At 38.7% G+C, this 288358-nt stretch overlaps 1 protein-coding gene and 1 non-coding gene across 2 annotated transcripts; both read right to left on the bottom strand.

Annotated features, from left to right (window-relative positions):
• Positions 1-52016: 52016 nt before the first annotated feature.
• Positions 52017-260160, bottom strand: PTCHD4 (patched domain containing 4). Its single transcript, XM_057699472.1, has 3 exons — positions 259735-260160; positions 208492-208972; positions 52017-53650 (listed from the first exon to the last, which is right to left on the bottom strand). The coding sequence occupies exons 1-3, from the start codon at positions 260158-260160 to the stop codon at positions 52017-52019; spliced, it is 2541 nt and encodes an 846-aa protein (XP_057555455.1).
• Positions 250339-250445, bottom strand: LOC130832179 (U6 spliceosomal RNA). The gene has a single exon (XR_009048251.1). It is a non-coding gene; the product is annotated as a U6 spliceosomal RNA (small nuclear RNA).
• Positions 260161-288358: the final 28198 nt, after the last annotated feature.

Raw genomic sequence — 288358 nt, 5'->3', positions numbered from 1 at the left:
AATTGGAAAAACGTGACCCAGACACACAAATTGAGCAAATGCTGCTGGAAAAAATTGTGCCCCTAGACTCGCTCAAGGCAGGGTTGCCACAAACATTCAATTTGTAAAAATGCAGTATCTGCAAAGCTCAGTAAAGCAAAGTGCAGTAAAAGAAGGTCTGCCTGAATGTCGTTATAGAAAAAATGTTAGGGAAGATAATATCAGCCTTTGATTCAATAGCTAGCTTTGTGGAAAGTGAGCCTGATCTATTACTCAGAAGGCCAGAGTGTTCCCCAGTCTGTATTCCTCTTGTGAAAGAAGGGGCAAATGTCAAGAAATGTAAGAACCATAGGGGATTTGATAAGAATACACGTTGGAGGGCGTGTCCAAGCTCAAACCATTAACCTCCATCACATAGTAAGACCACTGGTCGCCACTGTGACCTTGAGTGATTTTTCAAAGATTGTACAACTTTCAACATACATGTTCATTAGATTATGGAATTGTGTGGAGTATATTCTGAAGACAGTTTTATCCAAAAGATTTAAATCAAGACAAGCATGGTTAGTGCTTTTCTCAATTACTTTGAACTTGCTTTACTAAACCATGCTAGAGTAATTATATGTAGGGATCTTCTCCATTTGATCATGAAATAAATTATGTGTATATATATGTATATATATATATATCTCTCACATGTATCACAGGCTCTAGAATAGACAGTAATACATTATATACATTACATGAAGCATAGTTGAGAGCAAAAGTTATTCAAACTGTATACGTGCATTATTGTTGGTTTTAATTTGGTTTTAACATTGACCAAGTCTTCATAGGCAAGTACTGCATTCTCTCATTCAGCTTTGAATTCAGGAAGCTTTTGTTAAAAGGTCTGCAGTCTACACTGTCCTGAATGTTTTGGGAGACACAAAAGAAGGGAAGGATATGCTTTCAGTTCTTTCAGAATTTGGGAAATTTGGTTTTGGCAAAGTCTTGACCTCTGTCTACACTGTAAATGCTTTTAATAGTAATAATTTTTAGATGGGGATCTATAGACACCAGTAGGGTTTACTTTAATGGGATTCTTTGAGAAAATGCAAAAATGTCAAGACAGATCCTGGAAACGGATTTGCATAGGTACCTCTGTGCCCCAGATGAGGAGAGAAATACAGGGTTTCTGCCAAGTCTTCTAGAGCTGAATTCATACCTTGCCTGGGGCAATGATCTGCTGTAATCTCTGGATGTTTGAACGCTTGGTTTGAGCAAAGGCAAAGTTCACAAATCTGTTTCTTTCCCCAGGTTACAACAAAATTGGGCCAGCTAGGTGGTTTGGGGGAACAGTGAATGAGGCATTTTCTCCCAAACAAAGATCAGAGCATCAGAGAGACAGCATCGTGTAGCAGAAGTACTGCGTACGGTTGCTCATTCAGCCAGAGCTGATCTCAAACTTAGGTCCTGTCATTTACCAGCTGCACAAGCCTGGGCAAATGACTCGAAGGCTCAATGTCCTCATTTGTCCCAGCTGTGAAATGGGGACAGTCTTACCCCATTAGGATTTGTTGTGAGTAATTTAAATTTGTAAGGTTCCTAAGACAGTTCTGGTCCACTGAAATTTTACCATCAATGAAAGCTGCTATCATCAACATAGCTAATGTTAGGGATTGCCACCTCGGGAAGATGCTTACCTGTTTAAGCCACAATTGGGAGCGGCAGATAGTGCATTTGACCAGGAGAATAGAGGTTTGCTCCATTCCAGTGGGAACCCTTCTGGAAGGAGAAGGGGGCCGGAGTGTCTTCTCTATTTAGTTCTAATGGAAGGATCAAGATGACCAGGAAACTAGGAAAACTCTACAATACTTTACTGAAGTGAGAACATTATAATTTCCCTACTACGGATCTTTTTGGAAATGGAGGCAGAATCAGAAATTCTCTTTGAGATTCGAGCTACTTATAAAAATTCTCAAATAGTTACCTGGCCCTCAGGTTACTAGCTGGAGTATTTAAAGCAGAGAAGTTTCCATTTTGAAGACTTAGCTAGGATTCTTAACCTATTAATGTCTATGTGTGATGCATAGAGTGTGGTCTAAATCCTTGTTGCCTGGAGTGTAGTCTTCAGAACCAGAGTGTGGATATTTTTTCAAAGCTGGTTAGATTCTCCTTACAAAATCAGGGAAGGGGAACTCGAGGCTGGTGGGTGAGTCAGCACATTCCTCGCCTACAGAGATGTTTTAGTGGGGATTGACTACTCAGAACTTACTTGTTCAGAGAGAAGGATATTTTCCCTTGATGCCAAGAGTTACACTTTTGTAAGTATTTTCTATTTTGAATGTGGTATCCACTTGCAACACTAACCATCCCCGCATACACACACACCCAAATGAACAAAACCTAATTTTGTTAGAGGAAAAGAAAAGCATCTGATCCACTTGAAAAATGAGCCCAATTTGGCAGCAACTATGTGTGGGATTTATCCAAACTGCCCAGACTTATGTCTGAAGGGACACATTTTGACATTCCATCCATGTAGGAAGTACAGCCATGGATGAGCCCAGACTGCTAAAATGTTATAAAGCATTGGAAGTGAAGAATAATAGCATGAAAGTAGCAAGTCACTCTCAACACTCCCGGAGAGTGGAGAAACTTGCACCCTTCTCGAAATACAGGACCAGACCTGAATACTGTACAAATACTTCCAAGCTAGGGTTTTGTAGGAACTTGCTGCCACTGGGGAAATCGCAGGGCTTCCACCCAAAAGATAATCTAATTCTGCAGTTGAGCCTGCTTGTGGGTCAGAGATGAAGCCCTTAGCTCAGGGTGAGGATGAAACCAAGAACTCTCCAAAGATGATACTTGTCCTAAGATAGGGAAGATGCCCAAGGTGAGAAAAGACGCTACCCGTTGTTATCGAATCAAGTCCCGCTGCTTGCTGCTTACAGAATCAAGACTCACAAATGTTGGTAGAAAGAAGGGGTGGCTTTAATCAGAATGCTGGCAACCTGGGGAGGTGGTGGACTCAGCGTCCCCCAGATAGCACCTCTGAAGATTCTGCTTGGCTATGAAAGCTTTTAAAGGGCAACAGGGAAGTAATCTCAGTTAATCATTGAGACGGGGAGGTCAAAGTCATCATGCACCCCCCGTAGTGAGCACGCTCTTCTGACTCCTCGCGATCTTCCTCTAGATGCTCTCTTGTTCATACAGTTTGGTCACACAGTTCATTGGGGAGATTACTGAAGGGAAAGCTAGGACGGAGATCTGGTCATCCGTAAATTACTTATTCTTCATTTCTACTGCTTTGATCTAGGGAAAGAACGGACAAGTTAGGCAAAGCGTTGTGTCATTAAAAGATTTGAAAGGTGTGCTTGGGCTGGAGATGAGTAGGGCCTGGGCGGGGGTTGGGTGGGGTGGGTGTGCCTGGTTTAAAAGTTAGTTAACAATATAGTTTCGCTAAAGTGACAGGAAAAGAAGCTTCCTGCTGAGGGCAGTTTTCTGCAAAGAGCTGCTTACAACGCCATCTCTTTTGAGCCTTTTCTTGGTATTGTTAGCTGTGCTAGGTGCGCAGCCACCAAGGAGGAGCCTGCAATGGAGGGTGTGGGCTGGGAGCAGGACAGTCCTGGAAACCAGCAGTCAGGTCAGCCGGGGGCCAGGAGGCCAGGCAAGCCCTGCTGTGAGAAGCAGCCGGTGCAAAGGTCTTCTTGTCAAGAACCAAGAGCCCCTGGACGGTAGTGGGTTGAGTGGATAAGGTGAAAATGAGAGGGGAGTGGAGGTGCAAGTGACCGTAAATGAACCAATTCCTGTCTCATGCTGGGTCGAGGCCACTGCCTCTGGTCCAGGCCTTGTGGGTGGTCACGGTCACCTGGAGGATCTCATATGCTGGGGACTCTGCGGGCAGAGGGAAGCAACAACTTCTTCCAGGAAAACTCTACAAAAAATATTCGCTTTCTTTGCTTGCAAAAGTTGATATAAAAAGGAGGACTCCTTAAAGTTCATTTAAAAATGATTTATCTACATTTTGCTCCTGGAGAAAATACCAGAAGTGGCTAAATCATTGTATACATAATTTAGCAGGAAAACAAACACCCTGACTAGAGTGTCCAGCTGTTGCCTCACCCCTCGGTCACCCTAAATTTCCTAGGCGTTGGCACCAATGCTGTGACTTTGCTGATCGTAAATAATTGAATAATTCCGAAGGTTATGTTTTTAGGCGCTGTAAGTATAAATGGGATCCTGGAGGGAAGTAAGGGAGCTACTTGTTCCATATTCAGCAGTGTAGTGCCTTGGCTCCGTTTGGTGTTGTCTTGATTTAATTTAGCACTTGTGTTAATTAACATAGTTTATCATTTAATATTAATGATTTTCAAATGAACAAGTTTCCACATTAGTCATGCTGCTGCTTTTGTTGTGTCTTTCCCACTATAGTGTCTTATAGGTTTTTTTAAGTTGTTTTGTATTTTGGAATGGTAGGCATTACAGGGAGAGCTATATTATCCCAGAAAGTACTCTACTGGTTTTATTTCATAAATGAGAAGTGATGGAAACTGAGGTCATCTGTTGTGAGTCTCCTATGGCAGTCTGTTTTGTATTGATTCCAATAAGTACAAATAGGTAAGATGTGTTCTCATTATAGTGGGAGCTACACAATTAAAGATTGTATAAAAGATCAGAACTTGAGTTATGTGCCAGGAAGTACGTTTCTCCAAGGAAAATAACAACAGCTAAAATAGTGTGAAGTTTAACATGTGTAAGCATTGCTCTGGTGCCAAGGTCAGCAGACTATGGCCCTTGGGCCAAACTCCAGCCCACTGACTATTTTTGTCAATAAAGTTTTATTGGAACCATCATGTTCATTTGTTTGCACATTGTCTATGGCTGCAAGAGAGACTGTCTTGCAGAGCCTAAATTAAGTCCTTTCTGGTACATTACAGAAAACGTTTTCTAAAAGCTGCTGTACTGTTTTACACATCTTAACAACTCTCGTGGGTATTCTTTGTCTCCTATGGGGAAACTGAGGCACAGAGAATTGATGCAATCTGCTCAAAATCCCCCAGCCTGTCAGTGGAAGAGCTGGGATTCCAGCTCTCCCTTGCTGCCTCCAGAGCCTGTGCCTCTTACTGCTGTATTTTTTCTGGACTTAGCTTTCCTCCTTCCCTCTTGCTTGCTTTAAAATTCCACTGTAGGTCTTATAATAATTGTACTTCCTTGTTTGATTTACAAGTGGGGTGGAGAATTGAGAACTGTTTTCTAGTCCTTTTAATGGATTTAGGAGGTCCCAAACCAGGTGTATCAGGTCCTAACTCCATTTATGTTCTTTTTTTTTTAAACATTTAATTAATTAATTAATTAAATTAATTGGCTGCATTGGGTCTTCGTTGCTGCACGTGGGCTTTCTTTAGTTGTGGTGAGCACGGGCTACCCTTCGTTGCTGTGCATGGGCTTCTCTTGTTGCGGAGCCTGTGCTCTAGGCATGTGGGCTTCAGTAGTTGTGGCTCGCAGGCTCCAGAGCGCAGGCTCAGTAGTTGTGGTGCATGAGCTTAGTTGCTCCGAGGCATGTGGGATCTTCCTGGACCAGAGATCGAACCCCTGTCCCCTGCATTGACAGGTGGACTCTTTTTTTTTTAAGAACTTTTTATTGAGATACAGTTAACATACAATAAACTGCGTGTATTTAGAGTGTACAATTTGGTATCCCAATATCCCAGTTCATTCCCCCCCAACCCTCGCCGCTTTCCCCACTTGGTGTCTATGGCAGGTGGATTCTTAACCACTGTGCCAACAGGGAATTCCTCCATTTATGTTCTAAGGGAACCAGTCATCTGGGGGGTGTCATGAGGTGATAGCAGGTGAGAGTAAATTCAAGACATATTTAATGAGTGCTTCCTACATGGGAGGGTAGGCAAAAAATAATACATGCTGTTTACAGGAAAAGAAGTCATGGTCTGGTGAAAAAATAGATGAGTAAATAGATGATTTCAATTCGTTGTGGGGAGTGTTAGAGAGTGGCAAGAGCAGAGAAGGACTCTCCTAAAGCATGTTGGTGTGGGAAGGGGCTGGGACCCTGGGATGCTCCTGGAAAAGGGAATCCCTGATAGGAGTCAGAATAAATTGCTTGGTCGTGGTTGGGGGGGCGGGGGTTGTCCTTCAAAACCAGAGAGAGCTTTGTGAGGAAAAGCACATTCTATGTCTTGCTATGGACACCCTGAGAATTTGGGTAAAAGACCCAGAAGGGGTCATCAATTCATGATCTTTAAACATCATGACGTTGTGGGCAATAGTTTCCTTCATTTTCACTTGACTGTGGGAAACTATGTAAGTGTTTTTAGTACACGCAGATTGTTTCCAGATGGATTTGGGGATCATATATTTGAGGTCAGTGTAGCCCTCATTCTCATCCAAATGTGGTAATTGGAGCACCTCTATCAGAGTTGCCTGAGATGCTTGTTTAAAATGGAAATCCTCAGGCCTCACTCCACACCTCCTACATCAGACTCTGTGGAGTGGTACCTATTTAAATGTGTGTGATGTTTAAATTGAGTGGTGTTTATTTTTATCTGCATTTAAATAAACATCCTGGGTTGTTATATGCTCCTTGGTTTGAGAAGGGTAGTTTTAAGAAGGAATAGGGGGAATGCTAATCTAGGTGTTGCAGGTCTAAATAAGGGTACCCATGCTTCAGAGGAAGAGATGGATGACAGGTGTATTTTGGAAATAAAAATTGGTAAGTGTTGGTGATTCTTTGGATGTGGGTAATGGGTAGCAAGGAAAAGGAAATGCTCTTCCTGATTAAAAAAAACTCTGACTTAGGTAATTGAAACAAGATAGAGACTGTTTTTCTCCCTTCTAAAACTGTACCTCTTCGTGCCTTCTCTCCCAGGTTAATTCAGATAGTTGCTCACTAATTTCTTTTTTTTTTTATTATGAAAATGAACCAAACCATCTGGAAATGAACACTCAGTTTAGTTCCCCAGAAAGTCAAAATGATGTCCAGAGTGGTTGGTTGGAATGTATATTTATTCAAATGAAGATCTCAATACATAACACAGTATATTTTTGAAACTGTCGTGCCAAGTGTGAGGGATGTGGAGCCCGGCGAGAAGAGCAGTTTAGGTAAATGAAGGAGTCTGTTCTGTGGGCAGATTGGCCATTAGAGAGCTAATGAAAGCTTGATTATGAACCAACATTATCCTCGTTTTTTTTTTAATTTCGGGGAGAAATGTTATTTCGTTGATAATTTTATCATCCCACATGTCTGTTGATCAGATCCCCCGAGTGAAATGCTCAGACTTCACAAATCCATAAGCTCATCTGTCCTAGATAATTCAGAAGTGGCATCCGAAATCCCTCTCATATATTTAAAGGAGACACTTTTGAGCATACCATTGGCTTTGGCTGTTCTGAATAGCACAAACCCCTGTGTGATGCCAGCAAAGCCCCAAGCAACAACCTGATTGGAAAGGACATTGCTAAGGGAGTTGTCAGAACTGGGTTCTGCCCCTGGTTGGTTGTTTGACTTTGGTCCAGCTCATGACTGGATAGTGATGTTGAATCAGATATGAATGTGAACCTCGAGGAGCTTATTTTCTAAAAGGAAGGGCAGAGTCAGGGGATGGATGGATAGATGGCTTAACTTCAAGGAGGAAGGAAGTAGTTTGAGAAGAAACTTGCAGGATGGGATTAGTTTTTTGGGTATGGGAGGAGGTCGGGGGGCTGGCCCCTGATGAGCATGACTAGAGAATAGAAAACAGTTTGTATTGGATGGATCAAAAATGTGTAGGAGTAAGTTAGGCTGTACAGGTGAGTAGGGGGCAGATCCTAGAGGCTCTTACAGGTTAGTCTTAGGAGGTTGCATTTCATTAGGCAATGTGTCTCAGGAGTAGAAGACAAGGACAGGAGTTGGGAGGCTAGGCAAGTGAAATAGAGAAGGGCATTCTGAACTAGAATAATGACCATTAGAACGTTCAGGAAGGGAACAGGATGAGATGCATCTGGAAAGCTTGAATCTGCAGGACCAATTACACGTGGGAAAAGGAAAAAGAAATTCATGGGACAAGCTGTCCTCTATGACAATGTCCATCCCCATCCCTGTCCTTCTGGGGTGTGTGTGTGTGTGTGTGTGTGTGTGTGTGTGTGTGTATGAATGAGTGTGTGGTATGATTAGGGTCTGGATTTAGTTTTAGAATCTCCCAACCAACTGGTGGTATGTTTCTCCCTGGAGCTCATTTTTTTTTCTTAACTACAGTAGGAATAACAAACTTATTGGCTGCGAAATGTGCATCTAAAGGGCTCACACGGTGTCTGGCATAAACAAAGATGTTAACTTACAAATATTGGGTCTCTGACCTCCCACCCCCACCCTATTTACCCTATTAGCAGAAAAGTAATTTACAAGGAATATCAGAATAATGATGCACCCTAGGAATATTGAAGTCAAGTATCTTAGCTGAATGCTCCTGTTCTAGCATAATGGCAGAGTTACCAACTACAGCATGCTAGACACCAATGTTTTCAGCATCCTCCTCTGCGCACCTCAGTCTAGTGAGTAAGGGACTGATGTTCTACTGAATTGGGCTTTTGAAAGCTCATCTGGACCCAGCACTTTTTCAAGGAGGTCAGTCCGCATCTCCTGGGGTAGCTTCATTCTACATCTGTAATTTGATTTGTTCTCTTACAGAAGAGATGTTGGGCATGCATGAGTTTTGATTGGTGAAAATACATTTTTATAACTGACAAAGCAATGCGTAGGGTTGTCTGCTGATGGGAAGGGTCACCATGGTAGAGAGGCAGGTTTGGTCCTGATGACTTTATCTTAGTACCTGAGCACCTCTCTGGGGTTTTTTCCAGTTCAAATCCAGTTTCAGTGAGGATAGTGTGGTCTTCCTGTGCTCAGATGTTCCCAGTCATGACAGTTAATGTGGACGTCATTGGAGATGCAGGCTCCCAGATAAGGGTCCCTTGTGGGCAGAAACTGCCCAATTCTCACAATTGAATTACTTCCTCCTCTTTTTTTCTTTCTTTTTTCTTGCTTAAGGATCTTGGGAATGTCCCCTATTAGAAGTCTTTAGAGACTAAGAAGTCAAACCAGGGCAACCTGCAGCAATCGTTTTTTGTAAAGAGGAGAACAGAGACCCACTATTCTTGTAACTCGATAGAATTGTTTGTAATTGACTTTTTCTTCTTTTTTTAAATTAATTCTTATTGGAGTATAGTTGCTTCACAATGTTGTGTTAGTTTCCATTGTACAGCAGAGTGAATCAACTATATGTATATTTATATCCCCTTTTTTTTGGATTTCCTTCCCATCTAGGTCACCACAGAGCACTGAGTAGAGTTCCCTGAGCTAAATTTACTTTTTCTTTATTTGAGCGATACAATAGGAACAAAACAAGAAGAGTCTACCTTAATTTCAAAGGTAACTCTTAGTTGAAGAGGAAAGTCATAATGCTGGACCAAGGGAGAGTGGAGACAGGAATCTAGAGCATGGAAACAAAGTTAAGTATCTTATGAATTCTGCATGGGTTGTAAACACATAAGAGATGAATAAAAAGGGCCCGCTTAGAGACTGAAATGGTCTAGTTGGGAAATGACTAGTGCATGAACACAAATCTTGGTGACAGGTGGGTTAGCTATCTGAGAACTTTCTAAAGGTTAAACGAACAGTAATAGAATTTTGTTAATGCCCTAAAGTAAGTTTAAATCATTTAAATACATGATGCAAATATGTAAGCACCGTTAATTGGGCATAATAAAAATAATGAGGTGTGTTTAAAATAATGACATTTAGAGCAAGAGAGTAGTTAGGGAGAAGTTGTCTAAAAAACCAACAAGTGATAGTTGCTTGGTGATTTCACTGTTATCAGTAGAGAGAATTCTGTTCATATAGTAAATTGGGCACTTTGGCAAGTGAAATAGGTTTTAGGTTAACTGCACATCCTTTCAGGATCCCTGGCAGCTGGAAACCTTGGCATTCCCAAAAGACAGCTTCAGTTAAAATGAAAGATGTACACAACCCTTCAGTTCAAGCCTACTTCTTACTGCATCAGGTCAATTGAATGTTTGGCACATTCAATTCTCTGTAATCCAGGGGCTGATTCTGTTTTTCCTTCTGCTAACTGTTGGTTGATTTTGGCTGGAGTAGTGTATCTTGTAGGCATATGATAGAAAAAAATTAAGCTAGTTGGGTTCTCCTTGACTATTGTCTCCACGGGTGACGTCTTCAGGTTCTTTCAGGTGTGTGAAGAGCTTCATCTCCAAGTTAGTGAGAGAAGCAGATAATTTACCTTTGCTTGAATGGGTCTGTGAACCTCAGAAGATCAGCCATTTCTCTTGGTTTTTGGGGTGTGTGTGTGTGTGTGTGTGTGTGTGTGTGTGTGTGTGTGTGTTTCTGGTTTGCTTAATATCTTTCCAAAAAGACTTTTGGAATTTTGGAAAAAAGAAATTTTTATGGAATTTTTCAAACATATAGAAAAGAGAAAGAATGGTATAATGAATTCCAATGCAACCATCCTCCATTTTCAACAATGATCAACACATAGCTTATCTTGTTCCATGTTTACCCTCAACCACTACCTCCCTCTCTCCCTCTTCCCCCATTATTTTGAAGTAAATAACATCCTGGGATTTCACCACAATTTTCTGAATGTCTGATTTGTGAGAACAAGAATTCCCAAAACCACAAAAGCTTTCCACGAAAACCCTGTCCTGAAAAGCTACTGCAAAAATGAAGGGTTCTAATCTTCAAATGCTCTGGAAAACACGAGACATCATCTCTCCTTTTTGAAGAGTTGCTCTGTCTGTTAACACATTAATGCTTCTGAGAAATCTGCATGTAAGAATCATTTACACCAGTAACTTCCAAACTTAATGGAGTCTAGGACTCTTTATTTCCAGCAGATCCTATTTATATTAAATGGAAGAAATGTTAAGAGAGAATATTTACCATATTTACTAGGCACTCACTATTTGCCAAGTTTTCTGCAAAACATTTTTATATGCATTACCTTATTTACTCCTTATAATAATCCTTTGAAGTGGGACTTCCAGATGAATATATTGTCCTGTTTTCAGATGAAGAAATTGAAGCTCAGAAATATGAAATAACTCGATGAAGGTCACACCGCAGGTAAGAGACAGGGGCAGGATTTATCCCTAGATGTGTGTGGCCTCCTGGAACCTGAGCTCTCATCCACCATGCTATACCTTTGGAGAGGAGATGTTAGCAATATCTGATGACATGAACATCCTCTAATCGCTTCGGTATCCTCTTGTTTTCTTATAGTGACAAGGGAAACAAAGAGACACCAAACCACACTTGGTCAGAGTCACTAAGCTAAGGATTTTGTTTACTAACGCTATTTTCTATTTCCATTGTGCTTTGTACTTTCTAGATTATTACCAATGCCTTGTGAAAAGGGTAGGATGAGTGTTATTCTTATTCAGCTGATAAGACACAGAACAGGTACGTGTCTTGCCCAAGGTCACAAGTTTGTTACAGGGTTAGATTTAGAACCAAGACATTTATGTCCAGTGCATTTTCTTTTGACTTCTCCTGACTCATGGCTCCTTCTGGTTGATGTGAACCCTGGAGGCAAAGGAAAGGGAGGTTGGTGAGGAGACTGACTTAACTCACAATTACTTGATAGTGGAGAGTCCATGAGTGGTAATGCTCTTTTCAAAAATATTCTAGAGGCAAGCTTTGGTGCTTCCCTTAACATCTAGATCACGTTTTTCATGTTTCAAGGTAGGAAAGGATAAAAATAAACATTGCATTTTCTTAGGACAACCTATGATTACCATCATATCCCTTTACTCCTTTAGGCCAGGAAAAACTCCACCAATGCTCATCACGAAACCTGCCCACATCCAACCTCAACCTGTTTTGGAAACTCTGGTCCATGCCCTGTTGGTGATGGGAGAGGCTCTGTGGAACCACTTTGTGGTTCCTTAGCAGAGATGTCCGTGATATAGCTGGAAATAGCACTGATGGAGAGTTAGAAGAGCAGCTCTTTGTCATCCATCTCACTTTCCACTGTCAAGGTCAAAGTATTGTCTTCTAGAGTACACTTTTGGGAAATTCTCCCCTGAGAGTCAAATTATGCAGAACATTTTTAGAATTATGAAATTATTTTCAAATGTATCATGGGAAGCTGAACAGTTGTATAATATCTACACAGAATTAAGCACCAGCATTATTAGAGTTTTACTGAGGCAAACTAAAATGCTTCTGATTAACTGGGCATTTATTTGGCTGAGATGCACTTGCATGGAGATAGGGAACGTTTGGATGTGTGTTGCTAATAATGAACGTTATCACTTCATTAAAGTAGGTCAGGGTAAGCAAGTATGATAGGTTTTTTCCTCCACATGCTGTAATTACCAAGGGCAATCCAGGAGGTTTTCGTCCTGTATATAACTAGGCCGTAAAATTATATAATAAACAATCATTCATTGTAGGTGATTAAAATACCTCTCCAGACAGATTAAAAGAGGAGAGAGGCAGAGCAAAGCCCTGTGATCTCATTATGCATTATATTCCCACTCATAATTAAGGAAGGTATAAATTTAAAACATTAAAAATGTGGAGGCACCATGATATAACAAAAAGAGCATTGGTCCTTGGGCTAGACAACCAGAGTTAAGGAATCAGTTCTCATATTTTTGACAACGTGGCCTTGAGAAAATCATTTCATTTCTTTGAGCCTTGGTTTGCTTATTTGGAAATGAAGATAATAATTATTTGAGGATCAAATAATATGATATAGTGATGTACAGTCCTAAAAATGTGTTAATAATAACTTAAAAATGAGAGTGATAAAGCCAGCACAGACAGGCAGCAACAAATGACAACAGAGTCCCCTGTAAGAGGTCAGGTGTATCTGGTTGTGCAAACGTGAGACTTACGTCTCTGAAACAGGAGTGCGTCAGGCTGTTTCCAAGTTCATTGATGAGAGGAGGGTCAGTTAGCTGAAGAACAATGAGCCACAGAGAACCGGAAGAGCCAATCACACACTAAGTATCAAGCTTAGAAATGCAGTACATACTGATTTTGGGATTTGTGACACTAAGAAGAAAGAAAAGTTTTTTTTTTTTTCCTGGACTGGTCACCTGGTTCCTGGTTCCTGGTTCTAAGTATGTGTAAGTCAATGCTTACTGTGATAAAAGAGTGTAAATCTTGGTTATTTTTTGGTTGGTTTAAATAGGTTGTGATAGTTCAGAATGAAAAATGTCTATTCCGTGAACCCAGGGAGCTCTTGGTCACACCATTCAAATCAACGAATGTTTGAAGCATTCACTTGCCATAGGAAGTCAGGCAAGTTATCCATGTTTAATTCCTGGAGGTTTTAAAACTCAGAGAGCCCCAAAGGCTCTTCGCAGAAAGCACAGAAAGCTGGTGATAGAGCTAGAGAAGGCTTCACGAATCAGAGCTTTTCCACCTGCTATATCTGCTGGAAGTTAGTTGGGTGTTTTGTAAAGTATCCCGAGCGTGGCTGTTACTCTACAAAAAGAATATCATTAAGGAAAAAGAGAGACCTTAAAGCATAGCTAAGGTAGGTAGAAGTGTCTGGCATGTGCCCAGGATAACTTTCAGAGGAATCTGTGGCCATCTGGTAGAAGAAATTAGAAAGTCTACAGTAATTACATCCTAAACAAGAAGGTGGGCTACCTAATCTTTCCAAAGGAAAAGGAAATAAATTCCAGTTATTTTTCAGACAAGCCTTGGGTAGATTACAAATAGTTTGAGTGGCAGGTTGAATTGTTGAGGGAAAATGATTTTCTCTGTAATTAAGTTTGTCTCATGTTATAAATGTCAAAATGAGAGAAAAATATAGAAAGATTTCTGCTTATCCTGAAGAGACTACAAGATGATACTAAGAAGAATTTCTGAAAGTTTTTTATTTGATGTTTGCAAATTTAAAGAGTAACACAATCTCATTGGAACAATGGGAACAGTATAGCACAAAGATGTATAAAAACGAAGATGATCGATCACCTTCCCTGCAAAGTATCCTACTCATGCACCTGAAAAACCATGTTAAAAGAGGCAAATTTTTAGATAAAACCAGAGAATTTCAAAGTGCTTGAGACTATTCAGCAAAATCAGAGACAACCAGAACTACCTTCTTTGGGTTGAATCACCTTAGAAGAAGTAGACTGAAAGCTTTGGGGTTAGAGTCAGGCAAGGGTCAAAAAAGGGACCAAGAGAAGCAGACCCAGAATAATTTATTTCTAGAAAGTTATCCCTGAGCTGAGATGCTAGACAATCAGGCTTCTTCCCTCAAACCTTACTCCCCATTTCCTTAACCAAGTGTCACAGAAAGAAGTATATGGTGACATGGCAATCACATATCCTTAGAACAGGTATTATCACCAAAGTGTATTTAATATGCTTCTTTGTGGGCATGGTTGTAAGGTGCAAATGTTAAAAAATGAAGCTAAAGAGACGTGATCCAGACTTTCAGGGCACAGAAAGAGAAATCAAGGATCTAGAGGCAGATGAACAAGTAAATTCAGTAGTAGAATGAATAAGGACTTAATATATTTGTGGGATGGTGAGGGAGGAAGATCTGGAACAGATGCATATTTGGATAAGATGGGCTTGGAGAGGAATCGCTGCCTTTATTCCAGAGGCAGCTACCTCTGTCTAGTGAATGTAATACAGGAAAGTGTTGGAATGAAAGATAATAGTGTTCTCAGGCAGAGATAAACCTTTAATCTGAATCCACTGGAACATAATTCTACTATGCCCAGGTTATCTCTTTGGGGCTTTTGACTTGCACTGTGCTACCCAGATTGTAAGATGACAAATAGCATTATAGCTACACAATATATCTGTGCATCCTTGGGAGAATCTGTGGAAATAATCCTTCCCTCCCTCCCTCCCTGCCTTCCTTTATTCCTTCCCTTCATTGGTCCTTCCTTCCTTCTTCCTTCCTTCCTTCCTCCTTCCTTCCTTTCTTCTTTCTTTTCTTTTCTTTTCTTTTTCCTCCTTTCTTTCTTTCCCTTTCTTTCTTTCTTTCTTTCTTTCTTTCTTTCTTTCTTTCTTTCTTTCTTTCTTTTTCTCTTTCTTTCTTTCTTTTTCTTTCTTTCTTTCTTTCTTTCTCTCTTTCTTTCTTTCTTTCTTTCTTTCTTTCTTTCTTTCTTTCTTTCCTTCTTTCTTTCTTTCTTTCTCTTTCTTTCTTTTCTCTTTCTTCCACTCATTCATCTATTTATGTGATCATATATATGCATGTATATATGTCTTAATATACACATATGTATGCCTGCATACAATAGACCAATCTCTTATTCAAAAGTTTTGTAAAGACCTGTGATGAGTAATAATTGCATTATTTATTATTATGGAGTTCTTTGACATGGAAAAATTGCATATTTCTTATGCTTGTGGCAATTGGTTTTATTTACAGAAAGCATAGCAGTAATGTCTTAACTTGGAAATTTTATACATTTCTTCGTGCAACACAATACAATAGGTTGTTCTGGTTCTAAGTTCAGCTGGGTTAGGACATTACCCTTGGAGCTCTGTCTTTCTTGTTGGGTTTTCATCTTTAGGATCTGTCTGAAGTTACCGAAGTTAAACTTGATGCTTTGTAAAAAAAAAAAAAAAAAAAAAACATCGAACAATTCTCCATCTCCACCCCAGTGTGCACTGCTGAGACGTGTGGATAAATAGATAAATGAGAGTCTGGCCTCAGAGAGGATGGCTCAGAGATTGCAGACTGTCCATATGGTTGTGCCCTCCATGAAGAGGTATGAAGAGCTGTTGAATAGATGCTAAAAACAATGGATTTTCACCTCAAAAATGTTATTCTGCATACAGAGCAGGTACAAATGTACTAGTACTCATGAATTGGATGGAATGAGCCATGGTAATGATGGGGACGGTGACAAGGAATATGAAGCTATTCTCTGGGGCCAAGAAACCCTTCACCTGTTCACAGAGCTTCAGAAAAAAAAATGACAGGTTCTAATACATATTTTGAAATTTGAAAAAAGTTTAATCTATTATATGTATTTATTTTTTTAAGCTTAGGAAAATAGATGACCAAGGCCAGCTGAAGTGTTATTGTTGAAGTTTAATCACCAGTATGCAACATATGTTGTTAAGTACTCACGTTGCGATCTTCATGGATGGTTAAAAAACAATGACCCAAGATGGAAAGGGCATCCTTAGCAATGGGAAGGCAATGAGTAGCTTAAGCTTTTTATTTATCGTGATAGCAATTGAATTTCTTGATAATCTATTGTTGTAAAAATGTGTTTGAAACCACCAATTATTGCTTCCTATAGATGGTTAGAATTTTTACTCTTGGGAAACTTCTAGAAGCATAATTTGTCAAGTCGACTTGTGCAAAACATTTGTGAGTACTCTCTATGAGAATATTCAGAAGATGTTTTAGTTTCCTATTTGCTCTTTCTCACCCAGTTGTGTGTTCAATGAAGGGCACATTTGGCTACTGCACTGGGGAAAGATGGATTAGTTGTTCTCATCTCTGTCAGTTTCTCTGTATCCACACGTTGCAAATAATTTCTCTCTCTTTTCTTTCCAAGCCACAGCTGTGTTATTCAAGTGCGTTTTTTCAATAAAGAAAATACGCTGTACTGACGTTCTGAATTATTTTGGCTTTGTTGGTATTGTTTATTTTAAATCTAAAGATTCAGCTGCACAGTGGGTAATAAGTGAGAGGCTTTGACAGAACTAAAATAGGAAAAGCTTACATTAAAGGGACCAGCCAAATTGTACAATCTGGTAACTCTCTATCTGCCCATTATGGTGATTTGTCTGGACTTCTCTAAAACTACAAGATTTAGGTTAAAAATGCTCACTGGGTAGGAATATTTCTTAACATTTGATAGTACTGGGAGTTTTCCAAGGACCTCAAAATACCTCTGGGAGTTATATTACTGATTTCCTTGTCTAAACAGAAGCAAGTCCCCCAAGGTCACCCTCTAAAAATTGGAGCAACCAATAAATATTCCATTGTAACCTTCAGGCCTTCATCTTAGGAGACAGCATGGTCTAGTTAGAAAAGTTGGTTTTCCCACTGACTGTAAGTAGAACAGTCATCACATACTGCAACACAGGCCCCAGAAATGTAGAGAGACACACACACTGTCCAAGAAACCCAATACCAGAGCAAACATCTCAATCCTGTGTTATGGCTATTTAAGAAAGAAACAAAAAACATGGGAGAGAATATTGAAGAAAACATTTTTTAAAGTAGGTGCATGAAAGTGTGTGTGTGTGTGTGTGTACGTGTGTGTGCTTGTTAAGCCCACAAATAAGAGGGATTAACACAGACAGACAGACATCAGCTCTCATATAGTGACAACTGCTTTTCAACACCTTTAAAAATATTGTTCCTGCTATGCTTTATTAAAACAAAGGCCATGATATGCTGCAGTAACCACATACACACACACCTCCCGCTCCAAACACACCGAAAAACAACCCTCTCCCCAATCTTGCACAATAAACACAATAAAAATGTATTGCCCGTTCTTGTTGCAATTCAATGCCAAGGAGCAGATGGATTCTGCTCCATGCAGTCCTTCAGGGTCAGGGTCCTTCACGGCTGTCCTGTGACATCTCCGTCTTCAACATGTGGTCTCCAAGGTCACCACAAACGGATGAGGTGAGAGTGGGCACTCTAGCGGGGAGATTCGACGGATCATGCGAGGAAGTGCTATGTGTCACGTCCCCCCACTTTCTATCGACCAGAACTGCATATGGTCCAACTCACCGGCAACAAGGTGTGGGAAAATGAGTCTTCCCATGTGCTTAAGAGGAAGATGCAATGGATTTGTTGAACACATGATAGAAGTGGGGGTGGTCATTTTGTTTTATTTGTTGGCACCATTGAAGATATCAACCCTGAATACTCGTGCAAGTCGTTGTAAGTCTTTGTTGAGAGAGAGTGGGGGATCACTTACATGTGGAATCCATGGTGTCAGCTCGTAGATACAGTCATTAACTTGTCTCACGACACTTCTGTTAATGTCTAAATTGAAACTACAAATAATAGTCGTTCAAATAAGACAAGTTTATTTTTCTGGAAGATGGGCGCGTGCTGTCATGGGATTCATGCTCATCAGGGACCCACGCTCCTTCTGCCTTGTTGCTCTGCCATTCTCAACGTGCAGTATCACCTAAATGACCCCATGGCTGTTCCAGATCCTCCCATTGCTTTCACATCCAGAGAGAAGGAAGGAGGAAAGGAGAAGCGGGCATGTCTACTCTAGGGATACAACTTGGAAGTCCTACATATTTTTTTCACAGTTCTTTAGCTGGAACTTAGTCACATGGCTGCCTCCAATTACAACGAAGGTTAAGAAAAGTGGCCTTTATTCTGTTTGGGGGGGAGGACGGGGTATGCTCTGCTATGGCTGGAGCACACAGTCTAATTTTTATGAGGGAAAAGGAGAGAACAGGGACAAATAGGAGTCTCTGCCACAGCTCACCTCTCTGCATCCGAATACCAGTTTGCACCTTCTTTTCACAGATAGAACACACTCCACCACCTGGCCCCACCTCCAGCCAGGAAGACAACCCTGAAGTTCCATCTGGTTAAAGACTTGGAAAAGCCCAGAACCCCTGCGTCATGGGAATTCTCTCCATCGGGTTTGGGTGAGGCATCTGTGGTCCGGTGACCACCCCTCGCTCCCAACCCCATATAATAGACTGTGGTGGGGGTAGGAACCGAATAACCACCATAAGAGCTCTCATTGGGAAAAGGATGGGATGAGAAATACTGCATCCCAGAGCCATAGCATTTATCAAACCCACCTGGCAGACATTTCGAAGCTTCCTTGTCCCGGCAGTGGAGTAAATTCATTAATTAGCTCCATCTAGTAACTTCTAGTTCTTCCCACTGGAAGGAGTCCCTTGTCATCTGGCTTCCATGACCTCTGGCTTTGCCAAAGGGGATACTTTTCTGCCTTTTATAGTCCACAACTCAGTCTGAAGTGGGCACTGGGGAGTGTGCGATTCCTGAAGACTGCAGAGAGTTCTCAGCCTGTTTCCTGCCGGGCAGGTTTGGAAGTTTGGGGTTATTTTAGGGATTAAAATCTCACCCTTTTGAAAGTGAGCCTCACATGGGTTGTTTTGAGGCTTCAGCACTTTATCCTGATGGTATGAGGAAGCTAAAGGCTTGCAGGGTCAGATTTCTCTTGCATAAATGTCGTTGCCTGTATATCCAGAGAAAACCATGATTCGAAGGGATACTTGCACCCTGATGTTCACTGCAGCACTATTTACAATAGCCAGGACATGGAAGCAACCTAAATGTCCATCAACAGAGGAATGGATAAAGAAGATGTGGTACATATATACAATGGAATATTACTCAGCCATAAAAAGAAACTAAATAATGCCATTTGAAGCGATATGGATGGACCTAGAGATTGTCATACAGAGTGAAGTAAGTCGGAAAGAGAGAGGCAAAATCATATAATATTGATTATATGTGAAATCTAGAAAAATGGTTCAGATGAACTTATTTGCACAGCAGAAACAGAGTCACAGATGTAGAAAACAAACTGATGGTTACCAAGGGGGAAAGGGTGGTGGGATGAATTGGGAGATTGGGATCAACATAAATACACTATTGTATATAAAATATCTATTGAGAACCTACTGTATAGCACAGGGAACTCTACTCAGTGCTCTGTGGTGACCTGAATGGGAAGGAAATCTAAAAAAGAGTGGATATATGTATATGTAAGACTGATTCACTTTGCAATGCAGCAGAAACTAACACAACATTGTAAAGCAACTATACTTCAATAAAAATTAATTAAAAAAATAAAGGTCATTGCCTAGAGCAGCACCAGGAGAAGGGTGTTGGTATTGGAGGTGGGGCGGAAAGGGTAGGTGTGGGACCTATTTAAAAAAAATATGAGGGGACCAGGGGACTGACTAGATATGCTGAAAAAGGAGAGAATAGGGTCAGTGACTCTGAGACATTGTCTTTGGTGACAAAGCAAATAGGTGGGTTTGAAGTGGGGCTGATTGGTGTGGAATGTGAAGGATTCACAGGATCAGAAACACTGAGCTCTCCACACGGGGAACTTTGACAGACTTGACAAACCCTAACTGAAAATACTAGTTTTTTTAAAAAAATTTAGAATTGTCTGTGGTCAATAAAACTGCCACCTTCTTGTTTTTTTTTTTTTTTTTATAAAATGTAGGTCAGATGGATTTCATAAGATCTGAAGATCAAGTTGAAGGTGAAATATAACAGCTAGCTTCCTTTATAAGAAGATCTAAGCATTTTCCCTCTTTCCTTGCATGTCCCACCTAAAGATTCAGTGATGGGGAAATTACTTTATCTCACTAGGTAAAGTGACAGGGGATGTCTTATGAAAATCTATTTACAGTAGTACATTTTCAGCCCCAACCCTGCAAAGCAGCAGTACACCTCCTCTGGTGGATTTCACACGTTAGTAATTCATTATGTCACTGGTTCCTCTTGGTGTGAAATTCCTCTGATTAAGAAGAGCTGACAGAGGCAGGAAAATGAAGTAATCCTCTTCTCCTCCCCTCTAAACAAGCCATACTTAATATTTCTTCAAGGTCAAATTCAATTGAAAATAGGATAGGGTGAAAGCTCCTTAGATTTGTACTAATAACTGGGTGTTCTCAGTAGAGGCCTTTTGGCAGGAGAGCAAAGTTAATTTATCAAAATGCTTAAGAAAGCAAAATTGCCTGCCAGGTAGGAGATCCAAAAGTTTCAGGACCCGTCATAATCAGATCGCTCTTCCTTTTCCTCTAATAAGAATGAGCCTGATGCTGGCATAGTAATGCCTTTGAAAATACAATCTCAGATGCAGAACAACAATGTTTTCCCTAGGATTTTGTTTGTAATTTTATTTTAGGTGTTGCCTTCCAATTGGCTTTAGAACATGTTAAAAAATTATGAGAGGTCAATGTGCTTCATCCTGGTGGCGACTGTTTGGGTGACACCTTGCAGCATACATTTGAAAGCCCAAGTGGATCCTCCATTCACTTTCCTCAACTAACCCTTCAATCATTCTATTCACCTCTTGTGACCTGTTATTCAAAGACTTGAAGGTCTGGGAAATTGATCTTGGTTGCCTGTGGATTCAGGAGCATGTGCATATATTCACTTTAAGTCAATGGTGTCAAACTGAGGCTCGTATTTTCACAACTGGTACTGACTCTCAAATAGCATAGCATGGTTAATGGAGGATAGGTGTCAGCTCTGCACTCTAGCCCCAGATTCACCCCTTTCTAGCTGTGTGATCTTGGGCAAGTTACTTAACCTCTCTGAATCTCAATTTCTTAACTAAGAAAACGGAGATAAGAGGAGTATTTATCCAGTGGGATATTATTCAGCCATAAAAATGAGGAAATCCTACCATTTGTGGATGAACCCTGAAGGCGTACTAGGTGAAAGAAGCCGGACAGAAAAAGGCAAATACTGTATGATTTCATGTACACGTGGATTCTAAAAAACAACAACAACAGCACAACAGCAAAAAGTCCCCCAATACCAAACTCATAGAAAAAGAGATCAGACTTGTGATTACCAGAGGCAGTGGATAGGTAAGGGAGAATTGGAGGAAGGTAGTCAAAAGGTATAAACTTTGAGTTATAAGATACATAAGTAGCAGGGATGTAATATATATCATGATGACTACAGTTACCATGGCTATCTGCTATAGAGGAAAGTTGTTAAGAGAGTGGATACTAAGAGTTCCTTTCACAAGGAGAACATTTTTTTTCGTTTGTTTCTTTTTATTATATCTATCTGAGATGATGGATGTTAACTAAACTTATTGTGGTAATTGTAATATATGTAAATCAAACTATCATGCTGTACACCTTAAGCTTATACAGCGATATAATTATTTCTCAATAAAACTGGAAAAAAGAGTAGTATTTACCTCATGGCATGTTTGTGAAGATTGAATGAGATGAGACGTGGATGGCGTTTCACCCAGTGGTTGGCACATAGGAGCTCTAAATGGGACGTGGTTAATTTTAATTTAATCATGAACCGCAAAGAAAAATGAAAAGAGATTCTCATGTTTTGAAAGAAGTATTTGAAGACTTTATTCTGCCTTTACAGCCCCTGATTGTTTTATAATTTGGAACCAAATATCCTGTAATAAATACAGCATCAAACTCTGTTAATGCATTAATAGAAAATGTATATCTAACATGCACCCTGATGTTCATAGCAGCACTATTTACAATAGCCAAGACATGGAAGCAACTTAAATGTCCACTGACAGATGAATGGATAAAGAAGATGTGGTGCATAATTACAATGGATTACTACTCAGCCATAAAAAAGAGTGAAATGTTGCCATTTGCAGCAACATGGATGAACCTAGAGCTTATGGCATATAAAAAATAATGCAAATGAATTTATTTACAAAGCAGAAACAGACTCACAGACATAGAAAACACTTAACGGTTACCAAAGGGGAAAGGGAGGGGAGGGATAAATTAGGAGTTTGGGATTAACAGATGCACACTATTATATATAAAATAAACAACAAGGATTTGCTGTATAGTACAGGGAACTATATTCAATATCCTGTGATAACCTATAAGGGAAGAGAATCTGAAAAAATATAATGGAATCACTTTGCTATACACCTGAAACTAACACAATATTGTAAATCGACTATACTTCAACAACAACAAAAATACACACCAAGGATAGCCCTCTTAGATTAGATCAATACACTTGGATCTAATTCATTCTCTTAAATATTTGCTCTATGTTCCATAGAAGCATATACAATAAGTATATATTTTTTTATGGTTAAAAAAGAAAATGTCTATCTAAAGAGAAATAAATGAAAAGAGGGGATATAAATGAAAAAAATGGTGTGTGAGAGGGAACTCTCCTAGTAGATGGTAGGATGTCAAAGAAAGCACAGGGATGAGCCTTTTCGGCTTTGAAGTTCTGAACAAACTAGATCTGGAAATTAGATCCAGAGAAAAGGAGGGATTGATAAAAGAGAGCATTATTCCAAGACACTCAGAGGAAATAACCATGTGTAAGAGGGCCCCACAGTTTAACATTCCTTAAGAAGCAATAACAAAGAAGGGAAATACTTGAAGATTAGTGTACCTGGAATGTTCTCTCTTCTCTCTCTATACTAATTTTACCCCCATTTTACAGTCCTGGGTGTTTCCACATCAAACACAAACTCTCGCCTAGTAGATCCAAAGTTTTCCCTACCTGATCCTCCCCCTGAAGCTTCATGGCCCTTGGGCATTTGAGATTGAACATGACACTTTATTCTGGAGTAACATTTGTCTCAGGCTGTTTTGATTTGGGTGACGGGGGTGCCTGTATTTGGTTCTATGCCACGCCTCATGGGCTTGGGCATATATATATTTCCCAGCACTTTCATTGAATGTTCTCATCTCCCTGTGTGCAGTGGGGCACATATGTACATCCCACTCTCCACAGAGGTCCTTCAGGCTCCAGGGGATTAAGTGACCTGGGAAGGTCGTACATCTATGCCTCCCCATCATCTGTGACTGACTGGAAGCTCATCTCCCACTACTCTGTACAAGCCCTAAACTGACCCAACCCCAGCTTCCTCTCTCCTCACACTGGTCTGTGATGTGCTGAGCTGTCTTCATCTTCAGTTGGTCCTCTGAACGCTCCTTCCACATCCTTACCTTTCCTTTAACCTAATTCTTCTGTGAGGGCAGGGATTCTCTCATTCCTCTCTCAAATAAGGACTCAATCTCCCTCGCACATCTCATAAACCTCAAGGCCAGAAAGTGAGGTAGGGGTATCCCTGACTCTCAAACGCTGTTTCCAAGCCATTTCTCTTCTTTCCTACATCAGAACAAATAGGTGAAAACAAAGAAAGAAACACCCAGCTCCTTGGAACCTCAGTGCATTCAACTCTGCTATCATCATTCTTACCCTTGCTGCTGACTTCTGGCCTCCTGCTCTCTCCTTTCTTTCTCTGGAGAGAAGAAACTCCTTCTCTGGTTCTTTATCTTCCTCTCTACCTTTAGTCCCATCATCGTTTATGATACCTGTATGATCCATATAAATGAACCAGTCCATAGCCTGATCTACCAGTTCTTTAATATCCACACAGTGGATAATCTTTTCCTCCTTCCCACCTCTCAACCCTTGACATCAACACCTCTGAAACCCCCACGTTGGGCAGTGGAATGATTCCCCTGTTTCATAGCAGGACAAAGTTAGTTAAGGGTGATCTGGCCTTGAAAGAGCTCTGTAACTGGAGACCAAGGACGACTACAGTGACTTATGTGAATTCAAGTCTCAGGACCCAATAGGAACAAAAACATCTTGGCAGATGCCAGAGAGATTTCCGTAAGTACTAAGTCATACCTCACGTGTTCTGGTGTTATTTAAGCCCCAGCCCTTTCTATGCTCTTCTCACACAGGCCTAAAAGCTAGTTTTAGGAATTCCAACACCCATGCTTACATTTAACTATGAAACTAGAATAACTTTAAGAGTACAATTTTTGGATCAGAGACTTCTCTTTCTGATCTGCAGGGGAAGCTGTTAGTCACTTTGGGGGATTGTGGCAGTCAAAAGAATTGAACTCAAGGTCTCTGGCCTGGTGTTGTTTGCTTTTCAACCCTATTCCATTCCTACTAATTTGCAGTGGGGTGGGCCAGTGTCTGTGTGTCAGCTACAGAGTTGGGGGTGAATGAGCCATTTCCATGTACCCAAGACAATTTATCAATGGACCCCTGTGGAGGATTAATAATTTATTTTAATATCTTGGAACACTACACAATCAAAAGCCTGGGGATTGTGCCTGGTATATCTAACTTTTTTTTCCATACAAGAGGACAGGGCCTTGTCAAGTAGGTCTTTGGAGGATGTTCCACACGAACACTCCATCCTTCCCTCTTTCTGTGTTCTTCCCAGTCATGTGGCTTTCCTACAGTCCTTTCTTTTATCTTTTCCCATCTGCTCCCACCTTCCTGTCTGTTCCCACATACCATGGCCTTTTTTTCCACTAGACAAAAAGCATCTCATCCTAGTCTGTGTTCCTGCAAACTCAGGACTCATCTGTTTCAACTCCAGCTACCCCATGCTGGGAGAGGAAAGCTCTGGTCCCTTGGAGAATCGCTGAGTCTGGGTGAGTAATTCAATTCTTGTTTTTAGACCCACTTGCAACACCAACTGTGTATTCCCTTGCCTTCAATCCCTGAACTTTCTAGAGCTCTGTGGTGAAAATTGGTGTGTGTTCTTATTAGTTACCCATCTTACAGTCCTGGTTTTCCACCTCCTTCTGTCTTCCAGATCAGCTATCAAATTTCCATCTGTTTTCAAGCTCCCAAAATTTTGTTGACATCTCCTATTTGCTGTTGTTTGTCTGGTCCTACTTGCCCTTCTGGGTATATACGTTCTTTATTCCTTAAATGTTTTGTTTGTTTGATTTTTGGTTCCATGAGGAATAATTAACAAACCAATAGGATAAACATGCCAGGCTTAATTTGAAGTGTGCTCTTCTCTTGCCTCTGATCTTCTTTATGAATTCATGCTTCACTGTAAAGCAGAATACGAGAGACAATATTTAGTCTCTTTTGATTGTTTTGGTCAAGTGTTTAGTAAATTTAAATGTAACTCCCTATCAGTGTCGATTTAAATGATCTCTTTGGGATCGTCTGCTTCTTTTTGGTTAAATCCTCAGCTCTTAGACGTTTTCTCTCTCTTTTCTGGCAATATGGCCTTCGAGTGCATGATGGGGAGAGAAAACTTTGGATCCATGCAGCTTCCTCTGGATCCTCTTGGGTCTTTGTTGTGGGGAGGTTGGTTTAGATTGACTCTACACTGATTGCTCATGGCTATGGTCCTGGCTGTTTGCTACCAATGATAACTTTTCTGTGTTATTTGAGCCTAATTCCCAGGTCTCAGCAGACACTGGTTCCCTCAAGGTCTCTTCATTTCATCCTCAAGGCACCCAGAATATTCTCTGTCTCCACATGCCCTGTGTAGGCTGTGGGGGACAAGAGATTTATTTCTCTAGTCATTTCTCTGAGCTACTCTCTTATGCTGTAGTGCTTCATGTTGGCTTTGAGCCAGTCATCCCAGAAAGCTCTTCCCAAGGTTCTCTCGGGAATGTTAAATGTTCAAAGCAGAACAGAAGGAAACATCATTTGCTTTCAGTTTTCCCTATGCCTTTCTAAAATGCCTTTCCCAAATGGGATTTTGGCCCAAAGAAGGGGATTTGGGACATATGTTTCCCATGACCTTCTTCTACATCCCAGTTAGCCTAGAAACAGCAGGCTTACTCCACTTCTCACTTTCGGGCAAGATATTTCCCCTCTGTTATAATTCTTTCTTGGGAACATTAAGCTTTGTGGTTTTGCCTTGATGGTGAAAAAGCATTGATTTGAAACTGTGCAAAAAATCCTTTCTTCTGCCAGTTTTGTCTTTGATATAGGTGATGCAGAAGAGGTTGTAACTACAGGTCACCAAAGTTAAAAAAAAACAAACCCAAACATATACCAAATATATTATCCTTTTTATAAAGGCTTAACTCAAATCAAAACATATCCTGAATTATTTGAGGAAGGAGAAGATTTTAAATAAGTGAAAAATCAGTCCATAAAACAAGAAAAGACACAAACAATGGAGGTAGCTAATTAAAAGATCCTAAATAATGGCTAGGAAATGGAAATCATATATGTTTTAGTTGTGTAATTTCTATCACCTCGATAATAGGCAGGTCACTTAACTTCTCTGAACTTAGAAATGCCATTTACAAAAAATAAAATGTTTGCTTGATAACCTCTAGAGTATTTTCTAATCTTGCTATTCTGCAGTTTAGATTTTACATATTATAATGTAATGGCGTTCTGTTTACCTCTCACTGCATAACAACCACCCCAAACTTACTGGTTTAAAACAACAATGATTGATTTTTCTGAGGACTCTGCCATGGGGAAAGCTAATCTCAGCTCTAGCCAGAATCATCTGAGTTTGCTTGATGGGTGTAATGGAAAGATTAAGTTGAAAGAAAGGAAAATTCACACCAAATATTTGCAAGTATTTAACTCACTACTCTTCACAACTGATAGAATATTTTATTTCTCGATAATTGATGGACAATAAAATCAGTCAATGTGTCATTTTATCAATAAGATACCTTAACTTCCATATTTACATGAGACAGTGATAACTGAAGTTCAGCTTATGACTTCAAGATGCAGAAAAAAGATTGCTCTATAATTAGTACAGTGTTGAAGCTACATGAAGGCTATTGCCTCTTGACTTTGAAAATATAAGAAGAGCAAACAAATTCAAGCAGTCAAAAAGTTCAATATAGCTGGTTTCCTCAAGGTTGAGGCTGAGATGAACAGAGAGGGGAAAACAGAAGGCAAATTGATTAGATGGATACAAGTTCAAAGGTCAATAGATTTTTCCAAGTAATGGGAATTTTTCTAGGCCCTTTATCAAGAGTGGAAGTAATAATGATAATGATGGAACATTCTATATTGAGAGCTTTACATTAATTATTTCAAACAAACCAGTGAACACAAACAAGAATGTTTGGAGTAAATATTTGGTGGACGAGTAAGTGAATAAACAAATGGGAGTGAGTAATCTCTCAATATATATTTGTTGTATCAATACCTTCACATTTTAAGATATTAGGAAATGGAGGAAATGGAAAGTTAAATATCTCTCCCAAGGTCACACTCAGCTGGGTGAGTGGCAGATGTAAGATTTGAAACAAATGGAGACATTTCAAATTCCAAACACCATGCATTTAATCCCCAAGCTATACCTCAGAGTAATATACTGCAGTGAAATAAAAGAATAAAAATTGTAAATGTGAAAATGAGAAATATTGAAAACAAGAAAGAAATGTCAAGCAAAGTTTCAGTGTTATTCAATAGCTTATGATAAGGTAAACACACATTGAATGTGAATGATGTCTATAACCCTCGATTGCCTTCTAAGGTGTGTGAGCCCTGGTAGGCAGAAGCTTATTTTTAGGTCTGTGCTTCAGTGAGAGTTGGTGAATTTGGAGGATATAGCAAGAGATAAGTCATTGCTCTCTCTCAAAAAGAAGCAAATCACCTCACACTGGTCAGAATGGCCATCATCAAAAAATCTAGAAACAATAAATGCTGAAGAGGGTATGGAGAAAAGTGAACCCTCCTGCACTGTTGGTAGGAATGTAAATTGGTACAGCCACTATGGAAAAGTTTGTAGATTCCCTAAAAAAACTAAAAATAGACCTACCACATGACCCAGCAATGCCAGTACTAGGCATATACCCTGAGAAAACCATAATGCAAAAATAAACATGTACCACAATGTTTATTGCAGCACTATTTACAATAACCAGGACATGGAAGCAATCTAAATTCCCACCAACAGATGAATGGATGAAGAAGATGTGGCACCTATACACAATAGAATATTACTCAACCATAAAAAGGAATGACATTGAGTCATTTGTAGTGAGGTGGATGGACCTAGAGTCTGTCATACAGAGTAAAGTAAGCCAGAAAGAGAAAAACAAATACCATATGCTAACTCATATATACGGAACCTAAAAAAATGGTACTGATGAACCCAGTGACAGGGCAAGAATAAAGATGCAGAAGTAGAGAATGGACTTGAGGACATGGAGTGGGGGGGCGGTGTCAAAGGGGAAGCTGGGATGAAGTGAGAGAGTAGCATTGACACATATATACCACCAAATGTAAAGTAGATAGCTAGTGGGAAGCTGCTGCATAGCACAGGGAGATCAACTCAATGATAGGTGATGCTTTAGAGGGCCAGGACAAGGAGGGTGGGAAGGAGTCACGGGAGGGAGGGGATATGGGGATATACATATAAATACAGCTGCTTCACTCTGTTGTACACCAGAATCTGGCACAACAGTGAAAAGAAATTATAAACAACTTAAAAAAAAAAAAAAAGAAGCAAAGGATTGAAAGACCTGAAAGAAGATCAGAATTTGGGATGGGAACCACCCCCCTTAAGGAATGGCTGAGAAAGAAAACCATGTGATCAATATTAACAGGACTTAAGAGAAGAGACATACTGCTCAGGGCATCACAGGGTTACGTGCTATGGAGGTTTGAGCATAAAATGTCTTCGCTTCCCTTTTAAAATCTCCTCTCAATCCAACACTAATGTTTTGAGGATCTGCAGATTTTTGTTTCTTTTGAGGAATAAAAGGATGTGCTGAGTCCTACTTCAAACTTGGCCTGAGTGAGAACAAAGAAAACATTCAGGGGCAGCTGACCTCCAGGTACTGCTTTGCTTTAATCTGAGTGACAGATGATGGGCCGCTAGAGTCTATCACAGCCTGAGGGAAATATCCTTCAGACCACACAATTGCCTCACCTTTGAGTACAAGCTCCCCAAAGAAAACTTTTGTTCCTGAGGTTGCTCTTTCTGCCAGGGGGCAAGGTGAGAGGCTGGGGGTGCAATTGGCCTCATGGGCTCCACAAGGTTTATCCTAACTAGACCCCAGCTGCGGTCAATTTCCCAGACTTCCCGTGATGAGAGTCAGAAACTCCATGTCTTCTGGTAAGAGTCCTCATATCTCTTTCCTTATAACTTTACCAGGAACTTTAAACAAAATCTATGTCGATCACCTTTGGTACCTGAACCCTCTGCTGGGCTCCAGGGAGAACAATGGCAAATAAGACACATAGGTCTCTCCCTTCACAAAATGCACAATCTCATCCAGAAATGTTTTCTGTGAAGTCTTTCTAGTTGTTTTTGTTCACCTCCAATCAGGTAGAATGGAACAGTCTTTCCTTTGTGCTCTTCCATACTTTGTACGGACGTCAACCAAATCATGTATTATTACACTTAGCACTTTTGGAAGCCCTGTTGGACACCCCCTGTATGCTGCTGAGGGCAGAGTGTTCTTACCTCCACTGCTTATCCCAGAGTAGGTGCTCAGGTCATGACTGATGAGTGTAGGTGATGGAATGAAACGCTGGACAAACATTTCAATGTGGCAGCTCCATGGACCAGAAGATGAACGTGCGGTCCCAGAAGCTGGCCTTCTTGTGGTTGTAAGGTTGCGCCACATTCTACAGCCCACCTGTGAGCAGGAGAGGCTGCAGAGAGGCTGTCATGGAACCATTTGAAGCTGCATTACAGTGCCTTTTGGCCATGAAGCCTGTCATGATACATGTACATCATCTAGTTAAACTGCCCTGAGAGAGAAAATTCCAGGTAGCAGAACAGAAGAAAGAAAAGAATATGGAGTTCTAGGTACATAGTTATTAAAGACCTATTTTTATTTGTGAGGAACAAGAAGTTCAGAGAAGTTAGGCCACTTGCCGATTATCCCATGGCTTGCAGATTGTGGAGTCAGGATATGCACAGGGGTCAGGAGGCCAACTTGCCTTCAGAAAGCCGGACCCGTTATGGGCGAAGTCTCCTAAGGAGAAGCTCTTCACCTGTGAGATAGAGGATGACTTCTTTTGGTATTTCGGAACAAACAATTCAGAACCCACCTTTTATGACTTAGATGCAGCAGGCAAGATGTGAAATAACTATTCCCACGAAGAGGATGGGAAGGGAGCCTACGGAATTGCTTTAAAGAGAACTGGTTGAATATACTGTGGTTTGTAGACATTTGCAGCAACGTGGATGGACGAGAGATGACCACACTGAGTGAAGTAAGCCAGAGAAAGACAAATACCATATAATATCACTTATAAGTGGAATCTAAAAAAAGATACAAGTGAAGTTATTTACGAGGGTGAGTCAAAAATTATCCGCACTCTGGCTGTAGAATTTATTTTAATTAACTTTTAGAAAAGACAAATACATCATTTTTCAACATAATCTCCTTGCTTTTCAATACACTTTGTCCATCTGTCAACAAGCTTTCCTATTCCCTCATTAAAAAATGTTTTAGGCTGAGCTGTGAGCCACAAATGCACCACTGTCTTCACTTCTCCATCAGAAGGGAATCCAGCTCCTTCTTGATGGCTAACACTTGTACGATCTTCTTTGAACTTCTCTAACCATTCATACACACTTCTTTGCGACAAAACACTTTCTCCATACTGCGCACAAAGTCTTTGATAAATAACGGCACCAGGTACACTCACAGACCACAAAAAACGAATCACTGCACGCTGCTCTTCTTTCATGCAAATCACAAGTGGGGCATCCATTTTTGCTCACACCGTAGTTACAAATGAACTGATGTAACATGTTCACACCTGCACAGCAGTGACTGGGGAGACAGTAGCCTTGAATGGAAAGCGCTGATAAGACAGTGCGGCCAACAGAAGTTTTAATATAAGTGGAGTGTGGATAATTTTTGACTCACTCTTGTACAAGATGGAAATAGATTCACAGACATGGAAAATAGACTTAGGATTACCAAAGGGGAGGGGGGAGAGATAAATTAGGAGTTTGGGATTAACAGATACACACTACTATATATAAAATAGATAATCAACAGCCAGGACATGGAAGCAACCTAAATTCCCACCAACAGATGAATGGATAAAGAAGATGTGGCACATATATACAATGGAATATTACTCAGCCATAAAAAGGAATGACATTGAGTCATTCGTAGTGAGGTGGATGGACCTAGAGTCTGTCAAACAGAGTGAAGTAAGCCAGAAAGAGAAAAACAAATACCGTATGCTAACGCATATATATATGGAATCTAAAAAAATGGTACTGATGAACCAGTGAGAGGGCAAGAATAAAGACGCAGATGTAGAGAACAGACTTGAAGACACAGAGTCGGGGTGGGGAGGCTCAAAGGGGAAGCTGGGATGAAGTGAGAGAGTAGCACCAACATACATACACTACCAAATGTAAAATAGATAGCTAGTGGGAAGCTGCTGCATAGCACAGGGAGATCAACTCGATGACTGGTGATGACCTAGAGGGGTGGGATAGGGATGGTGGGAGGGAGTCTCAAGAGGGAGGGAATATGGGGATATACATATAAATATAGCTGATTCACTTGGTTGTACAGCAGAAACTAACACAACATTATAAAGCAATTATACTCCAATGAAAATCTAAAAAAAAAAAGATAATCAACAAGGACCTACTATATAGCACAGGGAACTATACTCAATATCTTGTAATAACCTATAATGATAGAGAATGTAAAAAAAGAATATATATGTATATGTGAATCATTTTGCTGTACACCTGAAATAACATTGTAAATCAATTATATTTCAATAAAAATTTTAAAAAAAATAGAAGGTGGGGTTTTTCTAGTGCTCATTTTCTTCTATAGCTTAGAAGTTATAATGTATTTGTTCAAATCAGGAATTAAGACCCCAAATATGAAGGCATGTGTGGGGATGCCCCACAAATATGGAGTGCCTGACTCCCTCCTGACAGCAGTGGGCACTGAGACTGCTCTGAGATCAACCTTTGTAGGATGTCACATAGGGACTGAGTCAGGGAACCTGGCAGGGAATAGCTTCCCTCCTGTGGCTGGTGCTGGCTTCTAAAGATATTAGGAGCTAACTGCAGCATGGCCAGCCAGGGCTTTCCCTGTCCTGTGTCCTATCAGTAAATTACAAAGGAGTGGGTTCCCAGGGCCTAATCATAAGATAGCTGAAGAGCTTCTGAGAAGTAACGGTGCTCTCTACTTGATAACATCTTGTGCTTGTGCTAACAGTGCGATGTGGCTGTCTGGACAGCTCATGTGATCTTAGGCTGCAAAAGGAGGTGATAATGTCTTCTCGCTTACTCTGCAACAATCAGGCTGTGTCCAGTTCTGGGCAAGGTGCTTCCAGGGTGTTGCTGAGAAGCAGGGGCAAGTTCAAACAGGGAAACCAGCATTACGAGTGTCAGCATATCGTGTTATCTGAGCGATAGTCGAAGGGGCTGGAGATTTTATTTCCTTCTATTTTTTTGGAAGGTGAGAGTCCTCAGGGGAACAAGAGAGATCTCTTTAAATACTGAGGATCTGTTATGGGAAAGGTGAGCTAGATTTATGTTGACTGAGCCAAGGGATGGATACAAATATCAGATCAAGGTGAAGACTAGCTTTCTAACAATTATCTGAAAGTAGAAGGTGTTGCCTCACAAGGGAGTGAGTCTTCCATTGTAAGCGGTGTGCAAACAGAAGCTGGAGGTTTGTACGACTTTGGGTGAGAAGTTAGGCTGTAAATACTGGGTAGTGCAGCGTGTAAGCTGACCTAGAGAAAGGTCTCCCTTTCTGGTATGGTCCAGTCCATCAGTGTTAAGATATGCTACGACAGTTTCCATTTGCCAAATTTGCAGAGGCCACACCTAAAGTGACTAGAGAAAGCAGGAAGGGGCCTTAGATAGCATTAATGTAATTCATTCACTTTATAGGCAAGGCTAACCATCGTCACTCAGCCATATAGTGGCAGAGATAAAGGAGATTCTCTGTTTTTTTCATTTACCACTGAGTTTCAAATTTTTCCAGGGAGCTGGAGGGGCTGGAAGTGGGGCGATGGGAGTGACAGACCCCTGGCCTCAGTCGGCTGTACTCATCTGCTCAACATGCGCCGTTGTTGTCTTGGTCTTTGCTTGAAGAAAGGATTCCACGTCTAAAAATTCAGAAACCCAGATTTATACCAAATAGTGTCTCCTTTTATCCCCTACATTTCTCATAGTTGAGGTACTGAAACTTATTCTCTGCCTCTAGAAATCCCACCAGTTGCTTTTTTGAGCACCGATCACAATAAGAACGCAACAGAGAGTGAACAAATGGTACATATTTTGGGCGTATTGGCTCAGATCTATTATTTTCCCTCCAACTTGCGTTGCCAAGGTGTGCCACTGCTCTATTTTTCCTGAGCCATGGTTTATTTTTATAAGTGTATTCATCTAACTGCTCCCAATCTTTCCTCTTACTATCGATCCTTCCAACTTGTCCCAAACTTTTTTGGGGATTGAAAATGGCCAGTCCCCTCATGTTACTGGTATAGAAAAACTATTTTCTTCTCTCATGCGTTTAATACTGCATGTCACCCCAAATAACTCTGGCTATTTTTGTCTTATAAATACTACGAATGCATTCTTGGCCTGCTTTCTCATAGCTTTGTTGAGCTCTGTTGGTTTACCATTTTGTGTGTCTTTTTTTCCTAATCCCACCTCCAAACCTAGGTTTTCTGGTAAATTTCCCTGTATGTTTCTCAGCCAAATTCATTTAGGTTCATTAATGATTGCCTCTTTAACACCTTTATGCCTGTATTTCTTGATTTCCTTCCCTTGTGAGGTTTAGAAACACTGACTGCTTTATTATCAGATGCAGATTTGGTTATCTGCTGTTCTGAATCAATAATGAAGATGTAAAACAATGTTTGACTCTAGGGGCTGCGGATGACACCTCCCTTCAGCAAGATTCATTTCTATTCATTTACTGATGCTGTCAGGCTTCCAACCACGGGAACGTGCAAAGCCCAAGCAATTTGCAAGTAAGATTTTGGAAATATGATCCCAAATGCTTTCTGAGAGCCTGACTATATGTGCATTGCTTATATATTCATTTCCTCTTCCATCCCAATCTGAGTGATTTTTTATCAATATGTGATCCTCATAGCTCTTTTTGAGATGTCTGAGATATTTATTGATTTTCTCTTTACTACTAGATTCATATTTCACCAAACTTTAATCACTACTTTACCAAAAACCAATTATCAATATCGTTTTCTCTCAATAGGCCACTTCCCCACCCCCGGCCAGGACTACCAACTCTCTAAGGAAAGAAATTCCATACATCCTGAAAGTTAGGATACAGTGGGCCCAGTTTAGCATAGCTAAGCACTCATGTTTGGTGGTGTGGACTATGCGATGTGTAAGGGGTGATGTACAGACCCCAAGGTTATAAACTGAGGATAGAAGCCCAGACGAACAGCTCAGTTCTTAATTATGGTGGGTCATAGTGGGTAACAGCTTATACAGTTTTTTTCTGTATTAAAATATCTACCTCGCAACCTGTTGTGGTGTCTAATCAAGCAGAATTGGTTATTTTGACACAAGTGAGCTTGTGTTGAAAATATTTACACTTAACCAACTTTAAAAAAAGCCTTCTGGACTTTGGTAAATTAAGGAGGAGGTGAATTTAACTCACCCTTAAGCTTTTCCTTTGCTTCAGTTAGAAAATTAACACACCATCCCTCAGAGGAAAAAAAAGGAACTCTCATTTTTGCTAACCCCTGCTAAATTGTTAATGAATAAATGGATGGCTAAGCTGCTGAGCTTTACCACTATTGATCTACAATATCACCTTTTCCAGAGACTTTTGCATCTTGATGGGGAAATTTTTAAAGTAGTTTAAGCTTTCTAGATCAAAGGAGTGAAAGTACAATGATACCTGGTCTTGAAGTTGATGATGTTGGAAATGGCTTCCTTGCTTGTCACTCTTAGAATTTAGCTCATACAATCTGCTTCCAGCAAATTGATAGAACGGGTTCCTTGGAGGAGAAAAGTTTCGATTAAGCACTATATCTGATAACGTTCCCTTTTTAGCTGTCTGTCTCATAGGCAATTTGGCATTGAGAGTGCAGTTGTGTGCGATTTAGTGGTTCCTTTTTCTCACGGTTGCTCGTGTCCTCATTTCCTAGACTATCACGGATTTGAGATTCAGGATTACAATCCCAGTAACAGTTAATTATTTCATTTGGGGTTTGGACTGGAATAATTGAGGCCTCCGAGATGAAGGGAATTGACGGCTTTGTTTGAGGGGAGGCTGATAAGGTTTACAAGATTGGGTTAGCCCTCTCCCCAAACTGGGAGTAGATGGAAAGAATGACTTCTAAGTAGGTGTGAGAGGACCTCCATGAATTGCACGAACTTCCTGGTTTTAGTTTGTTCTAACTGTATTTAGATATACCTAAGAGTTTTTTTGGTTCATTTTTCCCTGTAATGGGAAATTAAAATAGCCCCAAATCCAGGTGTATTGGCTGGATACAATTTCATTTGCATCCCACATAGAGGAGGAGAGAAAATCTGGGCAGTATTTTTGGCATTTTAATAATACGCTTCCAAGGAAGGAAAAAGCCACACAATTCATTTTCTTTGACAAAACTTTAATTAGAAAACCAGACTCCTCTGATTATAAAAATTACACAAGCTGATAAATCTTGGTAAGTTATAGAGAGAATAATTTTATGAACATTTTATACCTAATAAAAAAGTTAAAATAATTAACAGCATTCATCAGATTAGTTTTGTTTTCACATGATTTTCTAATATAAAAAAGCATATAGTCATCAACCTTTATAGAAATCCATATATGTTTGTAATAGCTTTTCATAATGGGAAGGGGACAATATTTGTATTTAAATAATGATATTAATAATCAGTCATGAATATCAAAACTGCCAAAAGCTAAAGCATGACAAAATTTATGATCAAAGATGCTTAGGGGACTTTTGGGTCTTCTGAATCCAGCAAAAATGATCGTTTGGAGAAAACCTACACACAATAATTCGTATTATTGTAGTATTGCCTCACTTGAAAGAAAAATACGTATGATCAGCATTGATTTACATATTTTTAGAACAATGACTTTTGCTTTTCTTTCAACAGTTCTGTATCAGAGTGGGGTAACCGCGTGCTGGTGAATTGTGCTGCCTGCATGAAATGGTGTTTGATCTATAGTAAACTGGAAAACTTCTTTTCTGTACCCAGACTAGTAAGAACAGATGCATATTGACGATACAGAGTTTCATGTGAATCAGCAGTTTCCTGTGGGGATTAACCTCTGTCCTACAATACTACATCATTTCAAGATACCTCGCCTCTTACAATTCCTGTCCTGGAGCAAGGAAGCTTCACACCAATATCCTGACAATTGCCTTTTGGCAAGGTAAAAGAGTAGCTCTGTGTCCAAACAAGAAATGAGGAATCTGGGTAGCATGAAGTCATCACATGTAATATCTACATTTCTTTATTGCATTCTAATTTTTTTCAATATTGCATTGCAGTACTGACCCAATTTCATACCATCACCAAACCATTGTAACCTACAGTGGTTCAGTTAAAAGCGTTGCTGTGTCTCTTCGATAGTATCCAAATACTGTAAACTGTTAACAAACTTCTTATTTTCCTTTGCAGAATGGTGATGAAAAATTGTGAAGTAAATCGTCTAGTACAGATGGCGTTAAGTTGAACACACAGAAATTAAACACACAAATGCTTGCTATTAAATATTCTTTTACTTGCTGGTACTTTAATATTTACATCCCAAATTGCATTTGCTTAGAATAGTTTTTGAGCAAACTGTAACTAGAAATAATTAGATATCAGTCCCTTGAGGACTGGGAATAATAGATTTAAGGATGCCATTTTTTTCACACCTCAAATGCAAACCCAAACATAAATGTTTCTGAAACATTTTAGTCAATTTAGCTTGTGAGCTATAGAGCAGCAGAACCAGATCATCTGTGGACATTTAAACTTGAGTGTTGTTCATGTAGTCTCTGTTGTACCTTCCCTAGGAAGTGTTTTGCTAGAAATTATATATCGAGTGAGAGGCCTGAATGAATATCCCAGCAATTATAAGAGAGGGAAGGTTCTCAGATCGACACATACTTGATTTTGTAGCACGCACCCCCAGGTTCGGATTCAGAGGCAGACATAAGAAGAAAATGTGATTTTAGTTTATAATATTCATCACTTTCCTCCATAAATAAATTCCTTGTGTAGGACAAAGTAATATGTATGAGAAAATGTATATGTTCAGCTCACCTCAATTTTAAGATTCAAGTGGATAAAAATATAAGCATCAATTTCAGATGAGCACAGGCTAGAGATGAAAACATAAATGAAAATAAAATAGCTATCATATCACCCAAACATCTACAAAACTTAAAGAAAACAGTGTATGCTGAAGCCTATGTGGTACAATTAATAAAGCATTTTCTGCTGCAAATAATGTAATACTGCTTCACCAACATAAATCACGTTATTTTGGAGAAATTCTAGTAAGGATAAACTAAGGCATAAAACAGAAAGCAATAAAAAATTTGAACACATAACAAGGCCACACTCCACTAGCCATCTGAGTCAGAATTTCTGTAGTTGGAATTGAATAATAAATCTACTGGTGTTAAAGAAATTAAGTTCTATAATAACAAAAATTTAGATGAGAAATTTCTATCAGAAGGAACGATACAACAAATATCACAATTATACAGAAAAGTGCTTCTTATATTCCTTCCTGAATTGATGAATTTAAACTACAAAATTTCTTCTTAATTCTTGCAGCCATTAGAGGACTAATGATCTCACAGAACCTGTGATTTAATTATGAGCATCTGTTTTGGGGACTAATAAATGAATCATTAATGTGAGTTTGGGAACAGCAGGTAAAATACCAATAAATTATTCATTTTGAGGGAAGAAGGAAATGTTCTTGGGCATCAGATGATAAATTTAACTTATATTTATGTCAGGCTAGCTTTGGATGCTTGTGGACATAATTCTAAAATTCCAGCTGAAAATGGTTTGGGGTAGAATGTTTGAGTTCCTTAGTCAAGAAGAAGTAGCACAGTGATTTCCCCCCCTTAAATTTGTGGTTGCATGATAATCTTTCACCTTTTCAGTTGTAAGATAGGATATGAACACAGTCCCTGCTGTGTCAAAGGAAACCACGGCTTTTGTTAAAATTAAAGCTACTGATAAATATTTCAGGAAATGAAAGGCTGATGCTAATATTACCTGCCAAGGAATTCACAGTCAAGGAAGTTTCTAATTTATTAGTATGTTTACCCTGAATTACTTACTAGACAATGAGATACATCCAATGGCTTCAACTTTACAATGGAAACACCTGAAGCTTTCAAGGGCCTCCTGAAATTGGTCCACACTTTGATCTGATTTCCTCCCTCCCTTCTTTCCTCCCTCCTTCCCTTCCTTCCATTCCTTCCTGTCTTCCTTCTTTGCCCAAATATTTACTGAATGTCTAATATGTGCCTGGCACTATTCTAGAGTACTGGGGTTATAACAGTTTGTAGAACAGAAAAAAATCCCTGCTCTCATACAACTTTTAACCTATGGGGACAGATAAACAATAAACAAATACTATGATAAGGAGGGAAGGAGGATAGGAGGGTTAATGTATTTTTATAAGATGGTCATGGAAGGCCTTTCTAATGGCATGGTATTTACAAATAAATATCACCCAAAAAAAAGGGAAGAAGACTTATGGCTAAAGAGCAGAAAAAGAGCCTTCAGGGTGGTGAGAACTGAAAGCACAAGAGGACAAAGGGGAGAGTGGCAGGAGAGGGGGCCGGAGAGGAGGGGGCGGGAGACAGATCCCCTCCATCATGCATCTTCCACCAGACGTAATAGCTGAGGAGGGCAGGAGCCTTGGCTTAAGCAGGTCCACTGCATTCTTCAAGTGAATTTGCATTTCCTTCATGCAGTGTTCTTTAATGCCAACAGAACTCGATACCCAGATTGTCTTCACTCTAAAGTATGAACCATGCAAGTCATCGTCAACCTTTTTTCTGTGTTTTGTTACTCAGGACTGTTTCCTCTGCTAGCCTCTTCAAATAGATCCCAAGACATTTAGGGTAGAAACCCCATAACACATTTTCTCCTTTCCTTAACAGCGCATAATACTGAGCTCGAGGTACTTCAATGAAAGAAATACATAAAATTATCTGTTCATTCAAAGAAGATGAAGAAATCCACAACTTAATTAAAAAAATTCAAGAAATTTTGAGAATGTTGCCCTGGAGACAAAAGCAGGTTGGAAAACAGTCGATCAATTTCTAATTGGTCTGATGAATTATGTCATTATGCATCCTAATCCAGGGATTATTTCTATATATTTGTAGACTCTTCCCTCCTGCTCTGCAGAAAATGGGGACCCTATTTATGCAAGCTTCTTTCTTTCCTGGAGTCAGATGCACTACCGTTGTGCCACGAGGTCCTTTTCTTTCTTTCTACCCATTCTCCTTAATGTCTGCCGTCAGCTATGATTTTTTTTCTCTGAATTTATATCTCCAGTTTCCCAAGTAGGGTCAGGGCTGTCAGTGGAGCAGAGGACTACAAATATATCAGAGAGTTCAGCTACAGGGTAAAAATCTACTGCGCCACTGATTTATTTGAACTACTTGCTGGAGATTCATCTCCTTTAAGCAGGGTCATCAGGTTATGGGTGAATAGTGGTGATAAAATGCTTTCATAAAAACTAATTATTTCTCTTGTGGTACGGTCTTTATGCTTTTTAGGCTTAATTTTATACACATTTTCATCAGTTCTCTATCAAAGACGGTAGAGTCCAACTAAGGAATAAAGATTGACGTATCCAAGCTCAGTTGAACAAAGAAGAAAAGTAGGTGCTGCTTCATGCCTCTCAAATCATTCTTTTAGTGGAAAATATCAATCCCAGAGCAATCTCAGTCCAAAGCTTGCGCTCTCACAATCCACCCACCCCGTGCTAAATTTCCAACTGGACAGGTATTTTGGAGCTTCACATGAAGAAGGAGGAAGACTGCTCCTCCATCCATAGATGGACTCTTTTTTCCCAAATTAGTCATGATGGGTCCTTTCTGTGAGCCATCCTCCTGAGTATGTCTTAGTCATTGCCACACTGAATTAAGTGAGCAGAGGTGGCAACAGGGCAGGAATGAGTCCTCATTAACATTCTTTGTTAATGCTCTTTCACAAAATGATTTTTTCTTTTTCGTTTTTGTTTTTTTCTTATATGTCTCAATTTTGGTCCAACTGGTCTATTTATCAGTTTTTTTCTCCCTTGGATCAAATTATGAGTTTTGGAACTTGTTTATACTTGTACTCACTAATTTGTTTTAGTATATTAGTATCAAGCAAAAGGATTTATGCCCTCGAAGGTTTATCTTTTGCATCGTTAATAACACAAACCCATTGATTACCTGTCCTGGCCTCCCTACCTTACCAATTTGTCCCAAACTCATCTAGCACTTGTTGATACTTATTTCCAGCAAACAAAAAATAATTAATAGGGTTACTGCTATTTATTATGGCAAACAAATATTAACTAAAAGTTTTGAACAATTTTTAGATTAGGATAATAGTGGGCAAATAATAATTTTGGTCTTGCCAATGTTTCGTAACACAACTGTTTCAGCTAAAGCAAAGTTACTTTTGTGTTTTTCTAAGACATTAAGATGTTCCTCTGAATTATTCAAAGGTTGTTTGTCCCCAGCACAGAACCTGGTCCATTACTTGGCACATTGCTTAATAAATGTTTGTTGGATGGAATAGTGAAGTAATGTAATGACTGGTTCATTACACCATTTTACTTCCTGAGTTCCTAGGCAATTGCTCGTAGTTCTAGCTGATGAAAATTTTTGCAATCAGTAATTACTTTCTGTCCCTGTCAACCTTTAGTTGTGGCTTCCTATTACTGAAAAAACAAAAACAAAAACAAAAACTGAGTGCTCTAAGTATTTAGATATTAAGAAAAACTATTGGAACATAAGAGAACTTTTACCTCTACAGGCATTTTGTTTGTGACTCTAAGTTTCAGCAATTCTTTATTCTATTCGTATGACAGAGGTGGCCCTTTGGAGGTCTGGGGGTGGTGGATTTTCTGAATGAATTACAGGTTTGTCAACCATTGCTTTTGCTGGACTATGGCTTTTTTTTTTTTAAATACTATCCCCAGTCTGGCACACATCACAGTTTAATAGCTACAATATTGAGACAAAAGATCTGCTTGCTATCATTTTCAACATGTATTATACGTATAAAATTTAGTTTAGCTGTTGCTTTCCCTCTTCAGAACTTTTGCACTTGCTTTTTTGCTTTTCTTACTGACTTTTTTTTTTTTTTTTTACTATCCTTGTCCTTTGGTATTTTTCTTCATGTCAAATCACATTACCTTTTATGTTACTATCAAGATGCACAAAGCTCTAGGCTCTAGCATTTCAACTTACTGGAAAGGATAATGAGTTTTGACTCACCTGAAATTCTTCCCTTATACTGGGCCTTATTCCTGTGTAACCGGCTATAAAGGAGAATTACAGAAAATAAAACAAAACAACAACAAAAACATCCACGTGTCAGCTCTCACAGATGGAGATTGTTAAATAACTCACTTTTCATTAGGTCACAGGCAGACAAGTCAGAGGCAGGAAATTCTTTCATTTATTTTTTCATTGAATAGATAATTAGTGAGTGACTGCTAAGCGGAAGGACCTCTATGATCTACTGTTTGCCATGTCAGTTGCCATTATTAAAAGTAGTGGGAAAAAATATATAAACATAAACTATATCAGATAGGAACAAAGACTATGATAAAAATTGAAATTGTGATATGATAGAATATAATTGGAAAAGGGATCTTAAGTATTTTCACCACAAAATACAAATGCTAATTATGTGAGGTTATGGAGGTGTTAGTTAATGCTAGGGTGGAAATCACTTTGCAGCATGTAAGTGTGTCAAATCAACACACTGTACACTTAAACTTACATAATGTTATAAAGCTGGGAAAAAAACGGGGGGCAATTTCATCTTGATGCACATATAAATAGGTAATACTTTTCCTAAACTTTACTGCCTGCAAATATGTTCACCTGTCCAGCCTAATTTTGCTATGTTCTTATTTCACTCCTTTCTAGACATGCTCATTCTTATCAAAGGAAAAACATGCTTTAATTACTCTAAGAAGTAATTACTCTAAATTATTTTAGAAATAAAAAAATTGAATAGGAAAAAAGCAAAATAAATTAATGATATTAAATCTGGACAGGAAAATGGCTACTGAGTAAATCAAATATTTCCATACAAAATTCTGAGCATTCTTGTTTAAAAATATGAAAAACTATATAAAGTGAAATGTTGTTAAATAGAGGTCTCTGGTTATTTATGCAAATGATGTCACTAATGAAATCTGTAATAACAAAAGCTTCTAAAGAGGATTATGGATTATCAATTCAGTACAATTTTGGCATCAGGTTAAACACAGTAAATGTTGGTTATCTACATATTCTCTGTAATGCCACCATATTATTCACTAGATACCTTTGACTCGAGTAGTCAAAGATTTAAGGTTCTTGTGTTTTAATGATGTGGAAATGGTGCTGACAGCTCATGAATAATTTTGCCTAGACTTACACTGTACTGGGTACAGGCTGAGGGATGTGCTCTGTCAGTAAGCCTGGGTACCGCTGAGGAGCCACCAGCCTATTTATTATTGTCCCCATTTCTGTAGTTCTCACATGGTGAGAAAATTGTTGCTTCACGCACTTTCATTGTTAATACAATGTAATGAACTGAGATGTTTGTGGCAGAATTTTTTTGAATTGATTATAAATTGCTTTAGATTCTAAGTTAATACAATATATTAGGGGTCTTTAAGGGCCATCTAACTATTTCAGTAACACTTCAGTGATTTATTCATTATAAAGATATTTGTAAACTTAGAGATTTATAAAAAATATGTTTCAGGAATGCCAAGGTATTTTGTGTTTGCTTCAGAACCTTACCTTAACCAGGTAAGAAATAATTGATATACATTATCATGGCACTATTTTTAATGCATGTCTTTTTGTATTTTTAAAGGATAAATTTTATGATTTTTAGAAACTGTGATTCAAGAAAAGACTAAAGCAGTGCGGATTGTTATGTTACATTGTGATGTCATAGGGTACTGGGTTTGAGAAGTTTAATTCCTAGCCTAAAAGAATCTTTCCTGAAAGGATAGGGAGCCCAAAGACCCCACTGAAGTTAGATGAAGAGGTTATGTATCACGACATTGCATGGGGCATTTAATATTAGCAATAAGAAATGAGAGGACAGTGAATCTATGAACAGCCTAGTTTGCAGCATTTGGGACTGTGATCTAGAAAGAACTGGTAAAGTCAACCAACCCTAGTAACAAAAGAATAAACACCGGTATCATCTGTCACTATTTTAACATGCTAACTCTTCTGTAAAATGACTAACAGAACTAGACTTTTGTTGTTTTTAAAATAAAAGCTCAACATAGCCAGAAGTACTGTAAATAACTTTGCCTAGTGGCATTATAGTATATATATCAGAAGTGACATTTGCACAAGTAGCTAAGACGTTATGGTTATTTTTCTTAAGATTTTTACCTTTCAGCTTTAGATCATAGATTCCCTAAACTGAGTAATCCTAAGGAATTTAACTAAAATTATATTTCTGTGTGTGCAAATTATGAAAGTAATGAAATAAACAATGAAATATTTGCAACATAATTTCCTTTGTGTTAGGAGATTATTAAATGTATGTTTACATGTGCAAATCTATGGGGGATAATTTTCTATTTCTTTATTTTTATTATAGTTAGAAAAATATGGTTTATAAATATTTTTTCACTTAGAATAGAGATAAATTTTGATAATGGAACAAATTCAGGCACTTTGGAGACTTCCAAAGGACTCACATTGGAAATACTTGCTTCTTGGTGAGATTAAAAAGTGGGCATTTGGGCAGTTCCCTATTTTGAAGATATGTTGGGGCGAAAATATAACTTAGGAAATACATATATATATATATTTTTTTTTGATATTGACATTTTTTGTTCAGAATTCTTTTTTAAGCCTTCCTCAATAAGTAGCTTTAAGTTTAGAGCCCAAGATACAGAATTACAGAGCAGAGAGCTTTAAATGGCTTATGAGTTTATTTGCACTATTTTAGAAGTTATAAGTTAGGGTGTTTTCATGAACAAGATGTGGTAAGAACCTATATGTCACAGAATATTAAACAAAAGAATTTTCTTATAAGGAAAGACATCTGAAAATGGTGGTTTGCCATTAGGTTTGTATTGATAAGACACTAGAGTCTCATAATTTCATACTTTTTATCATTCTCTTTTATTTTTTTAAATAGAAATTAGCATTTGTTTAGCCAGGATTAAGAGCAAGTGGGTTTTTGTTTCAGGAAAGAAAAGGAAATAAAAGCACTCAGCTTTTACTCTCATTCCTATAATTTGTCTATGCATGGGTGAAGATTGCCTCTTCCTTGTAGTTTTCTTTTCACTGATTCTAAAGTTTCCACAAGTGACCTGTGTCTCAGAACCCCAGTTTAGCTAAAAATAATAGTAATGGCATCTAGTGAAAAAGAAAACCTAAGTAAAATGCCAAATATTGGCAACTTTGTCTCTTTCTATTTGCTTAGGGTAAACAAGCAAACAAACAATGTTCCCTACATTGATAAGAAGTGCACTTGGAATTTTACTGAAGTTATTCACAGATGACTTGATTGCGCACCTCATGAGGTGGACAACTGCCTCATAGGCAACATCAGGTTATTCTCTTTCTGAACCAAGTTTTGGGATGTCTGCAGAGAGACACCAAACAACTGTCCTGAGAGATTTCATATAAATGAATATTATTAACCAGAATGCACAAGTAGGGCAGCACATAGGGGGAGTCCTTTCACATTTAGCCTGGTCTAAATTTACAAAGTAAAAGAGCATCAAGGAGAGTTGACAAATAATATTGCTTTGTGGCTTTAACATATTGCCATTCAATCAACGGTTGCCTGCCACTGTGTCTTTAAATACCCTTTTGAGGTAGCTTGGAGAGATCTCTGCCCTTTTCAAGCTGCGACAGATTTCCTATTTAAGAGCAAGAAAATTTATTGCAGAAAAATATGCATAATTAACAGGAAAGTATAATAAAATTGCTTAAACTCTGCTAAAACTTTGGGATATTTGCATTTCTGAGTTTAAAATCTAATGTATCAGTACCTAGCACTTTTATGTTTGAGAAGAAAAGATGCCAGAATTTCCTGATTCTGCCTCAAAAGAGATGCTGCATACTACAGCAACACGTAGGAAAATGACGTGCCCTGGTTTTCTACCAGCTCTCTTATTGTGTCTACCAATAACCAGTGAATCAACCAAATAGAATGATGGAAGGTATTTCAGTTTCCAGGGGAAGATTCTGTTGACCATCTTATATTAAATAATTTAAATGCTCCCCACAACATACTGCAGGTTGCCTCTACCAAAATCCAAGTTAATAAATTTATGTAGGATTGGAAAGTGACACATTTATAATAAACTCCCCTTGTCTCCTACCCATGGCCGTCTCTCTACTTACTCCTAGGATATTCTTCAACGAAATAATCCAAAGCATTAAAGTTCTTATTTCTCCACTGGTTTGACAGAGCCCTTTGTGTAATGCAGTTGTTTTAAAAGCTATGGATATAGAGGGAAGGAAAAACATGCTGTTCTTATATCTGGCCATGCCATTAGCCATGTGGGAAACCAGAACACAGTTACAAATGACTTCTAAAAACCCCAGTTCACATAAGCACAAACATGTGACATGGAGCAGGAATTACACATAACCATAGATGTTCTTATTCCTCTATTTCTAAAGTTTCCTTCTGATTTTTGAGTTCATAAATAGCATGATTTACAAGAACTTTCTTAGGGAAAACTTCAACTGGGAAAAATAGTAGGGACTGACTGTCTATAATTTATAAAAGTGCAAAATTAGCAATAATTTTTAAAATACTTTGTTATATTAAAAATATCTACCTTATAGAGCTTCTCATTTTAAGGTATAAGCCCGTTTGATTTTGACAACATCTTTAGAGGTGCAGAGGAAATATGATGTTATCTGTAGGCTAGTCATCTGTACTATTCTAGTATATGATTTTTAACCCTATGTACTTCTCTCTTTGAATTGTTTTCCACATCACAAGAAGAGCAAGGAACTTTATTAGCAACAGAGAGATCCTAATTAAGTACAGAGAAAACATCAACAAAAGAGTCATTATGTCTCAAAGATGCACAAAATCAGAGCAATGCCAAAGGCCATCCCAGATAATGCTTATCTGGGTGCTTACTTGAAACTTCTTTTCAGGAGACTCCCTAGTATCCCTCTTACATCCACAAAATGATCTATGGTTCTGATTCATGCTTGGAAATTCAGGAGTACTTTGCCCCTAAAGGTCAGGTTATGAATCTGACAAATGAGAAGGCAATCGTCTAATGGAGTGTATTGGCATTTGTTCAGTTTTGTTAGCAGTTAAGAATCTATAGTTTTGAGGCACTGTGCAATTCTCTGTGCTGTATCCTAAACTGTAAAATATGTGGAATTTCCCCCCTGTTCTATCCGGCCAATTTATAGGCATCTTGATTTCTAAGCAGGTGTGCTTATTTCTCAATATCCTTTCAATCTTATTCCCAGTGTTGCCTGATCCAGTTCCATAACACTTCAAACACAGAACATCATCTCTTGCCCTTCCAACTAAAACATGGTGGTGAATCAAACCTTGGCCATGTACTATAGTTTAGAAATCAAAGCTATTTACTGCTGTGATGCCTATATATAGTCCCTCCCGTGCTGAACCTGATGCAAGGAGGCTTTGTTGCTTTCATTTATGATTTCACTGCTTTCATTTGGTAAGTGTATTTGCTGTCATGATTTTGAAGACAAACCAGTAGAAAAACATTTAGCTCATTTCCCCTCCACAACATTTTGGCAAATCATCGCTTAAAAAATTGGTGTAAATGCCTGCACCACAGTGATGAAGCCAAGTTTTATATTTAGATTGAAGATGGGGAGGTTTCAAGGGCATACCAATACAACTATAGATAGGTTTTGAGTCAGTGTTATAAAGTTTGTCACTTTTTTTTTTTTGTAATATGGAAAGAGCAAGAAGTGTTTTTGCTTTGTTTTGCTTTCTGTTTTTAAAGGGAATAAAAGTGCTCCTAAATCTATTTTGGTATAAACGACAGTTTTCAGGTTCACATTTGAAAGGATTATCAATACCATGTGCAAACACCAACAAAATAGACTGAACAGAGAGATCCCTCTAGAAAAAGATCAAGCAAATGATTGCATTCTCTAATCCACAGGAGACAACACCTAAATCCCATTCTCAAGGCATATATTTTCTGGTTCACCTTGAGATGGCAAACACAGGACACAAAAAGTATGCTTAATTACTCACTAACATAGAACCTGCTACCTCCTTTACCTGGACTCCAGATTTACCCTCTAGGATTTTCCAGAGGACATTCTAGAAGAGGTTGTTGCCACTGACACCTAGAGAAAGCGACTTTTAAACTGTTCTCCTTGGGACGGAAATTTCTGTGGACTTTCGGCCCTTGGGACCAAAACCCACAAGGCATTTATGAATAGGTGATATGAGAATTTTAATAAAATTGCAATAACCATGAAAATGGTGTCTTTAAAAATCTATGTACTATTAGTAACCATGCATGCATAGGCATTCACAACTATTTGGTCATAAAAACATGTGACTGTAATGATAATATGTACAGTCAACTTATAAAAGAATACATGTACTTCTGACTGGCAATAGTTAATCCCCAGCTCTGACCACAAGCCTAGGAGGATCAGCGTATCATGGGAAAGTGCAATGGGTAATTACAAAGTGGACAAAGCGCTCACCCTCTTGAACTCAACATTCAAGAATGGCTATCATGGCCTCATAGGTGCTTCATTTGTCATAATTCTTCGTCTCATTTCACAAGGTAAACCCCCAAATTCTGCGGAAATAAACAGGAGTAAAATGGGAAAGGAACACACACGATACAGCCACAGTGGAGAAAAATTCTCTCATAGAATATTCACATACAACCTTCAAAGAGGTTCACTGGTCCCTGAAAGAATTCATGGGCTGATGTTTACTTTTCATTTAGAAACGTGTATGGTCTAAGTTAGCATATGATTACCTTTAACTATCGGAGGGAAAGAATCTGTTAGCCGAATCTCCTTTCTATCATTTAGGTGAGTACCTCTTTGAAGCTTTATTAACCATCACGGAGTGGAGTGCTTATGGTACTTTCTAATTCAAGTTTAAATTCCAATGGGAAGAAACAAATCCACACTCCAGTTTAACTTCAGAAAAGGTTTGGTTTTTGCAAACTTTAAAGTCTCTCACTTGAAGGGAAAAACATGTTTCAGCAAAATATAATTTTCTACATATCTGAGACATTTCCCACAGGTTTCTTCTCCTCTAGGAGTTGATTGGGCATCTTCCAGCAGTAGATAAGTTCCTAATTTGAACACCATCCGTATTTTTCAGAGAGACTGAACAACAGGAGTAAACTTGAAAAAACTAGAAGAGTTGCACACAAGCTACTGAAAAAGGCAGAGGTTTGATGTTACCTGCAAATCACGATCTTATATTTTAGATCTTGGCATTCCAATGTATCTTGGCATTCAGTGAATGGAATTCTTGGAAATACCTGTTTCACAGTGAGTTTGGGAGGCCAGAGGCTGCTCAGTTACATTCTCCCTAGGCTTAAATTACTTCCAAGGACTGAGTTAGGGCATTTTGTGTGGTATATTAACTCTTCCAGAACAAGAAATTCCACTTCAATAAATTATTGCTACAGTTCATGAAAGAGTACCATGGTGTCCTGGAAAAGATAATGTCCCTTCCAAAATTCCACCTGTCTAATCACTTGAACAATGAGATATTCGTATTTTTCTCAGTCACTTGGCTCTTTGAAGACCTAACCTAAAAAAGAACTGCTTTCCCTGTCCAAATATTGACTGTCTTGATGGAGGCATGATATCAGAACTTTCCCAGTGGTGGGGTAGCTATGCCACTATTCCCAAATGCATTTATGCCACTATCCCCAAATGCGTTTGGCAACTGGCACACTTGATTCTTTCTTTATAAATTAACCTGCCAATCTTCTTTGCATGTGGAATTGTCTAAGGTAATCAAGAAAAAAAATGACCCAAATAGGCAAGTTTTTGAAAAATTGGTAAATTAATGGAGAACAGCACATTTTGGAAAGAAATGGACTGACAGTTAATGGAATCTCTCAGCTGATGACCTCCCATTTTTGAAAGGGATGTAAAACAAATCTTCACAAATGGTGAGTAAACTGTGAAAGAAGAATCCCCTCTCTCCCACCAAAAAACCCAATGCCTCAGAAACTTCCACTTCAGATATAAGATCATGGTGTGCAGGTCTGCTAGTGCCAAATACCAGTTCATCTTAGCAGAGCAGCTCACGAGGCAAAAGACTAGGGTTATCTGTGACATGACTTTACAAATAACATATGAACAATAATCCTATGTTATGGCAATTATTTTCCATACTCGATCTATTGATATTTTCCCCACGTGAACACAGTTGAGAAGACACGGATCATTTCCAATAGAAACTCAATAATCTCAAGGTAGGACAAAACAAACTCCACCTAATAAAATAAAATTTGGGTAAATGTTTTTCATTGTAGAGACCATTCTCCTTTCCCTCAATATTCTGGTAAACTCTTTATTTGTAAAAGTACACTCGTTTTGTTGTTTCATTACTTCATTAATCTACCAACTTCATTTCCAAACACTGCAAGCAGAATGGAATGGTTTGTATCTATTTTCTGAACCTGAGTCCAGAAGTTTTTTTTGTTTAAGATTTGACTATTTTAAATTCAATTAAAATAGGCAACCAAAGTTGGTGGGAAACAGTAGGTTTCTCCCAGGTAAAAGAGCTGATTAGCAGATTTTATAATCATTGGACATTTGTTCAGTCCCACCTGAAAATTAACTTATTTTACTGCTCGGCATGGGAAAAGGAATTGTCTAGTAATTTTCTGTGACAGAAAGCACAGCATTAATCCAAGGAAGCATCCAACAGACTGAGTCTATCTGCCGGGGAGCAGCTGTAAATTTTAACGGGATGAAAACATTTACCTCAGTACTTTTTTTGAGAGAGAATTCAGCAGCAGTTACAGTTAATATGTCACCCATCGAGATCGAGGATCACCCTAGGAGGCCGGCCAACTGACAAGCACTTTTCAAGTAACAAGAACAATGACATTGCAAGAAGCTACAAAACAACACTGCAGTAGTTATAGTGGCTACTACTATAGGGATCGTGCCCTGGGTAAATGTTCCAAATAGTAATGCAAGGAACACACTAGACTTGATAGGATTAGAATATTTTCTTTACATTAAGAACCAGTTGATGGCACATGATAAGGGGTGATGGTCCATTTACCCTATATCATTCTTCAACAACTTTCCTAGTTATGTCCACTTTCTCCTATGCTAATTATCTATATTCCATGCCAGTATATTTTCACCATCTGAAATGAGAATACTGGAACTGTGGAATACCTCAACTCACACACACACACACACACACACACACACACACACACACATGCAACCTTACACGTTTGTATGAACAATGCGTGTAAAGCGCTCATCTGCAGTGGGTGAGCTCCCTAAATCAGCCTTTCCAAATACAGAGAATCATTAAAAGCTAATGAAAAGTCATAGTAACTAGTTGGTCATGAGATTTTAAACCTTGCCCATATGGTCACTAATTCAGATACCTTTTATGTTTTTTGCTGAGTCCTCCAAAGCAAGAATCTCAAAGATGGACAACATGATATGTGAATCTAATGGGGTCACATTTCTGTTAGTTTTGCTTATTGCACGGTTGAAAATACTTTTGCTGCTGCAACACTTGAGTTGATTTTGAATGGCCATCAACACATCTATATTTGGCTAAGGCTGATTTGACTTTCTAGAGAAAGGCCAGCGGGTCTGCAAATGGGCACCTCCCTCTACACAGACAGCAATGTACACTGAAGACAAGTCTAAGCATATGTATATATGGCATATATACATACATGTGTACACATAAAATGGATTGGGAAGTCCTTTGGTTTAGACGGGATTAAATATGTTCTTCCCAAGTGCATAGGTTTCCTTTGACCAACCTGTTCAAAAAACAACTATGAAAAGTGCCATGGCAATGCTGACACTTCCTATGTCTTTTCCGCCCCCATCTTCTCTACTCCATCTCTCCTAAGCATTTTATTTTTAAAAGCAGTTGGTTCCTTTGGCCTTCTAACACTCCATCAATTCGTCCATTCCTTGGAAGAGCTCTAAGATCACATCCAGAAACTTGTCTTTAGTGGAGAACAAGGTTGCAAAGAACTTTTTTCCCTTCTTTGAGTCCCTCTTCCCCCCAAGAAGTGGACACCTTGCTGTGTCATGACTAATTCACTCTTGATCTGACTTGCCTTGTTACCCCTGGCCAGCCCAAGCAGCTGAGGTCTGAGCTTTACTTGCCCTGCATCATTGTGCAATACTGGAAAAGAAAAATAATCCGTTAGTCTACACCCTTCAGACTGTGGTGACGTGATCAGGGTTTTCTTGAATTTCTATGCATTCGATTTCTTCTCTCTCCTTCCGTTTGGCGTGTTTCTTTTTCTTGTGGTGCTTTTTGGAAGGGGGGAAAAAGGTTAGGAACACAGGTAAGATAACAAAACAGTGCAGAAGTGTGCAACCCCCCGTGAGCAGCAAGCATTTGAACAGTGTGAAGGTCAGGTTTGAAGGCACAAATAGGAGGGGGACCAATCCAATAAGAAAAGAAGTAACATTTTGCAAAATGGCTGTCCCATGCTCTTGCAGGGAGCTTTTTATACATTGTGTTCGGGTGTGCTCAGTTGCTAATACAAACGTGTAAAGCAGTGGTGCACAGTGGTCAATGGCGAAATTTAAAGTGTAGATAAGGCACAAGATAGAAATGCAATCCATGTCGACGTTCCATAATGTCATTAAGCCCAGAACGCCCAGCTCAATTGAGGTGACGCTAAGAATTAGCCAGAAGTTTCCCAGAGGGTGGATCACTAGGACAAAAGTCAGGATTAACACCAGGAGAACACCAAAGCCTGCAATCAGAACAGGCACTGTCACAGATAAGCCGTAATGGTCCATGAACACAAAGGAGGGGTTGAACACGATGAACCGGATGCTCTTTGATAGGGACAGGGGCCTCAACTTTTCCAGCACTTCTATGACTTCCTTCTGCTTGTCTCTGCTAGTCCTGGCCACCAGATACAAGCGAGAAGCAATGATGTTATTTTCATCCCCTGCCTTGGAGAAGATGATATCGTTTCGAAAATGCTGGAATTCTGGCTTTTTTAAAAATGAACTTTGTAGGACACTGATAAAGTCACTCTTGTTATTGGCACTGATGTTGCTCACTTTCAAGAACTGGTAATACTGCTCCACCCAGGACACTGCAGTGAATCCACTGCAGAGCCTCTGGAGGTCCTCCTGGACACTGCTGTTCCAGTACTCAAGGGGCTCGTAGACGTAGAATCCTATCACGGGGCTGTAGTTGCTGAAATATTTCTGCTGAACCATGGCATAAGAAACGCTCGGGGAATCACTGGCTAGTAGATTGATGATGTTGGCTCCGTCATTGATCTGCAAGCACCCCATGAAGGAGAAGGAGGCATAGATGAGATAGAGGATGACAACAAATGGCTTCACGTAGATATTGGTAATCCATTCATTGTAATGTTCACGGAGGAAGTGCTGAATAAAGTGGTGCTGGTAGGGGTTCGTCTCGTGATGGGATGTCTGTTGATGCCCATCACTCATCACTGTCTGGAACCACACAGGCTTGCGGTCCAGGTATTCTGCGGAAGGGATCTTACAGCAAAAGATGCTGTGGTAGCGGTTTTGCTCTAGTTGGCCAGCGAAGACCAGACAGGAGCCAAAGAAGGAGAAAATGTAGAAGTAGTTCAACAGGATGGAGACACACATGTTCTGACAGAAGACCTTCACAGCCTCTATGTTGGTGAACGGGCTGGCACCCATGCCAAAGGTAATAAAGTACAGGGAGCTGGTCATGGTATAGGTCACCATCACATCCGAATAGGCATCTGCTACCCTGTCTTTGAAGGGCAAATTCTCTTTGGTTCTCCGCCATCCAGACAGAAGCTCAAATACTCCTTTCGTTCCATGACCTAATTTAAAAAAAAGAAGGAAAAGAAGAATTGTTTTTTCATTTCCTCCTGTGGTTCAAGTGAATTCCTTATAGGTTATCTATGCTAACAGTACTTCACACTCTAATCTTCAAAGCACTATGATCCTCCTATCAGGGTCTCAAATTTCAGTGATATAATTGGATATATTTGGTTCATGTTTCTACTTGAGCCAAGTCCAAACTTTTTGGTATTCTGGGCAAAATGAAGCATTTATTGTCTGTTCTATTAATTTGACAATTTGTAAATGTAATGTGACATTATTCAGTGATTTCTCCCCCTCCACACATACCGTCTCCCTAGATGTGTCCTGAGTTGTTGAGGGCAGGAGCTGTTATTCATCCATCTGCAAGTGCCCTCAACACAAGTTCAGCGCTTCATCAACTGATGTACTGACGGATAGTCCCTAATCTCTGTTTCAAACTGACTTACATGCTGATTTAGGAAATTATATGATGATTTGAAACACTTAAAAATGGCTTTAAATTGATTTTACAATGTTTATCATCTGCTTGGTAGCCAAACAGCTTAGAAACTAATTCCTGTAGGTTTGATTAATTAACATTGGATGTGAGTCAAAAAAATCTGCCAGGTTACGTAAAACACAGGGAAAGACCTTTGGGGGAGAGATCATAGCAAGCATTTCCTACAGAGCTTTTATTCACACAGAGTTGGTGATGACTAAATGTTTGACTGTTCCACTGAAGTGGATGGAGCAGGCTTTTTTTAAACCAATTTCTGTGCACCCTTGGATAAGGATAAATAAGTAATAGGTTTAGTCAACAAATATTACTTGAGCACCTGCTATGTGCCAGATACTGTTAGATACTGAGCTGTTCCCTCCTCCCCTCGCCAGAAACCTGACAGCTCTTAAGATACCACCACTTACTTCTTTAAAAAAAAAAAAAAACCACAAAAAAAAACAGGGACTTTCGTGGGGGTACAGTGGTTAAGAATCTGTCTGCCAACGTAGGGGACACGGATTTGAGCCCTGGTCCAGGAAGATCCCACATGCCTCAGAGCAACTAAGCCCATATACCACAACTACTGAGCCTGCACCCTAGAGTCCTCGAGCCACAGCTACCGAGCCCACATGCCACAACTACTGAAGCCCGTACTCTGCAACATGAGAAGCCACTGTAATGAGAAGCCCATGCACCGCAATGAAGAGTAGCCCCCCAACAACTAGAGAAAGCACGTGCATAGCAAAACGAAGATCCAATGCAGCCAATAAATAAATAAATAAATAAATAAATAAATAAATTTATATAAAAATGAAGTAAAAGAAGTACATAAAAATAAATATAAATAAAAATAATTTAAAAAAACCCTACCAAAACCAGAAAGCAGCTCCAAAATGAAAACAGCTGGGAAAATAAAAGTATTATACCATACCTTCAATTTTCCCTTTTTTCACTTCCTTGGATTAGCTTTGTCAATTATCATCTAGGTAATATCAACTGGTAACTTTTTGACTGACCAGAAATCTTCATGGATCACTCTTGCCCTTGTAGGCATAACAATACTACAGGCAGACCTTCTCTCTGAATGGATACAAGCTGTGCTTGGGCCGTTCTCCAAGAAATTCATTAGACAAAAATGTAGTTTAGAGGCACAAAATGACCTAGTTCAAGAAATCCTGGAAAATGGACTTTGTATTGGCACCTAGATATTGGAGCTACGTGTTACTCAATTCACTTAGCAGTGCTTTAACAAACCTATTATAATGGCTGGGGTCTTACTATAATCACTGATTCTGTGTTGTTTGCTAATTGGTCTCTATAATGCTTGCACTTCCTTGTTAGTTTTATTTGAGGCTGCAATGTGCAAAATTAAAAACTGTATTCCTCAGCCTGCCTTTCAGCCAGGGGTGATTTACATGATGCACTTCTGGGCAATGCAATGCAACTGGAAGTCATCTAAGGATGCTTATTAGAAAACTAGAAAGAGCTTTGTCCTAAACGGAATCACAAAGCCATCAATAAGAGCCATGGCCTACCTTTCTCTCGAATACTCTTTAAAGAGAACTAAATCTCCATTTGGTTAAGCCACTGTAAGTGAGGCTGTTATATGCAGCTCAACATTTTCCTAACCAATAAAATTTTGTAGTTAAATTAACTTTTACCAAAACTTCTTTTATAGGTATCTAAGAATTGTTACTCTACAGTTAATTTGACTATAGTATTTATAGGTTTAAATGTATAATGCTAATCTTTGATTTTAAAGACACATTGGTTCATTCATCTTGGGAGTTTTTTTAAAATTATTGATTGTTATTGCATTGGAGTTCTTTTTGTTCCCAACATGAAACCTATTTATTCTCTAAAGTTCTCTATTCTGGGTCTCCCGTCAGGAAAGATAAGTTTATCCTAACAAATAGAAAGCGTTATGAAAACTACATTTAAGTATAAGGTACATTTTTTTTTGAGCCAATGATCTTGCAATTAATTACTAGCTCAACTTCTATGTGCATTGAATTAAGTCTAATGATTCTTAGCAATATTAATTATTCATTTCTATCTTCTCCAAGACTCCTTGACCAAACGGAATACTTGTTCTTTTATTCCCTTGACAAAAACGTAATATTAGGATATTAGTTAAAGTAATTAAAATAATTCTTTAATTAGAGCACATCTCTTCTGAAATGAGGACTCTTGCTATCCTTGTAGTCACAAGGGGGGAAAAGGCTACCCAAGGCTATGGCTAAATCTGGCTTGTCTCTGCATTTGGTCACTTTTACAGAGTATTAGGTACATTATGTAGGGCAGGTTGTTACTTTATATAGTAGAAAGGTCTGTATGTGTGGGAAGATGAAGCTAAATCATATGAGGTCAAATAATCACTCTAAGTATGAAAAGGACTGAAAACACAATTTTGGGGCTGGCATGTTTCATCTCATTCATGGGTTTAGATATTTTATAGGTTATTCCTAATAATACACACTCATTTGATATTCACCATAATCTGGCTACTTCTTAGCAGTTCAAATCTGTTACCTGCTCAGCCAGGGTAGTCCTCTCACCCCCCATCAATCTGCCCAGGATCAGTCTTCCTTCCCAAGTTTTGTTCATGCTGTTTTCTCTGCTTTTCAATACCTTCCCCTCATTTCTACTTATACTGAAATTCTACCTATCAGTCTGTTAGCTCAATTATCTTCTTTGTCTTGAAGCTGTTACTGACTATTCCAGACATATTGATTTTTTTTCTGTTCCTTAAACTCCTATTGTACTAATTAGGCTACTCATTTTGGCACGCACACATGTGCTGTTCTGCTCTGGAACAAAATGTTTTTCTCAGGACATGGTCCATCTCTTTGGTTAGATTGCTAATTCCTCAAGGTCAGGGAATGCGTTTTAAGTTACTTTTATACTCTGCAGAGCATCTGACAAAGTGATGGATGCCCACTAACCTCTTATTGAATTAAATCAACTGTAATTCTCGATTCTAGATGGGTTTAGAAAATATACCTTTTAATTACTAATTCAAAAATTTATTATGCATCTTTATACCTATATTAATTGGGTCCAGAAGAGCTATACACTTTTAATTCAACTCAACTCAACTCAATCAATATATATTAGAATTTGTTATACATGAGGATCTGTGATAGTCAATATATAAAACATAAAGGTAAACAAGAAACACAAATCTTTTCCAATATCTATCAGTCCAGAGGTCGTTTTTACTTGGGTAATTCTGAGACAGAGATCATAGCTTCTAATACATATGAATTTTAGAAATTGTTCTGTACATTGTAGGATGTTTAGCAGCATTCTTGCCTCTACCCACTAGATGCCAGTAGCACACTCCTCAGTTGTGACAACCAAATATGTCTGAAGACATTGCCAAATGCTTTTTGGGGGACAAAACTGCGCCCAACTGAGAATTCTTGGTTTAGTCAAAAGAAAAGGAGATATTACACACACATATGCACACACATACACACACTCACACACACATTTTAATAATCTTTTTCTGATTATAAAAGCAGAAAATATTTCCATCAGAAATTTGGGGAAAAGGGAAAAAATAATGGTGAAGAAATTATTCCATACTTCCACAACACAAATAACTGCTGTTAACAACTTTGTCCGTTTATTCTAGCTATGTGTGTATGTATGTATTAAGCTTATTTATCTGTCTATCTATCCATCTATCCATCCTTCCTTCCATCTATCCAGATAAATAACTATGTAATTATGTCACAGAACTGGGCTCCTACAAGAAGAAATTCGGGTTGGGATTGTCTTGGATATTTGTCCAGATGACCTGTCAATGACGGAGATCCTGTTTTCTAACTTCTGCGGTTTTCTCTCTTGGTTTCTTACTATTCCCTATGGTTTTCATTCTGAGGCTAGAACAATTTTTTGAACATCTGTGCACTTGAAAGAATTCCTCTCTACATAGCTTTCTAAAAGAGTTGTATTCACTATTTTTCCACCTTTACTCTGAGAGTCCTATTTCAATTCAAACAACACACCTGAAACCAAGGCACCGGTATCCACTCAAAAGAAAGGTGGCCCACCATCTCAGATGGTAAGGCATGGAACATACACAAGTGTGACTTGCCTCACTGAACTATGGCCTGAACTAACTCCACTATGTTACTCCCTGGTACCCCAGTCCTGGCAGTTCTTTGCTTCTGTGCCATTCCCACCAAAATCCTCAATCCTCACCTATGGCCTCAGTTTGTCTTATGAACACCATTCATGGTCCTGAGTGGTGAAAGACATATATGTGAGCAGCTAACAGACGCGAAAGGAAGGCGTGCATTCTTATTAAGTAGAGATGTATGCTGTGTACTGTGAAAATATAGTTGATTCTTCCTGAGGGATCAGGGAAAGCTCCAAAAGGTGTTAGTAGGCAGAGGACGATGCGAGTGGTGGTCTAGACTGATGGAACAACATGGATAAAGGCTCAAGCACTTATAAACTGAGGGAAGGTAATTGTGTTTGTTTTTTTGTTTTTGTTTTTATTTTTTTTATTTTTTTATTTTTTGGTGGGGTACACCAGGTTCAATCATCTGTTTTTATACACATATCCCCGTATTCCCTCCCTTCCTTGACTCCCCCCCTCGAGTCCCTCCCACCCTCCCTGCCCCAGTCCTCTAAGGCATCTTCCATCCTCGAGTTGGACTCCCTTTTTGTTATACAACAACTTCCCACTGACTATCTATTCTACCATTGGTAGTATATATATGTCTGTGCTACTCTCTCACTTCATCTCAGTTTCCCCTTCACCCCCCGCCCCCTCCCATACCTCGAGTTCTCCAGTCCATTCTCTGTATCTGCATCCTTATTCTTGTCACTGAGTTCATCAGTACCATTTTTAGATTCCGTATATGTGAGTTAGCATACAATATTTGTCCTTCTCTTTCTGACTTACTTCACTCTGTATGACAGATTGTAATTCTATCCACTTCATTACATATAGCTCCATCTCATCCCTTTTTATAGCTGAGTAATATTCCATTGTATATATATGCCACATCTTCTGTATCCATTCATTTGTTGATGGGCATTTCGGTTGCTTCCATGTCCTGGCTATTGTAAATAGTGCTGCAATAAACATTATGGTACAAGTTTCTTTTGGGATTATGGTTTTCTTTGGGTATATGCCCAGGAGTGGGTTTACTGGATCATATGGTAGTTCTATTTGTAGTTTTTTAAGGAACCTCCAAATTGTTTTCCATAGTGGCTGTACCAACTTACAGTCCCACCAACAGTGCAGGAGAGTTCCCTTTTCTCCACACCCTCTGCAGCATTTATTGTTTCTAGATGTTTTGATGATAGCCATTCTGACCAGTGTGAGATGATACCTCATTGTGGCTTTGACTTGCATTTCTCTGATGATGAGTGATGTTGAGCATCTTTTCATGTGTTTGTTGGCCATCTGTATGTCTTCTTTGGAGAAATGTCTATTTAGATCTTCTGCCCATTTGTGGATTGGGTGATTTGCTTTTTTGGTATGAAGCTGCATGAGCTGCTTGTATATTTTGGAGGTTAATCCTTTGTCTGTTGTTTCATAGGCAATTATTTTCTCCCATTCTGAGGGTTGCCTTTTAGTCTTGTTTATGGTTTCTTTTGCTGTGCAAAAGCTTTTAAGTTTCATGAGGTCCCATTTGTTTATTCTTGATTTTATTTCCCTGATTCTAGGAGGTGGGTCAAAAAGGATGTTGCTTTGATGTATGTCATAGAGTGTTCTGCCTATGTTTTCCTCTAGGAGTTTGATAGTGTCTGGCCTTACATGTAGGTCTTTAATCCATTTGGAGTTTATTTTTGTGTATGGTGTTAGGAAGTGTTCTCATTTCATTCTTTGACATGTTGCTGTCCAATTTTCCCAGCACCATTTATTGAAGAGGCTGTCTTTTTTCCATTGTATACTCGTGCCTCCTTTGTCAAAGATAAGGTGCCCATATGTGTTTGGGCTTATTTCTGAGTTCTCTATTCTATTCCATTGATCATCCTTTCTATTTTTGTGCCAGTACCATACTGTCTTGATCACTATGGCCTTGTAGTAGAGTTTGAAGTCAGGAAGCCTGATTCCACCAACTCCATTTTTCCTTCTCAAGATGGCTTTGGCTATTCGGGGTCTTTTGCGTTTCCATACAAATTGTAAGATTTCTTGCTCTAGTTCTGTGAAAAATGCCATTGGTAATTTGATCGGGATTGCATTGAATCTGTAAATTGCTTTGGGTAGTACAGTCCTTTTCACGATGTTGATTATTCCAATCCAGGAACTTGGTATGTCTCTCCATCTGTTTGTGTCGTCTTTGATTTCTTTCATCAGTGTCTTAAAGTTTTCTGCATACAGATCTTTTGCCTCCTTAGGCAGGTTTATTCCTAGGTATTTTATTCTTTTGGTTGCAATGGTGAATGGGAGAGTTTCCTTAATTTCTCTTTCTGCTCTTCCGTTGTTAGTGTATAGGAATGCTAGAGATTTCTGTGCATTCATTATGTATCCTGCTACTTTACTAAACTCATCAATGAGTGCTAGCAGTTTTCTGGTAGAGTCTTGAGGGTTTTCTATATATAATATCATGTCATCTGCAAAGAGTGACAATTTTACTTCTTCTTTTCCAATTTGGATTCCTTTGATTTCTTTTTCTTCTCTGATTGCTGTGGCTAAAACTTCCAAAACTATGTTGAATAATAGTGGTGAGAGTGGACACCCTTGTCTTGTTCCTGTTCTTAGAGAGAATTCTTCCAGTTTTTCCCCATTGAGAATGATGTTGGCTTTTGGTTTTTCATATATGGCTTTGATTATGTTGAGGTAATTTCCTTCTCTGCCCATTTTCTGGAGAGCTTTTATCATAAATGGATGTTGAACTTTGTCAAAAGCTTTTTCTGCATCTATTGAGATGATCATATGGTTTTTATCCTTCAAGTGGTTGATATGATGTATCACGTTGATTGATTTGCGTATATTGAAGAATCCTTGCATCCCAGGGATAAACCCCACTTGATCATGGTGTATGATTTTTTTAATGTGCTGTTGCAGTCTGTTAGCTAGTATTTTGTTGAGGATTTTTGCATCTATATTCATCAGTGATATTGGTCTGTAGTTTTCTTTTTTTGTGACATCTTTGCCTGGTTTTGGTATCAGGGTGATGGTGGCCTCGTAGAATGAGTTTGGGAGTGCTCCGCCTTCTGCAATATTTTGGAAGAGTTTGAGAAGGATAGGTGTTAACTCTTCTCAAAATGTTTGATAGAATTCACCTGTGAACCCATCTGGTCCTGGGCTTTTGTGTGTTGGGAGATTTTTAATCACTGCCTCAATTTCCGTACTTGTGATTGGTCTGTTCATGGTTTCTATTTCTTCCTGGTTCAGTCGTGGAAGATTGTATTTTTCTAAGAATTCATCCATTTCTTCCAGGTTATCCAATTGATTGGCATATAGTTGCTTGTAGTAGTCTCTCATGATGTTTTGTATTTCTGAGGTGTCCGTTGTTACTTCTCCTTTTTTATTTCTAATTCTGTTGATTTGCATCTTCTCCCTTTTTTTCTTGATGAGTCTGGCTAATGGTTTATCAATTTTGTTAATCTTCTCAAAGAACCAGCTTTTAGTTTTATTAATTTTTGCTATGGTTTCCTTCCTTTCTTTTTCATTTATTTCTGCTCTGATCTTTATGATTTCTTTCCTTCTGCTCACTTTGGGGTTTCTTTGTTCTTCTTTCTCTAGTTGTTTGAGGTGTAAGGTTAGGTTGTTTATTCGATCATTTTCTTGTTTCTTAAGGTAGGACTGTATTGCTATAAACTTCCCTCTTAGAACTGCTTTTGGTGCATCCCATAGGTTTTGGGTTGTGTTTTCATTGTCATTTGTTTCTAGATATTTTTTGATTTCCTCTTTGATTTCTGTAGTGATTCCTTGGTTGTTTAAGAGTGAATTGTTTAGCCTCCATGTGTTTGTCTTTTTTGCAGTTTTTTTCCTGTAATTGATATCTAGTCTCATGGCGTTGTGGTCTGAGAAGATGCTTGATATGATTTCAATTTTCTTGAATTTGCTGAGGTTTGATGTGTGACCCAAGATGTGATCTATCCTGGAAAATGTTCCGTGTGCACTTGAGAAGAAAGTGTAGTCTATCGTTTTTGGATGGAATGTCCTATAAATATCAATGAAGTCGAGATGGTCTAATGTGTCATTTAAAGCTTGTATGTTTTTATTTATTTTCTGTGTGGATGATCTGTCCATTGATGTAAGTGGGGTGTTCAACTCTCCCACTATTATTGTGTTACTGTCGATGTCCCCTTTTATGGCTGTTAGCATTTGCCTTATGTATTGAGGTGCTCCTATATTGGGGGCATAGATATTTACCATTGTGATATGTTCTTCTTGAATGGATCACTTGATCATTATGTAGTGTCCTTCCTTGTCTCTTTTAATAGTCTTTACTTTCAAGTCTAATTTGTCTGATATGAGTATTGCTACTCCAGCTTTCTTTTGACTTCCATTGGCATGGAATATCTTTTTCCATCCCTTTACTTTCAGTCTATATGTATCCCTTGGTCTGAAGTGGGTTTCTTGTAGGCAGCATAGAGAAGGGTCTTGTTTTTGTATCCATTCAGCCAGTCTGTGTCTTTTGGTTGGAGCATTTAATCCATTGACATTTAAAGTGATTATTGACATGTGTGTTCCAAATACCATTTTCTTAATTGCTTTGAGTTTGTATTTGTAGGTGTTTCCCTTTTCTTGTGTTTCCTACTTAGAGAAGTTCCTTTAGCACTTGTTGTAAGGCTGGTTTGGTGGTGCTGAATTCTCTTAACTTTTGCTTGTCTGGAAAGCTTTTGATTTCTCCCTCAAATCTGAATGAGATTCTTGCTGGGTAGAGTATTCTTGGCTGTAGGTTTCTCTCTTTCAGGACTTTGAGTATATCCTGCCATTCCCTTCTGGCCTGCAGAGTTTCTGTAGAAAGGTCAGCTGTTATCCTGATGGGTTTTCCCTTATATGTTGTTTGTTGCTTTTCTCTTGCTGCTTTTAATAATTTTTCTTTGTGTTTAATTGTCGTTAGTTTGATTAATATGTGTCTTGGTGTATTTCTCCTTGGGTTTATTCTGTATGGGACTCTCTGTGCTTCTTGGACTTGGTTCATTATTTCCTTTCCCATGTTGGGGAAGTTTTCCACTAGAACCTCTTCAAAGATTTTCTCAGACCCTTTCTTGTTTTCTTCTTCTTCTGGGATGCCTATAATTCGAATGTTGGTACATTTAAGGTTATCACTGAGGTCTCTGAGACTGTCTTCCATTCTTTTTATTCTTTTTTCTTTTTCCTGCTCTGTGGTGTTTATTTCCCCCATTCTATTTTCCAACTCACTTATTCGTTCTTCTGCCTCAGTCATTCTGCTGGTTATAGCATCTAGAGTATTTTTAATTTCAGTTATTTTGTTATCCATTGCTGTTTGTTTTTCTGAGTTCTTATGAACTGTTTCTTGTACTTTCTCTATTTTGTTATCGAGATTTTGTATCATTTTTACTATCATGACTCTAAATTCTTTTTCAGGCATTTTTCCTATTTCCTCTTCATTTATTTGGTCTTGTGGGTATTTTTCCTGCTCCTTTGCCTGCATGGGGTTTCTTTGTTTCCTCATGGTTGTCCAAACTTTTGGGGTTGCTTGTCCTGGCAATAGAGGTGTTTATAGAAGACTGTCCAAGCCTCAGACTAATGTCCAAGTATTGGATTAAATGAATATTAAGTCTAGGAAACACATACATGTATAAGACACACAATTACTGAATCCGTTAGGACATAAGGCTCTAGAAAGACCTGACAGAACCCCAGTGTGCTATCAGATATTCAAAGAGAAACCCAGCAGAAATCGACAACTGAAACAGAACAAATCAGAGACAGAAGCAAAAGCAAACAAACAACAAATAACACCCTACACATACAAACATCAATCCAGGGAGATTTTGTAAGCTAGGATCAAATATAGAAAAGAGCTGGAGTACCACCAGAGAGAATGGAGATTCTCAGAATGTAATTAGACAACTGTACTAAGAACTAAGATAAAGACAAAAGCCTAATATTAAATACCAAGGCAGTGCGTCATCTGGAGAATAGAGCAAGGAGTCTGAGCAGACCGATAGTGTTGCTTATAAGTATGTTAAGATAAAATAAACTTAAAAAGGCTGGAAGAAAGGGGAACAGAAGAGTGTAATGTGGTTGGAAATATGCAAATAAAAAGAAAGGAATAGAAATGTATAAAAGATAGGGATGAAAGGAAAGTATGAGAGATATTTTGTCCGTACTACCAAAAACTTAGCTAAATATAGAAGTGCATAAAAAGGCAAAAAAAAAAAAAAAGAATAAAAAATATCATTAAAAAATTATGTTATAAAACTTGTACATCCCTTAGGGCTAATATCGTATTTAATAAATCAAAAAAAAAAAAAAAAAAGAGAGAGAGAGAGAGAGAGAAAGAAAAAAAAAATAAAAAAATAAAAAAAAAATCCAGAAGTGATCCCAGAATGGACTAGTTCAATAGGTATTGATACTACTATTTCTGTTTCCTTAGAGTCTCAGCTGTAAGTGTCCTTCTCCTTGCCTTGGGTTTTTTTTGCATTATTCTGTGACCAGCAGAGGTTCCTTTATTGTTCGTCTGTAAGCGTCTGTGTGTGGGGAGGGAGAGGGTACAATAGTGGCTCCTTCTCCTGGGAGGGAGTGAGCAGTGGCACACTGTTGTTTCAGTCAGGCTTGGAGGTGCCTGTTGCAGAGGGCGCTGGTGGCTCAGGCGTACACAGAAAGTCTTAGAGTTGGGCCTCTCTCAGGGTTTTTTTTTTCTTTTTGATGCTGTTTTTTTTTTTTTTTTTTTTTTTTCTCTCGGCAGCCTCCCTGCTGCTGGCGTTGCAAGGGGTTTTAATCTAGCCCCGCCCGAGCGTCTGAGGGTGCTTGTTATCCCTGAGCACCTTAGGTGGCCCACGGGCATCTCTCCACTGCCTGTTGCAGAGGCGCGGAAAGAGAGGGAGAGGCTATGCGCGCGGCTCCTCCCCCCCGCCCGTGAGCCTGCAGCCTCCAGCCGCCAGCATGGCCGGGCAGCTCTCAGGGACGGGCACTCCTCTCCGCGGACCTCCTCCCTCCTGTCCTCTCGGTCCGTCACCCTACCGGCAACAAATGTTTCTCCCCCTGAACCAGCTCTCCGGTTCCCACGCTCCCACTCCTGGACCCTCCGTTCAGCCGCGGATCGATGTCTCGGTCCGGGAACGCTGAGCTGCGCTGCGGCCCCTCCGTACGTTTCTCACTCCCTCCCGTCTGCCACAGCTCCTCCGCTTCACCCTCTTTGAGCCCTCGTAGATGCCTCCCTACCGGCTATGTCGGGCTCCCCGCAGCCCTTTCTGGTGTCCGAGGCCGTCTGCTGGTGTTCAGCTGGTTCTCTGTGGGAATGACTGCGTCCTTCCTTGCATTCCCAATGCATCTGTGGAGAGGGATGCACTCCACGTCTCTCTACTTCGCCGCCATCTTTTCTCCTCGGTAATTGTGTTTTTAATGTTTATAGTTGAATTTTTTCTCTCAGCAGAGATAATATATTGCCCAAATTATATGCCTTATTTAATGTTTCAAAAGATGACTGCCAAACTTCCATCATGATTTCCTCCCACTATATTAGTATATACTTGCAAACTATATTAGAATAATACGACAAGGATCTCACCTGGGACATTACGGGATAACTGATGTTTGTTTTGATAAAGTTTCATGAAAGAAAAGAGAGCGAGAACTCTGGGGAATAAAAATGATACGCATAGAATTGGAACTGGGAAAAAAATTCAAGGAGGGAAATGAATAGAAATAAAAGATTTGCATGTATATGTGTGTGTATTGAATATTCCAAAAATCTTCAGGGATGTGTTGGGGAGACCTCTTTCTAAATGAAGCCAAATGGAAGAATTGTGCAGTAACCAGGAAAACTTATCTGACAGCTTGCTAACATACCCTATTTAACAATAATTTAATAAGTTCTGCTCTTTCCAATTGAGAAATGAGGAAATGAAGAGTATGTCAATTCTTATTCTAGTCACGGCAGCACAGGTCAGCCAGAGGAAATATTTTAAATGATTAAAATTAAATGATTAAATTTAAATGATTAAAACTAAATATATATATATTTGTTACCAAACAAAACTCATTTCAGTCCTAAGCAAGCCGAACAATATTCAGAACTAGTTATAATTCCATCTGAACCTCAAGCAATCACTCTACGACAAATAAAGATGACTTCTAAAGTGAGATGGATCTTCTCTGAGAACTGATTTCAACCCACATTTTACATTTCTCTAAACTCCTGCACTTCCAGTGTAAACTTCTACACTCTGACTGACCTGACAGTGCTAAAGGCAATCCTTCTGGTTCATGGCTAGTCCAGAAGTGACTTCTTTCAAAGCAATGATGTTCTTCTGCAAATCTAATACACATTTTACAGTTTCCACTTTAACCCCAAACCCAACCTCTCCAAAATCAAGAATTCCAAAGAAAATAGTTTTAACAAGGATCAAATCCAATCAGAACTAATTGTAACTGACCCAATTAGTTTCCTTTTGGGTTTTCCTTTGATATAGTTATCGTTCTAATAAGCTCCTCTGTGGACTTCTAATTCTTCCTAATCTGCCGAATTAGAGCTCTCTTCTGAAGATGTACGGGTGGGTCTTCATTTTCACTTGAACATGTTAAGCTCTCAGCAGGTCATGAGAGTGTGATCTCTCCTGTTTTAGTGACATAAAAAATAGAGGTAGAAATAAAACTCCTTCTTACAACCCAGTCCGGAGAAAGCTTTCTACTTTCCCTTAGCAGTTATTTCTGCTTTGGTTAACTATGTGTTCAGCAGCTGTGTTTGTGGAAATCACCCTTGAGCTCAGCTAGAAAAGCATTTTGATTTTTTAGTGGGCTCTTAGGCTATGTGATCCTGATGCCAACCAAGCGAATGAACGATGGATGAAAAAATAAAATCCCAGTCCGCTGAACTAGTAAAGCAGCTAAGAAAAAAATCTGGCTATTGAATCAGCATTCTGAGCGGTCAGTCACTTGTTTGGCATTACATGGGATCCTTATCCATTGTTCTTTCTCTTTAGTTGGCTGATTCCTACGTATACTTTAAAGATACCACTTAAACATGATCTCATCTCGAATACTCTCCCCTTGCCCTCTTCATCTCTAACTCACCCACTTAGAAGCCTCCTCTCTGTGTTTCAGCACATTTCATAGCGCTTACTACTGCACCCAACTGAAATTATCCATCCACGGGCCTGCATTTCATGGAAGTCCTTATAAGGTCCTTACTGTCTAGGGCAGGTACTTATCTTTTTCTGTTTTTGTGTTCCAGTTATTTGGCACTTACTGGCGCTCAATAAATGTTTGTGAAATTAAACTGGCCTTGATCTGTTTTAAGTGTTTTAAAGCCATTTTTAAAGTTCTTGCAATAATTGTTATTAACAGTCCTATATTCAGTATAAGATGTAGTAAAATATAGATTGCCTCAATTTACTGAGAAGGCCATTTGCTGAGTGATTCTGGGGCAGAGGTGGTAATAAATATCAATGATGTCCAACTACAAAATTAGCACATAATTCATTAGTTTGGCTGGTTCAGCATTATAAATGTCTATGGGGAATGGAATATGAAATTAAGAAACTTGCTCTAAGTTGCTAGCTGCAGGGTAGAAATGGGTCCACAAGGCACTCCTGCTACCTGAGGGGTGATGACTTCTTCAGACATTTTCTAACCCACATGATGTCTAACTTAAGGGGGTTATCAGTGTGTATTTGTAGACTGACTACTTTTAATTAACTCTCATCTAGAATAAACAGGCGATTATCAAGCTTCATTCATGAAGGATGGCCAAGGCTGTTGCATCTTGATACCTATGTAGCCCACAAAGACATAGGTAGGAAGCTATTCAGCAGGAATGCTCCAGGCTGCTATTTGAAGGGGGTATATTTGATGGTTTTACCTGAAAACCTGTGGTGGTGGTGTACAGTGAGGGAGGGTCTAGCTTCCTATGACCCTTAAGCGTTTCTTGTGAAGTGCCCCATCCCAGTACGGAATGAGGCAGGTAAAACACCGAGAAGAGAGGCATCGAGGAAGGAAGCAAGGAATTCAAAGTGAATCTGAACTGACCCTCATCCCTTAGCTCTTAGCAGGAGGCTAGAGGATTTTATCAGGTCTCTAACAAGAAAAAATGGAATCTAGTAACAGATTCTCATTGTACAATTTTCAGAGCTATTATATATTTTACACACATCTTAATGTATAGAAAAGGGCATGTAGTTTCATTCCAGAGTTTACATTCCATCACTTTTGACAGTTTATTTTGTAGTTCGATATAAAGTTAAAATTTAAAAAATCCACTGTGTGTGTTTGTTCACATGCATGTGTATATATTTACACATGCATATACATACATATACACATGTATATATATTGAGAGAGATATATATGTGTATATATAGAGAGGGGCGGGGGAGAGAGAGGAGATGGGAGTGTTCTAAAATCACAGACTATTAGCCAAGGTTTTACTACTCAAAGTGGGGAAAACTAGGTAAGACCTACTATTTGATATTATGATTAGCAGCACATTCCCCAGAGCCAGACTCTTTGAGTTAAAATCCTGGGTCTCCTACTTCCTAGCTCTGTGACTTTGAGCAGGTTGTTTTTTAACCTCTCCATGTCTCAGTTTTCTCATCTATAAAGTGAGGTAACAAGGACATCCACCTCATAGGACTGTTCTGAGTTCTAGGTAAGTTAATACGTGTGCTTGGCACACAGGAAGTTCTCCACTGAGTGTGAAAGCTCAGTGCTGTCTGCGGCAGGATATTTGCCATGGAGAACATTCCAAGTCATTTGACTTGGGATGCCAGCTTCCGCATGCAGCCTGGTTCCTGCTCCCTTTAACACCACAGCTGAGCTGACTTTTGGGGCTGTCTTTTCAGATTTTCTTGCTGCAGGAGCTCAGTGCTGCCAAGAGCTGAAGCCCCACTGCAGAGCCAGCGCACACACAGTGGCTGGCTTTCTTGTTCTCTCCCTCTCTCTGGTATTCCCATTCAGGGAGAAAAAGACTCCCAGGAAACGAAAAAGCAGCCCTGATAGCTGTGCTGTCAAGTAGTTCTTGGCATTGCCAGAAGCTGGTCTGGCCCTCACGGCTGGGCTTAGTATTGTCCTGTAGATCACAGATGGTCTGGCAAAAAAGCATCAGAGAATATCACTTTGTGACCGCGATAGTTTGAGACAAAATAAGACCACTCCATAATCATGCCTGAGCACAAACAAACTGCAAGCATTGTCCAAAACATCAAATACGCCAAGCATCCTTTTACCAAGGAGGGAGGTCTAGGAGGGAGAAGATACATGTATACGTATAGCTAATTCACTTCATTGTACAGCAGAACGTAACACAACATTGTAAAGCAATTATACTCCAATAAAAAAAAAGTATCACTCCAGTCAGTATTGGTATGGCACTCCCAGAAGATGAAACAAAAAAAGACACTCCAAAGAGGCGATTGATTGGTGAATAGGACTGTTTCTGAAACATAAATGAAATAGGCAACGGGATATTCAAAGCAGATGAGCACTGACTGCTCTTCTTTCAAACCAGATGGGTTGCTTACCACCATATTGGAAACACGTTGGAGGGACTTCCCTGCTGGCGCAGTGCTTAAGAATCCGCCTGCCTATGCAGGAGACATGGGTTCAAGCCCTGGTCTGGGAAAATTTCACATGCCATGGAGCAACTAAGCCCATAGGCCACACTACTGAGCCTGCTCTCTAGAGCCCATGAGCCACAACTATTGAGCCTACACGCCACAACTACTGAAGCTCACGTGCCTGGAGCCTGTGCTCCGCAGCAAGAGAAGCCACCACGATGAGAAGCCCTTGCACCACAACAAAGAGTAGCCCCTGCTCGCTGCAAGTAGAGAAAGCCTGTATGCAGCAACAAAGACCCAACACAGCCAAGAAATAAATAAATTAAAAAAAAAAAGACTTTGTAGCAGGAATTTGGACAGGAAAATGGAAACAAACATGATGTTTATTTTTTCTCATTATGTAGGCAAAACATTTTAACTGCTGGTATCTTATGCTGAAAAGGATGTGGGAGAATGTGTGAGCGGTTATTAGGACTGTAATTTTATATAGCTGTTTGGGAGAGCGATTGGGAGCATATAACTAAATTTTAACCACACATACTCTCTTGGAAAAAAAAAAAAAAGAATAGTAGGATTGATTGCCACTTCTTTACTGACAAGAGTTTAATCTTGATCTGGTCTTCTTGCCTTCTAAGTATAAGAATTGTTAAGATAACTGATTATAGATTTACCCTCTCTTCCTGACAGTAACCAACCATGCTGCCTTATACCCTCTTCCAAATCATCTAACACTTCAAAAATCATATAAATCCATTCTAATATCTTCTTCCCCAAATGCTTTATAGTTCCCAATGGTGTGCGTTCTTCCTCACTGCAGTGAGTCAATAAACCCAAATTTGTTCAATTACCGTAGTAGTCCTGGTGGTCTTTGGCTGGGGGACATTGATATTTTAGAATAAACGAGTATTTTTGGAAAGTGAGATAAATTAAAATTTTTATCATTGTTGACTTTATAAATTGACTTCTTTGAGTGTAGGAGTTAGAAGTGTGGGAGTTAGAAGAGAAGCACTGAATGAGAGTTAATTCCTGGAGGATTTCAATTTCTAAACCATATCACTAGTAAAAGGGATGGCTTTCTGGTGGAAGTAATATTTTAGTTGTATTCTCACTAAAAAGAGAAAGCCAGTTGGGCATATGGGAAGTGGGAAGATGTTCTGAAAGGAAGATAACATGGATGTTAAAATAGGAGAAGGGAGAAGGAGCCACGTGGAATGGAATAGTCATTGCTTCAAGCAGAGAAGAGCAATGAATGGGAGAATGGGGGTGGCAGTGAAAACCTTACAGTTGTCAAGAGAAGTGGATTAGTAGCTCATAAACTAAACATAAGCACATGCTTTAAAAAAATCAAGACCTAGAATAAGAGATCATACAAAGGGAGAAAAGAATAAGAACTTGGAGGAAGGAAAATTAAGACAATCTAAGTATTTACTGAGCTAAAGACATTCAAAGAACAAAAATTAGAAAAATCAATTCATTCCTTTGAAGGACATTTCCTGAGTGCCTCCCATTAGAAGATATGGTAAAATGTCATCACTTTGAAGTTTAATAACTCCCATTTGTCCCATGTGAAAACCATATCATATCCATATGCTTGAATTTAATGGTTCATTAATTACAAGCTTGGGGGATCTTCTACCCTACAAAGAGTAGAAGTGATGATGGCTTAGGATTTCTATAACACCAAGAGCTGGAGAATGCTTTTAAAATGCTTAAAATGTCTGATTCAGTCATTAAGAAACACATTTGAAATGGAAGGAATCTTATGTAGCAAATTCAAATTATGCACAGTTTTTTCTTATAAATATCATTCAAAAGAAAATCTTCAAAGTTGTAGCACACGTGCTTGATAAAAGCGCAATGCTTCAAAGAGCAAGTTTTCTGGGAGCATCCTTGAATGTTTTCCTGTCTTTCTTACCAATGAAGATGAATTTAACATCCCATGAACTAGAATTCTCTCTGCACAGAATGGCCTGAAATCAGTGGAAACTCAATTAACCAGGAAGCTCAAGAATTAGATCATCTGATTATTTGAATAGTCATTAAATTAATCAACCAGAACTTCCTTTTTCATTCTGCTTTTATTGGTTGATTAACTTTATTGGAGATCTTCTTAAAATGCATTAGACTTGTACTCCTCTTCTGCATCCGCTTCTTAAAAAATGGGGAAAAAAGGCATTATGTGTAGCAATTAAAAGGATGTACTCTGGAGTAACATATTTTGCTTCTAGTTCGGGCACATCACTTTGTGAGATGTGTGGTATGGGGAGAATTAGTTTAACTTCTGTGTATTTCACTTTCCTAGTCTGGAAAATAGGGATTAAAAAGGCACCCATTTTAACGGGCTATGTGAAGATTAAATGAGATAATAGTTGTAATATGCTTAGAGCAGGCCTGGGGCCCAGGAAGCACTCAATAAATGTTAGTTTTTATTATTTATTAAATAATATTCTTCCATCATCATTTTATCATACATCATTTTATCAGTAATCAGGAGGCAATTTGACATATTGGTTAAAGAACTGAGTTCTGTGGGTTTAAGCTGTGACCTTGGACAAATGAAAGACTCCATGGCTAGATCTGCAATCTGTAAAACTGAGAAAACAGAAATACCTGCTCCAAAGGATCGCTGTATTAAAGCAGACACAGACACATGAATCCCTTATACAAATACCTGGCACACGATTAGTATTTCCACAAATCATAGCTAGCATTGAACAGTATTATATAGTTGCATTAATGTGGGAGTTTGGGCTGAATGTATACCAGCCCTAGAGAAAAGCTTAAAAGTTTTCTTCTCTGATGATTATTTTGAAATTTGCCTTTCCTGTCCTTAAGAAGTTCAATGCAGAAAAATGTTGATTAATAAAAGATTTTCGTTAACTGGATTCAACTAATGGCAGCATTCCTTACATGTGTGCTCTTATTCAGGCTAAGCTAATAGAATCACTTTCCTCTGGCAGGAAAGGAGTTGTAAGGGAGCTTTTCAGCCACTAATTTATTCTGCAGCTCACAGAGCAAACCAGACTCACTTCCAGGAGGAGAGCACAGCAGGGCTTTGGGGCAGCCCGCTAAGTTCCAGCAGCCCCAGGGGGCGAGGAGACCATTTCCTACAGGGTTCTCTCAAAGTGAGAGAACTGGTGTCATTTGAATACATCCGTGATGAGTACAGATTTCCTTTTCAGATGAAAAGGCCCTCTTCTCACTATATTTCTCTGTAATCTGTCCCCTTTCAGTCATTCACAGCTTAACTTAGCTTTCACACAGCATAAATTAATCAACAGGAGTTATCTCAGAAAAAGTTAGATGTTAATTCCCAAAGGCAGGGGATAGAGGACAGTGGCTGGGCGGAGAGTAGGGTGGAGGAGGGGCCCTGAGTACTGGCTCTCGTGTCCATGGCCCGGCTCAAACCCCAGCTGCATCACTCCCTACCCCCACACCCTCAACAGCAACCTCAATTTCCTTATATGAAGAGCAGAAAATGCAAGTCCCTACCTGACAGTGTGTTACTGAGAATTATGAACAAGAAAATCCACATAAAGTGTTTCCCACAGTCCTTGGCACATATTAACTCAATAAATAGTAGCCGTCACTTTTTATTTACAGGTGAACGTTCATTCGGGGTCTCAGCTACCTGCTCACTGTGTAGTACAGCACACTGCTGTGTTTCATTCTTGAAGTCACCAATAGAAATGACAGTTAACCATGATAACACACCAGGCCACCAGGGAGTCAGGACCAGAACCTAAATCTTCAGTCTCTCACCACAGAGAGAGTAGACCATGATCTTAAGGGCAGTATCTGTGTCTTGCTTTGAGTTTTGTATCACCCTTTCCTAAGGCAGTACTTGGCACTTAGTAAATATTTATTGTAAAATTGAGGAATGTGCCTCTGAGCTCCCAAGATTTCTGGTGTTCTCGTACATTGGGGTGGGGATACTTACACCCTATTTCTTTTTTCCATGAAGAGGAGACTTCAATTGTACTCTCATTTAAATAGTGCTGGAGAGTACACTCCCATTTTTCCTTTTTCTCTTTGACCACACTCTTCTAAGCACTGGGAATAGCTGATCTGATGGGGTGAGCCTGATAACACTTGTGACCATTTATCCATGGATTGGCCGCTATTCCTCCAAAAGAGCAAATAAGCTGAACCCCATTTCTCTCTCCTGAATTACTTGTGTAACATGAATAAGAAGGGTCAGGGCTTGCGCTTAGCTTTCTCATCGCTTGTAGGCGCAGCTCCGGGCCCTGCCGTTCCAAAGGACAGCAGGTTATTCATCTCTTAACTCTGGTCTCTCTTCTGACAGCAACTGGATTTGTGAGGCAAACCACAGTCTTCCATGAAGTTAGCTGTTAAGGAAATCTCAGCAGGGTGGGATGCCTTGAAGACCTAATTATCCCAGAGGTAGGAGGGGAAAATACCTAGATTCAGGATTTGTTAGGTAGAGATTGCTGCATTGGCTCTGGCCCCATGTAATGCTGCCGTTGCGGCTTTACCGGGGACTTTAGGCAGTACTAAGCCTCCATTTATAAGGATGACAATCTGACTCTCCTTTAGCTCCAGGGGTGTATATTCTCTGCTGCACAGAACCCAGCGAGGAGGAGGGCTGATTGGTTGAGATGACTGATTTGCACACGTTGTCTATGAGATGATCAGTGAAAGAGCACAGAGCCTGGTGCTAGGTATAGAGAAGGTACATCACAGACACAACATATCAAAGCTGCAGCTTTCTTTCTACTTATTAAGTCCTTCCAAAACAGCATTTTATATTTTTAAACTGCATTTTACCTCTCATAACTCTATATCTAAAAATTTAGGTGACTTCCAGAATCTTCTAAGCTAATATTAATTGTTAAAAGTCTGCCTAAGGAGTACCATTCCCGCTATTTGACCTGACCCTGTTCGTCTCAATTTTCTCCTCTACACAGTAATTAGACAAAACTGTAAACCATATATAGTGTCTAAGGAACCTTCCTCATTGAAGAAAAATGGAAGCATGGGGTCAGCAAAAGAAGGTCTCATCAGTAGTGCTGGAGATTCAGAGTCCATTCAGTGAGAACATGCTACCACTCATGGTTCTTTTCAAGGGGTCTTGTAAATAGAGTAAACACAAAGAAAGACCTGAGCTAAACAGCAGTCCAGCAGTTTCCTGATGGTGAAACTCAATGGGAGGATAACGGGGCCATCTACCTCCCAAACTGATGTAGACATCCTTCCCGTTAAAGGCAAGGTCACTTCAGAAAGACACATATCCCTTGCAAGAGGAGGGACTCCTTGTCACTGCGGGGAAATAAAGAGGAGTGAGAACAGGGAAGGAGGGAAGGAAAGAAGGGAAAAAAGAAGAAGAGAAATAAGTTTCCTTTTTAGGTTGCTACTGATCTTGGGGACACTAGATGTCAGATTCTCCTTATTTCTCCTTCTCCCTGGAGAGGAATCCAGTGAAGAGCTTGCACGATAAATGGAGGTTGTCCCCTTACATGCTTCCTTCAAGGAGAAGCTTGGGAGTACCCACATGTAGAAGAGTATCGGCTCCTACAAGAGATGAGAGGTAAAAGAATAAAGCAGAACATCTAAGTAGATACAGGTCTAGAAGAGACTCTCCCCTTCATAGCAGGGCTATAAAATACTGTATACACCACAAATCTGGGATTCTCACAAGAGTTTCTCCCATATAATGCCTACAGTTAAATACCTTTTTATTGCTCTTCTGTTGTTCTTGTTATTTCATGTATTTTGCCAACTACACAAGGTGACATCTGATGGCTCTTTGCTCCCAAATACCCAAGTTTTCACTATGCTATGAATACTATAGATGATCAGGAAATATTTTTGACAAATTGAATGCAAACATTTCTCCCGAGCATCACGAAATGGGATGGTATTTGTGAAAAGGTTGTGGAGGAAGGAATACTTTATAGAGCTCCAAAAATGTAACATAGGTGTAAAGTCATACAGCTGTTAAAGATTCCTGAGTTTGAATTAATTTCATTGGGTACAGAAAATCAGCCCGGAGATGAAACACTTGCTGAAATAATTTTGCGTGTTATCCTAATAGGGTTTGCAGATTAAATAAAAAAAAAAAGAATGGAAGGCGAACACTTTCCTTTTGTATTTAACAACTTTGCTGAGTTACATGCCACATAATTCACCCACTTAAATAGTATAATTCAATGATTTTTAGTATATGAAAGAGTTATGTAACTATCACCACAATCCACTTTAGAACATTTCATCACCCATAAAAGAAACCGCAAACCCATTAGCAGTCACTCCTAATTCCTCAGCTCAATCCCCCAAACACCAAGCCCTAGGCAACCACTAACCTACTTTCTTTCTGTATATGTCTATTTCCTAGACATTTCATATAAATGAAATCATACAATATGTAGCCTTTTGCAACTTGCTTCATTCACTTGGTATAATGTTTTGAAAGTTCATATTGTAGCAAGTATTAGTACTTCATTCCTTTTTTTTGGCTGAATATTATCTACGTGTATGAATACACCACATTTCATTTATTCATCAGTTGATGGACATTTGATTTGTGTCTACTCTTTCGCTATTATGAATAATGCTGCTATGAACATTTGTGCACAAGTTTTTATGTGGACACGTGCTTTCATTTCTCTCAGGCATACACCTGGAGATGGAATTGCTGGGTCATATGATAACCCTACATTCTGCATTTTTGAGACTGTCAAACTGTTTTCCAAAGCAGCTGTGCCATTTTACAGCTCCACCAGCAATGCATGAAGGGCTCCAATCCTCCACAACTTCGTCAACCCTTGCTACAATCTGATTTTTAAAATTTTAACAATCTCGATAGATATGATGTGCTATAGTGGTTTCCGTTTGCATTTCTCGAATAACTAATGATGCTAAGCATCTTTCACGCTTTTTTGGACATCTGTTTATCTTCTTAGGTTAAATATCTATTCAATTCCTTTGCTCTTTTTAACATTGGGTTATTTGTCTTTTTATTAATAAGTTGTAAGAGTTCTTTTTACATATTCTGAATAAAAGTCTCTTATCAGATGTATAATTTGCATATATTTCCCCATATTTTGCAATTTCCATTCTGTGAGTTTTTTCACTTTCCAGATGGAATCTTTTGAAGTGCAAAAGTTTTTAATTTTGAGAACATCCAATTTATCCATCTTTCATTGCTTTTGCTTTTGGTATCATATCTAAGGAGACGTTGTTTAACCAAGGTCATGAAGAGTGACTCCTACATTTTCTTCTAAGAGATTTATAGTTTTAGGTCTTTCCTTTAGGTCTATGATCCATTTTGAGTTGAATTTTACTTACAGTGTGAAGAAGTCCAACTTTATTCTTTTTTAGACAGATATCTGTCCCAGTATTATTGGTTGAAAATATTGCTTTTTCCTCATTGAATTATCTGGGCATCTTTGTCAAAAAAGTCAATTGACTATAAATGTAAGAATGTGTTTCTGGAGTCTCGATTCTATTCCACTCATCTGTATGTCTATACTTGTGCCAATACCACTGTGTCTTCATTATTATAGCTTTACGGTTAAGTCTTCTAGTCCATAAATGTGGACTGTCTTTCCATTTACTTGTCTTTTAAAGTTTTTTCAATAGTGTTGTGTAACTTTTGGAGTACAATTTTGCATTGCTTTTGGTAAATTTATTGCTCAGAATTTTATTCTTTATAATGCTATTGTAAATGAATTGTTTTCTTAATTTCGTTTTTGGATTGTTTATTGTTAGCACACAGAAGTACAACTGACTTTTGTATACTGAGCCTGCCATCTTGCTGAGCTCTTTTATTAGTTCCAACCATTTTTTGGTGGATTTTTTAGGATTTTTGATAATAAGATCATGTCATCTTCAAATACAGATAATTTTGATTCTTCCTTTCAATATGAATGCTTTTATTTCATTTACATGCCTAATTGTCCTGGCTAGAACTTCCAGTACAATGTTAGATAGAAGTGATGAGGGCAGACATCCTTGTGTTGTTCCTAATCCTAAAGGAAAAGCATTCAGCAAAAATATGATGTTAGGGACTTCCCTGGTGGTGCAGTGGTTAAGAATCTGCCTGCCAATGCAGGGGACACGGGTTTGATCCCTGCTCCAGGAAGACCCCACATGCCACAGAGTAACTAAGCCTGTGAGCCGCAACTATTGAGCCCATGTGCCACAACTGCTGAAGCCTGTGCTCCACAACAAGAGAAGCCACCAAAATGAGGAGCCCGCACACCACAATGAAAAATAGCCCCTGCTCGCCACAACTAGAGAAAGCCGATGTACAGCAACAAAGACCCAACACAGCCAATCAATCAATCGATAAATTTATAAAAAAATATGATGTTAGCTTTTGGGTTTTTCACAGATGCTTTCTAACAGGTTGATCCAGTTCTCATCTAGTCCTAGTTGATCTTTTATCATAAAAGAGTGCTAAAGTTTGTCAAATGCTTTTTCTATGTCTATTGAGATGTCTTTTCTGACCTCTTTTGATATAGTGTGTTCATTAACTGATTTTCAGATATTAAGCTAACCTTGCATGTATGGGATAAATTCCACTTAGTTGTGGTGTATAATCCTATTTATATGTCGCTGGATTTTGTTTGCTAATATTTTGTTAAGACTTTTTTGCATTTATATTCGAAAGAAATATTGGTCCATAGTTTTCTTTCCTTGTGATGTCTTTGGTTTTGGAATCAGGGTGATACTGGCCTCACAGAATGATTTGGGAAGTGTTCTCTTCCATTCATATTTCTTAAATACAAAAACTGTTCCTACCTCTCATATCTTGCCAGGTAACCTTCTTCACTTTGTTTATAAATTACAGCATATCTAAACTTTCTCATCAGTCAGCACTTAGGAAAGTACCTATGTGATTTGAACCAATTTATTCTCATCACCAAACAGTATTTATAAGGCTCCCACATGATTTAAACCAATTTAGTACTCCCGTGAGAGAAGTCAGGTGGGAGATAGAGAGAGATGGTGTGTGCATGTGCTGCAGATGTACTGCCGTTAAGCACAGGGAGGGAAGGAATACCTGGAGGATACTTACCCTCCAAGGAGCTTGGTTCTTAGACCAGAATAAAATCTCAATATTTCACAAATCACTCTGCTTATTATTATTATTATTTTATTATTATCAGTATCATTATTTTGTATCCACTTTTAGACTCTAAAAAAGGAAACTTCATGTTTAATTTTCTAAATCTTGCTTCTTTTTTTCTCCTTCCTACCAGAAGTTATTTTCCCTCCCTCCTTCCCCCCTTCCTTTTTTTTTTTAGGAACTAAATCTGCTACTGGCCTGAGATAAACTCAGTGGAGATAACCCACTGATGCCTTAAGAATAAAATAAGCAAGTCGATAACTAAAGTTGGAGCACTATTTTCTGAACTCATATTTCCCACTTACTGTTGTGAAAATGCTGGGTGATTAAAGATTTTACAAACAACAACAACAACAACAAGAACAGCAACATCACAAATAGTCTCATTCTGGATAAATTAACATCATCTGGCTCCTCTTACAACACTAGGCTTTACTGAAATGCTTCATTTTAAATGCTGTAAAATTATAATCCTTTAATTCCTAAATATCTGCTGTATATCCATGTTTCTATTTTTAAATAATCAAATTCAATAGGTATTTTAGTAACTAGTGTGTTCTGGGTATTAGGGATTAGAGAAAGTTCAGATACCTTTTATTTTGAGGGGTTTACAGCCTCATTGAAAAAGAGGCATATATTTAAGAAATAATTAAATAAGAATTCGAGATACTTTAATCCAGAGTAACAGGCACTTGTTTACCTACTAAGTTCAAGGCGCTGCATGTCACTTAGAGGTGAAACTAAAAGAGCTCAGGAAAATGCATCCATGGGAAAGTTGAAATGAAGACAATGCTTCCAGAATACAGAAAGACGATGAGGATATGGACTGATAAAGAAATGGGAGGCATTAACAATGATTTCAGCCTGAAGGTTAATTAGCAGTAGTTTTCCCTTCCATTTCAAACAAAGCAGCCAATTTAAAAACTGTCAGCTAGCTTTCTTTACTCTTATTTCCTTTTAATCACATATAAATAAATCTAAATTCTAATTGTTCTTTTCCTCTTTTGTTGGTGTAATTGTCCAGTACTTCTTACCTTGAGTCAATTTCATATGCTCATAAGTAACCCATGCACACTTATGAACCCTGAAAAACCTGATGTTTTCCTTTGTTCTAAAGTACAAAGGAAACATAGTTTCACATAGTGCTTTCTGTTTAAAGCTAGGAAAATAACTTGTTCTTGGAGGTTTCTAAGAAAAGTTTTTCTGGCATTATTTTCACCCATGAGCTGAGGGTCTGGTCAACACATTCACAAATACTCAGAGAAGTTAAGTAAAACTTTCCAATAACCAGTTTCGGCACATGCATTTAATTCAGAAACAAGGTATAACTTCTTTTTGACTTTTGAAACTTAATTCCCCTCCCTCTAGTTTTAACCTGTCAGTGGAGAGAATCAATTCAGATGAAAGGAAGTTGCTAAAATGCAACTATTAAGTGTTCTTAATTTGAGTACAAAGATGAGTACCATGTGTAAAATTTTTTTTTTTAACTGGAAATTTGACTTGTTTCCTTGAATATTGAAAGGAAAAGAAAAGATTCCTTGTGATGGTTCAGGCACAGAAGTTCCTATAAGGGAAGAGGACTTGCTTATTCATTCACTCTTTCTTTCAATATATATTTATTGAGTGCATATTATGTACTAAGCCCTGTTACAGGCATTAGGGATACAGCAGTGATGAAGATGGAGGTGGTCCCAGCTCTCATGTGGCTCAATTCAAGTGAAGAATACAAATAATAAGATAAATAAACACAAAATATAATGTGCTCTGTATTGGTGAATCAGGACAACAAGCAGAAAAGGGGAGTTATATATGTCTGGGGTAGAGATGGGAGATTTTAGAAAGAATAAGAAAGACCTCACCATAAAGATAACTTTTTGTCCAGAAAGAAGTGAAGAAACAACTGTGATGTCTTCAGGAGGAGAGTGTTTCAGGCAGAGGAAACATTAAGTTCAAAGGCACTGAGGAAGGAACTTGCCCAACATGGTCAAGGAGCAGCCCAAGGCCAGCGTGGGCTGGAGTGGACTGAGAGCAGGGAGGATGGATAGGAGGTGAGCTCAGAGAGATAAAGGATGAGGGACAGGCCCAGCCATGAAGATCACAGTGAGGACTTTGGATTTTACGTGGAATAAAATGGGAAGCCATTGAACGAGATCACCCTGGTTGCTAGGATGCAAATAGAAGGCAAGGGCGCAGGTGAAAAATGATCAGTAACAGGAGGTTTTTGTATGAATCTAGGCAATATAGATCTGTCATCTAAAGCTGTGTGTCTGATTACCTAGGGCAGGGGTTGGCAAACTAGCTTGCTGCCCCAAATCTGCTTCCTACCTCTTTTGGAAATAAATTTTATTGGAATACAGTTCTGCTCATTCATTTACCTTTTGCCTACAGCTTCTTGCCCCCTACAACAGCAGAGCTGAGCCATTGCGACAGAGACTGGATGGCTAGCACAACTGAAAATATTTAGTATTTGGCCCTTTAGAGAAAAAAATTTGCCCACCTCTGACTTAGACTCTCCTGGGAGGAGAATCACGGCAGTGAAGCTGCCTTCTGAATGTGCAAAACCGCATCAGCACCTGTACCCTTTCTCTTCATTTTACAATTCTGTATAGTGTATGTACTTTACAGAAGTTGGAGAGGATTATATCTGGGTTTTAGTAAATGGGACAAAATGAAACTAAGTCTTTCAATAAGGGGTAATGGAGAAATCATTCACTCAAGAAATATTCTTTGAAAATGTTATTTATCATTTAAGGAGCTAGAAAGACATCAAATAAATAAATATGCAAGTAAATATATAGTTACAAAAGCACTAAGTGCCATGAAGAAAAAGATTGGGTTCAACAGAGAGAACAACAAGGGACATAGTTCATATCAGGGGAGGTCAAAGGAAATGCCATTGGAGGTGAGCCCTGAAGGATGAGTGGGAGGGAAAGACAGCTGAAGCATTTCATGTACAAGGAACAGGATGTGCAAAGGTGGTGAACTGCAGGGAGAATTAGAAGAACTGAGAAGAAAACACATACACACACACACACACCTCATACACACATATGTGAATGGCTGAGTCATGAGGAAAGAGTCCTGGAACGTGGCTGGAGATACAGTGTGGCCTGGAAAATGCTGGGCTTTTGCAGATCACGTGAAAGAGTTTTGATTTTATTGTAAGTCCAATGAGGAGCCATTGAAGGATGCCAGGCAAAAAAGACATGATTAGTTTTGTCTTTTATACAGAATTCTGGCTCTATGAGGACAATGGAGTGAAGGGGGTCAAGAATCAAAGTGCAGCAACCAGTTAGGAGCTGGTGTGCAGTGAGTGGCTCAGGAGACAGATGACAGAGGTGTATATTAAGTTGGTGTCTATAGTTTAATTCAACACATTGCATTTTTACTACGAGCAAAATGTTATTCTTGGTTCTATGTTGGGGGTAGGTAACAATAAATGGAGATGGTCTCTGCCTTCAACAAACCTACAGCTCTGAAGGGTAAGAAAAGTATACAAATACTTGTTATTTGTAATCAACTCTGAAAAATTTTTATGACACCTTGAAAGAATACTATTGAAGACCCGGGGAAGGAAAATTTCTACTGCCTTCATTGGTGAAAGTATCTTAGTCGCCACTGTATTTCCAATGCTAAGCATCTCAGTACCTCCCACATAAGAGAGGCTTGGCAACTGTTGAGAGAATGGCCTGAATCATGCCTTCTGGATTCTTATCTGGTTCATCATTTCCAAACACCAATTTCAGTAACTGGATGTGCCAACCTCAGCTCCTTTCTACAGTGCTCTGTTGCTACCAGGCGGCCTGTTTCTTGCCACCAGATGTTCTTCATGCCGTGATCAGACAGTCTGCCAGGACAACCGTGCCCCTCCCTGTGCTAGCAGCTTGCTTGCCTTTATGCCAACGCTGCCAGGTGTTTGTTGTGTCTGTCCTCACTGTGTGGAAGGGAGCCAAGAATGAGAAGCGAGTCTGCCGAGCAAAGCTGAAATAGTCTACAGAAGCCCAGGGCCTCACAAGTATATCCCGTCTTGTGGCCAAGAGTCACTCGATTCAGTTTGCATCTATATGAGGGTCCCACCCCTCCATGAGTGCTGTCACATACTAGGTACTTAATAAACATTAAATGAACAACAACAACAAAAACCCCACAAAGTAAAATGTGAGACATTTCAGTTAAGCCAGTTCAAAGCAGACATTGCACATAATAAAGAATATTCCAGGTTGCTTTCCTGCTGCTAGTGAGGGCGTTTGCCAAGCCCCATTCTTTCTCTTGCCCTCTAAGCAAGATGAATCTTACCCAGCACGAGCCGACTCAGGAATAAAGTATAATACAAACCTTAATAGCACCAAGAGCTGGAGTGTGAATTAGCCTGGGGGCATAGTCTATGGTTCTTTGAGGGAAAAGATAGAGTAAAGCTGAGTATTTGGAGCCTAAATTCTCTCATTTTCTGTCTTTATGCTGCCATGTTCAGGCTGTGTGACATTGGGCAAATTTCCTAACTTCTCTGAATCCTCATTTCTTCAATTATAGAAGGAGAAGAATGAAATCTTCCACACAGGATAAAACCTTTAATGTAAATCTTGACATGAGATCCGCATGAGATGATTGGCTATGGTGAAATCCTGTGGTCATGTGGCTCATTTCGGAAATTCTGGATATAGGGAGATTGGCAGTTTCTCCTGGTAGGCTCACCCTCAACATTTCACTAACTTTATAGTAGCGTGACCTTGACATTTTTGGACCCCACTTACAGATTATGGTTGGTTTTACTATGCTATTATTTATTGAGTGATAATATTGTTCATGCAGAAACCTGATATTGATCATAAGTCAGTCTGAGAAAGAGACAAACATTTTCACCTCTGACATGTTTCTCCCATCGTTGTTTTCCAAAGGAGGACTGGGTTGAGTAGCAAACGTTAATATAATGTTTGCATTTTGTTCTTTCCCCTTTAAACACCCTTTGAAACAAACATGCCTTCAAGTCTTGGATGCAGTTACAGATCTCTTCTGGCCAAGTGGAATTGGTAGGAAGGGATTTTGGAAATGACTGCTTGGAATTAAGAAAACTTCTCTCAGTAGAAGACTGTTTACCTCCCCATGGAGTCAGTAATAACATTTCCCAAGATCTCGCCAGCCAAATGATCTTGGTTTTATTTCATGCTAGTTCAGGTTCCCAGGAGCACAGCCACAGGGAAGAATGTGTTTTGTTAATGATTATAACAATTAATGCTGTTATTGAAGCGAGCCTTCTGGTTTTAGACAAGATGGAGAAGACTCATTTCTTGCTCCATCTCTTGCTAAGTGTAATTATAAACCCCCTGGACATAAAACAACTAATAAACATAAGAAGACTTTGAAAGGTGGAATGAAGACAGTATACTGACCAGGGATCCTGGGACATTAACAACACGGGGTGAGTTCACTATGGTTTCTTTTTGCCTCCCAAACATCCCAGGCTTGGTGGAGGGACTGGTGCAGGATCGTGGAGAAGCCCTAAACTTAGAAGTGCCAACAGACAAACAAAAACGAAATCCCCCATAATCTGCTCTCTCCAGCCAAAGGACAAGAGAGTGGCTGATCCAGCAGGACGGCAGTATTTTTGACAATATCCACCTTCCTCCAGCAGAACATCATGAAGAAACCATGCCCTCTGCCCTCACTCCCCTGTGACGCCGGCAGAGATGGAGTGGGAGCCTGGACTTCCCATTCTTCCTAGAAGTAGCATGTGCGTGGCAAGGGAGCAGGCAGCTCTCTGATTCCCCTGCAGCCAGGGTGGTGTCAGCAAAGACTCTGGGGGAAACCTGGACTCCATGACTCCACCCCCAGCTGTGCTCCTCTCTCTATCAGTTAGAGACAAGGGGCAGGATTTTGGAGAAGGAACTGGAGAAAAGATTTCTTTAAACCTTTGTGTGGGCAGATCCCTTGTAACTCACACGTGAAATTGGTCAGAATTTAAGACAAAAATATATTGTAGGGACTTCCCTGGCAGTCCAGTGGTTAGTACTTCGCCTTCCAGTGCAGAGGGTGCAGGTTTGAACCCTGATCAGGGAGCTAAGCTTCCACATGCCTCCCCCAAAAAAACCAAAACATAAAAAAGAAGCAATATTGTAACAAATTAAAGACTTTTAAAATGGTCCACATCAAAAAAATCTTAAAAAAAAAAAAGAAATACATTGTAGAATACTACACAAGATTTCATGCTGGCCTCTGAGTAGTCCACACTCAAAGCAGACTAGATTATCACTGCATAGCCTGTGAAGACTAAATTGTCATTGGAACCACGTCCCACAGACGTAGGACAAGACCTGCATGATAGACCTAAAGAGAGACTCAGCTAAAAGAAGATTAGGATCTCGAGTCAGATAACCTGATACCCCAAATGTCTGGATACTGTATTGGCCATCAACTCTTACTGTTACTGGACACTCTGATGGCTGTCAACCAACTCTCGGCATTGTCCCCGTTCTTCAGCTCTTGCTCATTTGACATGACCTATAAGTTGGGATTTTGTCTTTTCCTGCTTAGAGCTTGGAGCCCTGATTCTAACTACCCCCACCCCTCACCCCGGGACACTGACTAACGTTTCTAGGAGAGGTAACTGCTCTACTTGTTCCCAGCAGTGGACAGACTCTTGGGGATGGATCAACTGAATAGAATTATGATGCTGTCCCTGTTTTTTAGGAGTTGCTCTTTGTATGTAATGCTCCAAATTGCCCTAGGGCTGGGTCAGTTTCCCTGATGGCACACTTTGCCAACCCAATCCGGGTTAGAACTACTCCTCCTCTCCAACAACCCAGGCTGTTGAAATCTAAGCATGGTTTCTGCCCATATTGTCCTAACAAAATGTCCTGGTTTCTACCAGAAATGAAAATTTATCCCACCAAATATTTTTTCATATCTAATTAGGCCATAAGTCTATAAATTCAGCCACTGAGGACCTATATCTTTCCTACTAACTTCATTTCATGAAATATCTATTTTAATAACGTCTTTCTTGAGAGTGAATGTAAAACTGTGGGTGGCTAATGATTTGTTTGAGGAGATTACAGTATGTGAATAATGAAATAATAATAACATAATAGAATAACGTAAACAGAAAAGACATAATGGTTCCCTTATTCTAAAAACCTCTCTCGCTTAGGAATGCTACACGAATTGAATGTCAGACTACCTAGCGGGGAGCCTGGTATACAGTGGGTGCTAATATATATGTACTGAAATTAAAACCACAAGTTGTGTTTTAAATGGTTTGTTCACACTAATGGATATTTCAAATGCTACTTTATTCCTGATGGGCAAAAGAAATCTAGAAGTGGATTCTTTTTCTGAGGTAGAAATTACTGTACACATAGTTGAGGCAGTGACCTTGTGAGAATGTAGAGTAAATACCAGGGAGAATACATATCAGACACCTGAAACCACAGATTTATAAAACCATCCCAGTTTTGTAATCTCAGGGAAATATTTACTCAGATATTTTGTTCGCACCATCTGAAGCAGATTAGTAATAAGCATTGCTTACCTAATGGGGATATTGAATGCATTTGCTCACGTGATGCTAATGCAAGCCATTACAAATTCAGTGCACAATTCCTTAACATATTTACATGACAGACAACAATCATATACTCAAAATATTATTAATATTAAATAAAACTTTAAAGATTTTAATATTTTCTAGTTAAAATGAAGTATATGGTTTGGAGGTCCAGATTTTAAAACTAAGAAAATAGTTACTGTAAGCCAAGTGACAAATGTTTTTGTTATCCTCAATTGTCTAACGATGATTTATTAGCTTATAGTTCAAGCGCAATCACTATGCCATTTTCCCTCTTTATTATTTCATCTCTAGGACTCTTTGAAGCGAGTCAGTAATATTATTTCCCCTTTTTACAGATGAATAAGGAAGCACTAACAATTAACTGACTGGGCCAAGAGGTTAACAATAGAGATGTAGATGAGTAATTGGTCTCTAAATCTTACCCCTGCTGGAATACGGTGTCTGCTGCCTTGCAACACTGGGAGGCCTTGCACAAGTATCACATTGGAACAAAAAGTAGAAACAGTTCCTCAGAATATAAGGGGTGAGTCACCTCTCCACGTGGGAGACATGGCTCCTGCAGTGGGAGGGTCAGCATCCCCCCTCAATTAGGGAAAGTCGCTCTACTTTCTTGTGGCTACGCAGAATTGAGGTAGTCACTGATCTTTTCTGACCTTCATTGTTCACATCTAGAATTTTGCTCTAGGTGGTTCTCATCTGGAAGATCTCATCTGGTATTCAATTCTCTGAAATAGCACCAGAAGACAACAGCTTCTTTCATTTTGAGGGTCTCTTCCTTTGAATGGAGGGACCTGTTGAGACCTTGACAGTGCAGCTAGAAGAGGACTTGAAAGGTCAGGGTGACATCTGGTGCACTGCACAGGCAAGGATGCACACACACACACACACACACACTTATTCCATATTTCGGTTAGGCACTTGGAATTTGGTTGGGAGTCTAAGGTATATTCTGTTTTGTTTAAAGGAACTATTTTGTCTTTTATGTTCATCAGGTTTTTATTTATTCATCAACTACTTCTTTATCTTTCCATCAATGTGTGTCTTTGGCTTGAAACTAGGTCTTGGAAGCTAGAACTAAGGAAACTAAACAGCATCTGGTTTTCTGATTCCAAATATTTGTGACATCTTTCTCTTTAAGATGGGCTGCTCCGTGATTATCTCAGAAAACAGCAACAGCAAACAAATAAAAACAGTGGCATGGGGGCTCATTCCTGGCATCCCTTGGATCAGAAACAACTGGAGCTGTCAGTGACAGGCTCATACTACCACACCTACAATGACTGTGTTTAAAGAGGTCAGCGTGAGCAAGAATAGATATATGTATATGTGTAACCGAATCACTTTGCTGTACACTTGAAATTAACACAACGTTGTAAATCAACTGTACTTCAATATAAAATAAAAATTTAAAAAAACTTAAAAAAGAAACCACATCAGCAGAAGAGGAACACCACAGCCACTCTACCTCCCACACCATTAACCCATGGCTAGTGGAACTTAGGCATCTCAATCCTACTTTTTTTCTTTCTCCATTGGCCTAATTTCCTTCTGTAATCCATTTCATGCATCCATGTCTTCCCAATTTTATTTTTTCTAGATTTTGACTTTTTTTTTTTAAGATTTCCTTGGCGAAGTTTATCCTTCCTTTCTTCCTCCCTTCATCGGTCCCTTCCTTCCTTGTCTTCTATTTTATGACCTTAGGACATTACATACTGTGGTTGTAATTATGCACCAACTTGACTGGATTAAGGGATCCCCAGAGAGCTGGAAAAACATCATTTCTGAGTGTGTCCATGATGGTGTCTCCAGAAGAGGTCAGCATTTGAGGTGGTAGACTAAGTGAAGAAGGTGCCCCTTACCCGTGCAGGCAGGCATCATCCAGTCCACCGAGGGCTAGAATAAAACAAATAGTGCAGGCATCATCCAGTCCACTGAGGGCTAGAATAGAACAAAACACTCTGTTGGTTTGCAAACTGGCCGCTGTACATGGAGGGCAGGGAGAGACTGAAAGAAAAGGCAGCTGCTCCAGACTGAAAGGTGGTAGGTTGAATAAGCAAGGGAACTTACATATGAGGCTTGTCCTGGGGTGGCTGCAAGATGAATAGACCTCCACATCCACCCATCAAAATCCTAAACATTTATAGAGAGGCCTTAACTGGGTTCAGTCACATATTCAGTTCGGATGGTCTCAACAACACCTTACCTTCTTGAGTCTGTGTCCTTGGAGAGGCTGTTAGCATGGAGATGATAGGTGGAACGTACATTCCAAGCACAGGCAGGGGCTCAGGAGCCTCCAATTTTCCAGATTTAGCTCAAGGGTCAACCGACGGTCACAGGCTCTCAATGACCATCTCCAAGAGCTTCTCTGTTTGAGCCAAGACATTTACCTTCTCCTGCCTTGGACATGGGTGCTTCTGGTTCTCAGGCCTTGAGACTCAGACTGGGATTTACACCACTGGTCCTTTAATTCTTGGGGCCTTTGGACTTGGACTGAATTATGCTACAGCAGCGGTGGGTGGGGGAGTGTTCCCAGCTCTCCAGCTTAGAGAGACACAGCTTCCATAATCAATGAGCCAATTCCTTCAGCAAATCTCATATATATAGTTCCTATTCATTCTGTGTCTCTGGAGAATCCTGACTAATGCACACGTCCTAGCCCCTGGCTCTGACTTGACCCAAGGAATGTCAGGTTCAGTATCTCAAGTTTATGTCTCCAATATTTTGGAGGGCACTCTGAAATAAGCTGCTATTGACATTTAAACAAATGCTTTTGTATTAAGCTGCTTTTCGGAACTCATTAATAACTAATCAATATTCATGATATCAACATATGACCAGAGCAGTGAGCCCCGAAGCGGGGATAATTAAGATCTCGGCACTCTGCCATTACTCTTTACTGAATGTGTAAAGCACTTCGAGTCTCTCTAGGACTTGCCTGATTGCAGACATTGGCATATGTGTATTGCTTAATTAGCTAATAATTTGGTGTTTTGCTTTTGCCGTCTATTCACTTTATGATATCACGGGCCAGCAGAGGAGACGGTGTTTACCTCTTGTGTCACCTGCCCAAGATGTTTGCTGCCACTGGAGTTACTCAAAGCAGCCTCCCCAGGATCGTGAATCGATCAGTTCAAACCTGCGTTTGCCAGCCGCACAGAGGCAGGACATACTGCTTGTGAACATTTATGTTTCTAAAAGCAGATCTTTATTTCTCATTTTTTGGAGTGTTTGTTTTCTTCCCTATCTCTCCCTAAATAAGCAAAATCAGGTTTTTACTTGATAAAATCCTTCGGAAAAAGCTCTCCAGTCTGTTAATTTTCTCTTCCTACCTGTTTCCATGTAAATAATAAAGATAATGTGCTAGAAAAATATGTTCCTTTAGCTATGCTAGAAACTCTGGTTCTCTAAATGAAGATATCCCTTGTGGGCTGCAAATTTATCGTGAGTCTAAACCTTTTCTACTTCCTCGTATGGCTTTATCCACAGCCCTCGCTCCCAACCCTTAGCATCCCTTCCCTAAATATCCCTTATTCTAAGAGATGCGTAGCCTTCTCTCTTGGTCAGAGATAATCATGTGGTTCAAGATGTTACGAGGTTTTGAAGAAAAAAGACAGTTATTGAGAGTCTGGGTAGAAGGGCATGCCCTAAATATTTTGAGCTAAAAATACCTCCCCCTGCTCCATGTATAAAAATCTATTCACGGTGCATTGTGCCAGGCAGTGTTCTGGGCATCAGAGACATAAGGGAGAACAAAGCTGATGAAGTACGCCCCTTACAAAGCTTATGTTCTAATGGGGAAGACACACTCAGCCACAACAGCAGCAGCAAGGACAATACGCCAATACACCCGTCCAGTCACGGGGCGATCAGAACTTGTGATGCTCACTTTCTCACTGCTCTTGTGTCCATTCCCAACCCTTTCCCTGGAAGTCACATTTCTGAGGGTCCCTTGCCCTCTGGCTTCCATCTAGTTTGGGCCAAAGGGAGGCACTAACAGGAGACTGGCGGGCAAGAGGGAGGGAAAATGCAGGGCATTTCTCCTCCTTTCTCTGGTTTCAGGCAGTGCATGGTACAAAGGCGATGTCTGCCTATCCTCTCTGTGTAAGCTGCTTTGTGAAACCACCCCTCACCCTCCCTCCGAGGACAGCCCTTGGGCTCTGGTGATATCACCTCCTCAAGTTCTAAGGGTAAAAGCGACTTCCTGTTCTTCCTAATCTTTGTGTTGTCTCTTCCGATGACTGTTCCTGTTTCCTTACATTGCGGTCCTTCTTTTGGACCACTTAGTGTGGACCTTTTTTGCCTTCAATATTGGCCCTTGCCTGACACAGTAACATAAAGCTTCACTGGTAAGGGAACCAAAAGGGAAGGGGATACAGTTTTTTGATAAGATAACCAGGGAGGTGGCTTTGGGGCAGGGACCTGGATAAGATGAAGATACGAGCCTTGATACTGTCTCAGGGAAGAATATTCTGGGCTGAGGGCACAGCAACTATTCTACTAGGCATGTGGAATAACAGCAAAAGCCCAGTGTTATTAGAGCACAATGTGCGGAAGAAAGAGCTGCAGGAAAAGATGTCAGAGGGTTAGCAGAGGCCACGCCATGTATGGCTGTGTAAGGCCTGATAGAGGTAATCAGAGCAACTGGGGAGAGAAGAGTAACCTGAGCTGATGACTCTGGGAAGAGTGCCAGGGGAACAATTAGGAGGACCAGTTAGGAGGCCATGGCAACAGCCTGTCCAGGTAGACTAGAATACTTCAGGTAAAGATGGTGAGACATGGCAGACACAAGATATATCTTGAAGGTGGAGCCAACAAAATTTGCTGCTGGATGTGGGTTGTGAGAGAAAGAAGTCAAGGATGACTCCAAGGTGTTGAGCCTCTCAACCACATGCATAGTGATAATTCTGACTGAATAGGGAAAAACTTGAGGAGGCACAGACTTGGAGGGGATTGCGTGGGTGGGTAGACAGCGAGAGTTTGATTTTGGACATGTTAAATTTGAGATGCTTAATAGACATCTAACAGTGCAGCCAGAAATCAGGGGAGAGGACTGGGCTAGAGATGAATTCTAGGAATCATTCATATAGAGATGGTCAGGGGACTGGGTGAGATCTAGGGAATGAATGTGGATAAATACCAAAGAGGTCCTTGGATTGAACCTTGAGGCAATTCAATATCTAGAAGTCAGGCAGGTGAGAATTCTAACAACCCAGCAACCTGTGTCCCTCAATGAATGGATAAAGAAAATGTGATACACACACACACACACACACACACACACACACAGAGGAATGTCATTCAGCCATAAAAACAAAGAATATCCCCCATTTTTGGCAACATGGAAGACCTTGAGGCTATTATGATAAATGAGGTAAGTGATACAGAGAAAGACACAGTCTGTACGATCTCATGTACATGTGAAATCTAAAAAAACTAAACTTAAAGAAACAGAGTATAGATTGGTGGTTGCCAGAGGCTGGGAGTGGGGAATGGGAGAAATGGGTGGAGGTGGTCAAAAGGTGCAAACTTTCAGCTGTAGGATAAAAAAGTTCTGAAATTGTAATGTACAGCATAGTGACTATCTTTAGCAATACTGTGTTACATACTTGAAAGCTGCTAAGAGAATAAATCTTAAAAAGTTCTCACACACAGAAATATTAAACTGTGAGGTGATGAATGTTAACTAAACTTAATGTTGTAATCATTTTTCAGCATATACATATATCAAATCATTTTGTTGACACCTTAGATGAGTACAATGTTTTATGTCAATTAAATCTCAATAAAGTCAGAAAAGAACGTCAGGCAGTTGACCAAGATCCAACAAAAGGCTCTGAGAAGCAGTAGCCAGGAAGGTAGGAAACAAATGGAAGGATGTGGCGTCCCAAAAGCCAAGTGAAACAAGTGTTTCAAACAGGGGGCGTGATCAGTGGTGTCCAGTGCTGCTCTGAGGTTGATAAAGGAGCGAATAGAGGATTGACCATTAGATGAGGGTTATCACCCACTGCACTGTAGCTCGTGATGTTGTGGCTGGGGTCTCACTCAAGGGAGATAAAGCAGCAGGTCTGGGCGGGGCAAGGGAGGAAGCTAGGCCTTTGCTCTAGTGGAGAATAGACACTTGTCTTATGTAGAAAAGAAAACAAATCCACCCCACCCTTAGTGGAGGGTAGGTTTCTGAAATTAGCAAAAGGTACCATGCCTTACCCTGTAACTCTAGGCCAGCATTCCTCCGTTGAGCATGCTATGAGTTTGAGGAGGAACATTCCTCACTGTGTGAAACTGGCCTCTGCATTGCAAAATATTTAGTATCCTTGACCCCTCTTCCCTTTCCCCCACAGTAAGCACCAAGCACTTAAACTCACTCTCCTCTCTACCTGCTTTTCATTGCTACCAACCATAGTTCCATTTGCTTGGTGTAGCTCATCATATTAAGATCAAACCAATTCACACCAGGATGTAAATCAGTGCTCACCTTTTTTCATGCCTTCTTTGAATGTTTTCTTCCTCAGACACTAAATTCAAATGAATAAAAAATTAGTGACATCGCTGTTGGTGTGAGTAAGTGAAGCATTGCCATGATGGGAGGCAGATAATATGAGGTAAAACAAACCGATCTTCATCTTGTCAAATAACAGAATTCAATTCAATTTTGCATTTAAAAACATATCTCTTATCTGCAGGGCTTTGTTCCGGATACAGCACAGAGCACAAAGTGGGAAATTTTGGTGACTTGACGTTTCCTGGGTGTTGTCAGTGGAGACACCCAGCAACTCTTGTTTCCCCCACTCCTCTCCCTGCGTGACCTTTACAAAATTCTCCTTATTCCAGCTTTTCTATCTTTGGCCTTGCCTCCTTGCTATTGCTCCAGATGAGAAGAGAACCTCTCTTAAAAGCCAATCTTAGGTAAATCACCTCTAGCTCTGAATTAGCAGCACTGCTAGAAACTAATTTGTCCTCTATTATACGGTTTGGATATGTTAAAAGCTCAGGTTTCTTTCATTCTGACTGGGCCTGGGGTCCAGTTCCGACTCTACCTCTTACTAGTTGGGTCACCTTGTGCTATGTACTTAAGTTACTGTGCTTCATTTTTTAAAAAAAATCTGTAAAATCGGAATACAATAGTAGTACCTACGTCATGGGGTTTTTATGAGGATTACATAAGATCCTACTTACAATGACTGTGAAAGAGTGTATGGCTTCATATATGCTCAACAAATATTAGCTATTTCTATTATTAAATGTGATGTTTTTCATGTGTTCTGGTCTTTTAAAAATGTTAACAAATTAACCCTTTTAGAACAATCCTCATGGAAAAAGGATTTGTTTAGATGCAAGCATTTATTTACTAGACATCTGAGGATCTTTTGCCCAGGTTACACAGTTTGTAAAAATCCTAAAGCCACAGATAAGACGGTATCTTATACCTGGCACCTGAAAACCACACTCTCTGAAGTGGTGAGTGCTGCCAGCCTTGCCTGGCCCGGTTCTGGAGCATAATAAGTACTCAACAATGAGTTATTAAATTAACAAACTAGGATGTTTTTCAATAAATCTCAAACTCCAAATTGACCAGCTATTCTAGAAGCAAAAGTTCTTGCATAAATCTCCCTCATTAATTTAATCTCTCTCATCACATTTTGGATGAATAAATAGTTTCTTGTCTTAATTTTCACTTTGTCTACCACTTGTGTTTATACCCTCACAAGCTGTTTACACCCCTGCAAGCTGTTTATACCCCATGTTGCATAGACAGAGGGCCATTATTTGCCTCCTTGCTCTCCGCCCCCATTCCTTTTATTCTTTTGTGTGTTGTAGGGGGTTGGCTGTCTGCAAAATATTTCCCAGGCTCTCTTGCCAGTTGGCTTCAGGTTATGTTCTACCATGGATAGGCACTAGGACAAGAGCAGATAGGAGGAAGGAGAGAAGCGGCTTTTTCTTCCTTGTGGTTCCTGGTGGCGCGCTTTTTGCCAGCAATACAAGTGACAATATAACAGAGGCTAAAGAAATGACAGCTATAAGAGTGGTTTCAGGTGACGGCTTCTGCACTAATCAAGGTGGCAATTCTGGTAGATCCAGAACCAACTGTGACAGCATCTCCAATGGCAAAACAGCAGTTGTAAGCTTGTAGCCACAGCCCAGCAATAATAACAGCTCTCACCTCTGGGTATCACACCTTCTTACTTATCACTCTTCTAGACCCCGCCTTCTGCTTTTTTTTTTTTTTTTTTTTAATTTTTTTATTTTTGGGGGTACACCGGGTTCAATCAACTGTTTTTATACACATATCCCCATATTCCCTCCCTTCCTTGACGCCCCCCCCCTCGAGTCCCCCCCACCCTCCCTGCCCCAGTCCTCTAAGGCATCTTCCATCCTCGAGTTGGGCTCCCTTTGTTATACAACAACTTCCCACTGACTATTTTACAGTTGGTAGTATATATATGTCTGTGCTACTCTCTCGCTTCTTCTCAGTTTCCCCTTCACCCCCCGCCCCCTCCCATACCTCGAGTTCTCCAGTCCATTCTCTGTATCTGCTTCCTTGTTCTTGTCACTGAGTTCATCAGTACCATTTTTAGATTCCGTATATGTGAGTTAGCATACAATATTTGTCCTTCTCTTTCTGACTTACTTCACTATGTATGACAGATTGTAGTTCTATCCACCTCATTACATATAGCTCCATCTCATCCCTTTTTATAGCTGAGTAATATTCCATTGTATATATATGCCACATCTTCTGTATCCATTCATTTGTTGATGGGCATTTCGGTTGCTTCCATGTCCTGGCTATTGTAAATAGTGCTGCAATAAACATTATGGTACAAGTTTCTTTTGGGATTATGGTTTTCTTTGGGTATATGCCCAGGAGTGGGATTACTGGATCATATGGTAGTTCTATTTGTAGTTTTTTAAGGAACCTCCAAATTGTTTTCCATAGTGGCTGTACCAACTTACATTCCCACCAACAGTGCAGGAGAGTTCCCTTTTCTCCACACCCTCTCCAACATTTGTTGTTTCCAGACTTTGTGATGATGGCCATTCTGATTGGTGTGAGGTGATACCTCATTGTGGCTTTGACTTGCATTTCTCTGATGATGAGTGATGTTGAGCATCTTTTCATGTGTTTGTTGGCCATCTGTATGTCTTCTTTGGAGAAATGTCTATTTAGGTCTTCTGCCCATTTGTGGATTGGGTTATTTGCTTTTTTGGTATGAAGCTGCATGAGCTGCTTGTATATTTTGGAGGTTAATCCTTTGTCCGTTGTTTCATAGGCAATTATTTTTTCCCATTCTGAGGGTTGCCTTTTAGTCTTGTTTATGGTTTCTTTTGCTGTGCAAAAGCCTTTCAGTTTCATGAGGTCCCATTCGTTTATTCTTGATTTTATTTCCATGATTCTAGGAGGTGGGTCAAAAAGGATGTTGCTTTGATGTATGTCAAAGAGTGTTCTGCCTATGTTTTCCTCTAGGAGTTTGATAGTGTCTGGCCTTACATGTAGGTCTTTAATCCATTTGGAGTATATTTTTGTGTATGGTGTTAGGAAGTGTTCTCATTTCATTCTTTTACATGTTGCTGTCCAATTTTCCCAGCACCACTTATTGAAGAGGCTGTCTTTTTTCCATTGTATACTCGTGCCTCCTTTGTCAAAGATAAGGTGCCCATATGTGTTTGGGCTTACTTCTGAGTTCTCTATTCTATTCCATTGATCTTCCTTTCTATTTTTGTGCCAGTACCATACTGTCTTAATCACTATGGCCTTGTAGTACAGTTTGAAGTCAGGAAGCCTGATTCCACCAACTCCATTTTTCCTTCTCAAGATGGCTTTGGCTATTCGGGGTCTTTTGCGTTTCCATACAAATTGTAAGATTTCTTGCTCTAGTTCTGTGAAAAATGCCATTGGTAATTTGATCGGGATTGCATTGAATCTGTAAATTGCTTTGGGTAGTACAGTCATTTTCACGATGTTGATTCTTCCAATCCAGGAACATGGTATGTCCCTCCATCTGTTTGTGTCATCTTTGATTTCTTTCAGCAATGTCTTAAAGTTTTCTGCATACAGGTCTTTTGCCTCCTTAGGCAGGTTTATTCCTAGGTATTTTATTCTTTTGGTTGCAATGGTGAATGGGAGAGTTTCCTTAATTTCTCTTTCTGCTCTTCCGTTGTTCGTGTATATGAATGCAAGAGATTTCTGTGCATTAATTTTGTATCCTGCTACTTTACTAAACTCATCAATTAGTGCTAGCAGTTTTCTGGTAGAGTCTTGAGGGTTTTCTATATATAATATCATGTCATCTGCAAAGAGTGACAATTTTACTTCTTCTTTTCCAATTTGGATTCCTTTAATTTCTTTTTCTTCTCTGATTGCTGTGGCTAACACTTCCAAAACTATGTTGAATAACAGTGGTGAGAGTGGACACCCTTGTCTTGTTCCTGTTCTTAGAGGGAATTCTTCCAGTTTTTCTCCATTGAGAACAATGTTGGCTTTTGGTTTGTCATATATGGCTTTTATGATGTTGAGGTAGTTTCCTTCTATGCCCATTTTCTGGAGAGCTTTTATCATAAATGGATGTTGAACTTTGTCAAAAGCTTTTTCTGCATCTATTGAAATGATCATATGGTTTTTATCCTTCAGTTTGTTGATATGATGTATCACGTTGATTGATTTGCGTATATTGAAGAATCCTTGCATCCCAGGGATAAACCCCACTTGATCGTGGTGTATGATTTTTTTAATGTGCTGTTGCAGTCTATTAGCTAGTATTTTGTTGAGGATTTTTGCATCTATATTCATCAGTGATATTGGTCTGTAGTTTTCTTTTTTTGTGACATCTTTGCCTGGTTTTGGTATCAGGGTGATGGTAGCCTCGTAGAATGAGTTTGGGAGTGCTCCGCCTTCTGCAATATTTTGGAAGAGTTTGAGAAGGATAGGTGTTAACTCTTCTCGAAATGTTTGATAGAATTCGCCTGTAAATCCATCTGGTCCTGGGCTTTTGTGTGTTGGGAGATTTTTAATCACTGCCTCAATTTCTGTACTTGTGATTGGTCTGTTCATGGTTTCTATTTCTTCCTGGTTCAGTCTTGGGAGATTGTATCTTTCTAAGAATGTATCCATTTCTTCCAGGTTATCCAATTGATTGGCATATAGTTGCTTGTAGTAGTCTCTCATGATGTTTTGTATTTCTGAGGTGTCCGTTGTGACTTCTCCTTTTTCATTTCTAATTCTGTTGATTTGCATCTTCTCCCTTTTTTTCTTGATGATTCTGGCTAATGGTTTATCAATTTTGTTAATCTTCTCAAAGAACCAGCTTTTAGTTTTATTTATTTTTCTTATGGTTTCTTTCCTTTCTTTTTCATTTATTTCTGCTCTGATCTTTATGATTTCTTTCCTTCTGCTCACTTTGGGATTTCTTTGTTCTTCTTTCTCTAGTTGTTTTAGGTGCAAGGTTAGGTTGTTTATTCGATCATTTTCTTGTTTCTTAAGGTAGGACTGTATTGCTATAAACTTCCCTCTTAGAACTGCTTTTGCTGCGTCCCATAGGTTTTGGGTTGTTGTGTTTTCGTTGTCATTTGTTTCTAGATATTTTTTGATTTCCTCTTTGATTTCTGTAGTGATTCCTTGGTTGTTTAAGAGTGAATTGTTTAGCCTCCATGTGTTTGTATTTTTTGCAGTTTTTTTCCTGTAATTGATATCTAGTCTCATGGCGTTGTGGTCTGAGAAGATGCTTGATATGATTTCAATTTTCTTGAATTTGCTGAGGTTTGATTTGTGACCCAAGATGTGATCTATCCTGGAAAATGTTCCGTGTGCACTTGAGAAGAAAGTGTAGTCTGTCATTTTTGGATGGAATGTCCTATAAATATCAATGAAGTCGAGATGGTCTAATGTGTCATTTAAAGCTTGTTTGTCTTTATTGATTTTCTGTTTGGATGATCTGTCCATTGATGTATGTGGGGTGTTCAAGTCTCCCACTATTATTGTGTTACTGTCGATGTCCCCTTTTATAGCTGTTAGCATTTGCCTTATGTATTGAGGTGCTCCTATATTGGGGGCATAGATATTTACCATTGTGATATGTTCTTCTTGAATGGATCCCTTGATCATTATGTAGTGCCCTTCCTTGTCTCTTTTAATAGTCTTTACTTTCAAGTCTAATTTGTCTGATATGAGTATTGCTACTCCAGCTTTCTTTTGACTTCCATTGGCATGGAATATCTTTTTCCAACCCTTCACTTTCAGTCTATATGTATCCCTTGGTCTGAAGTGGGTTTCTTGTAGGCAGCATAGAGAAGGGTCTTGTTTTTGTATCCATTCAGCCAGTCTGTGTCTTTTGGTTGGAGCATTTAATCCATTGACATTTAAAGTGATTATTGACATGTGTGTTCCAATTACCATTTTCTTAATTGTTTTGAGTTTGTATTTGTAGGTGTTTTCCTTTCCTTGTGTTTCCTACTTAGAGAAGTTCCTTTAGCACTTGTTGTAAGGCTGGTTTGGTGGTGCTGAATTCTCTTCACTTTTGCTTGTCTGGAAAGCTTTTGATTTCTCCCTCAAATCTGAATGAGATTCTTGCTGGGTAGAGTATTCTTGGCTGTAGGTTTCTCTCTTTCAGGACTTTGAGTATATCCTGCCATTCCCTTCTGGCCTGCAGAGTTTCTGTAGAAAGGTCAGCTGTTATCCTGATGGGTTTTCCCTTATATGTTGTTTGTTGCTTTTCTCTTGCTGCTTTTAATATTTTTTCTTTGTGTTTAATTGTCGTTAGTTTGATTAATATGTGCCTTGGTGTATTTCTCCTTGGGTTTATTCTGTATGGGACTCTCTGTGCTTCTTGGACTTGGTGAATTATTTCCTTTCCCATGTTGGGGAAGTTTTCCACTAGAACCTCTTCAAAGATTTTCTCAGACCCTTTCTTGTTTTCTTCTTCTTCTGGGATGCCTATAATTCGAATGTTGGTACGTTTAAGGTTATCACTGAGGTCTCTGAAGCTGTCTTCTAGTCTTTTCATTTTTTTATCTTTTTCCTGCTCTGTGGCATTTATTTCTCCCATTCTATCTTCCAACTCACTTATTCGTTCTTCTGCCTCAGTCATTCTGCTGGTTATAGCATCTAGAGTATTTTTAATTTCAGTTATTTTGTTATCCATTGCTGTTTGTTTTTCTGAGTTCTTATGAACTGTTTCTTGTACTTTCTCTATTTTGTTATCGAGATTTTGTATCATTTTTACTATCATGACTCTAAATTCTTTTTCAGGCATTTTTCCTATTTCCTCCTCATTTATTTGGTCTTGTGGGTTTTTTTTCCTGCTCCTTTGCCTGCATGGGGTTTCTTTGTTTCCTCATGGTTGTCCAAGCTTTTGGGGTTGCTTGTCCTGGTGATAGAGGTGTTTATAGAAGACTGTCCAAGCCTCAGACTAATGTCCAAGTATTGGATTAAACGAATATTCAGTCTAGGAAACACATACATGTATAAGACACACAATTACTGAATCCGTTAGTACATAAGGCTCTAGAAAGACCTAACAGAACCCCAGTGTGCTATCAGATATTCAAAGAGAAACCCTGCAGAAATTGACAACTGAAACAGAACAAATCAGAGACAAAAGCAAAAGCAAACAAACAACAAATAACACCCTACACATACAAACATCAATCCAGGGAGATTTTGTAAGCTAGGATCAAATATAGAAATGAGCTGGAGTACCACCAGAGAGAATGGAGATTCTCAGAATGTAATTAGACAACTGTACTAAGAACTAAGATAAAGACAAAAACCTAATATTAATACCAAGGCAGTGCATCATCTGGAGAATAGAGCAAGGAGTCTAAGCAGACCAATAGTGTTGCTTATAAGTATGTTAATATAAAATACACTTAAAATGGCTGGAAGAAAGGGGAACAGAAGAGCATAATGTGGTTGGAAATATGCAAATAAAAAGAAAGGAATAGAAGTGTATAAAAGAAAGGGATGAAAGGAAAGTATGAAAGATATTTTGCCCGTACTACCAAAAACTTAGCTAGATATAGAAGTATATAAAAAGGCAAAAAAAAAAAAAAAAAAAAAAAAAAGATATAAAAAATATCCTTAAAAAATTATGTTGTAAAACTTGTAGATCCCTTAGGGCTAAGATCGTATTTAGTAAGTCAAAAAAAAAAAAAAAAAATCCAGAACTGATCCCAGAATGGACCAGTTCAATAGGTATTGATACTACTATTTCTGTTTCCTTAGCGTCTCAGCTGTAAGTGTCCTTCTCCTTGCCTTGGGTTTCCTTTATTGTTCATCTGTAAGCCTCGGTGTGTGGGGAGGGAGAGGGTACAATAGTGGCTCCTTCTCCTGGGAGTGAGTGAGCAGTGGCGCACTGTTGTTTCAGTCAGGCTTGGAGGTGCCTGTTGCAGAGGGATGCTGGTGGCTCAGGCGTACACCGAAAGTCTTAGAGTTGGGCCTCTCTCGGGGTTTTTTCTTTTTGATGCTGGTTTTTTTTTTTTTTTTTTTCTCTCGGCAGCCTCCCTGCTGCTGGCGTTGCAAGGAGTTTTAATCTAGCCCCGCCCGAGTGCCTGAGGGTGCTTGTTATCCCTGAGCGCTTTAGGTGGCCCGCAGGGCGTCTCTCCCCTGCCTGTTGCAGAGGCGCCAAAAGAGAGGGAGAGGCTACGCGCGGCTCCTCCCCACCGCCCGGGAGCCTGCAGCCTCCAGCCATCATCATGGCCAGGCAGCTCTCAGGGACCCGCACTCCTCTCCGCGGACATCCTCCCTCCTGTCCTCTCGGTCCGTCACCCTACCGGCAACAATGTTTCTCCCCCTGAACCAGCTCTCCGGTTCCCACGCTCCCGCTCCTGGACCCTCCGTTCAGCCGCGGATCGATGTCTGGGTCCGGGAACGCTGAGCTGCGCTGCGGGCCCTCCGTATGTTTCTCACTCCCTCCCGTCTGCCACAGCTCCGCCGCTTCACCCTCTTTGAGCCCTCGTAGATGCCTCCCTACCGGCTATGTCGGGCTCCCCGCAGCCCTTTCTGGTGTCCGAGGCCGTCTGCTGGTGTTCAGCTGGTTCTCTATGGGAATGACTGCGTCCTTCCGTGCATTCCCAATGCATCTGTGGAGAGGGATGCACTCCACGTCTCTCTACTTCGCCGCCATCTTTTTCTCTGACGCCCGCCTTCTGCTTTTGATTTTCTAATTTTTCCAGCATCTTTGTATCTAATTCCCTGCATTAAAATCCCTGTTTAAGTATTCATATAGATTGTATTAGAGGTAATATGAATAGGAAATGTCTCAATTTGGAATTACATGTTTCTATTTATTTAACAGAAATTGTTACACACATAACGTGATTTACCAAGAATTTCTGATCATGGCCTTTGGTTATATTTAAACTTTCACATTTTTTCAGTCAGTTACTATAATTTGGGACACCTCTGTCCTTTCAAAAGAAAGGCAAGTAGTTTTGCCCAGCAGTGAGCTAAACCTCAGAGTCAGCATGCATGGCTTTACAAAACAATGGCTTCTCCAGTAAGCGATCATTAACTCAGCTCCTGTCTGTTCCAAGAGATTTCCTTTCTTCTACTTGGCACAGGTGAACTTTATTAGCAGTGGAGGATCCTGGTGGAATGTGTCCCGTGGACTTCATTTTACCGTGCTGCTCACTGGGACACTGTATCTTACGACGTTCCCCTCCAAGAAAAGTGTTACTCATTCCTCTAATGAGGACAAGTATCTCACATTGTTTAGCTTCTTTTCAGTCTGGGTGACCCATAATCCCAATTCTTATTTCCAAAACCTGAAGCAAATGTCCTGCTCTTTTTTGTTATAGCTTTTTTTTTTTTTCAGTCTAATGAAAAATCAGAGAAAGAGAAGAATTGAAATAAAGGGTTTTGCACTTTCATGCTGAACTGGGGCTTAGTCAGATGAAAGCATGACTCCTTGTGGAGAAAATGTAAATTCTGAAGAAGAAACCCCTTTGGAAAGTCCTTTTGCCATCAGTAGTGGGTCCAGAGTTCAAAAACAGAGTCCCGACTCTTTTTTTCCGGCATCGGTTTCTGTTTTTAGGCTTCAGTTATTTCTTATTATTGCAAAGAAAGAGTCTGTGAGCAGAGATGCAAACTTCAGCATGTTTGAGGAGGTTTATGCTGCGGAGGTGTTAAAATGTAGGTTCTAAAACCCCTTCCCCAGACATTTTTCTGTAGACTGAGTTGGAGTTCAGAAACTGGAATCTTCAACAAATATTTGGCAATGCTGATGTAGGTCATCTCTGGATCAGATTTTAAAATACTCTGGGTCTGGGGTGCTGATTACTACCTAGAGTCTCTGATTATTTCAGAATATCCCTTATTCACAAGTGTTAACATGACACTGATTTTTTTTTCTTTTATGTTTGTTCTTGTCCAGTGTTCTAGCTATGCCATACAGAAGTATGGATAACAACGGAGACATTTAATTTTAGTCCAATTTAATTTTCTAAGCACATTTAAATATCTGAATGTTTGGTCTTATGAACACAAAATATCTGCGTGGATGACAGATTTTTATTTTTCGTCACTGGTATGTTTCATGTTTGTTTCAGAGGCCATTTAAACATTTTCTTAGGGTCATTGTGATGGTTAATTTTATGTGTACTTGACGGGGCTGTGGGGTGCCAAGACATTTGGTTAAACATTATCCTGAGGGTGTCTGTGTTTCTGGATGAGAGTAACATTTGAGTCGGTAGACTGAGTAGAACAGACCGTCTTCTCCTGTGTGGGTGGGGCTCATCTAATCCTTTGGAAACCTGAATAGGACAAAAAGGAGTATTCACTCTCTCTGCCTGACTGTTTTCAAACTGGGACGTGGGTCTTCTGCACTGACAGGAACTTACACCATTGGCTTGCCTGATTTTCAGGCAATTGGACTTGAACTGGAACTGTTAGGGAGGCACTGACTGAAACCACCGGCCCTGGCCAGGCACAATAATGACCGCGTGCATGACAGGAGGTCTGATACGGAACATGGAACTAGCAAGCTACTGCCTGAAGAATGTTGTGAGGGGCCGAACGGAGGGAGGAGATGCCAGGCCACAGTATGTCTTGCCAATTTCCCTTCGCGCTGGAATCCATCTTGGCTGAGAGATTCGTGCGCCACCAGGAAGGACCCTGAGTCAGACCAAATATGGGCACAAGCAAGAGGAGTGGCCAGAGACAACACAGAAACTAACTTTATCACCGTAAAACCAGAGACTGCAAGCCATGCAGCGGAACAGTTCTAGCTTCCCTAGCCCCGCTGCTCTCCGTCTGGGGGCCCCTTTCCAATAAAGTCTTTTGCTTTGTCAGCACGTGCGTCTCCTCGGATAATTCATTTCTCAGTGTTAAACAGGAGCCCACTCTTGGGCCTGGGGAGGGGTCCCCCTTCCTGCTACAGAACTATGCCACAACCTCCTGGGTTTCCAGCTTGCTTATGGTGGGACTTCTCAGCCTCCACGATCACAAGAAACAGTTCCTGTTTGTTTCCTTATATATATATTGGTCCTGTTTCTCTGCAAACCCTGACTAATACAGTTATGCCAATCATTAAAGGAAAGAAAGGAATAAATACCACACAAATCAGTCTAAAGAGAGCATGAAAATGACACATTATTTATTATGAGGTTCTTTTTTCTCTCCTCTTTCATCAACTTTGTCAAAATTCCCCAAAGCTACTTCTTGAACCCTTATTAGAATTCATTTCAAATTTGGGGCAATAAAATATGTCTGCCTAAGGTGGTGATTACCCATCCATAGTGAAAGGTCTATCACGTAATTTCACTGAAAGGAGACCTAATTAAATGTCACAGACTTTTCGCTACCTCTCTGCTTAAAAAAGTAAAGCCAGGAAGAGGGTTGCCTCAGGCTCCCCCAAATACTTGTCAATATGAATTGTAACAGCTGAAGTTAAATCTTTAAGTTCTTATTTTTTCAAGAAAAAGATATCTGCCAGTACTTCTTTACATTACTAGGTGTGTCGATTTCTGTATTAGGTTCATATTGTAATATTTACCATTATTAAGGCATAGTCAGAATTGAAGTACATGTCAAAATAGAAAAAAAAAATTCTTGGGACTTCCCTGGTGGTGCAGTGGTTAAGACTCCATGGTCCCAATGATCCCTGGTCAGGGAACTAGATTCCACATGCATACCACAACTAAGAGTTTGTGTGCCACAACTAAGGAGCCCAACAGCCACAACTAAGGCCCAGTGTAACCAAATAAATAAATGAATGAATGTTAAAAAAAAAAGAAAGAAAAAATTTCTTTACGGAGATCACCTCAAGATGATGACAATGTCTGGCTATGGAGAAAACCCATCCACTGGCACTGAAAGTCCTAAGCAGCTTTCATAGGAACATAACAGTTACATCATTTCTGAACTAAAGTACTGGAAAGTTTCCAGAAGTTTCTGAGTCGGTAGACTAGACTCATGGAAGATATGGGGAGGTTCTTTTTGCATAGAAGAAAACTGAAGTCAAAAGAAGAGTGAAAACTAAAAGGTACATACTGAAAGTTGCGCTACTGACAATGCCATTCTACTTGTGATGGATTAGATAATAAATTATAGTGCTTGGCATTTATATTTCCTATGTTTATTAGAAACAAAGACTGGGACTTTCCCCGTGTCTTCAGAATCGCCCTGTACTGGGACAGAGGAGCGCAAAGTATCCTGAGAACACGCATAGCTCATGCAAAAGGAGTAACAGTCTGAAAGAAAGCATTGCGTGTCTAAGGATAAGACAGAAAGTGAGGAATTTGGGGCAGCAGGTGGTGGTGGTGGCTGGCAGTGCTCTAAGAGAATCCTTTCCACAGACCAGCCAGGAGGCTTCTGAGCTGCAAACTCTGAGGTCCATTTTAGTGCTATCATCTAGTGCATGGTGAGAGGTTTCTCAGGAGAGTGTGATACGTGTGCATGTGTGGCCGTTGTGAGTGCAAACAGAGACTGTTGGCTGCTTCTGGTCTGCCAATTCTAGAAAGTGCCGGCAGGCAGCTGGAGTTGCCGACATCAGCAGAATGACAAGGGACTGAAATGTAGTGTGGCTTGGGAGAAGAGGGTAGTAGTATCCTCCTCTGGGTCCTGGTGATTCTCTGGATGGAAGATCTTAGCAGCTCCTCCAGTTCCAGGAAGGTAAATGGGGGAGGCTAGATATAGGCAACCAAAGCATAAACTGGCCAAGTGAGGTTGTATCCATCTAGGAACGTATATGCTATAGGACTGAAGGGAGACCCTGTTGACCCTCTTTGAGGGCATCCCTAGCAAACCACCTCCATCATCCATGTGGAGACTACAGCTGTGGATAATGTCAGCAGTACATGGGACCATTGTGAGCCAGAGCAAGAGGTCTTCCCCCAACACCTACATGTAACCCGTTGCTTAAGATCTGCTCCTCCTAATTCCTCTTCTCTGTTCCCAATTACGGAAGAGCTAGACCTAGAAGAGGGGGAAGAAGCAGGTATCTCAGAACCAAACCTTCCCACCCACCCCCCCCCATAGCCACATACACACGTACCCTCCAAGGGGTTAGATGGGGAGAAGTACACCATGCTCCTTCCGACAATTAGTGGATGATGGCTAATGGGACAGGAGGTTAAAGATTTATAGTGAAACAGGCTGAACTGGAACGCCTAAATTTGACCCAAAATTACAGAATCTGTCCAAAATGTGAAGGCTCATGTTGAAGGCAATAATTGGAGAAAAAAAAAACCACTTTGTACTTACATCCTTCTGGGTTGGCACTCCTCAACATATCATTTAAAGAAACCCATATAAAAAATCTGAATTTAGGGACTTCCCTGGTGATTCAGTGGTTAGGACTTGGTGCTTTCACTGCCGAGGGTCTGGGTTCAATCATTGGTCGGACAAGCCGTGCGGCTAAGCCAAACACCCCCTCCTCCCAAAACAAAACAAAACAAAACAAAACAAAACAAAACAAATCAGCATTAAAAAAAAATGCAGTTGTCAGTGTTCAGATTCCTTCTCTGAACTAAAACTACAATAGAAAAATAATGTACAGTGGGCAACTCTGCATGTAAAACATGATTATATCTTTCATAGTTCAATTTATACTAATATTTTCAATACCGCTATTTTTGGAAAAAACAAGTACTATATTTTCAAAGAATCTGAAGAAAAGAATTAGTCATTCCTTCCAAAATGCCAATGCCACAAAAAATTGAATAAATTGTTCAAGGTCATGTTCTAAGCCTGGTCTAGGGTTGAATGCATCACCAACCAGCCCACGCAGTCCAAATAACAAAAGTCAGGCTGAGGGAAATGCATCAGCGACATGGACAAAGGCTCTGACACACACAGATAGTGCCCATCGTCACGTAGGCAGATGTGTAAGAACACACGAACTTCATAAACTGTGGTGTGCTGTCCTTGAAAGGTTTTCTTTTTAGCCTTCCTTCTGTAAGGATGCCATAACCCTTTTAGATCATAAGCCAATATTAAAAAAAAAACAATTTTTCTACACACATTCTTTTATAAATTTTCTCAAACTTAAATAAACTGAGATGCTGGAGGAAAGAGGTTTGAAGGCTTGCAGGTGCCAAATGAATACATAGTATATATGTTTTGAATGCAGAGTTATTGGAAGTTTCAAAGATGTATCTTCAAGGATCTCATCTTGTTTTCTTGGAGATAGACATGCCCGAAAATTTATTTCTATCCTGATGGTGCTGAAGGCACTCACAGGAGAAAAAAAAAAAGGAAATTCAAGTAGCAAGATGATAATACCATTGCAACCGTTAAAAATGCCAATGAAATAGAAAAATTAAAGTCACAGCAGTACTTTTATAAGTCACTTTTAAAAATTTTATTTATTTATCTATATTTATTGGCTACATTGGATCTTGGTTGCTGTGTACAACATGTGGGATCTTCCCAGACCAGGGCTGGAACCCGTGTCCCCTGCATTGGCAAGCAGATTCTTAACCACTGAACCACCAGGGAAGCCCCAAAGTAGAACTTTTAACTTAAGTTGCTGAAGCAGTAAGCACTAGTGGTGACTGGGGACAGGTGTGTGTGTGGAGCTAGGGATATGAGCTGTCAAGAGGAAACAGGAAAAACTCAGTGGAGAGAAGAGCTTCACAGGACATTTTTTTTTCTAACCTAGACTCAACCTAGAATTTACCTTTTCCATAAAAATCCAGGAAGTCCTCTTAACCCCTTCCAAGAACAGCTGCAGAGGGCATTCACAGACTTTTGGAATTGAGAAAGTTCATATTTGCTTCAGAAAGCCACTCTTTCAAATTTTCAGCTTGCAAAGATTAGGGCATTTTTAAGGAGGAAAAGAGCTAGCTAAAGGAATAGGAAGGTCACTGACCAAGTCAAAGTAGTAAAGATGCAATGCCTTTGCATTCAACCTGAAATCAAGAGTTCTTTGCAGTTGGTCCATTGGGCTTTGAACCAGAAAGAAACCAGATCAGCCTGGGGAAATAACACCGTGTGGGATATAGGAGTGAGTAAGAGACTAGGACCAGGGCAACCAAATGCCAGGGAAGTTGAATCAGAACTAGGACAGAAACTGTCCTATAGTAATTTTGTGAAGATATTACAGATACTTAAATGAAAAGGGATTGGTAGTTAATGTGAGAATGTTTGTACAGTATTTCTACTTGGCTAGCTATAAATATATTTAAGCTAATGGTCACAAATACTATAGAGGTCATTCCACACTGTAGGTTCAGTTATTTCTAATGCTGGTTTTTTTCCCTTATAAAATTCTAAATGGAAAAAAAAAATCATTGCAAGTATTATGGCAGAGATTTTTAGTTTTCTTCTAGTATATCTCCCCTTTATAATAACAGAACCCCATCTACCTGCAGTTTTTATCTTGGCACATAGTCATATACACTAAATCTGAATTTTTCATCCACTCTTACAACTATGTATGACTACGTGACTAAGTTCTGGGCAATGGAATGTAAGAGGGGATGGATGGTGTGTTCAATTTCTGAGTCTGGATGTAAAAGCTTAGCCCCACCTGCTGACTGGGCTGTAGATAAGGTGTGAGGCTTGGTGGGCCCGTCAGGCTAGGGCAAACCCTAATACTAGCAGAGAAATAAGAAGAAGGGCTCTTTGACTTTCACACTTTTGATGCTGATATATTAGGGTTAGTATGCTGAAATATGGCTTTTTATACTGGAATTATTTACTGGTGAGAGAAATAAGCTTTAATCATATTTAAGTTGAATTCAAACTCATATCCAACTGAAATTGATTTGTTCATTCATTCATTCATTCATTCATCAAATTGATATTTTATGCATATCCTCTATCAATTACTGTTCTAATGATACCAGGCCCCTGCTCTGAATAGAGTAAGGGGCTTCAGATGATAAAATATATATATATATATCAATATCTCATAATTATAAATGCTGTAAACAAAATAGCACATAGTAATCTAATAGAAAGATATAGATGGGTAGGAGAGCTACTTTTAATGAGTTAATTAAAAAATTAAAAATTGTCACCTCCTCATTAGGTTGATGTCAGAATGATAAGAAGGTAGGGATTTCCCTGGTAGCTCAGTGGTTAAGAATCCTCCTGCCAATGCAGGGGATATGAGTTCAAGCCCTGGTCCGGGAAGATCCCACGTGCCTCGGAGCAACTAAGCCCATGCACTACAACTACTGAGCCTGTGCTCTAGAGCCTGCGAACCACAACTACTGAAGCCTGTGTGCCTAGAGCCCATGCTCTGCAACAAGAGAAGCCACCACAATGAGAAGCCTGTGTACTGCAATGAAGAGTAGACCCCACTCGCCCCAACTAGAGAAAGCCTGCGTGCAGCAATGAAGATCCAACACAGCCAATAAATAAATAAATTAATTAATTAAAAAAGAAAGGATGGTAAGAGGGCACACGTCAGAGATATTGCGGGTCCAGTTCAGGACCACCATCATAAAGTGAATATTACAATAAAGCCAGTTACACAAACTTTTTGGTTTCCCAGTGCAATATAAAAGTTATGTTTATACTATACTGTAGTGTATTAAGTGTACAATCTCATTATGTCTAAAGAAACAATTATGTATCTTAAATAAAAAATACTTTATTCCTAAAAACTGCTAACCATCACCTGACAATGCAGGGTTGCCACAAACCTTCAGTTTGTAAAAAACACAGTATCTGCAAAGTGCAATAAAACAAGGTATGCCTGTAAATATCTAAATCTATGGAAGAAGCGTGTTGCAGCAGAGGGGATCAGCAAGTGCTATAGACCCAAGTAAACAGTGAGCTTAGAATTGCTGAGTGATGTCAGAAAATAGTAAGCAAAAGAAAGTGTAGAAGCATCCAAGGTCAGAGAGACACATAGGTCTCTGATCATGTAGGATTTCGTAACAAGGGTGAGAAGTCTACATTTTGATGGAATTGCAGTGGGCAGCTATTGTATTGCTTTAAAAAGGGCAGTGATATATTCTGATTTTTAACCTATTTGAAAAGATGCTCTTACTGTTGTAGAAGCAGGAAATGGGCATTACAAAAACAATGCTGTGTGTTCACCAAAATATGTTTTATTTTCCTCCTGGCTAGACAGGAAGATGACTGGTGAGTGGGGCCATGTGACTGGCTTCTGTCCAGTGGGATGTGGGTGGAAATGGTGTAGGTCACTTTAAGGCCTCAACCCTGAAATTTCTCCTGTGAATCCCAATGAGTTCTTTCTTCCCCCATAGGCTGGTCAGATGCTGCACTTTGAGGACTTAAGTGATGGTAGAGTCTACTTGAAAGAACCTGGTCCCTGAATGACTGCACAGAGTACAGTCTCCTTGCTAGAAATCATCCTTTATTGTGCTAAGCCACTGAAGTTTGGATATTGTTTGCTGAAGCAGTCAGACGAATCTGATTGCACAGACAGCTGGTGTGGTATTCTAAATAAGAAATGATAGTGGCTTGGGCCAAAGGTAGCACTGGAGGTAGTGTGCAGTGACTGGATTTGGGATATAATTGCAATGTGGAGCAAACAGGACTTGCTGATGGATGTGACAGAGATAAGAAGGATATGAACAACGTTTTAAAAAATGACTCAAGGATGTTTACTTGCGCAGTTGTATAGCTTGTGATTTCATTAACTGCGGGGGTTGGGTGGGGAGAAGGGGAGGGGCAGGTGTATACAGGGTAGGGGAGTCAAGCGTTCTATTCTGGCTAGGATACATTTTTGGATACTTAGTTATATACTGAAATGGAAATGTTGGCTGCATGATTCTGCATTCCAGAGAAGAGGGAAGGGCTGAAGATAAATTTTGGAATCATCATCCGGTGTGAACTAAATCAACGTTTGAATTCACAATACTTGTCCACTGAATAGGCCGTTTCTCCTAAGCATACCCACTCCTTACCAACGTCTTCTGTTTGGGCCCACAACCCTTATAAAGATCCACACACAAAATCATATTAGAGAGGAACATTACAGAGATGCGAGCCTGGACAAGTGAGGAAACACAGTATGAAGAATTAGACCATGGATAGACACATAGGTTTTTAGCTAAAATTCTCTTCCCAGGAGAATGATGGCTACCACCCAAAGAAAAGAAAAGTGTCAAAGCAAAGAACAAGACAGGAGGACTGGGAACCTCTTAAGCACAGCTAAATAGATTCTGCTGATTGTTGTTGAGATTTTAGGAAGTAGAAAGAAGAAAAGATGACCCCTGAAGTGTAATTCCATTTACCACACTGTCGGTTTAGGTCAGACCGGAAACAAGGTCTAAAATTGTCTGCTGCAAAAGCTAAATAAAGAGGCATAGTCAAAAAAAGCTGGCTCACATTTAAAGCAAAGATTATTATTGTCAATCCTCTAGGACAAAGTCTTTTGAAAAAAAAAATCATTTGTAGTCCCACTACTCCAAGATAACTACTGTTAACTTGTACACTTTTCCATAAACTATTCAGCAAATTTCTTTCTTTTTTTCTTTTTGGGGGGGTTATTTGATAAGAAAAAGTACCACCCCTCAGCTTTAATTTACATTTCTTTAAATATTAGTACATAACACATTTACCCTCCTATTTGGTACCTAGTGCTATTTATGCTTTGTCAATTAACTGGTAATACCCCTGGGCTTTGTTTTCAATATTATTTTTTGTCTTTGTTTTAGAGATTACTATTTTCCTCCCGAAACACCCATTCCCTCTGTCTTAGAAGCCCTAGCCTTTAGCTGTGCCTAAGGCCACTTCAAATAACATATTTTCTAGCCTCCTCTGTAGCAAGGTGTGGCTATGTGACTAAATTCTAGACTATAGAATATTAGTGAAAATATAGTATATCATCCCAGAAAATTTCTTTAAGAGGCAGTGATGTGGACCCTTTACGTATGTACTTCTTCCATCTTGATGCTTAAAATGTGGATGTGGTGGCTGAATCTCTTATCTTGGACCTTGGGAACAAGGGCAGCGCCTGTAGCTGGCCGCTTGGAGGCACACTGGGTTCCAGGTGGCCAGACAGTCACTAAGACAGCCCTGTTGTCCACATCCAAACTTTTATCTGAGAGAATAGATTTCTATTTTAAGTTGCTGTTTTACTGATTTCTGTTGGTCATAGCTAAGTCTAATCTTAACTAATATAGATATTGAATTCAACTGTTCATTTTCAAATAAATGTTAGTTTTGAGAGACTTCCTGAATGCCAGATAATTGTCAGAAGAAATCATGAAATACACTTATTTTTTTTTAATTTTCAGATTTTCCACCTCGATTTGATCCCTTGCCTCTGACTACTTCTTTTCCATTTTTTTCCCCTTTCTCTCCCTCCCCAGTCCTCTCTTTCTTCACTACTACTTTCCCACTCTGGATGTGTGTGTGTGTGTGTGTGTGTGTGTGTGTGTGTCTGCTTTCCTTTACCAGGGCCTCCTCTGGCTCAGTTGGCCCCTCTGTAGGCATGAGAGAAAGACAGTCCTCAAAGTAGCTGCAATTCCATTGGTTCATGACTTGCCAAAAGGGCTGATTGTGAGAATCGGGAAAAGGTACCCCTTCCTCCAGGTGGATCCAACCCCACACAGAGCATATGGTTAGGTATGTAGAACCTGGGCTGGTTTTCAATCCCTACTTACTCCCTTGGCCGAGTGCCCTTATGCAATAAACTCTGTGCCCACGTTTACAGTCAGCCAGTCCTTCACCTGCAGGCTCAGCTTGTCTGCAGCAGGACTCTGATAAAAATCGGTGTATATGGGTCTCCTAGTTCAGAAAACAGTCATTTGGACTAAGTATCAAGTGCTACTCTTGTTACTGGTTTTCCAGCCTAACAGCTCTCTTTGTTTATCTTATTTCCAATTACAGTCAACAGTCCTACTGAGATTCATCTATTGCCTTTATACATCTCCATTGCTGATATTGTTTCTGCTAGCTTCTACCTGTGCTTGCCTATCTGGTTATTTATTTTGCTTTCCTTAGCTCTTAGTACACGTTTGAGTCTTTTTTTTTTAAGTTTTTTATTATTTATTTTGGTAGCACCGTGTGTCATGTGGGATCTTAGTTCCCCGAACAGGAATTGAATCTGTGCCCCCTGCAGTGGAAGCTCAGAGTCTCAACCACTGGACCACCAGGGAAGTCCGCAATATTTGATTCTTATTGTCTCAGTTCTCAGCTTCCTCTTGTGCTGGTGTCTTAAGGACTGATGCTGGCCGAGGATATAGAGGGGAACAGATACAGAAATTAACTAACAGAAATTAATCAAATTTACTGAGTAGCCCATGAACCATTAGTTAAATATGTTCATCACAGAAATGATATTTTGCAGTATTCTCCAAATTCAAAGTGTAAGGGGGAAAATCAAAATATTCCACAGGGAGCTTCCTCTATGTGCTTTAGGAAACAGTCTTGTTTTCTTTACAGGCTTTCTTCCTCCTAATTTCTGGGACTCAGTAATATGTAATACCCTGTATTCTTTTTTAAGAATTCTAGTTGTCTTACTACCCTTCCCACCAATATAACCAAAGATCTCTTGCCCTTACACAGTTACAGCATTAAACACTTATCATACCTTGTTTTTCCAGCATCCTCACATATAAATATAAACATAACTTGCATGAGGTACAAGGTAAAACAACCAAGACTGGCTCCATCCCTCTGTCATTTCCAATCAGATGCCCTCGGGGTTAAGAATGAAACTCCTGCTACTAATATTTTCTCCACTTGGCACAACCATACAGCCTTCTTCCTGTGCCCTTCACTTGATTCGTTTTCCTGCCTCCAGTGCAAAGAGCATAGATGATGTCAAGTTTGAAATTTATGTGTCACGTTCAAGATAATAGTGCCCATAAATCCATTGTAAATGGTATAGGCTCCTTATTAGGCTTTCCTGGTCTTAACTTTTATTTGTTGGATGGAAAAATGAGTTTGAACGTGTAAGAAAGCTTGATAGCAAAGGTAGACAGGTTCCCTGGAATCAGCTCAGCAGAACAACGTCACCTCAGGACTCTTGGCATGAGGTCTGTCTCAGCCAAGGGCAGTGATTCCTTGAAATCCTCTGATTTCTGAGTGATGCTTTGCAGTGCTGGGTGGAAGGTATGCGACCCGCTTAGCCCAGTGCCTGGCCCATAACATGCACTAAGAAAGTGTGAATGCAGAGCAAAACAACTATCTCTAGATAGAGCTCCCCTTGCCATTTCCAGTCCTTATTGACCCTGTCCTCAATATCTCTACCTGTGTAGGCTCTGTATCTTGTCCGCTAATCTATTATTCTCTGACTGATTTCTACATGAAATTCAATCTCGTGGTCAATGTCACCAGCCTGTTCTTCTGAGCCTTGCCCTCTCCTGAGCTGTTGTCTGATCTGCTCAGCCAGTTGGTTGGTCCATGCTACTTGTGGTCAGTGCTGTCCTATTGCTGACCCGCTTGATGGAATCCTGACTATATGGAAAAGCCCAGAGAGAGAAGACCCACTTCAGAATGAGCATGAGAGGAAGGGAAGGAGAAAGAGAAGGGCATCTAACAATAGGCTGTTTCAAATTTTTACCAAAGTGAAGACTAAGATGGTTTTGAAACTCAGTTGTACAGAGGCACTCAAAATGAGGGAGGATGTTTGGAGGATGGATCTAGGAGTGAATCTTAGCCTGCCACTTGCTTTTGAGTATGTTGGGCTGGTTTCTTAACCCCACGATTCTCAATTTGTAAAATGAAGGTCATGACGTCTCCCTTAAAGACTTGTGAAGATTATAGGAGACAAGGTATGCGACCCGCTTAGCCCAGTGCCTGGCCCACAACATGCATTCTGTAACTGGCATTTTGAAAGAACAGGTCTGAGAACGCTGTACGGAGTTTTTACTGAGGTTTGTTCAAAAACAGCTGAGAGCAGATTGTAATATGTTTCCAAGTAAAGAATACAAATACAATCCTTTACCTCTAAGTTTTTCCTTCTTTCCTCTTATTCGCTTAATTCAAATCCCTGCTCAAACATTGCCTCCTCAGAGAAAACCCCTCTCACCACCCCCTGTGAAATAGCACTTCCCTTCAGTTTCTTTTCCTTTATCTTGATGTGTTTTTCTGTACAGTACTTGTAACCAGACATCATATTATATATGCTTTTTGTTACTGATCTTGGTGGTTTCCTTGCCCAGCATCTAACCTTCGTGAGGAAAGAGATTTTGTTTGGTTTATTGCTGTATCCCTAGGACCCAGAAGAATATCTAGAACAAAGAAGGCATTAAGTGAATATTTGTTGAGTGAGTTATGATGAATCTTTTTTCCTATTTCCTGTTTATTAGTATATTGTCTCTATGGTGCATATCTGCAGCTACATATAGACACAAATACAGGCATGACTGGTAGGGTATTTTCCTAGTATTCTTTGTTTTCTTGGCCATGAAAGTTCTTCTTTAATACGTGGCACCAACTTATATGATCAAAACAAAGAGCCTGTACCCCAGGGACCTGACAAGTCCCTTTTGGACTTTCTGTAACCCTGAAAGAAAGCCAGAAGCATCACGACTCCTTAAGATTTTGCCAATCTCGTCTTTCAGAGCTCAGGACCTGCGTCGACCTCCACAATGTGAAGACTTCACAGGTTTGTGACTTTCTCTGTTGGCTTGCTTTTAGCCACTCTTTCCTTCCCAAGAAATTTGCCCAGTTTTTCCTTCCTGTCAGATGCAGCACTGCCACTTAGACTGCTTTCAGTCTCAGGGACAGCTCATCAGGTCTTGTTTCCCAACTTGTTCCCAGTCGAACAGGCCTCCTTAATTTCACTGTTGAGCAAAGAATAGGTTCTGCGGATTGATTCTCGGAGCATCCTGCACTAATGAGCAGGTTGCTGTTCAGAGGCTGCTGCTGTACCTGGGGGCATGGCAGGGTGGGCTTGCAGGAGCCCTGAATAGGACCCCTGCTTATCTCCCTCCTTCTGTCAAGGCCAATGAACACCACATACCATGCTGCATTCAAGGGGCCTGGGGCTCAACTCATCCATGTTAGGAAAGGACATTTGAAGGATGTCCTCACCTCAGTATTGCAACTATAATTGTGTAGAATCCTTGACATGGCATTGGGCAGAAAGTCATCACTGGAGGTGAGGAGGAAAGGTGAGTGCTCTGGGTTGACAGTGGCCAATGGGCAGTTGTCTCTTTTGATGCTGAGAAACTTCAGTTTTTAAAATGAAGTCTATCAGTTATATATGTATTTGTGTATATATAATGTTTTCTTCAAAGAGCCTAATGGTGTACAATATATTACCCTAAAGGAATATGAATGTTTTTGAAAACAGCTACTTCTGTGATAAAAATATAAGATATAACTATTCTTTATTTCTTAACAATATTATCTCTGATTTCTGTAACTGAAATCCCATAGAAAGAGAGAGTTAGAAAAGGTTATCTGTAGGATACTTTATGCATTTCTCTTCAAGGTGTGAACCTTGGACAGACAGTATCGGCTTGACCTGGGATCTTGTTAGAAATGCAGGGACTCAAGCCCCATCCAAGATCTATTGGGTCAGAACTTGCATTTTAACCTGCTCCTGGACAATTCACACGCACATTACACGTTGTGAGGCACTGATTTTCAGCTCTAATATTTTGAGATTCTAAGATTATATTTTCTAGGTTAAATAATATAAGTATCTAAATGGAAACAATAGCATGCGGTGAAAAGAACATAGATCTGAATTTGGATTTCAGCTCCATCACTAATCATCTTTGGGAAAATAACCTACCTTCAGTTTTCTTTTTTTTTTTTCTTTTTTTTTTAAACTCTTTATTGGAACATATTTGCTTTGCACTCTTGTACCAGTTTTTGATGTACACCAAAGTGAATCAGCTGTATTTATACATATATCCCCATATCCCCTCCCTCCCACAACTCCCTCCCCGCCTCCCTGTCCTGACCCTCTAAGGCATCTCCCATCATCAAGTTTTCTAATTTGTAATATGGAAAAAATAACATCTGCCTCAGGGTAGATGCGGGGATTAAAAATGATATAGGCAAAGCACTAGCACATGCAATGTCTGGCACCCAAGCTTGATAACTATTATTACTAGTTCATTAAAATCTATAGAGTTAGGGGATTCTTGAAACTCTTTTACTCATTCAAAGTTCGTTTTGTGGAAAGCCAGTAGCATTGTCCAATGAGTTCCCTCTAGATTGCCCATCAATGAGCCACCTAGGACTGGAAGACCCTTTACCTCCCAGAGGGGAGGCAACACCCAGTTTAACTTCTTATGGGACCAGGGATCCCCAAGCTCTCCGGGTGTTGGAAGCCATCATTTCCCAGGACTGTCCTAAAGAGCTGACACCTAAGCTCAGCTACTTCGATCCTGAATCCAACATGTTTATGTACCCTCTATCCCCCACCTCATATTTTCCCTGTTAAAAAGGGAGAACTGAGAGGTTAATATCCAAAACATATAAGCCGCTCACACAACTCAACATCAAAAAAACCTCCAAACAACCTGATTTAAAAATTGGCAGAAAACCTGAATAGACATTTTCCCAAAGAAGACATACAGGTGGCCAACAGGCGCATGAAAAGATGCTCAACATCATTAATCATCAGAGAAATGCAAATCAAACCCACAATGAGATATCGTCTCACACCTGTCAGAATGGCTATCATTAAAAAGAACACAAAGAACAAATTTTGACGAGGGTGTGGAGAAAAGGGAAGCCTCAGACACTGTTGGTGGGAATGTAAATTGGTGCAGCCACCCTGGAAAACAGGATGGAGAGTCCACAAAAAAAAAAAACAATAATAAAAATAGAACTACCATATGACCCAGAAATTCCAGTCCTGGGTATATAGCCAAAGAAAATGAAACACTAATTTTAAAAGATACATGAACCTCAATGTTAATAGCATCATTATTTACAATAGCCAAGATATGTGTCCATCAACAGATGAATGGATAAAGACATGGTTGGGACTTCCCTGGCAGTGCAGTGGTTAAGACTCCATGCTTTCAGTGCAGGGGGCAAGGGTTCGATTCCTGGTCAAAGAACTAAGATCCCACGTCACACAGCATGGGCAAAAAATAAAAAATAAAATGAAATAAAATTTAAAAAAAAGAAGACATGATGTTTATATATATATATATATATATATATATATATATACACAGTTGACTATATATAAAGTAGAATATTATACACATATATATAAAGTAGAGTATTACTCAGCCGTAAAAAAGAATGAAATTATGCCTTTTGCAACAACATGGTTGGACCTGGAGGGTATTAACCTCCAAGTCAGACAGAGAAAGACAAATCCTGTAGGATATCACTTACATGTGGAATGTAAAAACCAAAACAAAGTTGTGACTGTAACAAAAAAGAAACAGACTCACTGGTGTAGAGGACAAACTAGCAGTTACAAGTGGGGAGACAGAAGGGGGAAGGGGCAAGATAGGGGTAGAGGAGTAAGAGGTACAAACTTCTATGTATAAAACAAACAAGCTACAAGGATATATTATACAGCACAGGGAATATAGCCAATATTTTATAGGAACTATAAATGGAGTATAACCTTTAGAGTTGTACATCACTACATTGTACATCTGAAAACATTGCAAATCAATTGTACCTCAATAAAAAATAAAAAGAGAGAACTGTGAGGGGGTAGGAGCTCTGCATGTTGATAAGTAGTCTCCCTGTATCCTTTCTGCAGGATGCTGAACTAGCAGGGTGCTCATTCACGGCTGGTCCTTTGGTCCATGAGTTCTGGCTTGCTCCCCGTGTTGCTACTCACATTTACATGAGCCCTTTGCCCAATATTATTTGGCTAAAGAATAAAGAGTGACAGATAAAACACCCACCTTTTCATCTAAGTGGTACAAAATGTTATGATGTAGAAACCAGAACTGGACCTCATATAAAAAAGGAGCAGGAGAAGAACATTCTACCAGGAGCTGAGGCTTGGGGTCTAATTCCGTGTATACAATTTATCTGACTCATCTCTTCTAGTACATTTTATAAATCTAGGCCTTGGATTTTCCATTTTTTATTTAAATGAGAATATTGAATTCAATTATCTTTCCACTTTAAAAGTGGATGATTCCTTTCTTCCTCCTTCCCTCCCTCCCTCTCTTCCTTCCTTCCTTTCCTTTTTATCTCACAGGCATTGAGATTTTTGGGGAAATTTTATAGATTTCATCATCATCTTTCACACCATCACCTGAAACGACTTAGATGAAAAGATTTCTATCTATTATTTTTTCTTCTTTTTTTCCTCTCCCTCTCTGTGTTCTCAGAGGCCCTCCCCCTCCTACCAGGTACAAGCAGTTCAAGTCTTCCCATAAGCTTAAGTTTTCATTAAGCGTGGAAGAAACACTGGCTTCAGACAGCTTCTGCTTTGATCTCTGCCACATACCTCCTTTGCAGAAGGGGGAGGGCACCAAGCCTGGCTCCCGCTACAGTGAGAGTAACACAGGGAGGGCAGAGATTAGCCACCCTCAGCAACACGTGTCCTGATACCTTTGATAAGCTCTTCCACCAGCAATTAAGGGTGTTCAGTCTGCCGGCTTGCATCCCTGGCTCTGGCAGTGGGTGTGGGGAGCAACCACTCTGCCATCATCCTTCTCTGTGCTCAGGAACATGTGCTTTGTACTGACTCACATCCACGCAGAGAGGATAGCGGTACCCCACCACCAGGGTTGTCATGAGGACTAAATCCAGCCATTAAGAGTCAAGAACATGGAGCTGGGCTTGTAAATAAGAGCTGTCTTTACTCCCAGAGAAGGGAATTCACACAGTTCCTTGAACTGCCCCCTCAGCCGGGGCCTCTTAACCTGCAGGTGAAATTAACTTGGGGATCCTTTTCTAGAGCCTCCCCAGAAACTCCCTTGTTGATGGAAATACGGTTTCTGTATCAAAGGCCATTCAAATTATTAAACTGTAATGATACAAGTCTTAGAAAATAGATGTGCCCAGTTGGCACCAATGTATGAGAACATCCATTACCCCTTCATTCTAGCAACACCAGGTATTCTCATCTTATGTCTTCATTTTTTCCTAGTGGATACAGAAGTTCAGAACCCCAAAATGACAGCAGAGGTGAGAGATGGGGGGCGGTATGGACCAATAGACACATGGTCCCCACCAACCACTTCCCCCTCAGGACCTTTTCTGCAAGAGGCACAGGTTGACTAAATGACTACAACTTGGCAATCTTGAGTTTCCAGACAGTTGCCAGAAAGGCTGCCCTGTCCCTCAGCTATGCCTCCCCCCACCCATAATCTTGCCTTCCTCTGTACCCTCATTACAAGCTCAAATCCCAAAAGGTCAGAGTTCCCTGTCTGGGATTTTATCAACATACATAAACCATGTTCATGTGTTTAAAAACAAACAAACAAACAAACAAAAAACTATGGCCTGACCATGAGATTGCAAACCCGTTTTATCACTTTTCCTAAGCGTGGCTATTCTGAGGCCGGATTCCCTTTCAATCTGAGGTTAACTTTCCCAGGATGGCTTTCCTCTGTACCAGTTTGGGTCTAACCCAGGTCACTGTGGGGCCTTTCTGCACACAGATGAGGTCTCACCAGGAACACAGTACAAGGGCTTAACTTGTCTTAGGCTTGGTTTGGGGGAGAAATATTTCATTCCCACGAGCAAATGCAAGTACGTAAATAATACTCTTTGCTAAAGTGAAAAATGTGAGCATAGATATTCTTTAAAATATGGTTTATATTTCAATGTAAATTTTCTTGTAATTTTATGGTTAAAGAGGAATAACTTGAACTGGAATTGATAACTTGGTAATTTCCATCATGCTATCAGGTTTGTGCATCCAGGAAAACCAATTGCGTCTTCTCTCCTGTTCCTCTTCCTCCTTCTTATTTTAATTCTTAATTCTTATTCTTGCTCAGTAATACACTGCATTATTTTTTCAAAATAAATTACAATGTAAAAGGTTTTAAATCTTTTTTTGCTTTGTTTTGTTGTCATTCTTCAATTAAACAATTTGTGGCCCATGTGAGGTTAAAGAAGATTTCCACATTCGGCGGCTGTTTTTCCAGGATATTGGCTTACCTAAGCACACACTCGCTGGAAGACTTCCAGGTGATTGAGTTTTAAAGAACTGCTCCTATGGCAGTAAAAAAAAAAAGCCTATCCAAATAATTTTGAAAAAAACATTACTTATCTAAGATGAGTGAAAGATTTTCATTTCAAGTTTAGCAAGAAATAGTTTCTAAAACATGCTGATAATTATTTCCATAAATAGGAAAGTCAGTGAGAAAGAAATAAATCTAATGGAATTCTGAATTAAAGTGGCTCTTATTTAAGGAAGGGACCTATGACTGGGGATGAAATTCCAAAAAGGCATTTCTAAACTAATAGAGAAGAAAAGTCTAAAGTTACTTTTAGCATCTTCTATTGTCATCATTGATTTGGATTAAATCACACACAAATGGTCTACCATTTAACTCATATCTCCCCGTTTTAGAATTCACCCCAAACAATGGTATCTTTCTGAGTATTCCCAATCCTGAAGCCCTGATCTCTTCTGTCTTTCTTATAGCACTATGAATTGTGTATAACCCTATGCTATTGTATTACATAATGTTACACTATATCACATTATAGCATCTATCCTAGTGCATAGAAATTTCTATTTACATTTCTGCCCACTCTACTTCATCCTGTGTTCCTTTAGGACAGGGACCAAATTTTAATCATCTTTTTTTTTCTCTCTTAGAGGCTAAGGCATTTCCTGGTGCAGTTGATACTCAATAAATGTGTTTTTAGTGTTGAATGAGTGAATTAAAGTGCAATGTACTAATATAAGGAACTTATCATGATGGTGCTTGAGAAAAAAAGCATTATAAGTAATCATGGCCTTTCTACTTCAAAGTGGAAATTCCTAAATGAAAACAAGATCTGAGCTGAATCTAGCCACGTCTGAGGTATAGAGAATGTTTTTGAATAGTAGCACTGTAAATGTAGCTGTATTTAGAATGAAGCTGTTATTAAAATTATGAATTGATACCTAACACTTAATTTTAATAACTAGACAATTTTTAATGTGAATTTCTATCAAACGCTATTTAAGCAACTTGACGTGCAACATCTTCTTTATAATCAGTACAAAATGAAAAAAAAAGGCAAAGCAAGTAAAGTAATCCACATAAAAAAGACAATTTACATATCAAAACTAAACACTTATTTGAACTAAGGATTTTAACTCTGAAAGAAGATTTAGAAGAAGTTAAAAAAAAAAATTCCAGTAGGTCACTGAACATCAAGAACTTCCCTGCACCCAGGTGGCAAGTTATCATTTTTCAATCTTTCATTTATAATGAATAAACCCATAATAAGGAATAGTATTTGATAAGCCCAAAGGGTTGCTTCTGTAGCAATTCATTGTAATCCTTGCTCCCTGAATCTTGCAAGCATTTTGAGTATCTGTCTGTTTTGAAGAAAACATAAATAACTTTATCCCTTTCCCTTTTGCAGTAGGTAAAAAGGTTGTAAACTCTGACAACTCACCACTACGTTTTAGTTTATGACACCCCAATGCCATATATGCCCATAGATGTGGAATTGTGAATTTCCAGAGAGGAACTCCAGGCTGCTAAAAGGGGTCTGAATCATTACCTGATAAGTGGGGTCCTGCTCACTCTGGTGCTGTTTTATAGATGATTTATGGACATTCCGCATGGACACACCTGGACACCAACATAAGCCATGGTGACAGCCTAGTTCACTGCCAGGTATTTGTTTGTGGTTGAGTGTGGCCGCTTTCTGGTCCCTTTTGTTTTCTGTTTCACACTAGTTGGAGCAGCCCGCCCTCCTTACACATCAGTGAGTCAGATTTCAGGCCAACGGGGCAATGCCTCCTGCTCTTTGCTCTATAGCTTTTCTACAGCCTCTCAGATTCACTTCTTCAATGACAAAATGTAATCTTAGGTAAGAAACTTGTTTTGACTAGTTCCATCAACTTCCATGCCCTTGGTTGAAGCTGGGTCAGCGTCCTTACATCAGCTGTCAGAAAACAGCATGATTTTTCTAAAGTGTATGGAAAAGAAGGAAAAAGGAAAAAGAAATGAGTGGGAGGAGGAGCAGCACATTGGGGTCAGCACAGAGACACACTCTTTGAAAGGGCGACAAAGGCAGACGTTTGACAGACATGACAATATTTTACACCTGAACATTCAACTACTATGTTAAATAATTCCAGAGATATATTTCAAGAATATCCAAGTAATTTTGTTTTGCCCCAAGATGTTTGGGATCTGATAGAAAGACAGTAATAGCGACATTGATTTTTAAAGTAGAATTTCCCCAGATAGGGTTCTTTTTTAGTCTCCACAACAACAAACCTTACAAAATTTTAGCTATCAGGGTCTACTAGATCATCACATTCCTATGTATTCCCAGGGGTCCAAGGCACACAGTAAAGAAAATATTTTTAGGAGATTTTCTTTGCAAAAAACCCAAAATGCAGCATTCACAAGAGATATGTATGTTTAGAAGGTATGCAGAGTACTATCAAAATTTATACTTTAAGTGATAGTTCTGCACCAGCTCAGAGTCAGAGTGAGCTAGCAACTTCACATTACATAGGCAAGATCTTGGAAATATTTCTGCTTTCATATTAGAAATATCAGGATATAAAGAAGTTAGTGTGCTCATGGAGAGTAATACTATACTCTGACTTTGCTTTTAGTTACCTGTGAGGGAGCGGGGGGGTATGGCTGCTCTGACACCTTGTTTGCTATTAAAAACAACATATGGAATTATATCTGAATATGAATTTCTATATTGTTTTTTATCGCACTTGTTTAAAAATTGTTAAATATTCAGAGACCTAGGGCAGCAATTGCTGATTTTCTCAGGACACACTCTGCCCTGGTTTGCATCTTTCAGAGGATTTAGGCAAAAGCAGGTGTAATTTAACCCCTTGTTTTCCCTTTTAAATGTAGTGACACCAGGTTTCCTCTTTGTCTTTTGCGATGGGACATGTCACTGACAATAACTAACTAATATATATTAACTGTGTGTCACTGATGTGAGCTAAGCTCATAAAACTTCCTCAAGGAAAGGAACCTTGCCTTTTATTTATTTTGGGGCCCCCCACAGTGCTAGACACAACTCCTCAGTAAATATAATAATAAAAATATTCTTATAATACTCCTATTCAGCAAGAAAATACTCTTTTAGGGGCACTCTTTCTTATCATAAACTTCCTTAAAATGGGTATGAAATATGGATATCAGTAGGATGTATTTCTTCTTATCAGAGAAGGGGAGTTTGGTTCCAAAAACACAAAAATCAGTATGTCAGATGTGCAAGATTAAAAGCATTCCTATCCACAATGAGGAAAGCTGACAGAGGGGGACACAGATTAGGGTCAGTGCTGCAATGGGGGAGGGGCTAAGCTCTTCTTTGGCCTAAAAGCAGGGCCCCTGGGAAGCGGCGTGCCCATAGGACTATGGATAAAGCAGGATGTGGTTCTCATAGAGGGGATGGCAAATGAGGATAGGCTTTTTTTGTCCTTAGCAATTAAGTCTTGAAACAGTTATTGATCAGGGACTTCCCTGGTGGCACAGTGGTTAAGAATCTGCCTACCAATGCAGGGGGAAATGGGTTTGATCCCTGGTGCAGGAGGATCCCACATGCCACAGAGCAACTAAGCCTTGAGCTACAACTACTGAGCTCATGTGCTGCAACTACTAAAGCCCACGCACCTAGAGCCCTTGCTCTCCAGCAAAAGAAGCCACTGCACTGAGAAGCCCATGCACCACAACAAAGAGCAGCCCTCGCTTGCCACAACTAGAGAAAGCCAGTGCACAAGCAACAAAGACCCAACACAGCCAAAAAATAATAAAATACAATAAAGAATAAAAATTTTTTAATTAAAACTTTTAAAAATTAAAAAAATTAAAATTTTTTTTAATTAAAAAAGAAGTTATTCATCATCTGGAAGAGGCTGGATGGGATTTCTGGGAGAGCACCTTATCCCTCTCTACGTGTGGGCAGATTCCAGACTGTGGACTCAAAGCTGCCCACCTCTTCATCCACAAACTGTCAATCAGGTTTGCCTCAGTGGGAGGCCTTCAAGCGGGTATCCTCTGATCTCAGAGACTTCTGTACTACAGCTTCCCAGTTCCTCTATTTCTTTGATGATACCTAGAAAAAATACCTTTAAGAAGGTGTATATGTGTTACAGAGGGAGATTTCATAGTGGAGTTTAACTTGAAGCTGAAATAACACTGTAATGTGAATTGATTTTAACCAAAATTTAATTGGGTCTATCAATCTGTAAATGCCAGATTACAGGTCCTTCACAGTGTGGATTCTGGGAAGCCCATTAAGCCTAGTAATGTCTGTCAAGGAGGAATGTTAAAGGGACCAGAAACAAGAGGCTGCAGGAAAAAAAAGAAAGAGAGAGAGAGAGCTTTGAATATCTGATGATTTTGCCCTAGAGAGTCCTTGTTTTCCTTCTAGTGAGCAGGATAGACAGCCGATGTGCATTTAGGGGATTTTTGTCAGGCTCCTGGAAATGGCAGCATCCTTACTTCACATGATTTATGCAGCATACTTAGGTTTATATTTGACACTGACTTTCTATAAGACAGCATCTCTCCCAGAAAGCTCATTCATCAACTCTTGAGGTCTCTAAGTGTGAGATCTGACAGTGCCCTGCTCAGCACACTGACTCCCCACCAGCGAGGGGCTGCACCCGGGTCTCCCTCGAGTCAGCCTCCCTGTTCCCAGTCACTAGGCTGCTTGTTGGTCTTACCAGGATGCATGCAAATACCACCAAGGTCCAATGAAAGTTATAGACATGCACTTGGCACTTTTCTCTTTAATGAGTTTTTCCATATTTGGAAAAAGAAGTATTTCCAGATGGATAAACACGGGATTGAAAATGCACATAGAAGGCCAAGCGTTTCCAATAGTAGCTAAAAGGCTACAAATTAAATGCATGCATAAAAGAGCACACGCATAGTGGTAATTTCAGATGGAGGAAAACAGGTAATTGTATAAGCATTACTGTTTGAAGAGCAATGAAATGCTTCTTTTACTTGCTGTTAAAATGCTATTTGCTTTTTAAGCATATTCTCCAAGTAGCATGTGAAGAAACAATAAGTTCTTGTTTTCATTTAGGTTGTGTACTCTTTGAATAAACATATAGATTCCTCTTTTGGCCTAAAGCTGATAAAAGGGCTCATTAGCATAATAATGAGATAACAATGGCAGGGATAATAATAACACTCATCTCAAAGGGGCGGGGGAATTTTTCTAGGTAGTGGGTCATGAATCCTTCCAGTGTCATGGCGATTTTGTGGGTGGGGAAATGGAGGTCGGAAGGTGGAGTCATCCAGGGACTAAAGGGCTTCCCAGGGACACTGAACACTGTAGAAGTCCACATCGTGCCACAGAACCCAAGAGCGGCCTCAAATTCCATGCAGCATGGGAACCGCTCCCATCCAACTGTCTGGATGGAATCTCTGCACAGATTCTCCCTCCTCTGAGACACACTCTCTTGTTTACCTACCATTCCCCTCTTTCCTCCTGTCTTTCTATTGCAGAAGCTGCAGGGTATGGTGGTTAAGAACAACAACTCCAGAGCCAGGCTGACCGGGTGAGAAGGGCCATTCTGTCCCTTACCAGCAGTGAGACTTCACAAAATCCATCTACCCTCCTTAATTTTCATCTCCATCCCCTCCTCTGTAAAGGGGAATCTCATCGTAGCTCCTTCTGGGATTGTGTGGAGGATTCAGTGTTCAACTCTGTAAAGCACGGTCGTACGGAGCCCACACCGAGCTTCGTTTGCTAAGTGAATAAAATCTCTCCTCACTTTCTGCTTTCCCCTTACATGTTATTCTCCAGCTAAGGCAAACTGTATGTTTATAAACTTAGCACATAGTGAGCTGACTTGCACGCCTTTGCTCCTGATGTTTTTCCTTTCTGAAAGCCTTTTCCTTTTTGGACAAGACCTCTTCCTTCTGGGGCTGCCACAGCTGACTGACCCCACTGTGCCCTGCTGGTGTTCCTCTGAGAGCATCACATACATCGCATGGCTTTTCCAGGGAGGATGAAGCCAGGTCACAGCTGACACACGCTGGTCTTGACTTCTGTTACACCTCCACTAGTTTCTCCTCTCTTTCCGGCCAGTTCATCTCGGCTGCTTTTGGGGATGCCTCTTCTCCACCCCTACCCTCAGGGCTCTGTTCTGGACCCCTTTCTCTTCTCCCTAAATGTATGTCCACCCCTAGATACTCTTTTTCTCTCCCTTGAGAGCAAATCCTTACACTGACCATTTCTAAACCTATCTTCAGATCTTTCTTCGGAGTTTCTGACTCATATAATCAAATGGTTCCCAGTCTATTTACTCACCTGTTCCAAAGGCACCAAAAACTCAACATGCTCACAATCGCATGCAGTATTTTTCTCCCTTATCAATTCCTCCCCCTAAAGATGTCACTCAGCCTAGGATTTCCCTGAAGGGCCCTACACTTAAAATCACCCCTCGTTCCTCTTGTTTTCTCACTTCCGTCGAAACTCTAATCTCCTCAGCTAATCTCAGCAAAGTCTTAGGAAAGTTAACTCATTATATTATTCAACAGGATCATGTAATAGGGACCTTCCTACCCCTTCCTACACCCTCCTAGGCGTGTTTTCCTATTAGTCCAAATGAATCTCCAATATTGGAATTCTAGGTTCTGGAAGAGGCACTTTGAAGGTATTTCTCTTAAAGTATATAATTCAGTTGACTCCAGGAAGGCCCAGACTGGATGGCTTATAAAAGGAGTCCTTCGTTTATCATTAATTATAAGTTGGAAACCAGAACCTCATCCTTTTCTTTTGTTTCTCTGCTTCCAGAGCTCCTCCCTACCTCTATGGTCTTGGAAGGGACTCTGTTCTAGTCCATTCCTTTCCAGGCCAGATAAGGCTTGACTCTCAAATTTCCCATCTCCCTTTAGCTTTTGAATGTAAGCCTGAAGTCTGAACACCTCCACTGAAGAAAGGCAAACCCAAGTGGCTGTGAACTCAGAAGTGAAAGTATAGTGAGCTGTTCCTTACAGCTTGTGACTCTAAAATGCTTGCGACCAAACACAAATATTGATAATATTTTGCACTCACTGGAATAACATTTCGTACTCACTGCACCTCTCTGTCAGATGCACTATTCCATCTTTACTGGATTTATCAGCAATAGTGATAATCTGTTTTCATGCTTGCTCTTAAAACTGCATTTGAAGTGATTTAAATAGGCACAAAAAATAGCACAGGGGAGATAAATGTAGGGAAATAAGGCTGAATAATAGGTAGGGTCAGTGCACAAAATATAAAGAGGGCAAAGATGGGAGACAGAGGTGGAGTAAAAATTAGGTTCGGAGCTTTCCAGTGGCTGGAATAAAGGGACAAACACAGTAAGTTATGAGAATGGACTAATGCTGTTCACATGATGAAAGTATCCCCCCTTTTTTTTTTCAGATCTTTATTGGAGTATAGTTCCTTTACACTATTGTGCCAGTTTTCACTGTACAACAAAGTGAATCATCTGTATTTATCCATGTATCCTCATATCCTCTCCCTCTTGAGCTTCCCTCCCACCGTCTGTATCCCACCACTCTAGGTCATCACCAATCATTGAGTTGATCTCCCTGTGCCATGCAGCAGCTTCCCACTAGCTATCTATTTTACATTTGGTAGTGTATATATGTCAGTGTTACTCTCTCATTCGTCCCAGCTTCCCCTCCCCCCCACTGGTGTCCTCAAATCTGTTCTCTACATCTGTGTCTTTATTCTTGCCCTGCCACTGGGTTCATCAGTACTATTTTCTTAGATTCCATATATATGCGTTAGCATACGGTATTTGTTTTTCTCTTTCTAACTTACTTCACTCTGTATGACAGACTCTAGATCCATCCACCTCACTACAAATAACTCAATTTCATTCCTTTTTATGGCTGAGTAATATTCCATTGTATATATGTATCACATCTTCTTTATCCATTCCTCTATCGGTGGACATTTAGGTTGCTTCTATGTCTTGGCTATTGTAAATAGTGCTGCAATGAATATCAGGGTGCAAGTATCCCTTCAAATTATGATTTTCTCAGGATATATACCTAGAAGTAGGATTGCTGGGTCATATGGTAGTTCTATTTTTAGTTTTTTAAGGAACCTCCATACTGTTTTCCATAGTGGCTGTACCAATTTGCATTCCCACCAACAGTGCAGGAGGGTTCCCTTTTCTCCACAGCCTCTCCAGCATTTACTGTTTCTAGATTTTTTTGATGATGGCCATTCTGACCAGTGTGAGGTGATACCTCATTGTGGCTTTGACTTGCATTTCTCTAATGATTAGCGATGTTGAGCATCTTTTCATGTGTTTGTTAGCCATCTGCATGTCTTCTTTGGAGAAATGTCTTTTTAGGTCTTACACCCATTTTTGGATTGGGTTGTTTGTTTTTTTTGATATAGAGCTACATGAGTTGCTTGTATATTTTGGAGATTAATCCTTTGTCAGTTGCTTCATTGGCAAATATTTTCTCCCATTCTGAGGGTTGTCTTTTTGCCTTGTTTATGGTTATGGTTTCTTTTGTTATGCAAAATCTTTTAAGTTTCATTAGGTCCCATTTGTTTATTTTTTATTTTATTTCCATTACTCTAGGAGGTGAGTCAAAAAGGATCTTACCCTCATTTATGTCATAGAAGTTTCTGCCTATGTTTTCCTTTAAGAGTTTTATAGCGCCTGGCCTTACATTTAGGTCTTTAATCCATTCTGAGGTTATTTTTGGTATGTTTGTTTCTGACACCTGAGAGAGATTTCTTTTGCTGAAGGGTACTTGGCATGATGTAGTGAACTATATCCAGATCAATATCTTTCAATACGTCCAATGGTGAGTTTCATAAGGATACTTCTTAAAATGGCCCTCAATACAACAGGCGGTTCAATGCCAAAGTAAATCTAAACAAATCACAGTTCTGAGGGCCTCGCATATGTTGGTACAAGAGCAGAGCTAGCTGTGCATGGTGTACTGCAAAGGTAAAGAGCATGGACTTTGGAGACAAATTGCCTGAGCTTGACCCCAACCTTGCCATTTTCTGGCTGTGTAAAGGGACAAATTACTGTATCCCTGTGGCTCAGTGTAGTCAGCCAAAAAGTAGGAGTAATAATATTATCCACCTCGTAGGTTTATTCTCAGGATTAAATTATCTGATATGTGTGAAGGGTTTAGGATAGCACCCTGGCACTAAGCTTAAGCTATTATTCCTCAAAGGGAAAAAGAGTAGAACAACTAGCAGAAAGACTTCACACAATTTAAGCCCCACACAATCAACACCATTTCTTGCTGCTCTTGATCACGGTTAGGAGCGGCGAATTTCAGATTACACTTCTTGACGAGAACCTAGCCTGCAGACATTCTGTATGGCTGATTAAAGGAGGAACCATACGCTCATAATCAACCAGGTGGAAGGCTGGGTTGACATCTGTAATGAGATCAGGTGAACACATGGTGCATGGAAGACCACATGGTGCATGGAAGACCATCCCTCCGTGGTGAGAACTGCAGCCCTCCCTGCAGAGGAACCCAAATGCTTCTCAGGAAAGAGCTCTGGATCCACTGAGATACACATGGGTCTTCAAGGGCCCTAATTCTGTGCAACAGAGAGATCTGGGCTGAAATAATTTAATTTTAGTTTGGAGAGTTTTCAAAACGCATATGACTATTTATCCATCCTGAGCACATAGCTTATTAAGAAACTAGAAAATATTTAAGTCTTCTCAAATTCTTAATGGCTCCTCCGAGATGATACAGCTATCGATAACTGAGCTTTAGATTTGCCCGTAACACAGAAGTCAATCAAGTGTCGGAAAGTCATGGTTTTAGCATTTGAGTAGTTAGCAAAAGTTCATTCTTTTAAAAGTCCTCAGTATCAGTTACTTATTGAGGCCAATCCTCACTTATGAGGAAAAAATGCCTTACTGCAAACACAGTGATAATGATAGCGCCTTTCTTCTCTATTTTGAACCACAGAAATTTACCTGATGCTTGAATTATTTTCCTAACCAGGTAACCATCGATTACCATGCCTTATAAAAGAAATGATCACTTGAGTCTGTCATACAGAGTGAAGTAAGTCAGAAAGAGAAAGACAAATATTGTATGCTAACTCATATATACAGAATCTAAAAATGGTACTGATGAACTCAGTGACAAGACAAGAACAAGGACGCAGATGCAGAGAATGGACTGGAGAACTCGAGGTTTGGGGGGGCGGGGAGTAAAGGGGAAGCTGAGATGAAGTGAGAGAGTAGCATAGACATATATATACTACCAACTGTAAAATAGATAGCCAGTGGGAAGTCGTTGTATAACAAAGGGAGTTCAACTAGAGGATGGATGATGCCTTAGAGGACTGGGACGGGGAGGGTGGGGGGGAGTTGAGGGAGGGAGGGAATACTGGGATATGTCTATAAAAACAGATGATTGAACTTGGTGTACCCCCAAAAAATAATAAATAAATAAATAAAATTAAAAAAAAAAAGAAATGAAAGAGTAATTTACTTAGAAGATGTTCAGGCATGGACATGTGACTTGGGCTTGGCTCCCAACCAGCGCTTTTAATTTTGAGGGAGTGACAAAGGGCCAATCAGAGATTACTCATAATGGTGGCAGGGGAGTATGTAGCCCAGCTCTGAAGTATTCACAGGCAGTGGAATTAGCTAGTTTTACCCTCGTATTTAGTCAGTCTTACTCGCTTCCCACTCACCTTTCTCTTAGATTCTGTTTTACATTTAATTTTTGGAGCAATCCAATATTCTTTCAATAAACTTATTTTCTGCCTTTAAGTTAAAAAAAAAAAAGCTACTACATATGAAAATTTCCTGGATATTAAGCCAAGAAAAAAGAAGGATTAGCGTGCTTGGTTTCCAGCACATTTTACAGATCTAAATCTAGTAACTTAATCTAGTCCATAAAAATGTATGTGTGTGACTTAGTTTGCTAAAGCACATAGGAACAGTTAAACTTGACCAATGATTTTTAGTTCACTTTTCAAAACTCTTTCTTCTTAAATATCTTCCTTAAACTACTAAAGCCATGCCTTCTTAATAAAGAATTTGGGACTAGATTGAAAAGAAGCAACAACTCTTTACTCCATCACTCACCCCAAAACCCCAAAGTTATATATTCATTCACTTTCTCCTTCACTCACTTTGATTCTTTTATCTTCATCTTTTGGCGACAGGTATATTTGTATTTGATCATAAAATCTATGTCAGTTTTGAAAAGAGTGATTTTAAATAAATTTTCATACTTCTAAATCTTATAAAACAATTGAAATGATTGGATATGCACAGTATTATTGAATTAAGTCTTTAAGTATTTCATTCTTCCTAAATCTAAAATTAAACAAGGTTCATATAGCCAAGTAAACCCAGCTGAAAAAGGTATCATCTAACTGCTTATTTGATATTATTTAAAGCAGTTATTTCATTTCCAGTAAGTTGTTTTTGTGTGATAGAGTCACAGATTTAGAAACCAGATCTTTTTAAGGAGCCCCTTGTCATACAATTAAAGCCATTCCCCTTTACGTTGTTCTCATACATTGCACACAGCCTTCCTGTGGAAGGTTGTTCTTAGGTTAAACACATAATTAAACTATGGAATTAACCGTGAAGTATGTCATCCCCATGCTGCCTCTTCATTTGCGGCTTTGCATTATATTAAGAGACTTGTTCTTATGGTAGCCCAAACTAGGGAAGGAATTCATATGTTGGAGTCTTTTAAAAGGAGAATATGCCGTGGGGCACTTTGCATTGTTCAGATGTCGGCATGAACTCGAGTGGAGTAACACCAGCTGGCACACCCTGTGCTTTCTGCCACCTCTCGTTTACATCACCACCAAGGCTGTCTTAGCAGGCTCTTCCCCACATAGCAAACCACATCAAGGGAGGACTTAAACACTCTGAAAACATTTAGAGAGGAATTCAAGACCAGTACACTTGCATATCCTAGTTTGGCTGTTATTTCTTTAAACAAGTTGACTCATATCTGACTTGCATTTAATTATGCCTTCAATTTCTTTCATCTATTCATTTACTCAACAAATATATAGATTTCTGATTAGGTGCTAGACGTGGTTTTAGGTGCTCAGATATAGCAACAGAAAAAAGAAGAGTTCTGACTCATTGATATTACATTGCAATGGGGAAGACAGATAATAAGTAAGTATATACAAAGCATATAATACCAGGAAATGATAGATGCTGTGCAGAAACATAAAACTAGTGAAGCAGATATGGAGGACAGAAAGTGCCAGTGGCAGCGTGGTTCAGAGAGCAGACTTGTCATTTTATTATATGGGTGATAAAGTGATGTTTAAGCAGAGAGGTGAGGAGGATTGAGACATGTGAATATGCAGAGGAAGGAATTTCAGGCAGAGAAAATACTAAGTACAAAGTCCCTGAGGTAGAAGCAAGCTTGTCATGTTGGAGAAACACCCAGGAGCTCTGGTGGGCAAGTATGGGGAGAAGTCATTGCAGAGAAGGTCATAAATATAATGGATCATGTAGGTTAAGCTAAGTAGTTGAGCTCTTGTCGTGAGGGAGAAGCAAAACCCCTGGATCATTTGAAGCAGAGGAATGGCTTGATCTGATTTACATTAGCATTATTCAGGGTGAGTAGATAAGGACACTTTATAGGGAACTAGAGAGGACAATACAGGACATCATCTTTTTTCACCTGCAATGACCAGGTGAAAAAGGATGATGGGTTGGGGTTGGACTAAGGTAGTTGTGGTAGTGGTGATGGAAATTATGAGATTCTAGGTGTATATTTTGAAGATGAACTCAAATGAATTTGATATATATAAGATGACTACGTCCTGGTTTGCACTGGATACTCTGGTTATAATTATCAAGAGTGCCCTCCTTCACTTTCAAAAGTGTCCCAGTTTGGATTAATTTATATGGTTCCCTGTTTATAAAACACTTTGTGTTTTCCTAGCATTTTCTCAAAAAACCCTGATAAAATTGATACCACGATTCTCCCTTGATAGATATGGAATCTGAAGCTGATAAAGTTTTAGTAACTTTTCCAAGTTCACAGATAGTAATGGTAAGTCCAGAATCAGCCTGGCTTCCAGGCAATGCTCTTCTTCCTCCTCTTTGGTGTTTGGTCAAGTTCCATCCACAAGGAACAAGCACACTATTCATCCTCTCAGTTAGTTACTCATTTATTCATTACACATCTATTTGTATGTACCAGACACTGTTCTAAGCAGTTAAGACACATAAGTCAACCAAAGATCCTTCTACAGATTGTGTTTTAGCCAAGTAAAAGAGATACTAGACAACAATATATAAGAAATAAGTAAAGTACTTAGTATGTTAGACTACGATGCGTGCAATGGAAAAACGTGGAAGAGGATTGAGAGGAGTGGCTCAAAGGGACTTCAGTTGCAAACTGGAAGTGGTCAGGGTAGGTCTAAGAAGGTGAGTGAGTCAAGCAGAAGGGCATTCCAGGCAGAGGGAACAGCTGGAGCTAGGGAAGGCTACAGACAAAGGCAAATCTAGTGTGATCAAAAAATAGCAGGAAAGCCCCTATGACTAGTGCAGCGTGAACAATAGGAATTGTAGGAAGACTCAGAGTAATAATGGGGCTGCCTCGTGTAACACTTTGCAGCCACTGGGAGAACCTGGGATTCTTCTCTGAGTATAATCAGAGAATCAGAATGCACCATAGGGTTTTGAGCCAAGGAAAAGCATGATATGACTAGTTTTCTAAAGGAATGACTCTGGCTCCTTTTTGATAATGGACTGTAAGGGGTCAAGAGTAGAAGCAGGGAGACTCATTAAGAATCTACTAAAGTATCACGATGAAAAATGAAGATGGCCTGGATCAGGGTGGTATCAGTGGAGAGGGTGAGAAGTAGTGTGAGTCTGGACATATTTTGGAGATAGAATTAACATTATTTCCTAATGGATTGTGTGAGGGAAAGAGAGTTGTCAAGGGACTTTGCACAGATGGAGAATTTATTGTTAGACAGTGAAGGCTGTAGGTAGAGCAGGTTTGTGGAGGATGATCATGCTGGCTTTGGGATGTCTGTTAGGCACCAAATGGCTGTTGGGTACATGAGCATCAGGAAACACACTTGGGTTCAGGATAGATGTCTGGGATGCAGGTATACATTTGAGAGTTATCAGCATATGGTTTGTATTTAAATCCAAGGACTGTATTAAATCACTGAGAAAAATGAATGTATATGGAAAAGATGACCAAGACCTGAGCCCAGGGCACTCTGACTGTGAGAAGGTGGGAAGAAGAGAAGGAGCCTGTAAAGGAGATTGAGAAGGAGCCAGCAGCAGCACTGGAATAAAACCAAGAAAGAGAATTGATAGGCAAGTGAAGAAGATACTTCAAAGAGGAGGGACTGACCAACTGCAAAATACTGCTAATAGGTGGAGAAAGATGAGGACTGAGAATTACCTATGGGGTTTGGTAGCATGGGGGTCATCGGAGACTGGATAAGGGTTGTTTGGTAGAAAAATGGTGCTTGAGATCCTGTATGACTCAGAAGCTTTCAGGTGATGTCATTGCTGCTGACAGAGACCACACTTTGAGGAGCAATAATTTGGTGAAGAAGCAGAGGGATAGGCTTTAGAACAAGTGACGGGGAAGGGAGAGCATGTGGCTGTAGTTGCTACAAGGTAGATGATGAGCCCAAGGAAGTTCCTTCTGAATGTTTTTCTTTTCTCAATGAAACATAAAGTGAAGTCATGAGTTGAAAGTGAAGATGGGGGAAGGTGTCGGGTCTTTGAGGAGAGAGAAGAACGTATGATAGTCATCTAGGTGAGTGGGACAGTGTGGACTGGGGATAATGGCTGGACAGCATCAGGACCAACTTCAGGTGTTCGGCCATTAATTTAAAGGGAGAATAGTCAGTGTGCTTGTGTATTTTTTTTTTTTTTTAACCATGTTCTGCTACACAGGTACAGGTGTAGAGTAGGCAGAAATAGATTTAACCATGATTCTAGTTTTACTAGGTGAGGCCAGCCACATGAGAAAGGGCCAGGGAGTTGAAGATCTTCCCAAGAGAGTAATGATAATAGTTAAGCATGGAATTTAAGCTAGGCAAGGAAGGAAGAGGGACTATGAGGGGATGAGGGACAGTGTAGAATCAATGTGCTGGAGGTCACAGAGGGGGTAGAAAGAGAGTTCAGGGAATGAGAAGGAGTGGCTTGGAGAGATACAGGTGGTGTTCAGAGAGCAAATGCATGACGCTGAGATTAAGGAGAAGGGCCCTGGGGCAGCCCTGGGTGATGGCGTAGGAGGGAGTGCCTGAGGCTGGGTAGAGGAAGCTCAGAGGACTCAGAGGCCATGGAGATGGACCACACACAGCAGTGGTTGTAAAATTTCACCTGTATCAGGATGCCATGGAGGGGGCATTAGAATTCGGATGGCTGGGCCCCACTCCCAGAAATTTTAACTCAGTGAGTCTGGGGCGGGGCCTGAGAATTAGGTGGTGCTGATGCCACTGTTTGGAGAACTATGTTTAGGAACCATGTGCTAGAGGTACATCAAAATCAAGAGTTAAGAGAATAACAAGGGAGAGAGTGACGTTAAATCTGGAGCTAAAACAATAGCCAAAAGAAGGGGAGGGGGATTGACCCAGTTGGGGTGAACAGTCTCAATGAGCTGTAGTAGGGAGCACAGTCTGACTCTGCTGCAATGCAATCCTCTGTTTTATTCTTCTTATCCTGCTCTTTATGCATGACAAAGTGAGGCATCTGGAGACAGGATGGTCCTTCGTTAGCTATGCAACCTCGGACCAGTTGTTTACCTCTTTGTTTCTCTGTTTCCTCATCTGTAAAGTAAGGCTATAAATAAATGTACCTGCTGAAGTTGTTGGGAGGATCAATGACTTAATAAACGCTCAAGTACTCAGGCAGTATTGATACCTGGCGTTCAACAGACTCAACACAGTTGTACCTGTTATTTATTCATTTCCTCATGTTTGTTGTTTAAATGAGCTCTCCTGAAATCTTCTATCTTGCTCTGAAACTGATCTTTTGACTCTGATTTGATGTGAAACTCTATACTTTTTCTTCATACTATTTAGAATTTTATAACAAATAGAAATTTAGGTGATTTAGGCATTCATTACTTTGAACTAGGAATGTTGTAAAGAACATTGACATAACTTGAAAGCCCTGTCATTACACAAACATGAACTATAATTATAATCATAATTGTTTTATTTCTGCAAAGGTCTCTCATGCAGTGGACCTGACCACAGTTCTTTCATGATCTTTTTGTCTTGGATCTGATGAGTGACCCCAAAGAAAATCACAAAAGAAACTGTAGAGAAATATATAGAAAAATTTCAACTGCATCTTTAAGGTCATTATATAATCCCACTGAACAGTGTAACAAATTGTAACTAGTCTGTATATTGGGTTTAAATTATTAAAATATCATGTTTCCTGCATTATGACTCATGCAATGTAATTATAAAGAAGCATGGGTGGGTGCTTAGTAAAGCTTGGGGTCCACATTGCCTGTATATTTTTCCCCTAGTGGATGACTTTCCAAATAAAATCGGGGGCTGGCGGGGAGAGAGAGAGTGCAATTTAACAAATGTTTTTTTCCATCTGCAAAGGGAGTTCCCCAGAGTTATTCAGCTGAATATTTTTCAAACTTTATACCATAAAGCATTAGCCTTTCTAGGTCACCATATTGCATCTGAGCCTAAAATTAAAACCATAAATACTTAAAGCTTTAACTTTCACACTCTTTAAAAGCTGGTAAAAACAGGCATTTCCCCTTGCCACTTTACTGGGCTTTTTAATGTGAGAAACAGCACTTTGAAAAATGCAGCTTAAAAGCAGCCACACAGAGAATAAGGGAAGAGCAAAAGCAATTTACATGTTTCCATTTTTCTTTCCCTTCTATTTATTCACTCCTGCTTAGGATCAGGACTCACGTGATTCTCTACAGAACTTAAAGAGGGAGGAGCTGGCCATCCCGGGCTCATAGTCAAATCAATGTTAAAATACGGAAGGTGGTTGTAAGTCTAATATCTCCCATGGCACCAGTTCCATTGCTGGTCCACAACAAATAACTGATCAATACTGATTCTCTGACACTAAGGCTAATGTATAGACCTTTCATTATCTGCTCTGCTTAGTGAACCATAGCATCAATTGTTTTAGAACAAACTTTCCCTGACTTCCAGCTTGCCTGTCTGTTGGCAACTAACATCATTGTCTCCTGTGCTCTCCCTTGTAAGGCAGGAGCTATACAAACAAGAGCTACATTTTCCAGAATCTTTACTGGCAGGATTGCTGATTGAAAGTCCACCAATCAGACGCTTTGAAGACATCTGGAAGGTAGAGGAAAAGCAGAGATATACTTGTGTTCTTCCAGGAGATGCAGAAGTCACATGTGCTTGGCAGATGTGAGATTGGCAGTGTGGAGGCAGCCGCAGATGCTGCTGGTGTATCTGTAGCTTGGGAACTCGTGGCTTCCTGAAAGCTTGAGGAGACCTTCCCTGTTCTTCGTCCTCTGGCCCCTCTGATGGTTTGGAAGCTCCTGATTAAATCTCTTCTGGCTTGAAGTACCCATTTTCTTGATGGAACTTGTCAGGTTGGGGGAAGCGGAAAGGGCATGAATTTGGAGACAGAGATTCACCATAGTGATCCCTGCTGCATAGTCCACTAGGGGGCACAGCCATAAAGCAGTAAAACCGATGCCACGTAGAAACACACTAATTGCTCTAGAGCTGAACTGAATGGGAGACCATTAAAACACAACACTTGTTGTTTGACCTTGAATAAGGTATTTGACCTCAGTTTTCTCATCTGTAAAATGGAGTTAATGACAGTAGAGACCTCTTAGGGTTATGTGGCTTAATGAATTAATATTTGCGAAATTCGTAGAATAAAGAATGGCATATGGTTAGTACCATATGATTTTTGCTTGAAGAAAAGTTAATTAAAACCTACCCACACGAATATTCCCTTAAAAGCATTCTGCTCGGTAAGTTAGCTAATTCCGAAGCGCAAAACATTCCTGGAATGTGGACATTTTGGAAATTGTGTTGCTGTTGACACCTTGTCTAACAGCCACATTAGAAAACTGCAATTTCTGACCCAGTTCTATTCTGCTTCCCAGTGTAGGAAGCTCCCAAGCCCCAGGATGTATCTCTCCCTAACAGTCCAGCTCAGCTTTGGATGAAAAACTGTGTTATGCAACTTGGCCACTCACCTGGTTCATGTGCTTTAGTTCTGAATGACTTAGGGCTGTTTATACAAAATCAAACACACTCTCAAAGGATAAAGTATTGCTATCCTCAAAAAGGTTCAAAACAGCATTGCAGAGAATTCAAAAAGATTCCAACTGGGCAGTGGTAAATATACCCTGGACAATGGCACGGCCACTGGCGTGAGCTTATAGCCTCTCAGAATAACTTGAAAAGGACAGAACTCTTTGGTTGATAAATTTAAAGAAACATAATTTTTCTACCTTATAATAACCTATGAGTATGCATTGGTTGTCCTTCATCAATTTTCAGGGATTGCAGCGAGAGTAGAAAATAGCAAAATGCAACACAACTATAAAAAAACAAACCTCAAAACAATAACACAAAACAGATTCAAGGACAGAAACTGTAAGCTACAGGGTCATGGTGATCTTTTTCTCTTGCTTCCGTCACAGTTGGTGAGGTTGCCAAGGTGGCCCTAACCACTAGGCACAGACTTATACCTGCAAGTTCCAGTGGGGAGAATGCGGTTTCAAAAAGCAGGCTTCCTTACTTCCTAGCAAACCATTGTTTACTGTTTTGTGCTTTGCCTTGAAAACACTGCGCAGTTTTGCAAAGTGAGACACACTTTTTGCTACTTGGCAGATGCCACCCAGGGGAGAAAGAGGAAAAAATATTCTGTCTTGTTTTTTCCCTCAGGTGTAAAAAAATTACCTCTGGTTCCTTCCCGTTTCAGTAATCAGTTGAGAAATTGAGCAAGAATATGTTAGATAACCTGAAAAATATTTTTTCAGGTGTTTATATTAACATAAAATGAAAGCATTCTCTGGAAGTCCTGAAGTTTGTGACAGCAGTTTGCAACTTGATCGTGGATTAATTTTTTTATGCAGAGTTTCATGAGGGAAATGATTTGGTTAATTAGTCCTATTTTGATCTAGCTGAATGCAGATATCAGTAATGTATTAAGATAGGGCATGCCTAATTTCCTAATATTATCCATTTGGGGCAAATCCTCAATCTCAGATTGAGGACTGTAAAGGTTTCATATTTTTGGTAAATTTAAAGTACTTACAAATGCAAATCTGAGATTTACATATTTAAACATGTACGATGCTGTACATGCTTAATATAAAGTTTGTGAAGAAAGAAAAGGCCTGTAGATATTTTTATCCTTTGGTGATTGTGCATAAAATTTCTTTATTTTTGTGATTTTTCTGGAGTTTCCCAAAGCATACCCTCATTCATTCATTCATTCATCCAACTAACATTTAATAAATGCCTACTATGGCTTGGTGGTGTGTGCTAGGCCCTGAGAATTTGTAATTCTAATCTGGAGGAACTCAAACTCTGCCGCAGTTAAATGTATCAATTATCCAGTAGTTATCAATTACAGTACTTATATTTAAGTAAATTTCTCAAGCTTATATACCTGGAAAATGACACTTTATCAGGGGTAGGCTTATCAGTTTATCAGCCTTCAGGCCAAATCCAGGTTGCTGCTTGTTTTTGTAAATAAAATTTCATTGGAACACAGCCAAGGTCATTCATTTATGTATTGTCTATGGTTACTTTCAGCTACAAAGACACAGCTAAGTATAGTACTGCTAAAGAGAGGAATTGCAAGACCCAAAATATTTACAATCTGACCCTTCAGAGAAGTTTGACTTCCCCTGGTTTAGATAATTATAATTACAAATCAGGTGTTTGTAAACAGTTCCATCTGGCTACAAAATCCCCTCTATTTTATCTTGTCAAACTTCCAGAATCATAAAAATCATAAAGAGTTCTCTAGTAAGTTTCTTTTTTTCTTACTAGTAGTAAATATTTTCTATACACTTCTTTTAAAAAACTTTTTGATGTTGGACTAAAAATCTCTTCCCCCAGAAATGATCAATCTTCAGAAACAAATTCTACTTTTGCAAATAGCTTGGAAAGGGAATGGCAGAGCTGGGTAGCAATACACAGAATGAGAGAGTAAGACTAGATTGTCTCAAAAGAAGTTTCCTATTCCAACATCCCATAGCTCTATGTTTCTATAATAATAACTGCAAAGGCTAAAATTAAAGATAAGGCTGCAACTGTAGCAAACACATAGCACAGTGGTTTATGGAAATCAATTAAGGATGAGACCAACCTGACTATACCTGCACCGTTCAAAATCTGTCTCCAAAATTTTATTTTGCAAAAATAAGAATAAATCCTAATCAATAACACATTAGTCAAAGAACTTTCAAAAAACAGCAATGAAAATAACATGGCAGCATTCCCAATCCATCTCTGATGTATATTAATTCTAGCAGGTGAATATAATGTGAAAAAATGCCCTTGAAGAATAAAAGACAAAAAAAAATTAACAGCAGACCTGATGGCAATAATTATTTCTCCAAAATTACCTAGTTTTAATAACCCATTAAGACACATGGTAAAAGCTTTAATGTGGGATTTTGACTTGAGAATGGGCTGGACACATCTGTATTATACTCTGAAAACTATAAAACATTGATGAAGGAAATTGAAGATGATACAAGGAAATGAAAATTTATCCCATGTTCTTGGACTTGAAGAATTAATATTATTAAAATGGCCATACTATTCAAAGCAATCTACATTTATGCAATCCCTATCAAAATACCCAGCCCATTTTTCACAAAACTAGAACAAATAATCCTAAAATTCCTCCTGAGAAAAAAGAACAAAGCTGGAGGAATAACCCTCCCAGACTTCAGGCCATACTTCAAAGCTACAGTAATCAGAACAGGGTAGTATTGGCACAAAAATGGACAATAGTGAGCCTGGAAATAAACCCACGCACCTATGGTCAATTAATCTATGACAAAGGAGGCAAAAATATAAAACAGAGAAAGGACAGTCTTTTCAACAAGTGGTGCTGGGAAAACTGGAAAACTACACATGAAATAATGAGATTAGAAACTCCCTCACATCATATACAAAAATAAACTCAAAGAGGTTTAAAGACCTAAATGTGAGACATGCAACCATAAAATTCCTGGAAGAGAACATAGGCGGAACACTTTTTTGACATAAATCGTACCAATAGTTTCTTAGATCAGTCTCCTAATCAAAGGCAAAAGAAATAAAAGCAAAAACAAACAAATGAGACCTAACTAAATTTAAAAGCTTTTGCACAGTAAAGGAAACTATCAACAAAATGAAAAGACAACCTACAGAACGGAAGAAAATATTTGCAAATGATGCAACCAACAAGGAATTAATATTCAAAATATACAAGCAGCTTGTATAACTCAAAATTAAAAACAAAACACAAACAATTCAATGGAAAAAAATGGGCAGAAGACTTGAACAGGCGCTTTTCCAAAGAAGACATACAGATGGCTAAAAGGCACATATAAAGATGCTCAACGTTGCTAATTATTAGAGAAATGCAAATCAAAACCACAGCAAGGTATCACCTCACACATGTCTGAATGGCTTTCGTCAAAAAGTCTACAAATAACAGATGCTGGAGAGGATGTGGAGAAAAGGGAACCCAAGTACACTGCTGGTGGGAACGTAAGCTGGTGCAGCCACTGGGAAACAGTACGGAGGTTCCTTAAAAAACTAAAAACAGGACTACCATATGACCCAGCAATCCCACTCCTAGGTATATATCCAGAAAAAATGAAAACACTAATTTGAAACAGATATGCATCCCAATGTGCACAGCACCACCATTTGTAATATTCCAAGATATAGAAGTGACCTGAGTGCCCAACAGATGATTGAGTTAAGATGTGATTATATTTGCATATGTTCACATATATACACAACAGAATATTACTCAGCCATTAAAAAATAATGAAATACTGCCATTTGCAGCAATGTGGATGGACCTAGAGAATATTATGCTCAGTGAAATGTCAGAGAAAGACAATATGTGATATCACTTATGTGGGGTCTAAAAAAAATGTATGAATGGATGTACATGCAAAACAGAAACAGACTGACATATAGAAAATGAACGTGTGGTTATCAGTGAGGAGAGGGAAGGGAGAAGGGCCAAATTAGGGGTATGGGATTAACAGATACAAACTACTATGCATAAAATAGATAAGCAACAAGGATAGACTGTATAGCACAGGGAAGTATAGCACAGGGAATTATAGCCATTATCTTGTAATAACCTAGAATGGAATATAATCTGCAAAAATACTGAATCACAATGTTGTACACCTGAAACTAACACGATATTATAAACTTTAAAAGGCACTTCTGGAAGGCTTTCATTTAATAACAAGTATAGTGCTAAGAGCAGAGAGGAGGAAGGAGGGGAAGCAAAGGATAGTAGCCCTCATGTTCTTATCAGGCTGCTGTAAAGACCTGTATGCTTACCAGTGAAACTTGGGAGCGTCTCTCTTGTCCATTCATTCATTCAACAAACACGTATTGAAGACCTGCTCTTTGCCAAACACTGAGCTAGGTGCTGGAAGTACAATGGAGAATAAGGCAAACTTCCTCTCACTTCACTGTGTCTGTGCTTTAGTGGGTGAAGAGAGGCACTGAGCAATTATAATAAAATATGATGTGCTAGTGGGGATAGGGGAATGTAGAATCCTACAAGGACGTGCCAGGAAAATCTGACTTGGTCTAAGCTATGGGGTCAGAGTCCTCCCTGACAGGTCACCTCAGACACCAAGGAAGGTAAGTGGGAATCCACGGGCTCGTCTTTGCTCCTTCCCTTCCCCTCTCTGTATAGTCCCTCTTTCCGTCCTTTCTTGTTTCCATCTTCTCAAAGTCGGAGAAAGGAAACTGACCCGGGAGCCATTTGAAAATGTGAATGAGTGAATCATGTATTCAGCAGAAATCATCAGGACAGATAGATGCTAAGCAGGTGATAAAAACAAAATGGCGAACTAAAGGTGACAGAATCCATTCACTTCTGCAAGGCAATGATACAAAATGAGCAATAGAAAAGCAGACTGCCTTCCGTGGAAACTGAGCAGCAATATTTTATAATAATCGTTAGGTACAGGACTGATTAGCTGGATTATGGTAAACTGTTTTAAACATCGTTAAGTAGAATGAATGTTCTAAGAATTTGTTTTTAGGGTGAAGGCTTATACTTCCCAATTTGAGAAGTATAACTTTCTTTAGAAAGGTTTTGGCATGTATACCATACTTGCCCATTTTAAAGAAAATGAAACAAAACCTAACACCTGTATACACCCTACCCAACCTAAGAAATACATTACAAAGACTCTTCCCTAAATTTTTCCCTTTCTCTCTTCTCCATGAGGTGGCCTTTCTATTAACTTTTGTATTAATCATTTTGTTCTTTAAAATGTTATCTCATATGTAAGTATATCTAAGCAATGTGTTGTTTAGTTTTGCCTATTTAAAAAAATAAATGTAATTATTCACTATATGTTTTTCTAAGATTAGGTTTTTTTCCTTGCCCCTCTCTTTCTTTTTCTTTCTTTCTCTTTCTTTTCTTCCTTTTCTTTCTTTCTTTTTCTTTCTTTCTTTTCTTTCTTTCTTTCTTTCTTTCTTTCTTTCTTTCTTTCTTTCTTTCTTTTTCTTTCTTTCTTTCTTTCTTTCTTTCTTTCTTTCTTTCTTTCTTTCTTTCTTTCTTTCTTTCTTTCTTTTTCTTCTTTTTCTTTCTTTCTTTCCTTCCTTCCTTCTTTCTTTCCTTCCCTCCTTCCTTCTTTCTTTCCTTCCCTCCTTCCATTCTTTCTTTCTCTCTTTCTTTCTTCCTTCCTTCCGTCCCTTCCTTCCTTCCTTCCTTCCTTTCTTTCTTTCGCTTTCTTTTCTTCCTTTCTTCCTTCTTTCTTTCCTTCCTCTCTCTCTCTCTTTCTCTCCCCTCCCCTTCTTTCTTTCTTTTTTCATAACATGCTTTTGAGATCCATCCAGCTTGAATCATGGAACTGAAGTTCATTTACTTTCATTTATTTTATTGCACATATATGGATCAATTTGGAAAAATAGACATCTATATGATCTTGTGTTTTCCTACCCATGAAAATTACAAATCTCTTCATTTAGTTAGGTCCCCTTCACTATCTTTAAATATAATTCTTTTTCTTCATAAAGGTCTTAAACATCTGTTCTTAGGATATTCCTAATGAACTTATATTTTAGTTGTTATTCTAAATATTACCACATTAGCTGCATTGCACACATTTTCTTGAGTAGTATTCCGCTATTCAATTATATGTACTTTTAAAATTTAGTTATAAATTTTCTTTAATACATTGTTACTTTGAAATATGCCTTTCTTTTACAAACAAATCAGATTTTGGATATTCTTCTTCCTTATTGATTTCTAACTCAATAGCACTGATGTCAGAGAATGCAGTAAATATGATACTGATTCTTTGCAATTTGTTGAATCCTGCTACACCATCCAGATGATGGTCAATTTCTATCACTGTTTCATTTGTACTTAAAAATATGTGCATGCTCCCATTCTGGGTGCATTATGGCTACTAGAATAAATTTGTTCTTTGTATTGTTCAAATACTCCCTATTATTACCAATGCTTCCTGCTAGATTTAGTAACTATTGAGAGGAGTATGTTCAAATCTTTCACTACGTAATAGTACATTTTCAATGTATTTTTGTACTTTGCTAAGTTTTGCTTTACATATTTTAAAGTTATGTCACTAGGAATATACAAAGTTAGAATTCTCATCTTTCTGACAGCAACAGCCTTCTTGTCAATGTACAGTGACCTTCTCCATTTCTAGTAAAGTCTTTTTTACCTTTATGTTTTTTCCCCCATGATATTAATATAGTTTACTTGCTTTTGTTTGACTGTTATTGGCCAATGTGTATTTTCCTATTGTTTTTTATTCATCTTTTCTCTATCATTAGGATGTATGTTTTAAAAAATGCAATCTGATGATTTTTAACAGGACAGTTATTTAATTTGCCTTGATTATGATTACTAATACATTTGGATTATTTCTATCCTCTTACTAATAATTTTATGTTACTTTTTTAATTTATTGAAGTATAGTTCATTTACAATGTTGTGTTAATTTCTGCTGTATAGCAAAATGATTCAGTTATACATATATAATTTTTCATATTCTTTTCCATTATGGTTTATCATAGGATATTTAATATAGTTCACTGTGCTATATAGTAGGACCTTGTTGTTTATCTATTCTGTATACAACAGTTTGCATCTGCTAATGCCAAACCCCAATTATGTTTCTTTTTTATTAACCTTTTTTGCCTTGTTTTGTATCTAGCTTTCTCCAAATAATTTACTTTCCCCTCAATTTTGAAATCATGTGCACAATTTCTATTCTACTTCTTTATTTTTAATGGGTACTTTAGAAATGTTCAGTTGTGTATTTAACTCAAAAAAACTAATATCTTTACTTTTTCACCAAGCCATGCAAGAACATTTTCTATTGATAACAGTACTCCTCACATGTGCTAATTTTGCCCAGTCATTTAGTTCTATCTTGATACCTTTACCCACCCTCCCTTTGTCCTCCCCCAAAAGAAAAAAAAGAGTATTTTCTTTAAAAATGTTACTGGCTATATAACATATTTGTTATTAGATATCATTATTGGTATATATAATATTTACCAAAAATTTATATATTTTTTCACATTTCTTCTTGTATCCCATATCATCTTTTGGGGATCATTTTTCTTCTTCTAGAGTTACTTTCATCAGCTGTTCCTTTAGCGTTAATTCATTTTTAACTAAACTTCGTTTCTTTTTTACCTGAAATGTCATTATTTTACCCTTATTCATAAAAGATATTTTTTGCTAAACATAGAATTCCATGTTGATAGTTATTTTTTCTTAGTGCATTAAAGATAATTATGTTCTACTTTTCATAGCTGTCAAAATGTCAGTTTAAATTTTGTTCCATTATATCTTCCTTTTCTCTCCAGTTAAGTTTTTTGCTTTTAAAATCTTCTTTTTGTCCTTAGCATTTCGTAATTTCATTATAAAGTGGTTGGATATGGATATGTTTTTATTTAGATTACTTAAATTCTTTTGGACTTTCTGACTCTGAGAAATGGAGTCTTTTATAAATTCTGCAATATTCTTACTCATTTCTTTGCATATGACTTTTCTGCTACTCTTTCTTTTCTTTCTTTCTAGGACTATGGTTTAATGTTTGTTAAACCTTCTCATTCTATCCTTTATGTTCTTTAGCCTTTCTTTCATAATTTTTATTTCTACGCCCAGTATTCTATCTTTTCTTCAGCTCTTATTTTCCAGTTTACCTTCTCTTTGTCTCACCCACTGAGTTTTTTTATTTAATTATTATATTTACTTTTAATTTCTAGAACTCTATTTGGTTCTTTTTGAAAATATGCTTCATCAGTTTTGAAAATCTTGAAACCCTGTTATCATTCTTCTGATTCCCTTTTATTTTTTTTAAACATATATCACATGCCTAGTTTGTTTATTACATTGACAGTTTTCAAAGACATGAAATCTCTAAGCTCTGATTCTGCAGTTTGTTTTTTCTGTTGACTCTTGCCCACTGTTATCTGTGAGCATGTGCCCTGTTTGAAACTTGATTTTCTGGAATTATTTGAAGATGGCACTTAAAGTATATTTTTCAAAAGAACACCGATGTTTGCTTCTGAGTGTGGAATTATAGATGGGAATTCTCATTGTTTTTCTGTTTTCATTTCATGCAGCACCAAGGACTAAAGAGACATGCATTGCCCACTGTTTCCCTCTGCAGAGTCAATTTTTCCAAGTTCAACCAAAAGAGGGGCCGCCCTCTGAGGATCCTGCATCAGGTGTGAGATCCCAATCCTGCCCCTACTCTCCTCAGCGGACAGGCTTTCCCTTCTGTCTCACTCAGGCGTGACCCATGGAAACCCAAGCTTTAAGCTGTGGGGTCAGCAGTTCCCCTCAGGGCAAATGCTGACTTCAAGGCATGGTTACAACCCTGGATTTGTGCTTCCTTGTCATTTGTAACCTCTGATCTTTTCCTTCCTTCACTGCCAGATCAGCTTTGCTATAAAAAAAGGATTTTCACAAAATGTTTTATCGAGCATTTTTAGGTGATGGTGCTGGGTGAAGTTTTCCCGGATATATACACTGCCATATTTCTGCAAAGAAGAAAGGGATTAGCACAATTTGCTTTCTTATTTGCCATAGGGAAATATCAGAAAGAAATTACTATAATGTCACCAGTGATTATTCCTCGATGGTTGGACTTTTTCTTTTTTCTTACCCATGTTACTTATCTATGTGTCTTGACTACCTATTACTTTGGTAAGATTAAAAAAAACAAAAAAGTTATTTTGAATGAGCACTAAATTTACTCTGAATTTTCTGATAGCAGTGTATAAAATAAACTCCAATCTAACTATTATAGATGGCATCATTGGCAATTAAAGAGAGAAAAAGTAAATGTGCTTAGATTGGTATATAGATAAGCTGGAGTAGAAGGAAAACAAATTAAAGAGACAACAGATAGTATAATATCGAAGAGGTAAAAGTTAGAGGGCAGAACAATGAGAATTCTTAGAATATGCTCTGGGAGAGAAAATGATGTAAAAAGTTAGCATGTGGGGATTTGGAAATGAGCAAAAGCCTGTCTCTGCAGATCTGATACCAATTTTCTTAAAGGCTTGATGGAGAGATTTGTTTGGGAATCTAAAGAGTGACTGGGCATGCTCAGAATGCAGATCACACTTCTGCCACCAGAGCAAGGGGTGTTAGGAATGATTAATAATGTTCTTTATTACTACAGTTTAATTTTTTGCTTTTCAACATTGTGAAGACAGAAGACAATACTCATTGGAGAAAATGCATCTTGGGTTGAAAGACGGGTGTGGTGGGATGAACAAAGGGTTTCCAAATCAGAAAGGCGCTAAGCTTGAAAAAGGGTAAAGAAGACGAAAAGAGAAAAATCATAGGGCTGTTGTCTTCCACTTGCAGCAGACTAGGGTTCAGTAATCTTCCTGAGCCTGATAAAAACAGCTGTCCTCTAGACAATAATTGCTCATGTGTGTACATAAAATCAGATCCTTGGGGATCTCTGCCAGGTGTCTCTAAAACACAACCTTGGACTGAGACATTAGGTCCCAGGAACTTGCTGCAGTTCTTTCTTGTATTTATTCATCAAATATTATAAATAGATGTATTTTTGAGTGACTACTCCCTGTCAGGCTGTGCTAAGCCTGGGGATACAGTGTAACAAAGAAGACGTGTCCCAACTCTTCCTGGTATGAGCAAGTTTAAAGTCTGTTGGGGGGAGAAAGGAATCAAGCAAATACTTGAAAACTTACTTTATTATAATTATGATGACTTATAAGTACTATAAAGGAAAGCAAACTCCAAACCCAAGGGTACAGACACCAGACCCTTGCTAGCCATTTGCTATCATCTTGTTTCACTCACAGGGTGTTGCCCAGTTCTGAGGCAGTTTCCATGTTTAGTCTCTATGGCCTTTTCCTTCTTTTTTCTTTTACTGTGTTGTAATAGTTATCTACTGCTGTGTAGATATGTAACAACACATGTAGTGGCTAAAACAACACAACACACGTTACTAGTTATATCACAGTTTCTGTGGGCATGAGTCTGGGTATGCTATAACTGGGTTCTCTGCTTCAGGGTTCCCCAAGGCTACAATCAAAGTGTTGGCTGAGGCTGAGGTCTCGTCTCAAGGCCGAACCAGTGAAGGATCCACCTCTACACTCACATGGTTGTTGGCCAGATTCAGCTCCTTGTATAGCATTGGGGCCTTGGCTGGCAAGGTAGAGAGTCTCTTTGCAAGGCAGAGGGCACAATCCTATGTAATGCAACCATGGATGTGACATCCTTGCTGAATTCTATTGATTTACAGCAAGCCACACATCCAGTACCCACCCTGAAGCAGAGGGGATCACACAAGGGTGTGAACATCAAGTGTTGGGAATCACAGGGGCTACTGTAGAGTTTTGCCACAACATATAGTCTTCTAGCTTACCTTACTTTTTACTGCTATATATCTGATTTTGTCAATTTTATCTTTTTAAAAATTTTTAAATTTTTAATTGAAGTGTAGTTTATTTAAATACGATAGTAAATTTGATCAATTTGACTAAAACAGGAAACAGAAAGGATCAATGCAAGAGACCGAGCTGGAACCTGTCCCACTTTCTCTATTCCTTTATCTTTTGCCTGGATTTCTGTAATATTCTCCTAACTGGGGTCTTATTTTCAATCTGGCTTCTATTTAATCCATTCTCTACCCTGCATCTTATATGGTCTCTCAGCATGGAGAGATGTTCTAAATACAGCAGTTCTGTTCCTATCTCCTTAATGGCTCCACACAACTCTTGGGGTCTGGTCTAAATCCCAGGACTCGCCTCACTTATTCCTAGAACTCTATATTCCTCCAGCTGCATTTCTCACCACTCTCTATTCTTTACCCTCACTCCACACTTCTGAATTCCTTGCAGTTCATGTTTTCAATAAACATCATTCAGCCTACACTTTAAAGCTCTAGGAACCAAGTAACAAGCCAAGTATGTTCATTCTTGGTAACTAAATTCTGGTCAGAAGACAGACAATAAACAAGTAAACTAGGAAAATAAATAAACAAATAACTGTGTTTCTTTGAAAAGTGTATGAAGAAAACACAAAGGCTGAGCTTATCAGAGGGACTGGGAGTGGTTTGGTCTGTGGCTACTTTAGGTAAGCCAGCGAAAGCTAGATTGATTTTCAATACTAGGCCAAAAACTATCCCCCTTTCAGGAAAAAAGACAAGGTCCAGAGAGGTGTGACAAGAGGAGAGAAAAATACAGAGGAGAGAAAAAATTCAGTGTAGATGAGTTTTGAGATACTGTTTTGAAAATTTCTGAGAGTTGGGGGAACTAAAATGAAAGGTTTCAGACAGTGTCTTAGGCTATTCAGGCTGCTATAACAAAGTACCATAAACTGAGTGGCTTATAAACCATGGAAACTTATTTCTCATAGTTCTGGAGGCTGGAAGTTCAACATCAGGATGCCAGCATGATTGGGTTCTGGTGAGACCCTCTTCTGGGTGACAGAATGTTGCCTTCTCTTTATATGTCACTTACCAGAGAGCAGAGAGCATCAAGCTCTCCTGGGACCCTTATAAGGACACTAATCCCATTAATGAGGGCCCCACCCTCATGACCTCCTCTAGAACTAATTATCTCCCAAAGGCTCCACCTCCTAACACCATCATATTGGATTGGAGGGTTTCTTTGGCATATGAATTTTGGGGGCACAAAATCATTCAGTTCTTAACAGGTGGAGATCATCCAGTTTGGAACAAGGAAAGGGAAATTAAAAAAATACATTTCCTAACTTTTTCTATGTAATTTCCTCTAAACACTTTAGTGAAAGTCTTTAGTGAAAGTAGATATTTAAATTGCTTTTCATTGATATTTAGGTGCCGAAACAGTGGTTCTATAGACATGATGCTGTGCTGTGCAGATTTAGTTGTTCTAAATTAGTAAAGCAATTGTCTGCTTACTTGTCTGTTTCCCCTGGGAGGCAATGATCTCTTCCTAATTTTCTTGGTAGTCTGGACACTTACTGTGCCAGGTACATAGTATATGTTAAGGACAGGGCTATCTTCATGGGAGTGTGACCTGTACAATCACACAAGACCTCATATAGAGAAGTGTTCCACACTTGGTTTGATGTTCTGCTGTTGCCATCTTGAAATTCTTAATTTTTGAATAAGAGGCCCCAGATCTTTATTTGACACTAAGTTCTGCAATGTATGTAGCCAATCCTGTACTCAGTAATTATTGGTTGAATAACTGAGGATAGTCTGTACCCAAAACAAGGAAGTCAGGGTATTTTTTTTTCATTTATTTTGGTTCTAAAGTGACATTTCCACATTTCTAAGAAGATCCCTCTTCACATCCTAGGAAAATAGTTGATCAAGTATCAGTCTACCAGAAACCAGAAGAATAGAAGAGCATTAAGGAGATAAATGTCAACAACCATCTGCACAAAATAACAACAAATTAATTTGTGTATGAATATATTACTATGATCTTTAAAAAGTTGCCCAAGTTAGAAAAGAAAAAAAAAAAAAGATAGAGATGTTATATAAAATATGAAGCTAATATACCAATGATTCAGGGTACCAGAAATTTCCTGAGGAAAAGATGCACTACATGTCCAAGAAAACTGTTGAGAATAGGGGCAAAGCAATATTTAGCCCCTCATTATGCTATTGCAAAAAAAATTTAATTTTTTTGACAAGTATCAAAGGGGGTGGGTGAGGGAGGCTGGGTATGTGCGTGTATTAGGAAAAAATTGGAAAACAATGAACAGAAATACATCTCTAGAGTAGGGGGCAATGAAATGAATGATGATGGTGGTAGAAGTAATTTGACTTTATTTTATTGACAAAATATTGATATTCCATGTCTGTTGGGATGTAAGATTTAGTGATGGAGTTCCTCCAAGAAGGAATTAGTTGTCTCCTGGGCTGTGCTGCTACAGCACTTATTTATTTATCTCTGCTACAGCTCTCTTGGCTTTGTACTCCAATTTCTCTGTAATTATTTGTTGTCATTCTATCAACACTAAGAGATATGAATTCCTCCAGGGCAGATTTTATTTCAATTCTTAGCTTCTAAAAGAGTGCCTGGCACAAAGAAGATACTCACTGAATGTTTACTAAAGTAACTATAGAATAAGTATGTATACACACATACACACACACAAAATTTGCCTTGAAAATTGAACAATATAGATTCGCGTACATTGAAAATTCTAAACTAGTATAGAAACAATATCTAATGATTGTGGTGATAATGATGAGGATGATGGTGGTGGTGATGACAATGTCAATGGTAAAATATATCTGGCAGAACAAAGGAGTCCACCCTTCACTTTTGGATAATGGGGCTTCTCCTGGGAGCTTGTGAGACCTTTGGCAATTGTATTCAAAACAACAACAACAACAAAAATGTGTGACTATGTGCACGTGTTTGTTTTTACTCTGAGAGTGTTGTTCTTATCTTTCATTAGCATTTCCAACGGTGTGGATTAAAAAACAAAAAGTTAAGAATTCTGCTTTGTGAGGAAAACCACTTTGAGAAAATGCACTACCTGCATGCTAGTGGGAGATTTATCTCTGAGTTTGGATGAGATTTTTAATCAAGAAGTAATCTTTGTACCTTTCAGTATCTCATTTAGAATTTAAGTAAAATCACTCCTGCACTATACATCTTAAAAATAATCCCATTAGTTTAAGTGATCTGAGATATCCCTACAGAAAAGATTCTGGTGTGAACACAAAATATCACACTGGTTTAGATTAAAATCGAGGGAGTATTTGAAAAATTGGAATCAGACTGTAACACATAAAGCATATAAAATGCATTAATGAAGAAGTACAATGAGGCCAAGTATACCTTGTCCAAAGAACTTTGCACATAAAAAAAATTCCATTAAGAAAAAGAATATTTGGGTGATGTATTGATATAACTAAGGACTATGAAGTAATTTCCCAAGAAAACACTGACTGCTTAAATGACAACATCACATAAAAGACTACCTGGAGTAAATTGGAAACTTCCTTCAATTTTGAATGCTGTCTGCCAAAACAGATTGCAGGAGCAGAAGCTAAACATCATAGTATGTTCCAAATGTGAAATTTCCCCCTAACATTTCCTGTGGGAAAGACTTCACATCCTAATTCAATATTCTATCTTTTAACCCCATCCATGTTTCTTCTTTTGATATCATCTTTTCCACTTTGTCACTGAATATTTTCAATCCAAGGTTGGTTGAACCCCCCCGGATGTGGAACTCATGGACATCAACTGTAGAACTTGAGCATTCACAGATTTTAGTATCTGTGGGGGATTCTGGAAACGATATCCCAGGGACACCCAAGGATGACTGTATATTATCTTGATTTTTTGATTCAAACTTTTCACTCATACAACAAACATGTATTAAGTGCCTATTCTAAACTAAGCCTTGTGCTAGGTTTTGAAATAAAATATAACCAAGGTGCAAATCCTGTACTCAGGGAAACTGTGTCCCATGAAAGAGATGGCCATGAAAACTAGGAAGTACACTGATGTGGAGAAGTTACCCACCAGAGGTATGTGGTAAGTAATGCTGTGTTAGTATCAATACTAGTATTAATATTGCAGTTTTAATACATGGCATTATTAGTATTTAATGGCATTAGTACTATTACTAAAGTATTAGTGTGATAGATATCCAAAACTGGCTACAGCAATATTTCTGGTTCTACATGCTCTTCTAGAACTTTGCCACTCCTACAGTTTTTTTTTTAAAGCTCTTTATTGAAATATAATTGCTTTACACTGTTGTGCTAGCCTTTGAGGTACACCAAAGTGAACCATCTGTATTTATACATATATCCCCATATCCCCTCCCTTCTGTGACTCCCTCCCACCCTCCCCATCCTGGCCCTCCAAGTCATTATCCATCATTGAGTTTCTCTCCCTATGTTATGCAGCAACTTCCCACTAGCTATCTATTTTACACTTGGTAATATATATATGTCAATGCTACTCTCTCGCTTTGTCCCAGCTTCCCCTTTGCCCCCCTCACCCCATGTTCTCAAGTCAATTCTTTACATTTGCATCTTTATTCTTGTCCTGTCACTGGGTTCATCAGTACCATTTTTTTAGATTCCATATATATGAGTTAGTATACGGCATTTGTTTTTCTCCTTTTTATGGCTGAGTAATATTTCATTGTATATATGTGCCACATCTTACTTAACCATTCATTTGTTGATGGGCATTTAGGTTGCTTCCATGTCCTGGCTGTTGTAAATAGTGCTGCAGTGAACATTGTGGTACATGTTTGTTTTTGGATTATGGTGTTCTCTGGGTATGTGCCCAGGAGTGGGATTGCTGGGTCATATGGCAGTTCCATTTTTAGCTTTTTAAGGACCCTCCAAACTGTTTTCCATAGTGGCTGTACCAACTTACAGTCCCACCAACAGTGCAGGAGAGTTCCCTTTTCTCCCTCTCCAGCATTTATTGTTTCTAGATGTTTTGATGATAGTCATTCTGACCAGTGTGAGATGATACCTCATTGTGGCTTTGACTTGCATTTCTCTAATGATTAGTGATGTTGAGCATCTTTTCATGTGTTTGTTGGCAATCTGCATGTCTTCTTTGGAGAAATGTATATTTAGGTCTTCTGCCCATTTGTTGATTGGGTTATTTGCTTTTTTGGCATTAAGCTGCATGAGCTGCTTGTATATTTTGGAGATTAATCCTTTGTCCATTGCTTCATTGGCAAGTATTTTTTCCCATTCTGAGGGTTGTCTTCTTGTCTTGTTTATGATTTCTTTCACTGTGCAAAAGCTTTTAAGTTTCATTAGGTCCCATTTGTTTATTTTTGATTTTATTTCCATTCTTCTAGGAGGTGGGTCAAAAAGGATCTTGCTTTGGTGTATGTCATAGAGTGTTCTGCCTATGTTTTCCTCTAGGAGTTTTATAGTGTCTGGCCTTACATGTAGGTCTTTAATCCATTTTGAGTTTATTTTTGTGTATGGTGTTAGGAAGTGTTCTAATTTCATTCCTTTACATGTAGCTCTCCAATTTTCCCAGCACCACTTATTAAAAAGGCTATTTTCCACTGTATATTCTTGCCTCCCTTATCAAAGATAAGGTGCCCATATGTGTGTAGGTTTATCTCTGGGCTCTCTATTCTGTTCCATTGATCTATATTTCTGTTTTTGTGCCAGTACCATACTCTCTTGATCACTGTAGCCTTGTAGTATAGTTTGAAGTCAGGAAGCCTGATTCCACCAACTCCATTTTTCCTTCGCAAGGTTGCTTTGGCTATTTGGGGTCTTTTGTGTTTCCATACAAATCGTAAAATTTCTTGCTCTAGTTCTGTGAAAAATGCCATTGGTAATTTGATAGGGATTGCATTGAATCTGTAAATTGCTTTGGGTATACAGTCATTTTCACAATTTTGATTCTTCCAATCCAGAAACATGGTATGTCCCTCCAATCTGTTTGTATCGTCTTTGATTTCTTTCATCAGTGTCTTATAGTTTTCTGCATACAGGTCTTTTGCCTCCTTAGGCAGTTTTATTCCTAGGTATTTTATTCTTTTTGTTGCAGTGGTAAATGGTAGTGTTTCCTTAATTTCTCTTTCTGCTCTTTCATTGTTTGTGTATAGGAATGCAAGAGATTTCTGTGCATTAATTTTGTATCTTGCTACTTTGCTAAATTCATCAATTAGTACTAGCAGTTTTCTGGTAGAGTCTTTAGGGTTTTCTATGTATAATATCCTGTCATCTGCAAAGAGTGACAATTTTACTTCTTCTTTTCCAACTTGGATTCCCTTTATTTCATTTTCTTCTCTGATTGCTGTGGCTAAAACTTCCAAAACTATGTTGAATAGTAGTGGTGAGAGTGGGCGCTCTTGTCTTGTTCCTGTCCTTTGAGGCAATGCTTTCAGTTTTTCACCACCTAGAATGATGCTGGCTATTGGCTTGTCATATATGGTTTTTATTATGTTGAGGTAACTTTCTTCTATGCCCACTTTCTTGAGAGTTTTTACCGTAAATGGATGTTGAATTTTGTCAAAAGCTTTTTCTGCATCTATTGAGATGATCATATGATTTTTATCCTTCAATTTGTTAATATGATGTATCACATGGATTGATATGCATATATTGAAGAATCCTTGCATTCCAGGGATAAACCCCACTTTATCATCCTGCAGTTTTAGATCCATCTTCCACTCTCTGACATATTTTACCTAAATTAGAGTTTTATTTAAATAATTTATGAAGCACTTTTCTGCTTGACTGGAGACTTTTAATTACAATGTAGTCAAGCTTTTTATTATATATTGGTTTCTTTATGTATTAGTTTTTGATATCTGAGAATGTATATCTAGCTCTTCTTTTTATGTTATTTCTACTCCCATTCATATTTTTTCTGGATAAATAAGTACAGCACTGGGATATATTCTTTTCATCAAGAGAGGTATTACAATATATGGATGGAGAGAAAGCTTATCAGTCTATGAGATATTCAAGAATTTAAGATTTTGAAGTGATTTTCAATCTACCATCATTAAAGAAAATACTGATTCACTCTTTAAAAGAATTAATTCAAGAAACCAATTATATATTGGTTCAGCCCTTTTGAAAAAGAGCATCACATACAAACCTTTTTACATAATAACCCCACTCTGATACATAATTCAATAGAATCAGAGATACATTTATGAAGATTTCTTGGTAGCATTATTTATAATGACATTTAGAAATAATCTGAATAAAACCTAAGAATTAATTCAGTAAATTACAGACCTTGAAGATGATAGAATGCGGTCATAGAATAAATAATTATGAAGAATCTATAGAAACATGTATCTATAAAAATAGCTAGTATTAAGTGTGTATTACATGCCTGCCTCTGTTTTAATTACTTTATACATATTATTCCATTAGCTCCTCAAACTGTCCTCATGAGGTAGGTAATATTATTCTCCATGTTATAAAGATGAGGCAGGAGTTAAATAACTTGTCCAGGATGAGAAGGCTAGGGGATGACAAGGCAAGGATGTGAAGCCAGAAAGTATGGTACAGAATTCAAGGTCTTAAACACTATGCTATGCATAGTTTTTGGCTTAAACTGCTCACATACACACATGGATAGGGATTGGAAGATAACAAAAATATCTGAAAATGATTGTCTTGGGGTAGTGGAAACATGAATGCTTTTCATCAATTTTTTAAATAAATTTATTTATTTATTTATATATTGGCTGTGTTGGGTCTTCATTGCTGCACAGGGCTTTCTCTAGTTGTGGTGAGCCGGAGCTAGTCTTTGTTGTGGTGCATGGGCTCCTCATTACCGTGGCTTCTCTTGTGGAGCACGGGCTCTGGGCGCGCGAGCTTCAGTAGTTGCAGCACACAGGCTCAATAGTTGTGGTTCACGAGCTCTAGAGTGCAGACTCAATAGTTGTGGCACGTGGGCTTAGTTGCTCCGCAGCTTGTGGGATCTTCCTGGAGCAGGGATTGAACCCATGTCCCCTGCATTGGCAGGTGGATTCTTAACCACTGTGCCACCTAGGAAGTCCTTATCAATTTTTAAATTGCCTATAATATATTAAATGATTTTTAAACAGAAAAAAAACCTAAATGTAAAGAATTTGATAATTAAGAGAAAAAAAATTAGCATAGTTTCATTCAAGAAAGACTGAAGTTGATTGCATAGGATATGAATTCTCAAATCCCACTTTGAGACTTATTACTTAGGATACATCTGTTATTGCAGGTTGAATTTTCATTATTTGTAAGACCACACAGAAATGCTATTGCTAAAACTGTGCATTCTATTCCTGTTATGAATCTTTAGACCAAGTAACATATGGTGCATCTCTTATAAAGTTTAATTTGAATTAGTTATTCCATGTTCCCACCCTACTCCCTTCAATCCAAGGAATACTGTGAATGTATTTCTACCATTCAAATTTAAGACTGGATCCATATACCTTGGTGTTAATAAGCAGGTCTGTTCATTGGGGGCTGAAGACAACCAAATCCATGTTACTTTTCAAAAGTGTATTGTGTAGAATTCTCAGTGTTTGAGACAGTCCTCTCTCTAACTACTAATAGAAAGCCTGATATCTTTCTTTAACAAGAAAGTTGAAGTTGTCTTAACTCACTGTGGATTTTGTTTTTATTTCAAATATTCAAAACAGATGCTTTGCTAATAGTCTTTCTGATTTGGGGATAATGTATGTGTATTAGTCAGGATAGACTAGATTATGTTGTAGTAACAAATTAATCTCAAACTCCCAGTAGCTTAGACTTCCATTTCTGGCCAAGATAGAATCACAGGGACCAGATCAACCATCCCTACTACCTGAAACAACAGATACTAGGATTAGCAGAAAAGAACATTAAAGCAGTTGTTATAACTGTTTTTCAAAAAAACTTAACAAACCATATAAAACAATGGTTTTCAAGGATGTATATGGGCATCAGACAATTAAAGATAGTAATCCCTGAGAAACGGGAAACAAATGAGATGAACCCAACTATTACTCCCAGCTTATTGCCTTGAGAGAGTTTCCAGAGCATGGTTCAGGGAGGCAGAAGCTGGGCAGAGCCCAATGGACTCCCTGAGTTGAGATGGAGCTGAGACTATGGGGCTACCAAGGAGGCTAATTCCATTCCATTGTAGAATGGAATAGTGGAGCAGAGGTAGCTGCAAGACAGAGAAGGTTGCAGATCTTCAAAAGGTCTTCGTGGAGAATTCAGCAGAGTACTGATCAGTGCATGTGTGTGAAGAAGCTACCCTAGGTTGGGGAAAGGATCATTCAAAAGCAATAAAGGGGGGGGGGGGAATGAATTGGGAGATTGGGATACCAAACTGTACACTATAAATGTATGCAGTTTATTGTAAAAAATTAAAAATTAAAAAACAAACAAAAAAATAAAATTAAAAAATTAAAAAAAAAGCAATAAAGGGAACAGGATTTGGTGCTCACAGAGGGACTGGAATAGTGCCTGTTACCACCAGCCAGCCTGGACAACTTCTAAGTCATGCGCATTGAGTACAGTGCACAGAAGAGTCCTGCTTCTGCAGTGAGGAATGATTATCTCTAGATTAACATTACTCTGCTTTCAGCTAACAAAACTTTAATGTAAAACTGAAAGGATCAAACGGTGTCCTAGCACAAAGCTCCACAATAATTAAAGGTGTACAAAAATACACAGAGTCCAACAAGGTAAAATTCACAGCCTTTGGCATTTAATCAAAATTATCAGGGATCAGAAGAAGCAGGAAACTATGATCCACAACGAGGAGCAAAGTCAATCATTTGAAACCAACCTGAGCTAATACAGATATTTGGATTAGCAGGCAAGAGCATTAAAACAGTTATTATGGTTGTATTTCATATGCTCAAAAAGTTAAGCAGATATGGAATATAAAAATAAACAAATTCTAACTTCTAGAAATAAAAACTACAATTTCCAAGATGACAAATATACTGTCTGGGATTAATGGCAGATTAGACATTGCAGAAGATGGAAACTATTCACAATGAGTCTAATCGAGAAAAAAATAAAGAGTTTAAAATACGAACAGAGTATCTGAGAGCAGTGGGTCAACTGCAAGCAGTAGAATATACATGGAATTGGAGTTCCTGAATGAAATGGGGTGGGGGAAAATATTTTAAAAAAAGATGGCCAAAATTTTTCCAAATTTGATGAAAAGTATAAATCCACAGATATAAGAAGGTCAAGTGCAAGAAACGAAGAAAACTATTTTAAGGCATATCTTCATCACTTTGCTCAAAATCAGGTTTTGCTCAAAGCTAGGATTTCTTAAGAGAAAAATGTAAGAGCATCCACAGCAAAATAACATGTTATATGCAGAGGAACAAAGATAAAAATGGCAAGAAATATCTCATTGGGAAAAAATGAAAGTAAGAGGACAGTGGAGCAACATCTTTAAAATACTGAAAGAAAAAAAAAATCTGCCAATCTAGAATTCTGCTGTCTAGAGAAAAATACCTTTTGGAGATGAAAGCAAAACAAGACTTTATGAGAAATGTTAAAGGAGGTCCTTCAGAAAGAAGAAAAATGATAACATGGAATTAAGGATCTATAAATAGGAATGAAAGACATTGTAAATTTTAGTTATATGAGTAAATAGATGAGTTTCTTATTTAAATCTTTTATAAGATAACTGGTTGTTTAAAAAATAATAACAATGAAGCATAGGGTTTATAATGTATGTGAAACACATGACAACAATAATATATGATAACACTGAAAAGGCTGGGAAGGGAAAAATGGAAGCATACTATGATAAAGTTCTTGTTCTATATGTGATGTGGTGAGTATCACCTGAAGGTAGACTGCAATGTGAAAGATGAGTAATATAAACTCTAAAGCAACCACTTAAATAATAGTAAAGAAGTGCCGAAGAGTTATAGCTAATAAACTAAACAGGAGATAAAACTGAATAATAATCCCACTCAACACAAAGGAAGATAGAAAAAATATGAAGGGAACAAAGAAAAGATAGGAAATGATGAACTTAAATCAAATCATCAAAATGACATACAAAACAGAAATAGAGTTACAAATGTAGAAAACAAAAACAAACTTATGGTTACCAGAGGGTGGGGAGGAGGGATAAATCGGAAGATTGGGATGGACATATACATACTACTACATATAAAATAGATAGGTAATAAGGACCTACTAAACAGCACAGGGAACTATACTCAATAGTCTGTAATCACCTACATGGGAAAATAATCTAAAAAAGAGTGAATATATTTATATGTATAACTGATTCACTTTGCTGTACTTCTGAAACTAACACAACATTGTAAATCAACTATACTCCATTAAAAATTTTTTAAAAAATAACATGAAATGTAAATGGTCCAAATGCCCCAATTAAAAGACAGATTGTCATAGCGCATAAAAAAGCAAAATCCAACTGTATAGTCTACAAAAAACTCACTTTAAATGTAAACATGCAAACAAGTTAAAAGAAAGGGATAGAAAAAGACATATCAGGAGGACACCAGCCAAATGAAACCTGGAGTGATATTAAGATCTAACAACATAAATTTCAGTGTAAAAAAATACTACGGGATATTGTAGATCATTTTATAGTTATTCCTTCATCTGCACATCAGGAGGACATAATAATCCTAAATGTTTATGTATCCAATAATAGAGCTTCAAAATACATGGAAAAAAAACCCTGGGTTGCAAAGAAGTAGATGGATTCAAAATTATAGTCAGAGATTTCAATATGCCTCTCAATAATTGACAGAATAAGTAGACAATAAAATCAGTAAGGTGATAGATGACTGGAACAATGTTGTCAACCTTCTCAACTTATCTGAAAAATTTTAAATTAAATTAATTAATAAATCAATTGGCTGTGTTGGGTCTTCATTGCTGTGCATGGGCTTTTCTCTAGTTATGATGAATGGGGGCTACTCTTGGTTGTGGTGCACTGGTTTTCAGTGGCTTCTCTTGTTGCGGAGCACAGGCTCTAGGCATGTGGGCTTCAATAGCTGCAGCACGTGGGCTCAGTAGTTGTGATGCATGGGCTTTAGTTGCTCCACTGCATGTGGGATCTTCCCGGGCCAGGGATCAAATCCATGTCCCCTGTATTGGCAGTCAGATTCTTAACCACTGCTCCACCAGGGAAGTCCTCAACTTATCTGAAATTTATAGAGCAGCCAACAACAGCAGAAAGCACAGGGAACATTTTTCAAGACAGACCATGTTCTGGGATATCAAATAATAAATTTAAAAGGATTCAAGTTCTGCAAAGTATATTCCCAAATCAAAATATAATTAAATTAGTAATCCATAACAGAAAAACTTCTGAGTATCCTTAAACATTTGGAAGCCAAATAGTATACTTTTATATAACCCATGGGTCAAAGGAAAAAAATTAGAAAGTATTTTGAACTGAATAAAAATTACACATACTATCAAAATATGTGTCACTAAATTAATACTTAGGGGAAAATTTATTGCACTAACTAAACACCTGTATTAGAAAAGAAGAAAGATCTCAAATCAATGACCTCAGTTTCCACCTTAGAAAACTAGAAAAAGATGAAATTAAACTTAACACAAGCAGAAGAAACAAAATAACAAACATGAGTAGAAATCAATGTGGAAAAATCAGTGAAAACAAAAGCTCATTCTTTGAGAAGTTAAAAAAAAAATCAATTAATCTCAAGCCAGACTTAACAGGAATAAGAGAAGACAACAGTATCATCTCAGGAGTGAGAAAGGTGACATTACTACAGATTCTACAGGTCTTTAAATGATAAGAGAACATTACTAAAAATTTTATGCCAAGAAATCAGACATTTTAGATTAAACGAACAAATTTTTTGAAAGACACAAACTACCAAAAAAAAAAAAAAATCTCAGTGACAGCCAACGCTTTCTTCTTGTTCATGCTATAAACCCTTTGTGAATGAATAGACACTTCATTTTACTCACTTAGACTTTCAAGTTGTGGAACTTGTGTTAAAGCACTAAGGACTCCATATCTGCCACAGCAAAGCAAGAGCAAGACTGGAGAATCACACATGAGTTTCCGTGGCCTTAGCCCAGAAGTGACACACACATCTCTTTTGGGATTTAACTGGCCAGAACTACTTACATGGCTTAACTATTTGGGGCCTGAAAATTGCATGATGAGCATAAATGTCTCTGCCATAGACTGACAATGATACATCCAATGTTACTACACAGACTTTTTATCCTCTTGGAAAAAAAATGTAGATTGACAATTCTCAATATTTTTAACGCATTTCTGCGTTTATGCACAGGTTATCTAATTTTTGGTATCTACAACAGTACTTTTATATAAAGTAATTTCATCTTGGGAATGAATGGCTGAATCCTATCACAGTAGGTCAATATCATCTCTCTGTTTAATAGTTTTTTTGGTTGTTTGAGAGTTCCAATAACTTTGCAATGATTCGTGGAATATACTCTAGTCCAACACTAAAGTTTAGTTTGAAATAACACTTTTTCTTATGCCGTATTTCATTTGCTGTGCTGGAGAACACTGAAGATTTGAAAATAGCACAGGAGAGTGGCATTTTTTTGCAATTGAACTACCTTCTGGAGTATGACAGTACAATATTGGTAGCTGCCATTACACATTTCTATTTCTAACAGAGTTCCTGCCAGTCTTTACTTGGGAAATACCTGCACTTCATTACTGTTCATGTTTCTCACAAGCTGCATCTACTCATCATTATTCATGTAACGATTTTGTGCCTTTTTGATGGGATACTAATGAGAAAATGTTTTTAAATAAAAAACGTTCCTCTGAAATTTCACCTCAGTCTTAATGCTTTAATAAGCAAATTTGAATGCCACGAACATGTGTTACATCAGGTTGATTTTTAATTTAAATCTATTAGAATATATTTGAAGATAGATAATTTTTCACGAAAAAACTGTCACAAAGGAAGATATCACTTGTAGGTGAGCAGGCTTAAAAGTATACTTTATAGTGCTGTTGTTCTTGAAGTCTTAAAAGCAGCATTGTGCCTTTTAAAGGATCTGGAGAAAGATGTATTTCAATATTACTCTCCTTAAAAAGGTCTCAGAATAAACCAAAATGTTACAACAGAGTGAGTCCTCTTGTTTTAATAGAAGTTTACTAATTTTAACTAATGATGGAAGAAATTCAAAGGAAAGGGAAGCAACATTTACTAGGGGCCTGCTACCTATAATTCATGGTGTATATGTTAGTGTAATACTTATTTAAAAAGTGAAATCTATTATTTCATAGGAAAATCAAGAACTGTTGGTGTGAAGGAACTCAATCCTGTGCTAAGTTCCCATTCTGAAATTAATGCATATTGGGGAATAAAAAATAGAAGAAATATAAGTATATGTGACATAATTCAGAATAAATGACAATATTGCTTCTTGCTTTAAAGATGTTTCAACATCTAGAATTTAGTAATGATAAACTTATGGCTCTGTGTACACAAAGAAATGTAAAAGATTTCATTGGTCATATTTGGAAATATGCTGTTACCCTGTAACCTAATGAACAGGGTGCCTCCCTGAATCTTTCACTTTTCATACAGCAGCTCTAGTGCCATATGGAAATAGTATCTTATTGATATGTTTGAGAAGGCAGGAAGGTGGACAGGAAAAGATGTCTTAGAAACCCGAAGGAAGAAAAAACTCTCTATAAATACAAACTAGACTCTAAGACCTAGTCAAGGAAAACATTACAAAGAATATACATGAGAGGGAGAGAGAAAGAAAAGAAAATGATATAATATGGCACATGTTATATTAAGTACCCAACTAGTTCATTCCTAATAATGGGCTGTAGAGACTTCATTGATCTCTCTAGTTCTTGTTCTAAATCCCTAGTGACTTGATTTATCTCATGTTAGATTCATTTTACTGATTAACTTGCAAAATTCCTATTAGTAAGAAGACATAATACACAAGAATAGATACATATATATGTATGATTCAATCACTTTGCTGTACACCTGAAACTAACACAACATTGTTAATCAACTATACTCCAATATAAAATAAAAAGTTAAGAAAATAAGAGAAACAACAGATAATAAAGAAGACCCACAGAGTATAGCTAAAGGAGTCATCAGACATGGACTTTAAAATGATTCTACTTAAAATGCTCAAAGAAAAATTATACATTGTTATGAAGTTGTCCCTTGTATTCTCTTATAGCTTTTAATATTCTTTGTATCTGCAATTTAGTCTTATTTTAGAAGGATTGCCAACTTCTTATTTCCATTAAATGGGTTGAGTGGAACTTGAAAAAAGAAGACTTACACAGTTTCTGATATATTGCAGAAAATTTAGAACAATCTAGAGCTGTTTATCTCTCATGGTTCAAATTCCATTTGATATTGGTAAGACTCTTGCTTCATAAAATTTTGCTGGCTCTTGAGGAAAACAAAATAAAACAAAGACAGGACTACACATTAAATTTAGACAAAATAAAATAAATTAGGGCTATTGATCATCTATTCAGCCCCAAAATTTCAGGATCTCAGGAGTACAGAGGGAACCTATTTTCACATACCTGTGGTTTCCTCTTGAATACCCCTACCAGTGACCTACTTATGCTGGTTGAACCAAAAACAGGGCATGAAATCTGACAAGTATGCATGTATTTGATGGGATCAATTTTTGCACTCATTGGTTCAGATAATGTATTTGAGAATCTACTATGATCAGGAATCCCATCAGAAAATCTGCAAAAGATATTTGCTGTATCTTTTTTGGCTCATCCTTAAAAAGATTTTTTTTTAAATTTGTACTCACTACTTTTCATAGATATATTTCTATGTAAAATTGGAAAATTCTATTTAAGCTTAAAGATTAGTAAACTTAAATATTAAAATTATATATTAAATTGTTAAATTAAAATTTTCTAAAAGAATTTTTTATTTTTTATTTTTCTTAAAAACTTTTATTGAGATACAATTGACATACAATAAACTGCATATATTTGTGTACAATGTGATATATTTTTCTTATTAGTAATGTATATATGGCAATCCCAATCTCCCAATTCATTCCCCCCCACCCCCCCACCCCCCACATTCCCTGCTTGATGTCCATATATTTGTTCTCTACATCTGTGCCTCTATTTCTGCCTTGCAAACCAGTTGATTTGTACAATTTTTCTATATTCCGCATATATGAGTTAATATACGATATTTGCTTTTCTCTTTCTGACTCACTTCACTCTGTATGACAGTCTCTAGGTCCATCCATGTCTCTACAAATTTCAGATTAAAATTTTCTAAAAGAATTTTTTAAAAATGAAGGAAAGAAATAAAACTGCATAGCTATTATAAGAAGACTTTTTTTCAAGGAGCTTGAAGAATTTCCATGTGGGTAATTTTCATTTTACCTCGAGCAAGGATACATAAAAATTCAGGATATTTAAAATTCTCATAAGTAAGAATTAAATTGACGGTGGGAGAATGCAATTTCTAATCCAATCGTCCTCCTTGAAATTTACCGATATAAACAGAAAATAAAAATTACAGGAAAAAATTATCCTTAATGAAGTAAGGGCATATCCATAACTCAAATAATAAACTGTGATTCCAGTACTGTCAATATAGACCAAAATACGTGAAGGAGATGAGAAAGTTCACACATAACTCCTGGGTATGTTGGGTAGTTCACATTGGTCCCTAAAAGTAAGAACAAATTCTGAGCTCATGGATATATCATGGGATGAGACAAAACCGTTTTTATAAAAAAGAAAGCATATGCCTTTGACTATGTTCATTATCTATGACTTTGTTTTATTCTAGAATAAAGAAATTACCAGGTGAGGGCGGGGGAAGGCAAAGAAAGAAAGGGAGATTTTTAATAAAACAGTAGATTGAACACATGCATTTATATTTGTTCCCTCCTGGAGACCTATTAAATGAAATAATTTTTTTCACCTTCTTTTTTATTGTGTTAGTTTCAGGTGTACAGCATCGAAATTCAGTATTTTTACAGATTATACTCCATTAACAGTTATTACAAGATAATGGCTATAATTCCCATGAAATAGTTTTTTTAAGAAGGTATATGCTTTATAAAAAAAGAAAGAAATTGGGAATAGAGACAATAATGGATGAAATGTTAACAAGTGGGAGGAAATGGGAAGCAGGTGGAAGAAGAGTAATTAAGGAAGCGTGGGGGAAATGAAACATGTGCGCCTGAACAGAAGGATGCCAGGCAGACTTAAGCTGCAGAGACCTCAGAAGGATTCAGGAATTGAAGGCAAGCAGTACTTTAGGAGGTAGGAAATGGGAAGCTGGGCTGAAAAGAGGAGGTCTGGTTGAACTCTTTATAAGGAATAGCTAGATCCCTAGGTAGAGTGAGGTTTATTCTCTGATGAAATTATCAGAGGGACTATAATTTGCAAGACACTAGGTACAATGAAGCTCTGGAATGAGCACATTCCTAAAACCGAAGGTTTTAGAAAAGTGAGATTCCCAGTCTGATTCCTTTGCTCTGCTTCTGGTAGCACATGTATCCCCACTAGCCAGGAAATTGAATTGAGTTTCCTCTAGACCAATGCTTCTTCAGTTGTGGCTTCAGAATCAGCAACACCACCATCACCTGCAAACTTTTTACAAATGCAAGTTCTCAGGTTCTACCTGCCAACTGAAAATGGGCACTGCAAGGATTAAGTGACTAGCTATTGCAGCTGCTGACCTTCAACACACCCTGAAAGAGGTTCAGAGTGAAGATCAGGAATGAGGCACCCAGGGGAAAAACTGGCAGCACAGGCCTTCAGATAGTTAGATATTTTCCGGAGGTTTTATGAGCCCAAATTCCTGCATCTTCTCATATCTAGAAAAGCACTAAAATCATTAATGGTGATGCGCTGCTCATAACTAGCAGTAAGCCTCAGGCAAAATGTGTGCTTGATTTCACATCCCCCCTTCCACTAAAATCATATATAGTACTGACCTTCTCCCCTATCTCTTTGAAGCAGTCTGAGCTGTCTGAAATGCTGTCTCCCAGGCTATAGTTCTCCTTTTGCCCGGAATAAAACTTAACTCACAACTCTCACGTTGTGCATTTTTTTCAGTAGACATACCTATTGAATAAAAGCATCTGAGGGTGGTGCCTAGCACTTTGTATTTTAGCAAGCCTTCCAGGTGATTCTGAGATGCTGAGGTTTGAATCTCAATCTCAAATTTGAGTACCACTGCTCAAGCGTGCTCTGATGCCAACCGGAGCACTTGGCCATGAAGTGTGCCAATTGGCTCTACCCAAGCATGCACACAGAGTTCCCAATGTGCTTTCAGAAAAACCTGATGTGAAAGAGATCACAAGATATTTGAGGAGAGCCTTGCAGAGGGAATACAGAAACTCAAACAGGAAAAAGGACATAGGGAAAAGTGTGATATTGAAGAGAGCAGAAGAAACTTCAAAAATTATAAATGATACCTTCAGAAAGTTAAGAAAAGAGACTGAATTCACAAAATCTGATAGGATGTTTAAAAAAAAGGAACAATAGGAAAACAAGAAAGAGCTCTTTGGAAATTGAAAGCGTCATTGCTGAAATTAAAAAAGAAAAAAATCCTCTGGAAGAATTATAAATGAAGGTCCTCTAAAATGAAATTACCCCGTGTACCCAGCAAAAGAATGACAAATACCTGCACCAATTCAGAACCCCACCTTTCAGAACAATAGGGCTTAAGAGAGGTGAAAACAAGTTACATAAAGCCTGGGGAATCAAACTGGCGTCTGGAAACTGCAGCAACCACACTGTGGAACCTAGGAGATAATGGGAAAATGCCTCCAAATTTTAGAAAGAAGTTTCTAACTAATGTAAGAATAGAGCAAAAACATTTTCAGACATAAAAGATCTCAAAAATTTACCTCCCAAGCTCCCTTACTCCGAATGTGCTTCATGTTGATGACAGATTGCAATCATAATGAAGTAGTCATAGTGAAGTTATACAACATGGAGCTGGTGGCCATTGAGGATCTGGTCTCAGACACATCCCTGCATCACCGAGAACTTGAACTTTCTGTGAACTATACCAAACCCAAGCACACCTGCTGTTTTTTAAACACCTGCCAGCTGCAACCTTGTATCTGAAGGTTATTCCCCCTTGTAACTATCAACCATTTTGGACCCCAACCAATCCTTGCTTAACAAGCACCCTTACTTCCTACCAGCTGCAACTATAGTTCCTGACAAAGAACTCATGTAAGTAACTGTAGCCTTGCAGTTTTTGCCTTTGTAAGCTTCCTCCATTTTGTAATCCGGTGGGACACAATTCAAGTGCTTATTGAATCTGTGTCTCCCAGGCTGCAGTCCTAACAAACGCCAAAGAAATGCTTATGTCAATCAGGCCTCCCTTTCTGAAATTTGGGTTAACAATGTAAACAAGAAGACACAAGATTTGGGAAACAGGCTTACCATCACAGGATATAGAGAAAGGGGATCATCGAGATCAAATCCAGCCAAAGGTGACAATACAGCCGCAGACTTAGAGGGTAATCAGTTGACTGGCTCTGGAGATATTGTCCAGAAATAACATCTCTACGAGGGATAAATGGACCTTACCAATTACGTAAAGCATTTTTTTAATTGAAATAAGCTGTACAGTTCACCTTTTTTAAGAAGTAAATTTATTTGTTTATTTGTTGGCTGCGTTGGGTCTTTGTTGCTGCATGTGGGCTTTCTCCAGTTACCGCGAGTGGGGGGCTATTCTTCTCTGCGATACACGGGCTTCTCATTGTGGTGGCTTCTCTTGTTGTTGGTCATGGGCTCTAGGCGCATGGGCCTCAGTAGTTGTGGCTCACGGGCTTAGTTGCTCTGAGGCATGTGGGATCTTCCCAGGCCAGGGATAGAAACTTCATCCCCTGCATTAACGGGTGGATTCTTTACCACTGCACCACCAGGGAAGTCCCACCTACAGCATTTTGACATGTGGGAAATAATGCTGAATTTGGGAAGAACTAGCAATATTAACCTAGAAGAGTAAGGCAATGACTAATTCGAGGAAAAATCTGAACAGGGCAGAAATGTAATCATGGCTCAGTTCTGAAAAAAATTTAGCCATATTAATGTAAGCACTAATTATTGATTTAATAAAAAAAGATGACATAACCCTAATGAAAAGATGTCAGGAGTGAAGCATGTGTGGCTGAGGTGGTGTAAATGGGCTAAATGTTCACATTCCATGATAGGAAGTCAATAGATAATGGACAATTATTAAAGCAATCACAAAACAGCAGAATAATTGTGTATGGATTTGGCAAAAAGGCTGATGATGAGCCTGGACTCTATTTAAATGTAGAACTCAAACTAAACAATTGGGAGGATAAGGGCTATGTTCAAAAAATTATATATAATAACTATCGAAGGTCAGGAGCTGGGAAAGAGGGAGCTATAAGGAAATAAAGTGTGCTGAATTAAAAATGTTTCCTAAAAGGGAAGAGAAAAGGGGGGCCCTTAAAAAAGGAAACAAATATTTAAAAAAATTCAACTCCTAATGTTTTGCATAGTCTTTTCCTCTTACTCATAGAAATTCTAGAAATGAATCTCTTTTGTGGTTTTTTGAATATTGTGTAAAGATTAGCAAAATTTTAGCTCCAAAAATTATTTTGCTTCTTAAAAATTTAAAGTAAATAAATAAATCTTTTATAATAAATTATAGCATGCTACCATTTTATTTTTCAGTCTATCCATCTGTCATTGAGCTAAACCTTCATCCATCTGTCCATCCATTTTTATGTCTGTGTAAGTACATTGGGCAACATCCAGACTGAGGCTCACCAATTGTTAATGATGATTGTTCTGAGTGGTCAGACTTGGAACTATTTTTCACTCTTGTCTTTGTACTTTTTGTATTGATCGGACTTTTTAAAAAAATAATGATGCTATCACTATAAAAATATCTTTAATTTTGAAATTGAAAGGATCTTTTTGTAACAATTTTAGTGTTTGAATGTTGAATGATGTCATTCCCTTTTTATCATGCTTCTATATTATAATCTTTCATAATATGCTTTTTAGCACTCTGATAATTAAACCACTTGTTTCATGTTACTCATTTCCTCATCTACTATTTTTTCTCCATGTAAATACCATTACATTGCACTTTTTATCCCTATAAGTGAGAAAGTTGTGCTTAATTTATACCATTGTTCATAATTCTCTGTGTCTCTCACATTTGAAAGGGAAACAAACAGAATGGTCATATTTTTGCTGTGGATTTTTTTACCATAATTAATTTTCTTGCACAAAGATTTTTTTGGAAATTTAAGAAAGATATTGTGGAAGATCAAATTTTGGTTTGTGTCTGAGGTCTTTTGTTTTCCATGAAAATATTCTAACAAGTACCCAAAATATCAAGAAAAGGAAGCTTTCTGCGTACTTTTACTTATTGGGATCTAAGAAGATAAGAACCACTCCCACCAATAATGATAGAATAACTTGACAACAGTTGTAGCTGGAGATGTAACTAAAATACTATTCAAACTATTTAACAACATGGTGTGTGTGTGTGTGTGTGTGTGTGTGTGTGTGTGTGTGTGTGTATGTGTGTGTGACAGTGGGAAAGAGCCAATCTGAGCAGAAGCTGCTGGAGCTGGAAAGCACCTACTGGGGCAGACATTAACCCTGTAGTTGCTGAACTGTGGGGAAATGGAGAAGGTTCTCAGTGGGGCTGGGTCACTGGAGATGATGATGGGTATTCATGAGGCTTAGAGAAGTGGCTACATATCTATCAGTGTGGAACTATTTTAGTAGTTTAACCACTGCCAGTGGTTAACTACAGTCAGTACTATAGGCAAGGATAAAGACCAACCTTGGTTATAGATTCTTGTTTGCAGAATTAAGAGTTTACATACAAATTCAATCCTAAAGAACAAAGGCAAATATAAAGCTTTGCTTTAAAGAGCTCTAATAAGTCAGTGCTTGAAATCTCACCATTATTGATGAATAACTTTGGGTTAAGCATTATACCATCTTTAAAAAGTGAAAATACAGTTATCAAGTATGTACATCAAAGCCTTTGTAAGCTATTAACACTGATTCGGGGCCCCTTCAAGTGGGTAAGAACAGGACACCAAGTGAAGGGCAATTTGGGGAGAATGAGGGATATGTATATTTATATATGGGGGACCCCATATATAAATAATGGGATCCTTTATGGGTGAGGTGACAACACACAAAGAAAAGACATAAAGGAGTGGGGGGGTGAGTACCAATAATGATAAGAGATAAGTTAGGAGAAATGCCAGAGACATTTCTTACTTGTTAAGTTTTCCCAGGCTCCATTTCGGAAAGAAAACAGAAAAAAAGTTGGCTCCAATATTTCATCTCATTTTAGCAGCAGGCAAATGGCTAACTCTTCAAAGCATGCTTCACTCAAGAGCCAAAATCCATTTTCGCCTCCCTGCTTCCTACTGTATTTTGTCCTACTAAGGAGCCAAATACAGTCATTGCAATAAAAACATAGACTCTGAGAGCTAGAAGAATTCTAAGAGTTCAAAGATAAAACCGTCTTTTGATGATCCGTGCCAAATAAGCAGAGACCCTGATTCTAAAGATCCAGGATTTCTCAACCTTAACACTGTTGACATTTTTAGGCTGGATATTTCTTCATTGTGGGGGCCGTCCTATGCATTGAAGTAAGTTTATCAGCATCCTGTCTCTACCCACCAGATACCAGTAGAATTCCTCCTGTCCTGACAATGAAAAATGATCTCCAGACATTGCAGAATATCCCCTGGGGGCTGGGGGGCAAAACTGCCCCTGGTTGAGAATACTGCAATAATCTAAGAAAAATATTTGATTTTGGAAAGCATAGTATTTTTATTTCTTGCAGCTTTTCTTTTCTAATTGTGTCTAATGTAGGCTAATATTAACACTGATTTTTATTTGCTGACCACAAATTACTGACAAACAGGGAAGTTGGCCAATAAACATAAAAGTATCAGCCAGAAACCAATTGGGAATTTAAAAGATTTCATACTAAGCTACATTTTATAATCAAGCTGTGGCAGCATCACTTATTTTCACTTTCCTTTAACAAATATTTATTTACTAGGCACCATTCCAGATCTGGGGATTCAATGGTGAAAAAGATAGTTGAGTCCGTCCTCATGGAACTTACACGTCCATGTCTGTACACACATATTCCAGTCAAATGCACATTCTCGGTGTCTTCTAGCTGATCTTTGACTCTCATGTATCCTTGTACCCATAATAATTCTAAAATAACATTCAGGAAATGTGGTTGCTTTAGGTCATACCATTAAGAATACAATTAGTGGTTAAATGTTTTTAAAGCCAAGCAATTATATGCCTGCTTCCATTATAGGTCCCAGGTTGTATTCACACCAAAACACATGAGGTTCCCTGAGTGCTCCAACCTCCTTCTCAGTTGCATATTTTGGTGCATTCTACTGCCCCGTTCAGAAATTTACAGTCATCTTTTGGTATCCATGGGGAATTGGTTCCAGGACCCTCACAGATAACAAAATCAGTGGATGCTCAAGTCCTTTATAGAAAATGGCGTAATATTTGCACATAATCTATGCACAGCCTCCATCTATTTTCAATCATCTCTAGATTACTTATAATGCCTAATACAATGTGCTAAGTAAATAGTTGTAAATACAATATAAATGCTATGTAAATAGTTGCCAGCACGCTACAAATTCAAGTTTTATTTTTTGGAAGTTTCTGGATTCTTTTTCAAATATTTTTGATCTGCATTTGTTTGAGTCCTCAAATGAGGAACCTGCAGATTCTGAGGGCCAATTGTACTCTCCAGCTCTCCTCCTTCAGCTCAACTAATGAATTCTGAAATGTCAATCATCACAGTTGTCCCTGTTGGTCTCATATCTTCTGGGAAGCCTTCATCGCCCCCAAGGCTGAGTTAGGCTTCCCCACTGAGACTCCTTTAAAACTCCCTCCATATTCCATCACGGCCTTTATGCTCTGTTGTAATTTTTTGCTTGTTAAAGTTAGAGGATGTACCTTGTTCACCAATACATACCCAGTAAGTAGCATATTTACTCACATACTAGGTGCTCAGTGTATAGTTATTGAATAAATAAATAAATTACTAATTCATTTGGGGAATGCTTCATGTTACAGATTCTTTTTTTTTTTGCTTTGGTAGTTGTGGCTCATGGGCTTAGTTCCTCTGTGGCAAGTTCCTGGACCAGGGATGGAACCCATGTCCCCTGCATTGGCAAGTGGATTCTTAACCACTGTGCCAGCAGGGATGCCCTATGTTACAGATCCTAACATACATAAGCATCCTGGCTGAGGCAGGTGCTTATCCCAATATCAAGACATCCCTTTGTTGTTTCCTAATATCTGTATTCCCAACCAATTCTTCGTTTCATTGATTTCTCAGTTCCCAACAGTTTGCCAAGCTACTAATCTTGCCTTGTCTTTGGTGTGTCCTTTTCACTTTGTGAGGTTGATATTGATAACCACATCCCACCTCCAGTCGTTGCTCTCCGTGTCTCCCTTCCTCCAAGCATCCACGTATCACTGCTAAACCCACCTAGGCCACTTCCTAACTGTGCTATACACTCATTCTTTAGTTGAAGTAGTACCATTTCTTAAGTACCTATTAGGAATTTGGCATTGTGCTTGGCATTCTGCATACAAAGGTAAACATGGAAACTTTTGGAAAGTGTATAGTGCGCCATATGTTTCTTTAACTTCACACACATCCCTGGTATATAAGATGGTATATAAGATGGGGGCCAAAAGGGATGGGTCATATTTTTGAGATTGGTCCCCAAGCAAGCCTCCAACTCCTCTACACTCTCCTCTATCTCATGTCTTCCCCCTTTTAGCTCTCAGACGCCTTGTCTGTCCTATTCTTCCAGGTTGATCATACCATTTGAGGACTTTTACAGACCACATCACTCTCCAATTTCTTATGCTTTTTACTTTGATAAAGGACTTCCTGAAACTATGATTCCATTTGATATACCTCACTCAGTTTGTTGCTGGAGCCCTCCAACCTTAAAAAGCCCTTATTAGGTATGATTCAGCACATATGGAATGAGCACTCTCTTGGATGTCTTCCGAGTAGGCTCAAACACACAATTCTACCTTCCCAGGGACAAAGGATGAATTCCTCAGAGCTTTCTCAGCAACCTGCTCCCAGACAGGAAGGGAATTCTATTTGGCTGAAAGTCTGCTAAAATCTCAATTCATCAATATTCCAGAGGTGTTTATGTTCTAAAAGTAGAAAATGTAAATTAGTAATTCAAATAATATATCCCACTTAAAAATGGGCAAAGAATATGAACTGTAATTCACAAGAGAAGAAATTTATACTGCTGATAAGGAGATTTAAAAAGTTCAGCCTCTGATCCAGCAATTCCACTTCTGGGTAGTCATCCAAAGAAAATGCCATTTGTGACAACACAGATGGACCTTGAGGGCATTATGCTAAGTGAAATAAGTCACACAGAGAAAGACAAATACCACATGATCTCATTTATATGTGAAATAAAAGAAAAGCCAAGCTCATAGATACAGATTGGTGATTGTCAGAGGTGGGGGGTGGAATGGTAGGCAAATGAATGAAGGAAGTAAAAAGGTACACATTTCCAGTTACACCATAAGTAAATCATGGAGGTGTACAGCATGGTGACTATAGTTAAGAACTGCATATTTGAAAGTTGCTAAGAGAGTAAATCTTAAAAGTTTTCATCACAAGAAAAAAAATTCTGTAACTATGGTGATGGATGTTAACTAGACTTGTGGTGAACATTTTGCAATATATACAAATATCAAATCATTATGTTGTACACCTGAAACTAATATAATGTTGTATGTCAATTACACCTTCATAAAAAAAGGAAGAAAAGTTTAGCCTCAATGATAAGGATATGCAAATTAAAAAGAAAATGTAATAGCATTTCTTGCTTTACAAGTTATCATCAGTTATTAAGATGGAAGCTTCCAGGAACTGGTGAGCGTTTGAGGAAACAGACATTGACATCTTCTGCTGAGAAGATAAATTAACATATACTTGTCGAAAAGAAATTTGACAATGGTATATATCCTTTTGCCTAGCAATTTCATTTTTAGGAATTTATCATAAGAAAATGATTAGAGACGTGAATAAAGTTGTGTGTCCAATGCTGATCACAGAGCATTTTAATAACTGGAATGATAGTAATGATGTTGGTGACGACATTTACCGAGTGCTCACTCAGTGTCAGACACTACTTTTAACTCTATGAAGTAGGTATTATGCTTTGCTCCATTTTGCCAATGAAGAAACAAAGTTATAAAGCAGGTAAATAACAGTGCAAGGCTTCACAAATACTAAATGATGGAACTGAGATTCCAACCCAGGTGAAACATCTCTAGACTCTGTTCATAGTTACTAAGAATACGGGGTTGACAGTATTACCACACATCCATATGATGGAATGTTACACAGGATTTTAAATAATATAAAACATTCATTGCGTTGGAAAATATTCACAGCATATTGACGCATGAATAATAAAACAGGCTGGGAAAACCAGTTTTATGGTCTGATATCAGTGTTATAAAGATTTGGATATAGCTGCTGTGGGAGGCAGACTTCTAAGGTGACTCGCAGTGATCCCCATCTCCTGCTAGTCACACCCTTAATCCTGTAATCCTTAACCCTTGTGTGTGAGCTAGACTTGATGACTTGCTTTTAATAAATAAAAAGGAGCAAAAGTGATGGAATGTTTCTTCTATGATTAGACTGCAAAAGGCTATGACTTCCATCTTGCTCACAGACTTTCTTGTGCTTCCATGAAGCATGTTCTTATTTTGGAGAATTCTTCGTGACAAGGAACTGAGAATAGTCTTTGGCCAACAACAGTAACTAAGGAACTGAGACCCTCTATCCAAGAATCTGTGGAGAACTGAATCCAGACAACAGCCAATGAGTGAGCGTGGAAGGGATCTTGCCCTAGTTGAAAATTCATCACAACCTTACAAGAGATCCTGAAACAGAGGATTCAGCTAAGCCATATACAGGTTCCTGACTCCCAGAAATGGTAGATAGTAATTTTTGTTGTTTTAAGCTGGTAAGTGGGGTAATTCATTATACAGCAACAGATAACTAAAATATATATGCATTTACAGAATTTTACAGCATTATCTTCGGACACTATGATTATAATAACAAGAATTGGTAACTTTGGTTCTAAATATACTCAATAGTTTTATCATGGTTTCTCCTTGAATTTTTATTCTGATTCCCTTTTTAATGACATTTTATGAAGGAACAGCTTTTTTAAAAAGGGGTCACGTGTGCTACATTTCCTGAGCTATTACATACAGGAGATTATCTATCTTTAATCTTAATGCCTGAAAGATAGTTGGGGTAATTATGAATATTTTATTTCTGTTCCATATTTCTATATTTTCCCTCCGAATTATAGCTTATCATTATGTTGATGCCTTTGTCTCTCTCTCAATCATCTAATTGCTTTCCTATTTTTGTTCTTTTTTATTTTGCTTTATGCCATTTCCTCACAGCTGTGTTCTATGTTTCTAAATGTGTTTTCACTTGTTTTGTTGTTTTCAAAGTAGCTCATCTCTCTAATAATGGCTTTATTTTTTCTTTCCCTTTTTGCCCCTGAGTTCTGCCAACGTATTTCTCCTCTTTTTTTTTTTTTCTTCTTTTATTACTGTCTCTTCAGTTTTTCTGTTTCCTTTTATGTCTATTTTTCACATGTTTTCCTAGTGGGGCATGCTTTGAGGTTTTTGTGGGATAAACTGCTCTTCTGGTAGAACTTCATTATTTGCATTTTGCTTATATTCTTTTTTTCCTTCATTTTGTGTGCTGGAACCTCCCTGCTTATGAAATAGATGCAATCCTGTCCGGAGCCACTGTTGCTGAATCCCTAGGTGATGGTAGCAGAAGTGAGGTATGTTTGCCCTTCAGTTTGGACTGGCTATCTCAGCCCCTCTCTCACTAATCCTCTGTGTCCTCTATCCTGCTTGCCCACCGTCTCTTAGCTTTTGGTATTCAGGAAGTCTGGATGGCTCGCGGAGACCCTCCTGAAAGGATAGGTTGCCTGAGATTAAGAGGTAGTCCACACAGCTCCCCCTCCAGCCCTCACCCAGGCTTACCTACATCAATGAAGACTACACTTTCTTTTGTTCCATTTTTTCCTAACACTTTTTACAGTATTAGACTGGGTTCTTATGGAATATTCCTCTGCCTCTCCCAAGGCTTGCCTTGGCTTCTACATCTCATTCTGCTATTAGAACGATGGTCTGAGCTCCTTTCAGAAATCTGACATTTAACTGTAAGGAAATCTACAGCCTGCCATAAGACCAAGGAGATGGATACATGCTGACTCTTCATCTTCTCTCATCTTGTGATATTCTTCACAATGTATAGTTGTGACTGCTTTCAGTGGTTTGTAAGGGAGGTATGCCATTAAAAATGTCTGTAGCAGCATCTCTAATGAGAACAATTGCCTACCTATGAAGCTGACATCGAGTTTCATCTTCCCTTGAATCTTCTTCAGCAAATCAACCACACCCTGATCTCTCTTTTTTTTTAATGTCCCTTTCATGGTGCTTACTATTTATCGCTGCAAAATATCTCAGATGATATCCTCAATCAGTCCTTATTTTTCCATATGTGTAAAAATTAGAAATTAATTTCCATGAATGAAGAGACCACACCAGTCTTTATTACCTTGCATCCCTTACTACTTAGCATAGTGCCTGGAAGGTAATAGGTATTCAATAAGAATTTTGAATGTAATGATGACTTAACTCATAAATGCAGTGTAAACTGACTTCCAAACAAGATTATATGTTTTGAGGGCACCTAATGCATATAAATAACTTTGAAAAATGTTTAAAAGGACTATAAAATAATATATACAGTGTATATGGCAAAGCACAGAGTAAACACGCCCTTAATGCCTTCAGGATGGAATTGAATTAAAGAATTAATTAATTATAATTTAATTTAATTAATAAATATAAGAAAATAAATCAAATTAAGTATAGAGATACATTTGGAAGGTTACCTATATAGATGACACATTTCTAAACATTAGGGTAAAATTAAGAAGTAGACATCAAAAAGTCGAATAAATGACAAGACAAAGGCAAGAAAACTGTGTTAGAGGTAAAATGGAGGCAGGAAAGACAGTTGTGTGGCTACTAAAGTTTGCGAAGTAGCTTTTGTTTGCTTTTTTAGTTTGTTTCTGCAAAAGAAAAATGAGTTTTAGCGTGTTAAAAGAATATGACTAAAAGAAGTTTTAATGATGCCTTATAATGCCAATGTTGGATTTGTGTATGATTCAAAATATGTTTTTGAGTTTCAGAAGGGAAAGGTTTAGTTCTCAGTGGTTTAAATATTTAGTTTTCTTACAGTTCGGGCAGACATTCTGAGAACAATTTAAAAGCATGACATTAAAACAGTTTTGAAAAAAAATTTTTTTTTCTATTTAGGAAGGCACATTTGGTATTTCAAGATTTGAAGGGCAAATAACTGAGATTTCCAAGCTTAGTTTTTTATAGTGCAACCATAGGCAAAACTCAGTCTTTGTGTGCCACAGGATAAAATTTTGGCAAGTGACTAAAGTTATTTTAATGTATTAAGGAAAAATAAAGACCAATAAACTCAGCAAAACCAATAAATCACCAATAAGTCACCAATAAACTCAGCAAACTATGCTAATGGCTTAAAGGCCTATGAAGGTCAAATTTTAAAACTCTAAATATTATAGTAATCTATGCTAACCTGTCATTAGAACCTAGAAAACAGGATAATTCTAGTTTTGCATTTACAAAAATACTATAAGTCATAAATATCAAACATTTCAGTAAACAGAATGACATTTTAAACCAGTTCCTATGTAATTTCATGGCAGTACCACATATGTAATATTTAAACAAAAAGAATGACATATTTCCTTTACCTTGAAATATGGTATATTTAAATCAAAATGAGAGGCTCTGTACGCTTAGTGACATAAATGGTCAATAAGTGTTTTATTATAAATATTTTTCATTAGTAATATTTCTACATAAATATATAACTTGATAATTATCACTGATTTCATAATTACTAAAATCTGCAAAAAATTCAAGGATTCCCTTCTTTGTTATATATTAAGTTAAATCTTAAAAACAGTGATTTGGGGACTTCCCTGGTGGTTCAGTGGATAAGGCTCCATGCTCCCAATGCAGGTGGCCTGGGTTCAATCCCTGGTCAGGGAACTAGATCCCACATGCATGCTGCAACTAAGAGTGCACATGCCACAACTAAGACCCAGTGCAACCAAATAAATAAATAAATATTTTTTAAAAAATAAATTGAAATAAATAGATAAATAAATACAATGATTTAAGTGTAATTGCCCTAAAAATGATTCTTTTAAACAGGAAAGCTGCTATTTCATATAAAGCTTCAGTGTGGATCCATAGATACTTAAAGGGTATCTAAGGTACATATATGGGTACAGTTTCAGAAGATATTTACCAGTGATTATGCATCAGAAAGGAAAATAAATGTTAATACATTATAAGTATGGTTTAATTAATTTAATGTACACGTAGTTTGTTATAACTTCACCTGTCAGGGAGGGCAAATTTCCCCCTCTACCCTAGTCTTGTGGCTGGACTAATAATAAAACTGGCACAAGACATTAACAGGAGAAAAAAAAAACTAATTTTAATTTGTGCTCATGGAGCTCTCATAGAATTAGGACCTAAGAAGTGGCCAAAGTAGGCAGCTATTTTACTTTTTGCACAAAGAAATGATAAATTTGTAAGAAATTGACAAGATAAACTTAGGTTTTGGGTGCTTAATTGGTAAAAAATCTAAACAGAGTTTGGGTTTGGGGTAGTAAACTAAACAAGTAACAAGGTTTGTTTACACAGGCTTCTTGACCCCAAATTCCCTCTTTGGCTATAGGGTGTCCTTCTACCTTCAGATTCAAGGAGGCTAACTTTCACATGAGAGATTTATTTCTGTGCTTTCAGGGGGAAAGAGGAAGGTCAGAGTTTCCTTCATCAGCTGCTTCTCAAGCAACTTCAATTCAAAATAATCAAGATGACACTGTGGCATAGTTTTGTAAGCCACCCTAAACCCCAGCACACCTATGATGTAAACTAAAATAGATGTGAGATATAACTTAGATCGGAGAAATTTCGAAGATAGGGAAAACAATTACGTAATTTATAATTTAAGATTTTCTTTAAGCTTATGGTTAAAGACAAATTTTCATGTTTTCAATTGTGTTAAGATTTTCTCTATGAGTTTAACATGAGTAGAGGGTTAACTCAGTTCTCTGCAATGAGATGAATAATATGGGGATTTCTAATTTAATTGTGACCATTCCCACATATTTCCATTTACTTTTGAAAACTGATTTTTATTCATAAAACATAATATATCTCTTCATGTGATTCCTTGGAAGTATTCTCAGACCCTAACTTCTGACTGACTCCTGCCTTCCTTGTGCATAGCTACCACTCTTATTGCTATTTTATGCTGACATAGCTGAATAAAAATTATCATGGTGATAGGATTAGTTCTCTATGCCTTAGGTAAATATTGGAAAAGGTCACACAGCACAAATGAAGGACATGCTAAAAACTTACAAGTGGTACAAAGACAGACATGAGGACACATGGAATTCTATGAAGTAACTAGGTAGAGTGATCTAATATTTTTGAACAGTAATAAAATTATTTGTGGTAACAAAGGATTTCCCAGGATAGCAAGATGTCATATGAAAGCCATTTATTTAAACAAAACACTTTTAGCATTATAAAGTTAGAAATATGTAAAAAATGGAGAAAGAAAAATTTATGATATAACTATTCTCATTCAACATTCTTGTCTAAGAAGAAATCCTTCATTTAATGGAAGGTAAAAAAATTATTGATTGTTTTAATTAAATAAAATTAATGCTGATTCAATTGCTATTTATGTTGTATATCCATATTCGGATAACATTTTATTACTCTGCCCTATTTTTACCATTCAATTCAGGTATAGAAAGCCTAACATTTCAACATAAGGATTTTCATTCAAGCACACTGATATTTTTAGCAATATCCATGGAGTCTACACAATGAGAAAAACTTGTGGTGATGTCATCTTATATTGATGTGAGTTTTTCCTTTTAAAATTTTGTTTTCTTTTTTTGGCTCATTTGGTTTTTCAATATCTAAATTATTTTTGAATAGAAACTAAAGCAGACCTGCTTCATGCTAAATTTTCTTTTTATCAGATGGAAAATATTGTCTGAATTTTGAGAGAATCTGGTAGACGGTATTAATTTTGTTTCTACAACTTTAATTTGTCTAATAATTAGCTACTTATGAAGACTTGGAGAGATAATACACTTAGTGGCAGAGAATGTGGATGGAGCCAGAGCTCCTGTGTTTGTACCCTGGCTCTACCACATACTACCTGATATGACCTTCAGCCAATTAGTAAAATTCTGTCTCATTCTGATCTATAACAAAAGTTCATATACGGTGGATTATTGTAAGGATTAGGTAAATTAATACCTGTAAAGTGTTATTATTGGGACATTCTAAGTGCTGAATACATATTAGTTATTATTAAATTTCCACTGTCAGTTTTCCTGGCTCCCTGACCATACAATCTGGCCTGCAGAAGTATCTCATATAGGTAGTTAAAAAATAGATTTCATTGCTTTTTGGCTGTCTATATATTCTCTCATGCACCAATCCCCATCATTCCCTATTGTCCTATAATAGTCTATTGGACATACCAGTGTAAATGATAAGTAACTTTTGATAAAGAGATATTTGCATCTGTTCTTAACTGTCTTCACAGGCTTTATAAGAGATTCTTTGTACCTTACTATCATCAAATCATTAGACCTCTTCTGCCTCATGGAGCTGAATTATATTTTCTGTCAACCTGGTCTGATGAAACTTGAACCCAAAGTACTCCAAAGACTGATATTTTTGAATGGTAAGCTCAAGAATCTCCATGAATATTACTTGTTTTCCCTCAAAAGGTACATCAAACTGTAGGACAGGATTATCAATAATGTGGTCTAGTAATATAGTGACTGGCATTCTTTCAACTTGCTGAACATGGATGAGAAAAGCACCTCACTGCAGGGGGAAGGCACTTGTTGACCATTGCACTCTATATTGACAATGTGGCATCGTCTTACTCTAGATAAATCCATTTTGGTGCACTTTGTATATGGAAGCATTTTGCTTCTAAATTCATATTAAAATTCTCATAATGGAAAACCCTTTCCTTTGAGAAGGAGATGCCTGTTTTTCAAAGGAAAAATAATAACTGGTCTACAGCCAAACTAAGCTTTAAAAAGTTTGTATTTGAATATTATCTATTGAATCAGAAATTGAAGATAATGAACAAATTGTAACCTATGAAATTATGTGAAAAGCAAATTTGGGTTAGAAAACACACCATTCATATATATCATGAAACTACGAAAATGATGGTTTAACAACAGGGCCCAGAATAATATCCAGCCATTAAAAGTGACACTGTAGCTGTTTCTGACTCCTGATATTACAAGGTTATGTTATTTGGATCAAACTTTTAGCTAAAAACAAGAAAAATGCTAGATAAAAAATAAACAGAAGATATACTAACAAACCTCGTCATCTAAAAATCACTAAGGAGCTGCAAATGTAGTGGAGAACTTTAAGGATAAATTCTTGGGCTAAGACTGAACCTAGAGCACTATGCGGAATTTCACAAGAATTCCATTTTTCCTTAAGGCTTTTTTTTTGTTTTTAATTTTAAGTAATACTGCACACTTAGGCTCAGATCAACAGCCTTCATTCATTGATGAAGGGGGACAGAAATTTAGTTCTATGGGCAATGCAAGGTGAGAAGTCTTATTAAGACACCTTCCCCACCTCAAGCTGGGATCTCAAAGGCCACATATCCAGAGCAATGACACACTAGAACTAACCCCCACCCACCACTCCAATTCACAGAGCACTTTAGAGACTGTATCTATGCTGAGTAGAACAGAGAAGAAAAATTAAAAGGAAAAAAATCTTAAAAGCTGCTTTTATAGATGGGTCTTTGTGTACATTTACACCCTGGATACCATAGTCTGGATGGAGCAAGGAACTCCAAGCTGGGAACTATATTTGAGATGTTTCCAATCATAAGTGCCCACAGGTGCCAAACAGATGCAAACACAAGCCTCTTTGGAAGAGAGAACAGCATAGGAATCTGAAAACACAATTTTTTTTCAAGGATAATGACTACCACACGCTCATAGACAACTAGGCACACAAGGAAATAAAATTGATTTTTTGGATTGATTTAAGACCTGTATTTACAACAGACAGCAGCAGAGCTACAGAGACCCCAGATAATATAATGAATATAAAAATCTTAGAAGACTATGTTTACTGTTTTTAAAAATACATAACCTTGAAAGTATCTTCAAATAACACAAAATAGATATAGACACAGGCTCAAAAATGAACTTAGTCAAACTTGTAGACATAAAAATATTCAATAATAAAAATGAAATATTTGATAGGTATTTTAGTAATAGCCTAGGTACAGTGTCTTGGTCCCTTCAGGCTGCTATAACAAAAATACCATAAACCAGGTGACTTAAAAGCAATAAACATTTCTCACAGTTCTAGAGGCTAGGAAGCCTAAGACCAAGGTATTGGCAGATTCAGTTTCTGGAGAAGGGCCACTTCCTGGTTCATAGACGTCCCCTTTTCCTTGTGTGCCTCACATGGTAGAGGGGACAAGCTAGATCTCTGGGGTCTCTTTTATAAGGGCATTGATCCCAATTATGAGGGCTTCACTTTCAAGCATGCAGCAAAAGATAAAATTAGTAAACTGTTCTAGCAAACACAAGAGAGTATTCAGAATTCAGCACAGAGATACAAAGGGAAAGTGCCAGAGGGAGGATAAGAGACATGTGAAGTTGTAATATGTTTCATTGGAGTTCAACAGGGAGGGGAAAAAATGACACATAGATAATATTTGAATAGATACAGGTGATAATTTTTTAGAATTTGTAAAAGACAATACTTCATGAAATCAAGGGACTCAGTGAATTTTCAGGGAGATAAATACAAAGAAAGCCACATCTAGATATATCATAGTGGAAGTACAGAAAACCAAAGACAAAGAAAAATCTTAACAACAGTCAGAGGGAAAAGCCAGTGGAATAAGATGATAGAGAATCCTTATTTTTAATGTAATTAAAGAATTATATACCCAGCAAAAATAACTTTCAAGTATGAGAGCAAAAAAGACATGTTCAGATAACGAAACAGAAAACTGAGTTTGTCACCAACGGAACATTTCTAAAGGTACTAAGTCATTTTCTTTAGACAGAAAAAAGTAACTCCAGGTGAAAGGTATGAGATCTAAGAATAAATGATAATCACAAAGGTGGTGAGTATGTGGGTAAATGTAAGAAACCATGTACTATACAAAAAAGAAATTATAGTGTCTACTGAGGTTAAATAACATTAGAATTAAAGTGGTAGACAGGATTAACAGGTAAGTCAGGAGCGGGTCTAAATGGAGTTCAAATGATCTAACTACTTTCTTACACAAGGAAGAAAAATGAAGGTTTTGATGCATTTTAGATTTTGATAAGTAAGAATATTGTAATTTCTAAAGCAATCGCAAAATTAGAAGCCAACATTTAACTCAAACTTGCAAAAGGAAAAAAAATGGAATAATAAAAGTTATTAAATCAATCCAAAAGATGGCCAAAAAGGGAGCAAATATATATAGAGAGACAGAAAGATAGGAATATATATGGGAAGTGTGAGACAAATAGGAAGCACAAAATAGAATGGTAAATTTAAACTTGAATATATGAAATTATATTAAAGGAGAGAAGAGGACTAAGATTTTCAGCTAAAAGACAAAAATCATCAGACAGGAAAAATCTCCACATCCAACTATATGCAACTTACAAGACACATGTAGAAAATCTAAGAACACAGAAAGGTTGATTTTTAAAGAATGGACAAAAATATATTTTAAAAATATAAACAAAAGATTATGATGAAGCTATATTAATAGAAGAAAACAGACTTTAAAGCAAAAATTGGTTTTAGAGATAGAAAATTAGTTTACATTGATAAAATATTTAGTTCACCTAGAAGAGATAATAATATATATTTTTATGTACGTAACATAGACTGTGGAACTATAAAGCAAAGCTAAGAGCTGATTACCTTAAAAGTCAGAATAATGATTATCGCAAGGGAGGGGATATGATTAGAAAAAGGCTTCTGGAATGCTTGTGACATTCTATGTTTTAATCTGAGTAGTATTCACATATGTGTTAACATAAAACCATCAGTGAAAATAGTATACATTCAGATTTTATATTTTTTTGCACATATGGAAGTTGAATTATTGAATTAAGGTAAGCAGGTTGCCTGATAATATATATATATGGAGTTATCTCATTTTGTTTTATATATTGACATTTATCTATCTATAGATATAGTCAAAGGATAAACATGAAACTTTTAGCAACAATTATCTCTGGATGACGGTTTTAGACTTCCTTTGTCTTTCAATGTTTTCCTACAAATGCATTGTTTTTGTAATAATGGAAACAAATGAATTAGGGGGAAAAAAAACCCAGGAATAGAAAATAGAGTTTTTAGCAAGAAGAGAGTTTGGTAGAAGGATGTGTGTCAGCCTCAAAACTGGAAAGTGAATATCTTTGTGGAAAGCGAGACACAGACAGTCAGCGAGGAGGAAATACTTGGAAAGCGGCAATGCTGAAAAGGACTTCGGGGCGAGTGTGGACAAAAAATTAGGTAGAAGCTTGCAGTAAAATGTGCCAAGAATGAGCACCAGAGCTATTTTCAGCTGCAATAGCACAGGCACCATGGCACAAAACAAGGACAGGCAGCCTCTTTTTAAATATATTTGGAAAATCTGACTCTAAGGCGACAATTTTATATCAAACTACTTTTAGCTTAAACTAGGTACAAGGAATAAAATAGCCACCATGACCTAAAAATGATTATGATGATATGGAATTCTCCAGTGAGGTCACTTCTTATTCTTGTTTTGTAGAAGGCATAGCCTCTATTAATGCCAACCCCAAGTTTTACCAAGGGTGATAGTAAAAACATATATGTTTAAAAATTTTTTCTGTAGCATCTTTCTCAGAAAAGACATACCGTAATAGCCATGAAAGATACAAAAACAAGTCTGCTTAGGAAGCTTGCATGCCCTCAAGACTTCAGCTTACCGGAGAAAGCAAAGTCCTGACACAAGACTGGCCTCTAAAAGGAGATACACTGCCCAGTGTCCAAGGGACATTGTGAACTTAAGATGTCCAAAATGGCAGGCAGAACATGACTGCAGATGTCCAGATGTCAACTGGTAATCAAATTGAGGAAGACGAGGTAGACTGCTCCTTAGGTCCATCGATGACCAGGAGTTGGCTGGAAGACCGTAAGATTCAGTGCCCTTAAAGAAGGCTGGTTGGCTAGAGTCAAGCAGAGAATTAAGGTAGGCAGATGGACTTGAGGGAAAAATGTCAGATTCAACAAGATATTGAGGTGCTATGTATCTTGCAAGAGATTGAAAGGCTTGGCAGGACATATAGAAATCCTTCAGATGGTATAAATAAAAAGACCTAATTGAAAGACTACTTATAGAGATATAAGCAGAGCCAACGGGGAAAAAGAAACAACAACAACAAGGGATGTTGAGGTACCCAGAGATTATCAAGAGCTGGAAACTAGGGACTTCCCTGATGGTCCAGTGGTAAAGAATCTGCCTTCCAATGCAGGGGACATGGGTTCAATCCCTGGTAGGGAACTAAGATCCCACATGCTGAGGGGCAACTAAGCCACAACAACTGAGCTCGCACACCTCAACTGGAGAACCTGCATGCTGCAAACCACAGAGCCCATGCGCTCTGGAGCCTGCACACCACCACTAGAGAGGAGCCTTCACACCACAGTGAAGGGGCTGTGTGCCGCAATGAAAGATCCCACATGCCGCAACAAAGATCCTGCATGTGGCAACTAAGGCCTGACGCAGCCAAAAAAAAAAAAGAGCTGGAAGCTGTTACCACTTTTAAGTCTAATGGAATAAAGGGAGAAAATAGTATTACCAGGGTCCAATAAGAGCTGTAGATACAGAGGAGTGGCTGCCTGTCAGAGACTGGAGTTATTGCCAGAGAAATAGTGCCAATGCAGGGAGGGCGGCAGAAGGGAAGAAAGACCTTGACCTCTTTCTCCTTCTGTGCTACTATCTCCTGGTGATGCTTCTTATGGGCCAAATCCAACCCAAAGCCAGAGGAAAAAGGGAGCCTGGGTGACTCAGTCCACAGGAATCAGCCTTCCAGAGCAAAGACCAGGGAAGAGCAGGGTAGAGAAGAAAATCTGTTGGTGATGATGAGAAGTGCAAGCAGAGAGTTACAGGCACAAGCGCTTTTTGAGGAACCCAAAGCAAAGGCCAACTATGCATAGTGGGTCAATACTGTAGAACAGTCAGTCCAAAAATAATTTAAACATACTTCCTATATTGTGCCAAGCCCACTACTATCTGCTAAGGATACAAAAATGGTAAGTTGACACTTTCTAATGAAAGCTTTGTGGCCTAACATGGAAGCAAAGATAGGCATGTAAACAAGGATAAGCAAAAAAGGAAATCAGTCATTCTCGGGTTTGGAAGTCATTAAAAATTTCCATAGAGCAAGAGGCATTTAAGCTTTGAAAATCAGAACAAAGCAGAGATAGAAAGGAATCTCTAGGGAAAAGAATATCATGAGACATGAAATAGCCTTGTGTATTTGGACATATAGCAGTTTGATTTGGGTCTAAGCAAAGAATGTGAAGCAAATTGAAATTAGAAGCTGCATAGAGATGAAGCCCACGGGCCTCCTTTGACAAACATATCTCCCTTGGCCAGACTGCTATAGGCACAGAGCAGTGCTGAGCTGAGTGAGTAGATGGCGTGTTGGTAGCCATGTCTGGATAGGGTGGGGAATACAGGGACTCTCATAACCTGCTATGCCTTTAGGGTTCTCAGCTTTCAGGATAAGATTAAGAAGAATGAGCAGAATGGTCAAAGGGATAAACAATGTGGAATAAGTAGCACAACAAAAAAGAAAAATAAAAACTAAAGTATAAAAATAGAAAAAATAAAAATATTAAAAAAACAAAAACAAAAAGAAAGTTCACAGGGGAAACAGAAAGAAGGAAACTCAAACACGTGGAAATCATAGAAAGATGGTCCCTATCTGAGGATTACTTACCTTGTTTACAAATATAGTCAGAGACATTGAATCATCTTAGAGAGAAAGTTTTTCAACGGTGATGGGCAACATAGAATGGTAAGGTCTAGAATGCGAGCTTCTGTATTGTGTACACAGAACTTCCCAGGAGAGAATGACATTGAATCTGGGAAGGCATGGGTGGGCATTTTGGCAGCATTCTTTGCAGGGAACAAGGAAATACCATACATCACTGTGTTTTAATTTATGCCCATCACATAGCCTTCTGAGTAACAGTTGGTCTTTTTTATATATCTTGAGAAAGGGAAACTTAGCTAGTGCAAACCACTTTTTGAAAAGTTTACCAGAACAGAGATTCTGGCTGACTTATTATCCTCGTCAACATAGTTAATGGGATTCTTTCACTGAGAATCTAGTTTTATCACTGTGCTTTTATAATACAATTTCTTGACCTGCAAGACAGCCATTCTAACTCTGGAATACAGTAAAATTACAATTAATTCTACCCTTTGGAGCCTCTTGTCAGTCTTATTCAGTTCTCCTGGCAACCATACAACCTCATTGCCTCCATTTTTTGGATTTCCTGCATCTTAAAAATAAGTTAACTTGTCTGCAAGAGAGAAAGTTAAGATCTTTTTTTTTTTTTTGGCTGTGCAGCATGTGGGACCTTAGTTCTCCGACCAGGGATCGAACACGTGTCCTTGCATTGGAAGGCAGATTCTTAACCACTGGACCACCAGGGAAGTCCTAGGCCTGAGCTTAGGAGGAAGCACATTGACAACTCTCTCTGCTGAAGTTCCCTCCCTTGTCTCCTACTTCTTGATCTTTCCAAATTCTTTTTTTTTTTTTTTTTTTTTTTTTTATTATTATTTTATTTTATTTTTTTGGGGGGTACACCAGGTTCAATCAACTGTTTTTATACACATATCCCCATATTCCCTCCCTTCCTTGACACCCCCCCCTCGATTCCCCCCCACCCTCCCTGCCCCAGTCCTCTGAGGCATCTTCCATCCTCGAGTTGGACTCCCTTTGTTATACAACAACTTCCCACTGACTATTTTACAGTTGGTAGTATATATATGTCTGTACTACTCTCCCGCTTCTTCTCAGTTTCCCCTTCACCCCCCGCCCCCTCCCATACCTCGAGTTCTCCAGTCCATTCCCTGTATCTGCTTCCCTGTTCTTGTCACTGAGTTCATCAGTACCATTTTTAGATTCCGTATATGTGAGTTAGCATACAATATTTGTCTTTCTCTTTCTGACTTACTTCACTCTGTATGACAGATTGTAGTTCTATCCACCTCATTACATATAGCTCCATCTCATCCCTTTTTATAGCTGAGTAATATTCCATTGTATATATATGCCACATCTTCTTTATCCATTCATTTGTTGATGGGCATTTAGGTTGCTTCCATGTCCTGGCTATTGTAAAGAGTGCTGCAATAAACATTATGGTACAAGTTTCTTTTGGGATTATGGTTTTCTTTGGGTATATGCCCAGGAGTGGGATGACTGGATCATATGGTAGTTCTATTTGTAGTTTTTTAAGGAACCTTCAAATTGTTTTCCATAGTGGCTGTACCAACTTACAGTCCCACCAACAGTGCAGGAGAGTTCCCTTTTCTCCACACCCTCTCCAACATTTGTTGTTTCCAGACTTTGTGATGATGGCCATTCTGATTGGTGTGAGGTGATACCTCATTGTGGCTTTGACTTGCATTTCTCTGATGATGAGTGATGTTGAGCATCTTTTCATGTGTTTGTTGGCCATCTGTATGTCTTCTTTGGAGAAATGTCTATTTAGGTCTTCTGCCCATTTGTGGATTGGGTTATTTGCTTTTTTGGTATGAAGCTGCATGAGCTGCTTGTATATTTTGGAGGTTAATCCTTTGTCCGTTGTTTCATAGGCAATTATGTTTTCCCATTCTGAGGGTTGCCTTTTAGTCTTGTTTATGGTTTCTTTCACTGTGCAAAAGCTTTTAAGTTTCATGAGGTCCCATTCGTTTATTCTTGATTTTATTTCCATGATTCTAGGAGGTGGGTCAAAAAGGATGTTGCTTTGATGTATGTCATAGAGTGTTCTGCCTATGTTTTCCTCTAGGAGTTTGATAGTGTTTGGCCTTATATGTAGGTCTTTAATCCATTTGGAGTTTATTTTTGTGTATGGTGTTAGGAAGTGTTCTAATTTCATTCTTTTACATGTTGCTGTCCAATTTTCCCAGCACCACTTATTGAAGAGGCTGTCTTTTTTCCATTGTATACTCGTGCCTCCTTTGTCAAAGATAAGGTGCCCATATGTGTTTGGGCTTACTTCTGAGTTCTCTATTCTGTTCCATTGATCTTCCTTTCTATTTTTGTGCCAGTACCATACTGTCTTGATCACTATGGCCTTGTAGTATAGTTTGAAGTCAGGAAGCCTGATTCCACCAACTCCATTTTTCCTTCTCAAGATTGCTTTGGCTATTCGGGGTCTTTTGCGTTTCCATACAAATCGTAAGATTTCTTGCTCTAGTTCTGTGAAAAATGCCATTGGTAATCTGATCGGGATTGCATTAAATCTGTAAATTGCTTTGGGTAGTACAGTCATTTTCACGATGTTGATTCTTCCAATCCAGGAACATGGTATATCCCTCCATCTGTTTATGTCATCTTTGATTTCTTTCATCAATGTCTTAAAGTTTTCTGCATACAGATCTTTTGCCTCCTTAGGCAGGTTTATTCCTAGGTATTTTATTCTTTTGGTTGCAATGGTGAATGGGAGAGTTTCCTTAATTTCTCTTTCTGCTCTTCCATTGTTAGTGTATAGGAATGCAAGAGATTTCTGTGCATTAATTTTGTATCCTGCTACTTTACTAAACTCATCAATGAGTGCTAGCAGTTTTCTGGTAGAGTCTTTAGGGTTTTCTATATATAGTATCATGTCATCTGCAAAGAGTGATAATTTTACTTCTTCTTTTCCAATTTGGATTCCTTTAATTTCTTTTTCTTCTCTGATTGCTGTGGCTAACACTTCCAAAACTATGTTGAATAACAGTGGTGAGAGTGGACACCCTTGTCTTGTTCCTGTTCTTAGAGGGAATTCTTCCAGTTTTTCTCCATTGAGAACAATGTTGGCTTTTGGTTTGTCATATATGGCTTTTATGATGTTGAGGTAATTTCCTTCTATGCCCATTTTCTGGAGAGCTTTTATCATAAATGGATGTTGAACTTTGTCAAAAGCTTTTTCTGCATCTATTGAAATGATCATATGGTTTTTATCCTTCAATTTGTTGATATGATGTATCACGTTGATTGATTTGCGTATATTGAAGAATCCTTGCATCCCAGGGATAAACCCCACTTGATCGTGGTGTATGATTTTTTTAATGTGCTGTTGCAGTCTGTTAGCTAGTATTTTGTTGAGGATTTTTGCATCTATATTCATCAGTGATATTGGTCTGTAGTTTTCTTTTTTTGTGACATCTTTGCCTGGTTTTGGTATCAGGGTGATGGTAGCCTCATAGAATGAGTTTGGGAGTGCTCCGCCTTCTGCAATATTTTGGAGGAGTTTGAGAAGGATAGGTGTTAACTCTTCTCGAAATGTTTGATAGAATTCGCCTGTGAATCCATCTGGTCCTGGGCTTTTGTGTGTTGGGAGATTTTTAAACACTGCCTCAATTTCTGTACTTGTGATTGGTCTGTTCATGGTTTCTATTTCTTCCTGGTTCAGTCTTGGAAGATTGTATTTTTCTAAGAATGTATCCATTTCTTCCAGGTTATCCAATTGATTGGCATATAGTTGCTTGTAGTAGTCTCTCATGATGTTTTGTATTTCTGAGGTGTCCGTTGTGACTTCTCCTTTTTCATTTCTAATTCTGTTGATTTGCATCTTCTCCCTCTTTTTCTTGATGAGTCTGGCTAATGGTTTATCAATTTTGTTAATCTTCTCAAAGAACCAGCTTTTAGTTTTATTTATTTTTCTTATGGTTTCTTTCCTTTCTTTTTCATTTATTTCTTCTCTGATCTTTATGATTTCTTTCCTTCTGCTCACTTTGGGGTTTCTTTGTTCTTCTTTCTCTAGTTGTTTGAGGTGTAAGGTTAGGTTGTTTATTCGATCATTTTCTTGTTTCTTAAGGTAGGACTGTATTGCTATAAACTTCCCTCTTAGAACTGCTTTTGCTGCATCCCATAGGTTTTGGGTTGTTGTGTTTTCGTTGTCATTTGTTTCTAGATACTTTTTGATTTCCTCTTTGATTTCTGTAGTGATTCCTTGGTTGTTTAATAGTGAATTGTTTAGCCTCCATGTGTTTGTATTTTTTGCAGTTTTTTTCCTGTAATTGATATCTAGTCTCATGGCGTTGTGGTCTGAGAAGATGCTTGATATGATTTCAATTTTCTTGAATTTGCTGAGGTTTGATTTGTGACCCAAGATGTGATCTATCCTGGAAAATGTTCCATGTGCACTTGAGAAGAAAGTGTAGTCTGTCGTTTTTGGATGGAATGTCCTATAAATATCAATTAAGTCGAGATGGTCTAATGTGTCATTTAAAGCTTGTGTGTCTTTATTTATTTTCTGTTTGGATGATCTGTCCATTGATGTAAGTGGGGTGTTCAAGTCTCCCACTATAATTGTGTTACTGTCGATGTCCCCTTTTATAGCTGTTAGCATTTGCCTTATGTATTGAGGTGCTCCTATATTGGGGGCATAGATATTTACCATTGTGATATGTTCTTCTTGGATGGATCCCTTGATCATTATGTAGTGCCCTTCCTTGTCTCTTTTAATAGTCTTTACTTTCAAGTCTAATTTGTCTGATATGAGTATTGCTACTCCAGCTTTCTTTTGACTTCCATTTGCATGGAATATCTTTTTCCATCCCTTCACTTTCAGTCTATATGTATCCCTTGGTCTGAAGTGGGTTTCTTGTAGGCAGCATATAGAAGGGTCTTGTTTTTGTATCCATTCAGCCAGTCTGTGTCTTTTGGTTGGAGCATTTAATCCATTGACATTTAAGGTGATTATTGACATGTGTGTTCCAATTACCATTTTCTTAATTGTTTTGGGTTTGTATTTGTAGGTGTTTTCCTTTTCTTGTGTTTCCTACTTAGAGAAGTTCCTTTAGCACTTGTTGTAAGGCTGGTTTGGTGGTGCTGAATTCTCTTAACTTTTGCTTGTCTGGAAAGCTTTTGATTTCTCCCTCATATCTGAATGAGATTCTTGCTGGGTAAAGTATTCTTGGCTGTAGGTTTCTCTCTTTCAGGACTTTCAGTATATCCTGCCATTCCCTTCTGGCCTGCAGAGTTTCTGTAGAAAGGTCAGCTGTTATCCTGATGGGTTTTCCCTTATATGTTGTTTGTTGCTTTTCTCTTGCTGCTTTTAATATTTTTTCTTTGTGTTGAATTGTCGTTAGTTTGATTAATATGTGTCTTGGTGTATTTCTCCTTGGGTTTATTCTGTATGGGACTCTCTGTGCTTCTTGGACTTGGTTCATTATTTCCTTTCCCATGTTGGGGAAGTTTTCCACTAGAACCTCTTCAAATATTTTCACAGACCCTTTCTTGTTTTCTTCTTCTTCTGGGATGCCTATAATTCGAATGTTGGTACGTTTAAGGTTATCACTGAGGTCTCTGAGGCTGTCTTCTAGTCTTTTTATTTTTTTATCTTTTTCCTGCTCTGTGGCGTTTATTTCTTCCATTCTATCTTCCAACTCACTTATTCGTTCTTCTGCCTCAGTCATTCTGCTGGTTAGAGCATCTAGAGTATTTTTAATTTCAGTTATTTTGTTATCCATTGCTGTTTGTTTTTCTGAGTTCTTATGAACTGTTTCTTGTACTTTCTCTAATTTGTTATCGAGATTTTGTATCATTTTTACTATCATTACTCTAAATTCTTTTTCAGGCATTTTTCCTATTTCCTCCTCATTTATTTGGTCTTGTGGGTTTTTTTCCTGCTCCTTTGCTTGCATGGTGTTTCTTTGTTTCCTCATGGTTGTCCAAGCTTTTGGGGTTGCTTGTCCTGGTGATAGAGGTGTTTATAGAAGACTGTCCAAGCCTCAGACTAATGTCCAAGTATTGGATTAGACGAATATTCAGTCTAGGAAACACATACATGTATAAGACACACAATTATTGAATCCGTTAGGACATAAGGCTCTAGAAAGACCTGACAGAACCCCAGTGTGCTATCAGATATTCAGAGAGAAACCCAGCAGAAATTGACAACTGAAACAGAACAAATCAGAGACAGAAGCAAAAGCAAACAAACAACAAATAACACCCTACACATACAAACATCAATCCAGGGAGATTTTGTAAGGTAGGATCAAATATAGAAATGAGCTGGAGTACCACCAGAGAGAATGGAGATTCTCCGAATGTAATTAGACAACTGTACTAAGAACTAAGATAAAGACAAAAGCCTAATATTAATACCAAGGCAGTGCATCATCTGGAGAATAGAGCAAGGAATCTGAGCAGACCGATAGTGTTGCTTATAAGTATGTTAAGATAAAATACACTTAAAATGGCTGGAAGAAAGGGGAACAGAAGAGCGTAATGTGGTTGGAAATATGCAAAGAAAAAGAAAGGAATAGAAGTGTATAAAAGAAAGGGATGAAAGGAAAGTATGAAAGATATTTTGTCCGTACTACCAAAAACTTAGCTAGATATAGAAGTATTTTAAAAGGCAAAAAAAAAAAGAAAAAAAAAGAAAAAAGGGTAAAAAATATCCTTATAAAATTATGTTGTAAAACTTGTAGATCCCTTAGGGCTAAGATCGTATTTAATAAATCAAAAAAAAAAAAAAAAAAAAAAAAAAAAGAGAAAGAAAAAAAAAAAAAAAAGAAGAAAAATCCAGAACTGATCCCCGAATGGACCAGTTCAATAGGTATTGATACTACTATTTCTGTTTCCTTAGCGTCTCAGCTGTAAGTGTCCTTTTCCTTGCCTTGGGTTTTTTTTTTTGCGTTATTCTGTGACCAGCAGAGGTTCCTTTATTGTTCGTCTGTAAGCCTCGGTGTGTGGGGAGGGAGAGGGTGCAATAGTGGCTCCTTCTCCTGGGAGGGAGTGAGCAGTGGCGCACTGTTGCTTCAGTCAGGCTTGGAGGTGCCTGTTGCAGAGGGCGCTGGTGGCTCAGGCGTACACAGAAAGTCTTAGAGTTGGGCCTCTCTCGGGGTTTTTTCTTTTTGATGCTGGTTTTTTTTTTTTTTTTTTTTTTCTCTCGGCAGCCTCCCTGCTGCTGGCGTTGCAAGGAGTTTTAATCTAGCCCCGCCCGAGCGCCTGAGGGTGCTTGTTATCCCTGAGCGCCTTATGTGGCCCCGCAGGGCGTCTCTCCGCTGCCTGTTGCAGAGGCGCAGAAAGAGAGAGAGAGGCTATGCGCGCGGCTCCTCCCCCCCGCCCGGGAGCCTGCAGCCTCCAGCCGCCATCATGGCCGGGCAGCTTTCAGGGATCGGCACTCCTCTCCGCGGACCTCCTCCCTCCTGTCCTCTCGGTCCGTCACCCTACCGGCAACAATGTTTCTCCCCCTGAACCAGCTCTCCGGTTCCCACGCTCCCGCTCCTGGAACCTCCGTTCAGCCGCGGATCGATGTCTCGGTCCGGGAACGCGGAGCTGCGCTGCGGACCTTCGGTATGTTTCTCACTCCCTCCCGTCTGCCACAGCTCCGCCGCTTCACCCTCTTTGAGCCCTCGTAGATGCCTCCCTACCGGCTATGTCAGGTTCTCCGCAGCCCTTTCCGGTGTCCGAGGCCGTCTGCTGGTGTTCAGCTGGTTCTCTGTGGGAATGACTGTGTCCTTCCGTGCATTCCCAATGCATCTGTGGAGAGGGATGCACTCCACGTCTCACTACTTCGCCGCCATCTTTTTTCTCCCGAAAGTTAAGATCTTAAGTAGACATCCCACCTCTAGAAATACTTTAACAAAAAGACTACAGGCTGTCTGTGGATATAACAGTTGATGAAAACACAGCCATCCAGACTCTAAAATACACTTAGTTTATCTCAAGTTTAGTTTCTACCTTCCATTGTATTATGAAGGAGGCACTTTAGGATAGTAGAAGACAGGCAGTTTTCAAACTCTTTTTGTTTTTTAATTCATAGGAATTTTTCCTAAAACTAAATCTCTATGGAGACTTTTCATGTAAAAATATAAAAGTGCATGTTCAGAAGCAGGAAGGAGAACCCAGGAGTTCTGCGGGATTAATTCTTTCCAAGGCCCATTGCATCCCTAGCACATCCCAAGGAGCCCCTAGGGCTGAGTTTGAGAATTGCTAACAGTGAGGAACCTGGGAGGAAAAATCAAGTAATACAGGTTCTGATCTTGGCTCCACATCAGGCTTGAGAATAGATCTTGCAACTTTATTTCCTCATTTAAAGGGAACAGTTGCCCTGCTTTCCTCTGGGCAAATAAGGAAGCCATTTTCATGATCAAATGGTCATGGGGATACCTCTAAGGTGCACGATACACCAAAAAAAAGATACAACCTTTAGACTATACACTCATATTTGGAAATCCCCAAATCTCCTCATTACATAATCACTTTCAATAGCTTTGTTTAAAAGCCATGGTTCTAAAATTTTTTGAAGGACATGTATAATTTCAAACACAGATTTTTATCCATTTCTTTAAAAAATCACCTATACCGCTGCTGTGAGCTAGTGAAATTACGTCATTCATTCAAGAAATAATTATTGAGCACTTCTTATTTGCAAAACATTGTACCAATACAGTAAACTACATAAAATTGCCCTGATCCTTGATTTTGACAGAGGAAAGGAAGAGGAAGGTGACTAAATTAGAGTGACTCTATCAATCTGCTGTTAATTATTATAATGAGTCCTTATTACATACATCACAGTTTCACCCCAAAATCTACAAGTTAGGTGTCTTTCACTGGTTTCTCTTTGTGTGTGTTTGTGTGTGCATGTGTGTGATTTTTGATTGGTTTTCATTCAACAAAATGAGCCATCTAATCTATTTGTCCCTAAATCCATGCCCTGTTTTGTTTTGTTTTGTTTTGTTTTTGCTAAAACATAGCTTAACCTGCTCTTAGAAAATTATCTCCCTTTCCTTTATTATTTGGCTTATATCATTGATTATTATGGTTATACTCTGTGCTTTTTATTACGTCATCTTAAACACTATTAGTAAATATTCTTAACTACCACTTTGCTGATTTATATTATTAAGTATGATATTTAGTTTAGGGTGTTCCACTTAAAATGGAAACAATCACTGGAAATATCACTAGTCAGGACATATTCTTATTGCATTTTGGCCAAGTCAGTGTGAGGAAGCAATAGTAAAAGTAGCAGCATCTTCTTTATATAAAATTCAAATTCAGGGTTATAACTACTCTGAGGATACATAGTGATATCTATAAGCCAAAGTTTGACTAGTAAGTTTTGCCTTGGTCTGGGTGACGGCATTGCTCTCTTATTACAAAAGAAATCAACCATGATGACACACAGATATTTGATGCATATATAAATCACCATGTTCCAGGAAGGCAAGTGAAAATCAGGACACAAGGATTCTTCAATTCTTGGAAGCCTAAGGCTGGCCTCTGAAATCCTCAAACCAACACAGGATTTATCTCATTTTTCTCTGCTGATTTTCTTTTGTGTTCAATGATGGGGCATGAAAATACTGGCTTGAAAATGAACTGAATCTTGGAAGGAAGTCTCCAGTCTGTAAATGATTTCGATGTGGATGAGACTTTGTTTTTCGTCCGAAAAGCGATGGCACAGCCTGAATGCGTTTTCACCCTTCAAGTTTCAGGAGTCTGAGTTGCAGCGTTTGCCTCGATGCAGCACTGCAGAAAAGCCTGATCTGGTTGGAACTGCAGCTCTCCTGCATCAGGAATGTTGCTTTCTTGGAACACTCTGATATGACAGTCAAGTCAACTTCACTTAATGAGGATAGTTAGGGTTGCCTGTGATGCGTATTTGAGGAAGGCTTAGATATCCACACTGGGGAAGTGGTAGAAGCTGACACAGGGACAGATCGACCATATACTGGATAAACCGATTCTCTCCTTTCCCTGTCTGTTTAAATATTCAAGCCTGATTCATTATCTGATCTAAGAAGTAACAGAGCAAGGGCATACCATATTAGAAAGCTTATTCACAAATCTTTCCATTTTAAAAGTCTAAACTAGCACATCAGCTGCCTTTGAGATAGACACAACCACCAAAATAGGCCCATGTGCTTCTCATCCTGAGTAAAATTGTGTTACATAACAGTGCTCTTCCTCCTTCCTAAACTCCAACTACCACCGGAGGAAGCTCATTAGCAGTAAAAACTGCAATCGATGAAGGTGGCATTCCAGAGAAGATAAGAATCTTAAGGAGTCAGAATATAATTATTAGTAATGTTGGACAGCGCTACACAATAAAATATACATACTTTTCAACGTTACCTCAAATGCTTGGCATAAAATTCAGCTTCTTACTTGTTATGCCAAGATCTGTTCCCTTCCCACCTCCTTCAAAGAGTCTACAAAAACCAGTTGGTGAGACAACATCTTAGCTTATTAAAAACTTCTGTCCCAGGAGGTCCATTTCATAGCTACAAAGAACAGAGATCAATACAAAGAAATGAAAACTAAAGAATAATATATAAAAAGAAATAGGGACTTTAAGACCCCTAAGGTAAAAACAACCAAAAATTAAGCCTTCTCTCGCAAAAGTCAACATTTCTAAAATGCGTGCTATGGGCACTTTGGACTAGACACTTGAAAAGATGCCACACAGACCCAGTTCCAGCCCCCAACAAGCCAAAAATCTAGATAACATACAGCCTAAATGTCAAATAAATGATTCACTGATTAAAGAGTAAAGGTGGAAAAGATGTTAAGGACCCATCAGCTCAACTTCCTCATCTTGTGAAAGAGAAACATGAGAGGCCCAAGGAGAAGTCGCCTGAATTGACAGGGACTGGACTGGATTCCACGTCTTCTGACTCCAAGCTGCTAAACAGAGAGAGATTTTCACATCATTGGCCAATCTTTTCCCAAAGGAGTTAACTATTTATCACAAAGAGCAGGGTGGTTGCAACTGACATGGCTGAAAAATAGCTCCAATAAGAGGGCTTTTAGCAATGGGGTTATTTTGGGAAGGCTTTTGATGGGTTTAATGACCCCAAGTAAAACAGGTCCTGTGGCAAAACCAACATATGGAGAAACATTCCAAAAACCTTAATATAATCATTCAAAAACTTTAGTCAACCATCCAAACTTAGAGGGCTCATTATGTGCCAAACACTGTGCTGGTTCAAGTTGAGGGAAAGAAAAAGTGCCCGAGAAGTAACACCTTATATCCCCAGCAATACTTTCTCCTTCCTAAATCCAGATCCTGTTTTCAGCAGAACCAGGAGGAGCAGCTATCCATGCTTCTGATGAGTTCTCCCAGTTGCCTCCTTATTAATAAATCCTTACCTATCACCATGTCTGCTTAAGACATCAGCCCAAAGAAGTTTCTAGATAGCATTTTTTCTAAAAATTTTGACTGCGGCCCACATTAGGACATACATCTTATATCATGTCTATTATACACATATATATTAAACTGAAACAAAAGTATGATGAAATAATTCTTTACCATGTGCCATACCTTTTGGTATTTCCCATCCCTTTCTAGTCTCTTTTCTTCTTGTAAGTTAAATATAAATGTAGATCATGATATGTTAAATTAGTTTAATGACTCTAATGGATCATAACGCATTTGAGAAACACTAGGAGACCATTCATTCATTAATTCCACATATATTTATTGAGTGCCTACCCAAGGCCAGCACTGTTTGAGGTATTTGGAAAACAGCGATGAAAGGAACAATAAAAATTCACATCTTTTGGGGGCTTATGGTCTGTTTCGGGGAGAACAAGTCAAAAATTAAAGTATACTGTATGTTAGATAATGATGAGCTCTAAGGAGAAAACCGAAGCTGAGAGGGAGATTGTAAGTATTGGTGAAGCACTTGTGGTTTTGGATAGAGTGGCCTGGTAAGTCCCCACTAAGAAGGTGACATTTGTACAAAGACCAGCAGAAGGTAAGGAAACAAGTCTGCAGACATCTGAGGAATAGCTTTCCAGGTGTAAAGGAGAGACAGACTGGTTGGAACTGAGGTCAGAGGGGTAGCAGATGCCAGATTTACTGGGCTTTGGAGATCACTGAATATCTATGTCTGTTAAATGTGGTCCTTTAAACATCTAATGTCTTTAATCTAACATTTGTCTTCCATTCCCAAATGATAAAATCATAGCCATTTTCATTAGTAACAATCTCATCTCAAAATCTTTATAGCAAGCATCTCTAGAATCCATCTCTATCTTTGCAGCTCACGACTGTGTGGCGATTGCATTTCCCAAAGATGGCCATCTCTGTCTTTGCAGCTCACAACTGTGTGGTGATTGCATTTCCCAAAGATGGCCACAACAGTAGCTCCCATTCCACATGCTCTTCTGCAGTGTGACTCTGCCACTCTCTCAATTCTCTGACACTGTCTCAAGAGGTGGAGTCCCATTGCTCTCCTCTGGGATCTGGATTGGCCTTAGTGACTGGTACTCAGATGGTAGAATAGGGCCAATGTGATGCTATTTGACTTCTATGTCTAAGCCAGCCCTATGACTTTTATTTTGTTCTTGTGCAAAATTTGTTCTTGGAGCCTTAAACTACCATATAAGAAGTCTGACTACCCTAGGAACACCATGCTGGAGAGGGCACCTTTAGATGCTATGCTCAGCAGTCCTAGCTGAGATTCTCCTTGAGAAATCCCAGACTTGGTACCAGCCATTTGAGCAAAGAGTAATGTTGAAAATTATTGTTCTAGTCCCAGCTATTCCAGACCTCAGATAATCAAGTCACCCTCAGCTGAGGCTCTAGACATTCTAGAGGTGGGAGGAACACACCTCACTGTGCCATTTCCAAAATACTGACCCACAGAATCCATGAACATAATCTAATGGTTGTTGTTTTACACCACCCAGTTTTGTGGTGTTTACTATATAGCAATAGATAACCAGAACAGACTCCAACCTAGGACAGTTCTCTGGCCCCACAAAGAATCATAATAATTTGACCTTATCAGTGTTTTACCATGATGATGAGGCAGCATAAATCCTTTTGCCTTCATTGTTTGGCTTAGTTTATGTTGAAGAGACAGTTGATGTTCATGAAATAATCCATTTGCTCTCCTACATTTTCTATCCTCCTTGCTTATGGCCACATGTCTAGTTCTGGGCCAACAGAATGTGATGAGAAGTAACTGGATCACTTCGGGTACAACGTAGTTACAAGTAGGCGTGATTTCTCTAACTATTCCCTCATTTGTGTACATGGCAGGGAGCACAAACTCTGAGAAGACAAGAGGTTGTAAGACAGAGGCATCCTAAATCCCTGAATCTCTGTTGGAAGAGTTCCAAAGAGAGCTTCCTGACCCACACCAAACTGTGATATGAGCAAGAAATTAATCTTTGTTCTCTTAAGCTAAGTGAATTTAAGGCCTTATTTGTTACTACAACATGGTCTAGCTGACCTTAACTATGACAATTTTCACGATCTGTCCTTAGAGTCAATCTTTTGCATATACTATAAACCCTCTCTCTTTTTTTTTCTGGGAGTTTCTTTCCGGTTAAATTCATCTCAATGCCTACTCAACTCCTTCTCCAAGCAGCTATACATGGCTGGAGGCGGGACTGACTCAGCAACCACGCTAACTGATTTCTTTTTTTAATTCATGCACCTAAACGTCAAGGGGGCCCCTGTGCTTCCTAGTTGTTCATCTAAATTTTCTTCTTTAATTCATTCTCCAATTTTCCAAAGTGACTCTTTCAGAATCCCTTCACTTTCCTCAAATAATACCTCCTTCCCCAAATTTATTCTCAGCTGATGACTTGCTTCCTACTCTACTGACAAAGTTGAAGCCACAGAAGAGAATTTCCATGTGGTTCCACCCCCACATTTATCCATCTATCTGGATCTGTCCATATATTTTGCCTTCCCTTTTCTTAACTGTAGATGAGCTGTGTAGGCTCTTATAGAAAGCCAGTGACTCTAGTTGTGCCCTGAATCCCATCCTATCTCTCCTGCTCAATGACATTGCTTCCGTGATCTCTTCTCTCTGCTTTACTATGAAGCTTTCTCTACTGCATGTCCCCAACTGCAGACAATCATTATTTCCCTTTAGTGCAAGATTCTTTGGAAGAATGAGCTTTACTCACTGTCTTTACTTCCTATCCTCCAAGCTCTACTGAACCTCTTTATATTACCCTCAACTTTCCTCTGAAGCAAATCTTGTCAAAGTCATTAATGACCTTCAAATTCCTGGACTGAATGACAGATTCTCAGTTCTCACTGGACACAATTTCTCAGTGGCTATTGGAACAACTGATCTCCTGCTCCTTTATGAAACGCCCTCTTGACTTAGCTGCTGGGACACTATTCTCTCTTGGTTCTCCTGCTATCTCACTTGATAGCCTGACCCTTCTTAGTGTCATTTTCTGAACCACTTTCATCTGCCCAATCTGTAAGCAATGGAATACTCCTGGGCTCAGATCTTAGACTTCCTCTATTTTCTATCAGTATTTATCTTTCCAGTTGATCTTATCAGACTCCATGGCTTTCATTATTAGCTATGCCATGATAAATCCAAAATTTAGCTTTTCAGCTCTAACATAACAGATTTTAATTCTGAACCTGATCTGTATACTGTCTTATATCACCAACTCCACATTTTCCCACTTGGATACTTAATAGGTATCTAACTGAGCAGACAGAAAATGAAACTCTTGTATTTCCCCCCACAACTTATTCCTCCCACGATCTCCCGGTGACAGTAAATGACAACTTCTTTTGATTAATTATTCAGTCCTCAAAGCTTGGAGTCATCCGTGACTCCTCTTTTTCTTACATCCAGTCCTTCAGCAAATCCTGTCAATTCTCTTTGCCAGTATATATCCCGAGTCTAATCCCTTTTACCACTGTCACTGCTTCCATGCTATTTCAAGCCACCATTATAGCCCATGAAGATTTTGTAATAACCTCTTACCCACGTATAAGGTATAACCTATAACCATTCTTGCTCCATTGAGATTCATTTCCATAAAACGTTAAGTCAGATCACACTCTCGTCTAAAAATGCTTCAGATAGCGCACCATCTTAAGTACTAAGTTCTCAGTGCCCTACATGACCTGGCTCTATGTTACCTCGCGTAATACTCAGATAGGTGCCCACTCTGCTCCAGCCACACTCCCTTTCTTGCTCTTCCTTAACTTTACCAAGTAAGGTCCATCTCAAAGCCTTCGCATGGATAGTTCTCTTTGTCAGAGACATTCTTTTCTCAGTTGGTACATGGCTCCTTCATTTTATTTAGCTCTCTGTTTCAATTTCACTTGTTTAGAAAGGCTTTTTTTCTGGCCACCTATGCTTTTTATCTCTTATCCTGTTTTACGGTTATATTTTATATCACATCAATAACACAACACAGCTTATATCCATTGGTTTATTGTCTGATGCCTTCCCTTAGCAGGCTTAGAATGTAAGATCCATGCAGGTAACAACTTGATCAGTTCTGTTCAACACCTTTCACTCCAGGACATGGTAGGTGCTTAATAAATATTTGAATAAATTAATAAGTAAATGAATATGGAGCTCAGTTTTGGATGATGAATGAGAAGGTCTCCTACCTGGAAACCCTGGGTTCACCTGAAAAAAACAAGTCATCTGCACACATCCAGTGGCATCAAGCTGACTAAAGTAAGACTCCTGGCAATATAAAACAAACTCAGGATGGACAGCAAAAATAATAGAGAATCAAGGCTTCTAACGTCCCTGGCAACTATCCAAAGAAGATCAGCAAGATACAGCAGGAGCCAGCTGGGCATCTGTGTGTGATATTAGCCCATATTTCTCCTTCCAGAAAGAGGAAACACATCCACATAAAGCAAATGAGGTGAAAAAAGGCTGACAATGAGTTATAAATTAAATTAGTGGTATTCTCGTTGGTTTATGCTTATACAGAGAAAGGACGTTAGGCTGGAGCTAAAAGGGGTCATTTTAGGCATTATTGTGTCTGGACTTCTCTCTGAAATTTTTTGTAGAGAGAATACACATGCTTATAATTATCTTCTTTTCTAAGCCTAAATATTGAACGTACAATTCAACAAACATCCATTTTCTTATAGGGACACCTGCCAAAATATAAAAGTTGCTACAGGCTTTAAAAACAGAGGATATGGGAGTACAGTATACATGTCTCTGAAATGACAGTGGGGATGTTAACTAGATGAATAATCAGAAAAAAAGAACAAGCAGATGCTGTATAAAAGGAAGATAGGTGGTCAAAAAAGAGAATGGTTGACGAGTAGAGCACCTAAGCGACATACCCAGCTCAGAGGGAAGTTCTAATGAGGACGAATGGCTTGAATCTTGGAGCATAATGAGGTGAATATTCACTACCGTAAAGACATATTTGTAGGAATATAGGAATAGAAATAGAGGTTTATGAAAAGAGTTGGGTTTCTTTTCCTTACACCCAACTAATTGGATTATGCAGTTTTGACACAATGTAAAGTAATTCATCAAAGGACTACTTTGTAGGGATGTGTCTGCCAAACTCAGCACTCGCCCCCCCCCCCCACACACACACATAGCCAATAAAAGAGAATGGAGATTAGAAATCTGAGAATAACACAAATCTTCAGATTTTTTCTAAAAGAATGACCAAATTCTAATTTCAGTTGAAGAATGAAATGAATAATGTTGTAGGATCTTCAAAATTTAAGAACTAAAGAGTCCAAATCCTTCATTGAATAATTGAAGAACTGGGACAAAGAGACTATACCTAACTTGCCCAACAAAACATACGAAGTTAGTGGAAAATCTGAGACAGAAACCCAGATGGCCTAACTCTGTGGCATATCCCGTTCATTTCACTAGTTCTCCACCTTGGCATCTTTACTATTTACACTTTACTATTTACTCTTTACACTTTACAAACAAAACAAAACACAACAAAACCAACTCCCCTTTGATGGAGCAAATATCTTAACTAAGTATATATTTATAGGTCTACTGGTGCTGTTTTCAGAACGTAGCAGAAAAGTTCTTTTAAGATTATTTGAAGAACTTGAATTACAGAAATACTGAAGAATAACCATTTACCAGGCTTCTGGACTCTGTACTGATCCTGTCCAGTGCTGCCTTGTGATTATAAAGATGACTGAGAGAGGAGGTAAAAAGTGTGTGTTTTAGGGTTTGGATGTTTTCCTCACTGTGGCGTTCAGTGTTATTATAATTTCTCTAAGGGATGAAAATACCACTGATTTGTATCTGAGCCTAGGATACAAATCAGCATCACTAGAGACAATTTTTCTCCTTATTTGTATGAAATATGTGACCCTATACATTATAGAATTTTCCTGATAAATCTTTTCACTACCTAATTAGATGGCCACCAGTTTTAGGGAAGGCCTCTTGGCTCTAAGGTATCTGATTTGTCCACCTTGAATGATCTCTGTTTCATTTGTGAATCATGCTGCATGATTCATATGCCTCTTATTAAATTAAGAGACTGAGCCCACAAAACGTAACAAGTATATATGGTTCAAATCTAGACCCATCTTTGTCACTGGTGGAAAAATTTTTTTCATATCTTTCTTTAGGAAACTGAAAAACTCTTTTTGTTAACAAGATAAACATGCATTTAAAGATGATATGCAGAATGCAAGAAAGACTTTCAATTTTTTGAAGTCAAGGGCTGTTTCCTATTCATCACTGAATCCACTGCACTTACACCAGGTTAACAACTAAAACTTGATGATACTTACTGAGTGTCTACTCTGTCCTATTACCTTTAGGTATATTCTATTACGTTCAGAAAACAATTCTTTGATCATTATCCTCATTTTACTTTTTAAGTGATAACAAGCAAAGCTGCTTCATTATTATCACTATATCATTGTTATTATTATTTAGTTTTAAGTAGGAATACTGCTGTACCACAGAGGCCAAATCGGAACTGGCTTTTCATTTATCCTTATTTTATACAAGAGGAAGCTGAGACTTACTGAGATGAGCTAACAGGACCACGATGAAGATGGGCTTCTAGATAAATCCACTTTGCAGTGTTGTTCTCGAAAATGTTTGTTTAAGTCAAAATGAAAAGATTTTAACTACCTGCCTATGTCTTTTTTATTTAATAATAAAACTATAATTTAGGGCTGATATTAACCTGGGGAGTGAAAAGCATTTTATTTCACAGCTGAAGATTCTCCTGTGTGTGTCAGTTCACCATCTAGAGGCCATTTTTTTTACAGTTCATCCTTTGTTGCATGTAGGGAATTGTATCACATCTGACAGAACTCTCCAGCAGTACCACAAACGTCACCATTATCATCTCTATTCTGATAAGTTCCATCAATCTCGTTGATGAACCATCACTCACTTTTCTTTCCAGACGTGATCTTCTCTTTTGCAAGAAACACACACACACACACACACACACACACACACACACACACACTCACATACCATTTTCTAGATCTTTTATGTATGTCTGGGGAAAATGTACAAGAAAGGATAATCTTGACTGAGGATACTTATGAATTGTTTTCACCAGATATCAAAAAAATTAGAGGCCACATCTTTAGGCAGCTGCTGGAAAATTTTAAATAGAGATGGGGAAATAGAGTATATTCTCTGCAAAAACTTGGAAATGAATTCATAAACAAAGTCAGGTGGAGTTTTTTGAAATTAGAACCTATTGATGGCTCTCAGAATTTTCATCCCATGATATCCATGCTTCATCACCATCAATTAGAGGATGCAACACTCATATGAACCACAAAATCCTGTGTGAAGCAGGTTTTGGATCTCCTTAACTCTGTACCCTATAATCTTCAACCTATATTTTTGAAGAAGCTGAGTAGAGGATTCCAATAGTGTGTACTTTAAAAGCATTGGACAGTATTAAAGTCCCTGGCATAAATAGAAAGATGGCTTGGTCAGCCTATAACTTACAAACAAAAAAAAAAGGCCTAATCAGGTAAAACAGGCACCACCCCAAGTAAAATTTCACATCATCACACATACACACCAATGCAAAATTAAAACAGATTTCTACCTAAGAATTCAAGAAATGTACTACCTTGCCCCAAACTGGTAAGAAGCCGATTACCACAAGGATGGATAGTTACCCATGGCGAAGAACGGGATTCCCAGCAGGGTGGAGTTGTACTTTCCATCTGTGATGAAGAAGATCCCAGCTGCGGTGACGATGGAGATGCACACGGTGAGCACCCCCAGGAGGCCCAGGAAGGGCTTGCCGCGCAGACAGTCCTTCATGGAGCTGGAGAGGGTGGCTGTGGTCAGAATCAGCACGAGGCTCACCAGGACCTTGCTCCTGGCCAGGATGCTGGTCTTATGAAAGTCTCTCCAGAGGCTAAAGGATGCTAAGGAGTAGAGCTGGAGGTCCTGGTGCTCCTCCTGGAGCTTGCTCATAAGCTTACAGAACTCATTCTCCCACTTCTCCCCTATGAGGTCCTGGGTGGCAGAGCCATAGGTCTGGAGGTAGTAGGTGATTTGAATGGCTCTGGCTGACTTGACCCGCTGGTCCTTGCTGTTTGGCACTTCCACTACCCCGCCCAGTTGGTGTCCAATAAAACTGTTCCTCCCATCCTTGAAAACAGAAAAAGGGGAGACTGAAGTTACCAGAGGGATGCACTTTCCAGAGAATAGATTCTTACTCTAAATGAAGGAGCACACAAGGCAGAGGTAGGCTCTAGCAATTGTGGCACTGATGTGGGTGGAGTGGCATGTTAGGATTTTATATTCAACCTTTTGGAGCTCTGTGAGATACCATGCAAGATGATTGGGATTAGAAAGGATGCAGAGTATTATGAAGTTATACAAGACTTGCCACATGCATAGGAAAATGTACAGATATACTATTTCGATCTCATCCATTCCCTCATTCTCACCACTTCCTTCTGTAACTCTATTATAACTCCATTATGCAGGATCAAGTTTAGTCATTCAATTTCAGCCAAAAGTAAAGCATGGCATGAGTTAACAACCTTTCAAAAATTAAAATAATAGTCTATTTAATAAATACATGCTAAACTTTCTAGGGTTAACACACACACACACATATCTACACTAACACACACGTATATCTATACTAACACACACACACCTACACTAACACACACACACATACACTAACACACACACACCCCTACATTAATGCGTACACACACACACAAAACACACACTGACATTACAAACATCCCTTGTTCTTTATATTCTGGGGGTATAGCTACTTGCAGAACAAGTAGAAGAAAATACTATTTTTTACAAATAAGTTAATAGTGTTGAAATGTTTTCTAAATATAATGTGAGCACCTGATCACTCATTACAACATTCCCTTTAAATACCTGCTCCAGTTGTAGGTTGAGCAGAAAATACAGTGGACAAGCCCCCCAAATGAGATGGGTAAGACTTCAGATGGGGTTGTCAAAAGTTATCTCAATTTCAGGATTTCATTCATGTGAAGTAGAGTAGACAAGATCCTAAGAGTAGGGTATTTATGAGAAGGACAATCACTCTTCTTTTAGGAACACAAAAGGTGGACACTGAGTTGCTTAAATAGATTCAGAGAAGTAATTTTCAATCAGTGTGCCTTAACACTCAGAAAGAAATCCCTGACAGCCATCACCAAATTTGAATCAATTTGGATATTTTCGTTTTGCCACAACTGTCATGTACTTCAATGGCAGTGGTTGTCAGATGGAATAGCGAACCCAGTGGCAGGTTGCAGGATGGAGTCTGGTTCTGAAAAGGTGCATCATGTCCTGGAGGAGACATAGGCACAAAAGTAAATTCATGCCATGAATAGATTGTGTGTTTGCTACATCAGGCAAGACATTTATCTCACGAGGATAAAAAAGTATAGAGTCACAACAGGAAACAGAAAGGTGGTGCAGAAGGGCAAGAAACCCTCCTGTGTGGTTACCATGGTTGTTTTCACAGAACTGAGAGGCGCTGTGTGCTCAAGAGATGTGTAACGAGTATTGTAGACTTGTTAGACCAAGACACCTATATCTGAGGTACTTGTTTGTATCTGCACCAAAGCTGCCCTAGTACTTGAGAATGTGTTGAAACGCAAAAAGCTTGAGAGATTTACAGAGAGTACAAATGTTGTTAGTAGGATCATCAAGAATTGCAAGAAAGAAATTTTATAGTCCCTCCGTATACCCATTTCCTCACTACATGTTAAATAAAAACAGTCTTTTTATTTAACTCAACATGACCAACTCGAAACGAATACTACGTTTCTCAATAAGAACTTAATCTGAGGGTTTTCTCCCTTTGCTTGGGGTATCTCCCACTCTCCACAGCATCTTTGTAATTTTCCCATCTGTTTTTCATATAAAAAATCAAACTGAAGTTCTGACTGTAGGTTCCCAAGGCTCTGGCTTGATGAAACTCTCAGGGGTCCTCCAATGACCTGCGGGTGGGAAGGTGGGCAGCTTCGAGGAAGGGGACAGAAATCTTGCCCAGGCACTGAGAGGCTGTGAGGCATGATGTTCGCTCTTTCAGCACAGGTCAAATTGCTCCTCGGTTGAGCTTGTTTATTTTTGTTTTAGGCTTGGTATGAATTTTAGCTCCACCCTTGTTTCCACGTCTTTGAAATCCCACCTGCGATGCTGACTTGTGCTTCAAATTATTTGAGAAGGACAGTATTTTAAAAGCTTTATTTATTCACGTAAGAAAGTGCAGTTCTGTCTGTCTTTACTTATTTCTGTCATCACAAAGATTTCTGAGGGCTTGTTAGCAGCAGAACAAAGATTTATGCATCCCTCAGGCCTCATTTGGAGATTATAGTGGATCAAAGAGGGTGCTGATAATGTGTCTGGACGAAAGTCAAAATTTTTAAGAAGGCAAAATACAGATTTTTTAAACAGCCAGTCTACGTCGGGTTTGGCTAGCTGCTCACCCCACCCCCCCATTGAAATTGTCTAATTTCCACTTTCTTACAAAAACGACTTCATAAAAGATATGCTTTCATCTCATATGTAAATGAATGTAACAAATCGGATGCATTTCTCTCTCTTCATCTGCCCTGCTCCACGCACCAGGATAAAATAAACAAGGTCTTTGGACATCCTTGAATCAAAAGCTCTATTGAATGAGCATCTTGTACAAACCATTGGCCCAATCACCCTACTCAATATAGTCTTCAGAAATACACTTTTATACATTATTTGTAAGAGATTATTCTACTATTTTGTGATAGAAGAGTTCATTAGTTTCCCAACTCATAGGTGATTCTATGTAGGAGAAACGAAGACTGAATATAACATATACGGTAATTACCCTCTGAGCAGAACTTCCCTGGATTTGTAAGGAGTCAGGTGGGATTAATGGAAAGAACACTTAATCATGTGACGTGGAATCATTCACATGTAATGTGAGTCTCTCAGTAACTGGATAAGGAACCCTTGTCTGGTTCATTTCCCCTTCTAGGTTTCAGTTTTCTCATCTGTAAGGTGAGTGATGTAAGTATATGAGTAAAAATGTTTACATAATATTGAAGACATTTTTCAGCTTTATCATTCTACAAATTGAACTGGCATCATTAACATAAGATGAATTTAAGTCCCTATTTCATATCCTTGGGTTCACTTCTGCTCTTCCTCAATGTATTCTCCACATTGAAGCCAGAGCCTGCTTGCACAGTTCTAAGTGAGAGCACATCATTTCTGCACCTAAAACCTTCTACTGGCTTCTCCTTGCACTAGGAATAAAATGACTCCTTGCCAGGCCTGCCAGGCCCTGCATTGCCTGCTGCTGGCCAGATCCTCAAGCCTCCTCTCCTACCACTCTTCTCCTGAACTCGGCTCCAGCTGTTCTGGCCTTTCTTCCTACTCTTAAACACACCAAGTTAATTTTCACCTCAAGGCCTTTGCAATACTCACCTCTCTACCTGGTGCTTTCCTCTATTCTTCTATGGCCAGAACTACTTCCTCACGGAGCGCTTAGCTTCAAAGAGACCCTGTGAACACACAGTCTAAACTAGACACCTCCTTCCCAGTACTTAGTCCTATTTTATCTTCTCCCTACTGTTTCTATCTGAAATAATCTTATTTAATCATTTAAGTGCTCCTTTTCTGTCTCTTCCATTAGAGTGTGTGCTTGTTGAGAGCTGGCACCTTCCTTATCTTGCTCGCTGGTAATTTCCCTGTGCCTAGAACAAAGCCTGGTATATAACAAGCCTGCCATAATATCTGACACAGTGAATCCACCCTGAGATGCAATTAACTAATCACAGGTTATTTTTTAGAGATGACCTCCCTAAGTACAAGAAAAGCAAGGGACAGTGTAAGTGTCTGAGAACAGTAGGAAGTCACATGAAGAGAGGTATATATAGAGATTAGAGGCTGGTAGAGAAAGAAACAAGCTTTATCCTTTTCCCAATCTCTTTTGTCTAGTGTAACCTTAATCCAAAATATATTTCCTCTTCCATCTTCATTGCACAAGCAAGCATGTGCCATAAGTTAGTGAAGAGACAGGGGGACTTAAGGGGCACCTGAAAAAAGGATTTGCATGCATCGTGGCCTGGAGGCAAAGAACAGCACATGATGTTCAAGGAACTGAGGAAGTGATGGCATTTGAGGCTAGAGAAGGAAGCAGGTCCTCTTCTGTAAGGGCCGCAAAAGCTTTATTAAAAGAGTTGGACTTACTGTCCTGTAATAGGAAACCACTGGTGAGTTCCAAGCAGGGGAATGACACGATTTACTTTTTGGAGTGCCCTCTCTTTGCGCTGTGGAAAATGATTTAGGGAGTCGAGGTGACTGTAAAAGAAGGAGGTCAGTTAGGAACTCCCTGCAGTATTTCAGGTTCTTGATGCGGCATGAAAAAATGTCAGCCCAGGCTGTTGCTGGTAGGTAAATGGTTCCAAGGTGAATCAATAGAATTACAGGTCACGATGCTATCTCACGGCCATGAAGCACCTCATCACATTATCTCTCCAGGAGCCGTGATGCCGGAAAAAAAAATCTTGCCTTCTTTAGGTCTGATTTTGTTTATGGTTACTACTTTGTAGCTTTTAAAATGACTCCCACCCAAGCCACACCTCTACAGTGGAAAAGGAAATTAAACTCTTACAGACAAGATGAAAGAATAAATTCTCAAAGAGTTACAAGAGGAAAGAGACATTAACGTCATAAACTATTGTGCAGAGAAAAAAATTACTCAGTGATGATTTGAAATTACAGGGGAGTGTCATACCTACTCAATATATGTGCTAGCTGGCATTCAGAGACTTTCTGTGCAAGATAAGTTGTCAGCACTGCTCCTGTCCAGAACAGTTGTACTTTTGATCTCATAGATTTTCGATGAGGTCGACACTGCAAGGATATTGGAAACCTTTAGATGGTCAGTTGTCTTTTCTTGCTGAAAAGGAAGACTGCTATGTATGCTAGATCATGACATTTCTAAAGGACTGGTACAATTTGTTGTTCTTGCTGTTTGATTGTTTGTTTGTTTAAATAAGATTTTTTTCTCATATTTATTTTCCTAACATATCTCTGTTTTATACTTAATATCGATTATACACACAAAGTAGGATTAAATAAAATCATCAGCTATCTTGAATTTCCTCTCTAGAGCTTCATGTTTAGTAGAAACAAGCAAATAATGAGAAAGCAAGTTCCTACCAGGTATTTCATTTTAAAAAAAAGGAATCAAAAGTCATTTTCAAAATGAAGACTTTAGAACATTAAAATGCCCGAATCATGAATAAATTAAATTTCTTATGTCACGTGACGAAGCTAGAACAGTGCAGTGGTGTATTTTTTTATTTTTTTCAAAGGAGAAGGTTAAAAAAAAGTAAGGTTTCTGTGTTGTTGAAATGAAATAAAAGCTTTACTCAATGAGAATATAAGTTTAACAAAGTACTCTAGCATGTTAATTTTTAACACGTGTGCCAGAGTCAGTTCTAAGATGGGAGAACTTTATTTGCACTACCCTAGGTAACTTTCTCAGCCACTCTCTGGGGAAGTGTTACTCTGGAGTAACCTCAAGTCACCACCAGGACACACAGGCATAGCAAGAGGAAGTAATGTAAGGTTACACAGATAACTGGTATAGCCAATCACCTGATTCATTCTTTTCTTTTTTTTTTTTTTTGACTCCAATGCTCATGTTTTTAACACAACTGCATATATGTTTGAATAATTTGTGAAGGTACTTGAATGAAAGGAAGTACAAGGTAGCAGTTATGTACACAGACTCAAGAGGCCACTGTCTCACTTAGAGCTCAAGGTCAACACTGACCAGCTGTGGGAAACTCCTTAGCTCTCCACACGTCAGCCTTACTATAGGTTAAAATAAGAATCATAAGGCATTGCGAGGCTCAAGTGTGTTAATACATATAAAACATTTAGAAGAGTGGTTGGAAAATGTTGGATATTATTAACATATCATAAGTTAAATGTTTGAATGGTGCTGTATATTTACTTAGTCATCTAGTACTATTTCACATTTCCCAGCAAATGTCTGTAATGTGATGGAAAGAACTCAGAGCCCAGGGTCCAGGCTGGTTGTAAGTTCCAGGTCTGCTGCTCTACAGCAGGGTGACAGAGGACAAAATGCTTGACTTCGCTGAATGCCAACTGCCTCATCTCCAAAATAAAAGGTCTGGCTTATATTGGGTTGGCCAAAATGTTTGTTCAGGTTTTTTCATAAAATGTTCCGGAAAACCCCCTAAAGAACTTTTTGGCCAACCCAATATTATCTCTAAAGGTTTCATCAGCTCTGTATGTAATGATTCATCCATGGTAAAGTCATGAGACCCTACAAAGTAGGCTAGAGAAATCTGCCCTAAGGAAAAAAATGAATAAGGAGAAAGGAGAAATGCAAGATGACCCCATGTTCATTTCCATAGAAACATGAAGCTTTGTATCTTCTTTTAAATCTGGACCCAGTAGCTTTTTCTTCTCTTTGAGTAATTTCCTGAGAGAATTTTTCTTAAATGAAAAAAATCAAGACTTTGCCCCATTTTACCTAGACGTAAATCATTTCTCAGTAGCCCAGCTGAATTCATCTATTTCTTAGATAATAAAAATCATTTTTCCTTCAGATCTCTATTTCATGCGTATCCTCTCCACTGTATTGGTTTACTTATCACATAGTAGGATAAATGCATTTAATTTCTCCTCAACCCATACAAAATCTTTACACAAATTTATAAGTCATGTGTGAAAGGAGAGCAGATATCTACATTAAATGTGAAGCATATTAACAATGACCTTTTTATTTCTCTGTAACTTGTATCAGTGACCCTATCCCAAAAATGTCCATTAAAAGCAACATTACTATTTTAAATGAGTCTTTCACAAAGCGAGCAGCATGACCACTCAGGGCAAGTATTCCCTATTAAAGATACAAGTTTAATGCTGGTTTACACAAAGGAAGTTGGCTGTCACTTGCATAGGAGCATTTGAGGAATACAGAGAGCTCCCTTCAGGAGAGGGACTGAAAGTCTGCCATTATAGCTTTTCCGTTGGGCCAAGAAACTCCCCCAAAGATTCTAGTTTACAACCACATGCTTTACAAGGAATATGACACCTGAGCCATTAGCATCTCTGCGCAGAACAGTTGATCAGACTAACAAGTTACAGAGGCAAACCTCGGTGCAGAGCTCAAAACATCCTCAAGAAGGGGAAAGTTAGGGAAGATCAAAAGTGTGTGTACTACAGGCAGTAGTATGGTGAATTTGTGGGGTACCCAAGGACAGGACATACAGGTGGAAATAGGCAAGAAGGGCAGAGTCATTCATTCATTTCAGAAATATTCAGTGAGTACATGTTTTGTGACAGCCAGCTACTGAGGATAGAGAAGTGAACAGCTATAGTTGTTATCCTCAAAGAGCCTAAGACTCTGGGGTGCAGTGGGAGATAAGGGAAGTTAAGTAAGCACACGCAGGCATTTAAATACACACACACACAAACACACACACACACACACACACGTCCATGATGATACTGATTAACCCAAGATGTTAAGGTAGCACTGAGATGGAATCACTAACCTAGCAGGGACTAAGACTTCCCAAAGAAGGTGGCATCTAAGGTAAGACCTGAAACATGAGTAACAACTATCCAAGTGAGATGGGGGATTTGGTGGGTGGACATGGAGAGGGATGGTCTTCCAGGCAGAGGGAACAGCATGTGCTAAGACTGAAAAGGAAGAGTAAGATATTGTGTTCCTGGGACTTTGGTAATGACTGCAATATACAGTGGGGGCAAGAAAGGGTGATACAGAGATGCCTATAAGTAGTGACTATGGAGACTTGTTTGTTCAAAAGGTCTCTTTGACTGCAATTTGAGAAATAAACCTTAGGTGTACTTTGGGGATGGAGATGGACACTGGAGAGGGGTTGTGGGACCCATTTTTTTTTTCTTTTTCTTCCTCACAGCTTTATCTAATCCAAGACTTACCTAACTGACTGAATGAGCATTAAAAAAAAAAAAAGATTTTTCAGATTTTGTGGAATGCACACTGTTCTGAAAATAAATTTCTACCACACCTGGCTCCTTTTACCAAAGAACCACCTCTTGGGGAAAAGTTTACTTTCTAGAGGAGCAGGGGTGGCTGAAAGGGATCTAGTTATTTTAATGATTCCCATAAATCTAATAAATTAAAACAATACCTGTGTCGAGTGCCTAGGAAGGCAAATTGTTCGTCTGTGTGCAAAAAGCAAGATAAGGACAAATGAACAGAAGATAAAGTCTCTTCCTTGAAAGAGTTCATACTTTTGTTATATAAACAAAACCCATTAGATGGCAAGAAAATAAAGCTGCAAAGAGCATTAGAACTCAGGAGACATTGTTGAAGAATCCTAACTGCTGAGGGCTGCAAAATTATATACATACAGCATGAATTCAGCCACATAAAACTAAATATGCACATATAAATATTCAAAGGAAATTATCAAAATTTTAACATTGGCTCTTATTTGGTATAAAATTATAGGTCATGTCTGCCTTCTTGGTTAATTAGGCCATTTTATATTATCTTTTTAAAAAAACCCACTGACTGATCAACAAAAATAATAAAAATAAGTGTATTAAGGGAACTGAATAAAGGGTAGATGGGAGTGAGAGGGATAAATTAGGTAAGACTTTGAATCAAATTTCACTCAGGCAGTTGGGAAGGAAGGGAAGGCCAAGTAATCAAGAGTCCCTTAGTCCCAGGCTCAAGTTCTAAGCAGTCTGCATCGTGGCTTCCAAGTAAACTTGAGTTTCAGTGGTTCATTCTCCCTCATGAAGGACTGTGGTTTTGCCCACTGAGACGTGAACAACAGTATTCGACTTAGAGTAACAGCAGATTTTGGGATTCTAAGGCTAGTGTAAAACATTAACACACACTTAACTCTTGAGCTGATCTGACCTTGCCCTTGGCTAAATGCTGTTTTCCTTTCAGAAAAAAAAAGACCAGGAGGACCTTGGTAGCTCAGTAAAGTTCTCCTTGTGTTGAACTTGAGTTCCAAAATGGTCCTCATGAGGTTCTTCTTAAATTTTGTCTTTGTACCTTTCCTTCCCATGTGTTGTTTCCTTCATCTGAAAACAGAGGCCAAATTATTTGACCAATGAAATGAAAAATAATTTTTGAGGATTTGCTACACATAAAACATCACACTAAGCAAAAGCTGATTTCTTTCTTAAAGTATCCAGATAATTGTAATCACAGAGGTCTAGATTATGATTGATTAAAAATTTCAGGAGATAGGCCATTAACTTAGGCAGTTTGAAAACAGTGTTGCCATTATGAACTACATTTTTCTAATTTCTATTTTTCTTTGCTTTCTAAGATTGTATCAGATTTTCATTCAGACGGGGCCTCTTCTGATAACTAACAGTGATGTCTTTTTCTATTGTTATTTGTTTTATCACTCCAACTAGACTTCCAAATTCAGTGAAGACAGGAAATGAAGGTGGGACCTTTTTCCAGCTAAAGGAAACTAATTTGGGGCATATATCTCAAGGAAATGTAGAGAAATTGACATACTATAAAAGAAGCAACCAATGGTATAGCCTTTATTTGCAGTTGTGGGTGAGGTTACCTGAGTCTTAATCCTTTCATAAAACGAAGGTGACATCCTTGTTTCTCTACTGAAGATGAATGAGATCTTAATATCTCATTGTCTTACATGAACATCCTTCCTCCTCGCTCTTGATCCATCTCCTTTCTCCCTTACCCCTCTTGTCTCTCTCTTTTTCCCCCACGCTCTCTTTTTTTTACTTTCTCCCCTCCTCTCTGACCTTTTCCCTCCTTTTCCTCCTCTCCCCCCTCCCATCTCTGTCCTTGCTTTATTTGAAAGATAACTACTGCAAAGCCACAGTACGGGATAATTATTGAACTATATCAGTAAAATGCCAGATAAAGAATACAAGGCTTGCTTAAGTCCATTTTATCTTCGCTAAATCACCTTTTCTTTTTAATCTCCAAAAAGACAGACATGCTTTGAAAGTATTGTGTGTGATGTACATTCTAATGAGATTCATGCAATTGTTCTTTACTACTACCAAGCTATTTATCCTCAAAGATATTAAAATAATTGAAAGCCTTTTGATAAACCCAAGAAAGGAAGAATTCTATTTCACAACTCCATATGGGAGCTAAATATTACTTCTAGGAGATGAAGGTGTCAGCAACTATGTTAACATTTTCTGGGTTGATGGGACATAGTTTGGTCAAATGCATGGGCTAATCTTTGTCTTAAACTCTATATTCTTGGATGTCTAACAAAGGAGCATCTGGGTGTCTTCAGAGGTAAACTTTCAAAAATTAATTGAAACTTATAAAACACCTGAATGAAAAATTAACTCAAAAGCAAAGTGCATGCTTTTTTAATTTAACTTACTGCAAAAGATTACCCAAAAATCTTCAGAGATTTAGAAAATAAATTTCTGCTTTTGTCTTCTGGTTATTTGTTGCCTTTCTGGTTGTTATTGCTTAAGGCCAATATTAAAGTTCCCTTGGGGACTTCCCTGGTGGCACAGTGGTTAAGAATCCACCTGTCGATGCAGGGGACTTGGATTTGGTTCCTGGTCGGGGAAGATCCCACATGCCGTGGAGCAACTAAGCCCGTGCGCCACAACTACTGAGCCTGAGCTCTAGAGCCCATGAGCCACAACTACTGAGCCTGTGTGCTGCAACTACTGAAGCCCACGTGCCTAGAGCCTGTGCTCCCCAGCAAGAAAAGCGACTGCAATGAGAAGCCCAAGCACCGCAAAGAAGAGTAGCTCCCACTCTCCACAACTAGAGAAAGCCTGCACCCAGCAATGAAGACCCAACACAGCCAAATAAATAAATAAATAATAAAGTTCATTTGCATTCCACTTACAAATGTTTGTCTGATGTAGGAAAAAAGTGACATAAAGTTAAGTATGTTAAGCAACAGAATAAGTCAGAAGCACATTAAGTTATGTCTAATGACTTTATTCTCTAGTTTTGGTAAGGCAGATCAAATTTAATAATTTATTATTTAAAGGAGATCAATTCATGGAACACTTACATGTACGTGTTTTTAGTTTTATACCTATATGAAGCTTTTTAATTAATAATATTCACAAATTAAAATCTTTAATTTGATTGCATATTGCTCTTTTTGGTTTGGAACATATGGTAACCTTAATAAATTACGTGGTAGAAAGTTAGGGTGGGTAAAAGTATATATGGTGCCTAATTTCAGAAGGTTGGGCAATTGATTTACTTAGATTTTTAGACAAGAGGGGAAAATATTAAGGCAGCTGCATTAGAATGAAAGTAATCATCACTGTAAATTTACTATTCAAAATTAGGCCAATTTTAAGTGGGCCAACCCACATTCCAACCTTTGGGAGTTTAATTGCTTTCACCACATAAACACGATTGCTGCTTCTAGCCACACATAAATATCCCTCTTCGCTGTGTCAGTTCCTATATCACCTAGCCCTATTTCATGGAGTGTGGAGACAAGGCTTCTAATCAAAATTGCAATCCTGTTTTAGGTTGGTTTCAACTTGCTTCTGAATTTTCCAAAATGATGCCAAGTTTCAGCAGCCCAATTTCTTACAATTTGACAATCAATATATTGTTTTCTTCAACAAATCACTGCCTTTCTCTTCAAACTGTAAACCTTTAGTAGAGAGAACTCTTCCAAAGCTGTTCTTACAAAATGTTAAGAGAGGGACTGAGATACCCTCCCCATTCTTCCGAGGAAAGACCTACAGCACATACTACAGGTCCTATGACCTGGTTGCCATGATGGTGATGCAAAACCACTTCCGTATCCCAGGCCATGTGGCTGGCAATAGCAGCTTGGCTTTAAAGTTTAAAGAACTTGTGTCTGAGTGCTGATTTGGCCACTTATAACCTCTGTAACTTTTATAAAATTACTTAGATTCTCTGAGCTTCTTTCTTCAGTTGTGAAATAGGACTGTCTAGCTCATAAGCTTTATTATGAGACATTCTTTATGATATTGGAAGAGGGATGGCCCCCTGCGTGTTATTTTGTAGGGGCGCTATCAACAGTTATTATCTAATAACAAAATGATAGTTGAGGGACTTCCCTGGTGGCGCACTGGTTAAGAATCTGCCTGCCAATGCAGGGGACACAGTTCGAGCCCTGGTCCGGGAAGATCCCACATGCCACGGAGCAACTAAGCCCATGCGCCACAACTACTGAGCCTGTGCTCTAGAGCCTGTGAGCCACAACTACTGAAGCCCGTGTGCCTAGAGCTCATGCTCCACAACAAGAGAAGCCACCGCACTGAGAAGCCTGTGCACTGCAACTAGAGAAGAGTAGCCCCCACTCACCACAACTAGAGAAAGCCCATACACAGCAATGAAAACGCAACATAGCCAATAACTAACTAACTAACTAAATAAATAAATAAATAAATTTATTAAAAAAAAGAACATGGCTGAGGGATTCCGTGATCTTAAAATGAATTAAAAACACACCATGGCCCTTGGCACCGAAAACATTCCATCAACCCTCAGGCTACGCTACAAATACAGAAAGCATCCAGGGCTCCCTAAGTAGGATATATTTAGCCAAAAGGAGGAACAAAAGGTCCTAACTGTCTGTTCCAATCCGGGGCATCCACTCGCCGTATGACTGGGAGCTTGTTCCCAGTTCAATGCTGGTTCAGAAGACAAACTGTACCTGGTATTTTTAGGGGAAACCTAAAAGAGCTGCTTCAAAATTCTTTTTAATATACTCCAAATAATCACCCGGACATAGGATTTTTCTAATCCAGAAAACAATTTATTATCAAAGCAAATTTTCTGGGTCAATTGAGCTGGTGAAGTTTACCCTCCCTCACCATGAGGTTCCCAGGATTCACAGGGTTCAGACACTGAGTCAGGCCCATGTGTCAGCACTACCATATGCTTTTATTCTAGGCACAAAACGGGTGGGGTTTCCGGATGTGACAAACTCCATGCTGAAAAGAGAGCTGCTGATGCAGTTCTGTGGCTTTATTTGCAGACAAGGCTATGATGGAAATAAGAATCAAACCTCCTGATTCCCCAATACAGAGGGCTCCCCATGGAAAGTGCCTGTAACTAAAAACACCTGGTGCAATCATGCAGGAGCCTCACATAGCTTCCTGATTGTACCACTTGTCCTTAAATTTCATATATAAAATGGCAGCAAGCAAAAGCCAGATGAGGTGACCCTACACTCACAGAGTTTCATTTTGTGTTTGCTGACATGCTATCTGAGCACCCTACTGGATTGTTCCAAGGAATATGATTTCATCAAAATAAATGTAGCAAACTTTGATTTTAATATATTTGTTTCAGTACAAGATCTCATGCTTGCTATAGATATTCACTGTTCTCTCTAACAATCTATGTCACAGGCATCACTGATGTTTGCTCAAAGGGTGCCAACCAAGAACACTGTATCTAATGCAGTGTCAATATAAATGCAATGTAATTCACTTTGCCCATTGATCGCAGATAACTTCATTCAAATGAGTTGATTACATCAAAGTGAAGAGAAGAAAAAAATGCAGAGTGAGAAATGCAAATACAAAAAGGGGACACATAGACATTGCTTTCAGCTTAACATACTCAACAAAGAACTAGTTTTCTAAAGCACCTGCTATAAACAAAGCTATTTTACAGACACAAAAACATAAAAGGCTGGTTCATTGTCCTTAAGAACATTCACTGTCACTCTCCCTTACTGCAATACCGATTAACTCCCTATAATTTTGCAAGTAGTGAGAGAATTCGAGGTGACTATGTCAGGCTTCCTTATGAATAAGGTGAGAGGCTTTCTTTCATTTACACGGAGGTACTTTGTGGAAGCAGGGTTAACTTGGTAAGTGGGTGTCTGCTTTGGCTGAAAAGAGCAAGGCTATTTGAAGCCACTGCAATCAGTTACATAAGCAGGTATTTAGGGGAGACTTTTCAAATGCACATTGCTGTGTCAATGGGCTGTTAAAAACACCGATAATAACACACACACCAAAAACAACACTCCCTCAGAACTGGGGCTGGCAGCTGTCTGCACCACATTGGGGCTGTTTACAAGGAAATACTGAGTGAGGTTCTAAAGGAATAAAATGGCACTCAGGGCTGAGCTACCCAATTTGGAATAATAAAGGACTCCTGGGAAAGGGCAATGAGGCCCACCATCCCTCCAACAGCAGTGTGAGCAGTGATGTTTGTTGTTGCTCATCTAAGATGGAAAAGAAGGATGATCCCGAGGGAGACATCAGAAGGGACTTGGGTACCGCCCCGAAGGGAATGGGAATAGTTGCCACTGAAAATCTTGAAAACTAGACGTCACCTGGTGAAATATATGTGCGAGAAGTTACCTCTGGTAGCAATGTGACGAATGGTCTGAAATGCCTGTGTGTGTGTACATGCGTGTATTTCTGAATTTTAGGACAATATTGACAGGGCGGCAGTAGATAAATAAATTCCAGTAGAAATCCAGGTGAGAGATAATGAATCCCTAAATGGAGCAAGTGACAATAGAAAGAAGAGAGAGGGAGTTAATAAAGGGATATTTAAGAAGCAGAATGGATAGAACTTGGTGCCTGACTGAATGTAAAAAATGAAGGAAAGCGGGGGAGAAGTAGGTGATGATTCCAAAGTAGTGGCTTAGGAGCCACGTAGACAACGGTGGCACTCCCCAAGCTGCAGACCACATTTGTATGGGATGAGGGGAACAGGGATTGAGCTCCACATACTGAGTTTTAGGTGCCTGGAAAACATTAAGGTGGAGATACTTAGAAATGAGTGAAATTATGGGTAGTGTGTTTAAGAGAGGGTAGAGATGAACACTTCAAAGGTATTACACAGCTAACAGACTGTAGGAAGACTGGAAGCTATGGTGAGATTCCATAGGATTGAGAAAAGGTCAGGAAAATTCACAAAAAGGCAAAACAATGCAGAAAACTGGCAACACTTCTTGCAGAGTAAATTGATGAAACATTTCACCATCCCTGATGGGAAAATATTTATTAAACACAGGAGGAATTATAATGGATGGCAACGCATTTGCTGACATTTATTTAATTATCTCTGAATAAATTTTTATAGAACATGAGCTTATAATACACTCAAATGTTCCAATTCATTGAAATGAAAGTGGTTCAGATCCAAAGAATAGTCTTCAGTTGGAATGTGTTTTTCGGTGCTTTAACAGGAAATTCCCGCCAGTCAAGTGAAGCTGCATCCTGTTCAACCTTTTGAGATGAAGGATTTGCCTTTTAATGAGAAATTTGCATTTCATTATTACCATGTACCCTCTGTCCTGACTTGCTTATTCTCCACAGAAGCAGGGACTTCTTTGGACCATATGCTTAGCATATAGTAATGACAGATTCTAGAATTTTAACTCAGATATTTTTTTAAAAAGCAGAGTTAAAAGAAAACACCACACTCTCCTCTGCTGTGTGCAATACAAAGAAAATCCTTAGGGGTGACCTCACCAATTTCCTGTTTCACAGCCAGGCATCTGTGAAGACTGAACAAGTCAGGAAAAGAGTCCTGTTAGGTTAGGTCACTGAATACACTAAGAATTATTTGTAAAGGGGCGTTTGATCGCTCAGGGCTACATGAGTCAGCAATATATTTTAAGCAAGGAAATTGTGTTGTGTGTGTGTGTATATGGCAGGGAGGGGAAGGGAGGAGAGGCGAGGGGAAAGGGGTCCAAAATTCTAATTTAATTTGCCATAGCAACACCTCCAATAGACAGACATTAGCTTAAATAATAAAGAAATAACAAAAATGAGCGCCTGCTGATGAAGCCAGAGTGTATTTACATTAAGAATAATTTTAGCAACTTACTACATTGCTGGTGATAATTCAACAATAAAATGGACAGATTTTCCAGTTGGATCAATGTGCCCATTAAAACCACAGTATTTCCAAGGAAAACGCAGAATTGTCTGAGATAACTTATCTGCAAGAGAATTTTTTTTTAATCAGTGGTAAATAAAAAGTTCGAACTGATCTAAAACATTTCAAGAAATTTAAAATGGAAGAAAGCTCTTTCCTCTGAAGTCTTGTGATATTTTCTGGATTGCTCCTATGGCATTTATAATCATTACATGGTATTTTCTTTTCTTTTTTTTTAAAGTTTTTAAGAACTTTTATTGAGATATAATTGACATACAGTAAACTGCATATATTTAAAGTGTACAATTTGATATTTTTTACTGGAAATTCCCCAGAGACAGAATAAATGTTTTTGTTTTGTATAACTGCTTACAGTAGGGTAGCTCCTCAAAAATGAGTTATTGAACCAAGAGTGATATGTGCCTTATCAGCTAAAAACTTTTTTGTTTAATTGTGTGGAGGCTTGTAATACTAGATCACAGCAGAAGAGAAGGGCAGGGCTTTACAGTTGCAGGCGGAGGGATGGCATCCCGGTACTTCATGGCTTGTTCTTTATATCAAAATGGTAGCTGGACCAGCACCAACTACATTCACTTGGTTTCTGCCTCCTCTCAAATATCTTTTCCGTCCATCTCCAAAGCCCTGCTTTTACCTCTTCTTTGGGCACAAAATTCTTACCATGAGGTGCTATTGTTGTGGATTATACAACAAAGCGGGTGGGGGCAACATTCCCCAGGAAATCGCCCTTAAGAATGTTAATTCTAATGGGAATGGTTACCTTGGATACTGTGTCTTTCTCAGGTCAGCCCAGAGCAACAGTCTCTTACCTTGGAAGGCACAGAGCAAGGGCCTGAAAGAACGTCCAATGAAACAAAGGGGTTTTAAAGAATCAATCACTTCTTGAGGAATTGTGGCCACTGAAGGACACCGTAGGAAACCCTGGGCTACTGGATGTTTGAGAAGAAGAGGCCGCTTGAGCATATTGTACCCTTCTGACTAAAATTAACTGTGGGGTTTCTTTTGTGTGATAGATGTAATAATCGTTTTTATTTTTTTTATAAAAAAATGAAAATAGAGGCAAAGAAACCTCACAGGTGCACAGGACCTAAGATGGTAGGTTTTAAGCAGATTTAGACCTGACTGATGGCACATTTGAGGAAGGAGAACTGTGTACCGGAAGGCATGATGAGGTGACTGCGTATGAGTGCCAAGTACATCCTGAGAGGTGGGGCTTCTGGGAACGGGTCTCACCAAAATGGACCTGGATCAAGGCCTGGGGATAAAGATTAGGGGTTAGCTGTACTGCGTTCTGTTAATTTCCTCGGAAAAAGAAGTGAAGATTACCCAGTGACCTTTTGGGTAGCAGCTTATAGAACGAAGCTGAGGGTGGGAAAGCATTCAAAAATGTTTATATTCTGTGATTTCAGAGAATTGTAGTATTATTAATATGTGAATGGAGGTTTGAAATATTAATGCATACTTGAAAAGCGTAACAGGGAGAGCATTGGGGTGGGAGAAGAGGTGTCTTCAGGCTAATCGTTCTCTGTTCCTTTGTTGTTCTTTCCCTTCTGAGTCTTGGCCTCCTGTGCACTTTTCCAGATCTGTCAGCAAGTCTATCTCTCAAGACCTAATTACTGCAGGCACCATTTCTCATCAGAATAAACTCCCTTTGCAATCAATGAAAATTTGGCTTTTCACTCAGTCTTCTCACTTCCAAAACAATGATTAGAAGATAAAATGTCTTGAAGAATTGAGTAATAATAAAATGTTGGTTAAAGATATCTGAGCTACCTTATCAGGCACAGTGAAGTACCTCTCTTTCCAGAATGGTTGTTGCACACATTCTGCATTTACCACTCCCCAAAAGAAGACACATTTCTCAAGGGAACCCCTTCATCATAATGTCCTACTGTTCTTGTATACTAAAATGTGTATCAAATGCAAAATATAACTGCTTTTTCCTTATTTTTCTTCTATAAGTAATCTTTTTTATTGTTGTTACCTGTGTGGTAGATAAATAATGACCTCCTCATTTTATAGAGAAATACGTGATATTTGAAATATGCTTTTTCCTAATACATAGTATATTTCATTGAAACACTTACTTAGAAGATGGCAACAACTGAATCCACACTAACAACTCCAACTCTGTCATAACAAAGTATGAAGATGAGTTGGTCACTGTGAATTAGGAAAATCAATCCTTCAGAAGATTCTCATATTTCACTCGACTACAGTGATTTTCAAAATGTGTTTCCCTGGACCCTGAAGGATCAACATCACCTGGGAATTTGGTAGAAATGCATATTCTCTAAATTTTGGTTCTCTGAATCAAAACCTCAGAGACTAGGGCCCAGTCATGTTTTGTTTTGCTTTGTTTTGTTTTAATTTTTATTGGAGTCTAGTTGACTTAACGAAGGTGAGTCAAAAATTATCTGTACTCTGCCTGTAGAATTTATTTTAAACTTTTAGAAAAGACAAATACATCATTTTTCAACATAATCTCCTTGCTTTGCAATTCACTTTGTCCATCTGTCAACAAGCTTTCATATTCCCTCATTAAAAAATGTTTTAGGCTGAGCTGCGAGCCACAAATGTACCACTGTCTTCACTTCTTTGTCAGAAGTGAATCTTCGTCCTCACAGGGCTGCTTTCCGGGGACCAAACAGGTGAAAGTCCCATGGAGCAACATCAGGACTGTAGGGAGGATGCTTTAACACCTTAAAATGAAGTTTTTGCAGTGTTGACAGTATGGGAAGAAGTGTGCTAACATGTACACCCTCAGACCACAAAAAACGAATCACTGCTCGCTGCTCTTCTTCCGTGCAAATCACAAGTAGGGCATCCATTTTTGCTCACACTGCAGTTACAAAAGAACCGATGTAACATGTTCACACCTGCACAGCAGTGACTGGGGAGACAGGAGCCTTGAATGGAAAGTGCTAATAGGCTAGTGTAGCCAACAGAAGTTTTAATATAACCAGAGTGCAGATCATTTTTGACTCACCCACATACAATGTTGTTAGTTCCTGCTGTACAGCAAAGTGAATCAGTTATACATATACATCTATCTACTCTTTTTAAGATTTTTTCCCCATATAGGTCATTTTTTTCGATCATGTTTGCTTTAATAAGCCCTTAGGTGAGTCTAACACACACTCGAGTTCAGAGTCAATGCCCTGGAAGAACCTCTTTCTCCTGTGCTTGCAACGTTAGCCTGATGGTGGTGAATCAAATTTGATACTAGAAACATGGTAAGATAATAAATTAGGAAAGTGTATGTTAGCAGACAGATAGTTAAAAGAAGGAAAGAAAAGGTGAAAAGTGAGGAAGTAAGAAAGTACTTAATGATGGCGTGTTATGCTGAAGAAACACAGAGGTATAGGGACTTCCCTGGTGGTCCAGTGGTTAAGACTTCACCTTCCAAGACTTCGCCTTCCAATGCAGGGGGTGTGGGTTTGGTCCCTGGTTGGGGAGCTAAGATGCCACATGCCTTGGGACCAAAAAGTCAAACATAAAACAGAAGCAATACAGTAACAAATTCAGTAGAGACTTTCAAAAATGGTCCACATTAAAAAAAATCTTAAAAAAAAACAAACACAGAGGAACACGAACTCTAGAAGTCAAGGATCCTTTTCTCGTAAAGGAAGTATACACAGATCTGTCTTTTTCTTTTCTCTTTAAAAAAAAATCTCATTCTGATCAAGTTTGGGCTTAATCAGACATGCACTGTGAACTTCAGAAAGGATTTCACGGGTTTAAAGAAAAAGCTGACATAATCTTTGACATGCAACTTCATAACAGAAAGAGAAAGCTCAAAAGTTGGAAAAGTCTTTAAAAATACCATTTAGACTATGCAAATAGAAGTAATTGCACAGAGGAAGGAAAAGGGAAGAAACCTACAGAAAATGAGGCAGCACAGAATGTTCTGCAATTGATTTTAACTTTTAAAAAGAAAAGCCCAAATAATCAAAAGTAGGAGGCAATTTAAAAGAACATCAGGAATCTATAAGGAAAGTTTTCAGAAGGCTAAATTTAAAATAAGCCACCAAATGCTTAAGGTGACAAAAGAGTTCTTTTTGTGTGTGGTTGTTAATGTTGGATTTGTTTTGTTTTCCTTTGTTTGGACCAAGATCAGAGAAGAAATAGGCTCACTGCTTTGGGCTAGTAATGTAACTCTTGATGGCTAACCAAGAAGAAAAAAATAATGAATAAAGAATAAAACTACCACTTAGTTTCTGTCTTCTCTTCCCATGAGAATGAAGGGGTGGCAAGAATATAGGGAAAAAGGTATTGAAGCTGATGACAACATTGTTGAACGGTGGTTTTAAAGGAGCTGTCTCCTGACTCGGGTTGATTACCACACACTGTTCCAAGAGAACAGGAGCTGTCAATGGTGATGTGGATGCAGCCACGGGAACGATGCAGGATCAGAAGCCTAGGGATGGGCAAATGTAATTCGGGTTTAAAAAAGGAAAGAAAGTGAATTTCTCACCTGCCTCTATAAGGATTGATGTTGATTTGAAGCCTCATATTTCAGGTAGCAGTGGGTGAAAGATTAAGATAAGAGGTAGGGTTAAAATGCTGATTCGAGGGATTTTTTGTTGTTATTTTTTTGGTTTTGTTTTTAGCAAAAACAGTCACAGACAGATATGTAGAGAATTACAGAGGACCTAGTGCACTGGTCTCTACCACGGCAGCATCTGAAAACGTCTCTTTTGGGCAGTGACAGGATTCTCACTTATTCTGCTGGTTGTCATGTAAATATGAATGTTAATGACAGGACCACTTTGGGGAACTCTTGACATCATCAGTTAAAGTTGGAGATGCAGAGACTCCATGACTCTGGGGATTCCTCTCTCAGCTAGGTAGCTGGAACAACTTTGCACACAGCTACTAAGAGACACGTACACAAATGTTCATGGCAGCATTGCCCACAATGGCTCCAAAGAGCAAACACACATGTTCATCAACATTAGAATAACTTGTGAATTTAGTGGTCAATGAAATACTACAACAGCAATGAAAAGAAACCAAATAGAGCTAAAAAATCAACATGGATAAATCATACAAATATAAGGTTGAGTAAAATTAGCAAGTAACACATATCATAAAATTCCATTTATATAATGCTCAAAAGTGGTGAAACAGAATCATATTATTTAAGAATGCATACCTAAATGAAAAAAAACTATAAAGGAAAACAAGGAAAGAGATTATCATAAAGGTCATACTTTTAGTGGTTATTACCACTCGAGAGAAGGAAAGAGGATGAGTGGGGATAGCTCCACAGGAAGACTGACTACTGGCAGTGATTTATGTTTTAAACCTGGTTATGTTTACATGGTATTTTCTTGATAATTACCCTTTAACCTATATATGTCTCTACATATTCTTCCATGTGTATGATATATTGCACAATTAAAATGCTAGAGAACAAAACAAAATAAGAAAAAAATAAAATAAAATAAAATGCTAGAGAAAACGTCTCATGATGTTATTGTAAAAAAGATGAAGAAAAACATTTGGGGTGATGACATTTAATTGGATGAATCTCTATTACTGGGCAGGATGCTGATTTAATCACTGACATCACGCTAGACTTGAGAGAGTTTTTCAGAGGTGTATTGAAGAGTTCTGTCTTCAACCTTGTTCATTACTTCAACGAACAGTTTTTATTAGGGACTCAGATGAAAATATAAGACACGCATATCAGACCTGAGGCTTACATGGGGTGGGTAACGGACCTGGCCAGTGTTTCTCAAATTTGTGTGTGCACAGGTATCTCCTGCTGATCTTGTAGGAATGCAGGTCTTGATTAAGCAAGTCTGACATGGAGTCTGAGGTTCTGCCTTTCCAACGTGCTCCAGGGGGTGATGATGCTGGGGGCCAGCAGGTGTCACTTGGAGCAGCAAGAGAATAAGGCAATTTGTGAGAGATCCTTTCCAATCCTAAAATTTAATGATGGTGTGATTCTAGTTCTTAATTTAGGTGCATACACAAGTCAACCTCATGCCACTCACAGGATAATCCGGATGGTTTATGAAGCCAATCAGTCTGATGGCCCTCTTTTCGCACATTCTCTTTTACATGTTTGCGTAAATCCTCCATCTTTATTTACAATGGTTCTGTTTTCATGCACTATGAAGTGCAGCAATGAATCCCTGGTAAGATTCATCCTAACTTTTCCCTTATAGCACAGGTAGTAGCAGAAAGACTAGTCACCGTGATCCAGAGGCAGTCTCCTCCTTCCCTCAGTGGCACCTATACTAGAAGTCAGGTTTTTGTCTCAGGGGAGTCAGAAAGGAAGGAAAAATTTTCAAGTGTGTCTTGCTTTCTAGTTTTCATAGTGAGTGAATTACAATCATTAGTTATAAATTTGAGGGTCAATAGGATGGTTCTAAATTATGAATAATGAGTATCTTATAGCATAGAAACTTTATAACATGGAAAAGAGTGGGTTTAAAATAAGGAAGAAAAAATAAAACCTATGTATTAAGTTTGCACTGTATACCGGATACATTGGTAGGTGCTTTCCCATGCTTTTAATTCTCTCCACTACTCCATGAAAGGAGTTTTATTATTCACATTTTATAGAGAAAAGTCAAGTGGCTTGCCCAAAGCAACACATCTCATGATAGATGGAGTGAAAATGAGAATCATCTAACTTCCAAGACAGTATCCCTTTTTGGCCCACCACACTGCCTCACTGTAGCTTCTAAAAAGAGGCAAAATCTCATTCTGGTGAAGCATAAATGAGAGGTACCATGCACTTCAAGTTATTCAGAAACATCTTGAAAATTGTGTCTTTGGTATATGTGTATATAAAAACCCATGGTAATGATTATATCCATTCTGAAAATCATGTTTTAACTAAATCCAGATATCAACCCATTACATGTGAATTACCAGGTTCTTTTTGTTTTGTTTTAACAGTGAGATGAGCTTTGCTTAAAAACTGGTTCCTAGGGAATTCCTTGGCTGTCCAATGGTTAGGGCTCTGCACTTCTACTGCAGGGGGCATGGGTTTGATCCTTGGTCGGGGAACTAAGATCCCACAAGCAGTGCTGTGCGGCCAGAGAAAAAAAAAGAAAAAAAACTGGTTCTTAGGGAACTTACCAGTGACAAGTTCAATTTAGTGAGTAAACTGATTCATACCACAGAGTAGAGAGGAAGCGGGTCTCTATCCAGTTGAGAATCTAATTGGACTCTTAATTTTCGTAATAGAATATCAACCCTGCTACTACCTCCTCTGGTTTCCAAAAGTATTCACCCTCCCCTACTTAGGAATATAGGACATTGGCTCTAAAGTTCCCTATCAAAGCATGCAACTTCAAACACTGAAATCCAACTCTTAACAAATGTTTCGCTAAATAAAGTAACACTTGGTAAAGACTGCCTAGGGGACACAGCCCACCTACTCTGTTGAACTTGTTAAAATCTCTCCTGGGTACGAGAGGCCTACACACCCAGCCCTTGGAGAGGTTCCATCATTAAAATATTTTAATGGTATGCTTTTAATGTTTACCACAGGTTACTGATAGCCACAACTACATACAATTTCACTTTGTGCTTGCCAAAAATGTCACTGGGATTATTGTCCAGAATATCAGTTCTTTAAGATTCAGTGATGGGCTACCAAATGTAAAATAGATAGCTAGTGGGAAGCTGCTGCATAGCACAGGGAGATCAACTCGATGATGGGTGATGCCTTAGAGGGCTGGGACAGGGAGGGTGGGAAAGGGTCTCGGGAGGGAGGGGATATGGGGATATATGTATAAGTACTGCTGATTCACTTTATTGAACAGCAAAAACTGGCACAACAGTGTAAAGCAATTATATTCCAATAAAAAGCTTAAAGAAATAAATAAACAGCTGTATCAGGAAAAAAAAAGATTCAGTGATAGGAAAACTGTTAGAATTATATTCTTCCAGTTGAGAGGGTCATGCTATTTTTAGTTGTATTTCCTAGCATCCAGAAAACTGATCTAAATTTGAAGTTGAAACTTAGTAACAATTTGACCACAATTGCTAGGAAATGTGTAGTATCAATAACATTTTAATTTTCTTCTTTCTTCTGTTTTCATTATCTTTTGAAAAGCCATTTGAAATTATTTGTGACTATTTATGTGACTAGGAAAAAATTTCAAAGTGTTTACTTAGATTGCTGGAAGAAAGGGCAACACACTGTATAATTCCTTTTGATCAGTACAGTTTAAGACACGCACAGAAAGTATTGACACACTGATTAGAATCTTGGTGCTCAAGGTCATAGCTGTAGGAACCAAGCAGACTGGTCTTCTCTTAAAGTTCACAATCTATGTATGGCAGGGATATTAACCAATGACATGTTGTTAGGTATAAACACTTTCTTCTCTTCTCATTGATTAACTCCAAGAAAAGAGAAAAAACTCACTCCTCACTCTTTCTTTAATGTTTTTTCATATTATCACCACCCATGTTGAGCAATTTTTAACTCAAAATAGGCCCACAAACTGGGACTTCCTACACGGGAGTAAGAATGGTACCAGATAGCTTCCTATCAGGTAATGAGCAGAAAGGCAAACACCTGAACCTGGACTCAGAAGACTTGTGTTTGAGTTCACTCTTTCCTAGCTCTATGTCCTTGGAGAAATCACTTCCTTCTAGGAATCTTAGTTATTTGATCTTTAAATGAGGATGCTAATGCAAATACAATTCAATACAATAGAAATACGAGCTCCAACCTATGTCTGAGCCAGGGGACCCCCTGCTCCCTATAAAACAAGTCCTTTCCAGAGGTGGAAAAGTGTGATAGAAATAACAGCTCAGCATTCTGGACAGAGAAATGGAAATTGACTAGTATGAGAACAGCCGCCCTTTCCAACCAAGTCACTGATCTAATCTTGTTTTTCTGGATGCTGTTTGCTGGACTCTTTTTCAGGCAACTTCCCCAGGCCACTGCATTGCAGTTTCTTCTTTCCTATTTTTCTACCCTGCAGTTTCCAGGTCTTGCCTTAGTTAAAACACAGGCAGACATCTGATGCTGTGGAAACTTAATAAATATTACATCGATAAAATGATTAATCAGAGACAACTGCCAACAAAATCCAGCACCACAAACAGTTGCCTGTATTTTCTCATTTGCTTAATTTTTACCCAAGGAATAGTGGCCAAAAAGAAAGACTGCCAAATTGCTGCCTACTCTGATTTCTGACGAATATCAGTGGTATTGGGTCTAATTTCTTAACTAATGTATCAAATATATTTGTTGAGTTTCCACTGTGTACCAAACTGAGGGACAATATTAGTGACTAACTTAAAAATATGAGGGAACAAATACTAGATTTGGGACAAATTAGAGAAACACAGCACATTTTTAAAAAGGACTGAAGGTATAAGCAAACTCACATTTTAAAATATTCACTGCTAGGGAGGCCTGTACAGTAAATAAATATGCACAAGCACTATTTGTCTTTAACTTTTCTTTCATTTCAATAAATTTCTATGTCAATCCCAAGCCTTCCCAGAGTGGCTTTCCAACAATTACAGTTTCCTGATCCAAACCATTCTTTAAGTGTCTATAACAATATTAGTAATGTCCAGAAGCCAATCTGAGGCAGTACACCTTATAGAATCCATTCCCTATCAAAGTATTTGATTATCCTTCTTATGCTCAGAGGAAGCATTTTCTGATGCCCAAAATCAAAAGACTCTGATTTGAAATGTCTAGATTTCATTTCCTCACTTTTTTCATCTTAGTCTCAAAGTTTTGCTTCTAGCATATTTGCACTTTCTGTACACTTCTTCACTCAGTTTAAGTCATTAGCGTGATAACTTACATTGCAGTTTTGCTATAAAGCATGCTTTATAATGGCATGGTGTGGATACGCTCTCAAACTCAAAATGTTATAAATTCAAAGGAGTCCAATGCTTGCTATTCTCAATATGTATGTCTCTAAGAAATGCCACCAAAAATAGTTGCCAAGCTCATAACAATATTCACAAATAAAAATCATGCTTCCAGATGATGCCAAATATTTATAAAAGTAAGGCTGTCTGCCTCCTTAAGGGCATAAAGCTTATCAGATGCACTGTAACAGTTACACAAAACGTGTGGATCTAAGGATGAAATGCTATTTAACCTGGAGGCAGAAGCAGAGAGTTTTCAGGCTTAGACCCCCAATCCCAAAATCTAAAGTAAAATTGTCTTCAATATGTGAGAATTAGAATACAAAAACTCAGAGGTCTGAGGGGAAGGAGAAGGAAAGGGAATTAGATGGAGAACCACATTTTTCTCAAGTAAAACTGATTAGTCAATGTTTTGAGGACTTTCCCAAGGAGTTTAATGTTGCTGGTTACGTATTTTCATTAATATTTTAATTTTTGTACCTGCATCCTGAGGCATTTTCATGAAGGGAACAATTTTGGATCTGCAACAGGAAAAATAGGACATCGTATTCTCCCTGCTGCCAGAAAGTTTTAATACACCACAAAGATATTCTCATGTCACTGGGAACTAGACTCTTCTCACCTATCCATTCAGTGTCCACAAATTATCTCTAAATTGAACACAAGTTTGTAATACAAACCCGCAATACACTTGCCTAATTTTCTTTGTCGATTTGAGTCTTCCTAGTCTAAGTGCAGTTCCAGATGCTGCATTCTGAAGACTGAAAGAAAACACAGACTTACAAACCAAATTTAAGGTGGGGGCGTCTGATACTCAGCACAAGAAAATATTATGAATCATTTTGAAAAAATAGCTTAAAAAAATTTAAACTAGAGGTTGGCAAACTATAGCCCACCAACCAAATCCAGCCCTTTACTTTTGTAGGTAAAGTTTAATTGGTACATAGTCATCCTCATTTCTTTATGCATTTTCTGGAATTTTACAGAAAAGCTTGCTGACACGGTCTACAGCATGCAAAACAGATATCTGTATGTTCCAGTTTTATTTATTCCCATGTTTCGTTGTGCTTAGAATCCCTTTTAATTGAAATGAGTGACACGCATTTTGAAAATGAAGGAAGAGAGGAATTTTTAGGTTTAAATTTCCAAATATTTTTGACACGCATTCCAAATGACAAAGTCCTCAAAATCTTGTCAAACAGCATCTTACAAACTGAAATGCTATTGGGCTTTAATGCAACAGCACCATAAGATTTGGAGGCTGCAATTCTAAGCAACATTTGCAAACAGAATTTATATGTTGATGTTTCCACATCAAACCTTCAAAAGACTATGCAATTCCACACATTACAGAATATGTTTCATTCCTTATTAAAAATATAACTGCTACCTATTTCTCCTGAACTTTTACCACAGCCCTTCCATCTCTGCCACGATGGTTTATTATGCGTTGTCATCTCTGCATATCATTCCTACATCAATCACAGGAGAAGAGGAAGATCCTAAAGATTTCACTCCTTGTCTCCAGTCAGCCTTACATCCAAATCATCCATGGAAGACAGCTGCATGTCATATTTCTAAAAGTACATTTTTGGGGGTCACAAATTCTACAAACAACCTTTAGAATTACAAAACTTTCCCCTAGGCCTAATCTTTTACTATAGTTTAATTCTATTCTCTTTAACTCAGCAGAGATGAGGAACAGTTATTCCTTGATTTCACTGAAGATGTTTGAATTGTAATATTTCTAAAATTGCAGGTTTTGATTATTACATCAATGCCTCCACTCAGATAAGATGGTTCATTTTCATTCTTCTTGTTCTTGAGATGCCAAGAGATCCTTGGTGCCCCTCCTCTAGAGACCTCTACCATATAATCGTGTTACGTTTTTAAAATGTGTTTCCTCTCTTTAGAGCGTGAACACTAACATTTGCTCATTGCTTATTTTGCTATAGTCACTGAAAAGTGTTTCTTCTTTCAATCCTTCCAGTGACATATAGGATCGTTCCTACCATTACCCCATTTTAAACTGAAGGAGCCGAGGTTTAGAGAGAGAATGTTATGAGTCCAATATCACGCAGCTAGTACATGACAAGGTCAGGATGGAACCCTATATTTATCTGACTCCAGAGATGGGGCTTTTGCCCACTAAGTTCTGCAGCTTGAGGATGGACGGTTTCTCACGGTCCAGCACAAGTTCTGGTACAGAAGAGAATTTCATGAAAATATACGCTAAATGGGGCTTCCCTGGTGGTGCAGTGGTTAAGAATCCTGCCAATGCAGGAGACAGGGTTTGATCCCTGGTCCGGGAAGATCCCACATGCCACGGAGCAGCTAAGCCCATGTGCCACAACTACTGAGCCTGCGCTCTAGGGACTGCGAGGTACAACTACTGAGCCCGCGTGCCACAACTACTGAAGCCCGTGCTCCTAGAGCCAGTGCTCCACAACAAGAGAAGCCACCGCAATAAGAAGCCTGTGCACTGAAATGAAGAGTAGCCCCCGCTCTCTGCAACTACAGAAAGCCTGTGCACAGCAATGAAGACCCAACACAGCCAAAAAATAAAAATTAATTAATTAATTTAAAAATGTATGCTGAATGAAAGGGGGGCTAAATAAATTCTAAACAAGATTTGGTGTCTATATAAAAATGTTCACTGAATCTTTAGTAGTTGTCATTTTTTTTTTTAAGTTCTTTATTGGAATATAATTGCTTTACACTGTTGTGCCAGTTTTTGCTGTACAACAAAGTGAATCAGCTGTATTTATACATATATCCCCATATTCCGTCCCTTCTGCGACTCCCTCCCACCCCCCCATCCCAGTCCACCCTCCCTATCCCAGCCCATCATCCAGTTGATCTCCCTGTGTTATGCAGCAACTTCCCACTAGCTATCTATTTTACATTTGTTAGTGTATATATGTTAATGCTAAATTGTCATGTCTTGGTTTAGCTGTGACCAAGCCAGCCTGGCTACTTTACAATTTGTTTGAACCAGACATTCAGAGAAAACGAAAAATTAGAGAGTTAATACTTACATTTATAAACTAAATAATACCAGGGAACAAATAAAGATAAGTTACTTGGGAGGACAAATCAGAAAATAACTCTAAAACTTGCCATCTCTGAAAGAGTTTACTTTAACTAACATCCATACGTCTCATTATTAAGGCCTTTTCATAACCATACTGTTAGGTCATTTATTCACAGATATACACCCATGTTTAAATCTGTTTCTGTCACTCCTTCCTATTGGAGTTGGCCCTTTACAGAAATAAAAGAATTCAAGATACAAGTAGCTCTGTTGGGAAGGCCCATTCCTACAAAGTGTTTTGAGTGAATACCTCAGTCTCCTTTGAATGGAATTCTGACAGATTTTAAAGTGTCAGTTTTATTCCTAGCACCACGATTTCATTTTCAGTTAAGGAAATATACATGTAATTGATAGGATGGGTTGATGCCTTCCTATCTTTTAATGTTAGTTATAAACTAGTATTTTAACTCTGTTAACTCTATTATCTTTAGGGATCCTAACTTTTAACTTCTCCAGCAACTTCTATTTTCCTTCCATTGTATGCTTCTAAATTTACCTATATTATATTAGAATAGCTTTTTCAATTGTGCCTTTGTAAAGGTCCTACACTTTATTTAATAACACATATCCTATCACGCAACATGACCTCTGATTTATGACACAAGCTGTCAATTTTCAAATGAAATAAAATGCACATAAAACGAGGTTTCCCAAGGAAGACATCTTTGAAACATAATAAAACGAAGGCTTGTTTGAATTAAATGCTCCTTTCGGGGGTATACAAAAGCAAGCTGTGTTATTAAGAGACTAGAGTAGCTCAGGTTACACTCTTAACTGCTGAAGGAAACATCATGACGGAAACAAACATGGATGTTCACATCTCTCCCCTGGCACCACTGCTATAAACGGAGTATTGCTTGGGATGTCTTGGATTCAAACTGTCAGAGCCTGAATATTGGGTTACCTGGCCCATGGGCCCAATCACCAGGATATTTCCTTCCCCTCTGTTCTTATAAGATGAAGAAAGGCTTTAATAAATGAACCCAAAATGAGATTGTATTTGCTAGAACTCTCTTGTTTTAATGACTACAGCGACTTTTTCAAAAGAACATAGCTGCTACAAATTACACCTGGCCAGTTTCCAGTTGGGAAATTCAATTTTTGTCTAGCTATGTACCCTGAGAAATGCTCCTGGATAAAGAGCTAAATGATCATTATAAATTTGTGTTGCCTGGATAGTTGCAAGAGTTGCATGCAGACTTCCTCTATTACCTTGTCCACATGTACTCCTAGAGGAGCTAATACAAAACGCTACAGCCTCACCAATGGAAAAATTTGAAGTCTGGTAGTTTTTATATTTATATCATGTGGGATCAGCCACTCGAGCAGCCCAGATTAAAATGAATATTTCTGCAGTCACAGAGCATTATAAATTCTCATCCCACAATCAATAATCTTGGTTGAATTGAGCATACAGATGTAGCAGCACATAGAGACCCTGCCATATATGAAGAAGAATAATGTCTCATTAAGGTGTAAAATGTAACATAAGCATTATGGTTAGGATGTTACCTCTTTCAGGACACAGAAATAAAAGTTCTAAGATTACTAGTGACCTGAAAAGCACTAATGAACTGCTGTGGGACACTGTTGTAGAAGCTGTGCATTCTGGAAGATTTAATACAGCTTCGAAAATAATATGAAAATCCCAGATGAGCTTAGGACAGGTACTAGGACAATTTGGACTAAAACAATTTAGGAAATAAATAGCCAAGTGTGAGAAAAGAACCAGGAATAAGACATATTTATCATCAAGCACGTGTTCAAAAGTCACCTATTTTCTAGCAAGTGCTTCCCCATTTCCATGATTACCTTCTGATTTCCGGGGCAAATATTTTTTAGAAGGTCAAAATATTTCACTTGAAAAATGAACTATATGCGTGAATGACACAGACATGACAATATATAAAATGGAGAAACGCTGATTTTGCTTAACGGAGCTTCATAAAATTCTCCCAAAGAAACCTACCTTCGATGTGTTACCAAAATGGGGAAAAATCAAGTTAGCAAATAGCATTCTTTCTCCGCCTTCTACAGTTGTGGAGGATGGCTTCTGTGATTTAGTAGGCCTTTTTCCTCCTTAGTGCCAAGGACTAAGTTTTGCAATATTACCTTGAGGATTTAGCATATATCAGCGCGGCTGTTTCTGACTCTCCAAAATGAGGAAGATGAATTATTTAACACCCAGGAAGCACCAGCTGTGCTCTCTCCTAAATGCTGAGCTTCTCCCACCAATGGAATTTACAATTGAAATAGGTTTCTAATCTAAAATGGACTATAATTTTGACAAGCGAACAAGCCTGGAGAGTTTCCCCTCAGTGGAGAAGAGATATTAGTGAGCATGTCTTAGTGGCTTTAACTGGACATCCTAGAAATTCTCCAGAGCTTAGAGCCCAGCATTCCGCTAAGTGGTCTGAGTACTCCTGACATGGAAGGCACATACTCCAAGGCCACTGAAGAAGAGGATTTGCAACATGCGATATGAGGGATTTACGTTAAAGACTATTTTCCTGATGGTCTGTGTTACAGAAGGAGGAGAGAATTCTAAGAGAACTCTTTTCCTCGATGTTCAAAGAATTAGAATACTGGTTCTCAATGGGGAGCAATTTTGCACCCTAGGGGACATCTGGCAGTCTGGAGACATGTGTTTTTGGCTGTTACCACTGGGGAGAAGACGATACTACCAGAAACTACAGAGTAAAGGGCAGAGATGCTGCTAAACATCTTACAATGCACGGGACTGCCCCACAACTAAGAATTATCAGACTCAATGTCAATAGTACCTAGAAAACTTACACATTTTTTCAGTTCTCTAAAATGCTGGCATTCTCAAGGGTTCCTATAGTTCACTGTTTCAAGAGGTCTTTCTATGACTCCAATTAGCCTACAGTGGCCAGTTTTAGGAAGGAAAATAATTCTCCCCATGTGTTTAATGCAAACAAAAATGCTGACTTACCACCCAGTGGGCACACTCTAAAGACTGGTTCTTTTGTCTCAAGTGCTTTCCCTACACTTCATCAGTTGATTCCAACCTCTGTTTTTGGAACCAGCTCAAATCCCAAGGCTTGGAGAAAGATAAAAGTGATCCATCCTTCCTCTGAACTCCTTTCTATAGCAAGTAGTGTGTACATTCTCACTGGGCATTTACTGCCTTATATACTCACCGTACATGTGTGACATGTCAACAAGGTTGTAAATTCCTTGCTGGTAGGGATAGCATTTCAGACTGCTTCAGAAACACACACTCAATTATGCCTTGCACACAGTAATAACTCCGTAAATTTTTATTCATTATATCTTCAAATATTCTGGGTACTCTCAGAGTAGTGGTTATTAAATAAAATTAGAAAAACTTTAGCTGCCAGTTTCCTCCAGTCTAAATTTGGGGCAGGAAGAGGTCATTTTAAAATGACATCAAATATGTTTCTATTTACAACAGTTCCTCCTCCGCAAAGCCAGGATGTAGACTTTGGTTTCTGGTCTTTATAAAAACTAAGAATCAGCCTGACTTATTAGAAAAAGAATTATTTAGGGTCAATCTATGTTGTTAATAGAAAAAGGAATAATGGAATATCATAATAGAGAGAGATAGTTTTATAATAGAGAAGTGTCATGATATTAGTCAGTTTTATTAGGATTTTAGAGGAGTAGTCCAAGAAAAGTGGCAGAAATTTGATCAATTAAGTAAGGTGCACATAAATTGAACTTAATAAGTCTGCCTAAATTGCTTGGAAAAGAAATGCTATGGGGAATATACTTTTATTAGTTCTGAGTGAGGATGAATTTGATGATACAGTGAGTCCTTTTCCACTTTTCATCTTGAGTTTTCCATGAAAACCATCAGGAATAACTTTAGAAATATTATGTGCAACCGAACTAGAGCTTGAGGGATCCATGTGGTCAGTGGTTTAGGAGTGAGAATTGTAGGTACTATAATAAGGATACAGGCTCCCCTCTGGTCTGCGTGAACTTTGACAAGTTACTCAACCATCTGTGCCTCGGTCCCCTCCTTGTGAAAATGGAGAGAATATAAGGTAGCACCTCACTGGACTGTTGATGAGAACCAAATGAATTCCTGCGTGTTATCTGGAAGGGTACCAGCTCCACATGACAGAGTGCTGGGTCTTTCACATCATGTGGTGGAATCTTGCCCATGGATCCTCCTCACACATGCTGTGGTCTATCCTTGTCTCTAAAAAATTCGAAGAAAGAGAGTTGCCAACTTTCCATCTTACTACGTGTGAATTCGACAAACAAACGGGCAAACAAACAACAAAACCCAGAGAACTAATAGTTACTAAGATAAGTAGAACAAAGTAAAAGTGTGGCTTTAGGACAGTCAGATAACTATATCTCGATTTTCTATTCATGAAGATTTGAATTCACTGGGTGATTGTTTAATACCCTGCTTCACTTTGTTAGTACAAAGAATCGTTATGAAAAAAAGAAAAAGGCACATTTCCATTTTATGTTTCTTAACACAGAGACTTAAAGTCCTACAATTCGAATACAAACATTAACTCTCAGAAGCATACATCTAACATCCTTTCTATCTGTAAAGATGTGAGATATCTTTTGTTGATTATATTTACCCATCCCGTTCCACAGAGATTTAACTCATTTGTTTAATGGGAATAAAAATGCTGATTTACCATGCAAGCAGGGCATGAAGTCAGAGATGTTTATTAAACCAGATATTAACCCCCACCCCAAAATTAGCAATTAACTCTATTCTTTGTGCTTATTAAAACTACTCAGGGGCTTCCTAGGTGGCTCAGTGGTTAAGAATTCACCTGCCAATGCAGGGGACATGGGTTCGATCCCTGCTCCTGGAAGATTCCACATGCTGAGGAGCATCTAAGCACGTGCACCACAGTGATTGACCCTGCGCTCTAGAGCCCGTGAGTCACAAGTTTTGAGCCTGTGTGCTGCAACTACTGAAGCCCACGCGCCTAGAGCCCATGCTCTGCAACAAGAGAAGCCACTGCAATGAGGAGCCTGCGCACCACAATGAAGAGTAGCTCCCGCTCACTGAAATTAGAGAAAGCCCATGTGTAGCATCAAAGACCCAACACAGCCAATAAAAAATAAATAAGAAAATAAAATTTTAAAAAAACCTTAAAAAAAAACCCACAAAAAACTACTCAGCATTTTAGCAGTGGTTGCTTCACCATTTCACCGTGTTAATTGTGGTTGTTTTAAGATTTTGCTAAGGTAATTGTGGGATTATTTAACCAGCAAAAATGAGGCTTCTATGCAAGTACAAGACATCTTTAATATATCATGAAACAACCCTCTTGTACTTGCATATATGCTTTATTTTTGCTGATCAGATAATCCCACAATTACCTTAACAGTTACTGTTGGAAAGAAAGCCTTGAGGGCAGGATGATTTGGGGGGTCATGGAAAGTTCCACTATCCAACAATCTTCTGCCCAGGTCTTGTGGATGATTAATAACCCTCATGTTTTTTTCATTTGGATATTTCTTGGTCCACACCCATAAAATGTTCCTGCTTTGTATTCATTTTTTAAGTCTATAGCATTACTGGGATTTTATGCTGACTTCATAACCTTCAGAGTAACTGATCATGGCAAAATATTTCCCTGCTATGGAGAGCAGTTCTCCACTGACCTCAATTTTAATGAATACATTTTGAAAAATAAAACATGTATTACCAATTGAAATAGGCATCCCTGAAAGACCTTTCCCATCCATAAAGAGTATTTGTCTTTATTATAGAGCCCTGGAGGATGCTGAATCTAATGTAGCACCAATTTTGAATTATTTGGTGCTCTGAATCATTTTGAACTAACCTTTAAGATTCAAGTTACCATGCTGTACTGCTAATTTCCCATTAACTTGTCCTCCTTCCTCACTAGACTGTAGGTTTCTAGAAAAAGGGGTCTGTAACTTATCTCTGTAACTCCAGTGCCTAGCCCAGTGTCTGAAACAATATAAGCAAAGAATACATCTTTACTGAGAAAAGCTATTCATTGGGATAAGGCAAATAAGGAGAGGAGAATGGTTGGAACAGGGAAGATACTTGTATATCTTCTGAACACAACATAGGTGTTTAAGACTCAGGAGACATCAGTTTTCCAAAACTTAAAAGTTTGCTAAAAACAAAAAGGCTATGTAGTGGAGAATGAGGTCTATGTATAAGAAATTATTCAGCCAAAGAGAAGTCCAAGAGAATGTAATGACCATTTTCAAGGTCACAGGTAGAAGATGGTTCAAAAAATGATAGTAAAGACCAGGTTTCTTCTTTACTGAAGGAAGGGAAAATAGAAATACATGTTTTAAATAGATATGAGGAATAATTTTCTTCTGGAGAGACATTAAATAGTGAGTGTTTATTGAAGCAATTTATATATAATAGGCCTTTCTGAAACATGTAGATTAGATAACCTTTCCAAATCTCTTTCAGCAAAGCCTTGTAAAAATACATGCACACAGTATGATGATTATGTCCAACTCCTATATTTAATATGAAGGTGATAGTGGGATACCAAATGTTTGGCTTTCATTTTGCAATGTATAACTTCCACTTACCGGTGACCAGTGGTACACACCACATCATTCATATTGACTAGGAAAACATCCTTTCACCTCTCTGTATCAAGTGATTTATAATTGCCATTTAAAAATAACACGAGAGGGAGTATAAGATTTGTGAACCCACTAGGGTGCTAATGGAAAGCTTTCTACTGACCCAAGAAGGGCACTTGGATTATTATGTCTCCTATATAGTTGGAACTACTTTAAATATTCATTCTGCTTTAATGAACATACTTTTCCTTTAACTAGACATTGTGTTAATACTGTTTGAATACGAATGGACTTGCCACACTGATCTGGGGATGCCAGGATCCGTTTGTGAATGAGTTAGAAGTCTCAAGCTTGCTAAAACTAGAGGTAGTTAGCCTCCCCAGAGCTCATTTATCTAGAAAAGTATAATATTATTTTCACAGATGAAAAGATAAAAGGTGTGGGATTTGGCTGAAGATTAAGTAAATTCTGGCTAAGCTAAGACTGGGAGTATTTTGAAATTCTTTAATATGATGCCTTTAACACTCAGTGTGGGACAATTAAGAAGCCACATAGTTAGTTCACTTGATCCTTCATTCATTCAGCACATATTTCTTTATTTGCTACTACATGCTTATCAAAAGAATGGGCTAACAGTGATTAGTATTAATGAATCAGTTACAAAGCAGCAAACACTGACCATCTCAGGATGTGAAGGAATTTGGGTTATCTTGATGGAAATCAAGGAGCTAATAACAACTTAATAAGAACTGAAAGTCTATTTCAAGTCCTAGTATTATACTTCTTTGAGCTATCAAGATTTATTACCTTTGGCTCTATCACCATAATAATAAATATTTACCATGTGCCTACAGGTTTTCTTACTAAGCTCCTGGCAGTCATGTATTAAGAAAGCATGCCTTTTAAAGTGTCGAGGGATATATTTTCCCAATGACTGGCAATCCAGGACATCTTTGGAGCAAAGTAAATTGATTAAGACATCATATTTCTGACTGATCAATATCAGCTTAGGAAATTACAGGAGAGAATGAAGTTGTCTATTTTACCTACAGAGCTCCTCTGGAGGCAGCTTACCTGGCAGGGAAATGGTACTGTGATTGCTCACGTCAAGGCAAATGCTCTCTTTTTTGAGACCTCAGACTAAGCCTTGAAACGGAGATTCAAAAGAAGTGGTATTATTCCCTTATCCTCTCATCCTATGAATCTGCATAGGAGCTGGGTAAGATGGGGGGATCTTCTTCTGGTCTAAGGCCCCTCAGTGTTTCTCAATCTGGTTATCCACTGAAATCCTACAAAGAGCTTAAGAAAATACCAATTCTCAGGCCCTTTCTCCAGAGATTCTGATTCAGTTGGTCTGGTGAAGGGACCCAGGTATCATATAATTGGAAAGTTCCTGAAGTGTTCCATTTGAGAATCATTGAGCTATACCAAGTGAAAAGCAGTAAAAATTACTTTGTAATAGGATAAGCCACAAGGTACCCTTAGAAGCTTACCCTTGGATGTGGTCCTTAACAAAGCAATTTACAGCATTTTGAGTTGATCTATAAATAAATCAGGTCCTTCTAATTTCTATCCAAGGTTTTTCTTGGGACACCTGCTCCCCTGGAACTTGTTGACCTATATTTGTATCTTGCTTTCATAAGTGCATTTTAAATTTTAAATCACCCAAGAAAATGTTCTTTTCCTTCAGCTTCTGTTGACAAGCCAGAATATTTTACTTTCTTCTTTTTGTCTATTAAGGATCGTGGAAATCAGCTCCAAAAATACTGTCCTAGATATACTCTCAAGATAACAATAAATGAACAATTAAGTAAATGTCACAGTCACTTGCCAGACTTTTGAGCTACCAAAAAAATAATAATTATGTAAATTCTCATGAAAAAATGAAAATAAACAGGATCAAAAGAGACATGCACTGTATACAGCAACTGTGTACTTTACAGTTAAAGACGGGAAATGAATTGTTTATAGAACTGGTGAGTGGGATTGTGAGTGATTTGTCACTTGGTGTTGTTATGATGTTGGATTTAGATTTAAAAAAAATAGTTACAATTTATTAAGAAACCACTAAGTGCCCGAAAGTTTTAAAATCTGTAAAGTGGATATTAATAATACATTTAATGTAACATAAAAAATATTAATAATGCTTTTTTTTTACATAGAAAAACTGAGGGACAAAAACGTTAAATAACATGTCTAAGGTCATACAGCTAATACATGATAAAATTAGATTCAAACATAGATTTGTCCATTTCCTTTTTGCTACCCCTGTCATCATTATTTTAGAATTTTAAAAGAGAGGCTCAATCAATAAGAGGCTCCCCTATCTCAATCCATTAAAAACTAGGACCTACTTGATAAAAAACACTTATTGCTTTAGGCTATATGGGCCACACTGTCAAAACGTATAACTTTAACACCATCAATAACTTATCAACTACCAAAATATTCTTCTATCAGGAAGAAGACTAGTAGGATAACATTAGTTTATAAACAACTTTTTGAGTTAACTAAAAATATAAGTGAAGATTGTTTAGCAAGAGACACACTAAGATGTGATTAGTTAACAAAAAATGTCTAAAAGCCTAGAAAGGATCCAATTCCTTAAAAATAATCCCCAAGGTAACTGGTTGAAAAGAATGTAATGATGATAAAAGTCAAGCAGCTAGTACCAGTTTTGTGTGCTATTCCCTTAGAGAGATATGCTCGATCTACAAAAAGGGGTCATTAAACTAGTGCAGCCCCTGTGCTTCTCACTCCTCCTGGGAGCTTAGCAGGGTGTCTGTCTCCAGGGGCACTTACTGGTGACCCTGACCTCATGCTCCATTACTCAGGCTCTGCTTTGCCCACCCAGGAATTGGCCCTAGAGAGATCATTCCCCAAATTGCACTATGCAAGAAAACCTGGATCCTGGGAAGGTAGAAATGACAAGCTAGACTTTTCTCACATTTCTTTTAAACTAGAAATGTTAACAAGAGAAAAAAGAAGAATATGTGTACATATATGCATGCATAGTTATATATATTTACCAAAAAAATACTGATTAAAATATACACAGGAATGGTGATTTCTCACTTTACAAATAAAAGGTGCCTTGCAGATAAATTACAAACCAGAAAAGCTTTCGATGTAGTGATGGGTGACTGGTTACCAATCTTTAGAATTATTTTTGAGGCTAATTTTAGCAGTTCTGTTCAAATGATGCTTTTTTAAAGACTGCTATTTTTCTGAGTGGAACATATGTCAGGAGAACAGGATAAAAGCCCAATAAAAACTTATCTGATTATTTTTAAAAGACTTTATAATCTTGAAAGAAAAAAAGATGAGCTCTAAACAGCACATATACTTATTAGTGCTATTGGACAAATGTTTAAGAGCATGGTTCATTTTTGATTTTAATGTCACATTTCATACACAGAAAGGATAACCAATCCTGTCTAGGGGTTTAGTTTTGGCTTGCTAATATTCTTATCCTACGAATTTTCACTAATCTGCTACATCATCTATTTTCTTCCTTCCTCCCTTTCTCCCTGCTTTCCTTCCTTCCTTCCTCTCTGAAGTAGGACTTCTGCTCTTCTTCACTTCTTTAGCCAATTCCCTTTGTTTTAAGAAATTAATTTCACTATTTACCATCACACAAAGGGAAATAAAATCTTTCACTTTACATTTCATGACCTCCAGTATTTTTGCTTATGATACTCTCAGTCCTACTACACTTAGCACGGGTAGCTAAATAAATATCCCTCTCTTCAATTTAACAATTCTCAAGCTTGAGTAACTGATGGACACTTTCTTTAAAAAATGTAAAAAATTCTTCTGAAACCACAATGTTGACCTAAATTATTATATTTATGATAAACTGCTGTTTTGATATAGATATCGTTTCTATATCTATATTATATAGATATAGAACATATCTATATAATGTGGACAGTTTCTCTTTTTCTTCCTTTTTTAAATTTTAAAAAATTGAGATAGACTTGACATATCACATTGTATTTGTTTTAGGTGCACAACATAATGACTTGATGTGTGTGTATCCTGTAAATGATTACCATGGTAAGTTTAGTTAACATCCCTCTTTCAGCAATCTTCGAATACACAAAGCGGCACTGTTAACCACGGTCATTATGCTGTATCCCCAGGACTTACTTATCTTATAACTTTGTGTCTTTAATTACGTTTCTATTTATGTATAAATATTTTCATCTTCTCATAGATAAAATATAAAGCAAAAGACATCTTCTAAATAAAATATTTATCCATCGCAGTCTTTCATTTCACTAGCAAATAAACACTTAGAATTATTAAAACGATCAATGTAACTTAGGCTTCCTCAGGCAAGAATACACAAAGGAGGCCATATCAAGAGGAACTTAAATTTCACTTGCTTGCACTCTCACTTGAATAAGACAGAAATTCTGGCCCCTGAAAACTTTAACCCATGCATTTCTGGGAGTCTTTAGAATATCTTTACTATTTCCCAGATTGGCCTTTCTGGTCTACCTCTTTGGTCCCCTGGCTGACGGCCACTCTTGTGTGTTAGAATTGGTGCTGGTTCCCTGACATTCTGAAGTCTGTGCTTGGGTCTTCGGATGTGATTCTGTGAATTCCCACCATGCTATGTTGCCAGATAAAATATAGGACACCCAGTTAAATCTGAATTTCAGATAAGCAAAGAATGTAGTATTTAGAACATACCTACACTAAAAAAATATTTTTTTGTTTACCCAAAATTCAAATTTAACTGGGTGTCCTGTATTTTTATTTGCTAAATCTGGTAATCCTACCAGGTGCTCGAGCTGCCTCTCTGCAGGCTCTCCTGAGCTGAAGTCACACGTGTGCTGGTGGGGAAAGAATCTCTCTCTCTCTCTCTCTCCCCTCTCTCCTGGTGGCTCTTTGTTTCCTAAGCCCAAAGCAACCTTGCTTGTGGCTCGTGCGTCTCGGGACCACTCACAGAAAAAGCTTTCAATTACTTTATCTGTGGCCATCTGTATTTAGGGTTTAGGCACAGCCTTAGAATGGCAGGCTGGCTGGGAAGGGCTTTTTTCCTGTTTCCTTGCAACTTCCCCTAAGGGCTTGTCCCACAGATCTCCTCCATACTGGCTGGTTCCACACAGGCAAATCAATGTACGTAGTGAAGGCTACTAGCCCTCCTAGTTCATTAGGCCCATACAGTTATATTTTAACAAAGACTTGCTAAAAGTCTATAATACAAGTTAGACTGTGCCTTTAAAGTGTATAAAAGTGCTTTCTACCTTTGGAAGCACTTAGAGAAGCTCCATGGAAAAAGCAACTTTTATGAGATGTAAGTTTGACAGTGTGAAAGAAATTCCAAGCAAAAGGAACAGTATGAATGAAGGTAAGAAAACTGGGAAGCTCAGGGTGGTTTTGCTTTGATTTGGTTGCAGCATAAGATGTACTGCAACCTGAAACTTCAAGTAAAGTTGGAGGCCTGGCCACGGAAAGTTCTCAATGGCTATGGTCAGAAGTTTATAATTTCTCCTCTAGGCAACGGGAAACTCTTGCAGGATTTCGTCAGAGGAGAATATCATTAAGAGATGTAGATGACCCTGTTATACAGGCTAAGTTCCAAGTGTGAGAAATTATATGACAGAGATTAGATTATTGCCTAGATAAAATAAGTATGAGATAATGAAAGCCCAAAGAGAGACAGTGAGAAAGAAAAGGAAAAGAAATTTGAAAAGGAGACCTTGGTCTTCAACTTTGGTAATCCATTATAATCAGCAGAGGAGATTTTAAAAATTTCAGTGTCCGTGCCACCTCCTAAGTCAGAATCTCTGGAGATGAGATCCACACATCAGTATTTATTTTTTTTATTTTTTTTATTTTTTATTTTTTTGGGGGGTACACCAAGTTCAATCATCTGTTTTTATACACATATCCCCATATTCCCTCCCTTCCTTGTCTCCCCGCCCCAAGTCCCCCCCACCCTCCCCGCCCCAGTCCTCTAAGGCATCTTCCATCCTTGAGTTGGACTCCCTTTGTTATACAACAACTTCCCACTGACTATCTATTTTACAGTTGGTAGTATATATATGTCTGTGCTACTCTCTCGCTTCGTCTCAGAAAAACATGGAACGCTTCACGAATTTGCGTGTCATCCTTGCGCAGGGGCCATGCTAATCTTCTCTGTATCATTCCAATTTTAGTATATGTGCTGCCGAAGCGAGCACCACACATTCGTATTTTTAAAGCTCCCCTCATGATTCGCACACTCAGCCAAGACTGAACACCTCTACTGCAGAACAGAAGTTCTCATACATCAGCAGGAATCAGAAGCACCTGGAGGGCTTGTGGGACCCAACTCCTAGTTTCAGTAGATATGAAATGAGGTTCAAGAATGTACATTTCTAGTAAGTCCCTATGCGATGGGGATGTTCTTGGTCTAAGGGCCCCTTTGGCATAGAATGAATTATCTCTTACTGTTTACATGTCTCGGCTGGGTAGGGGTGGTAGAAAAGGAAGAGTTAATCATAGGTGACTGAGACCCTGAGCCGGAGTAAATGACACAATAGAGATGCCATTCAAAGAGTTATAGAACCGGAAGAAAACTGATGTTTGGCCTGAATGAGAATATTCCCATGAAAAAGACTGTTTCATGGGAATAATTACAAATATGGGAGTAGTAAGGGGAGTGAGGAAGTAGAGAACCATCAGAGATGTAAGAGGAGAACCAGAATGTCACAAAAGCCCAAAGGGGAGAAAGCGGTCAAGGCTAGCTCTACTGAAAATGACAAAAATATATTACAACCTCTTAGATATTTCCAGACCCAGTGAACAATGAAACCAAGGTCCCACAGTTTCCTTATATGTTCTTTACCGTCCTTAGCAAAGACAGGTCACATTCAGAATGAGGATCCAGAAGGCAGCTCAAGCTCTTTGATGCAAAAATCAGAGGAATCTATGCCCCTCACATGCTACTTACTAAGGAAATAGCAATGACTGCCATAGGATAGGAAGATTTCAGCTTTCAGTGTTGAAACGAAAAGAGCTTTTCATCTAATCAAGAGTTCACAAGAAAAATCAAGTAATTTTTGGATAAGGGCAGAATATCAGTGCCCAAAGAGTTAAAATGCCAGTATTTATTAAGAATTTACAAAGAACCAGGCACTGTTCTAAGTTTATACCCTTCCTACTCAGAGTGTGGTTCAAGAACCAGAGGCATCAGCATTGCCTGGGAGCGTGCTAGAAATGCAGAATCTCACTCCATCCCAGACCTACTAAATCAGAATCTGCATTTTTATCAAGATCCCCAGGTGACAACTAGAATCTGAGAGGCCCTGATTTAAGTATCATAAACTCATTTAACCCACTTAATGATAGGAAGTCAGGACTATGATGAGGGAACTGAGCTACAAAGAAATCAAAACATTTGTACAAAGTCATAGAGCTAGTGGAACAGAGTAAGATGTAAAGCTGGACCATCTAGCTCCGTAGATCCTGATCTAAATTGTGTTACACCAACTCTCAAGAAATTCTTAACACAGCCCTTAGAGACTTCACCATTACAGCATTTTACTTCCATCCACGGTGGCTTCGTTCAGTGTAACTAAGGTACCAAGTGCTCCCCTTCAGATGCTGGCTTCTACCATGTGACTCCATCACCTAACTCAGATCTCAGCACACAGTGACTTCCTCAAGGAAGTCATTTCTAAGAGCCCAAGACTTGGTATCCTACTCTCACAGCACCAGGCAATTTTCCTCTGTGATAATCTGTAGTAATACATTTATTTGATTTTTGTCTTTTTTATTAGACTCAAGCTCCTGGAGGGCCACGCACCACATCCGTTTTGTTCCTCTCTCAATCTCCAGAGCCCAACACAGGGCCTGGCACAGAGCAGGCACTTACAATACGTTATGCTAGTTAGTGTATATGAATGACTTTTGAGTCTACTGTACACCTTACCTGCATTAGTATGACCCACAGTGGCAATCAGAATTGAACACTCTTTCCCTTCATGTAATTAAGAGACCTGGTGAGGTAAGAGAACAGATCTGAATGTCCAAAGGGCAGAAAAACTCTGAGGCTGAGCCCTAAATGTCCAGGCAAGCCTCCATCTACACTGAATACCTGGAGTTGCTTTCAAACCCTCCTGAAGCTATAAGAACTCTTTAAACATGTTTCTGTTTTCCAGACCCTGAGCCATCCTCTGGCTTCAGCCTTTGAGACAGCAGAGGGAAGTAAGAGTGGCCCAGATGAAGCCTCCCCTTGTAGGGAGGGGAGCTCTGAAGGGAAAGCATCGTCTGTTCCAACACAAATCTTGTAGCTAAACAGACGCATTCATTGTAAGTGCTGCTCATCAGATACCTTTCAGAGGCCCTGAATTCCCCTGAATTACAGAGAATGAGCCTTGATTTCAATGAATGGCTCTGCCATAATAATCCTGTCTGAGAAAGGCACAGATTGCAAAGACACTTTAAAAACATACTCCACTCTAATTTTATGTTTCATTTTCCCCAAATACCCTTGTGCCTATGCATAGTTCCTATACCTTGTGTTCTCATATAATATTAACATGATTAGGCTAACGAGGGCTTAATGCTGCTACTATTGTAAAATAACTGCAAAGGGGCTTGAGAAAAACATCGCTGATTTTTTTTCTTAAAGAGATGCTTGGATTTAATTTCAACATTTTTGGAAAATATTGAACGACAGTAATCAGCTTGAAGCTCAACCAGGTGACAGGCCCGACTACAGATGACAGGGATGAGGGTTTCTCAGTGTGGAATAGCTGCTTGATAATTCTCCAGGTGTTTCTCTAATGTCTCTATCACACGAGATGGGTACGAGCTCAATGACTCAGTTTTCTTATGGTGTTTTTGGTCTGAATTGACACGTTACTTCAAACTCAAGCTGTGAATAAGGAATACTGATGTCAACCTGGCTCTTAGACCTGAGCTTCTCAGGTGCCCATGAATCACCTGGGGAGCTTGTTAAAATGCAGGTTCTGGTCAGGAGGTCTGCGGTGAGACCTGGGGAGTTTCCATTTCCAACAAGCTCCCAGAGATGCAAATACTGCTGGTCCAACACTTTGAGCAGCAAGGTCTTAGAAAACAAAAAGAAATCAATTTTGTAGCTTACAATGCAGCTTGGCACTCTTTTAAGTCAGAAGCAATGCCAAAATATTTCTGGGTGCCAGGGCTGTGATGATGGTCCCCCAGACCCACAGCACCCTTCCAGGAACAATCCAGAGACAGGAGTCACTGCCATGATTCCACCGTGTGATGGGGGCTCATCCTATTTGCTAGAGTAGGTTAGGAAAGAAATAGACCTGCTGTCCAATCTAGAGCTGTCTTATGCAAATCTCGAATCTTGGAATTTCCAGATTTCTTCTTTAAAAATGTTGATATTGAGCATGTGAAGCAATGTCTGGATGTATCTGGAATAGGTTTGAGCATATGCTGATCAACTCTGAATTAAAAGCAACGTGGTCCAATCGTGGTGTGAGGGCTAATGCATTAAAATGCAAAATCTTCTCCTAACACAATATATTTTGAAAAGCATGATGTCACAGCTTGTTTCAGTTACAATAATGTTCAAAGTAGAAAAGATTAAGAAAAAAGCTAATAGAGTTAAGTATTGCTTAAAGTGGCAGGAGGAACAAAGGAGTATCTGTTTGTCTGTTTGGGGGGTGTAGGAGGGGCCCTCCTACACTTCCCTCATGCTGTATGTGTCTCTTTGACTTCTCCCCACCCCACCCCCAAGCCCTCGGTGGTCCCGAACCATTGAAGAAACCACTATCAGCTCAGCTGAGGGTAAGAAAATGAGAAGAACAGAGAACCATTTCTCTCTCTCTCTTTTTTCTTAACTCTACCTTTATCCTTGAATTCCAAAACTATGGAAAGAAGCATAAATAAATACTTATGAAATTAATTTAGTTTAAAGTAGGTCTTTGTTGAAGCCAAGGTGCAGAATCTAGGTCCCAATACTAAGCACGTCTTTTGCCCATCTGGGTGCTCAGAAAAGTTTAATGAATGAAGTGATCCTGATATAGTGGCTTGGAAATATATGCACAATAATTTAGTCAGGAAACTACGATTAATGTTCAACATCATAGTTCAAATCCAATCGAGCAATCTGCTTTACACCAGAGGAGAAATATTCTGGAACATATCCCCAAATCCACTGCAAGGATATTTATCTACGGCATGGTGGAATGTCACAGAAGAATCCTAGAGCTTGAAGCCCAGACTGGTAATGGGACTTGTCCAATGTCACACAACTGGTCTTTACAGAACTGGGGTCAGAATTCAGGTCCCCTGAATATTTCTCAATTTGGTCTGCATTGCATTATCCCATGCTATCTCATCCATTCTTTTTTCCTGACGCCAATTTAAGAGGAAAGTACTCAAGCCTGTCTAGCACATAAGCCCCTGACTCAGAACCATGGGTCGCCTGACAGGCTTCCCACTCTCAGTTGATCCTGGAATCTCACCTTACTTTGTTCTGAGTTAATACGAAATAATATTAAAGGTGAAATCATGTGCCAGTGAGGAATTTGTTAAACTCTTCGTGGCAAGTTCCATGACAGATGATAGGAGTTTGCCCAAACTGGAAGCTTTACTCCTTTGTGGGTGAATAAGGGAAGTAAAGCTTCACTGCACCTTCATCTGGGCTGGTCTCTCGAGTGAGCAAGGGGACTGACATGAAAAAGCAGCAGTGGTTTCAGCGTGGATTTGCGGTATCTTGGGGGTTCCAGCCCTAGTTCTTCCTTAATACAAAGGGCTGTTGTCACAGAGAATGGTGCAGGATGTGCGAGGACCCAACATAGTATCATGGTTAAGAATATAAACTTTAGGGCCAGGCAGACCTGGATTTAAATTCCAACTCCAACATGTGCTACCATGGGGACATCTTAGAAGTCACTTGACTTCCTCGTCTTTAGGTTTAGGTTTCCAACTTATAAAATGGGAGTAAAAATATTCTTCCTGATTCATAAGCTTGTAAAAATGACATGCTGTGTATAAAACACCACACTGGTTAGGACACAGACTGAGCATTCAATAAGGCAGCAATTTTTTCCCCTTATTGAGAGAATTAGGAATGTAAACAAATCTAAATATAAGAGAAGATCCTGACAGCTGTCTTTTGAGGTTTTAGAGTGAATTAGGGAAAGAAGTCTATGGAATAATTTTTCTTGGAAATCTTTAAAAGTAATGCATGTCTTTACTTTCCATGTTGGCTTAAGTTGCCCTTCCACTGAGATTGGAACTAAATAATTAATGGCAACAGCTTTCAAATTAGGAAGATGTACTCAAAATGTGCCCAAAGAAACACTCTTTTAAAGAAGCAGGAAAAATCTATCTTTGTTCCTCTTCTTAGATGGGGCACATTGGAAAACATACACTTCACTTAAACATCTGTTTAGAGGTGTATATTAATGGAATTTAATGGGAAGGACTGGCTGCAGGGGAAGCAAATATGCTTCATTTCTTTCTCACCATTTGCCATGGACCACATTTCTCTGCTTCTTCTTTCCTTGGCCTTTTTCAGTGGCAAAAATAAAGAACTAGGGACATATGGAAATTGTTACTTTCTTGGAACTAGCCAGATGGAAGAGTGAGGTCCTCGTGGCCTACCTAAGAAGCAGGGAAATATTACCTGTAACCACCTGAGCCCCTTGAATTATAATGACAATATTTCTTGGAGTCCAGAGCAGTTCTTGCTTCAGGATTTTGAGTGCCTGTCTCATTTTAATCAAGATACTTGTTCTAACAATATGTTATGCATTTAATTTCAAAATTCAGTCTGGTTGCATTGCATTGACTTATACAAGATGCATGTTTAAATAAGTGGAAAAAATGGCCCCCGAATTACTAGGGTCAAACACTTTACAGAAATCTGGAGAATGTAGAGAATACCTTTAAAGTAAAAGCATGTCATACAGGTTTGAAAAGTGATAACTTTGTGATGTTACAGTATAAATGAACAAATTAATCGAAACTAATCACTGATGTAAACGCTGTCTGCACAGAACTGGACAATGTTGGGATGAGGGGATGTGAAGGGTACAGAAGGAATGTGAGACTTGACCTTTGTGCCTAATCCACAATATAATAACATGCAGATTACAATGACAGGCACAGTTGTAGAGTTCATAGCATATACGTGTAGGCATTTCAGGTTCTGGCATCTTTTCTACACAGCTTTTGAAAATGTGTATATGTCATATTTCTTCTGCAGTATTCTAAGCTGACTGCTCCTTTTTCCGTATCAGCTTTATCTGAGCCTCTCTCTGGAATTCCACACCAGCAACCTTCTGTGTCCCTGCTTGTCTGGATCACCTTGTCAAGATAATCATGTTTATCAGAAGTTCTAAACCCTTCTGTGCGCTGAACTACTTGGGTGTCTTAATAATATTTGGAAGATGCCCTTCCGATTGTCATAACTAAGACGCCTGACCGCTCCTTTCTGTCAATCAGTGTTTATACATCTTCAGACTATCTCCAGGCTCTGACCTACTGCTTCTTTTATGTCAAGAGATTGCCAGTTCCTACTCATACCATCCAGCCCCTGCTATTTATTTTGCATTTTTCCTCAACTATTGATTCTCTGCCCACCAACAGCATTATCCAGCACTAAAATTCTTCACAGTGGCCAGAGTTGGGAAGATTGGTGACCTAAGTATGACAAAAGACAGCAAAATTAATTAGAGGGCCAAAAAGTGTATATATAAAATTTTCTCTCAAATCTCATACAGCAGAAGTTCTCAAACTTTATTGTGGGTCAGCATCCTAGGGACACTCTTTGAGCATCACTGTCACACATGTATTAAAATCAGTTTCAGGTCACATATAATCAAAACAAAAGGCCATCTCATTTTGCTCTGTGTCAGCGAGTTCTTTACCTGAATGTCCCTGGAGACTCTTTGATAGGATTCTAGGTATCTCTGGAATTCCACCAATTATATATATATTACATTAGCATGTGTGATATCACATCTGGGTGCTTGAGAGGGCCCATTGCTCTCAGAAGAGTTTCAAATAATTCACATACCTCTAAACAGCTTAAGGACCCCACTGACACCATGCAAAGAGAGTCAAGCCAATGCATTTGAGGAGATGTTGATATTAGAATGTAGTAGAAGAAGGGCTTTATAGATTAGAGAGCCAGTGTATAATTCTCCTGTTCTTTTTATGGTTAGTAGAATAATTCCACTAGTACTACATGGCCCTTGGTAATCAATTACTCCACTCTTTTATAATTATCCACTGACTCCTATCAAGATGTAGATCAACCAACTAATCAGCCAGAAAGTTTAGATGGCGCACTTATTATAGGCCTAGCCTGGTGGACCCAAAGATTGCAGAGTCCCTGCTTACAGGTAACTCAGAGTGAGGACCCTGACATCTATGATTAAGCCCCATGAGGGTAAGAACCTTGCTTTTCTTGCTCCCGACTCTGTCTCATATGTCTAGAAGAGCACGCAGAAAATCATAGGAGCACAACCAATCGTTATTAAAGGAGTAAATTAGAAACCTCAGGGGTTTGTATTGTAAATGTCATAATGATATTGCTGGATAAACAAAATGCCCACAGTGGCTGATTGGACAAAGCCCTTAACATGTGGAGAGTCCTGCTGACTAAAGGAAATAAGGGACTCAAATAAGACTGCATATTAATAAACCACAAACTTGCTTCAATAGGGAAAATAAACTAAAGTTTAAATATGTCACAGTTTCAAAATCTTTCTTTACACCAGATGTTTGGCATAGGAAAGAACTCAGTTAAAAGACTATAGGTGAAGAAGATCACCTCTTCACTGCATCCTTTTCTTGAGCAAGCAATAATGTTGATGGCAAAAGATTCAGGAAATGGAAAGCATGCAACCCAACCACATATATCCATCATGCTCCCTCAATAAGTGTGAGGCAGGCAAGCCCTTACCTAGCTTTCCAAGCTGATGAATCATCTGCCTAGTTTCACTAAACCCCAAAGGATTGCTCCTCTGAACAAGGGGCTGAAACCCTGTCAACCTCTGGATGCATTTAAACAAGGGCAGCATGTTAAAAGGAAGCCGTTTATGGGGTTTTCTGAGGAATCCTGTTTCTAAGTCCATTAAATCCTCCTTCAATTCAGGAAAAAGAGCCTTTTTATCTCAAAAATCCTGAGAGAGCTATTTTTTAAATTGTGTACAGACGCTGACTGTATCAGATAAATAAATAGAAATATCAGTGATTTCCTATATTTGGCTACCCACTCATTGAAACTGGCGTCCCTCCTACTCCATGATCTTACCAGAAGCACACACACATCCTCGCACACATTAGAAGAAAGAAAACCCCTTCTTCTCGGGAAACACCTGTCTTGGAAATTCTTGGCTGTGCAGCCTCTTAGCATGCACAGGGTTGAGCATACAAATGGTGCAGTGACTCCTTTGGAAGTCACATTTGTCCCTGAAACTTCAGTCACCTGGAGACTGCATGCCTCATTTCCTGCAGCAGCTCAGTCCTGACAGTGTGGAATGAGTTTAGAAATCTCATCTGAGCAACAAAATCTGAATTGAGAGTTTAAACAGTACCATCTATTTAATGCTGAAATTATCATCATGGGAATTTTTAATGACCGTGGATTTTTTTCTTTTGCTATTGGGCCGTTACAACAATCTTGTTCTGGTTTGGATTTTGTGCGTGGGGTGGGGGGAAAGGAAGATAACAGGACTCAGTTAACTAGTACATCAGTTAGCCACACATCTCCATTTTCACACCTAGACATTTTCTGCTTCTGCTGTGCAAACACACATACACATAATTCCTGGAATCCTTACCCCATTCAAGCCCCCTGCTTTCAGACACACACTCTCAGGGCAGCAAAGCACAAACTCCCTACATGTCAAAATCAAGCCAGGCTGAAGATGTGAATAGGTGGATATGACACTAGGTGGATGTGTAATCAGTAATAAGAAATACATGGAGCCGCATAATGAAAAGAAATCCCCAAATTGCTCAGGATTCCCCCTCCCCCTTCCATTCACTGATTTATTAACCCTGAACAAAGATGTAATTGCAGGGTCTCAGAAACAACTTTTTTTGTCCGTTTTTTTTTTTTTTTTTTTTTCATTTTTGGCATTTGTTTTGTTTGGCTTTGAATTTCTTAATATCTAGTTATGCCATTCATTGCCTGTTTTCTTCACTCAGTTGCCCATCGTTCCCTGCCCCCCACCCAAAATGAAAGAAGCATCAGCTTCTGAGTCTTAAGGATGAGACCTCTGCATTTTCTTTGCTTGTTTAGGGCAAGAAATGAAGTGCTGCCTCTTTAATTGGCAGAAGCATGCAGGAGGAGCATACCTTTAATTTAGTGTTGGGATACCTCACTTGCACCCTGGCTGTTGTCTTATTGGAGACGGCAGCCTGCCTGAGATCCTCTAGCACTGAAATAATATCATCCAGCACGCATTTCTTATCCTGATTTCTCAACACACACAGATGGGAAAAAGTATAATTATAGCCCTTGTGGTTCACCTTCATTTCCAGCACGGCTCGGTGGGTCTGCAGGATCCCCTCAGCCTGGAGCAAAATATTGTCCCCGGGTGGGGAGAGGAGGATCACCCTGCCATACCTCCCGGGGGTGTGTAAGTCCGAATAGAGCTGGCTTTTGGACTGGTCCAGGGGGAAAAGGCTGCTGGCCAGGCTGCGCTCGATCTTGGCCAGGCTGTGGCTGGGAGCGACCAGGCGCTCCAGGTCGCCCTCGGGCTGGAAGCGGTTGAGCGCGCTGAGGCCGAAGGTGATGGTCAGGACTGCGGGCACGGTGAGGAAAAAGACCGGGTGCCGGCTCACGCACAAGCCCAGCCTGTGGCAGAACGACTGGAGCCCTCTGCGAAGCACCTGCCGCAGCATCCTCCACCAAATCCAGCTTGCAGGCGCTCCCGGCCGTCTTAAAAAGCACATGTGACATGTGTAAGCGCCGGGCTACCCCGCTCTCCCCCCCGTCCCACCCCCTCCGGGTCGGCCCCCAGCCCCCTCCCCGCCCCCTCCGCGCTCACCGCCCCCCCCCCCCCCCCCACTCCGCCGGGTCTTTCCCCGGCCCCACCTCCATGCGCTCCTACTACTCTTTCAAACACTGCAGCAAGTTGCAGCAAGGCGGGCAGACACCGACCGCGCGCGCGCGGGGGCGGACGGCGGGCGGCCGGCGCTGCGGGGGCCCCCGGGCCCACCCCTCCTCGGCCTCCCCGCGCCCCCTCTCACCGCATGAGCAGCGATCCCGCGGTCTAGCCCTTCATCTCGGTGCTGCAGTCCCCCGGCCTCCCTCGCTGGAGGCGGTTCCGTGCGGAGCGTCCCACAGAGGTGGTTTTCCTCTCCGTCCTGGTGGGGTTCGGCGCCTAACTGGAACCATGTGGCTCGGTGTTGTAAGAAGCAGACATGTGCCCCACGGCGGGGGGGAGGAGGAGCGGGGGGGGTGAGGAGGAAGAGAAGGGCGGGAGCAGGGGGTGGAGGGGGGGCGGCAGCTAAGCTTTCTTTCCTTTTTTAAGAGGCTGACAGTTATTTTTAGAGTTTTGTTTTCCCTCTTCTGTCCCCGCTGGAGTGAATGGAAGAGGAGATGGTGAAGGCGCCGCTGGCCCATTGGAGCGGTGGCGATTAGAGCCTAAGAAGGGGGAGTGGGGGGCGTGGAGGGGGGGGGGACTCCAGGGCTTCCGGACGAGGCCGCCTTGTCGCCCCTCCAGTTTCGCTGTGCTCTCGAATTCGGCTTGTCCGCCCAAGAAAAGGAGCAGAGGATGCTGTTGCATTTTTAACATACCACAAAGCATGCGAGGGGTTTCCTTGCGTCGCCTTCCACGCTGTCATTCCCTAGACTGGGCGGCTGCAGCCCAGGCTGCCAGAGACCCCATCTACTGGCGGTGCGTTGGGGCTCTAGGGATCCTTCCTTGCTCTGGTGATTGGAGAGGAGGCATTTGCCAGTAGCAGTCGCCTGTGGCTTCGGGCGTGTGTGTGTGTGTGTGTGTGTGTGTGTGTGTGTGTGTGTGTGTGTGTGTGTGTGTGTGTGTTGGAAGTGAAGATCCACAGGCCATATGTGGTTTCTCATAAAATGTTATATTCACTTTCTGTACTTTTGAAGTTTAGGACCAAAAGTTCTTGAAGCTGGTTTCAGTCTCCTTCCCCCATTTTCCCTTCCACCCCTCATCCCTGAGGACTGAGAATCTATCTAATTTTCTACTAAGAGTGGAATTTCAGAAACAGGCTTTTTGGGACCCCCATTGATAGTCTCTGTCTGAATAAAGAAGGCGAGCTATGTAGGGGAAAACACATTGCAGTCAATGTATAAAACAGAGCCACCTTTACCATATGGGAAAGAAAACTCCCACCAGGTGCAGTTCCTTCCTCAATACCCACCAGTGTGAAAGTGAAGAACCCTTACCTGTAAATCAGATCAATTTCAGAAACTTTAATATTAATAAGTGTGTGTATGTTATTTTCTACCTATTGGGGCTTTCACAAATTCATATTCTGTAAAGAATATGAAGGAATTTGGGGGACAAATTCTAAAGTTTGATTGTGAACTGGAGATCTGCTTTCCAAAGTTTCTGGGATTTTTTGCATTGACCTAATAGAGAAGATTGAGTTTCAAGAGATGATTCCGCTCACACTCTCTTAATCACAGTGAAAGTACCCGTCCTTCATTAGATGCTTAGAGCTGTACGCATCAATGCATACAAGCAAGCCAAAGGACTTATCCGCTTAATTGATGACTTTACTTTTGCTAATGGATCAGTTCTTCAGTTAAGAGACCAATGAGACAGCAGAGAGCTCAGAAACAGGGTCAGTGCTAAAAGTGGTGGTGTTCATAAGACTGAAGAAATATCTTAGTCTTTTAAAATGCAAAGTGTTCTTGGTGACCACTCAGCATGAATTCCTACCCAGGGCAGAAATACCTTCTGTAATATCCCTGATGGTTCTCTGTCCAGCCCAGGCTGCAAAATTCTCACATCCAAAAACTCACTAATTTTTCTAGGAACCATTCTATTGTTAGACAGAGTTTCCTCAAGTTCAGCTGAACTCAGTCTTCTTGCAACCTTCATGGACTAGTTCTGTCTCCTTCACCAGACACTCCTTGCATCCAACATTCACTTCATATAATGTATTCCATTAGTGCCACGTGATGGGAAACTGTTTTTGGCTATCCAACGAAGAGGAAATGTATCTGTCATCCATTTTCTACACCCTCTTCATTATATTAAGTATATTTGACCATATCACCTACATGAAAATTTCTAAGAAATAGTCTTGTAGCAAAATATGGAAGAATAGATTTTAGGAATGGATGGTGTTGAGTAAGTTATCTAGTCCATCTTATAGATAAAGACATTTTGTAGATAAAGAACTGTAGCGATTAAGTGACTTCAAGGCTACACTCAGAGTCATTTGCAGAGCTGACACCAGTGTCTGGTCTTGGTCTCTTGTTACAGGGTCCAGTGCATTTTCCCTGGCAGCTTTGGGTCAGGCCCATCCTTCTCTCGCTCACAATGAACAATATGTCAGAATTGTTTCCTCTCTTCTTACTCTCTCCATTCCCCACTTCTCCTTCCCCAATAAATTCAATAGGATTAGAGAAGAATAAACATACCAACAGATAACTGACTAAATTCTGATATATCCCTAGGAGGAATTACTTTGATATAAATACAAATCATGTTGTAAGATTATAATGACATGAAAATACATTCACTACATGTTAAGTGAAAAAGTATGTACAGTATGAAACCACTTTGAAAAATAGACTCATAGGAAAAAAAAGATTAAGTCTGCATTAAAATGTCTGTTGTTTATTGCAAGAGGATAGGATTACGGGTGATTTTTTGAAAAAAAATAACTTCTAAATTTTAGAACAGCTTTAGGTTTTGGAAAAGTTGTGAAGATAGTACAGAGAGTGCCCTTATACCTCATACCCAGTTCTCTATTATCAATGTCTCACATTAGTATGGTACTTTCCTGACAATTCATGAACCAATATTAATACATTATTATTAACTGAAGTCCGTACTTTATTCATATTTCCTTAGTCTTTACTGACACCCTTTTTTGTTCCAGGATCCCATTCAGGGCACCACATTGCATTTAGTCATCCTGTCTCCTTAGGATTGTCTTGGCTGTGACAGTTCTCAGATTGTCCTTGTTTTTGATGACCTTGACAGATTTGAGAAATACTGGTCAGTTACTTTGTAAAATGTCCCTCAGCTGGGAATTGTCTGATGTTTTTCTCATGATTAGACTGGGGTAAGGAGTTTTGGGGAGGAGGAACACACAGGTAAAAGTGCCACTTTCATTACAGCTTATGAAGGGTACATTCTATCAATGTGACTTGTCACTACTAATGTGAATCTTGAATACCCTAGCTGAAGTAGTGTTTGTTAGGTTTTTCCACTGTAAACTTACTCTTCCACCCTGTCTTCTTTGGAAGCAAGTCACTATGTACAGCCTCCACTTAAGGAGTGGGAGTTATGGTCCACCTCCTTCCTCCTTGAGACTGGAGTCTCCATAGGTTATTTGGAATGTTTCTACATGGGATATTTGTCTATTCTATTCTATTCATTTATTCAATATTTTGTTTCAGTACAGACTCGTGGATATTTCTCCATATTTCTTTATTTGGGGTTATAATTTGATACTTTATTTTATTACTCAAATTGTTCCACTTTTGGTCATGTGGAGCTCCTTTGACATATCCCATTTCTGTGGGATACCTTTAAAAAAAGTATTCCTTATTTTCCGGCACTGTAAGATAGTCCAGGCTCAAGTTGTATCTTTCCTGCCCCAGTCCTAGAAGCATCCATTCCTCCAAGAAGCCAAGCTTTGTTTTATTGTAGAATGGTAATAGAAACAAAGTAGAAACAAAGATCTGGGTGCTACATGTGCTGTTGCTCTTGGGATGTTGTTGCTTCTCAGCCCTCTCAGCTGACAGAGAAAGGAAATACCTGTGTCTATACTAATCCCTGTATATGTGTATCTATATATGGTTCTTTATGTAATGCTCTGTAACTATATTAAGCTAAATATGTTTATACTTATGTCTCCAACTATAATCTATTGCCAGATGGATAATTGTAGCCTCTTCTCTTTGCTTACCTGTAACCTCCAACTTCAACAGTGAGAAATTTTTAAATCACTTTGCTATGATGAAAACATATTAACTTTTAATTAGAAAAAATGTTTACGGGAAAGAAGAAAAGCATGGTTTCTTAATTTTGATACTGTTAAAAGCTGATGCCAAATATCATATTAGGAAAATAAGTTGTATGCTAAAAATAGAGGAAATGTTAGCAATATTCTAGATGAACCTAAGGGTAATTTGCACTAAAGTATCAGTGGATACCAATCATGTGACAAGTCTAGTGAATCCGATGTAAAATAAAGCTTAATATAAAGGTAAAAGCAGTGCACTTAAGGACCAGTCAGTAACAACACAATAATCTGTACTATTAAGTTCATACAGGATTTGTCTTTTCTGATATATCTTGGTCAAGATCAGTTTTCAAGACGTGGAACCAAGTTGGATTTTATCCACTTGTGTTTCTGTAAGACAGGATACAAGAAGGAGGTGAACTTGGACACAGAACAGTTGAGTTCTAGGTCAGCTCTACACGTTACCTTGTGGCTGTTTTGGGCAAAACACCTAACTCTCTGAGCATCAGTTTTCCTTATTTATAAATTTGGATTATATTAACCTACTTGTTCACTATCACTATTCACCAAAACTCTGTAACCCTGCTGTATTAATTAATGCTATAATACTAGCAATTGTAGCAAATAAACCTCTAAATCTCAGCAGTGTAAAACAGTAAAAGTTTATATCTTATTCAAGGTTAACAGTCTATTTTGGATATTCCTGCTGAGCAGGAACAGGTAGAACACTGTTCTACCCATGGAAACATGAGTGATGGGTCACTCCTCCGCCTTCAACTCGTGGCTTCCAAGGTCATTCCTAAGGCCATTTGCTAGCCAGGCAGCCGAAAGGGGGAGAGAGCCTGGAGGAGCACATCTGGAAGGTTTATGGTTCAGTCTAGAAAGTGGCATAAATCGCTTCCTCTTATTTGCTTCTGATTAGAACTTAGTCGCAAGAAAAGCTGAATGATGCAGGTTAGCTGTGTTTCTAGAGAGGAGATGGGTATGATGATCATGGTGCCAACTCCCTCATCTCTTTCCTGGATGCTGTTGCCCTGTTTACCCCAAGTCCCTACTATATTGTTCAAGGTGAACGTCTGGTACTCTTTGTCATTTCACATAGGACTTGTTCTGCCACTGTCATCTCAAGCAATGTTGGCTTTTGGGCTTTAAGAAAATGTTCTTTGAGCTCCTTCTGTGATGGCTTTAAGGAGTTTGCACTGGATTTCCCATACCTCTTGTGAGGGCTGTTGTATCCAGGAAGGGCACATCTGAGAGGGAAAGTTTTAGAGGCAATCGGTCTTTATGATTTTGGATGCTTCCAACAGCAACTAATTTAAATAATAAAGACATTTCTTATACATAACAAGATGTCCAGAAGAATGGCAGTTATAGCGCTGGTTAATTTAGGTTCAAGGGTGTCAAGTCCTGTTCCTTGTTCTGCTTTGTCCATCCCTAGAGCATGGGTCTGAACTCATGCTGTGTGGGCAACGGGATGTATGGGCAATACATCCAGGCAAAACATGATCCTGAGGAAAAGGAAGCTGCCTCTTTCTCTGGATCTCTTCTAAGAGTGAAGAAGTCTTTCCCAGAAGATACCCAACAGATTTCCTCTTAAGTCTCATTTCCCATGCCCATGTCTAAATCAATCACTGGTGAGAGGAATGATAACATAGTAATTGACTTAGACCAATCTGGACTCAGGCTGTAGCTGGGAATGGGGCCAGCCTCCTCTCTGAGCATGTCATCATATGGGAGTTTATGTGGGGTTTATTTTGTTTGTTTTGTTTTAAGCAAAAGTTTCTTTAGGAAGAAGCATGGTATGATGGCAGGGATGTTTGAATGTGGGGCATCCAACATTAACTTCCGTGCTGAGTATTTCTGTGTGGAGCAAATTAGTTTCTGGAGACGATGCTTTCTAAATGCAAAAGAGAGCTATAATCAGACAAAGGAATTTTTCTGGTTTGTAATTTACTTGTGTTAAAAAGCTTTATAATGGTATACAAAGGATATTTGATAATATCCTTTCAAATATCAAACAAAAATTGCCTTTATTTAAATAGGATACAGATATGTGAATAGTATTCTCCTAGAAAATTCACTCTCCCTGATCACCATTTCTGTATGGGATGAAACTGACTGACCCATAGAGTCCATGCACAATCTTGCCTTAGTGAAAATTATAAGTTTAGATAGGATTTGCATTAATTGACAACCAAAAATTTATCATCTATAAAGTTGTGCATCAAATGTGGCTTGTAGGTTGAGTCTCATTGCCATGTTGTTGCACCCTATATGCTTAAAACCTAAAATAAACATCATTCTCATTCTAACAGTAAAATATCCACACTACATATTCAAAAAAGGAACAAAAGGGTATAGACATCCACTTTTATACCATTTATAAATAAATCATCAAAACAATTTTTACCAGAACTGCCATTTTCCTGTGGTGACACATGGTTAAAGTTCTGAAGAAGATTTCATGCGGTCAAGGTTCTGCTTTTGTATGAATCATTAGTTAGTTTGTCCTCCTGCTTAACTATTGTATCACCTTGATCAAATCATGAACTGTCCATATGCCTTAGATTTCTATCTGCAAACTAATACCAAGTATTAGAACTGAGCTAAAGCGATGTTAATTTCATTCCAGGTTTGATACCATGATCTTCTGGAACTTGAGTTCATGGGGTGCATTTGTTAGGTTTGCTACATCTTAACAAGCATAACCTCTGATTCCTTACTAAGTCTTAGCTTTCCTTTCCTGGTTACTATTTACACAATATCAGGCACAGAACCTCTGAGGGCTCCCAGTGGCCCAGCACACAAGCAGACCACAAGCTTTGCTGGAAAAAGATAGAGCCTGAAAAAATACTTGGAATATTGTGGCGGCCACAGGGGAGTAACTGGATTGAAGATTAAGAACTGCCTGCCAAAGTACAGTAGAGTGCAGAATCTTATTGGATCAATGCACAAAGATGGCATGCTGCTTTGTACACATTCGATTTTCAGTCATTTAAATAAACATTTTTTAATTTAGGTAGAAGAAGACCACACTTTTTTTTAAACCATCTTTTCACTGAATTTTGTTTTTTCTTTTTAAATCCAAATGCAGTACAGGTCAATCAGTTTTACTCTGCAAAAAAATGAAGGATTTTCTACACATTTTCCCTTCCCTCCTTACTTTCCTCTCTTTTTCCATCCTTCCCTTTCTTCCAATAGGAATTCTTTTTTCTTAAATATTCCTAGCAAGGCCTTCTGCGAATTATTCTAAAAAACATCTCTCTTTCTCCCAGATGAACTGAGGAGAATATTTCTTTTATATTATTTGTTACAAAGTTACACATTTTCTAAATATCTTGTGCTCATATTCAAAAAGGGTTGTTGGTTACCAAACTGGGCTTTTGGTGGTGTTACTGCACCCAGGGAGAAACCTGTTCTTAAAGGAGCACTGCTCATTAACTACTGTGTGCACCGCTTTCAGGCCTAACGATGAAAATGCCTCCCCCTCACAAATCAAGCGTCCTCACAAATCAAGCCTCGGGAAATTCAAGAAAATTGAAATCGTATCAAGCATCTTTTCCGACCACAACGCCATGAGACTAGATATCAATACAGGAAAAAAACGGTAAAAAATACAAACACATGGAGGCTAAACAATATGTTATTAAACAACCAAGAAATCACTGAAGAAATCAAAGAGGAAATCAAAAAATACCTAGAAACAAATGACAATGAAAACACAACAACCCAAAACCTATGGGATACAGCAAAAGCAGTTCTAAGAGGCAAGTTTATAGCAATACAGTCCTACCTCAAGAAACAAGAAAAATCTCAAATAATCAACCTAACCTTACACCTAAAACAATTAGAGAAAGAAGGACGAAAATGCTTCCTATTCCCTGATGAGGCAGATCCTGGCAAAATAATTTTGTGAAGCAATTTGCTGAGTGGAAAAAGCCATCATATTTTCCAGGGAAGAGGTATTCTAATAGGGAAACACTAGGGATGTTGCCCCTGGATAGAGCTCCACCTTGATTACTACATCATCAGATAGTAACATTGATGCCACTGTAAAGAAAACAGCAACTTATGACAATCCCACTCCCTGTCTCTGGTAAAAGCAGCCCTTGCCCCATAGGTAGGAGAGAAAGAGGGGCTTAAATAGTGAGAAGAAGACTTTGCAAGGGAGCGGTGCAGAGGGGGTGGTCTAGCCCAGCAGAAAGGAGGATTTTACCACTGACATTGTTTAGAATGACAACACATGGTGATAATAATAAGCAGACCAGATTTTAGTCAGTCTTATTGTTTCTTTAAATTTTCTACGGCCAGTGCTATTACTGCCTGCACTTGAGGGGGAGGGTTTCCATCGCTCTGTCCTCTCCCCATATCTGGTAAACCACTGCTCCCAGGTGTTGCAACTGTGGTTTCTGAGCAAGTTCCCATTCGGCATGTTCAATACTGCATATTGTTGAAAATATTCGGGTGGAACATTTGGAATCATAATATGAAAGACCTAGTTGCTCTACTCATATGATTGTAACCCCTGTCCCTTGGATGACTCCCAATCTCCCCACCTCCCAGAACAGTGTGGAAATTGAGAGGAGAGATATGGAGGAACCTAGCTCCTGATGCAGCAGAACCTGCATATGACTTAATTCCAAGTAGAGTTTTCATGCTGGGGAAAACAGATTTCTTCAGAAAAATATATAAGTGAAATGGCATTAGATATCAAACTCAAACTATTTACAAGTGCGTTTGACATTCAAAAATTTGGTCTTCAGCCTGTCAAACAAAGTGAGGAATTCCATTGTGACCTTTGGGAAATGTTCAGCCTTTTCGGCAGGAAAAGCAATGTAAACAAAATGAACTCATATTCAAATGGAAAAATTAAAAATTTCATATCACCATTCACCTGTTCTACATAAACAGCAACGCACGTCCAGACAAATGTAGACTAAACATCTGAAGATTTAGTTATCTTGTTGACATAGGCAAAATCAATAGACATTTATAGAAACTGATGAAACCTCTTTCTGTGAGCCTTCATCTTTAGCAAAGTACCCCTCCTTTGCTGTGCAGCTATAAAATGTAGTGCCATCTTTCTTACACTGTATTGAAAGAATCAATATCTCTCTCCTACATAGACTGCAGTCTTCATGAGGGAAATGCATAGTACCTTCTGGTCTTGCACCCTCACTTTCTAGCAGGATGCCTGGCATATAATAACCATGTAGTAGCGTAACAGCTACTTAACTCATTCCAGAGAGGTTCTGCCAATGTAAGAAAAATACAAAAGGAACTAAGGAAGGGAAGACAACTATACCTGTCACTAAGGATAAGACACAACAAACAGCATTTGATCCAGAGATTCGGTCCTCATAGCTGATGACAGGTCTGTACCCCTGTTCACTTGTGTCCATTGTCCATTTTCCTTGTGTTCCCAAGCATCTCTTTGTTTGGCCCTCCAAGCTTCCCTGTCACCAGCCTGAGCTCTCCTGGTTTTATCAGATTGTCTGAGTCTTGGAGCATACCTTTCTTTTTTTCAGCACTGTGCTTTTCTGATAACTGTTTTCTCTTTTGGTGGTTTTCAGAATCTAAACAATGTTCCTTTTAGCTGGAGTGTAAATTCAGGGGCAGGAGTTGCAAAACATGAGGCTGAAGGAATGAGCAGGTACAAGAACATAAAGAAGCATAAAGAAGCTTGGAAACTAGGTTCATTCACACACTGACTGAAGAGTTATCGAATAACAAAAATGTGCAAAACCTCCTATGCAAACTGGACAGGATGGCTGCTTTCACCCAGAACTGATCTTGTAAGGGGAGCAAAAGAATTGGAGCTTCTTCCTCAGAGCAATGTAGGGGCTACTGAAGTGTTACAGGAACAGAGTGGGTTTTAGAACACAGCTCTGCTACAGTGTAGACAGGGAACTGGATGGTCAAGAGTGAAGACTTTAGGAAGCGAAAGCAGTTGTTTGAGCCAATGGCAAGAGTATTCTGGACCAGAGTAATAAGGACAGGGATGGTGAGAAATGAAAGGATTTGAGAGTTCCTTACAAGTGAAAATAAACATAATCTGGTGCTGGATTAAATGTGGATGTGTACACTGAAAACAGAGATAAGCATAAAAGCAACGGCAGTAACTTTTCTCCTTTCAGTTTTACTTGTGATGGCAGTACACATAATAGATGTCTGGACTCTGGATAGATGTATCTGGTTCAAATCCCTCAAATCTCAAGGGAGGGAGGGAATATGGGGATATGTGTATAAATACAGCTGATTGACTTCGGTGTACGTCAAAAACTGGTACAAGAGTGTAAAGCAATTGTATTGCAATTTAAAAAAATTCCCTCAAATCCCTTCTCTGCCTCCTTGTAGTGGTAGTACCTTGGCCAAGATATTTAATAACCACTCTAAATTTTAGCCTTTTTCATCTGTAACAGTGGGATAATAAACTTCACACCTCAGATGCTAGTGTGCAGATTAAGTGGAATACTCAATGTTAGTATTCAAATACATTAATAGAAGGATGAATGTTATGTAGTTATATGAGAAGTATTAGATGTGCTTCTTGCCTTCGAATACTTATGTAAGGTGAAAGGAATAATGTAATTACTTGAAAGTAAAACAGATAATTAAATTAATTTGTGTATATTTAAAAGCTTATCTAAGTTTATATATAAATAAGTTAGATATTGTTTATATCATTACACATACTTAAAAAGATGTAGTTTAAGGGGAGACGTTTTCAGTAACAGGCAGAGAACATTAGCTATGTTCAATGTTGACTGTATGCTAAAATTATGCTAGTTACTTTATAGTCATTATTTGATTTATTACTAAAGAATCCTGTGACAGAGATATCACTTACTCAGTATTACAGATATTAGAACTGAGGTTCTAATATCTGTAATACTGTTCGCAGGGTTAGGAATTACTGGAATTTGAAATCAGGCTTGCCCACTTTAGAGCCCATGCTTATTCTCACATTCAGGCTGCTGAGTACAATTTTCTGCTTTCTTAGTGTACCTTGGGTTTTTCCTTGTTTAGAAAAATTGCCCATCTATTGACTTTTTCTTGTTTTGCGTCCCCCTGTATCCAAGGGAAATGTTACACTGCCTGTTTCAGATTGCGCCAGGGAAGAAAAGACGTTTGCTTAATGGTTTCCCTCCTCTTGGTGGGAAGGGAAGGCTTTCTACAACCAGCAGAATTCAGGAGTCTTCTCTTCAGGAAATGAATGTAGAGGGACAACCGTAGAACATGCCAGACAAAAGGAAAAAGGTAACCTACAAAATATTGTTTTCAGGTCCTGTGAGATTCCATTCAATTTATGTTTTTTTCACTGAAGCTCTGGCCTGTTTGGTCAAAGGGAGCAAATTTAGCAATTAATTCTGCTCTCAATTCCTCAGTCATTTCTGTTTTGTGGAGTAAAATGATTTCCTGAGGAAAGGACAGCTTCCGCGGCACATTTTTTAAAAGAAGAAACCACACACAAACACAAACACGTGCAAACACACGTATGTGTAATTCCCTATTTTTACACTTTTATCAAGGTAAAAATCAAATAGTACACAAACCTTATAATGAAAAGCAAGGCTCCCTGCTCTAAAAGTTCCCACTCTCAGCCCCACTCCTGAGAAACAACTCTCATTATTTTTTTAGCCCTTTCTTCTGTAAGATTTCTCCACACCTCTAAACAATAGTTATAGAGCTTTCAGTCCTTTTTCTATTGCTTCTTTTAACGTTCCCACCAAATTAAGTCAATTATTTTTATAAAAATAACATTTAATCATAGTTATCTCTTTAAAATATTATAAATATGCATTATTAAAAACATTACAATGCATATAGTCAATGATGATAAAATAGCTGCATTTATTATAATTTTAGTACCAAATAGATTTACTCTAATTTATTTAACCATCCTCCTATTGGTACATACTTGGCTTAGCTACAAATTCCAGCCTTTATAAATGATGCTGAATAAACAAAAATTGTTGCCAAATTTGAGCACACACATACTTAATAGTTTCCTAGGAAAAATTCAGTTTTTAGCCCTTTTGTTTGTTTTGGGTTTTTTTTTGGTTTTAGTTATTGAAATGCATTGTTAAATGTCCTTCCAGAAAGTCTGCACCAATTTATTTTTTCTGCTAGAACAAGGATCAACAAACTTTTTCTGTAAAGGACCAGATAGTAAATATTTTAGGTTTATGGACCAAAGAAAAAATTGAGGATATTAGATAGGTATTTCTATAACAAGAGAGAAACACAAATTCCCATACATTTTTAGTTAACAAAATTCAAAGTATAATAAGAAGGTAAATAAGAATAAAGTACATTTTTTTTTGTAACACAGATATGCTAATAAAAAGAATAGGTTTTGCCTTTCTACCATGTGAGGACACAGCAAGAAGCGCCTGTCTACGAACCAGGAAGTAGGCCCTCAACAGACACTGAATCTGCCAGCACCTTGATCATGGACTTCCAGCCTTCAGAACAATGAGAAATAAATTTCTATTGTTTATAAGCCACCCAGTCTATGGTATTCTGTTATAGAAGCCCAAACAGACTAAGTTTCAAAGTACAATTCAAGAAGTTCTAATGTTAAGAGGGAAAAAAACCACTCATGATTGAGTCAAACAACTTCTGAGCCTGCCCACCTTCATGTTATTAAGATTACAAAGGGACTCTTGCCAGCCTTTAAATTTCTAAAAATTAGTAAAGTATACATAGTAAGATTTTAACTGTGCTGAAGGAAAAACTACAAGATGGATTCAATAGATGAAGGTCTCAGTTTGTAGGCCAAGTAATCAGGCTTCCATGTAAGAAGCAAAGCAACGCTCCTACTTGTATGACAAAATCTACAGCTTTCACGCAAAGTTATTTATTAGAAAACAATTCTAGAGGCACTTTCACAATACAAATTTTATTAAAAAAATAAGTAATAACATCAAAACTGTTCAGCAAATCTATATTCAATGTAACCAAAATAAACAAACACAAAATTAAAAAAAAAAAAAGAATAGGTTTCTTTTTGGGCAATACCATTATGCTTAGTTATATATGTTAGACAGAATAATGACCCTACAGATATGTCCACCTCCTAGTCCTTGGAGCCTTTACATATGCGATATAACAAAAGGGAAGCTGCAGTTATAATTGAGATTATGGATGTTGAAATAGGAAGATTAGCCTGGATTATCCATGTAGGCTTAATTTAATCAAATGAGCTCTTAAAAGCTGAGAGAACACCCTCAGGCCAAAGACAGAGAGATGCAATGGAAGAAGTTGTAGAGATTAGGAACATGAGAAGGACCTGACCCACAGCTGGTGGAGGGGCCACATGGAAAGCATGAGAAAGATCATGGGGAGTATCTAGGAGCAAGGAAATGAGGGCCTCAGTTTTACAATCATAAGTAACTGAATTCATCCAACAACCTGAAGGAGCTTACAAGTGGAATCATTCCCAGAGCATCCAGAAAGGAACACAGGTTTGCTGACACCATGATTTTGGCCTTGTGAGACTTTAAGCAGAGCCGTGCTGTAACTCAGACTTCTGACTTACAAAACTGTGAGATAATAAATGCGTATTGTTTTAAGCCACTGAGAGGTGGTAATTTTTTAAAGCAGTGACTGAAAACTCACAACATTAGGGTTTCAGATTTTTTGTTCTCAGTCATCAAAATTGGTTGCAAATATCCATCTGTCAATGTGGATCTGAAATGAGGTTTCATATATTTCCTCTATAAAATGTCTTTTCACAAGGTCGATACTGCCAAATACAGATAACAACCAACCAACATATGATTTTTAATTGACCATCTTCATCTCTTGGAGGGAATTTATAGATTCTGTTAAGTTCTCTTCTTAATGTTTGCCTTTTAACATACTATCACACTGCAGATTACCCACATCCAATGAAGGTTAGATGGAAGCTCCTCAGTTGTACCATTAAATTGATTTTAAAACATGGAAGTTTCCCTTGCATTTTTGTCAAGGCCAAACAAATGGCTATAACTGTAGTTTTAGTTCAGAACTGTAATTTAGCCCATTATCAATTCATCTAAGAATGGAGATTTAGCTTGTCGTTTTAACTTTTGACAGCATAAGAGTTATAAAAAAAAGTTTGATATTTCCTGTGATTCAGCAATATCAGTTGCTGTGCAAATGACCATACTGAAGCATGCACTTCACATATAAGCACTCTTTTGCCTTTCTTCATGTTCATTAAGAAACATTATCAAGTTAGCAGCAGAAGTTAATTTCAAAGCTGCTCAGGATTTGATAATAGTGGTTAAGAGAAGTTCTTCTCATTAGGAAAAATTTTATTCTGTATCCTAAATTCAAAATCATCCAACTGACAATGGTTAATTCCTCAAGAGTGAATGAAGTTCACTGTTGACACCGCTGGTTCAATAACACCAGATATATTCAAACACTTAATGCAAAGTACCTGCTGATGAATAATACAGGGAATAAGCTTAAGCTTTAAACACTTGAATTCTTCACAAGCTTTGTGAGTTAATTTTTTCAAAAAAGCCCTTTTCTGCTCCACACACGTTTTTACCACCATTGGTGATAACACATCTTAGCAGATTCCACTTCAGGTTGTACTGAAATTTTTTTTTCCAACTTCCTTGACAATATTCTCACCTATATTTATTCCACACAGATTAGTCATAGAGAGTAATTCTTCAGTCATTTCAAACTCATCACTGACTTCTCTGATAAGCAACAATTGACTAGTATTGGTAAGGAAAGCCACTCAAGATCATTTGTCTTGTTTTTAATCTACTACTGATGTCACTCCCAATGTTTTCAACTATTTGAGAAAGTGTTCTTCTCAAAAAGTTGATAGTCTTAATTACTTTCTCTCATTACATTTCTCCAATTGCTAAGTCAACATTGCTAAATGGATTTCTTGCTTGGCTAATAAATGAACTGCTGAGAAATTTCATTGCAGCCTCATTTTGTTTTCTTATTTTTGTGAAGAAATTCTTTTGTGATTAGTTATTCCATTAAAATTTTTCTACTTTCCCTGATTGTTGTTTTCCCATGAGTTAGAAATGTGATGAGTGCATAGTCTGAAAATATCAACATTTAGCACTGTTATAGTATCACTGCTTAATAAAAAAGACATTTTGTCATCTAATTTGATGTTGAAATAATTCATAGTCCACTGTACCATTAGATTGCAATATTCAAAGTCACTTCTTTCTTCTTTTCTTTTTTGACATGCTATGCAATGGTAATAAGATAAATGCTATGGTACAGTGATATGCATGGCACCAGAAATGTTGTAGAATTAGAACTGTCACTGTGATTTTGTAGTGAATCAAGCAATGGTGCAAAGCAATGAGAGTGAAACATATGGTCTATGTCACAACTACTCAACTCTGCTGTTGGAGCGTGGAAAGAGCCATAGGCAATGTGTAAATGAATGGGTGTGGCTGAGTTCTAGTAAAACTTATGGACACTAACATTCGAATTTTATATACTTTTCACATGCTAAAAGCAATTCTTTTTCTTTTGATTATTTTACTTCAATAATTTAAAAACGAAAAGTCCGTTCTTAGCTCATAATTCACACAAAAAGAGAAGTCAAGATTTGGCCTTTGGGCTTTAGTTTGCAGACCCCTGTACCAAAGGAATATCCTTTAATAAAAGATAAAAAATTTCAAATAAGTTTAAATCACTAAATATTCACCATTTCTTTCTTTCTTTTTTTAAAATATACTTCAGTGAAAAAACAGTAGGGAAGAATGGGGAGTTTAGACGTGAAAGGGAAGGATACTGACTTATTTCACAGGGCAAGTCTGCTTGCAGATGAATTAAGAATTCTGTGTCACTATGAGGAGATGGCAGTAGAATAATGTAAAAGAAAAATAACATTTGGAATTTTTCCCTTTAATTTTTAAAATTTTAGTTGGAAGGAATGCTTCATATCAAGGAAGTGAGAAAGTCTGCAGAGAAAAACAACACACCTACAGAAGGAAATGAAACATTCCCACCATGACTCTATACATTACTGTTTTGTTTTGTTTTTGTCATTTGCATAAATGATAACATTTGTCCTAGATTTTTGTTATCCGTGTTCTTTTCTTTTTTTTTTAAATCTTTTATTGAGATACAGTTAATAGACAATAAACAGCATATATTTACATTGTAAATTTGGTATCCCAATCTCCCAGTTCATTCCCTCCAACCCTCCCTGCTTTTCCCACTTGGTGTCCATATGTTTGTTCTCTACATCTGTGTCTCTATTTCTGCCTTGCATACCAGTTGATTTGTACCATTTTTCTATAGTCCACATATATGTGTTAATATACGACATTTGTTTTTCTCTTTCTGACTCATTTCACTCTGTATGACAGTCTCTAGGTCCATCCATGTCTCTACAAATGTCCCAGTTTGTCTACTAACTTTGGGTTTTGTTTGCTCTTCTTTCTCTAGTTTCTTTAGGTGTAAGGTTAGATTTTTATTTGGGATTTTTCTTGTTTCTTGAGGTAGGATTGTATTGCTATAAACTTCCCTCTTAGAACTGCCTTTGCTGAATCTCATAGGTTTTGGATCATTGTTTTTTCATTGTCATTTGTCTCTAGGTATTTTTTGATTTCCTCTTTGATTTCTTCTGTGATCTCTTGGTTATTTAGCAGCATATTGTTTAGCCTCCATGTGTTTGTGTTTTTTATAGTTTTTTTCCAGTAATTGATTTGTAATCTCATTTGCATTGTGGCCAGAAAGATGCTTGATACGATTTCAATTTTCTTGAATTTACCAATGCTTGATTTACGACAAAAATGTGATCTATCCTGGAGAATGTTCCATGTGCACTTGAGAAGAATGTGTAATTTGCTGTTTTTGGATGTAATGTCCTGTAGTATCTATTAAATCAAGCTGATTTATTGTGTCATTTAAAGCTTGTGTTTCCTTATTAATTTTCTGTGTGGATGATCTGTCCATTGGCGTAAGTGGGGTGTTAAAGTCCCCCACTATTATTGTGTTACTGTTGATTTCCTCTTTCATTGTTGTTAGCATTTGCCTTATGTATTGAGGTGCTCCTATATTGGGTGCATAGATATTTATAATTGTTATCTCCTCTTCTTGGATTGATCCATTGATCTTTACGTAATGCCCTTTCTTGTCTTTTGTAATATGTTTTATTTTAAAGTCTATTTTATCTGATATGAGTATTGCTACTCCAGCTTTCTTTTGATTTCCATTTGCATAGAATATCTTTTTCCATCCCCTCACTTTCCGTCTGTATGTGTGCCTAGGTCTGAAGTGGGTCTCTTGGAGACAGCATATATATGGGTCTTGTTTTTGTATCCATTCAGCCAGTCTGTGTCTTCTGGTTGGGGCATTTCGTCCATTTACATTCAAGGTAATTATTGATATGTATGTTCCTATTACCATTTCCTTAATTGTTTTGTTTTTGTTTTTGTAGTTCCTTTTCTTCTCTTATGTTTCCCACTTAGAGAAGTTCCTTTAGCATTTGTTGTAGGGCTGGTTTGGTGGTGCTGAATTCTCTTAGCTGTTGCTTGTCTGTAAAGCTTTTGATTTCTCTGTTGAATCTGAGTGATATCCTGGCTGAGTAGAGTATTCTTGGTTGTAGGTTCTTCCCGTTCATCACTTGAAATATATCATGCCACTCCCTTCTGGCTTGCGGAGTTTCTGCTGAGAAATCAGCTGTTAACCTTATGGGAGTTCCCTTGTATGTTATTTGTCGTTTTTCCCCTGTTGCTTTTAATAACTTTTCTCTGTCTTTCATTTTTGTCCATTTGACTACTATATGTCTTGGAGTGTTTCTCCTTGGGTTTATCCTGCCTGGGACTCTCTGCACTTCCTGCACTTGGGTAGCTGTTTCCTTTCCCATGTTAGGGAAGTTTTCAAGTATAATCTCTTCCAATATTTTCTTGGGTCCTTTCTCTCTCTCTTCTCCTTCTGGGACCCCTATAATGCGAATGTTGGTGTGTTTAACATTGTCCCAGAGGTCTCTTAAGCTGTCTTCAGTTCTTTTCATTCTTTTTTCTTTATTCTTTTCTGCATCAGTGATTATCACCATTCTGTCTTCCAGGTCATTTTTTCACCCTTCTGCCTCAGTTAATCTGCTATTGGTTCCTTCTAGTGTATTTTTCATTTCAGTTATTGTGTTGCATATCTCTGTTTGTTTGTTCTTTAATTCTTCTAGGTCTTTGGTAAACTTTTTGATCTTTGCATCCAATCTTTTTTCAAAGTCCTGGATCATCTCCATCATCATTATTCTGAATTCTCTTTCTGGAAGGTGGCCTATCTCCTCTTCATGTAGTTGTTTTTCTGGGGTTTTATCCTGTCCCTTCATCTGGTACAAAGTCCTCTGCTTTTTCATTTTCTCTATCTTTCTGTGGCTGTGGTTTTCAGTTCCACAAGACGAAATACTGCTGATACTGCCTGATACTGCTGTCTGCCCTCTTGTGGAGGAAGCTGTCTAGGAGGCCCATGGCTGCTTCCTGATGGGAGGGACTGATGGTGGGTAGGGCTGGGTGGGCGGAGCTCGGTAAGACTTTAATCTGCTTGTCTGCCAGTGGGTGGGGCTGTGTTCCCACCCTGTTGATCATTTGACCTGAGGCCACCTAGCACTGGAGCCCACAGTCTCTTTGGTGAGGCCAATGATGGACTCTGGGAGGGCTCCCGCCAATGAGCACTTTCCAGAACCCCTGCCGCCAGTGCCCCTGTCTCCTTGGTGAGCCACAGCTGCTCCCCACCTCTGTAGGCAATCCTCCAACACCAGCAGGTAGCTCTGGTTCAGTCTCCTATGGGGTCAGTGCTCCTTCCCCCTGGGTCCTGGTGAGTGCACTTTTTTGTGTGCCCTCCAAGAGTGGAGTCTCTGTTTCCACCAGTCCTGTGGAGGTCCTGCAATCAAATCCTGCTGGCTTTCAAAATCTGATTCTCTGGGGATCCCTCCTCCTGTTGCTGGACTCCCAGGTTGGGAAGCCTGATGTGGGGCTCAGGACCCTCACGTTAGTGGGTGGACTTCTGCAGTATAACTGTTCTCCAGTTTGTGAGTCACCCAGCCAGCATTTATGGGATTTGATTTTAACGCGATTGCGCCCCTCCTATTGTCTCATTGCAGCCTCTCCTTTGTTTCTGGATGTGGGGTGTCTTTTTTGGTGAGTTCCAGTGTCTTTCTGTCAATGATTATTCAGCAATTAGTCGTAATTCTGGTGCTCTTTCAAGAGGGTCTGAGCGCACGTCCTCCTACTCTGCCATGTTGATCCTATCTCCTTTTTTTAAAATTTATTGGCTGCACTAGGTCTTTGTTGCTGCCCGTGGGCTTTCTGTAGTTGCAGAGACTGGAGGCTACTCTTCAATGCAGAGAGCAGGGTCTACTCTTCATTGCAGTGCACGGGCCTCTTATTGCAGTGGCTTCTCTTGTTGCAGAGAACAGGCTCTAGGCACCCAGGCTTCAGTAGCTGTGGTATGTGGGCTCAATAGTTATTCCTGTTCTTTTCTAAAAGTGCAAATAAGAATTCTTTTACATCAATATTCGCATTATCTAAAAGAGGTAATAAGAAGAATCCCTTTACCTTAATATTCTAAGCTTTCTCGTCTCTTAATTTTCAAAATTTTACTGTAAGTACAAAAGAGCTGTTTGTACCAAAGTAGACTTTAAGCAGAAATGGAACAGCTTAGTATTTAAAGCATTAAAATGGAAGACATGGAGGCTGCTCCCAATTCCACTCCTATTACTTATCCACCTGTCCCGCCATCCACTCTCTTGACCTGTCTTATCTGTGTAGTGATGTGACCCAGCATTTGTTTCAGGACACGACTAGCCCCAGCCCAGAAAAACTGAAATGGGATTTAGCGTTTGTCCCTTGTGTGTCCTGCCATCAACGCTTCCCTCCTCTGGCCTATTTGATACTTTCAGAAGCCCCATACCCAGAGTCTCATATTTAGCACTTCTTGTTTTCATCCCCTGTGATACGTTCTCAAAACTGTACCTTCATGCTTTTAAGTGATACAATTACAAGTTCAATGAACCAAGTTGTGCTATCATAATACCATTTATTAATAAAGTAATTATAATGCTAATGATCTTAATCATAATAATTAACATTTATGGCACCCTTACTAAAGGCCAGCACCTTTCTATGCGCTGTTTTATTTAATCCTCACAAAAGTGCTGGGTGGGCGGTGTTCATTGTTATAGGGTTCTAGATAAATTAATTGAGCCTCCAAGACGATAAATGACTTTCTTAGGTTCTCATAACCACTAGATGGCAGAGCCTAGATTCAAATCCAGATGTTTTTTGTTCCAAAGCCTGTGTATAGATTCTAAAGAGAAAGCTGGTGAGGCAAATGAAAAGTCATAACTATCCAAAAATAATTAGCCTGCTATCATGTGTACTGTTATTTCCTTCAGCTTTCAATTATTAATGAGTTAGGCAGCCACGATAAGGGTCAGTTATAATGTTTGTGTATCTCTATTTTCAGTGAAACTATTATGTGGTAGCCTCTTAAGAAGTTAAATCTCAGATGAAGCGGGCAGTATACAGAATATATTAATGTAAGAGCAACTTCTCAGATAAAATACACATGTTATTTTATAATATACAACCCAGCTGGCTGCAACAAATTGGGAGTATAACCACTAATTATATTTATTTCAAAACCAAAATAATTTCTTGAGTGGACGTGTCAGGTTGCAACACTATCAATAGGAAACTCAGGATCATAGGTTCCTTGTTCTTTCTTGTGAAACTTTTACAGGAAAGCATCCAGTATTTGACTGATCTGATAAAACACACAATACTACTCTGTAGATTTTAGAAGTCTCCACTGATAGCAGTTTTGTGTGCCCCGTTTGGAAGGATGGGCCTCTCCAGTCAGCACTGATTGATTTATCTCACTTAGCATAAGTTTAACTGCTCAAAAAAAAATGTCGGTTTGATTTAAGAAAACCTATTTTATGAAAATGCCAAGTTCTAAATTGGGTAAGTGATTTATAGTTTCCAGTGCTTCCTTTCTTCCTAAAAAACAATTGACTTTTTGGCCTCTGTTTAAATCATTACCAATGGGTTGCATTAAAGATGACTATGGAATAGATCAAACAAAAGCAAAGCATGAAGTGAACACTTATAAGTCTGGGTGCTTGTGTAAATGTGGATTTGAGTTGTTGAAAATGACTTATTATTTCAAAGCCGTGAGCAAAAATCCAGCAAAGTCTAGCATATCGTGTAAGAACATCACTAAGCGTTTAAGGGACTAAAAGCCTCTGTGGTTTTAGTGCAGTAGAAATGCACATATTTCACAAAGTCAAAGGAACCTGTATTTTTTTCCTAACATGCTGGTTTTCGCCAAATCTCTGAGTTAAAGAAATGTAGGCAGACACCACTCGGATGCAAGCTTGCCCGTGTTGAAAACAAATATATACTGATGCCATGATAGGGTGAGGTCAGTTGTAGCAAAGCCGGATAAGGTGGAAATTCCCAGAATATTAATAGTAATTAAATGATAATGGCAGCAGAACAATTTGCAACGTACTTATTCTAGGGCAGACATAGTTTTAAGGATGCTCTAAATATTATTTATTTAATACTTTCCATAATATTGAACACTGAGACTCTGGGAAGTTATGGTCACTAATTAAGTGGTAAATTGGTTATATAAAGTCTATCAGTCTGTCTCCATAAAACCAAGAAGAATCACAATTAGCTATACCTATGTAGCACTTATTGTTTTAGCAGATTCCAATGATTGGTAATAAAATATTAACACATTTTTAAATATAGTTAACCACACAGGCATTGTAAAGACAACCAGTAGTCATATTCATATAAGAGATCATGAATCTTTTGAGAATGAACATTTAAGATTATTGGTTTAATTTAGTCACTCATTGCCATAGCCCCCATTGTTGAATTGTACTCTTGTGTAAGATTTTTTAATTTTTTTGTTCTTAAATTTAAATTCCCTTAATCAGCTCTTTACATAGAGTATATATTTCATTCAGCAGGTTGAGAAAGAGCTTTTCATCAGGCAACATTCAATGCATTTATCAATTGCATTACAAATTCTTATTCCCAGTGTTATAAACTGCAATTTGATGTCTCATGTGTGTCCCATCCTGTGCCTCCCACGCTGAGTATTGTTAATTGTTCATATCCTGCACTATCACATGATTACTTTGCCTCTCTTTTCATTTCTACTTGTTCTTCTTTCTTTAATACTGTCGATTTGCCTTCTTTTATACAGAAGTTTTAGTTGAAGAATCAATTCAATGTATCCTTTAATGTTTTATTATCATTTTTCTTTTGTTTATCAGAGCTATTTCATACATTTTAATACTCCTTGGTATAGTAACCTTTGATTTAGTTAAATATTTAGAAACTATACTGTTATTATAAAAAATAATTATTGTCTGTTTAAAGTTAAAATAGGTTGTTTAATGTTAGTTACAATTCCAAACTTAATTATGAACAATGTTAAATAAATATGCATTCAGAAATGCACACAATTTTTATGAATAGTTACTACTTACCTGCTATCTTTTGTGTCAATATTGATAAATTAACAAGAGTTGTTTTACATGATCATTGGGTATTTGACTGAAGGGAAAGTCATTCCCAGGGAAGCTTATGAAAACATTGTTCCTCCACAGAAAACAGCTGCTATCAGCTGGGCACTTTACAGGCTGCTTAACTTCTACTGTCTCTAATCCTCACAGCAGCCCTGCCAAGCAAGCATTTTTAGTGCCATTTTGCAGCAGGCTCGTTGAGGTCATCCTGCTAATAAATATCTGTGCTAGGATTTGAACTGAGAACAGCCTGATTTAAAAGCATTTCATTTTTCCACATTAGGCTGCAAAAAAATCTCAGAAGGAGAAAAAATAATTATTCCCCGAGAAAGTCAGGCTGCTGAGGGCTGCAGAATCTCTATCCCTTGTCATATGTCCATGCACGGGGCTGGCCACTTAATAACGTAGACGATACATCAAAATACAGAATGAGCACTGGTAGCTACATATCCATAAATGTTCAAAAAACTAAAAAAAAGTCGTGTAATATTCATCAACTATCCCACTTCAGTCTTGACTTTGCTGCATTCATGACAGAAGTAAAGTTATAATAGTATTCAGTCATCCTTTAAAAGTACATGCTCCCTAGTACTTAAGTATAGTTAATTTTTCACAGCTTTTAATTCACACCCAAAATTTCATTGCACACATTATATAAAGAAGTGTCTAGCATAACCACTTTTTCTATTAAAATTTCCTTTAAAATTCTGCAGTAAGCAATTTCTGATAGTGCCTGTATTATGAAAGTTTACCATCTCTTGATTTGATAGTATTCAAGGTAAATCTGGGCAAAATTACCATAATTTGGGATAACTGAGGAGAGGAAAAATATGGAAAAACAAAATCTTTATATCTTAGCATATTTTAGTTACCTTAATCTTTTTTTATTATTGAAAATAGCTGACCTACAATATTATATCAGTTTCAGGTGAGATACATATCAACATTTACATACATTATGAAATGATCACCACATTGTCTAGTGACCATCTGTCCTCACACAAAGTTATTACAATATTATTCACCATATTACTTTTGCCATATATTATATCCCTGTGGCTTATTTATTTTATACTTGGAAGTTGTTACCTGTGAATCCACATCACCTATTTCACCCAAATCCCCACTGCCCTCCCCTCTGCTAACCACCTGCTAGATCTCTGTATCTAGAAGTCTATTTTCATTTTGTACTGTTTGCTTAGTGTGGTTTTTACATCCATGTGTACATGAGATCATACAGAGTTTGTCTTTCTTCATCTAAATTATTTCACTTAGTATGGTATCCTTTAGATTCATCCATGTTGTAGCAAATGATAATATTTTATATTTTACGGCTAATATTCATTGTATATGTATACAACATCTTTATCCATTCATCTGTTGGTGGACACTTTGGTTGCTTCCATATCTTGGCTATTATAAATAATACTGCTATGAATATTGGGGTGTATATATCTTTTTGAATCAGTGTTTTTGTTTTCTTTGGATAAATACCTAGAAATTAAATTGCTGGATCATATGGTAATTTTATTCTTAATTTGTTGAGGAAGCTCCATACTGTTCTCCATAGTGGCTGCACCAATTTACATCCCACCAACAGCGGGATGTTTGCCAGTACCAGCGTCATCAAGGTAGAACAAGCACCCCTCAAATGACTGCCACCAGTATCTCTGTCCCCAGGAGGAGTCCCATTTGCCTCCTGCCTCTCTGGGAAGTTCTCCAAGATCAGCAAGTGGGTCTGACCCAGGCGCCTTTCAAACTACTGCCTCTATGCTTGGACTTGGAGCATATGACATTTTCCATATGCTCTTTGAGAGCATAGTCTCTGTTTCCTGTAGCCCTCTGGCTTTCCCAAACCTAAGCCCCACTGGTTTTCAAAGCTAAATGTTCTGGGCGCTCATCCTCCTGTTGTAAGACCCCCAGGCTGAGAAACGTGATGCAGAGCTTGGACCTCTTGCTCCTTGGGGAATGTCTCTGTGGTTTGACATCTCTTTCATTTAAGCATCACTGATCTGGGGTTTGGGGTCCTGACTATACTGCAACTCCACTACTCCAACCCATCTTGTTTGGCTCCTTCTTTAAATCTTTGGTTGTAGAAATCTGTTCTGCTAGTCTTTTTTTTTTTAATTTATTTAGTAAGTTAGTTAGTCAGTTATGGGCTGTGTTGCGTCTTCATTGCTGCACATGGGCTTTCTCTAGTTGGGAAGAGCAGGAGCTACTCTTCATTGCGGTGCAAGGGCTCCTCGTTTGATGGTGTCTCTTATTGCAGAGCATGGGCTCTAGGTGCACGGGCTTCAGTAGTTGCGGCACATGGGCTCAATAGTTGTGGTGCACAGGCTTAGTTGCTCCATGGCATGTGGTATCTTCCTGGGCCAGGGATTGAACCCGTGTCTCCTGCATTGATAGGTGGATTCTCAACCACTGCACCACCTAGGAAGTCCCTGTTTTGCTAGTCTTTAGGTTGTTCTTATAGATAATTGCTCTGTAAGTAGTTGTAATTTTGGTGTGCCCATGGGAGAAGGTGAGCACAAGGTCCTCTTACATTGCCATCTTGGGGAAGATCTCTACTCGCTTTAATATTTTAAAATTTTTGTAGCTTTTACTCTCCTTTACCTAAACAAAAGCACTACTATTTTTTATTGTTCAACACCTGGTGATGGCAATAATAAAAATGAAATTATATAAGACATGCTGCAGATTATTCAGAAGTGTTACTCAAAACATGGACCTCAATCAATCAAGTTAGAAATAGCTGGGAGCTTGTTAGATGTTCAAATTCTCCGTCCTCACCACAGACTTACTGAATCTTTGCAGAGATTCTGGGGTAGGGCTGTTTTCAGTCAAGCCCCCCAGGGGATTCTGATGCATCAAATCTAAGGATGCATCAAGTCTGAGGATGCATCAAGTCTGTAGATCACTGCTACTCAACATGAGGTGCTCAGACTGGAAGTGTCAGCATCATCCGAGTGCAAAATCTGGGACTATGTTCCAGACTATTGCAATTATATTTTATAAGATTTCCATGTTATTAGTACACATACTAAATGAAGATCTAGATAAGAGCTCACTGGACAGCTAACTCCAATATATTCCATGCATCTGTCTCCTGTCCTAAAATTGCTCATGTTCATCTACTATGAACAAAAATGACTCTCTGTTTTTGATGGTTTTTATTCTAACCTTGCCATTTCATATTTATGAAAAATGAAACCTAGACAGTAATTAAAATAGTAATCCACCAATGGGCTAAGGCTATTGACCATGGTTCCTTTATTATCCCTAAATGGTGTGGTGGCGTTCATACCAACATTTCTAGTGTTGGTGTACATTTTCTCCTCCACTGGCTTTGCCAAGGCATAGCTTATTTGCTTCGTTCAATCTTTTGCATTAAAGCATTGAAAGCTTTTGTCAACATGCAGTTAGGGGATCCATTACACTTCCATCAGTCAATATTGAGACTAGAATTAATTTATAAGATACTAAGCTGTGGCGAAATAAGTGTTGGTTATGAATCAACAGCATGCTATTCAGCCCTGGTATAAATATGCATTAACTCTGATTTTTGATAGTTCATTGACTGCTCTGAAGCTCAGTTTATTGATATAAGAAACATGGGAAAAATTTAATTAATAATTTTATGTTGTCTTGAATTCCAACTCAGTAATTCAGTAATCACTTCAGTGACTTCGACAGCTAAAGCAGGGTCATCAAACAGGTTTACTTTGCAGGGGCAGAAGGAAGGCAAAGAAAGGTTCAGCAAAGAAAGAAGAAAGGTTCAGCACAAAGGGGAAGTGACTGGGGATACACGGTGCAAGCAGGCACTCAGAGATATCACCAGTTCTTCTCTGGCACATGAGTGAGTGTTAATAGGGCCACCAAGGCAAGATTCTTTCATGGACTCTTTTCTGTAAGCATTAATATTTGAATGTATATGTTATTACTTCCATGTTTGAATTTCAGCAATATTTGTGCTCTCCACTCCTCCTAATTTCTGAATCTGTTAGGCGAATTCTTGTTCCCTTTTGCCCCTTTCTGAGGCTGTGTTGAGCCCAGGCAGTGCTGGGAATTCTGACAGTAGCTATCCCCAGACACAGCAGACTTCCCTGGCATGCTTCATTTAATAAAAACAGTTTTGGGGACTAGCATAAAACCTTTCATCCTTGAGCCTTAAATTATTTCACAAACATTAATTCTTGCAGAATTCCTGCAAGGCAGATATTATAGAGTCACAGATTCATGGAGACTTGAAGATAAAAGAACTTCAGAGATCATCCACGTCAAGTTTCTTCATTTTTCACATGAAAAAAATTGAAATCCCAAAAGGTGAAGTGACTTGCCCAAGTAGTTCTCTTTTAAAAAATGTAAACGCAAGACATTCAGGTGAATAACTCCAAGTCATAGAATGCACTTTTAATTATTGTAGAAATTAAGCTTTAAATTTCATTTCCTAGTCTTGGGAGAAAGTTTATTCCATCTTTTTAAAGGCAGACAAAGGGTAGAGAAATGGGAAGAGATGAGTTAATCAAATGAGGTGTCAATAAAAATGAGTGCTAATTTAAAGTAGCATACCAATGAGTAGAGGAAATAATGTTATTTATAGTCAGTTAATCTGAAGACATGGAATGAGAGAAATTGCTAGAAATGAATCTCTTTATTAAATCTGACAACCTCTCCTCCCATCTTTAATCCTGGATGGATCTAATCACCTCTTACCATTTTGTCACTCCCTTTTCCCACCTCCACGTATTAATCATCTGTCACCTTAAAGCAATGAGTTTGGAAGGAGAAGGAAGAAACTGACCCTGAAGAGACCTACTAATCCATAAGGATGGTTGGTGGGAAGATCATCATGGGCACTTTTTGCTTCTATTCAGAGAAGGGAGACTGAGACAAAAGCTACTGAGAGAATAATATTTATCCCTCAGGTGCAAGGCATCTTCAGGGATTCAAGGCTGCTATTTGAGACTTCACAGGCAACAGAAAGATATCTTATACATACTTGAACCTACCACAAAGTTATAGGTACTAAATGCGTAATAGTGGTGCAAATGAAGTGCTATGGGAACTCATGGAAAGCATATGATTTCAAAATGGGTGGATTTGGAAAGACTGGGGGAAGAATTCAAAGTGAGTCTAGAAAAAAATGATTGGCAAAAAATGAGGTTGATAGGGAGAGGGCATTCCAGATAAAAAGGAATATGTTTCACCAGAAGCATCATGTTCTTTCTTTCCCTGAAAAACAAAGAGAAGTGGAAGAAAGTCCTAGGGATGAATGACAGTATTATGGTGGAGCCAAAAGACTAATTTGTGAAAAAATAATGCAAGAAAATGAAGATATGAATCATGACTAGTGACAATGAGAAGATTCCACTTAAGGGAACATATTTTGAGCATTTTGGGAGAACTTACTGCTTGGTTGATGAATAAAATGAA

The sequence above is a fragment of the Hippopotamus amphibius genome, chromosome 11 (assembly GCF_030028045.1).
Source record: "Hippopotamus amphibius kiboko isolate mHipAmp2 chromosome 11, mHipAmp2.hap2, whole genome shotgun sequence".
Classification (NCBI taxonomy): domain Eukaryota; kingdom Metazoa; phylum Chordata; class Mammalia; order Artiodactyla; family Hippopotamidae; genus Hippopotamus; species Hippopotamus amphibius.
This window is presented reverse-complemented; position numbering and strand designations above follow the sequence as displayed.

Coding starts and splice junctions, on each gene's coding strand:
- PTCHD4 (XM_057699472.1), bottom strand. CDS start 260,160: ATGTGCTTTTTAAGACGGCCGGGAGCGCCTGCAAGCTGGATTTGGTGG. Junction 208,973..259,734: donor GAGCCGTGCTGGAAATGAAG/GTGAACCACAAG, acceptor TCTGTTTTCAAG/GATGGGAGGAACAGTTTTAT. Junction 53,651..208,491: donor AATCCCGTTCTTCGCCATGG/GTAACTATCCAT, acceptor TTTTTAAATTAG/GTCATGGAACGAAAGGAGTA.